At 40.3% G+C, this 247,433-nt stretch overlaps 1 protein-coding gene and 1 pseudogene across 2 annotated transcripts; one reads left to right on the top strand and one right to left on the bottom strand.

The window, feature by feature from the left end:
- Window positions 1-10,551: 10,551 nt before the first annotated feature.
- DIP2B (disco interacting protein 2 homolog B) lies at window positions 10,552-241,121 on the top strand. 2 transcript variants are annotated; one of them, XM_039241344.1, is made up of 38 exons: window positions 10,552-10,770; window positions 123,616-123,687; window positions 142,354-142,482; window positions 158,711-158,836; window positions 170,424-170,636; window positions 173,335-173,490; window positions 173,964-174,083; window positions 177,855-178,052; window positions 180,411-180,502; window positions 182,197-182,307; window positions 184,032-184,155; window positions 184,762-184,871; window positions 187,959-188,061; window positions 189,261-189,325; window positions 191,386-191,479; window positions 191,966-192,085; window positions 193,940-194,054; window positions 195,109-195,248; window positions 196,152-196,288; window positions 199,648-199,728; window positions 201,924-202,051; window positions 203,827-203,941; window positions 207,489-207,690; window positions 213,563-213,672; window positions 213,809-213,889; window positions 218,279-218,402; window positions 219,616-219,737; window positions 220,968-221,079; window positions 223,252-223,361; window positions 223,843-223,973; window positions 225,801-225,969; window positions 226,975-227,145; window positions 228,186-228,247; window positions 229,368-229,425; window positions 231,461-231,535; window positions 233,006-233,183; window positions 235,079-235,202; window positions 237,004-241,121. In XM_039241344.1, the coding sequence occupies exons 1-38, from the start codon at window positions 10,671-10,673 to the stop codon at window positions 237,254-237,256; spliced, it is 4,731 nt and encodes a 1,576-aa protein (XP_039097275.1). In that variant the 5' UTR covers window positions 10,552-10,670; the 3' UTR covers window positions 237,257-241,121. The 2 variants fall into 2 exon arrangements, with proteins under 2 accessions (XP_039097275.1, XP_039097276.1); XM_039241345.1 differs by having other exon boundaries at window positions 182,197-182,289.
- Window positions 133,128-134,510, bottom strand: LOC120237934 (annotated as a pseudogene).
- Window positions 241,122-247,433: the final 6,312 nt, after the last annotated feature.

Consider the following 247,433-nt stretch of genomic DNA (forward strand, 5'->3'; position numbering starts at 1 on the left):
CATTATGTTTCAGCTATCCTCAAATAAATAAATAATAAAAAACTAAAACATAGCTGTGCATCTGGAGAAATAACTACTTTAGAAGATATCTATCAGTAATTCAAGACACTGAGGATATACAAGATAAAATGCTATGAAATTAGTCTTTTAAATGTTAAATTTAACATTTAAATTTATATTGAAACTTATATTTTAAAAATTTATATTAAAACTATTCAATGGCAAAAAAAAATGTCACAGACTTGAGAAAAGGAATTGAATGAAGCCACTTACAAAAGCTTAGTAACCTTGATGATTACACTGGCTATATCTTCGATATTATTTGGTGCAACTACTTTAAATATAGCTATAATAATTTCCAGAAAAATTTCCAGTGGAAGCAAATGGCAAAAGAAATAATTTTTTTTTTTTTTTTTTTTAGAAAGAGAGAGCACAGCACAAACAGGGGAGGAGCAGAGGGAGAGAGAGAATAAGGCTCAATCCTATGACTGAAATCATAACCCAAACCAAATCAACAGTCAGACCCTTAACCAACTGGGCACCCTAGGCACCCCAAAGAAACAACTTTTGAGGAGAAAATAACAGTTTTCCCTGAGCATTGAAGAAAACAGTGAAATCTTAATACATTCTGAATAGCTATGCAAGGATAAGATGGATACTTAGCCACTTTGTAGTGAGACTATAAAACATTAGGGATAAAGAGAAAATCTTAAAAGTTTAGAGAGAAACAGGTAACCTGTTTTCTGAATAGGAAATATTCAGAAATATTCTGAATAGGAATACCTGAATAGCAGATTTCTTATCAACAACTATACCTGCCACAGGACAATGAAGTGATCCTCAAAATGCCAATGAAAAATGACTCTCAACCTAGAACTTTATACCCAAGTAAGCTCTCTTTTAGGAGTATGCAAAATATAATTAATTAATTAAAATAAAAATGGGGCACCTGGGTGGCTCAGTTCGTTGGGTGTCCAGCTGACACTGACATGCTGACAACTTAGAGTCTGGAGCCTGCTTTGGATTCTATGTCCCTCTCTCACTCTGCCCCTCCCTCACTCATTCTCTCTCTCAACAATAAAAAAAATTAAATAAAAATAATACATAAATGTTCAGACACTAAAGATCAAGGGAATTTATGTTCTATATACTTTCTCTGAAGGAACTATTAAGGATGTATACCAGCAAGAAAAAGCAAACCCAAAGGGAAGACATGAGATACAAGAAATAATGTGAAGCACAGACATTGATAAAACATAAGCAAAAGTTAACTTGATTATGCTTTTTAAATGTTTGTATTTAAATAAAGCTAAAATTAAAATTCTAGATAATAAGGATAGAGATAATAGTTAAAGCTAGTTTGGGTGCTTGTGTTCAGGATCATTTTTTTAAGTTTATTTATTTATTATGATAGAGAAAGTGTGCACTTGCAAGTGAGGGAGGGGCAGAGAGAAAGGAAGAGAGAGAATCCCAAGCAGGCCCTACGCTGTCAGCATGGAGCTGAACATGGGGCTCGATCCCAGGAACCATGTGATCATGACCTGAGCTGAAATGAAGGGTTGGACGCTCAGCCAACTTAGCCACCCAGGCACCCCAAGAGAAAATGTTAATTTTTAGAACTTATAAAATAGTTGCAAAAACAGTAACAATACTATCTATAGCCCCCAAACCAGCAGAATAAAGAAGTATTCATTACTTTATTAATTCAACAATAGGAAGAAAAGACAAAGATTTATAAACAAAGCCTTTGATAAGAAGGAAGAAATAGGTCTTAATATGTCAGCAATCATATTAAATATAAATATATTTAATTTGTTAAATACACACAGAAAAGAGAAAAGTTGAAAAATAAAGTAATGAAAAATATATTACAGTAAATTTTTTTTAATGTTTTATTTACTTCTGAGAGAGAAATAGCATGAGCAGGGGAGGGGCAGAGAGGGAGGGAGACACAGAATCTGAAACAGGCTCCAGGCTCTGAGCCAGCCGTCAGCACAGAGCCGGATGCGGGGCTCCAACCCACAAACCATGAGATCATGACCTGAGCCGAAGATTCCCCTTCTCATGCTGTGTGCGTGTATCTCTCTCTCAGAAATAAATAAAACATAAAAAAATTAAAAATAAATAAGAACTCTCAGAGGTGCCTGGGTGGCTCAGTCAGTTAAATATCTGACTTCAGCTCAGGTCATGATCTCGTGGTTCAGGAGTTTGAGCCCCGTGTCAGGCTCTGTGCTGACAGCTCGAAGCCTGGTGCCTGCCTCAGATTCTGTGTCTCCCTCTCTCTTCCTATGCCCCTCCACCACTCACGCTCAGTCTTTCTTTCTCAAAAATAAACATAAAAAATAGGAACTCTCATATATTTCTATGGGAGTATTAGCTGCTACAACTTTGGAAAGCCAAATGGCTTTCCAATGTGTAGCATAGGTCAAGATGATCAAACGCAAAGACCTAGGTATATATAACAAATTCTCAAATATATACTCAAAAAGATATACACAAGAATATTCTTGCAACTTTAAATAGCAAAACGCAAAAGCAAAACAAACCCCCAAATCATAAATGTCCAATAAAGACAAATGATAAGATGTTCTTACAATAGCATATCAACCAGCAGTTAAAATGAGTCATCTAGAACTACACGTAGCTACAGAAGGATGTGTACAGTATGATATTGTGCCCATAAATATACAGAAGATAATGTTCATTTGTACAGCTGTATTATTTACAACATACATATGTAGTAAAAGTCTAAAATCTTGCAGGAGATGAAAGGGTTCACAAGGACTCAAACTCCTCATCATATATTTCTTGTAAAAAATAAGACATGGTAAATATTAATATTTCTTAAGGCAGTATTAACAGATAGCCACGTGTTTGTTATATTATGCTTTATACTTAACTGTATATTGGGAATATTTTATAATTTTCCTGCTGGTCCTTTATTTTAGGTAAACATTTTTAGAAGAGTTTTAAATTTACTGAAGAGTTGTAAGGATAGTACAGAGGATTCCTAGGGCCACCTCGGCTGGTTTCCACGTTTGATAACATCTTATATTACTATGGTGTATTTGTCACAACTAAGGAATCAGCACTTGAACATACTATTAATTAAACTCCACAGTTTGTTTAGATTTCATTAGGACACTAGTGTCCTTTTTATGTTTCAGTATCCCATCCAGATGCTACATTAGTTGTCACTGCCCTGTCTTCTTATGCTCTTCTGGGCTGTGACAGTTCCTCAGGCTTTTTGTTGTGTTTTATTTTTGATGATGTTGACAGTGTTGAGGAATGTGGGTCAGACACTCTATAGAATGTCTCTATAGAATGTCGATTTGGGTTTTTCTCATTATTAGGCGAGAGTGATGAGTTTTGGGGGAAAAAGACCATCAAAGTGAAGTGCAGATTTTATCCCATAGTATCAAGGGTTCATACTAACAACATGACTTATTATTGATGATATTGATGTGGATGACCTAGCTGAGGTAGTGTTTGGCAGGTTTTCCCCATTACCTCTTTCCACGTTCTACGCTTCGTTTTTGTTTGTTTGTTTTAATATTTATTTATTTATTTAAAATAATTTTTAATGTTTTATTTATTTCTGAGAGAGAGAGAGAGAAACAGCATGAGCAGGGGAGGGTCAGAGAGAGAGGGAGACACAGAATCTGAAACAGGCTCCAGGCTCTGAGCTGGCTGTCAGCACAGAGCCCGACGCGGGGCTCGAACCCACGAACCATGAGATCATGAGCCGAAGTCAGATGCTTAACCAAATTAGCCACCCAGGCACCCCCATACTGTACTCTTTGGAATCAGGTCACCAGATGTGGTCCACACTCAAGTAGGGAGGAGTTAAGCTCTACCTCACAGAAGGGAGGAGTTAAATTATCTGGAATTAATAAATTTTCTACATAATTTTGTATAGGTTACTGTTTGCCTTTATATTATTTCCTGCAATGTATCTTCATCCAAATGGACTTGTTGTTGTTGTTTTTATCCATTGTTATACACACACCACATGCTGGATAGCACTAGAAATAGAAAATTTTAAACGGATTAATCTCATCTATGACAGTATTCTAGTCCTTACTCTGAGTCTACAACTATGGTTATGGCAGCTATGGCATAATGGGGATGGATCATGCAGAGTTTAAAAGGCTCAACTAGTTTATTCTATTTTATTCTCTGCCTGCCAGGATTTCACTTAAGATCATAGTAAGGAAAGATGCCTCTCCTCTTAAGGCACACCTCAGCCTGCCCCTGTAACACGTCACAACACAGGAAAAGAATCTTCGTCCTGGTACTTCTCTAAACCCTCCTAAACTGAAGAGAGTTTTCTGTATGTTCCTGCTGTTTTCCCAGCGGTTTCATATGGACTTAAGAACATAAAAATCTCCAGGTTAATCATGAGATGTTGGTTCATCCCACAGAACCCGTTCCTTTGTGGGATGTCTTCCAGTTTCTATAGGGCTTTAATACATAGTTTCAATTACAGGTAGGTTTTATGTAACCTAAATTTTCCCAGTATTCAGTTAAGGGGTACAAGTGAGAGCTTATTAACATAAATGCAAAAATTTATTGCTTCTTCCTCCAGGTGAGAGACTCCCTGACAGGATCCATTTCCTGCTCTTCACTCGATTCAGGCACTTTTGGGTGTTCCCAACAGGCAGATCACAAGTCACTCCAGGTTGTTGCTTTCTGCCACTATCTTCAGGACCTGGTGGCTGTCCCTCTGTTCCAAGCTCTTGTTTTTCCAGCTATTCCTACTATCTTTCTGAGGGTATAATTATCCAAGAACTTTTCAGAGTTCTCAGGATTCTCCTCAGATGTTCTCTGTTTATCAGGGTCGAATATCTTTCCCAGAATTCTGTTCTCTGACCCCTAGCTGGACTCTCATCTGGGCCCGTTGGCCACGATAGGGTAATTTAATAGCCTAGTGGTAAGGAAGGCTGAGTATCTGGAATCTTCAGCCTCTGTGGTGGTGCGTGGGCTCTCCAGACAAAGTAGAAAGGAGGGGAAATGAACTTTTGGTAGATAGCTCCCAGCCTCTGTCACGGCCCACTCATTTGTGGCAAACTTTTATTCCATTTACGTAATTATAAGTGTGTATTGTTCAACCCAACAAGAGGATATAACAATTGTAAATACCTATGCACCCAACATTGGAGCCCCTAAATACATAGAGCAAATATTAACGTACATAAATAAAGAAATTGATGATAATACAGTAATAGTAGGGGATATGGACACCCCATTTACATCAACAGATATATCATCCAGGCAGAAAATCAATAAGGCAACTGTGTTTTTGAATGACACATTAGAGCAAAAATGTGTATAATTCACTCACATGAAATTTCATTTCCTCCCTCAACGGGAGACAATCCCAATATCACGCAACTACTTCCTCCAGCTCCAAGTCCAGACCTCCGGGACTATGCAATCTTCTCTTTCATGTCCAGAGATGATGCCTCAGGGACCACCAGCCTGGAGTTGCAAGTTAACTGTTTCCAACACATGCAATAGACCAATGGCTTAGCAAACACGGTCTTCACACCAGCAGCAGCAGTGTCATCATGGGACTTGTTAGAAATGTAAATCATTGGGCCACATCCCAAACCTACGAAATCTTCCAACTCCAGACTTGGGTTGGAAGTCACAGTTTGTGTTTTATAAGCTTTCCAGGTGATTCTGATGTATGCTGAAGTTTGACTGCAAAGACGTGCCAGACAATGGATTGTAAGTACTATAATATTCCCATTCAGAAAAAGGAATATGCAGCAGACACCGTTCCTGACTACATATCATCATACCTGTTTTTATTAGGTTTATTATTATTTTATTTATACCTGTTTTTTCTGTGTAACAAATGACCAAAACTTAGTAGCTTAAAATGGCAACCATTCTTCGCACACATGCATTGGCCATCTGAGCTGGGATCTGTGGTCAATTGGCAGTCTATGGCCTCACTCTTAGAGCTTGCAGCAGAGTGGGTCTTACCTAGCTAGAGCAGTGGGGGTAGCTGGGCCATTTTTCTCATCTAGTAAGTAGTCTAGCTCTTGCTCATTCACAAGGCAGTGGTCTCAAAAGCAGAAAGACCAATGCGCAAGCACTTGCCAAGTCTCTGGGTCATGCTTACAATCGTCTCATTAGCCAAAGCAAGTCCTATGACTAAACCCAATGAATAGAAGGGATTTACCTAAGGATAGTAAATACAGTGGGGGTAAAAAGGGTTGCCTGAGTGGCTCAGTAGGTTAAGCGGCCGATTTCAGCTCAGGTCATGATCTTGAGGTTCATGAGTTTGAGCCCTGCATCGGGCTCTGTGCTGACAGCTCAGAGCCTGGAGCTTGCTGCAGATTCTGTGTTTCCGTCTCTCTCTGCTCCTCCCCTGCTCACGCTCTGTCCCTTTCTCGGTCAAAAATAAATTTAAAAACATTTAAAAATTTAAAAAAAGGGGGGAGGGTATTGCAGCCATTTTTGCAAACAATTTACCATGCTGCCCTACAGGACTAGTGAGGATGCCCAACCCTGGCAAATGGAGTGAGTGTGTTAACTAGTCTGGCAGCCTCTGGTTCTGATCTCTCGAAGTGTCTTAGGTATCCACTGTCCTTCACGGGCATACCCAATATGGGCATTGGGTATATGTCGTTAGGGGAAGAATTTGGCAGCCATTTTTCTGTTGGTGGGAGTGGGAAGTTTTGAGATTGCTTGCACTGTTGAATAATTAGTGGCCGCTAATGCCAAGTTTGGAATATTTTTGACACTACATATGTTGCAGAAAGTTAGTAGGGTTCTGGACTGTTTAAGCCCATCAATTCTGTGTGCTAATTATCTAGACCTGCCCTGTCCAACAAGGTGGCCACTAACCATAGAACGCTTGAAATGTAGGTAGTCTGGATTGAGATATGCTGTTTTTTTTTCTTTTTAATGTAGTAAAATTTAACATTATACATGTGGCTCGCATTGTATGTCTATTGGACAGCGCTGATTATTTGGTAAGCCTGAGAATTTCAGCCTCATAGCTCTTGTCTCTACACTCAGCAAATACCTTCTTCTTTAGTTTAAAGGACTTTGAGACAATTTGAAATGAATGACCCCAGAGGGAGGAATATCACCTTTAAAAAAAGGGTTTTTTAGATTAATTTATTTAAATGTTTATTTATTTTTGAAAGAGAAAAAGCATGAACAGAGAAGGGGCAGAGAGAGAGGGGGACAGAGGATCCAAAGCAGGCTCTGAACTGACAACAGCAAGCCCTATGTGGGGCTCAAACTCATAAACTGTGAGATCGTGACCTGAGCGAAAACCAGACAGTCAGCAGACTGAGCCATGCAGGTGCCTCTATTTGTTTATTTTGAGAGAGAGATTGAGAGAGAGAGAGAGAGATGCAGAGAGAGAGGGGAGAGAGATTCCCAAGCAGGCTCAGCACTGTCAGTATATAGCCCTACATGGGGCTCGATCCCATGAACCATTAGACCATGACCTGAGTGGAAATCAAGAGTTGGACAGTTTACCAACTGAGCTGCCCAGGAGCCCCAGGAATACCATCATTAATGTAATCTTTCCTGCTAGGCTTATTGTATTCATTACTAAATTTACCTCCATCTGACAAAGACTGTCTAATGAAAGGTCTTGAAGTTCTTCAGACATCTGGAGCCACAATCTTTTCAATTTTGTCACCTGTTAAATCTCCCATGTTCTTGCCTCTGTTTATCCTAGCTTTACCCTGGGAGATCTTGACTTCTCCAGGCCAGCAAAGCTCCACCCTGTCATCATATCAGTTTGGATTGCAGTCAGAAAGGCTTCTTAGCAAAGACAAACTTACCAACCTGTCCTCCACTGGGATGTCTTCAGACTGTTTTTCTTTAGTACAAATTTACTGAAATCCATACCAACTTACTCCCCAAATTTTGAAATTTTCCATTTCCCCAGCAAAACAGCCCCAATCTACATGTGATGTAGCATAATAGCTTACTAGACATTTTGCAACTGCACTCAGTCATTTCGCATTTTGCTCACTTGTAATATTCCATTTTTTGTTTTATATTATTTATTTATTTATTTATTTTTGAGAGAGAGAGAGAGAGAGAGAGAAGCGAGTTCGAGTGGGATGGCAGGGGAGCAAGGGAGAAAGAATCTTAAGCAGTCTCCACGCCCAGCGCAGAGTCTTGATGTGGGGCTTGATCTCATGACCCTGGGATCATGACCTGTGCTGAAACCAAGAGTCAGATGCTTAACCTACTGAACCACCCAGGCACCCCAGAATACTCCATTTGGAATAAATTGAGCATCACATGGGAAGTTTTGGCTGTAAATAGCAGACATATTCAATCAATTCAATTTCTCATATAGGTGGTTCCAGAATTGTTACTTTAGCAGACCAATTCTGTCAAGTTCTAGGAGATGTCTCTTTACTTCTCTTAGCTTTCCTCTTATGGTCACAGGATGACTGCTGGTGCCCTAAACTGGACAACACCCAAAGACAGGAAGGGAGTGAAGGGACATTTTCTCCTTGTGCATCTCTCTCATCAAGAAGGAGAGTCCTCCACAGATGTTCCCCTCCAATAGTTGCTCCAGTGGATCACACACATGCCAAGGAGAGCAGAAAAGTGTGTAGGTAGCATATTCAGCCTCAGTAGGGTTGGTGCGGTCTAGAGGCAAGGAAAGAGGAGGTAGGGGGTATTGGGAAGGTAAACGAGAACACCTGATAAGATCTTTCTTGTGATATTTTATTGTGTAACAAACCACTCCAACTTAGAGGCATAAAAGGACAACTATTTTATTATGTTCACAGGAATTTGGACAGGGCACGATGGAGATGGGCTGTTTGCTCCACATTCTTTTGGATCTCGGCTGGGGAGACTCAAATGTCTGGGGGCTGGGGTCACCTGGAGCTTCTCTGCGTTGGGCTAGGATGACGGTAATGCTGGGCTGAGCTGGGGAGATTGGGCAGAGCACCTCACATGGTCTTCCATGTGGGCAGCTCCCAGCATGGCTACTGGTTTCTCAGAGAGCCCTGGGAGGGAGGATCTTCAGAGGGGTTCTCTGGAGAGGGAGAATTCCAAGGGAAACAGGAGAAGCTGCATGACCTTCTAGAACCTACCCTCATGATTTACATAGTACCACTTGTGCCAAATTCTGTTGGTCAAAGCTGTCAGAAGCCCGTTCACATTCAGGGGAGCGAACATGGACCTCACTTTTTGGTGGGAGGAATGTCAACAAATTTGCAGACCTAAAAAAATTCACAAGTGCCACTTAAACCAGAGGACACACACATATATTCCTAAGATTCTCCTTACATTGTTGCAGTTAAAAGGACATTTCAGTCTATCCCTCAATCAACCACGATGTCACATTTTCTTTTTTCAAGCTGAAACTCTTTTCTCAACTAAAAAATAATTTTCCTTTCAGCCCATAAATGGCATAATACTGTCTAGAAACTCCTAGTGAATAGATGTTGAGGCTTTTACTCTCAGAAGACCATTTTTTTTTTTCCCTGACAGAGAAAGAGACAGCGTGAGCAGAGGAGGGTCAGAGAGAGAGGGAGACACAGAATCCGAAACAGGCTCCAGGCTCTGAGCTGTCAGCACAGAACCCGACGTGGGGCTCGAATCCACAAACTATGAGGTCATGACCTGGGTCAAAGTCTGATGCTTAACCTACTGAGCCACCCAGGCGCCCCTCAGAAGACCAATTTTGGATCAGTATAAAAGGGGCTGAAATCTCTCAAATTGTGACGGGGAGCTTTGGCATTAAAAAAAAAAATCACAATACTATGAAAGAACAGAATGAGTATTTTAAGTATCTGCCCCAGTATTTCCCGGTAAAAATACACAAATATTTGGATCCTCCTTGTATTGAATTAAGATAATATTTTTGGAACATCTATTAAGTCAAACATTGAAGAGGATAAAATGACAAAGAGATGAAGTTCCCCACTTGCAAGTAGTTAGAATTCAAGGAGGGAGGAAGGAGATTCTCGTCCGTTGCCTTAAATGCCAGAACTGAAATAGAAACAAAGAGCTCCCGTAAAGTGGGACTGGGAAACCTCAGTAAAATAAGAGGAGTGTGATACAATAATTAAAACAACAACAACAACAACAACAACAACAACAACATAATTATCGGTCCAAAAAAAAAAAGTGGCCTGAGTTCTGGTCCTCTAAAATGGGTAGATGTCAATCAGGGGGAAATGGAGAGGACACGACAAAAGGATGCGCTGCTACGGGAAGTGGAAATAGTGAGGTTTTCACTTGGAAATAGTGAAAACTTGCTCATGAGCTCGTAAAAGCTAAACGCTACGTGTGTTCGCGCTGACTTCAACACCTCGAGCTCGGTTCGTCTAGGAGAGTTCCGGGGGGCGGGCTTGGGCTCGTCGTTTTACGAGATTCCCAGTAGAGGGCGCCCTAAGCCCGCGAGTCCTCAGCGACGCTGGGCTGCGGGGCGGGGCGTCCTCGGCCCGGGGGCGGGGTCGCCGAGCTCACGTGACTTTTGCTCATGGCGGCGGCGGCGGCGGCGGCGGCGGCGGCGGCGGCGGCGGCGGCGGCGGCGGCGGCGGCGGCGGCGGCGGAGCTCGGCGGCCGGAGCCGGATCCTGTAGCCCGGGTGTGGGCCCGCGTCAGTCCGTCCCTCCTTCGGCCCCCTCTCTTGTCTTCCGGAGTGTGGCTGGCGGAGCCCGGATGGCGGAGCGAGGCCTGGAGCCCGCGCCGGCCGCGGTGGCGGCGCTGCCGCCCGAAGTGCGGGCGCAGCTGGCGGAGCTGGAGCTGGAGCTCTCGGAGGGTAGGAGCCGGGCGGGGGAAGCGAGCGCCCGGGCGCCGCTGCGGAAGGTGGCGACAGGGAGAGCAGGTCCCCGCCGCGCGCCCTACTGGCCGTGCGGGCGAGACGGGAGGAGGGTGCCGGAAATCTGGCCCGTGCCCTGAAGGGTCGTCTTCCCTGCTCTCGCACCCCGTGAAGTGGGTTTCCCGTGGCGTTCATTGTGTTCCCTGGGAAGGGGTTAAGCCGGGGCTCGGGGGAGAAGTCCTCCCCGGGCGCGGGCTGTTTCTGCACTCACTGCCCCTCAAGACCCGAGACAAAGCTGCGCCCTCCCGCTTCTGCCCGGGCGTCTGGGCACGGTGGGGGTGGGGGTGAGGCTGAGAGCAGGGTGGCTGACAGCTTTCTCCTGTCCTCTACCCTTTTCGAGGGGAGGGCCCCACGCCTGTTTCAGCTCCCCTCCCCCCCGCCCCCAGAAAAAGAGAAAGATACATGGGAAATCCGCAGCATTTCTTCTTCCTCCTTCTTTAACAATGCGAAATGCCTCCCCAGTGACAGGAGTGAGCTAGGAGCAGGGTGGGCCATTGAGGGTCCTATAGGGAGATTAGAAGCAGTGGCAGTAACCCAGAGAGAGACCCAGTGTTCTGTTTTTCAGACCACCTTTGTCATAAGGGCCCCCCCCCCCACCTCCCCCGTGCCTGTATCGGGGTGAATTTTCCGAACCTGATCACCTTTGAAGAGAGAAGGAGGGTGACTCCCGGTTACAGGCAAATCCTGGCCAGCACCCTGTTTCTTTTGACAATGGATTGGTACAGGGAGGGTTGGATTTATTTTGAGAATTAAAAGAACAGAATAAATCGAGCCACTGTTATTAGAGAAGTCCCTTGGACAACAATGAGAAACGTTGCTCTGTTGTGGGCATGTGATCAGGCTGCTTGTGCAGTTGTGATTAGTTCTCCATAAAGTTCCTGTTTTTATCTGGGGCTGACTCTGAGACAAAAGCAGCATTTTCTGCAGGCTTGATGTCAGTACTGTGATGGTGTCCTCAGAGTTGCATATTCTCCCCGAGTTCCTTGCCAAAGGCCCTCTCTGCTGGCATTTTTCAAGTGGATTAAATATTGTGGATTTGGAAGAGAAGAATGTGACAAGTTCCCAGGAGAGTTGGACTTTTTTGTTGACTTATCAAGGCCTTCTCTCCGCCATCTCCCCAATCCTTTACCGTGAAAAGCCAGAAGTGGTTTTGAGTGTTACAAATCCTGTTGGGCATACAAGGAAATAATTATTTTTTACAACCCTGTTAGTTTTTCCCAATACATAGGGAGGTGCTGTTTTCATGTGCACTTAATTGCCAACATATTATTTTTCAATTAATCAGATGGGAAGGTTTTTTTTTTTTTTGCCCTTCCCCAGAATCAGCGGTGGTGGCTGAGTTGGTCTCTGTGACGTATTTAGAACTTACCATCGGTTCTGCCTCTCAAGATAACCTCATCCTTCTTCTGTCCTAAAATATTGTCATTAAATCTGTAATGATTCCCATTCAAATCTGACTTTTAAAACAGTTCACTTTGTAGTAGCAGATCAGCTCTATTTGATTAGCCAGAAAAGAGAGAGCCTTGGCTGGATGTTTGTGTCAGAATGAAATTAAAAATAGGAGTTGATTGCTTTCACACAGAGGGAAATCCTGGAAGCTCCTTCTTCTTGGTATATCGGCTTCCAGCTGATTATTGTTTACTTCTCTGAATGTTTCTAGAAATGATGCCGAGGCCCTGTTTCTAGGACTAACACTGATGAGCTCACCTTTCTCTGGTTTAGAAAGGTGTCAGACTCTACAGACTGGATGTCAGGGCATTGTTAAGGACAACTGCCGGGTTTACTTTCTGATGCAGGTTTGCTTTGGTTGACATACACTTAGTTTGAGTTAGTTTCTTAGAGATTATGTCCTGTGTCTCTTAGCCGTGGACAACTGGAGGAAATGCAGTTGAAAAATCTGGGGCCTGCAGTGTCAGCGTCTTGGCCATCTGTCTTTTTTCTCTTGCTTAAAAATAAAGTACCGAGGATGCTTGACTGGAGAAATAGGTAGACATTTTTTAGGGATTCAAGTGAAGTTAAAACAACCCACTATCCCCCAGACCTATAGCGTGGGATATATTCTTTGTGATGTCTATAGTACATTTTGAATGAATCTTCCCTGTTTGTTTATTGTACATTTTCTCTGCAGCTGCCGCTCTGACAAAAGTATTTTCTTTTCTTTCGGAAGAAAATGTGCTTTTAACTATGTTTATCATGTGTTGCCGGCTTTGGGGCACTCATTCCTTGATTCTACTCTTTTTTTTTTTGGTAATGTTCAGGCCATAGATGGTCCTAATTATAGTGGTAGCCTGAGCTGTATACTATGAAAGAAATTTCTTCGTGCTTGTCTGTATTTTCAGCCGCAGGCTTTGGTCATAAGCGCAGCCACCTCTGGGCCAAAATGCAGGTTTGTGCCTCTGTGGGCCGTTTGCCGCAGAGCGTGTTGCAGAGCCCAGGGCTGTGTCTGGTGCTTCAGGCAGGTCACTGTGGACTTAGCGGGGAAAGCTCCTGGAGAATCACTTAAAGTTGAAGTTACAAGTAATCATGAGCTTCTCTGGAGGTAAATTAAATAGGCAGGCAGTTTCTGCAGGTATTCCCATGCTGGATATTTTCTTCATGATCCAGGTATGTTATTGTTACTGTTATATCTGTTATATGATTGGCAGTACACCCTGTTGTCTGAACTTTATTCACATGTTTTACTCGAGTGTGCACATCTAAAGTGACACTAATGAGATTTCTTTGTTTAACTCTGTCATACAGTGCACTGTATTTGTATAATGATCTTCCACATTATGTCATCTGGGCTTCCCTACGTGGTGATTAGGTAGAATAGATAGATATTATTGCCACCTCTCTCTCCTTTTCTTTCCCTTCCCTATTTCTTTTTGTTTTAAAGTTTTCACAGAAGGGAAAACTTTGAAAGGTTACGAGGTTAAGTGTTCTGTCTAAAGTTGCTCCTGTGATAAGTGCCTTTATCCTAAGCTGCCATGTAATTATGGCATGTGTTACCATCAGATGATTTAAATGTCTTTACGTTAGGGTACACGCCGTCAACTCTCATTTTTACCCCAAGGAAATGCTATGTAACAGTTTTGTGCCACAATTCTAAGTAGTCCCCTTGATTCTCTTTCTGAAATCCCTTCCAAATCTGTCATTCACTTATTTGCTTCAACAGACATTTATTTTGTGCCTACTATGTGCTAGGGATACAGAGGTGAGCAGATGATGTGTCAGCTTTCAAAGAGGTCCGAATCTGGTAGGGAAATCACTTTACTACCAACCAAACAGTACCAGAGACCATGATAGAGTTTTGTACAGAGGCTGCCTTCTAAGAAAAGAGGAAGCTATCTGCTTTGTCGTTGTGAAGAAGAAACGGCAGAGAACTATAAATACAAAGTTGGATTGTGTGTCGAGACGGCTGTGATTTAGCTTGTATAGTTCAGTCACAAGCGTGAAGGGAAGAAGGATATAAATCCCATGCTTCTGTGGCTTGTCAGAAGGAGTTCAAGTCTTTCAGTGTCCAAAGGTGACAATTGGGAAGGTATTTAACACAAATAACACTGGAAGGATTTGAACACTTCTCTGAGCACAAACACAACAAACACATTCACATCCTCCCTGCTCCTATTCCATCACTTCCGTCACTTATCTCAGCAGTCCTTAAAGCATGGTATAGGGCCCACGCTGAAGGTGGAGAGATAAGAGAGGGCTCCTTGCTAGGAGTTGAAGGGAATCCGCTTTAGGAGTGGGGAAGCAGCGAGGGAGTGGAAGAGGGAGAGGAGAAGATGCTGGCCAGAGATTATATGTCACAAGTGGGCAAGTAAAACTAAGGAACCAGGAAACTGGGGAGTCCCTCCAGTTTTATCTGCAACTGGGAAAGTGGTCCACTTTCCCCAAAATAGATAGCACAGTTGTGAATCGATAGGATGTCGTGTATCAGAAAATTACATCTAACAGTTGTCCCGCCTGACGCTAAGAGTATTAGGGAAAACGGGGTAGGGATTTTTAAATAGCCCAAACTGGGCATTAGCTAGGTGGTCTTCCCCAAACTTACACACACACATGTATATATATATATATATATATACACGTATATATATATGGGCTACACTCATCTTACGCCGGAAATCATCTTTAGGAATTACAGTTAGAGCCCGTGGCACATTCTTTGGAAAATCCTCCTGGTGACAACTTTTCTTTGAGGGTGGAGTTTCATTTTATAGGTTACTTGGAGTCAAGTAGAGAAAAGCCAGTGGTGTTCTTTTGGAGTCCAAACTAGTTGTGATCGAAAAAATTAGAGCAATTGTAAACTGATTTGAGTTGTGACTGTTAAAGAAGTAGAATGATATAAACTGGGTTTGAGGACAGTTCCTTCCAGAAGACAATAGACAAATTGGTTGGTAGAATGAGTCACCTACCGTTGTGCTTGTTTGGACACCCTTGTTCTGATGTGTATTTTGAAAAATCACTTGGGGCGCCTGGGTGGCTCAGTCGGTTGAATGTCCAACTTCGGCTCAGGTCAAACCCTCGCAGTTTGTGGGTTTGAGCCCCGCGTCAGACTCTGTGCTGACAGCTAGCTTAGAGCCTGGAGACTGTTTTCGGATTCTGTGTCTCCCTCTCTCTCTGACCCTCCCCTGTTCACACTCTCTCTCTCAGAAATAAATTAAAAACATTAAAAAATTAAAAAAAAATCACTCTTATTTGACAGCCCCATAGCATCGAGCTGGATTTTTGAATGAGAGAAATCGTTAACCCTTCATTCTCGGCCCAGCCCCTGGTGGCTGCTTAGCACCTGCATAAGGATTAGCACCTCACGGGTGAAAGTTCAGATGACCGGCTAAAACGGGCCCTCACACTATATTTGTATCATGATGAGTATGCTTCACGGTCCTCTCTCAGGAATGCTCTTTGCTGTGCTCCTTCCTGCTTGCCTGCCCAATATATTTTCTAATTATTTTGATTGTTTTTCATTTCACCTCACTGTATGCTCCAGAGGTCATTCATGTCTGAAACTTCTTTATTTAAAGAAATAGCTCCCCAGCTATTTCTTTCTTGTACTGTTTTAGGAATGCAATAAAGTTTTGCTCACTTGACTTTGATTTGAAGTGAGACGTAAAGTCCCTGTCTCGGGGATTTGACTTTGGTCTGAGGCACGGCTGCATAATCATTTGAGAAGCACAGATTTTGGCATCTGGTGGGCCTGGGCCAATTCCTGGCCTTCCCTTACTAGCTCTGTGACCTTGGGCAGATTTTCTCCCCTCCCTCATTTTAGTGTCTCCAGTTCTTAGAGGAATGATGATCTCATTGGAGTTGTAAGGTTTAAAATGAGCTGACTGTAGTGTGTGGCATGCAGTGATCACGTGGTATGTGTAATCTTTATTGTTTCTGATAGTGAATGGATGCATAGTGACGTGGCTGTTTTTAATATCTTGTGTTACTTAGCAGAATATGGTTCTATGGGAAGTGATGAATGGAATCAATTTGTACACGTATTTTTTTAAAGTAAGACCTTACTCCACCATCAGCTGCTCCTGTCGGCACCCTCGACCCTTAGTTAACACGTGTTGTTGGGTCACTGCAGGCAGTTGACTGAAGCAGAAAAGAGTAGCTGGTTTGTTCCATACAGACATCTGGCGTGTGTACATTTCCAAGTCTGTAGGTTGTGGCGCATGGCTTTGAAATTTAAGCGTGGTTTCTGAGACTCAAGCATCTACCAACTATGAAAAGGCACATGTGGGTTTCAGAACCTTCAAGTAGTTTTTGTCTCTTCCTTTTCTTAGTCTTCCGTTTGTCTTCAGTGAACAAAATCTTTCAGTTCCTCCTTCAAAAGTTCCCTTGGTCCTCTTTTCTTTTGAGTTGTGTTTACCACCAGCCTTGTCTGGTCCTCTATCTTTAGACTTAAGAGTCTGATTTTTGTCTCCCTTCAGCTCTAGATTGACCCTTTTTCTTTTAAAGATACTGCTTTTATCTAAATTCATTGCCAAATGCAAGGCTCTTGTCTCTGATTTTTTTTAAGTTATAGGTTTCGTGAAAGTGAGGATGGTCTCCTGTATCCCCTATTCCGAGAGTCTAAGGTAGGGCTGTTGTACACATCAAGTAGTCCCATCTCTTTTGGTGATGGATCATAGCCTCGAGGTGTAAATGAGAGTTTTTCATATCTTTGCATTGTTTTTTTTTTTTTTTTAAATTTTTAAATGTTTCTTTATTTTTGAGAGAGAGACAGAGACAGTTGAGTGGGGGAGGAGCAGAGAGTGAGGAAGGAGACAGAGAATCTAAAAGCAGGCTCTAAGCTCTGAGCTGTCAGCACAGAGGTCATTGCAGGGCTTGAACTCATGAGCGGTGAGATCATGACCTGAGCTGAAGTTGGACGCTTAATCTACTGAGCTACCCGGGTGCCCCATATCTTTGTGTTTATAGTGAGCAGTTTGCTTTCCTTTGTGGATGCCTCTCCATGAACAAGATCACATCTGAAAGGCCATTTCTTTGGGGTTCCATTGCCAATTTCTTTAGACTCTTTGGCTTCAGTAGGTCTTATGTGCCTTTTTGGGGAGCAGAGTTTCTATCAGTTTCTTCAAGAGGACTATGAAGCAGAGTTAAGAACTGTTCTTATCAGGGCGCCTGGGTGGCTCAGTCAATTAAGTGTCTTGACTCTTGACTTCAGCTCAGGTCATGATCTTGTGGTTCATGAGGCTGAGCCCCATGGTGGGCTCCCCAGCATGCTTGGGATTCTCTCTCCCTCTTTCTCTCTGCCCCTCCCCCCTCTCAAAATAAATTAATAAACTTAAAAAAAAAAGGAACCATTTATTACTAGCTTGTGAGGAAAGCTAAACTCAGTCCACTTCCCTCCTCAATACTCAAAGCCTTATCTATCAGTTCCCACCCTTATCCCCTTTCATTCTTTTCTCAGAGGAAGAAATATCCTCTTTCCTGTTCTACCTCCTGTGTATCCCTCTGACCGTATTCTCAGTCCCATCCCTTCTCCTCTGTAATCTTGGCATCTTATTTCATTGATTGATCTATTCATTCATAGTCTTCATTCATAGTCTTTTTCTCTTTGTCTCTCTCTCATCATCAGCCTCTCACTTAACACTTGGCTCTCGATTCCTTCTCTTCAGCCTATAAATATGCTGAAATTTCTTCTAGTTTAAAAAAAGCAGCTTCCCACAGTCTTGTATTGGAACTGCTTACTCTTATGGGCATGCATTCTCTCCCTCTCATAGCTTCTAGAAGGTGTGGCTTACTTTTCTCTCCTTTCTTTGTTTCCTTTGCTCGCTCCTTCATCCATTGCTCCGCTTATCAAACCTCTGAAACAGTTTCCAAGGCCACGTATGACTTCTAATTTCAGACGGAAAAGTACCCACTGGATACAGTATCTTTCCCTGCAGCATTCAATATGGTGAACAGTTATCTTTATAAAACTCTCTCCTTCCTTAGCTTTTATGGCATCATTTCCTTCCGGCTCCCTAACTGTTCCTCCTTATGCTCTCCTCGTGAGCTGCTTTTTCTCTCATCCGTTTGATATGGGTGTTCCTGCTATCAGTCATTAGCCTTCATCTCACTTTACATAAACTTGCTGAGTAATCTCATCCATGCCCAGGGCTTTAGCTCTCCTGGGTGTGAGCTGGCTCTCTGGTCTGTATCTCTAGGCCTGCCTCTGAGGCCTCTGCTCTAACATCCACTGGTTCCCCCAGACAGCTGTAACGTAGTAAGTCCAAAAATGTACTTCTTATTTCAGCCTACTCCACAAAACCCTACTTCAGAATGTCCACTTCAGGTCAGAAATTTGGGGGTCATCCTTAACTTCTAATGGATCATTAAGTCTTGTCTATTCTTGTTCCTCCCCTCCATTCACCTCATTTTGGTCTTTGTTCAGGCTCTTACCACCTCTTGCTGGGAGTGTGTAGTCTCGTGACTGAGCCACCTGCCTCCAGTCCCTTCTCCCCCCAGTCCACCTTTCTCTATTCTGTGATGGAATGGTCATTCTGAAACACAGTCTAATCATGTCCTCTTCCCTGTTGGAGATTTTTCATTGGTTTGACCCATCCACAGGATAAAATGCAAGCATCCTTTGTGTACCAAACCTGCTTGCCTTTGTAGCCTCATTTCCTGTGCCTTTCATGATTTTCTCCCCTCTCTAGCCATGCTAGCTACCTGAGTTATCCTGAATGCACTGTGTTTTTTCACGTCCATGCCTTTGTACACGTTCCCTTTCTCTGAGAAATGCCCACACTGGCGTGTTCTTCCTCCTTTTGTGTCTGGTTTACTTCTTTTCCACTCAGTTTCCTATAAGAAGGCAACTTTTCCTAAGTTAAGATCTCTGTAAGTAGCTATCAGTTATCGAGTGCTTATTATGTAATAGACCCTGTGCTTAGCTCTTTGTATACCCTCACTGGCCAGTAAGTAGGTGCTGAATAAATAATTCTTCTTATCATAATGAGAGAACTGAGCTAGCAAAAAGCACCTGAAATGGAGAGGAATACAGTGTGTACCAGACCTGGCCTCATAACCTGATCTTTCCCTTTCTCGCTACCAGTGACAGTATCATTCTGAAACAAATGGCAAAGAGATCAGAACAGTAGACTTAGTGGGGCACCTGGCTGGCTCAGTCCATTGAGTGGCTGACTTTGGCTCAGGTCATGATCTCACAGTTAGTGAATTCGAGCCGCACGTCGGGCTCGCTGACAGTTTAGAGCCTGGAGCCTGCTTCGGATTCTGTGTCTCCCTCTCTCTCTGTCTCTCCCCTGTTCATGCTCTGTCTCTCTCACTCTCAAAAATAAATAAACATTAAAAAAACCCCAGTGGATTCAACAGTCATTTGGAATTGACGTAGGTCTTGTGTTTGCCCTTTACCGTGTGATCTCAAGCAGGTCTTGGAAATGTGCTTCTAATCTCACAACTGCTGAAGATAGGTGTGTGATTTCCATTTTGTAGGCACTTGTTAAAGAACGGGAAGCCTGAGAGTACAGTGTGCTGGGGTGGGAACCCAAGTCTGCTTGGCTCCAAACCCCACGGGTCTCCACACTGCGTCTGCCTCTGTCTCCCTGAATCATGTTTCAAGTCGTTTCGGCAAAATTCTTTTCCATCCTAACTATTGGGCTAGTTTTCTTAGGATACAGCTTCTGTCTTTGGAGTTGTGGAGGTGGGGCTCCCTGGAGGGGAAAGAATGGGAATGTTCTGTCCTATTTTCAGAGAAGAGATGTGAAATTAATTTTTCCTCCTTGAATTGAGAAGATGATGATGAGAAGCTGAAACAGGGAACTGTAAGAGGAAAATATTTTGGATACTACACAGGACAGTCCTAAATGAAGACCCATGGATCTGATGTCTTTGAAAAGTCCTTGGTTTGCACTGATCTTGAGTTTCTGGACTGTAGAGAGGATTATGGTTACATTCTGGTTCAGAAAGAGTATTTAGTGTTTTATTTTTTTCTTAGAATATTTGATGTTCAATTTTAAAATCAATGTATAAATTAATGTAGATATTTCTGTACTACTTATTTTTTTTGAGAGAGCATGTGTGTATGCACAATGGAGGGGCAGAGAAAGAGGGAGAGAGAGAATCTTAGGCAGGCTCATTGCCCAGTGCAGAGTGCAACTTGGGGCTTGATCCCATGACCTTGAGATCGTGACCTGAATCGAAATCAAGAGTTGGATGCTTAACGGACTGAGCCATCCAGGCGCCCCTATAAATGACATGTACTTTAATTGATTATTTTCTTGGAATTATTTCTTATTTTGTGAGGAATGGTGCTCTAATATCTCTTTATTTTTAGATGATTATTGCTTTTATGGACAAATTAAAGCATCTTTAGAGTTTTTCTTTCCTTTTCTCTCTCTCTCTTTTTTTTTGAAGAACCTCGGATTCCATTGTTTTAAGTTATTCATAGTCTGGAACTTGTGGGTTTTAACTCAGGTCAGGCATGCATGCGTTGTAGTGCTGATCAGTCTTGTCACTGAATCTCCTTTTAAAAAATCAACCCAGCAGGAATTACTAGGTAGAAGCTTCTGATAGTCTCTTGTTCAGTTATTAACCCGTGACTGAGGCAAACAGGCTGTCTTACTTTTTTTTTATTGAGGTAAGATTGACATACAACATTATATTAGTTTCAGTTATGCAACATAACACTTGGATATTTGTGTATATTGTAAAATGATCACTATACTAACTATAATAATTTTCATCGCCATATATAGTTACAAAATTTTTTTTCTGTCTCAAAATTTTAAAGAGTTGCCATTCTTTATTGGATTTTTCTCTGATCTGGAGAAACTTTCATTTTTAAATTGAACATATAGAAAAAGCATCGGTTTGAGTTTTTCTCCTATCGTTCTTTGCTTGTTTTTCTTCAAGGACCAAAGGAAGTACTGGAAGATGAACTTCCTGTTCAAAAAACCAACTTCCTCATTTGTTGGTTCTCTAAGCTCTGATTGCTAACATCCCCCTGTATCATTTCAAATGATCTCAAACGTATAAAGTTATTTGCATACGTATTCTCACCTCCCTTTGTAAGCTGTTTGAGGACAGCATGTAACATCCTTCAGCATAAGTGCTTTTCAGTACTTGTCGAACCAGTGAATGAGTCTAGACCCTGTCATCAACCTCCCTGTCTATTCTGATTTTCTTACTAGTCTCCAGCAGGCTCTTCTATTATAGTCAGACTAGTTTTCTCACTCTTTTTCCTGACAGGCTTATTCTATTCTTTCTGCCTTTGCAGTGACTCCTTTCTTTGTCAGGACTACCTTCTTTCCTACTAAAATTTCCCCATATTCTAGGATCTGGCTAATGTTCCCTTGGTCATGAAGCCAGTTGACTGCTTTAGTTCATATTAATCTCTTCTATTTTTAGACCATTGTATGCAGTAACAGAGTTCAGCACCTAACTGACCACTATTATTTGTTTCCATTATTTTTGCCTCCTCATTTGGACTTTTATGAGTGTGATGGCACTTTTTTTGTACATTTTGTGAGTATAATGGCTAGGTTTTCTACCTTTTGAACTCATAAAGTGCTCAATATATCAGTAAAGATGTATTTAATGTGTTTATAAGATCTATTGAGAGGATGAGAGATGCAAGGAAGGTAAATCCCCTCCTTTCAAGGAGCTTTCAATCTAGTAACTTCTCAACAAATAGCTGTTTGGGTTTTTAAAATGTTAGTATATTAATTTAAGTAATTGTCTTTTAAGTACGTAGAAGGATTTTTGTTTTCTGCTTGAGTGATAAGATAGCATTTAAATAGTCCCATTTGAAATGATTCTGAGAAGACAGCAGCTTGAGCCCATCACGACTGCCCACTTTTTTTAAACCCAGATCAAATAAAATAACAATTTCAAAGCTTAGAACGAGAATGCCAAGAGTTAAAGTGGGAGCTTATGAAGGCAGAGGACTCAAGAGACTAGATCCAGGAAACCTAAAATGCATATAATAAAATTTTAGAAGGAGAAATAAGTAATAGAAGAAAAATGCCCTGAGCTGAAAAAAGATTGCAGATTGAAAAAGATTGCAGATTTGAATGAGTGTGCTGTGTTCCATGCAAGACTGATGAGAAATGACATAAACCTAGGCATCTCCTGATAGAATTCCTGAATTCAGTGATAAAGAAAAAGACATCCTGAACGAGCTCCTACGTAGAAAGATGAAGTTAAAACAGCAGCAACAACAAAACAGACTGTTCTCATTTGCAGTACTGCAGCTTTGACGATGGTGTAAAAAACATCCACAGACTATTGAGAGGTCTCTGCTCCAAGAATCCTGTATGCAGAATAGATATAATTCACCCTTTAGAGAAAAGAAAGCTCTGTGTGAATGTGCAAAGATTCAGAGATTGTATCACCCACAGGCTCCAGTCTAAGCAGCGTACCCTAATCAAACAGATAATGCAAAACAGAGACTCCAAGATAGGATGAAAGGAAACCGTGATGGACAATGGACTTTGAAATGTATGTATATATGTTGTATAATCACATATATAGCAAGTAACAAAGAACGTGAACTATAAATGCTAAATAAGAGTCTCTGAAACATAGAAGAGACATACTACAGCAGAAAAGCTGGTCATCTGAATGAAATAAATAGTCTAGAGGTGCCTGGGTGACTCAGTCAGTTAAGCATCTGATTCTTGATTTCGGCTCGGGTCATGATTTCGTGGTTGTGGGATGGAGCCCCGCATCAAGCTCTGTGCTGAGCGTGAAGCCTGCTTGGGATTCTCTCTCTCCCTCTTTGTGCTCCTTTCCCGCTCATGCTACATGTGTGCATTGCATGCACATGCTCTCTCTCTCTCAAAATAAATCAACCTAAAAAAAAAAGAAATAGTCTAAATGATTTCAACAAAACTCAGACATTGTGGGTCAGGCTAGTATGGGGATGGGTAGGAAGTAATAGCATTCTTTGGTATCATTGGGATATTGGCAGGGAGGAGTATGGGAATGAACTGCCTTGGTGAGAAGAAAAAGTCTTTGTAATAGTTTTAAAAAATTGCCAAATCCTTAGGGTAAATATTATAAGAAAGGCACAGGATCCATATGAAAAAAATTACAAAATCTCAAGGATGAAAAAAAAAGCAAGAGCTTTTAAAAAGTGAGATCTGAAAAGAATGTAAATATATAACATTTTCCCAGATGGGAGGACTAAATATGTAAAATTAATGGAAATCCATTACAGCTTCAATAGAGAGTTCTTTGGGTAGTGGGGAATTAGATAATGATCTCAGTGTGCATATAGTAGAATAAATGTTTTGGAATAGTCAAGCAAATTTAGAAACAAAATAGTGAGGTAGTCCTTGCTTTACCATGTATTAAAGCAGAGTCTAAAATTACTATGCTCTGAGCAGGATGATATTAGCTTTTGAATAAAGATGAATGAACAGAATAAAGTGCCCAAGTCCTTGTATATGTAGGAAAAATAATTATGAAAACATGAAAGTTTCATGAGCTTAGACCACTTGTCTTCTCAAATTCTCAAATTAGAAAAGATCTTAAAATAAGTTAGCTAGGACTCCATAGGACATCAGAAATACTTCTTAAAACATTTTTTTTTAAATGTTTGTTTATCTTAGAGATACAGAGCATGAGCAGGGGAGGGGCAGGGAGAGAGGGAGACACAGAATTAGAAGCAGGCTCCAGGCTCCATGCTATCAGCACAGAGCTTGACATGGGGCTTGAACTCGGAACTATGAGATCATGATCTGAACTGAAGTCGGATGCTCTACTGACTGAGCTACCCAGGCGCCCCAGAAACACTGAACTTCTTGATGTTCTATTTTTGCTGTCAAGAGGAGCACACTGGACCCAGAAACAAAAGACCTTTCCTCTTGCAGTGTCCGTAGACAAGCTACAGATCTGCTTAACGTTGAGGCATCAGGCAAAAGAAAATTATTTAAAGAGTCCATGTTAATTTTCACAAAGCAGGCAATGAAGGATAGATTTGGAGCTGAGAAGCAATAAATTGAAAGCTGACATATCCTTGATTCCTCTTTTTCTTTCAGTCCACCTCTCCATACTAGTCCCTCGGAATTTTTTTAATTTTTATTTTTTTAATGTTTATTTTAGTTTTGAGAGAGAGACAGAGTGTGAGTGGGGGAGGGACAGAGAGAGAGGGAGACACAGAATCTGAAGCAGGCTCCAGGCTCTGAGCTGTCAGCACAGAGCCCGACATGGTCATGAGACCATGACCTGAGCCGAAGTCAGACACTTAACTGACTCAGCCACCCAGGCGCTTCAGTTATTTTGGTACCACCTGCAGAAGTATCCTTACTTTGCTTCTCTCCAGTGATACTGCTCATCATTGCCTGGCCTGTACATCTCTGGCTTCGCTATCTCCTTCCTAGTACCCTTGCTCTCTTCTCTGTCACTGATTTCAACATAGCATCTACAGGGAGCTTTTTGTTCATCTAGTTATTTTTTAAAGTTTATTTATTTTGAGAAAAAGAGAGGGAGCGAGAGAGCGAGAGCAAGAGCGAGAGAGAGAGAGAGAGAGAGCGCACGCACATGCAAGTTGGGGAGGGGCAGAGAGAGGGAGAGAATCCCAAGCAGGCCCCATGCTATTGGCACAGAGCCCGATGCAGGGCTTCATCCCACAAACTGTGAAGTCACGACCCAAGCTGAAATCAAAAGAGTTGGCCACTCAAGCGACTGAGCCACCCAGGCGCCCTTACAGTGAACTTTTTAAACCACAGATTTGATCTTGTTGCTTCCCTGCCGTAAGACCCTTCAGTGGTTTTTCTTTGCATTAAAATAAAATTCAAACTCCATTCCATGCTCTCTAAGGCCTGAGTAGTCCCAACCCTTCATCTGTTGCTCTCATCCACTGTGCTTCAGCCATGTTGGCTGACTTCTCTCCTTCCTCTTCTCTTTATTCTCTCCGTTCTTTTTTTTTTTCTCTTTCCTCCCTCCCCCTTTTCCCTTTCCTTTTTATTTATTTAGCAGCTATTTATTGTGGCCTAGTATGTGCCACACAGGTACAGGTAATAGAGCAGTGATTACAATAACAAAAATCCCTGCCTGTAAGGGGCTTACGTTCTGGAGGAATAGACAAAAATTAATAAGTAATCTATTTTGCTTGTCAGGTGGTAAACATTTCAACGGAGATCAGTCATGAAGAGGGTAGAGCATACTGGGGCTGGGTCAGTGGGTACAATTTAAATAGGGTGGTCAGGGATGATCTCATCCTCAGATGGCATTTGGACAAAAACCCAAGGGCAGTGAGGCTTTTTTCCTCTTCCTTGAACTCACCATGCTTGTCCCTACCTCAGAGCCTTGGTTTTTGCTTTGCTTCTGCTTGGAACGCTCCTCTCCAAGATCTGTGCTCGGCCAACAACTCTGCCTCCTTTTGGTCTCAGCTCAAGAGTTACCTTCTCAGAGATGCCTTCCCTGACCGCCAGGTTCAAAAGAGTAACTCCTCCCCTTTCCCCCCATTGCTTCTCTCCTGGTACTTTCTTTTTCTGTTTTAAATTTTCTAATTAATGCATACCACCACTTGGAATGATCTTGTGCCTGTGTTTATTTGTTCATTGTCTGATGCTCCCCTAGTAAAAAACGTTAGTTCTATGGGAGCAGAGACCATGCTGTCTTGTTTCCCTGCTGGATGTCCAGCGTCTAGAATAGAAGACTCTCACTAGACACTTGTTCAGTGAACAGATGGATTTTGCAGGGAGAAGATTCCGACAGGATTCCTTAGATGGTATAGCTTTACAGAGTAAGGATTTGTGGGCTCTGGCCCCAGGGCCTCTAGCCGGAAGGAAAGGGAGCCCCAGTGGGAACTGGTCAGAACTGGAACTCGGGGGCTCATGATGTTTCCTGGCATTTGGTTAGTTTCTGAAGTGAATTTGTTTTTCCTTTGTTTCCCTCACCTGTTTGTGCCCTCTGACTTTCCATGTGACTTTTATAGTTGGGTGATGTGTCAAAACTTTCCATTTCATCAGCCTACCTGGCTACTTTGCTTATTCAGTTCAGCTGGTATTTATGACAGACGACATAGTCCCACCCCCGGTACAGTGCTTCATGTGCGCTGGAGCCACCACGGAGTGCCTCGCTCCCTGCACAGGGGGATGTATACCCTTCTGTTTCACTGTATTATGCCCATGCAAACTTAAAAAAATTTTTTTTAATGTTTATTTTTGAGAGAGAGAGAGAGAGGGCACAAGCAAGGGAGGGGCAGAGAGAGGGAGACACAGAATCTGAAGCAGACTCCAGGCTCTGAGCTGTCAGCACAGAGCCTGATGCGGGGCTCGAACCCACAAACCGTGAGATCATGACCTGAGCTGAAGTCGGATGCTTAACCGACTGAACCACCCAGGCGCCCCCGCCCATGTAAACTTGATTCCTTTTTCCTTTTACCTTAACCACATGTGCTACCCACATGATCTGGTCTGAGGTGTAAGTTAATTGTGTGGGTTTTTCTGTAGACCAGATATTATGAGCAACCCTCATTTTGGTTTAACTGGTTGGTCCTGGTTGGGAGAAGCTAAATATTTCATATGCCTGGTTTTCCTACATCTTTTCTTGGCCACGTTACATCTTCTGCAAAATGTTGGAAAACCAGGGGAGTGAACCAGGTGGTAAATATTAGGCTTGTTGAATTAGATCAGACCTTTGGTCAGGTTAACCTAGCATGCGGCAGCTAGACTGTGAGGACGCTCATGAGCCACCCATAGTATGTGCAGCTGTACCTTAGGTCCTACCAGTTTGGTCTCAGGTGCCTGTTTGCATATCTGTGTCCAAGATATTGTTCAAACACTAACTTTATTGTAATTTGGCACATTGCATAAATACAGTAAAATCTCAGATATTCCATTTATTTATTATTCTGTCATGAGCTTCTAGTTTATCTTTGTGGTTGAAAAATAGAGCTTGTGTAACATCTTAGTAACGAAGATTATACTATTTTAGTAAAGACTTCAAGAAAACGTGATTTAAATGATTACCATGTTGAAAAACATGACTAAGGTGATTGTTGTTAATTAGCAGAAGACCACCGTTGTCAGAAGAAGTAAATTCTTAAGAATTCTGAATTTGATTTGATCACCTTCTTTTCCTTTAAAAAAATTTTTTAAATGTTTTTATTTCTGAGAGAGAGAGAGACAGCATGAGGGGGGAGGGTCAGAGAGAGGGAGACACAGAATGTGAAGCAGTCTCCAGGCTCTGAGCTAGCTGTCAGCGCAGAGCCCGACGCGGGGCTCAAACCCACAAACCGTGAGATCATGACCTGAGCCGAAGTTGGATGCCCAACCGACTGAGCCACCCAGGTGCCCCTCTTTAAAATTTTTTTTAAAAGTGTTTTTTATTTATTTCTGAGAGAGAGAGAGAGAGAGACAACATGACCAGGGGAGGGTCAGAGAGAGAGGGAGACACAGAATCTGAAACAGGCTCCAAGCTCTGAGCTATCAACACAGAGCCTGACACGGGGCTCGATCCCTCGAACCGTGAGATCATGACCTGAGCCGAAGTCAGACGCTTAATGGACTGAGCCACCCAGGCGTCCCAGCGTGTAACTCTTTAGAAAGTCCTGTCCTAAAGATACATATACTGAGTATGGAAGCCATGGGCATGACTGAGCTGGTCCAAGGGGAGCACACCGAATGAGAAGAGACTAAATGTAGAGCTCTAGTAATACCATTTACGGGAGAAGCTGAAGAAAAGGGGCCTGAGAAAAAGTGGTCAAAGAGGGAGAAGAACAAAGCAACAGGGAATTGCAAGAAGTGCCTGTTACTGCTGGGAATTTAACCAAGAGTGGACTGAGAAATGTCATTGAGATTTGCAAATGGAGGAGGTCATTGGTGGTGAGCTGTTTTGTGTTGTGGCAGGGGGCTGCAAACCTGTTAGGAGTAGTACGATAAGGAATCCAAGGTGGAAGAAGTTTCCGGAAGTAGAGGCAGGCTGTGTGCACTGCTCTTTCAGGCTGGGCTGTGTGAGGTGAAGGAGAGAAAGAATAGTAGCTACAATGCTTCTATGTTTATCTCTCCATACTAGAAAGCAGTTTGCACGAGGAGAATGTCCTTTTCTTCACCCCTTTAATGAATTATGTTAAGAAGGGAGAGACTTAGCATGCTCATTTGGGGGTGGGTAAGGTTAGAGGTCTTGGAGAGGAGATTGAAGCTGCAGAGTAGAAAGGACTTGATGGAACATGAGTCAGGGAGGTGCGATCCCAAGCACTGCTGGAGTGGTTATCCAGGATACAGGAGTGACTCTTGAAGAAACAGAAGGAAAGGAAGAAAGGAGGGGAGCAGGGGCAGCTATTTATAGGTAGTGGAGGAGGAAGTTGGGGGAGTTCTCTCCTGATGGTCTTATGAGTATTCTCTGAGTTAAAAATACATTAAGAACAAGTATCATGTATATATCCTTGGAAAACGCTTTGTGAAGTCATACCAAAAAAGCCACTCCCACTCAAAAGCAGCTATGCTTATGTGGAAAGTTCTGGATTTATAATTAATAGTAGGCACACACGAGGTTGTGGTCAGTGACATAAAGGGTAGGTGAGGTAAGGATGCGCCAGGGAGCATGAGTAAGAGTAGGTGAGACAAGAGGTCTCCAGTCTCCGACATAAATGTAGGGAGTGGCTGTGAGCTGAGAGAAGGGAAAACACACACCAGTGAGAACCCCAGCTCCCTGAGACCCATGAACAGCAGGACATTGTCCTTGGACTCTTAGGGAAGTCGAAAGGAAAGGCAGTGCATGAGGCTCGCTTTTTCCTCTGAGATAAAATGAAGAGAAACTTGAGCCTTGAGTGAAGTAGTAACTCTTTGTTAACAAGTCCTCTGGTTCTAACCAGGCTGGTTTTCCAGTGATTTATTTCTGATTCATTTCACAGGAAACTGCTTTCCCAACTTTTGACAACCTGTTATCTAAAATGATTTGTCTGTTTAGGAGCAGAGGTAGTAGTGAGAAAGAGGATGTGACAGTGTCCCAATGAGTCATAAGGAACAAGACATGACCATATTTGTTCACCTCATCAGGTTTTATCTAGAATTAGTTTAAAGAATATTAAAGTGTCCCTTTTGCTTCAATTAACAGTTGTTCAGTAATAAATTCTCACTTGTTCAGAAGTCTCTCTTTTTGGTCTCATCAAGGTCAAGGCTACATATTTCGCAGGAATTTTCTGACAGGGAAAATACGGTAGTAAGGATGAGTTTTATGGTCTTCTAGACTTTAGTTGAATTTAAATAATCCGAATAAGCTGATTTTTTTTCTTTTGCTATTAACCTTACGAGTCATTACTACAAATTGACCTCTGACAGTGAAGCTGTACAAGGCAGGCTAGAGAGTTGGCCTTGAGTCTGGCTGCTTCTGTTTTTGCATTTCTCACATGTTAAAACATGTTCCCTGTAAAGTGAACACAGGATCTTTCAGAAAGGGTTCAGATTCTAAGAGTAAAAGGTGTTTTGCTTAGAGCAAGTTGCAAATTGTAATCACTTACTTAACTGCTCTATCAGGGAAAACAAGTTCATAATGTGAAAAGCACCTGTCACTTTTTGGAGGTGGAGAGAAGCAACTTTTTTTCTTTTCTTTGACAGAAGGTGAAATCAGAGGCTGACTAAGCTATACTAATTAGGACTTGGTATCACAATTAGCTCAATACTTAGAATTCATTTTTTTGAAGCCATCCGACATTTGATGAGGGGGTGGGGGAAAACTGTCTGTACGCCCACCTCACTCCCCCACATTCTAAACTTTTTAGCTAGTTTTTTTCCCCTTAAATAGGTTATTGTCAAGTTGGTTTACATATAACACCCAGTGCTCATCCCAACAAGTGCCCTCCTCCGTGCCCATCACCCCCCTTCCCCTCTCCCCCACCCCCATCAGCCCTCCGATTATTCTTAGCATTCAGGAGTCTCCCATGGTTTGCCTCCCTCCCTCTCCTCAGCTATTTTTCCTTTTCCCACTTCGTCCTCCGTTAACTTCCTCCTAATCCATCTACCTGTATATGCAAACATATGGTATTTGTCCTTCTCTGCCTGACTTATTTCGCTCAGCATAACACCCTCTAGGTCCATCCATGTTGCTACACATGGCCAGATTTCATTGTTTCTCATTGCCATGTAGTGTCCCATTGTATAGATAAACCACATCTTCTTGATCCATTCATCAGTTGATGGGCACTTAGGCTCTTTCCATGTTTTGGCTATTGTTGAGAGTGCTGCTATGAACATTGGGGTACATGTGCCCCTATGCATGAACACTCTTGTATCTCTTGGGTGAATTCCTAGCAGTGCTACTGCTGGGTCATAGGGGAGTTCTGTTGTTAATTTTTTGAGGAACCTCCACACTGTTTTCCAGAGGGGCTGCACCAGCTTACATTCCTACCAACAGTGTAGGGGGGTGCCCATTTCTTCACATCCTCGCCAGCATCTATAGTCTCCTAATTTGTTCATTTTAGCCACTATCACTGGCGTGAGGTGGTATCTCAGTGTGGTTTTGATTTGTATTTCCCTGATGATGAGGGACGCTGAGCATCGTTTCATGTGTCTGTTTGCCATCTGGATGTCCTCTTTGCCATTAGTTGAATAATTAGAACTCCAGGTAGGCCTTTATTTGGGGGAAGAAAAGTAACTTCATCGGCGTTTTGAGGAGAAGCAAGGGAAGGAGAGTTATCTAGTCAGTTTGGCATCAAGAAGCAGAGAACCCATTTCTCATTTTCATGGACAGCTAAGTTGTAGCCAGATCCCTATTTCCCTGAGTTTATAGTGTGTGTGTGTGTGTGTGTGTGTGTGTGTGTGTGTCTGTCTGTGTATGTGTGTGTCAGAGAGAGCATCCAAGAATTCTGAAAGAGACTAGACAACTGGACCCTTTTACCAGATTCTCATTTCTCTTGGCTCTTCTGGAATTAACTGGGAAAGCATTCTGAGGTGAGAGACACATCAGAGGCAGTGAGTGAGGTAACATGGAAAAGATCACTGGGTTCAGGTCCCATTTCTGCTGTTTACAAGCTGTGTGACCTCGGCCAAGTCGTTTAACCTCTCTTAGCCTCTGGGAGATGAAGTGGCTAGATGAGAGAATCTGGGTCTTTGCAGCTTTTCATTCCTGTGATGACCAGTATGTTTATGACAATATATGAGAAAGAAATCCTGTTTTAAATTCATCAGGACAGTTATTATTTAAAGAAAACCAGTGTATAGTGGGAATAGTCACTGCCTCATATGTAGAGTCAGTCAAAACTTACATGTTGAGTTTTCTCAAAGTAAGGCACACGTAATTATTCAGGATGTGTGCTGTTGTTGTTTTGGCCTAGTGAGGGTTAGGGGACAGGACTTTAGTTCTGACTCTTACGACTCACAGCTTGTTGAATTCCTCTCTTACTGCATCTCCTCTCCCCTTTGCCCCTCTCTCCCCTACAACCTCAGCATCCTGTGCATTTTTCGTTTGTAATGCTTATCAGAGTGCTTTATAAATGTTTGCTTACATTTCTCTCTGTCCTTCCCAGCAGCTGGAAACCATGTCCTATTCATCTTTACCTTTTTTTTTTCTTTTTAAATAAAACATTGAGGAGAAGAAAGATGGTGAGATGTGAAGAAATAGGCAGCAGCAGAGTCAAAGATGGCCCAAGGGAGCCTAGATGGCTCAGTTGGTTGAGCTTCTGGCTGTTGATTTTGGTTCAGGTTGTGATCCCAGAGTTGTGAGATCAAGCCCTGTGTTTGGCCCCACACTGAGCATGGAGCCTGCTTGGGAGTCTCTCTCTCTCTCTCTCTCTCTCTCTCTCTCTCTCTTTTTCTCCACCCTTCTCTCCCTCTCTTCCTCTCCCCTCCTCCCCCTCCCCCTCTCAAAAAAAAAAAAAAAAACAAAAAAACCCAGATTTTGGTTTGGGTAACCAAGGGAATGATGGTGTTATATATAGAGACACCTGAGGTGCTGATTTGGAGAGAAGGTGGTATAATTTCGGACAAGACTGGATCTGTGGCACTGTCCGGACATTCAGGTAGACTACTTAGTAGGCAGTTAGAAATGATGACATAGATCCTGGAGCAGTTGAAGGATTTGGGCATCATCTTCATGAGGTTTATCAGGGTGAATCAGATCTTTGAAAGGGAGAGTAAAACATGAAGATAATGGGGAATGCTGCCCATATTTAGGAAACTCCAGGGTAAAGAAGAGTCATCCAGAGTGCCAGGAATGATGACAAAAGTAGAAATTGGACTGAGGTATGTGGTACCACGCTTTTATGGAGGTAAAGACTCAACAGTGTTAAAGCTGTAGAGAGGTTAGGAGAATTAGATGAGGGAACACAGATGATTGGATTAGTCAGTTATGGTCTTGTGGCTGAATCAGAGCCTGGATTAAAAAGTGATGAGGACATAGAAACTATGAGTGTAGACTTCTCATTTTGAAATTGGGAAAAAGGGTTGAAAGAACAAGAGCAGATTCAGAGGAGATCGTATTTTACTTTGTTATTATTTTTTAATAATAGAGGTTACTGAGAAATCTTTATAGGCCTGGGGAGGCTGAGAAAGGAGGCCAAGAAAAGATGGAGTTGGCTAGGGGCATTTGGACACAGACAGGATCCCAAGGGTAGAAGAAGGTGACTTGAGAGCAGGATGATGGGGCCGCTGTCCTGCTGGGGTGGTAGGAGGGGCACCTCTCCCGAGACTGTAGGAGGGTTTGGTTGTAAAAACTGATTGGGGCTGGGAAATTGGTGTGAAATTAATGGGAAAAGATTCTTCAGAAAGATGGAAGCATGGAGCTTTGAGAAATGTGAAAAGAATGAGGGGTGTGGGGAAGTTTGAGAATTAATGAAACAAATGAAAGCAGAGCCAGAACCCATGAGGCCAGAGCCAGTGTGGTCAGCATGGATTTGGAGTGGACATGGTTGCATGATGTTTGTGTAGAACTGTGAGATCAGGATGTCATATGAGTCATTAGTACGAAGTCAGTAGCCCCCTGGGGTCCAGAGAAAAGCAGAAGGCAGGTTGTGAAGATGGGAACGTGCTCTGAGGAGGGGCGGGCTTTAGGAACACTGGGCCATCATCCTTGACTTCACAGTTCAGACTGTCCCTTGTTGTTGATCACTGCCCATTTCTGTGTCACTGTTTTTGCATGTATGTGTGTGAAGCAGGAAAAAAGATTATCTTATTTAAAGGTTATTGAGGTGAAAAAAAGTCTGAGAATACTTATAAGAATGCTATGCTTCTCCCCCCCCCTTCCCCAGTGGCATGGGAATTGGTGAAAAACTCTGTGAAATGGAAAAGGAGTCTCCTCCTTCCCCCTCCCCCAGTCCTGCTTCCCAAATGAAATCACTTTTTATCAGTTCTGGTGGTTAACAGTGTAATTTTCAATAATATGTTACGTCAACTTAAAATGAGAAATTTATCCATTCCTAGTATTCTTCTCCTCCTGATTTTTTTCATTATGGTATTGTTACATTGTCAAGGTAAATAATACTTATATTGTTTTGTGTAACAAGAAGTAGTCTTTGTGCTGTGTATACAAATGAAGCCTACATGCTTATACCCCACAAATACCACTTTAGAACCTAGAAGCGCTGTTGGACGTGTGGAGAAGGAAATAGGATGCTTTATCATCGAATCCCTGCCTCAAAGAGAATGGTGCAAACAACAAGATCTATCAAATCCTCTTTTAATTTCTTTTTATCCTTCTATGTTGTGTCTAGGTCTTACCCAGCCTATTGTTTCTCATACTTTAAGTTGTCATTTTCCTTATCTTTAAAAAAATTTTTTGGAATATTTTTAATATGGGTGCATGAGTGTTAAACTTTAAGTCCTTGCCTTTCAAAAATAGCTTTATCTCCCTTGATTATCATTTCTTTGAATGTAACCAATTTTTATATTGTGGAGACTTTTCGGATTTGCCTTTTGCCCTTGGAGTTGTGAAACTCATTAGGATGTGTCTAGGTGCGTGTCTTCTCGTTCATCCTCTTTGGCACTTGGTAGACTTCTTTCAGTCTGTCTTTATTGGCTGTCTTTCTACAGCTCAGAGGGATTTTGTTTTATTATTTCTTTCATTCCATGTGTCCTGTTTTTAAAGTATTTTGTGTTTTCTCTCTTTTTCTTTTTTAAAAATTTCCTCTCCTTTAACAGCAGTTTATTCTTTTCTTTTTTTCCTTTGCACATGATAGCCTCTTGAATCTTTTCTGTTTAGAATTAAAAAAAAGTTTTTTTAAATGTTTATTTTTGAGAGAGACAGAGTGCAAACAGGGGAGGGGTCGAGAGAGAGGGAGACACAATCCGAAGCAGCTCCAGGCTCTGAGCTGTCAGCACAGGGCCCGACGTGGGGCTCAAAACCATGAACTGCAAGATCACGACCTGAGCCAAAGTTGAGGCTCAACCAGCTAAGCCACCCAGGTGCCCTCCTCTGTGTAGAATTTTTTAAAAGTTATCTTTTTATTCCAGGAATATCTTATATTTCTTTCGGGGGCAAATTCTTCCAGTGGGCCATCTTGGCCTATTTTTTCTGTTTCGTAGGGTTTCCTCAAATGTCATAGTTGTTCATGGTTAATGTGAGTGACTAGGTTGATTAATTAGTTTAGGTAGTTGGCATGGTTTTCTTCTGGAGGTAAATTGGTCTTATTATTTAAATTTTTATTATGGAATATCACATACAAAAGAGTATATGTTATGTGTAAACACAGTTAAGTAAGAGTAGTCAATTATCCATGATCTAGTATAGGAACTAAAATTTTAAGAGACCTCTGAGGGCCCTGTGGGCCGATTATTCTCCCTCGCCCTCAAATGTAACCATCATTCTGAATTTTGTTACTCGTTACCTAATTTTCCTTTATAGTTTGTAAATATCCCAACAAAGTATTTAGTTTTGTAAGTTTCTGAACTCTTCTAGTGGAATCATGCTTTTTTTATTTTGCTTAGCATTGTTTATGAAATTCATTCCTGCTGATGCAAGTTATTGTACTTCTTTTTGTTCTCCTGCTGCTCTAGCATTCCATTGCATGAATTCATCTCAGCTTGTTAGTCTGTTCACCAGTTGGCAGATATTTTAGTTGTTTCTACTTTTTTGCTATTGCAAACATCATTGCTATGAATGTGCTTATATATGTCTTCTATATTTAAACATGCGTATATAAGAGACTAGAATGAAATAGAACACAATCTTTGGGTAGGAAGTTGTGAATGATTAAAAATTCTTTAATAAACTTATTTGTATTTTTCACAGTTCCTTAAATGCCCCTGGTTTTAAGTTCTGGAATTAAAAAAAATTAATATCTACACCATTTTCCTTTGGAAAATACAGAAAAGGGTATGGGTTAATGAGAGAAATTTGGATTAATAAATGTAGAAAGAATCAATGCAACTTTCATGTGTTAAAGCTTGATTTTTGCAGGCTTACTGATCTTGTAGAATCTTTGGCAGTGCTTCTGTATCAAATAAGTCTATTTGTAACTTCCTCTAGGCTTGAATTATAAGTGTTTCTGTCATGTTTGCAACTTTTAAAACTTTTCTGTTATTTTCTTGTTCATCTACTATCAGTCACTCAGTCACAAATGTGAGAATATATCAAGACGAGTGAGAAGGTGTGTAAGATACGAGGTAGGTTTTTTGACCAGTCACAAATGTGAGAATGTATCAAGACGAACTATCAGTCACTCAAATTGCCTTTGCTAGCGTCATGCCCAATAAAGGAGATCCATCAAACACTTTTTGCTGTCTTAGCCATCAAAAGGAATGAAATCTTGCCATTTGTAAAGATGTGAATGGAACTAGACTGTATTATGCTAAGCCAGATAAGTCAGTTGGAGAAAGACAAATACCATATGATTTCACTCATATGTGAAATCATAGGAGCTTCACATGTTTCATCAAAACAGATGAACATATGGGAAGGCAGGGGAGAGAAGAGAGGGAAACAAACCACAAGAGACTCTTGAGGATAGAGAACAAATTGAAGGTTGATGGAGAAAGGTGGGTGGGAGATGGGCTAGATGGGTGATGGGTGCTAAGGAGGACACTTGTGATGATCACTGGGTGTTGTATGTAAGTGATGAATCACCGAATTCTACTCCTGAAACCAATATTACACTGTATGTTAAGTAACTAAAATTAAAAACAAAAAACGTTTTGCTATCTAAGCAAATAGAATAATTTTAAAACGTTGAAAAGATTTAAGAGTTTTATTATAGGTTAATTGGCTCATGGATTATAAGGTTTTAGGTTTTTGTTTTTAGTGCTCAGATTCTTCAGACTAAGGCATACCTGTGCTTTTGATAATGACCTTTGATACTCTGCCTAAATTACATAGGCTTGCTTGGGGTAACAATTTTTCTATACCTCATTGACTCAGCTGAAGGTGATTGAGCAAATAGAGGCATTCAGAGCAACTGATCACAGAGCTCAGGAAGTTTTGATTGATTGATAATAGAGCTAATAAACTTGGCTTCAGACATAGGGGAAATCCATTTTAAATACCTCTAAACTTTGTGGAATCGTTTTGTGTGACCTTCATTTAAAGATGCACCCCCTCAGATAAGCATTCACAGTCCTCTGGAGTTCTCGCTCAAAGGCCAGTGTCCTTGAACAATTATGAGAGTTGGTTGAAACTTTTCTGATGATCACCACTATAAGTGAATTTGGATAATGGAACTGGTTTGAATACAGGAAAGTGCAAGCAGTTTTCTTCAGTTGGGTTTATGAATGAATATATACCTTGGATTTTGGAGGGATTCCATAGGTCTCTTGCACCATCTCTTTGCAGCAACATGTACTGAACAGACTTGGGAAAAATTTGGCCATGATGCCAGTCTCAGTTCAGGAAAGTCAAGTTTCACAGTTGGGGTGGATGAAGAAAGTTTCTTGATAATAGCTCAGACTTAAGTGTATGGCTCAAGAGATTAGAGAGCAAAAATTGGAGTTGGTGCAACAACCTAGTTAATGTCCATATTAACTTCAAAAATGTGAGCACTTCGTTTTTTGTATCATCTCCTTTTTATATTTCACCAAACAAAATACTTATGATCTTTCTGTGCCCTACTGTAGGAAAGCCTTATTAGAAGGTGCACTGTGGCCCTGACTGACTTAAAAATCTTTGTCAGTGTATTGTAGAGTGTGTTAGTTTATCCCGTACAGTATATAATGTTCTTATTTTTTGATTAGCCCCATCCCCAACAAAATTTAGAGAGTCTGGTGGAAAAAATGTGGAGAAGATGACCCAAAATGTTACACTCAACATTTTATTTTTTTATTTTTTTATTTTTAAGACATGTTAGTAAGTGAAAGGGATCCACAGGTACTTGGTTTGAATGATACTCAAAACCCCTAAGAGTGCTTAATGTGTTCATAATAGTTGTAATTCTGGTTTGAAATTTGCATCACAGTAGTATGAGAACTGAACTGCTGTACTTACAGTTTGGAAGGGGAATTGTTTTTAATCCACGGTCACAAACAACTTTTGTTTAGAGAACAGAGGAAGGCAGACTAAGAGAAATACAAATAGAAAATGTGAATCCTCTGTTGTGGTTTACTGTAGTATTTCATATTCCCTTAAGTTTTGGACTAGATTTCTACCAGAATTCCATAAACTTGAGGGGTATGTGTGATTGCAGGCTGTCTGACCTTCCTAGTTTGGAACTTTCTGGAATCTAATTCCTTCTACTTTCTAACTTGTTTGGTGGGAAAGTACACACACATGTGCGTGCATGCACACACACAAATAGGGCAAGCTAGAAAATCTCATAAATAGAATGGTGAAAGGCTGCAGCTGTCTTAGAATACATAAATGTGTTCTAAAACTTAAATTTTTTTCATATTTGTAGATGTGTGTTTCAGTATAGTCATTTTTAAATTTTTTTTATGTCTTTATTTTGAGAGACAGAGACGAGTGGGGAAGGAACAGAGAGAGAGGGAAACACAGAATTTGAAGCAGTTTTCAGCTGTCTGCACAGAACCCGACGTGGGGCTCGAACCCACGGACTGTGAGATCATGACCTGAGCCAAAGTCAGACACTGAACCAACTGAGCCCACCCAGGACTGCTCAGTATAGTCTTTACTCTCTTCATTTTCCTTCATGCGAGGAGAAGATTTGATATTTCTGAGTTAACCACTTTTGTAAAATCTACTCATTTTGCTCCAGTGTGTGCTGTGTATAGGGTGTTATATTCCTGCCCACGTCTGATGTGGAAGGAGAGACACAGACAGGAGAGTGGGTGACTGACTCAGAAAGATGTAAATGATCTTATTATACTTGAGCTGCAACCACACCTAGAAACCTTGACAATAACAAGGCCTGTGTTTGATATACCTCACTTGTTAAATCCTGTCTGGATTTTAGTGTGTCACATGTCGTGGTGTTCATCAAGCAAAGTTAAACAGGTGCTAGAACAATTACAAAGCTTTAATCAGACTGATGATTATGCTGTTTCTCACTTTGACCATACAAAGAAAATGAAACACATAATGAAAACAAATTTCTAGTTGTTTCTTGTATTGTCGGTTCTGGTTCAGTGGTTTTAGTGCTCCAGATCCTTCACCAAGATAAATTTTCATAGGTAAATTTGTTAAGGTTAAAGTAATTGCAGTATTTGTGGCAGGTTGTTAATGTTTTAAAAATAGCTTTCACCTCATTATAAAAATAACTCGTTTTATGAAAAAAAAATTGAAGAAGAAAGTAAATGTGAGTATTTCCTTACACCTAACACCCGAGTATAAATACTAACACTACCTAAGTAAATTTTTTTCTGTCACTTTTCTACCTAGATATATTTTTAAAAACTGAGGTAATACAAACACTATACATTAATTATAATGGAATTAAAAAATACAAATAAGAAAATTGAAGTAATACAGTAAATTCAGTTATATCAACTTTTATTTTGAACATTTCCTATTTCATTATTCTTTAAAAACATGACTAAGTAATATTCAATTGGTTTGGATTACCATAATATTTGAATATTCACCTACCATTGGAATTATAGGTAGCTTTAAATTTTTCTACAGTAAACTTTTTAAAGTAGACTTAAAATTTTGTTTTTTAAATGTTTATTTATATTTGAGAGAGCGAGAGTGAGAGCATGAGCAGGGGAGGGGCAGAGAGAGAGAGAATCCAAAGTAAGTTCCATGCTGTCAGTATGTGCTGTCAGTGCAGAGACCAATGTGGGGCAAGAACCTCCGAACTGTGACATTATGACCTGAGCCAAGATCAAGAGTCGATGCTTGGGGCGCCTGGTGGCTCAGTTGGTTGAGCGTCCAATTTCAGCTCAGGTCGTGATCTCATGGTTTGTGAGTTCAGACCCTGCGTCGGGCTCTGTGCTGACAGCTTGGAGCCTGGAGCCTGCTTCGAATTCTGTGTCTCCCTCTCTTTCTGCCCCTGCCCTGCTCTTGTTTTTTTTTTTCTCTCTCTCTCTTAGTATCTCTCTCTCTCTCTCAAAAGTAAGTAAACATTAAAAAAAAAAGTCGATACTTAACCGACTGAGCCACCAGATGCCCCAAGAAAGAGAGCATACAGAAGTCATGCCCCTTCCCAGTTATTAGATCCCCAAGTTAATCACAACTGTGACTTCTGTCATCATTGATTGTTTTTGCCAATTCACAATTTGCTAATTGAATTTGATTTGTTTTTGAATTTCACATAGACTCATATGTATGTTCTCTTTTGAGTCTGACTCCTGTTCAGCATTGTATCAGTGAGTTTCATCCATATTGTTACTTACAGGGCTAGTTAATTCCTTTTTATTTTGTACAGTATTTAATTATATGACTACCACAATTTATTATTCATTCTGCTGTTCATGGACATTTAGTTTGTTTCCAGTTTTGGCCCTTATGAAATTTTTATACATGTGTCTTTTATATGTATTTGTGGATGTATACCCAGTAGTGGAATTGCTTGTCCGTAGGAATGTATATGTTGTTTTAACAGATATTTTATCAAACAGTTTTCCACAGTGTTTATACCAACTTGTATTCCCATCAACAATATGAGAGTTCAGTTTGCTCCTATAGTCATTAACACTTAGTATTACTATTTTCTTATTTTTAACCATCTAGTAAATATGTAGTAGTAGAATTTCCTAGTGGTTTTGATTTGCATTTCCTTGATGTCTAATGATATTGAACATCTTTTCATATCATTTGCCTTTTGGATGCCCTCTTTCATAAGTTGTTTGTTGAAGTGTTTTGGCAGTTTTTAAATTGTGTTTGCCTGTTTCTTATTGATTTGTAGGCATTCTTTATCTGTCCTGAATAGGAGTCCTTTGGTTGTATGCATTGCAAATATATTTTTCTGTGGCTTGACTTTTTACTTTCTTATTGGTATCTCTTACATAGTACAATTTAAGAAACTGACAATGTTATTTTGGTAAACACATACACACATACATACCTAGGGCACTCCCTTGGAGGGTAGTGCATAAGAGGACAATAAAATCAGAATTGTAGTTAGCTTTGCCCAGCATCATGGCGATGGTTAGCCTCTCCAGAGGTGCCAGCTGTATTACAAGTAAATACGGGCCTTTGGCTATAAGAGGAACCCGTGGAACACATGGGTGGATCTGTAAAAATTTATCTCTAACCCTAATAGACTATTAAAAGCTCAATCCCTGCTAATATTGGCTTAGTAGAGTAACTTTTTTAAGATTTTATTTTAAAAAATACAGCATGGTGCTCGAACTCACAACCCCAAGGTCAAGAGTTGCATGCTCCACCAACTGAGCCAGCCAGGCACCCCAGTAGAGTCATTTTTTTTGTTTTTTTGTTTTTTTTTTTTACAAATACTTTATTGTCAAGTTGGTTTCCATATAACACCCAGTGCTCATCCCCACAAGTACCCCCCTCCGTGCCCATCCCCCCCCCACATCCATCAGTCCTCAGTTTGTTCTCAGCATTCAAGAGTCTCTCATGGTTTGCCTCTCCCCCTTTCCCCCACCATTTCCCCCCTTCTTCTCCCCCATGGTCCTCTGTTAAGTTCCTCCTAATCCTCCTATATGTGCAAACATATGATATTTGTCCTTCTCTGCCTGAGTTATTTCGCTCAGCATAACACCCTCAAGGTCCATCCATGTTGCTACACAAGGCCAGATTTCATTCTTTCTCATTGCCATGTAGAATTCCATTGTATAGATAAACCACATCTTCTTCATCCATTCGTCCAAACAGTGTGGAGGTTCCTCAAAAAATTAACAATAGAGCTCCCCTATGACCCAGCAATAGCACTGCTAGGAATTTACCCAAGGGATATAGAAATGCTGATGCATAGGAGCACATGTACCCCAATGTTCATAGCAGCACTCTCAACAATAGCCAAAACATGGAAAGAGCCTGAGTGTCCATCAATGGAAGAATGGATCAAGTAGAGTCATTTTTATATGAAGTATTGCACAGATAACTTAATGCTTAAATTGCACACAGTGATTAGGATCTCAATACATTTTAATCTATCCATTTAAAAAGTAGGGATTATATAAACAAGTAAAAGTTGACTTTATTTTTCTCCAGAGTTAGAACAAAACTATAGCTGGCTGCAAGCCGAAAGTTATAAATGAAGGTACTGAAGGCAAAAAGATAGCAAGGTAGCATGATTTAGTAGCTAGGAACTCAGGTTCTGTATTAAGTTGGAATTCTAGCTTTTGAATTTACTGATTTGGCAACTTAGGTATGTTATTTAGCCTCCTTAATTAAGCTTTAATTTCCTTATCTTTGGAATGGGGACAATAGTGAACCTATCTCATGAGAGTTTTGTGAAGATTAAATGTGATAATTAATGGTAAGTATCTGGCCCATAGTGAGATCTCAGTAAATATTTACTATTATTGGGAAGAAAAGGTTAAAAATAAAGATTAAAACATTTATTTATAAGGACAAACTGAATTCACACATGCTTTCAGGAAACAGGGTTTTTAAGGAAATGAGAATAAAATAGATATTGGTGATTTCAGAGAGTTAAAATTTTATATATTCAAAAATCCCACATTTCTTCTTTTAGGTTCAGAGTCATATATGGTTTTCAAGTTGCCTTTCCTGTTGTCTGAGGTTTTGTTCTCTGCAGGTAGCTCTTCTCATCAGCATTTGGCAGTAGACACCAGGAGTTCATTTTATACAGCCTAACCATGTGCACTTAAAGAAATTACTTGCACTGTTTTTTAAAAGAACTTTCTTTGCTAAAAATTTAATCTCCCTCAAGAACAGTGCCATAATTTTCTGTGGCAAATATTCCTTTGATTCCTTTGGAGAACAGTGTGGGGATCCTAGAATTAATTATCTTCTTTAAGGTAGAGAAGTAACACATAGACACTGTCTACTGATTAAGAATTCATCTCTTTCCTTGGAATGATTTGAGGTTCTAAAAAGAAAATATGATGTATCTGTAATATCTCATGAGAAGGGAACTGAGGACTAATTAAAAGAATTAAATAATTCTTCTGCCATAGATCTCAAGGTGAACAAAAGGAAGGAAGAAACTTCATGAATATCATTCTCTACTGTTATAGATTGTCTAGTTAGTGCTTTTTTTTTTTTTTTTTAAAAAAAAACACTTTTTATTATGGGATATCTTAAACACTCACAAGAGAGAAGAGTATGACGAATCCCTATGTACCCATCACCCAGCTTAACAATTATGAGCTTATGACCAGCCTTATTTCATACATACCTGCCATCTTCTCCCCCACTCCCTTACTATTTCAAAGCAAGTTGTAGATATGTCACTTCATCTGTAAATATTTCAGTATATAGCTCTAAAAAATAAAAACAAAAAAATCTTGAAAATAAAAGCAAAAACACTCTTTAAAATAGTAACAAAAACCATAGTACCATTATCACCTAAAAACATCTTTGTTTCCTCAAATATTTGGGCATGTGTTAATAATTCCTCCAGTTGGCTCATTCATTTTTTTCTCTTTCAAAAAATTTTTTTCTTTTAATTTTAGAGAGAGAGTGTGTATGAGTGGGGAAGAGGGGCAAGGGAGGGTGGAAGGAGAGAGAGAGAGAGAGAGAGAGAGAGAGAGAGAGAATTCCAAGCAGGCTCCACACTTAGCACAGAGCCCAGAGGCAGGGCTTGATCCCATGACCCTGGGATTGTGACTTGAGCCAAAATCAAGAGTCAGATGCTCAACCCACCGAGCCACCCAGGCACCCCTTTTCTCTCTTTTTTAAATGGTTTGTTTGAATTGGGTGATTATGGTGGTATTTTGGCTGTTGGGCCTGGCTTGGATTCCCAGTGTGCCGTGTTTGGACATTGTATTTCATGTATGGATAGTTTATAGCCTTGGGATTTGGAGGAGGGTGAGGTAGGGTACTAGTGGGGAACATAAGAATCTTTAATGAGTATAAGAGTTAGTAGGCTGGTTTGTGGTTCCAGTGATTTGAGCAGGAGAAAAATTATCAGCACACATTGGTGAGTGGACAGCTGCTATTCTTCCTTAAATTTCAGGGAACATGGTGGCTTAGTTGGTTAAGCGACTTCAGCTCAGGTCATGATCTCGAGGTTCATGAGTTCGAGCCCTGCCTTGGGCTCTGTGCTGACAGCTCAGAGCCTGGAGCCTGCTTCAGATTCTGTGTCTCCCTCTCTCTCTGCCCCTCTCCTGCTTCTGCTCTGTCTTTCAAAAAATGGAAAAAAAAGGAAAAAAATTTAAATTTCACAGTGGGAATCTTCTGTGCTCACTGTTGCCACTCTCCTCCTTCCCATCTTCCCTACCTTCTGCCTTCTGCCTCCTACACGTCCCTGGATGCATTTAATCTGTATCTCAAGTATTTAATGTTCTTTTGTTTTAAACCTTTGTTCTTACCCCTCCTTGATTCTTTGCGTCATTATCTTTTTACTTTTTTTTCTTCCTTATCTGCGTATAAACCTCTGGAGGACAGGCACTTCCCTGTTTCCACCTAACAATTCTGGTACCTAGCACAACTTAGAATTAGTGTTCAGTAAACATTGTGGAATTATAAACTAGGTTTTTAAAATTATTATTAATTGTTATAATCGATGACAAGATTTCAGATCCATCTCTTTGTATAAGACACATCTCTTTGTATTGAAGTAAGTCATGATTACTGAAAATCTGTTAGGCATTGCCCTTGACCCTTTACATGAATTTTCTCTAATCCTTGGAGAATTATAATAAAATGGAATGGAGAACTCTAATAAAATGGAATCCCCCTTTTATATTGGTGGAAACAGAAGCTCAAGAGAGTAAATAGTTTTCTTAAGGTCATACTTGTCTATGCCTCTCTGGCTTTTAAGCCAGTCGTCTTTCCATTACACCATAGTCCCTAAAGGGCTGCTATGTCTGTGGAGGACAGACTGATATGAAACCTAGCGCACCGCCTTTGCCTCCTGAGAGTATTCAAGAAGAGTGGGCAGAACAAAACCAGAACATAGTTATCAAGAAGGCTGTATAAAAACAATTTCCATGAAAGGACTAGGGAGATAGGAAATAGACCAGGAAATAAATTGGGAGGGTCAGAGCAGGAAAAGCTACTTAGACATCTCACTGGAAGGACTGGGGCAGATAGGGGGCTGGAGAGGCAAAGATAGAGAACAGAAAAGGGTCAAGGGACAGACATGTCAAACTGGTTTGAGTCAAATCTCACAGACATGGTGTTATTCTAGCAACAGGTCCCCTTATAGCACAGTTTAGTGTTTCTTCCTTGGCTTGGGGTGGGTCCTCAAAGTGAAGCACTAAACTGAACAGAGCATGAGAGCCAGGAATACCGAATTAATATTCCTAGTTGCTTGGCTGGTTCCTGACACATAGTAGATATTTAATACAGGTTTTTGAGTCAGTGATGACATTTTTTTCTAATCTTTAGCGTTGCTGATGTGGAAGAGAGTCCTGCGAACATGTAATTTTTGTAAAAGTACATTTTATGTTCAGCCAACAATTTTCAAAAAGGAAGAAAGAAGTAGCTTGAGATTTTGGGCTGACATTTGGGAGAAATACTGAGAGATGTATTCAGAAAAGGAATTCCTTTCATATTTGGACTTTGAAAAGAAAAAAGGGGCAAGATAACTGAGGTTAATAACTTGGTACTTGGTCACCAGTATAATTAAATTCAGTAAATGCCTTTCAAACATGTACTAATGTGCCAAGACAGTATGCCAGATATTGTGCTCAGCTGGTAATATTAGGATAAATTAGTAGCACCCTCTTTGGGAACTCACAGTCTAGACTAGAGGGAGACAACTAACAAAAACAAAAAACCAGTGATAGTGCTTATCATTAGTGCCTTTGGGAGAATATCCCAAAGGAATTCAGGGAGCACAGTGAAGAAATTCTGTAATAGTTAGAGGTCAGCTGAGATGGACAGAAAACCCAAATTAACAGTGGTTTAAGTGAGACAGAAGTTTGTTTCTCTCTTCTCTAAATGTTTGGTTGGGTGGATTAGGGCTGGTGTGCTATTTCATGACATTAAAGTATCCATGTTGTTTCCCCACCATGTGTGGTCTCAGCCTCATAGTCTGAGGTCGCAGCTTCTTCCCTTAGGCCGCGGGATGGTCAAAGCTGTGAAGAAGAGGAAGCATAGAGCTGTCTTTTAAGGAGGGTGCGTGGGAACTTGTGCTTACATTACATTGGTTAGAGCTTAGTTATATGACTCCACACCTACCCATGTGGTTAGTTAAATGGGGTAGGGTCTCTAACTTAGGATAAGAGGGGGATGGGTTTTGCAGATCAGCTAAGTCTCTGCCACGAGTATCAAATTTTACCTTTCAAGGAGGGTGATGCTGAAACCAGGACCTGGAAATGATTTGGGATTAGCCAGGAGGACGCGATAAGGAAGGCAGAGGAGGCACAGAGACGGACGAGAGCTTGGTATTTCATAGAACTGCAGGTCTTAGATTTGGCTTCAGCATTGGGGAGGTAGAGGGGAGTGGCCTCAAGTGAGTCTAAAGATTTATTTTAATGAGTTTGTATTTCATTCTGAGGTCAGTGAGAGCTACTGAAAAATGTTAAGCAGAGGAGTGACATGATTCATTTTGAAAGACAGAGTTTTGTGTATGGTAAGCCTAATTCAGCTCAAAGGCCACTTAGAGAATTGTAGTATTCTGGGGGAGAAATGATAAGATGAATTTCAAAGTGATCGTAACAAACTACTTTTAGTTCCCCAAGTGTGCTAAATGTTTTTTTTGTTTTGTTTTGGTCCCTCAACTTTTTATTTTTATTTTTTTGGTTTCTCAATTTTTAAAAATCAAACTCACATACATTAAATTCACTCTTTTATAGTGTACAAATCAGGGGTGCCTGGCTGGCTCATTTCGTAGGGCATGTGACCTTTGACAAGTTCAAGCCTCACGTTGGTGTAGAGATTACTTAAAAAAAAATAAAATCTTAAAAAAATGTTCAAATCAGTGGTCTCTAATAGATTCACAGAGTCATGCAACCATCTCCACTTTCGAATTCCAGAACATTTTTATCCCTCTAAAAAGAAACCCTAACTTATTAGCAGTCACTCCCCATTCATGCCACCATCCAGCCCCTTGCAACCACCAATTATATTCTGTCTCTGTGAATTTGCATATTCTGGACATTTCATATAAATGGAATCATACAATATGTGGCCTTTTGTGCCTGACTTCTTCCACTTAATATAAAATATTTTCAGTGTTCATTGTAGCATGTATGATACTTCATTCGTTTTTTGGCTGGATAATATTCCACTATATGGATATAACATACTATGTTTATCCATTCATCAGTTGATGAATGTTTGGGTTGCTTCTCCTTTTTGGCTATTATGAACAATGCTGCTGCGAACATTGACATAACAAATTTATATATAAACATATATTTTCAGTTCTCTTGGGAATATACCTAGGAGTGAAATTGCTAGATCATATAGTAGCTCTGTGTTTGACTTTTTGTGGAACTAGTAAACTGTTTTCCAAAGTAGCTGTACCATTTTATATCTCTCTCTTTTTTTGAGTTTATTTATTTATTTTGAGAGAGAGTGAGAGCATGTATGCAAGCAGGGAGGGGACAGAGAGGGAGAGAAAGAATCCTAAGCAGGCTCTTTGTTGTCAGTGCAGAACCTGACGTGGAACTTGATCTCATGAACCGTGAGATCATGATCTGAGCAGAAATCAAGAGCTGAATGCTTAACCGAATAAGCCACCCAGGCACCCCACCATTTTATATTTCTACCAGCAGTGTATGGGGGTTCCAATTTCTCTACACTTCTGCCAGCACTTATTATCTCTTTGTTTGTTTGTTTTGATAACAATCACCCTAGTAGGTGGACTAGCCAAGAGAACAATATAAAATGGGTTATGTGTCTATTTTTGAATTGTATGTTTTTATATATTGTAGCTACCAGACCCTTATTAGATATATGATTTGCAAATATCTAAGAACTTTGCCTAATCTAAGGTCATAAAAATTTATACCTATGTTTTCTTCTAAGAGTTTTGTAGTTTTAGCTTTTACATTTAGGTCTCTAATCCATTTTGAGTTAATTTTTGTATATGGTGTGAGGTAGAAGTCCATATTTATTCTTTTGCTGGTAGATCTGCAGTTGTCCCACCACCAGGTCTTGCTTTTTAAGTTTTTATTCTCTTTGTGTAGAAGATGTATTCTGCCCCTATTTTTCTGGAGAATTTTCCTTATCCTTCAAGATTCAAATTAGCACACCTTTTGCAAAACTGTTCTCCTTCAAACCACTACTTTATCTTGGTCCTCCTGAGTGCAGGAAAGGGGCAAACCAGGGCCAGTAGGCCAAATCCTGTCAGTTACCTTTTTTTTCTTTAATGACCCAGAAGCTAAGAATGGTTTTTCAATTTTATTTTATTTTTATTTTTTGTTTTTTTTTATATCAGGAGTCACATGCTCTACTGATTGAGCTAACCAGGCACCTCTGGGCTTTCAGTTTAAAAAAAAATTAAAAACAAAAACAAATTTTTTTAATGTTAATTTTTGAGAGAGAAACAGCCTGCAAGAGGGGGAGGGGCAGAAAGAGAGGGAGATGCAGAATCTGAAGCAGGCTCCAGGCTCTGAGCTGTTGGCATAGAGCCTGACAACAGGGCTCGAACCCACGAAGTACGAGATCATGACCTGAGCTGAAGTCAGACGCTTAACCAACTGAACCACCCAGGCGCCCCAAAATTATCATTATTTTTAAGCTTATTTATTTATTTTGAGAGAGACAGGGACAGCATGAGCGGGGGAGGGACAGAGAGAGAGAGGGAGAGAAAGAATCCCAAGCAGGCTTTGTGCTGCCAGTGTAGAGCCCTACGTGGGGCTTGAGCCCACAAAACTGAGGTCATGATCTGAGTCAAAGCCAAGAGTTGGATGCTTAAGTGACTGAGCCACCCAGGAGCCCCTAAATTGTTATATTTTAAATGGTTATGTAAGTACCTATATAATAGCCTTGATTTTCCCTTTTGACCAGTAAAGCCTAAAATATATACTGTATGGCCCCTTAAGAAAGTTTACTGACCCCTGCATTTATCATACAAAGTGTATATAATATTTTACTTGTCTCTCATACTAGACTGAGCTTTTTAAGGATAAGAATTGAATTTTGTTTATTTTTCTGTCCCTGTTGTCTAGGAAAATATTTGGTATATCATAAGGATTTAGTGACTGGTTTTTGAATGCATGAGTAGTGTGACACGAAGTGGTGTTTTGAATTGTAATTTAATTACTTTTATAATAATATCTCTAGCTTTTTTTTTTTGCTTTATCTAGTTAACTAGTTATATTTTGTTTATAAGAATGAATTATGTTAATGTCAGAATTTCCTTATGCCTTAAAAGAGACTTACCGAATATCCTTATGGAACACCTTTTTGACAGAGAGAAAAATCAGAGAATAAAATAAGATTTATTGAGTAATTATATAGTGTATTAGAAACAAAAGCAGAATTCCTTCCTTTGATTTTCCAGTTCCTTCAGAAAGATGTGAGTACAATTGAGTATATGGGGCTGCTGTGCCTGTCAACTTTGTTTCCACTCTGCTCTGATTGTATTCTCTTACCCTGTTATAGGCCAGCCAGATAGGCTTCCTTTCTCAATCAGATGAAAACAGTTACTAGTATATTCACACATGTACAGATTTGCACAAGTATAGCAAAATTTGGTCCTGCCTTTAGGGAATTATCATTAACTAGTATTAAGTGAGAGGCACCATAGTGTGCTGCAGGGACAGCATATAGTTTTAGATGCCAACTCCTGTCGGTTGGATCACATGTTCTGGAGAATTCTGAGGCCATGCCTGAGATCACTGACTAATAATGTCTGCTCTTGTTACAGGAGCAGGATGTTTATGCCACATATGTTTGTGCCACCGTATATGTTGGTGGAATGAGGCACAGGTGGTGGAATTAGGCACAGTATGGAACTCTGACCAATGTAGATATTTCCAACATTTGTTTTTAGGCAAGTTATTTTATTCTTTGGGAGTCTCAGTTTCCTTATATGAAAAATGGATCCATTAATACTTTCCTCACATATCTGTTAGAATTAAGGATTAAATGGGGGTAGTGTATGCAAATTACCTGCCCAGGGCTGTGCAGATAATAGGTGCTTAACAAATGTTAGCTCTCAAATAGCATACTTTTAAACTAAGAATCTTGGCTTCATGTCTCAGTTTTTTAGGGCTAATGTAGGAGGCAGTGTGGAGAAAGAAAAAAATGAGATGTCTCTTTTGAATTTACAGCTGGTTTTATGTATAGATAATTTAGAAAGTCTTTTACAAAGACTGTAGAAAGTCTTCTACAAAACTTTAGAACATACTATCTGTTTGGCTGTATTCTCTTCTTTAGTAATGCTGCTTACTTAAAGGCTAACAGATCACCTTGGCTTATTTTTACTCCCTTTCCTCCTTGATATTCATGGCAGTGTTAACCACAGAGTTCATCCCTTGGCTTTAAGGAAAACATCACTTTCTAAACAGTGAATTTCACTCCATTTTAGGAGGGAAGGGGGTATCCTTTTTATAAAAGTGACAAACATGTATGTTTAACTTTATTGATTCAACTCGTAGTTAAAATTTGGCTGAAAAGAATGAAAGATTTCTGGGAGGTGATAGTTTTCCTTTGTGTAATTGAATGATAACAATACAGCACTAGCCAAGATTTAAAATATTTAATGTCAATATTAACTGGTACTGTCTTTTTTAGAAGATCATTTGGCAGTAGCAGCAGGGTTAATTTTGTATAACCTGAGATACCACAATTGTATGTCTAGCAATCTCTCACAATAACAATAGTGTGAACAGTAAAAATATATGCAGCAAGATGTTAATTGAAGCATTATTTGTAAGAGGAAAAGTGGGAAACATCCTAAGCACTTGTCAACAGAAAAACAGTGAGATTATAGTTTATCTTTACTGTTCATTCATTTAAGAAAATGAGCTAGAGGGGCACCTAGGTGGCTCAGTTAAGCGTCCGACTTCAGCTCAGGTCATGATCTCACGGTTCTTGAGTTCGAGCCCTGCATCAGGGTTTCAGCTGTCAATGCAGAGCCCACTTTGGATTCTCTGTCTCCCTCTCTCCTGCCCCTCCCCTGCTTGTGCTCTCTCAAAAATAAACAAACATTAGAAAATAAAATAAAAAATGAGCTAGAGCTATAATATGTGTTGAGCTAAAAAATGTCTGAAATATTGTTAAGTGAAACTAATCAGGCTGTGACACAGTGTGTATAGCATGATTTCATTTTTTTAAACAAGAATATATATATTAAATTTTATAAAAGCATAGGAGCAAACACATGAAACTTAGTGGTGATTTCCTCTGCAATTGGGTTTAGAGAGGCAGAGTAAGGAACTTCACTTCTTATTAGATATACTTTGGAAAAAAGTGAGAGTTATAGGTGACTGTTACATTTTTGTGTGTGTACTTTTCTCTGATTTTCCAAATAAAACAATCTTAAGAGAAAACAATAGAAGTTACAGATCCAAGTAAGCTACTTTAATTTTTTTTAAGTTTATTTATTTATTTTGAGAGAGCGAACGCACTCGTGCGTTTGCACACCTGCTTGAGCAGGGGAGGGGCAGAGAGAGAGAGAGAGAGGGAGAGAGAGAATCCCAGGCAGGCTCCACTGTCATGGCAGAGCCCAACATGGGGCTCCACCTCACGAACTGTGAGATCCTGACCTGAGCTGAAATCAAGAGTTGGATGGTTAACCGACTGAGCCACCCAGGTGCCCCAGGTTAATTTTTAACCTAACAAAGATGTTCTTTAAAATTGTGTGTACATATCCATGTATATATGTATATATATGTATACATGCACAAACACACCTATAGAATGAGTGTAGTTGGATATTCAGTTAAGCTACAGGATGCTTCGTATTGGCATGCGTCTTAAAGTGTAAAATACAAAGAAGTATTTTTTGCATATCACACTGTACAATAATAGTTAAGTTCTTCAAGAAGTGACAGGATTTGTTCTGGAAATGTACAGAGAGTTTTCTACCTTTGCAGTGGTATGTGTTAGAGTTTTTCAATGCAGGTTACAGCTTGTTCATGTCTCTGAGTTAAAGTTTAAATTTTATGGTAATTAGTCAACTGCATGACCTTTGAAACTGAACAAAGAAAGTACTCCAGAGCAGTGAAACTCTCAGTACAACTGCTCCAGGTTTGGACAATGAATTGGAATTTCCTTACAGTGACCAAGTCAGGGATAAGAGTCAGGGCTGTTAGCTGTTAAAAAACCTGTGTGGTTAGTTGTTATGATTTCTAAGTATTATGTTTCAGAGGACATTGATGGCCTATTTAAATTCATCTTCTAGTGATCTTCTTGATGCATAGATGCATAGAAATATGTAGTTTATGTCTGCCAGTTCCTAATTTTGTTTCATCTGAATGATTTTTAAAGAATTTAATGGGGCACCTGGGTGGCTCAGTTATTTGAGCATCCCGCTCTTGATTTTGATTTAGGTCATGATCTCATGGTCCGCCTCATGGAGATCTCATGGAGTCCTGCATGGGGCTCCAGTCCCAGCATGGAGTCTGTTTAAGATTCTCTGTCCCTCTCCTTCTGTCCCTATCCCACTCTCTTGCATGCGTGTGCACGTTCTCTTTCTCTTAAAAAAAAAAAAAAAAGAAAAGAAAATGTAATGACTTGTTCTTTTTCAGATATAGAAATTTAAGTTCCTTACATAATGAAGGAAAAGTCCGATTCCAGACTTAAGAATCAATGTATCTGGTTTTATCAGATTTGGAAATTTTCTTGAACTTCACTTCAGTGTCACTGGCAATTTAGATTCTAGGGACTGACTCTTCAGTTTGCAAGTTAGCTAGGCTTCTGTTGTCCTTCTTCAGTCCCCTGCCTGCAGAGTAGCAGCTGTTGTCTTTGCCCTAGTGAAGGAAAATGAGATGCCTAGAAGCTGTGAATTTCATTTTTTACACCTAATTAGTTTTGTGTGTTAATAGATAACATTAAGTTCTTAAAATTTCTTTATAAGAACTCATGAGTTTTAAATTTAGAGTTAATAACAGGAAACTTGTGGGATCAACTTACTTTTTGAGACTTGAAGCTTCCTGCAGATTTAGACAGTTTCTTCATTGAATTTTTTTCATTCTTTTTCATGAGACCATGGCATTCGCAACTGAATTGAGAAATTGAGCTACTCAGAATATTAACTATGAATGTTTAGTGAGAGACACCCAGTTTAAAAGAACAATTAGCCTCTGAGATATTATTTATAACCATTGGTATATTAATAGCTCTATAAAAGTTTCTCATATTCCAGAGTTCCTGAGGAGAATGGGTAACCTACCAGGCTTTTCCATCCGTCATGATTCATTTTACCTTATTGAAAAATTATCTTGAACAGAAGGAAATGAATAGGCCTGGTAGAACCAGATTTTAAACAGTGCTGTTTCAGTGGGAAGGGAGTGATTTGTCAATCAGTGCTTGCGGTAGCTGTTAATCTGCAGGCAGCATACTGGCCGGTTTCTGTGCACTTAGTAATGTAGGCCAGCAACAAGTGCTTGCCTTCACCCGCTTCAAAGCAAGTGACAAATTGTTATTTTTCTAGGGGTTGCACTTAGCTCCAATTTAAGTTTTATCAATAGTATTTTTAAGACATGAAGCATTTTGGGGGGCGCCTGGGTGGCTTAGTTGGTTAAGCGTCCGACTTTCGCTTAGGTCATGATCTCGCGGTTTGTGGGTTCGAGCCCCGCGTCGGGCTCTGTGCTGACTGCCAGCTCAGAGCCTGGAGCCTGTTTCAGAGTCTGTATCTCCCTCTCTCTGACCCTCCCCTGCTCACACTGTCTCTCTCTCTCTCCTAGAAATAAATAAAAATATTAAAAAAAAAAAAAAGACATGAAGCATTTTGCCGACCAGACTGTCATTTATTTGTTTTGAGGTCTGTAGTCAAAGCACTTTACATTGTAGTGTATATTATTAATAATGGGTTTTATTTGTTGTGTATCTGCTTTGTGCCAAGCACTGTGCTAAGTGCTTTACATGTATTCTGCAAAACCCAGCAAGGGAGGTATTGTTTTCGTTTACACATGAGGATTAAACAGTGATCAAATTTCTTTTCGGGTCAACCTGTGCATTTTCCTTTCCTTTACCTCAATACATCTGTATTGAGATAAAATTCACACTTTTAAACTAAGTGTACAAATTTAGTGATATTTACTGTATTTTCAGAGTTCTACAATGATCACCACTATCCAATTTTAGAATATTTTTATCGTCCCATAAAGAAACCCCAAACCCGTTAAAAATCACTCCCTATTTCCCTCTCCCACAACTATAGGCAACCACTAAATTACTTTCTGTCTCTGTGGATTTGCTTATTCTGTATTTTCATACAAATGAAATCATATAATAAGATGAGGTCTTTTGTGACTGACTTCTTTTACTTCTTTTAAAGAATCAGTCACATGTTAAATCAGAGTAGTTGACTCAAAAGAATAAGGCAATAATATAATAATTTATTATTATTGAGTAATATGATATCTTGAATATTTGAATTTCCCACATGACTGATACGATAGTGCATTTTAAGAGCAAAAACCATTTAAACCTGAGGCATGGTTATTGGAAGTCAACCAAAATTATATGGCAATTTCTCTACTTTTTTTTTTTTAACATTTATTTATTTTTGAAAGAGAGAGAGACAGAATGCTAGTGGGGGAGGGACAGAGAGAGAGAGAGGGAGAGAGAGAGAGACAGAATCTGAAGCAGGCTCCAGACTCTGAGCTGTAAGCACAGAACCTGATGCAGGGCTCGAACTCATGAGCCAAAGTCAGATGCTTAACCAACTTAGCCACCTAGGTGCCCCATATTTCTCTAATTCCTTAAACAGAGTACAATTTAACTCTTTATTAATAACATCGTGTTCATTATTTTGAGTATTTAGTGCCCTGTACTACATTACTCTGTTGTCCTTAGGCATTAAAGGTACATGAGACTGTTCATCTCTGTACTGACTGACCTCTGATTGCTGTGCTTTAGTAGCTTCTGATACTTCTGGCATCAGTTCATTGACTTTGAATTTGGATAAAATTTTTTCTTAATTTTCTACACATTGAGCAATATATACTTAGTATAGAAAAAGTAAAAAAAAAATCATAGATAAGCAGAAACAATATGAAAAATTACCTATATACCACAGAGATAACCATTTTTAAGGTTTTGGTACATATTCCTAAAGTGTGTGTGTCTGTGTGTCTGTGTGTCTGTTGTGTCTTTGTGTCTGTGCGTGTGTATGTGTATGGGCGTACTCTTTTTAAAAAATAGGGGCGTGTGTGTGTACTCTTTTTAAAAAATAGGGGTGCCTGGGTGGCTCAGTTGGTTAAGAGTCAGATTTCAGCTCAGGTCATGATCTCACGGGGCTCTGTGCTGACAGCTAGCTCAGAGCCTGGAGCCTGTTTCAGATTCTGTATCTCCCTCTCTCTCTGACCCTCCCCTGCTCATGCGGTCTCTCTCTCGGGATTAAGTAAAAATCATTTGAAAAATTAAAAATAAATAAAAAATAAAGGAACACAGGGGTGCCTGGGTGGCCCATTTGGTTAAGTGTCCTACTCTTGATTTCAGGCTCAAGTCATGATCTCGCAGTTTGTGAGTTTGAGCCCTGTGTCCGGCTCTGCTGACAGTGCAGAGCCTGCTTCGGATCCTCTGTCTCCCCCTCTCTCTGCCCCTCTCCTATTCTCTCTCTCTCTCAAAATAAATAAATATTTAAAAAAATAACACATGTCAAATAATTTTTACAGCCTATTCAAAAGAGAATCCAAACAGCAGATACTTGTATAGGGAGTCAGGAATGCTGAAATGAATTTAGTAGTAGATGTAAAGGTGGTGTTTTTTAAGGGGTGGGGGAGAGCCAAGTAGGTAGTAGTGACAACATTTCTTCTGGACAAAATTCATTTGCATCATTATGAGTTTTCATTGTAAAATAGTTCAGGCAATGGTGGTAAAAGGCCCAGACTTCTGTAGAAGCAGGTAACCCTAAAAGAGTGTGTCTATATTCTATTAAAATGACATCGAGTAATTTTTGAACAAAATAATTTTTAATAATTGCATGCTCTTTCATAACATGTTTGTAATGTTGCACATTTAACTTTTCCTCATTTTTGGACATTTAGGCTATTTCTGTTTCTTAACTTTATGTATTTATTTATTATTTAGTCTTTATGTATTTTTGAGAGACAGAGAGACCCAGTGCAAGCGGGGAACAGGCAGAGAGAGAGGGAGACAGAATCCAAAGCAGGCTCCAGACTCTGAGCTTGTCAGCACAAAGCTCAATGTAAGCTCGAACCCATGAACTTTGAGATCATGACCTGAGCCAAAGTCAGACGCTTAACTGACTGAGCCACCTAGGCGCCCTGTTTTTCAACTTAATGTGTGTTGCAGTTTTAAGTGCTGTATCTTTTCTTAATTATTTCTTTGGAATTGATTTCCTGTGTCCTGAGTGCCTTCTTTAGCCCTGCAGTAACACTGGAATAAGCTGTGTGATTTTTTATCTTTTCTTTTACATAATATACCCTTTTTGCTATTGTCATCTTTTAAGTCAAAGTTTTAAGTGACTCTTTTTTAAAAAAATTTTTTAGTGTTTTATTTATTTCTGAGAGAGAGAGAGAGACAGTGTGAACAGGGGAGGGTCAGAGAGGGAGACACAGAATCTGAAACAGGATCCAGGCTCTGAGCTAGCTGTCAGCACAGAGCCCGACGTGGGGCTCGAACCCACGAACCGTGAGATCATGACCTGAGCCAAAGTCGGACACTTAACTGACTGAGCCACCCAGGCGCCCCTAAGTGACTCTTTTTCTTAACACTTACTCCTCAGGCTGGGTTCTAGGTGCCTTTCAGATGCTTCATGTTAGTTTCCTTTCTCAGCTCTCTGGAAGCACTTCCCACACTTTTTTTCTGTTATTTTTCTGCCTCTTCCTTTAGACTTTGAGCTCTGGACTGTGAGCTCATTGTGGGCAGCGGTGGCATCTTCTCTGTCTCTGGCATTGAAACATTGACTGGCACGTGATAGACCTCTTCCTGTCTTTATACAGGTGTTTTTTTCCATCCTTACTTTGGGAATCAAAATCTACCTTCTCTGTTCTTGTACAGCACTTACCGCCTCTACTACTTGGGACTGTATGCTACTTGATATAGTTCAGTGATGAGTAAATCTTCGTCATAGGATGTCATTTCTTTGGGCAGGGCTGCAAATCTCATTCTTTGTAACCCCCAGAGACCTAGGGCTGTGCCTTGTGAGCAGCCATAAATGTTTGCATTGAATTGATTCATATGCCCCAGAGGGCCTATGTTATCCATTATGCCTCTCTTCCCACTCATCTGCCTCTTCTTACCTACGCCTTTTTCTTTTTACAGTTTTGTGTGTGTGTCTGGTAGAAAACACATAGCATGACATTTGCTGTCTTAACCATTAAAATTTTTTTTAAAAAGATTTATTCATTTTTCAGAGATAGAGACAGGATGTGGGGTGGGGGTCGGGGAGGGGAGAGCAGAGAGAGAGACACACACACAGAATCTGAAGCAGGCTCCAGGCTCTGAGTTGTCAGCACAGAGCTTGACATGGAGCTCCAACTCATACACCATGAGATCATGACCTGAGCTGAAGTCGGACGCTCAACCAACTAAGCCACCCAGGCACCCCGTGTTTTAACCATTTTTAAGTGAGCAGCTCAGGGAGCACCTGGGTGACTCAGTTGGTTAAGCGTCCGACTTTGGCTCAGGTCATGATCTCACGGTTCGTGGGTTTGAGCCCCGCGTCGGGCTCTGTGCTGACAGCCAGCTCAGAGCCTGGAATCTGCTTTGGATTCTGTTATCTCCCTCTCTCTCTGACCCTCCCCTGTTCATGTGCGCTCTTTCTCTCTCAGAAATAAATAAAAAACATTAAAAAAATTTAATAAGTGAACAGTTCAGTGGCGTTCAGTATATTCACTTTGTTATGAAGCAGATCTCCAGAACGTTTTTATCTTGCAAATTCGAAACTCTGTACCCATCTCGCAGTTGCCCTTTTTTCCTTCCCGCTGGTAGGGAGTTACCAGTCCCTGGTAACCACTGTTCTACTTTCTGTCTCTATCACTGTGACTCCTCCAGATAGGTCATGTAGGTAGAATCCTATAGTATTTGTCTTTGTGTAACTGGCTTATTTCACTTACCATAATGTCCTCAAGGTTCATCCATGTTGTATCATGGGATGGGATTTCTGTCCCTTTTAAGGCTGACTAATATTCCATTTATGCATATTTTTTAATATTTATCCATCCATGTCTTAGTAGAAACTTAGGTTGTTTCTACCTCATGGTTATTGTGAATTATGCTGCTGTGAACATGGTGTGTGAACATTTCTTCCAGACCCTGCTTTCAGTAAACCCAGAAATATTAAACTTCAAATCATAGCCAGCACTTGTTATTTTCTGTTTGTTTGTTTGATAGTAGCCATCCTAATGCGTGGGAAGTGATATCTCATTGATTTGCATTTCCCTTATAATTAGTAATGTTGATCTTTTTATATACTTGTTGGCTATTTATATTTCATCTTTAGAGAAAAGTCTATTCAAGTCCTATGCCCATTTTTTGATTTATATGATTTTGTTGTTGAATTGTAGGGGTTCTTTATATAGTATGGATGTTAACTCCTTATCAGGTATATGGTTTGTAAATATTTTTCAAATGTCATCTTTATTGATATAACTGACATCAAATTGTAAGATAATTAAAGTGTACACCATGGTGACTTGATATATGTATACATTGTTACAGGATTCACCTTATCTAGTTAATTAACACATCATGTCATATATTTTTATTCACATATTTGTGTGTGTGTGCGTGTGAGAACATTTAAGTGCCATACTTTTAGCTGATTTCAAGTATACAATGCAGTGTTACCAACTATAGTCACCATATTGTACATTAGATACTCAGACCTTATTCATCTTATAGCTGAAAGTTTGTACCTTTTCATTAACCTTTCCCTATTTCCTCCACCCATCAGCCCTGGCAACCACTTTCCTACTCTCTGTTTCTATGAGTTTGACTTGTTTTGTTTTGTAAGTGATGTTTTTTCAGTATTTGTCTTTCTGTCTGGCTTACTTCATTAAGCATAATGCCCTCAAGGTCTATCTATGTTGTCTCATATGGAGATTTGTAAATATTTTCTCCTATTCTATAGGTTGCCTTTTTACTCTTGTGTCTTTGATGCACAGTTTTTAAGTTTAATGTGGTTCCCTTTATCTATTTTTGCTTTTTTGTTTATTGTGCTTTTGGTGTCATGGGCAAGAAATTATTGCCCATTCTGATGTATAAAACTTTCCCCATGTTTTCTTCTAAGAGTTTTATAGTTTCAGATCTTATGTTTAGGTCTTAACCTGTTTTGAATTAAATTTTGCGTGTGGTATAAGATAAGGGTCCAGGTTTGGTCTTTCTCATGCAGATACCCAGTTTTCCTGACCTCATTTGTTGAAGATTCTGTCCTTTCTCTATTGAGTGGTCTCACTGAGCTGTTTTTTAAATTGTCTTTTTATTGTGTGATCATTTAATTAAGTCTCTTTCCCACTGTACTGCAGTATTATGAGGGCAAATATTTTTCTGTTTTGCTGACCACTGAGCACATAGCACTTACTATAGGTATTCAGTATGCATTTATTGAATACATGTTTCAAGCAGTCCTCAATGTAGCAATGTAGACAATGTAGACAATCTGTATATTGCAGATCAGTTTGAGAATCATTGCCAGGATGCTGTAATGTAGTGCTAAATTATATATCTAATGGCATTATCTGTTTCATATAAATGAGAATGTTATTCTGACAGCCAATACAAAGTCTTTTTAAGATTTTCCTTAAAAGAGGACTTGGTTCATTATTGTTTTCCTTTATTCTTAAATTTTTACTGAAATTTTATTTGTATGTGAAGTTTTACACACACATATATTTGAGAGAGTGAGAGAGAGAGAGTGTGTGTGCATGCGCAAGGGCCAGCAGGGGAGGGGTGGAGAGAGAAAATATCAAGCAAGCTCCACACCGTCAGTGCAGAGCCTCACGCAGGACTTAAACTCACAAACCATGAGGTAATGACCTGAGCCTAAGTCAAGAGTCGGACACTTACTGGACTGAACTATGTAAGCACCCCCTATTTACACATATTTGATTAATTAAATTTTAATGTTTATTTTATTAATTTTATTAATTTTAAAAAAGTTATATCCAAGTTAGCATATAGTGCAACAGTGATTTCAGGAGTAGATTCCTTAATGCCCCTTACCCATTTATTCCATCCCCCCTCCCACAATCCTTGTTTCCATATTTAAGAGTCTCTTATGTTTTTGTCCCCCTCCCTGTTTTTGTATTATTTTTGCTTCCCTTCCCTTACGTTCATCTGTTTTGTATCTTAAAGTCCTCATATGAGTGAAGTCATATGATAATTTGTCTTTCTTTGACTAATTTTGCTTAGTATAATACCCTTTAGTTCCATCCACATAGTTGCAAATGGCAAGATTTCATTCTTTTTGACTGTCGAGTAATACTCCATTGTATATATATGTATATATCACATCTTCTTTATCCATTCTTCTGTCGATGGTCATTTGGGCTCTTTCCAAACTTTGGCTGTTGTTGATACTGCTGCTATAAACATTGGGGTGCATGTGCCCCTTTGAAACAGCACACCTGTGTCCCTTGGATAAATACCTAGTAGTACAATTGCTGGGTCGTAGGGTAGTTCTATTTTTAGTTTTTTGAGGAACCTCCATACTGTTTTCCAGAGTGGCTGCACCAGTTTGCATTCCCACCAGGAGTGCAAAAGAGATCTTCTTCCTCCGCATCCTCGCCAGCATCTCTTGTTGCCCAAGTTGTTGATGTTAGCCATTCTGACTGGTGTGAGGTGATATCTCATTGTGGTTTTGATTTGTAATGTTTATTTTTGAGAGGGAGAGAGAGAAAGACAGACCATGAGTGGAGGAGAGGCAGAGAGAGGAAACACTCAATCCAAAGCAGGCTCCAGGCTGAGCTGTTAGCACAGACCCCTACGTGGGCTCAAACCCATGAACTGTGAGATCATGACCTGAGTGGAAGTTGGACGCTTAACCAACTGAGCCACCCAGGCACCCCATAAAGAGTTAAATAATTTTATAAGATTTCGCCATCCCGTCCACCCAGTTTCTTTCTGCATAGAGAACTTCTTTGAATGGATTCTTTTAGGTTTTACCTTCATGTCTTTACATGCATATATTACTTCTTGATTTTTATTATGTATTGGCTTCCCATCTTAGCCATCCACCTATACTTTCCATACCACTTTTCTCTCCATATAGTCATGCCATAAATTTGAATATTTACATGATTATGATAATGTAGATGCTATTGACTGCTAAATTATGTGGTATATCATGATTATTTCTTTTCTTTCCCGCTTATATTTTGTTTCTTTTGGAGTTGTTAGGTTTTTAATTTATTAATTTTCTATATATTTATCATTGGTATGTCTTCACAGTCTTCAGTTGCATGATTCTTCCCTCTGTATGGCCATTCACATTAAGGGTTCTGTCAGTCTTGCTGTCTTGAACAGAGTCCATCCTGGGATCTTCTTAATCACCCAGGTGCCCCCCAAAATTTTTATATATTTTTAAGTAAACTCTTTGCTCAATATGGGGCTCTAACTCATGACCCTGAGATCAAGAGTCACATGCTCTACTGACTGAGCCAGCCAGGTGCCCCAGACCCTCTCTGGTTTAGATGGTTTGATTTTTGGGTCTGTGGCACAACAGTAGATTGCTTTTGCATCATTGGTTGCATTCTTTTTTTTGCTGGGTCCTGTGCTTTTACCTTTATGGGTTTACTCCCTCACTTTGGCTGAGTGCATATCTGAAAGACATTTCTACATGTGTCTTGTTTTGTTCAGTATAGGGTTTTACCCTCAGTTTTGGCTGGTGTTACCCATTCTAGAGATGTTCTATTTTACTCTCTCTCTCTCTCTCTCTTTTTCTATTTTACTCTCTTTAGAAAATAAACCTGTAGTCTCTGGTAGGGTAAGGAAAGGGCATTCTCTTGGCTACATAGGATCTGGGAGTCTAACTTTTCTTAAATAGACATTAAACAAATCTTCCTGTTTGTAACCTACTTTCCCTCCATTTCCAGGAGGAACTGGTCCAGCCCATTCCTGAGCCTTTAGGCTTTTCATAGTGTAAATCACCCAGCTCCCCCACTGTCACCTATATTCAGCTTTCTTGGGTCTGCTGAGTCATCCACCCGCTTTCCAAATACCAAAATTTTGTTGCTGCTGTCTTTTAGTAATTTTTTGTCTTTGTGAGTTAATACTTAATTTTTTCCCTTTTCTGCTCTTTAGTGAGGGAAGGGAAAGCAGAGGCTGTGCCTACATTCTACCATCTCTGACTGGAAGCTTCTGGAACTGCCCTTTAGCTCTTCTCTTCCTCTCCAGCTGAGCTTCTACTCTGCTTTTATCTGCTTTGCTTTTAATTTTTTTTAATTTTTTAATGTTTATTCATTTTTGAGAGACAGAGACAGAGCACGAGTGGGGGAGGGGCAGAGAGAGAGGAGGACACAGAATCCAAAGCAGGCGCCAGGCTGAGCTGTCAGCACAGAGCCCGACACGGGACTCAAACCCATGATCTGTGACATCATGACCTGAGTTGAACTTGGGTGCTTAAAGCAACTGAGCCACCCAGGCACCCCTTATCTACTTTGCTTCTGACTTCCTTTACTGCATCTCGTTCCAACCCCAGTCATCTGTAATACTTTTTTTCCAGCTTATTGAACCTTTTATATCATGTTGTTTCCAAAAGGAAACAACACACTTCTCTGGTACCTCATGTTCTTTCTTTATTTCTAGGTGCTTCTACTAAACAGAGTAAGCCTTCTCTCCCTTTGCTTCTTGTCAGTTTCCCTGCATTCCAAATTATAAAACACTGATCTAAGGGTCAGTTCAAGCCTGTGTTTTGTTAGCTACTCAAGAAACTGTTCTGGGGGCGCCTGGGTGGCTCAGTTGGTTAAGCGTCCAACTTTGGCTCAGGTCATGATCTCATGGTTCGTGGGTTCGAGCCCTGCGTCAGGCTCTGTGCTGATAGCTCACAGCCTGGAGCCTGCTTCAGATTCTGTATCTCCCTCTCTCTCTGCCCCTCCCCTGCTTGTGCTGTCTCTCTCAGAAATAAATAAAACATTAAAAAAATTAAAAAAACAAACAAACCCTGTTCTGAACAACAGAAAAACCACACACACATCATTAGAAATTAAATCTTTGTTGATTTAGCACATGTCCTAACTTTGCTTCTCTTTCATTCTTGCTACTCTTTATGCTATGTAATGTCTCTTTGACTTTTCATCTTTATACCAATTACTCATCTACTAATATGTCTTCTTCCCTGCAGGGTTTTGCCACTATGAAGACAGATATTGCCTTTTTAAGTAGAATAAACATTGTGAGAGTGGAAACATTATGTTAGGAGGGCTGAGTTTATTGCTGTAGGTGGTATTAGATATTTTGAGACTTTCTGAATGACTAACTCTTGATCCTTTATATGCAAAATGGGCGTGCCGATTTCTTCCTACTTTATAGGACTTTGAGAAGAAAATGAGATAGTTTGAGCGGAATGACATGTAAATCGTGTGCCCTGCTCCCTTTTGTTTTCTGCAGATGGTCCAGGCTGAGGTTTTGGAGCTGATTTCCTGTGTGTGGCGTGTGCGCACCAGTGGGACTGAGTAGATCCGCAGGGGACATGGCTGTGGCTTGGGTGATCTCTTTCCTTTTGGGTAGAAGCCGTCCTTGCCCTGTCCTTAGTGTGGCAAATCAGAAGTATTGGCAGTAGCATTCTTATAGGGACACTGGTGTTCTCAGAACAGTGGCAGGGCCCTCCCAGGCAGAAGCGGATGCAAGGAGTGCATGGTGGCGGCCGACACCTGCAGAGCTGTGGGGTAATGGCCTGCTCTGGGGGAGATACTCTCCCTAAGGGATCTGCTGGAGCTCATGGTGGGTAAGAAACAGCAAAAATCTTGTTACCATTATTGTGACCTCTGTGCACAGACTGCTTAGCCGTGGAGGAATTTAGGTTATATTAGCTTTGTAATTCTTAGAAAATGGATTCTAGCATTCTTGGTTTTTTCTCCTAAGGGTGAGCTTGCCCCTCTGCCATATAAGTGACACTACTGATTTGTTTAGCTAACCATTTCTTCAAGAACCAGGAAAATTAAGTTCATAAATGGTAGTGTTCTAGCCAGTAAAAGGTGAACCTCAACACAATCCAGTGTAAATTGTCACAAATTTTAAGGCTTATGGAGTTTTATTCTATGAATTAACTCAGTCTCGCTCAAAAACTTTTTAGATATTGCATTTTTTAAAAAATTTTTAATGTTTTATTTATCTCTGAGAGGGAGACAGTGTGAACAGGGGAGGGGCAGAGAGAGAGGGAGACACAGACTCTGAAACAGGATCCAGGCTCTGAGCTAGCTGTCAGCACAGAGCCCGACGTGGGGCTCAAACCCACGAACCGTGAGATCATGACCTGAGCTGAAGTCGGACGCTTAACCGACTGAGCTACCCAGATGCCCCAATATTGCATTGTTTTGATCAGTGTCCTTAGAGGTAATACAAATAATAGAAAAAAGTGAATAGTTCTGGATAAAGCAGTACTGACTGAAGACATCAAGATGATTTAAGTTTCTGTGCTCCTGCCGAGGGTAATGACTGACCACATTACACTCCTAGAACTGAAAAGAACCTTAGGAATTCCCTGTTCTAACATTTTTTATAGATATGGAAATTGGGGTCCTGAGAGGTGAAGTGGTTTGCCTGAGGCCGGGCAGTAAGCAGCGCTGGATTTCTGAATGTGTTTTCTCCCTCTCTCTCTCTCTCTCTCTCTCAAAAATAAACATAAACATTAAAAAAAAAAAAAAATCTCTGGCTGTGTTTTCTGCCAGTGAGGAGTTAGTACCTCAAGAACAGTCCAGGAGCTTACAGTCAGAGGCCTGACGGTTTTTGTTCTTTCCCATCCCTCCTAAATGACAGTAAAGAAAGAAAAGTAAGCATTAACTCACCAGGACAAAACAAAACCGCACAAAAGGCAACAGGAACAAAATTTTGGAAACTGGAAAACAGGTGGATGGTAATTGACTCAGCCGACTCAAGAAAGCTGAACCTAAGTGGGTAGTGGGGGAGCAGAGCAATTTGCAGTATGAAAACCCAGCAGGTTCAGGAATGGGCTGGACCAGTTCCTCCTGGAAGTGGGGGAAAAGGAGGTTACAAATAGGAAGATTTGTTGACTGTCTGTTTAAGAAAAGTTAGACACCTGGATCTTATTTCCTTTTTTCCCTGTAGCCAAGAGAATGCCCTTTCCTCACCCTATCAGAGACTTCCCTCCCTCCCCTCCTCCCTCCCTCCCTCCCTCCCTCCCTCCCTTCCTTCCTTCCTTCCTTCCTTCCTTCCTTCCTTCCTTCCTTCCTTCCTCAGAGAGAAGTGGGGGAGAGAGAAAGAGTCCCATGAAGGTCAGGATGCTGGGAGAGAGAGAGAAGCAGGGCTCACTGGAAGCAGGGGTCGTGTTCACCTGAAGCAGGGCTCGTGTTCATTAGAAGTGTGGCTCCAGCTTACCTGCTGTGGGCTCATGCTCACCTGCAGGGCTCGAACTCATTAACTGTGAGATCATGACCTGAGCCAAAGTCAGATGCTCAGCCAATTGAGCCACTCAGGTGCTCCATATTTACTTTCTAAAAAGTGTAAAATAGAGCATTTCTAGAAGGGGTAACACCAGGCACAACTGAGGGCAAGGAGAGCATACTGTCAAGGGAGATCGAACTTCTGTGTGATTTTATCCATACTCAGTATCATATACTGAGGTTGATTTAATTCCAGACCCGAAACATGGGTGATTAGGTGATCCCCTATGCATCCCCCAGTCCCCACCTTCCCACCTTTGCAAAGGACAGACTTCTTCTTAACTATTCTTCTGCTGAAGGAATCATTTAGGTTTTTGGATAACATTTAATTTTTCCTTTTCTTTCCTCTCCTGTAATTTAGAAGTTAACATAGAAGAGGAAGGTGGTGTAATGCAGTTTACAAGGTTGATAGTAAATGTTTTCTTGGGTGTTATTTCAGCTTTATTGGACTAATCAACAATTGGCACTTTAAAATTATTGTTAGGTTTACTAGACTCTAGACCTTTATCAATTGCAGAGTATTTTAGATGTTTTGTCCATGGGTGTGGGAATGCAGTACAAAGAAATCTAGAATGTATTCTTTGCCCTTGTAGAAGGGAAAAGGTGTAGCGCACCAAGTTAACTGTCATTCTTTGTGTACAAGCATAAGACTGGGTGAAGAGTAAAAAAGAAAAATCTTCTCTACCCTCAGAGTTTGCAGTCCGAAATGGTCTTTCTCTCAAATTAAGTCCTAATGACTTAATTTTAGTTGGGTATTACATCTCTAAAAGATTCAGTGATTTAGTTTCTTTTTTTTTTTTTAATATTTTTTTATTTATTTCTAGGATAGAGAGAGACAGCGTGAGCAGGGGAGGGTCAGAGAGAGAGGGAGTGACAGACTCTGAAACAGGCTCCAGGCTCTGAGCTGGCAGTCAGCACAGAACCCGATGCGGGGCTCGAACCCACGAACCGCAAGATCATGACCTAAGCGAAAGTCGGACGCTTAACCGACTAAGCCACCCAGGCGCCCCANACCCACGAACCGCAAGATCATGACCTAAGCGAAAGTCGGACGCTTAACTGACTAAGCCACCCAGGCGCCCCTAGTTTCTTCTTTTTGAGATTCACATTAAACAGTAGCACATTAAATGCTTAGGTAATTGTCTGGCAGATAAACTGTTGTAACATTTTAATGCTCAGTATTTCCAAACTTTATTCCTTAGGATAAAAACCAGAAAATAGCAACTTGTGTAAGAGCACGTTCTTCTAACTCCCATGTGAATTAGATTAGTGGTATATTATAAACATCAGCCTTTCCCGCCCTATTTACTCAAAATGGATTGTTTAAGAAGAATTAGACTCCCACATCCTTTTCCTCCTCAGCCAAAGCAGTTAATAATGGTAAATATTTGAGCTTTTATTTTTGTTGTTATCCTTCATTTACTATGCTTAGGAGCCATTATTTTATTTATTTAATTTTTTTAATGTTTATTTATTTTTGGGGGGAGAGAAAGCATGAGTAGGGGAGGGACAGAGAGAGAGAGAGAGAGAGAGAGAGAGAGAGAGAGAGAGAAACCCAAGCAGGCTCCGCGCTCTCAGTGCAGAGCCTGATGCGGGAGTTGATCCTGCCAACCATGAGATCATGACCTAAGCTGAAAGCAAGAGTCAGATGCTCTACCAGCTGAGCCACTGAGGTGCCCTTCAGAGCTATCATTCTGAATCAGAGACGTTTCAGGTTTTTAATGAAAGTTGACAGTGTTGTTTTTATATTTCTACAGTTTGTCATCGTATTTCTAGACATGTTAAAAGGTGAAAGAATCTTTGTGGACATTTTCTAGTGCTTTTATACAAAGACCTTTATTTATTATTGCCATCTCAGGTCATAACTTTGACATAGTTAAATTGTTTTGATTTTTTGTTAAAGAGAGCTGCATGTGTCTTTCGACAGATAGTGTCTGTGGAACTACTTAGAGTAGAATGAATTAAATTAGTGCACCCATAATAAACACATTGCATCTAAGATGATGAAATACCTTGAATTTATGGAAATGACATTCCTAAGAAGTTGTCTGTAAAGTAATTTTTACATGTAAAATTTTGTTTTATTACATAAATAGGGAAATTAATTGACTTAATACTCATCAACCTCTTGTAATTATTGGTCTGTTTCTCTTTGAAGAGTTCTTAATCTAGTGGTAAGGGACTGTGTTTTTTATCTCTGTATTGCTAGGACCATTAAGCACTACTTGATTGAATTAAGGAGAATAAATAATATAGTATCATAATTCAAATATTTGGAATCACTTTCGAAAGTGACATGTGAATTGTTTTAGTTATCTCACTGACCTTGACTGCCAGGAACAAGCTTTCAAATAAAGGGTGTTTGGAGGAAGGGAAAGTGTTATAAGGTGTTCTTCCAGATTTCATAGCAAGTCTTAAATAGTGGTTATACCTGATTAAAGAATACAAAAGATTATGGGGCATCATGAGGGAGTGTTTATGGTGATAAGGTGAGGAAGGAAGTTATCATTTAGCTCTCTTCTGCACACAGAGTTGGAGCAAGTGCTTAAAAGCATATAATAGGTCTTTCCCGTCGCTGATTTTCAGCAATGCTGTTTTTATATTTGAAAGTTATGAAGTTAATTTTCTTTTTTTTTTTTTGGAAGTTAATTTTCTTTTAAAATATCTTCATTTTTTTTTTAATGGTCAGATTTACTTGTCACTTAAATACGATTCATTAGTACGACTCTGGCTATTGTGGGGTGGGGAGAACTGAGTACAAAACAATATTGAAATGTAATCGAAATAAATCTAGTCATGTTGGTGCCAAGGGAATAATTTTCATTCTTATGGACCACCAAATCCAATTTAACTACCTTGTAACATCACTATCTCAGTTGACTTAGTTGCCGCAAAGAATGGTTGTCAAAACTTTTAAGATTAAGAACCACGGTTCATTTTACTCATGGAACCAGCAGAAGGCCACTGCATCAATTTTCATTCCGTTCATTTGTTGGGAGCTGCTGGTTATTTGGTTTCAACACATGCTTATGCTTTGTTGAGATGTAATTTCTTCCACATTTCCTTTTTATTTTTTTAAAAGCTGTTGTTTTATGTACCTTAACTTCTTTGATTCTGCAGTCTTGAAATGTTGATGTGACATGGGATGAGTTTACTTTTCACTTCTTAGGTGACACGGATTGAATTAATCCTATTTCTCAGTTCATGGCCCACAATTAGCAGTGGTCTTTGCAAGTTCTCTCTCTTCACTTCTAAAATTAATTAATCAGGGGCACCTGGGTGGCTCAGTCAGTTGAGTGTCTGCCTTCAACTCAGGTCATGATCTCACAGTTCATGGGTTTGAGCCCCGCTTGGGGCTCTGTGCTGACAGCTTGGAGCCTGGAGCCTGCATCAGATTCTGTGTCTTCCCCTTCTCCCAAACCCTCCCCCACTCACACTTTGTCTTTCTCTCTCTCTCAAATAAACATTAAAAATTTTTTAAATTTATTTCTCTTCTACCTCCACTTTCTACTTTTGTTCCCAGTTTCCCATAGTTAACTGTTCTAATGGGGTTGGTATATATCCTGTATTTATATGTATTTTTGTAAATATGTAGTGGGTTTAAAATTTTTTTATTTTGTTATTAACCAATTAAATTTATTTTTTGATGTGTGTTGTTAAATCAGCATAAATGGTACTGTGGTATATAGTCTTTGTTCTGGTTCTTACCGCCAATCACCTCCCCTTCCCCCACTGTTTAAAGCCTATTTTTGTTTCTGTGTATATATCTAGTTCTTTGTTTTTAGTTGCCATTTACTCTTTTGCAAAATGATTTATTCTCTCAGCGATAGACACCTGGGTTACCTTCAGATCCTCACTGCCACAGATAGTGGGATACACAGCCTTGCACTTGTTCTCTTATGGTTCTTTGGGAGAATTTCTCTGGACATATGCACAAGAGTAGATTGCAATACTTCATTTGATGGAGTGTTGCCAGATTTGGGCTGTTTCTCAGTGTGTGCAAAAGGATCCTGTTTCTCTTACCTTCCTGCCAGCACTTAGCTTTCGCCACCTTAATAATTTTTTCCTATCTGATAGTGCTAAAATGGCATCTTAATGTTGTTTTAATTTGCATTTTCCAGTTACTAATATTGCAGGATCTCTTTGAATACCATAGGGGCCATTTACAATGCCTCTTCAGTGAATTACCTGTTCATATCCTTTGCCCATTTCTTTAATTAGGGTTCCTGTCTTTTCCTGGTTGAGCCACAGAAGTCTGTTGTCTAGTTTAGAACATTAGCCTGGTATTTGTCTTTTCCTGGTCTGTCATATATTAATTTTGTTAATGGTGTTTTTTGTTGAATAGAAGCTAACTGTGATGTAATAGGTCTATAATATTTTACATTATGGCTTTCTAGGTCTTGTTAAATATAATGATATTCTACATTTTTAATTATATATTGTATAATTCAGGCTTTCACATTAGGTCTTTAATTTATCTGAGTCTATTGTTGTATATGGCTTAGAATAGTAACCCAATTTTGTTTTTTTCCACATAGTGAGTGGACTATGAACTAATTTGTGGTACCACTGTTATTATCTTTTATATATCATGTTTCTGTATTTCCAAGGCTAAGAGTTTTAGCTTGTGTTATTATAGGGTATATTTACTTATTTTCACATCAGTACCAACTGTTTTTATTACTCTGCTTTGTGCGGTCCTAAAAAGTCATAGGGTACATAAATTAAAAAGATGTGATTTCTTCCTCAAATTAATCTATAAAGTGATTGTTGTCCCAATTACATTCCATGTTTTTTTCTTTCCTTGAGAGATTTGGCAAACATTCTAAAATTTGAATGGAAAAATAAAGGTCTTTTTCAAAATTGACTTACCTCTTTCACGTCCTTTTAATGTGTAGTAATTTAAGTTCACAGCTTTTCCTGTGCCATCTTTGGCATTTTATATTTTTCCAGAAATTTATTCATCTCCTTTTTTAAGAATAAAATTTTTATTTTAGAATAAGTTTAGATTTACAGAAAAATTATGAAAATAGTACAGAAAGTCCCAACTGCTGTTGATAAATTCTTTTGACCTTCCTTCACATTTGTTTCATCTTCATTTCTCAAGAATATCTTCAGTGAATTTAGAATTCTGGATTGACAGTATTTTCTTTCAATACTTTCAAAATACAATTCCATTGTCTCTGGCTTCCATAGTTTCTGATGTAAATCTGCATTTATTTTAATTATTTTTCTCCTGTGTGTAATATGACTGTTTTTCCTGGCTACTTTTAATGTTTTTAAAATAATTTTTGGTTTTTAGCATTTTGATAACAGTGTGTCTGGGTCTGGTTTTCTTTAAGTTTATCTTGTTTGGAGTTCTCTTCAATCTGTAAATTTGTGTCTTTCAAGTTTGGGAAGTTTATAGCCATTATTTCTTCAATTACTTTTTCTTCATCCAGTTTTTTCTTCTCTCTTTCTGTGGTTTTAATGACATGGATATAGGCCTTTTGGTAGTGTTTCATAGGTCCCTGAGGCTATTAAATGTTTTTCTTTTTTTTTCCTCTCTTCTTCAGATTGAATCATTCTATTGATCTGTCTTTTCCTTCACTGGATTTTTCTTCTCTTAGCTCAGTTCTGCTATTCAGCCTATTCTCTGACCTTTTTATTTGACATAGTTTACTTTTCTATTGTAAAATTTCCATGTGGTTCTTTTAAAAACACTATGGGGGCACCTCGGTGGCTCAGTCAGTTAAGCGTCCGGACTTTTGGTTTCAGCTTAGATAGTGATCTCATGATTTCTTGGGTTGGAGCCCTTTGGATTCTCTCTCTCCTTCTCTCTCTGTCCCTTCCCCACTTGTGCTGTCTCTGTTTCTCTCAAAATAAATCAGTAAACTTAAAAGAAAAAACTATGTATTTTGAAATAATTATAGACTTATAGAAAGTTACAAAGAAATGTACAGAAAAGTCCTAGGCACTTTTCCCTCAGCTTGTTCTTTTGTTAAAATCTTGTATAACTATAGAATGTTATCAATACCAAGAAATTGACATTGGCACAACCCACAGGGCTTATTCAGTTTTCTCCACTTAACACTTTCACTTGTGTGTGTGCGCGCACGCATGTGCACGTGTGTGTGTGTGTGTGTGTGTGGTTTTCACAGGTGTAGTGTCATGATCAAACTACAGAATAATATCATGATCAAACTACAGAATAATATCATGGTCTATTTGGTTCTTTTGTGTAGTTTCTATTTCTTTGTGGACACCATCTACCTTTCTAGAGTATAACTTCATGGAGCATGATTATAATAACTGCTTTCAATTCTTTAATAGAGTATCTGTTGAATGTTAGTTTTACCATCTATTGATTGCTTTTTCTCCCAATAATTGATTATATTTTCTTGGTTCTTTGTATGTTGAGAAAGTTTGGATTGTGTCCTAGAGATACTGAATATTATAATGTGAAACTTTGGGTTCTGTTAAAAACCCTCTGGAGAAAGTTGAGATTTTTTTGTTTCAGCAGATAGTCAACTTGATTAGGTTCAGATCTCAAGAGGTTTGGTTTTACCTTCTGTGGGTGGTAAGACCACCCAGTGTCATTTCAGTTCTCCGCATTTGCTGTGCTGTTTGGAACTGTTCTGCCCGCTTACCAGTCAGACTCGGGCAATGTCTTATATTGTAGTTCAGGCTCAGAGGCTTTGCATCCCTTCTTTGGATTTGTTTTATACTGAAGAACTTGGGGCTCAGCCTGAGACTTGTATCTGTTCATATAGAATCGGGATCCTCTTTCCAGTTCTCTCTTGTTTGATGTATCTCCCACATTCTTACACTCCAAGGGGCCTCTGTATGTGTGTAATTTTGTGACTGGACAGGGCCAGGAGAAGGAAAAGGAAGACAAAAAAGAAAAAAAAGGGGGGAAACTTCCCTTGTACCCTGGCTTGCTTTGGCTGTTTTTTTCCAGTCCTCTGGTCAAAATAAGGAAGTTTCTCTCAGTATTTTTAATGTGTGGATTTTCAGTGACATTTTGTAAATTGGGCCACCTGGACCAAGCCATTCATGGATCAAATCTGAGAGATGAAGGAGTTTAAAAAAAAGGGCAGGACGCTCACCAGTGCTATAATTCTTCAAGTTTTGACTTCATTTATTTGCCTGCTATTTCTCTCCTTTTCACAGTCCTCAGGTAAGTTTCTTTTCGTATTTATTTCGATCTTTTAGTTGTAATCAGTGGGAGCCATACGCTGTAGTGGGCTTATTCTATCTTGGTATCTTCAGTGGAGTATAATTTGTTAATTTTAGTGCAGGAGGAGCATCAAATAGCAGAACACCTAGTTAAGGACATGGATTTGTGGAAGCAGAGAAATTAGCCAATACTCAATAGAAATTTTCCACATAATTGCCTCTTAGTCTGAGTAGATGTTGTGCTAAACCTTGTGGGGGTCTTTGAGGAGTGAGCTGTGAATGCAGTAGTACCTGATCCACCTTTTAGTAGATTAAACATATTAGGTTGAATTCTATGAGGTAGGTAATATTTGACTGTCTTTGACTTACAAAAATGGCAGTTTTACATGAATCAATCTATAGTTAACTCTCTGTTCTGAAATTTGAAGAAAGTAAAATCTTAAGTTTAAATATTATCCATATTAAATTAAGATAATGCTTGTTGCTTTAACAGGCAAATCTAAAATCTAGATGTATAACAAAGTCGAGAATGGACATTCCTGTTGTTGGGACAGGCAATATAGGAAACTGTTCAGGGGAGTCTTCCAGAGACCCAGAATGATGAAGTCTTTTCCGTTGTTTATACATGTCTTTCAAGTGTCCCACAGGAAACTGGGAAAGGGAGATAGTGACACAAAGAGAAAGGGTGACAAAAGCATACCTACTTTTTTTTAAAAGAGATATTTCGGGGCTCCTGGATGGCCTAGTCGGTTAAGCGTCCGACTTTCGCTTACGTCATGATCTTGCAGTTCGTGGGTTCGAGCCCCACGTCAGGCTCTGTGCTGACTGCCAGCTCAGAGCCTGGAGCCTGTTTCAGAGTCTGCGACTCCCTCTCTCTCTGACCCTCCCCTGCTCACGCTGTCTCTCTCTCTCCCTCCTAGAAATAAATAAAACATTAAAAAAAAAAGATATTTCATTTCATTTTATTTTATTTTATTTTTATTTTATTTTAAGTAGGCTCCACACCCAGTGTGGGGCTTGAACTCCCGACCCTGAGATCAAGAGTTGCAGCTTCTACCAGCTGAGCCACCCAGGTGCCTCGAACACACCCACTTTCTTAATCTCATCCCAGAGTGGTTGTGTTGGGTTGTTGAGAATGAATATAGGTACAAAAGAGGCAGAAAATGTCGTCAGCATTTGTCATCTGCTTTTCAGCACCAGTTGTGAAGGAAAACATGAATCTCTGCAGGGCAACTAGCCATCTTTGCCATACCACTTCTGGGTCACATGGAAGACATCTTTTTACCATGTGTATTAGTGTACCAGGCTGCCACAACAAATACCACAGCCTGGGTGGCTTAAACAACAGAGATCTCATTCTCATAGTTCTAGAGGCTAGCAGTCCAAAGTGTTAGCAAGTTTGGTTTCCTCTAAGGTCTCTCTTCTTGGCTTGCATACAGTGCCTTCTCACCGCGTCTTTACGTGGTCTTTTCTCTGTGTGGGGGTATCCCTGGCATCTCTGTGTGTCCAGACTTTCTCTTCTAATAAGAAAATGAGTTTGATTGGTTTAGGGCCCACCCTAAGAGCCTCATCTTAATTTACTTAACCTCTTCAAAGGCCCTGTATTCAAATACAGGCACATTCTATGAGATAGTAGGGGTTAGGGCTTCAATATATGAATTTTGTGGGAGGACACAATTCTGCCCATAACACACATGGCATGCTGTAAATGTATGTTTTCACCAAAAGTAGTCATACTTCATAAACAAAAGGAATAAAAAAATGTTAAATGTTAGATCTATAATTATACTTTCAGTGGGTCTTTAATAAATCTTGAATTATACAGATAATTGAAGATTGCCAGTGTCTCAAAGGCATTTTCCCTTATTAATTAGTCAAGGGGAAAAGTCTAGTGAAGACAATTTGGTTTTCAGTGAATGTGATCATTGTTTTTCTCTCTCCCAGAGTCTGCTAAATGTTGAGTCCTTATTGAGTCTGCTAAATGTTGAGTCCTTATTGTAGTTTATCTGAGGAGTGTGTTAACTACTAAAATAGTAAGGAGAGTTACTAAACATGTCACCTAGAGGAAATTCTTCATCATGGGCCATCCCCATCTCCCCACACTCTATAATGTAAAAGTAAATCTCTAGTGTATATTGGACTTCTGGGGAGAATTTTGTTTCATTGTGACTTGTTAAATGAGATTCTGTTACTAAAAACCAAGGCTGTGTTATGATTGGTAATATCCTATTAACCTACCAGACATTTGAAGGTGAAATAGAATGTGCACGTGAATTCCACCATCCAAACAGTTGGACCCCTTCTGTCGGCCTGCTGTTCTGTCACATCTATCTCTAGTGATTGGGGTGAGACTTAATGGAAGAATGAAGCTCTTAAGCCCTTTATACAGGGTAATTAAAGATTGTGTAGCCTCACTGTGACTATCAGACTCTTTTTTTTTTTTTAACTTCTCAGTAATACTACCTTTTACCAAATAGTGACTTGAGATTCATCTCTTTAATAAAACTATACTCCACCTTTAAGTGAACTATATAACTGTTATTTAAACATTTTTTAATGTTTATTTATTTTTGAGAGAGAGAAGGGGAGAGAGAGAGTGCGCAAGCATGAGCGGGGGAGGGCCAGAGAGAGAGGGAGACCGAATCTGAAACAGGCTCCAGGCTTTGAGCTGTCAGCACAGAGCCCGACGCGGGGCTCAAACCCTTGAACTGGGAGATCATGACCTGAGCCGAAGTCAGATGCTTAACTGACTGAGTCACCCAGGCGCCCCTAACCATTAATTTAAAAGTTATATAAATATCAGATAAATATTGGTCTTTTAAAAGAGTTTGTTTTAGGGGCGCCTGGGTGGCTTAGTCAGTTAAGCATCTGACTTTGGCTCAGGTCATGATCTCATGGTTCGTGGGTTCGAGCCCCGTGTCGGTCTCTGTGCTGACAGCTAGCTCAGAGCCTAGAGCCTGTTTCAGATTCTGTGTCTCTTTCTCTCTCTGACCGTCCCCTGCTCATGCTGTCTCTCTCTCTCTTTCTCTCTCTCTCTCAGAAATAAATAAAACATTTTAAAAAACTTAAAAAAATAAAATAAAAGAGTTTGTTTTGCAATGTTTTTGTGTTTATTATGAAACTCATAAGTTTAAAAATCATCTAATATCCAAGAAGGAGTAACAACCGAGCTGCTCTGTTGTTATCTGCTGCTAGTTTTTAAAGTCAGAAATCGTTTGCAATTTGTTGTACAAAGTTGTCACTTCTATGAATGAAGTTATCTGATTTCTTTATGAGAGATTCAGTAGTTTCACTGGATTTTTACTATGTCATGATTCCTTTATTGCTCCTGAAAATCAACTCTACAACATTTTCCAAGTCCTGACTGAAAATGAGAAAGTTCTCTAATTTTCCTTTAGATGTTATTTAATATCTTCAGATCTTGGAAATAGATCTAGGAAATTTGTCTTTGCATTCAGTAGTACATAGTATATATTCATTCTGTCTCTCTGTGTGTGTGTATGTATATTTGAACACCCAGAGTGTTCTAGATGTATTAATTAATTATGAATTACCAACCGAGTCCAGACGTAGTTGTGCACAAGGCTGTTGCTGGCATTCTAAAGTGTAGAGATACAGGCAGACAACGGGTGGATATATGATGCATAAACAGATACTTTCTTGAGCAGTTTTAAATTTGTAAAACAATATTCTCAGAAGTTTTGGCTTCCTTCCCTCAACAAAACTTTTACTGACTGCTTGCAGTTTAGTAGACACCAGGGATAGCAAAATGACTATGACCCAGTTCCTGTCCACAAAGTGCCCCTCATCTAATCAGGAACTGATTTCTGATAAAAAGGAGATTAAAATTATATACTAATGTAAATGATAAAGGAGGTGTGAAAAGAACATGCCATGGTAAAATAGGGAAGGAGCTGGTGAAGGATGGGATTGCCAGGAAAAGCCCCACAGAGAATGCATTATTGTCGGCCGCCTCTTGAAGGTAGATGGAAGTCACATTCTCTGTGACCCTTGGCTTTTTAATGATTCATATGAGTTCAACATACATCTAGGACTGGGAGTTTATTTAAAAGATGCATCTGTCTTTCCAGTTTAACCTTTAGTTTAACTAGGAGAAAACATTTATGGGTGCAGCTCTATGACAGTGTTGCAGATGTGTTTGTTCTTTTGAGTCCCTTACAACAGAGCTCCAGTTATACTGCTTTGCTTAGGTTGCCCTTTCCTTTTTAACACAACATATTTCTCATTTGCCTTTGTCCAGACTTTACCAACAAAACAAAACTTAAAAAAACAGCAACGGCAAACTTGGATCTGTTATTCTACTTTATCATCCTTATTTATCTTCCTTTTCTCTTCAAAGCAAAGATGGCCGTCACATGCTGAGATACAAATATTATTCCCAGAGTAAGAACATAGTTAGTTACCTCAAACTTTGCTGAGTAGTGGATAGCGCCTTTAAAAAAATACACAAAGGAGATTTTTTAAAATTGTATTTATATATTATGGAGTTAAGGTATGTTTTCTAGAAAAATACTTTGCCGTTAAGTAGAACTGAAAGCATTTGCTAAGGACAGAGCTCTAAGGGTTGCTAAACTTGTGGCCAGCTGGCTTGGTGCTGTGCTGAGAATGCTTTTGCAGCAGTTTGATTCAGCAAACATTTACTGAATGCTGCGGTCAAAGCACTCCTCTTAGACTGTGTGATGGATAAGAAAATGAACAAAGCACAGGCTCTATTTTGAAGGACCTTCCAATTTACTACACTGTTTCTGAATCTCCTCTTTTCCATTATCCGTCTTTGCCATTTCCCAGATACTGAAAGGCAGAGTTCTAATTTATCAATTCTGTAAGCTGAAAAGTCTGTAAAATTAGTTTGCTTAAAATGTTGGTAGCTTCTTCTCCTTCATGCTGCCAGTATTAAAACAACAGGAAACATTTTGTGCTTACTTTTGTAAATTAACATTTATAGAAGTGGCTGCTTTTCATAAAGCATCTTGATCCAGTCCCTCTCGTGCTGTGACTCTTCATTGACAGTATTAAATCGATCTGAGCAGCTCTAGGAGACAGTTGAGAGTTTGAGAATATGCCCAGTGTCGGCATCTTGGCTAGGGTGTGCTGCTGAAACAAAGAACACTCTTGGCACCCCAAAACCGATCAGATATGAGCCATTCTGTATGTGAACTCTTAATAATTATAGCCACATAGGGTGTCCCCTGCTTTCATTTGGGCAGAATTAAACATTTAAGTGTTTTCTTAGGCTTCCCCCCCTTAAGCTAACCCCACTATTAGCACATCATCTAAAAATATTCACAAATTTTTTTGTGAATTTGTAAGTTTCACAAAAAATCTCTGAATACAGCTATTTATCCAGAAGCCAGAATTCTGGCTTTATTGGCCACAATAACACCCAGTTCCATTAAACAGATAACTGCTTGAACATTTACTACGTAAAGCTCTGTGCTGGGTGCTTCGGGTGTAAAGAGACAAGTAAAATTGAATATCTTTCAAGCAACTTACAGATTTAGCAGAGCACTCTGCTCTAGTCAGTCCACCTGCCAGCCCGCTGTAAGTCCATTTCTTCCTGGCCGACCCTGGTCTGCAGCCAGCTACTGCGTGGTGTTGACCCAGAGTCCTTCTGTATGGTGATTACAGCACAATCTGTATAACCTTTTCCTTAATGTCCAGTAGGTGTTGGTAGAGATGTGCCTTCAGCCCTGGACAGTGTCTACAGTGATTGGTGGGGAAGCCCATTGTAGCGCTAGTCACTTGAGGTACTATTTCAGCGCAATTTTGTTTTTCTAATGGAGTCCCATGATTTTCATAATAGTTGAGACAGGCAGGACCCAGGTGGGAGGCATTCTTTAAAAATGGTTAGTCTGATTTTGATTACATTTCCTTGTTCTTCAGAATGTGTATTTTCCCTTCTTCAGACCAGAAACCGCATGGTATACTGAATGATGGTGTGGGAGGTATTTTGCATGAAGTCACTAAATTCACTTATTCAAATAATTTATCTCCCCAAGTATTTTTAAAGTGACCGAAGATAAATATTTATGAATTACATGTAAGTACTTTGAAGGGCATTTTGGAGATGTGTTTTTCTTAGTATGAGAGCTAAATTGGCTTGCTAGCTGAATTCCACAATTAGGCAGGCCTACCCCCTGTTCACAGTGGTGCTGAATTGAAGTTATGTGTGGTATACATCCCCTCCACTCATCCCGTCTCCTCCTGAAGTAGCTTACTGATAGGAGGAGGAAGGGCACAACTGGACTGTTTATTTCCCCCAGATTTGCCAACCAGATCAATTGCTTCCCTCCCCAGGGTAGAATCATCTAAGTGGCAAAGAAATGCCAGAGCTGTTACCGCTGGTGGGCTTGTGTTCATGGAAGACTTCGGCTGAGAGGAATAAGCGTCCCTCGCCTCTAGCCCGTGGTTCCTTCTTCCATGTGCGGTTTACACGAGTAGTCGCCTGTGGTACTAGGGTAGGAAATGGGAGACTAAGTAGGCCAGAGAGTAAACCTTTCTTTTGGGAAACAGACCTTAAAGCAGTTGGCCTCTTGGGCATTATAGCAAACGCTCGTTTACCCAAATCATGAGAATTGTGTGTCCATAGGCACTTCTTGCTGCCTTTCTGAAATATCTGTGATTTAGCATTCTTTCCTGGCCACAAGTTTGTTCTGTGTTGTTCTTTAGCATTTTTAAATATACCTGCCTCCCTGTCTCTTCTCTGTTAGTTTTCTTCACAGACCATTTTTCTTATCACCACCGCCACCCCCCAGTGTTTCCACTATTATAGACAATTTTCTTTTCACTTTGCCATCAGCCACTTACGTGGTTTTAACTGTTTTTTTTTTTTTTAAAGATTTTTATTTATTTCTAGGAGAGAGAGAGACAGCGTGAGTAGGGGAGGGTCAGAGAGAGAGGGAGACACAGACTCTGAAATAGGCTCCAGGCTCCGAGCTGGCAGTCAGCACAGAGCCCGACGCGGGGCTCGAACCCACGAACCGCGAGATCATGACCTAAGTGAAAGTCGGACGCTTAACCGACTAAGCCACCCAGGCGCGCCGGTTTTAACTGTATTGTATCTTGATGACTTCCAAATCTCTCTCCTACCCAGATCTATGCTCTGAACTCCATATTAGTCTATCCAACACACTGTTTAACAGTTTCATCTGGGCCATCTAAGAATAAACTTATCTCTTCCACCCACTCGCTCAATGGCAGCTCAGAAACTCTTGCCCTTTTTTGTGTTAGGCTAGAAACCTGCATGTCACCTCCAGCTCTTCCTCCTTCTCTATTGCTTATCTCTCAGGTCAGGGGTCAGCAAGCTGTGGCTGCTGGGACAAATCTGGGCAGAGACTTTTGAGCCATGTATGTTTTTAAGCAGTTGTTTTAAACAGTCAAAGAGACTTTATGTGGCCTGCAAAGCCTAAGTAAGTATTTATTATCTGATCCTTTACAGAAAAAGTTCGGCTAACCCTGTCCTAGCTCAGCAAGTCCTATCATTGCTCCCTCCAAAGCATCACTTTGAATTGTTTCCTTTTCTCTATCTCCGCTGCCCCCCACAATCTTGCCTGTCCTGTTTTTCACTTGGACTGACTTGGTAGCCTGCTCACTTGTCTCTTCCTCTCATACTGTTGTCAGCTAATCATGTCCCCTCTTGTTTAAAACCCTCCATTGGATTTTTACCTTCTTGTCCCCTCCTTTCTGCCTGGAACAGCCTCTTCACTCTTTAGGATTCTGCTCAGTTGTCACCTTTTCCATTAAGTCTACCTATCTCCCATGTAGTTATGCCCCGTTCAGCCTTGTTTGTACCTCTGTTACTGCACATTGCAGATTGCATTCTGAGAGCTCATTTGCCATTCAGTCATCCCTACTGCACTCTGCACACCTTGAGGGAAGGTTCTGTGTCCTGTTCAGTTTTATTCTCTTTTCCTAGCAGTGTCTGCCGTGTTGTAGGAACTGTAATGAGTTGATACTTATGATGACTGCTTTGAAGAATAATTTGTATTCCTAAGATATGAAAAATATTGGTAGTCTAAAGGTATCATTAATCAGTTTGACTTCAATAGGCAGGATTTATAGCTTCTAGATTTTGGGGGCACCTGGGTGGCTTAGTTGGTTGAGCATCTGACTCTTGACTCCAGCTCAGGTGATGATTCCAGGGTCGTAGGATTGAGTCCTCATTGGATACAGCACTGAGCATGGAGCCTGCTTGGGATTCTCATTCTCTCTCTCTCTCTCTCTCTCTCCCCCTCTCCCTCTCCGTCTCTCTCTTTGCCCCCTCTCCCACTGGCGCTCTTTCTCTCTCTCAAAAAAAAATTTTTTTTTCCTAGATTTTTGGTACAATCATGCTATGTTCTATTGATTTCTCTGTTTCCTAACTTTGAATACTAAATTTAAATTTGTTGAGATTATTATAGATTCACATGTGATTATGAAAAAATAATACAGAAAGATCCCAGCTATCTTTTATTGAGTTTTTCCAATAGTAATATATTTCAAAACCATAATACACATAATATCACAGCTAAGATATTCACATTGATAGTGATGATACAGAACATTTCTATCACCACAGAGATCCTTCATGTTGTCCTTTTATAGCCACACCTACTTCTGCACCCAGATTAGCGTCACCCTCCCCTAAAGCAACCACTTACCTATTTTACATTTTGTCATTTTGAGAATATATAAGTTGAATTACAGCATGTAACCTTTTAAGATTGGATTTTTTTTCATTCAGCATAATTCTCTAGAGATTCATCCAGGTTGTTTTGAGTATCAGTAGTTCTTTTTGTTGCTGAATTTTCATAACTTAAAAGATGAAGCAGTGGGGTGCCTGGGTGGCTCAGTCGGTTGAGTGTCTGACTTCGGCTCAGGTCATGATCTCACTGTTCGTGGGTTCGAGCCCCAGTTCGGGCTCTGTGCTAACAGTCAGCTCAGAGCCTGGAGCCTGTCTTCGGATTCTGTGTCTCCTTCTCTCTCTGCCCCTCCTCTGCTCACGCTGTCTCTCTCTCTCTCAGAAATAAATAAAAACATTAAAAAAAAAAAAGATGAAGCAGTCTCCTATTTGTACATCACTGTAGTTTCTGTAAAAAATTTAAAAATTTTACCTCTTGTTCTTTGCGTACAAGAATGGTTTTCAAACTTTGTGCTCTTAAATTATTTAGGCTCAAAGAGCTTTTGGTTATGTGTATTATATCTATCATTATCATATTACAAATTAAAACAAATTTAATTTATTTTAAAAAATCAATAATAAGGGATACCTGGGTGCATCTCAGTCAGTTAAGCATCCAACTCTTGGTTTTGGCTCAGGTCATGATCTCATGGTTTGTTTGAGCCCCATGTCAAGGGATTCTCTCTCCTCTGCCCCTCCCTGGTGCTCGCTCGCTCTCTCTCTCTCTCTCTCAAGATAAATAAATAAACTTTAAAAAACCCAGTAATACATCTGTTTTATATTATCATAAGTACTATATTTTTATGAGAAATAGCTACATTTTCCAAAACAAAAAAATTGAGGAGAAAAGCACGGTTTTACATTTTTGTGACTCTAATGTCTAGATTTCCATTTCTGCTTCTTCATTTAGTCTGTTATGATAAATTATTTTGTTGAAGTATATGAAGAAAATTTGGCTTCAGTTGAAAAAGTCAGGAATATTTTAATAGATATCTTATATAACTGTGTATATTCTTCTTTGATACTATACCCAAACTCAAGTGGTAATTTATTTATTTAAAGTTTATTCATTTATTTTTGAGAGTGAGTGAGCAAGCAAGGGAGGGATAGAGATAGAGGAAGACAGAATCCCAAGCAGGCTCTGTACTGTCAGTGTGGAGCCCCATGCAGGGCCCAAACCCATGAACCGTGAGATTATGGCCTGGGCCGAAATCAAGAGTTGGATATTCAGCTGACTACTGAGCCACCCAGGCACCCCTCAAGAGGTAGTTTATTAAAGGTTAGTTATAATATGGAATAGGAGACCATGTAGATTAATATTTAATACTATGTTACACTAAAATTCTTCTACCTGTCTTGTACTTTGAATGAACTCTTAAAAAAATCATGTATGATTTTTTTTTTAGCATCATGCATTGGTCATTTGGAAAATATTGAACCACTGAGTTATGTACATCTTCTAAATTATCACACGTTTCAGTATACAATACCAACATTTATATTCGTTAATATTGCATCCAATCTCATAAGGAAAAAATGCCAAGTACTGGGAAGCTGTCAAGCTCAAGTTTTCCAAAATTTTGACTTTTGCTTGAAGTCACTGAAATTCATGTTGTTATCAGTGCTGCCAGTAACAGGCTCACTTTCTTCATTTTAAAGAAAATGTCTACCAGATATTCAAGTCTGAATAACTGTAGTTTATGTCCATCATGTATTTCTTCAAATAGAAATGGTGTTAAAAAAAAAAAAGGCAACCGGTTCAGCTCATAACTCATTTATGCAAGTGCTTTTCCTTGAAACAACACAGAATATTAAAAAGATGTGCATGGGGTTGCCTGGGTGGCTTAGTCGGTTAAGCATCTGACTTTCGTTTAGGTCATGATCTCGCGGTTCGTGGGTTCGAGCCCCGCGTCGGGCTCTGTGCTGACTGCCAGCTCAGAGCCTGGAGCCTGTTTCAGAGTCTGTGACTCCCTCTCTCTCTGACCCTCCCCTGCTCACGCTGTCTCTCTTTCTCTCTCCTAGAAATAAATAAAACATTAAAAAAATTTTTTTTAAAAAGATGTGCAGGGTGCCTGGGTGGCTCAGTTGATTAAGCATCAGGCTTTGGCTCAGGTCATGATCTCACAGTTCATGGGTTTGAGCGCCATGTTGGGCTCTGTGCTGATGGCTCAGAGCCTGGAGCCTGCTTCTGATTTTGTGTGTCCCTCTCTCTCTGCCCCTACCCTGCTCATGTTCATGCTCTCTCTCTCAAAAATAAACATTAAAAAATTAAAAAAAAAAAAAAAAGATGTGATCTTAGGAGTCAAGATGTAATGAAATCAGTAACTTCTACTGTGAGTATGTTGCCTAAGTTGCCACCATCTTGATTTGTGTTAAGGTTCTAGCAGTTTTACTCACCATTATTTTTATACCATCAGTGCAAATAATTTAAGAGTGTGAAGTTTGAAATCCATTGTTATGGATAAAGAATGAGAGTTTAAAATTCTAAATAGCCTTTTCCGCAATAAAAAAGGCAAATAATGTCCTAATATCATTATTAAAATATTTTTTCTTGTGGGGATCTCTGTAAGTTCTTGGTGGACCTCCAGAAACCCATGGACGACATTTTGGGGAATTGCTGATTTATAGTAAAGTACATTCTGACTCCACTTAGTTCTTTCTCCCTTCTCTAATTTCTGCTTCTTTTTTTTTTTCTTTTTCTTTTGGTGAGCTATACCTTGTAGGTCACTAATCTGAGTTGAGGATCATTACTAGTCAAATCTGTACTCTCAGCCAGCAGCCTCTGACAGGTACTAGCCAAATGCTGGGAATGACCTTGGGCACAAAGGAGAAGACCGCTTCACAGCCTCACCGTGGCCTTGAGGGACAAAAGCAACAGGGAAGGGCCACAAACCTGCTAGCCTTGTTGGCTTGGTGTGTGTGCATTCAGGAATTGGTCATATCACATGGACCACAGGGAGATATTAACTATGAGTCAAGTGCTTTCCTTCTGAAGGAGTCTTTCAGGCTCCAGGGCAGGAGAGATTCTCAGGCTCAAAAGGGCCCTCCATTGGTCTCTCAGACCCACACACTCTAGCCCCACACCTTTTGAGTCATACCATGGTGTTTTCATTCTAATTATCTCTAGGAAAGGGACTCCAATTTCCTGGCTGTAATAAACCTCAGGAGTTAAGAAGTTTTTCCTTTTGAGTACTCTAGATGCTCCCTTTTGTAATTTAAGTCCCTTTCCTTTAGTTTTGTTTTTAATGAAAATAAAGAGCTATGAGCAGTGCTCCTCTTGGCTATTGCTTTACATTTTGAAGACAGTTTTATTTTCTGTATCTTCACCCTGCAATCTACTTGAACCTTTCTTCTTTTAACCAAGTTTCTTTAATCCAGTAGTTTTGGACGGGTAATTTTGTCCCCCATGATACATTTGGCCATGTCTAGAGATGTTTTTGGTTGTCACAACTGGGGGATGTGATTGGCATCTAGTGCAGAAAAATCAGGAGTTGCCTTCATTTCAACAAAATCACTCATTATGTTGTTACAATGGAATTTTCCTAGGATTTATGTTCAGGTGAGAGAAGCATCCTACAATGTGTAGCATAGCCTCTATCAACATAAAAGTGTCTAGTCCAAAGTGTTAATACTGGTCTTAAAAGATCCTGCATTGTGATTTGTTAGCTCTTTATTAGTGTGTTTTGCTGAGTTAACAGTTTGGTTTTACTTTGTATATAATCTAGAATTGTGGTTATATTTTGGAGAAAATACTTTGATTATGTTCAGAATAATTAAAGATTATAGAGGTAAGTTACTCTTTTGACTGTGACTTATTTTTTGTACCTTAGGTTGTAACGCATCATCAGTTTCTAAACCTAAGTAGTACAACTGCCCAGTGACTTTTAAAAATATAGATTTCGGGGCTCCAACTGAGTCTTAGAAAAAGGCCTCTAGAAATTCCTCTAATTAGCCAGATTTGGGAATCACTGAAATAGATATGTATTTATAAACTAAAAAACTTCTTTTTTTTTTAAATGTTTTATTTATTTCTAGGAGAGAGAGAGAGACAGCGTGAGCAGGGGAGGGTAAGAGAGAGAGAGGGAGTCACAGACTGAAACAGGCTCCAGGCTCTGAGCTGGCAGTCAGTGCAGAGCCCGACGCGGGGCTCGAACCCACGAACCGCGAGATCATGACCTAACCGAAAGTCGGACGCTTAACCGACTAAGCCACCCAGGCACCCCTAAACTAAAAAACTTCTAAGACTGCTACTGCAAAGAAAATGTTCTTGTGGCTCTTAGTGATAATGCACACCTTCCTGGGCAACCAGTTCTGTCAGTAAAACCAGTCAGGGAACCCTCAGATTGGCAAGGCTGAACTGGAGCAGTGGCATCCAATAGGATCTTGGTTCTTTCCAGCCTTATGGTATCCAGTTCATCTTATTTGCCACAAGTTTAGTTTTAGAAGAGGGTGAGGTGAAAGGAGATGTGGGAGGGATGGAGGAAAATGCCAGTAGAATAAAAGGAATATACTTTACCTTCTGTCCCAAGAAGGGGATTACCCAGTGCTGATTTCTCTTCATAACATCCATTGTTACCCACATTCATCACAATGATAACTGCCCTTAAAATCTATTTCTGGTATAAATTAACCTGACCAAGGCAATGGGGACTGCCCAGTGGGGAAGCACAGGACTATTCACTCCATTCCTGCTATTAAGCATGCTCTGCACCCAGTCCTTAACTTTACTTGTGGTTGGCTAAAGGGGAAATTAATGAAGATAAGCTTGTCTGTTACAGTGGGTCCATGCGCTGTGGAGATTAGAACATTGTTGAGGCAGGAAAGAAAAGACAATAACTGTTATTTTACTTTTTTCTTTTCTTGTGACTAAAATGCCATCTTAAAAAAATTTTTTTTAATGTTTATTTTTTTTTGAGAAAGAGAGAGAGACAGAGTGCAAGTAGGGGAGGGACAGAGAAAGAGGGAGACACAGAATCCAAAGCAGACTCCAGGTGCTGAACTGTCAGCAGAAAGCCCAACACCAGGCCTGAACCCATGAGCTGTGAGATCATGGCCTCAGCCGAAATTAGACGCTTAACCGACTGAACTACCCAGGTGCCTGTAAAATGCCACCTTTAATAGTGATCAAGGCAGAGCCTAGTGTGAGAACCTGCAGCTGAGTGCCTGAGTCAGGTCATGGTTACCCTCCTCATCTCAGGCTGCATTGGCCCCAGGCAGGCCTCACGACACAGTAGGGTAGGCTTGATCCCCAAAAAAAGACAAAAGAAAAGGGTAGGAACTTTGGAAATGAAGCACATTTTGTTTATAAGGCTCATTAGCTTTTTTTCCTGATTAATTGTTAAGGAAGCAAACCAGAAATTTATGAAACTTCAGAATATTAGTTTATATTCAGAGCATAATTACATTTTAGTCTTCTAGATTTCCTTTATTATTGTTTTTACCTTTTTTAATGGAGATTTTTTTAGCATATACCAGAGTAGGTAGACTAGTGTAAGGCATCTCTGTGTACCCATCCCTCAATATCAATAATTACCAACACATGACTAATCTAATTTCATTAATACCCTCCACTCACTTTCACTATCTCCTCCATGCCACCCTTTATTTTAAAGCATATTTAGGCATCAGTCTATAATTTCATCCAGAAATATATAAGATATTCAGTCTGTGGTCACCTTTCCCCTGATCATATAATTTCTTTTCTTTTCTTTTCTTTTCTTTTCTTTTCTTTTCTTTTCTTTTCTTTTCTTTTCTTTTCTTTTTTTTCCTATTTGGTTGTCTGGTTTCTTTTTCAAGGTGCTGATAATCAGATGACTGAATTAAATTCTGGGAATGTATAGAGAGCCCATGTTATTCTATTGTGTGTATGCGTGTGGAAGGAGGAACATTTACTTACAGTAGATCAGTAATTTCCAAAGATGGTATCCCAAATCTAATTCTTGATATAAATTTAGATAATAAAGTTGATAGAAGGAAATATTTACTGTGTGCAGAAAGTGTTGTAGAATTCCACATAGACATAAGCACAAGACTCCAACAGCCCCGTCACTGCGAGAAAGCCCAGCTGATCATTTGCATTCTCAAGACTATTTCATACCTTTCCCTCAAACCTCACAGACTTCTGTCCTCTTAGCTGATGGTTTTGTTTCATGCTTCTCTGAGAAAATAGATATCTGTCCAGAGGGACACCCTCACCTTCCCTCCACCACATCTATAAGTTTTGGGGTACAGGGGCTACTCTTCTCTCATGTCCCTATGGTTGGTTATAGTGGAGCACATATTCATTTCATCAGGCCCCCAGCCGCTGCTTCAGTCCCTTTGTGCTGAGCATCCTGTCTTCTTCGCAAGGACCATGCCACTTCTATGACCCCCCCCTGTCAAATCCCTCCCCTGCTTCTTCAGGCTCTCTTTTTCTGCTGGCGCATTCCTGTTCATATACAGATGTGCTCTGGTGCCCTCCATCTTTAGAAAGAAATCATCCCTTGTGAAATCAACTTCTCTCTATAGTTAGTGAGACTTTTCTCCCCTTCACAGCAGAACTTTTCAAAAGAGTTGTCTGTTCTTTCTGCCACCTTTTCTTCTCTTCCATTCACTCTTTAGACCACTCAACTCTGGCTTCCCTTCCTCACGACTTCATGGAAACCTTTCTTGCTAAGAGCACCAAGGTCCTCTGTGGTGGAATCTCATCATTTTCATTCTGTCTCACAGACCAGCGCTTCTTGTTCTCTTTTACTGCTTCCCCTTGCTTTGCCTGACCTCCAGATGCTGGCATGCCTCCAAGCTCAGTTTGGGGCCTCACTTCTCTTTATTTGCACACCCTCCCTAGATGATTTCACCCACTCCCATGGCTTTAAATTTCATCTTTATGCTGATGACTCCTAAATATATATCTGTAGCACAGAACTGTTCTCTGAGTTCTACCGGAGATCAGTAACCGACGATGCAGACTTTAGGGTGCGCAAGAGAATTCTGGCTTCCCCCCTCCAGGTCTTTTTCATTTTAGTAAGTGGACCCAGTTGCTCAACTCAGAATCCTGGGAATCTTTTTTTTTTTTTTTTTTAAGCTTATTTCTTTATCTTGAGAGAGAGAGAGGGAGTATGAGCAGTGTAGGGGCAGAGAGAGAGAGGGAGAAAAAGGTTCCCAAGCAGTGTGGAGCCCGACGCTGAGCCCAGTCCCACGAACTGGGAGATCATGACCCGAATTCAAGAGTAAGACGCTTAACCGACTAGGCTACCCAGGTGCCCCCTGGGAATCATTTTAAATCCTTCTCTGTCCCCATTCAGCCGTTAGCATGACTTATCAATTCTTCCTGAATACCTGTCTCAAATATTTTCACTTCTCCCTGTCTGCACTTTCACTGCTAAATCATTATCATTTCTCAGCTGATAACTACTTGAGCTTTCTTTCTTTCTTTTTTTTTAATTTTTTAAATGTTTTATTTATTTCTAGAAGAGAGAGAGAGAGAGACAGTGTGAGCAGGGGAGGGTCAGAGAGAGAGGGAGACACAGAATCTGAAGCAGGCTCCAGGCTCTGAGCTGGCAGTCAGCACAGAGCCCGACGCGGGGCTCGAACCCACGAACCGCGAGATCATGACCTAAGCGAAAGTCAGACACTTAACCGACTAAGCCACCCAGGCACCCCAACTTGAGCTTTCTAATTGGTCTTTATGTTTCCATTTTTGTCTCCTATACATTATTCTCCTTGCAGCAGGTAGAGTGCTCTATTAAAACCATTTAACCATATCATGTAACTCCTTGCTTAGTGCTAAATGATGGCATTTCATGTAAAATACATTACTGACTCCCCATTTTATTCTATTACTATAGCAGTCAAGGTCCTGCCACCTGCTCCAGCCTTATCTACTGCGTTTCCCCCTTCCTCAGTATGCAGTGGCTACATTCGTGCCCTTTCACACCAGGGTCTTCCATGCGCCAGGGCCTGATCACTTACTGTTCCTCCACAGGGTCAGGCTCTTGTCTTTATTATTCTTTAGGATGCAGTTTAAATTTTTTTTTTAAATGTTTAATTTATTTCTAGGAGAGAGAGAGAGAGACAGCGTGAGCAGGGGAGGGTCAGAGAGGGAGTCCCAGAATGAAACAGGCTTCCAGGCTCTGAGCTGGCAGTCAGCGCAGAGCCTGACGCGGGGCTCGAACCCACGAACCGCGAGATCATGACCTAAGCGAAAGTCAGATGCTTAACCGACTAAGCCACCCAGGCGCCCCTAAATTTTTTTAAATTTTAAAAAAATGTTTATTTTTGAGAGAGAGAGAGAGAGACAGAGCACAAGTGGGGGAGGGGCTGAGAGAGAGGGAGACACAGAATCTAAAACAGGCTCCAGGCTCTGAGCTGTCAGCACAGAGCCCAATGCGGGACTTGAACTCAGAAAGGGCGAGATCATGACCTAGGCCAAAGTCGGACCCTCAACCATCTGAGCCACCCAGGCGCCCCAGGATAGGGTTTAAATGTCACCTCTTCTGAGAGCCCTTTTCTGATCACTCTTCCCAAAGTGGCCACTTGCCCAACTCAGTCTATTCTTCATCATATCATCTGTTGTTGTTGTTTTTTTTCCCCAGCATTTATTAAGTGGCTACTCTGTCCCTGACACTGCTCTAGGCGCCTGGGATATAGTGAATAAGGTAGACACACTCAGGAAGCTCACATACAGTAGGGAAACAGAAAGACCACAAATGTATCCTATTCTGACTGTGATCTCTCCTGTGTAGATAAAAGAAGACAGAGGGTTTGGAGTGAAGTGAGGGATGCTGTTCTAGACAGTGGCCAGAGGAGGAGATATTTCAACTGCGATTTCAATGAAGTGAGAGAATTAAGTGAAGGCTTGGGGGAAAGAGTGTTCTAGGCAGAGGAAACAGCCAGTGAGTCACAGAGGAAGAGTAAGTGGGGTGCCTTGGAAGACCGGGCAGTAGGTCTGGGGCCGGAGTGCAGTGAATGAGGAAGAGCATAGGGAGAAGGGCTGGATCACTTGGGACCTCATGGGCTATCTATGATAAGGAATTTGGTTTTTATGCTGACTGTGAGAGATTTTGAATGAAGTAGAGGCATAATCTGATTCACATTTTTAAAAACTCACTTTGCCTCATTTGTGGTAAACAGGGCAGAGGCCAAAAGAAGACATAGGGAGACTAAACGGAAGCTGACTGCAATAATCGAGATCCACAAAAATGATGCCTTGAGGATCTACTTCTTTTCCTGAAATGCATCTGGAAATATAAGCTTTATAAAGTCAGAGATCTTATCTATCTGTTCAGTGCAGTTCCTGACACCTAGCACAGTGCCCAGCCTTCAGTCAACATTTATGAATAAGTAAATGAATGACCTTTAAATTCTCATGTAATGGTGGCATTCTGTGAACCTGTGCATTCTAGATGTGACCCACTCACTTGTGTCTGGGGGGACGGGGGGGCTTCTGTCTTTTCATGTGTTTAGTGAGAGGCTCTGACTCATGAGGCGATTTCTATAAAGTCTTTGCTGATCTCACTGTGGGTGATCATGTACCCTGTTCCCAGTTTCACCAGAATGGGGGAAAATTTTTTGCAAAGGAGTTGGGCTTTCACATAAAAACAAGATTTGCATTTAAAAAGTAATTTCAGCTATAGTTTTGAGTAAAATGGCTTGGAGGAAGCAAGAGAGTGGATTTCTTGGAGGAGATGGGGGACCAGGACAAGTCCGGGCAGGAGCGGACAGTGGCCTGAATAAGAAGATAAGGGAGAATGTCAGAAAGGTAGTGGGACTTTCCCAAACTTGTAGAGAGCTGAGGCCGGAGCCCAGACTTCACGTTCCAGTCCAGCAGCTCTACTTTGCCACTTCTCCTGAGACCTTTTTGGGATCCTAAAGCAGCCAGCTTCATAGGAAAGTTGTAATGTATAGATCTGTGTGACACCGGTGAGTTTGGTTAAAAGAAAGACTAGTGGGAAAAAAATGTCACAACAAATACCTAGATCAAAATTTGCCCGCATGAAAATGTGATTTGCTTGTATATGTGTCTTTAGACAGATTCTCAGGAGAGCACTAGACTGGAAAACAGGAGAGAGAATGGTATTTTCACTGTATGTGTTATCTTTTTTGTATCTTTGGATTTTGAACCATGAGTGAATGTATTATAAAATAAGTAACAAATTAATTAAAACTCATATTGGTCTGCTCTTAGGTGTCTCTTCCTCCAGTTGGAAGAATATATGATAAAATTGAGCTTGATATAAAGTCAGGAACCCCTGTCTCTTCTCTTACCCTTTCCCTTGTCCTCTTACTCATTTTTTTTGGGGGGGTGGTGTACAACTGTGATGATCCGATACAAGTGTTCCCTTGTCTTCTTGGCTTCTGTGGATACACTGTTACTGACTTTGCCCAGCCTTTAGACCCCCTTCGCTTTGCCTTTCTGGACCTTTTTCAACTGATTAATGCAGTTACTTTTTTGCCACTCCCTCTTTTGGATACCTGCCCTATTAGAGGCTGTGGAGATGTTTGATGGAGAGGGAAGATTTTTCATGAGGCAGTGTGTTAAATTTTGTCCAAAATAAAATATCATCATTTCAATTCATACAGATACATAGGAGTGACTTACAGCAGAATGTGATAGCCTAGGTATTTGCCAGGACTGTCTTAGTATTTTAGTCCCTGTCTCACTATTTTTTCGTTTTTTCTCCCTTCCTTAGGGTCTCCTGTGCTTTGAGATCTCCTATTTTAACCTTCTACAGTTCATTCTGAAAATCTCCATATATATTGTATGCCACCCAAGCTTTTCTCATCTACTCTTCCCCCTGGTTCTTTCCAGTTTTCCATTTACTTGTCAGGTATTGCAGGTGATCTGTGTCCATTTCTGTGCTGGGGCCTCCGAGAATAAAAACACAAGTAGTGTTAGACTTTAAACCCCCTCATAGTTGTGTTTGAAAATTATATAGGAAAGAAATTTTAAAGAAAATCTTGAGATTGTTTGCTGTTACACAGGGTTTTTTTTTCTTAAATAATTTATTGTCAAGTTGGTTTCCATATAACACTCAGTGCTCATCCCCACAAATGCCCTCCCCCATGCCCATCACCCCCCTTCCCCTTTCCCCCACCCCCATCAGCCCTCAGTTTGTTTTCAGCATTCAAGAGTCTCTCATGGTTTGCCTCCCTCCCTCTCCCCAACTATTTTTCCCCTTCTCCTCCCCCATGATCCTCTGTTAAGTTACTCCTAATCCACCTATGCAAACATATGGTAGCTGTTCTTCTCTGCCTGACTTATTTCACTCAGCATAACACCCTCAAGTTCCATCCATGTTGCTACATGTGGCCAGATTTCATTCTTTCTTATTGCCATGTAGTATTCCATGGTATAGATAAACTACATCTTCTTGATCCATTCGTCAACTGATGGACACTTAGGCTCTTTCCATGTTTTGGCTATTGTTGAAAGTGCTGCTATGAACATTGGGGTACATGTGCCCTACATAGGGATTTTTTAAGTGCTTTTTTTACAAAATATTTTTATTTATTTCTAGGAGAGAGAGAGAGAGAGACAGCGTGAGCCGGGGAGGGTCAGAGAGAGAGAGGGAGACACAGACTCTGAAATAGGCTCCAGGCTCTGAGCTAGCTGTCAGCACAGAGCCCGACGCGGGGCTCGAACCCGCGAACCGCGAGATCATAACCCAAGTGAAAGTCGGACGCTTAACTGACTAAGCCACCCAGGCACCCCTTTTAAATGCTTTTTGAAAAATGTTTATTTTTGAGAGAGAGAGGGAGACCCAGAATCTGAAGCAGGCTCCAGGCTCTGAGCTGTCAGCACAAAGCCTGGCACAGGGCTCCAACTGGTGAACTATAAGGTCATGACCTGAGCCGAAATCTGATGTTTTAAGTGACTAAGCCACCTAGGTGCCCCTTGTTTGCTTTTTAAAAAATGTAATCTATAGGCTTAGGATTTGGTTTGGTAGCTGTAGAATATCTATGGATGAAAGCAAAGTTAGACCTAAATGTTCCGATACCACTCCCCAAGAGAACCAGCCTTGAAGTAATGTATTGGTGAAACAGCTTTAGAGATTGTTTTGTTAGTACTGCTACTGCACTGTACTTACATAGGATTCAGAGCTTCCCAGCACATTTTAAAAATGCATGTACAATAGTGTTTCCTTAATAGTCATTTCACTGATGATCAGAAGGACATTTTTTACGGAATGTTTTCTGAACAAGGTATCTCTCTATACCCCAGGTTGTTTCCCTTTACTGAGTGGTGAACAGGCACCCATAACAAGACTGTGTTAACTCTAATTCTGTCTTAACCCAGCTGCTGGGGTCTATGTTTATAGCCCCTGCTGTCCAGTTGGGATTTTGTGCCTGTTTTTATAGAACATTATAAGTTTGGAGGGTGGGGGTGGGGTCTAGTGAAGTAAAGCATGAGAGAAAAACCTCTTAACCTTCAGAACTTATGTTTCCTCACCTTTATTTCTATTATTGTTTTTTATTTTAGAAAGAGCGTAAGTGGGGAGGAGGAACGGGGTGGAGCGGAGAGAGAATCCCAAGCAGGCTCCATGCTCGGAGTGGAGCCCAACATGGGGCTCAATCCCACGACCTTGGGATCATAACCTGAGCCAAAGTCAAGAGTCAGATGCTCAACTGACTGAGCCACCCCGGTGCCCCCATATTTCCTCATCTTTAAGATCACTTGAGTAAATGAAGTGATCGCTAAATGTCTTATTAATTTAAAATTATGATGATAATCCTGCTGGTTGCTTTAAGATGGCTGATTTTTCTTAGCAAGCAATTGCCATAGTGTGTTACTTGCCATTTTGAAAAAAGAAAAAAAAAAAAGGTAAGAGCGTGCTGCTCTCTCTTGGGTGGTCAGGAACAGCTTTTCTGTAGAGGTGACATTTGAGCTGAAATCTGGAATGATGAGAGGAGCCAGTTTATGAGCAAGTTTAGGGAAAGTGTGTCGGGCACAGGAGATGATTGGCACAAGATTCCTGAAACTTAAGTGTGTTTGAGCCACTGCAAGGAATGCGAGGTGGGTGGGTCAGGAGGAGAGTGAGGGGAGATGGGGTCAATAGATTTGCATAGTTGGGCCAGATACCAGGCTCTTGTAAATCAGTGGGAGGATTCTTTGTGTTATTGAAATTTTAACATTTGAGTGATTTAGGATCATCAGGAAGAAAAATTAGGGGCACTGACTTTAGTTAACCTTCCTGACTTTGGCTCAGGTCCATGATCTCAGTGGTTCAAGGGTTCGAGCCCCGCATCTGGCTCTGTGCTGACAGCTCAGAGCCTGGAGCCTCCTTCTGATTCCGTGTCTTCCCTCTCTCTCTGTCTCTCCCCTGTTGGCGCTTTGCTTCTCTCTCAAAAAAAAAAAAAAAAAAAAAAAAATAAACATTAAACAATTTTTTTAATAAAGAAAGAAAAATTACAAGAGGTCAAAAGGAGAAATTTGAATATTACAGTGGAAATATTATGCTAATTGGAGCTAATTATCTTCCAAGATCCTTAAGCTGCTTTCTTTTTTCTCTCTTCTCAGTAACATTTACAGTGTGGTTTTCTTCTCTCTTTAAAGTTGCCGCTCGTTGGGGCGCTTGGGTGGCTCAGTCGGTTGAGTGTCCGACTTTGGCTCAAGTCATGATCTTGTGGTTCGTGGGTTCAAGCCCCGCATCGGACCCTGTGCTGACAGCTCAGAGCCTGAAGCCTTTCTTCGGGTCCTATGTCTCCCTCTCTATCTGACCCTTCCCTGCTCACGCTGTCTCTCTCTCTCTCTCTCTCTCTCTCTCTCTCTTTCTTAAAAATAAATAAATAAATAAAACATTAAGTAAAAAAAAAGTTGCTACTTGTTAGGGCGCCTGCGTGGCTCAGTCTTTTAAGCGACTGACATCAGCTCAGGTTATGATCTTGCAGTCTATGAGTTCGAGCCCTGCATCAGGCTCTGTGCTCACAGCTCAGAGCTGTCTCTCTTTCTCAAAAATAATAAACATTAAAAAGATTTTTAATGTGTGGCCCCCACTGAAGAATGATCAAAGTTCATAGTTGTGGCGCAAGGAGTAAATCATTGTAATCGTTACAGCATTAGCTCCTGGACGGTCATAACTATCATCATTTCCTGTGAAAGAATTTTTTTAAAAAACAGGATTTTAAACTTTATTATAAAAATATACATTGATCAAATTTAGTTGTTATAAAATTTTGAGCCTTTTTATGGACCACATGGGCATCTTCTTCTATAAGTTTGGTTTACCATCTTTTCAAAGAGTAGGAATTAAATAATTTGTCTCACTTCTCCATGTACCTTGAAGGCCAAGAAACTGGGAGCTAAATCTAAAACCTAGTTGTTAGGCCTGGAAGTCTATTAATTTTTATTATATTGATTTTTGTCTTTTTGTTTATCCATCTGGTAGGGTTATTTTAGTTCTTTTTCTTTGGTAGGCAACTAAATTTCAATCTGAGCTAAACTTGCATTTTGCCCTTCACCTCTAATCTTTCTCATTGTTTTCTACACTTGCTGAAATTAATACCCATACACTCAGTAGGATTTACGTGTAGCTCTAGACTCATGTCCTGGTGTAAGAGCAGAGCTGAATTTAGTCTTCTAGAGATATAAAACATGTTGACTCTGTGTTAAACACACAGCAGCCGCTCATTAAAGTTATGTCCCAACCTTACTAATGATTCCACCCATTTTGCATATGACAAAGAGCCCATTAGAGATTAGTGAATCACCTAAGGCCACAAATGGAGATCATGTGTGGGCATTATCGGGAAATCATTAGTGCCTGCTGGGAACACACCCCTTTGTTTCATTTCAGGTATGAGACGTTAGAGCGCAACTAACCCTTCTCTGCTGCCTCAGTAATTTGAGCACATAACCAAATGTCATCCTGAATTTAAATCTGAACCATGACATCTTTTGCTCTTTTGTCTTTGATCTGATACCCACACCTGAAAGGATAGGTTTTCCTTCAGGGGCTTTTGTGAGAATTAGTTAGGGTTTAATTTTTAATAGACGAGGTCTCTAGAAGGATGTTTAGGCCAAATTTAGAACTTCAGCAGAGTTTTAAAAATTTTGTGAAGTAAAGTCAATGTATATTAATGTGTAGCTTGGTATGTGTCTTATCTCATCATGTGATGTAGATTAAGAATTATATGATCAGTATAACCTTTATGTTAAGTGTGAACTAGCTTAATCAAATTTTTTTTTTTAAATCAGTTCTTTATTTTTTTTAATGTTTTATTTATTTCTAGGAGAGAGGGAGAGACAGCATGAACAGGGGAGGGTCAAAGAGAGAGGGAGTCACAGACTGAAACAGGCTCCAGGCTCTGAGCTGGCAGTCAGCACAGAGCCCGACGCGGGGCTCGAACCCACGAACTGCGAGATCATGACCTAAGCGAAAGTCGGACGCTTAACCGACTGAGCCACCCAGGCGCCCCGCTTAATCAAATTTTTAATGTGGAATTCAACATTAACTATCAAATAGGATAAGGTCACCAGAAATACTGAAATAATGTATTTTAAAAGTTTAGCCTCGTTCAAATGTAACATATTAAAAGGTATTTATAGTTTGCTGCATGATAAAGTATGTTTTGCTTTCTGTCTTGGTTTTATATCAGTGAAATGTTTTGGTGTTTTTATTTTCCCTGACTGGTTTTTAGATAAGATTATCTGGTTTATATGAACAATACAAAATAACTTAACAGTGTCAGCCCTGGTGTGTCTTAAACAACAAATCTTAAAGTCTTTTAGTATCCGCGATCCACCTTTCTGATTTTAGCTGTAATATAATTCTCTTGGTTTGCTTTGACATTTTCTTCTTGTTCCGAGGGAGGAGCTCTACTTTGAATAACAGGGTATGTTGAAAACATTGTTTTCATAGTACCATTAGGTTAAATTGGCCATATAAATTATCATGGAACTCAGGTTCAAGGTCTAAAAGGAGTAATACTTTGGCAGCTGTTGGCTGTAATGAGAGTAAGACTATGTCTACTCTGGTAATGTGTGTTAGCAAACTAGTGGTGCAGGTAGCTGTGAGGCTTTCTGTCCCTTTGTGTATTGGTGAATGTATTTAGACCCGGAGAGTAGACCAGTTAAGATTTTATTAACAGAAAGCTTCAAGTACACAAAGATTATACTTAATGTAGTCATTTTAGGAGGTACTGCATCCATGTTGCTCAAGTATGGTTTTCTCTTACTTGTGACAGTTGTATATATTAATCAAATAATGTGCATTGATTGACATTATAAAATAAGTCATTTATTCACAGAAGGAAACTCTCCAGGTAAACAAAAGTAAAAATGTATAAGAAATGAGGTAAATAAATTGTCTCGGCACTTGGCCTCCTGGGAATATATTGAAGGTCACCTACTTTCTCCTCTTCTATGTTTAGCTGTCCCTCTTCTACTCTCAAAGAGTAGGATTTCTTTGTGCCTTTTTAATCTCCTGACTCCATTCCAGCTCCTGGAACATAGATTGTTTTCTGTTCTGTTTTATGTATTTACACTATTCAGTAAAGCTGAATAATTTTATAGCACTTTGCACACAGAGTATTCCAGCCTTAGGGCTCCATGGGTCTAAGACTTGGGTTCGCGTAAGAAGGATTCTGTCTTTATCAGTCCTTTATATAACTCTGCATTTAAGAGAGACATGTTTTAGAAATACAGAATAATCACAAGTAAAATTGAAAATGTGAAAAATTTTAAGAGGGTCTTACAGATAACGATTTGACTGTATGAGTAGGATTGTGTCTAAAAGTTTTGCTTGATGGTAAAACTGGTTAATAAACGCCGTGTATGTGGATAGTTGGAGGATGGTCATTACTATGCATAGCTGGTCTGGGGCTATTGAATCTGAGAGCTTTTCTTGCCCATCTAGTCCTAACGGCTGTGGAAGTGCCAGGCCAGCCTGGACTTCCCGTTTGACATGTGTCCAAGACCCGTTGACCTGGTTTGGATAATCCTAAAAAAGACAGCTTTCAGCTGGAATTAAAATAGACTAAGGATTCAGTAACTGAGGAGGTTGATAACCAAAAGGCATGTAGTTAAATCTGATTTGCATGTTTTTAAAAATAGCTATCACTTGCTCAGTTTTATTTCTTTGAAGCTTGGTTATTTTTACTTTTTATGAAAGAAGAGGTAATATTTGTCTGAGATGTAGTCAGATATTTATGTAAGATAGTAAAATTTTCCACTAACTCCTTTTAAAAATTATCTAAATTCATTTTCTCTTATATGGGTAGTTTCAGACTCATGCGTTTCTCTGGCCTTTTGTGAATCTTTCTAGCATAGACGTGCAGAGATATACTCTTTATACATCAGGGGCTCCACTCTGCAAATTCTCCAGCACTTTTTATCCTCAGTGTATCTTAGAGAACTTTCCATTTCAACATACACAGATTTACTTCATTCTTTTAAGGGCTGCACAGTGTAAATTGGAATGGGATATCATTTATTTGACAACAAAACTTAAATGACTTAAAAATTATTATTATTTAAAAGTTTTATTTGTTTTGAGAGAGAGAGAAAGCACAAGCAGGGGAAGGAGGGAAGGAGAGTGGGAGGGAGGGAAAGAGAATGAATGAATGAATGAATGAATGAATGAATGAATGAATCCCAGGCAGGCTCCACTCTGTCAGTACAGAGCTTGACGCAGGGCTCAATCCCACAACTCTGAGATTATGACCTGAGCCGAAATCAAGAGTCAGATGCTTAACTGACTGAGTCACTCAGGTGTCCCCAAATTTATTTTAATTTAAGCACAGGTGTTTAAAAAGCTAGCTTCTTATTATATTGGAATGTGGATATTTTTTGTCAGCATTACGTATTTCATATAAATGATTTTCTTAATTTGTCCATTGTGCTAATAATTAGGAGCTTTAATAAATAATACTTTACAGGGGTGCCTGGGTGGCTCAGTCAGTTAAGTGTCCAACTTCGGCTCAGGTCAGATCTCACGGTTCGTGGGTTTCGAGCTCCACATCAGGCTCTGTGCTGACAGCTAGCTCAGAGCCTGGAGCCTGTGTCAGATTCTCTGTCTCCCTCTCTCTCTGCCCCTCCCCCACTTGTGCTCGGTCTCTCTCTGTCTCAAAAATAAATAAACTATAAAAAATTTTTTTAAAAAATACTTTACAGCTTCTCTTGTATAATTCTCTTTTCAGTCTCTGTGAATATAAAGTATATAGGTTGTATTAAAGTGAATGCTCACATTTAAGGAAGAAGGCTGCAAACTCAACAGTAAAGTTCTTTTGATGATTTTACTTATTGGCTTGGTTGTTTTCAGCCCTTCAGAGTTTTCTTTATCACATTTGGCAGGCATACTTTTCTGCCTCCCACTGGCACAAAGTGAGCACTCTTGCAGAACGCGGTCACACTTGATTCCGTCAGGTTGGGTCCAAAGCAGCCACATGACTGACTAATGTAAGATTCAGAAATAACTTCAGTAATTTCTAAGTATGAGTTTGACTAATTTTCCTTTCTTTAATACCATCAAGTCATCCGTGTGTACCTATTTCTTCATTAATGAGCAGAGGACTTCTTTTTTTCTTTAAAGTAAGGGCAAACTAAGAATCTTGATTTATAAAAACTGGTTAATCCACTTAATTAAGGTACTGGTGATGAAAGTGTCTTGGGAACAATAGATACAACCTGCATCACATGACATATTCTTCTTGTACATAATTTTATGTAGTTTTAGTCCTAGACTTACACCCTTAAGGAACATCTTAACAGGAGTCCTTTAGTTGGCTTGCCTCGGGTCTCTCACACACACTGCTCTCCTCCTCCACCCAGCCTCCAACTCTCCTCCTTGGAGACTTTTGGAACATATTATTTTACCTGGCTTTTTAACTGCTTCTCACATTGCTCTAAAATGTATCCGTATACAGCTCCAGATCCTTCGTGAATGCCACTGCTTCATCTCTCTGGTCATCTGTAAACGGGTAATTTTATAAGACTTGCTTTCCTTTTCTCCTTTGTCTACCAAGAATATAAACTACCATACCTCCTTTGTCTTTTTTACTCATTCCTTCAAAAGCAGCTTTGGTGATGATGATGGTCCTTTACTAACACCTTTCAAAAGGTTTTTAGATTTATTACTTTGCTTTGGTCCTCACACGCACACTGTGAGGTAGATATGTTGGATATTCGTGTCCCTACTTTACAGAGGAGAGCACTAACAGATGGCTGGAAATGACGTGCATAAAGTCACAGAGCGAGTTAGGAATGGAACCAGATCACCAATGGGATCATTTTATATCATTTACATTGTCTACCTTGTATATTCAAAGAGATCTTTTCCTAAACAAAGATAGTTCGTTTTTGCTACGGGAATTCTTTGCAAATAGCTTTTTTTGCTCTATACATAATATTCCAAAATAATTTTTAAACTGTTTCCAGTTGTTGAACTTTTGATTTTTCACAGTTTGCCACTATTAAAAGAGCGTTGAGTGGACAAATTTTTGTCTTTCTTTTGCATACATTCCTAGAAGACCTATTGGGTCAAAACATATAAACATTTTGGACTCTTGGACAGTTATTTTAGCCTGAGGGGATGCTTTATTTTATTATTCCTTCATATAACCAGATACCCACATAACATAACATAGAAAGCTTGACAGGGTGTAATTATAGCATTTGCTAAGGGAGATTAGAGTCACTGGTTGTTATTTATTAGTTTAACTGTTATCATCAACACCATTTCTATAAAAATTACCTGTTTTCTGTGATGGCAGTAGGAGATTTTGAGATTATGATCTTTTGTATTGTTTCGCTCTTTTCCTGGTCGTGTAATTTATGACAGCAGTTCTGTAAGGACATCCGTATTTACATTCACATTCAACTGCTTCCATTTCCTGCAGCTCAACTGAACAGGAAAAAAAACTGAAATATTGGGAAACTTTGTTTTTAATTAGTAAGCCACCTCTGGTGGCTGGGAGATGGTGTCAATTTATAGAACCAGAAAGAGCTATTTTCTTTTTTTTTTTTTTAATTTTTTTTTTAATGTTTTATTTATTTCTAGGAGAGAGAGAGAGACAGCGTGAGCAGGGGAGGGTCAGAGAGAGAGGGAGATAAAGACTCTGAAACAGGCTCCAGGCTCTGAGCTGGCAGTCAGCACAGAGCCCAACGCGGGGCTCGAACCCACGAACCGCGGGATCATGGCCTAAGCGAAAGTCGGACGCTTAACCGACTAAGCCACCCAGGCGCCCCCAGAAAGAGCTATTTTCTTGATGGTTAGTAATTAACATTTACTCACTCCAGGTGGGAGACAAGTAAATTCCAGAAGCATATTTGTTTGAATTAAATACATCTCCACCCCTTCCTTTTGTACATATGACCAGGACAGTTAGCATCTTTCTTTTTTTTTTTTTTTAAATGTTTTATTTATTTCTAGGAGAGAGAGAGAGACAGCGTGAGCAGGGGAGGGTCAGAGAAAGAGGGAGACACAGAATCTGAAACAGGCTCCAGGCTCTGAGCTGGCAGTCAGCACAGAGCCCGACGCGGGGCTCGAACCCACGAACTGCGAGATCATGACCCAAGCGAAAGTCGGACGCTTAGCCGACTAAGCCACCCAGGCGCCCCCAGTTAACATCTTTCAATGTTTCAAGTGATTTCTAAAACCGCCCTGTGGCCCCGACTAGCTAGTATTTGGTGAAGTCAAAATATTTCTTAAAATTTACTGTTTTGATTAGTAGCAGTATTAATACCAGAATAAGTTGATTGCTGTTCTCTACATAAAAGCCACTGTTACAGTGTGCATAAATGTGGGTGTAAATAACACTTTACAAATGGGAAAACAAATCTCCCTGTTACCAGTCCCAAACTGGATGGCTTCCTGTGTGGGGAAAGAAACACGTGATGATCTCTCCCTGTTAGCCACTTGGAGCAGGCCTGACAGGAGCAGGGAGGCTGGGCCCCGGGTGGCTGGCCTAGCTGTAGCAGTCCGCTGGCGCATTCCTCCCCCCCTCTTCCCATCCCCCCCCGTTGGGTAGCTCAGGAGAACATTCACTTATCTGCTCAGATAACCATTTTAATTGATTATATTTTAAATTGGGGGCTGGCTTTTAAAAATGTTTCTGTAAAATCCAGGCACTCCTATTTATCTTTTTTAAACTACCTCAGACAATTATTTTCCAAGGATGAGTGAGTGTTTGGGAGAAGGCTGGTATTTGCTTCTTGTGTTAAAGCTTAAAACATGTTTATATTTCTCAATTCATTGATTTGTATAGCTGATTCCTGGAAGGAATTCACTGGAAGGTGTCCACTGGAAGGCTCTTCCCAAGATGTCTATATGGCTACGCCTCCTTCAATTTTTGCTCGGATCTCACATTTTCTAATGAGTTCTGTTTGCCTTATCGAATACTACAGCCTTCCTCCTCCATCTGAATCCTCCATATATACTGTGCTCCTTTTTCTAATTTCTCCTTTTTCCATAGCACTTTCCACTTTCTAACACTCTATGTCATTTATCTACCTATTATCTTTCTGGTTTACTGCCTGTCTCTTCCCTCACATTGAAGCTGCACGAGGGGATCTTTGTCTGCTCTGGCAGGCACTCCCCAAGTGCCTGGACCGGTGCCTGACTCCTAGTAAGCTGTCGACCCCGGCTGAATGAGAGATTAACACATGTGCATGTGCGTGCTTCTGTATGATTATGTGGATGGTACAACATGTGTGGAACGGGCTCATCAGAGAGAGCCTCTTAATTAAAAGGATGTTCGCTTTATTTATATTTTATATAAATTATTTTATGATTTTATAGATTTAGTTTTTACCTCTTAGCCAGTTCAATGAATACTTGCTTCAGTAGGCTGTTCTTGTTGGCCTTGTTTCTGTGCATTCTTACTACATCTTGCTCCATATTTCACCGGTTGTTTTTATTCTAGCACTTAAATCTTACCCTGTCTCAGGCCCTAGTCTATAAAGGACACAAATCTCTTTGCGTATAATTTTGATGCTAGGCACTATCTTCACCCTATGTTCTCTGCTTAGTCCTATCCTCGTTTGCCACAGTTATTGCTTCTATTATATAATTGAACATTCTCATCGCAAGATCAGAGAGCAAAAATTTTCTCATTCTTGTTATTAGTCACTCGGGACTGGATCACAGAGGAACTCTTGGAGTTCTGGAAATCCCCTGTGTCAGCCTTGAGCAGGTTCATATATTTCCAACTTCTTTTATATTAATTTACTGAAGTAGTTCCCAACCCCCCCCCCCCACTCCCCTTAGGAATCTGAGTAGGAATAAAGGAGGCAGAAATAGAGCAGGACTTTCCAGACTCACATGATATAGTAGTACCAAAGTTTATATAATTTAATACATACATATCTCAGCAGTATAATTGGTATGTAGTTAAAATCCAGTATTTAATATTTAAAATGACTTTTTCTCAAGCAAATAAACAAGTAACATAGATGTAAAGGGAAAAATAGACAAAGTCATGCCTTTTTATAAATTAGCAAAGCATATGGTATCCAGAAGATATGTTCAGGTTGGAAAAGCGACCCAGGCAGAATGCAGGAATTGGGAAGAGCACAGGAAGTGGATGCGTAGCTTTGTCTCTGTCTGACGACTGCCCACTCTAATAAGAAGCAAGGACAGTAGTTGGGAACTGAATCTTTTAAAAAAGGCTCATGTCGGTCGGTGACTCTGAGCCTGGAGAGAAGGGAGAGTTATAACTGGGTGCACCATTTTAACCATGAGGAAGATAATTGGCTGTGTTTCAGATTTTTGAGCTCGTTGGACCCCTTGGGTGATTAAAGCCTGGCCCCATTTTTCTGCTGGGATAGGACCCAATGGAGGCGTTTTCTCAGGAACTGCTCAAGGATAAATCCCCAATGATGATAAAGCCATGGACTGGTTCCAGTCCTTGGCTTGCTGAATTAGAAGAACACTGGGGGAAATGTTGACCTTGGCACTGACCAGAGCACCGAATTCCTTTCTCTGCATTGTTTTGCATCTCATGCAAGCTCCTGATGGGTTGTACTCTCCTAGATAATGATAGTACAGTGAATACTCTGCTAAATACAGAATAAGCTTTTGAAAGAATTAGCTATGGATGAATTAGGCAATATATAACAGAAAGATTTACTCCCATTTATCCTTTAAATGGCAAATTCTCTAATGCTTCTAAATATGATTGATTATATACATTTTTTGAGAAACAGATGTATTAAACATAACAAGGAAATCTGTTGGCAGTATGCAAACATATATCCAACCTCAGCCTATTTTCTTACATGCTCACATTAAGTGATAGTATACTACAAATTCAAAATGGCACAGCAGTAGTCCATTTTCTATGGCTGGCCTTAAAAAACGTTATTTTTTACTGATTTATTTAAAAAATTTTTTTAAATGTTTATTTTATTTTTGAGAGAGAGTGTGTGTAAGCAGGGAAGTGGCAGAGAGAGAGAGAGAAAGACACAGAATCCGAAGCAGGCTCCAGGCTCTGAGCTGTCAGCACAGAGCCCAATATGGGGCTCGAACTCATGAACCGCAAGGTCGTGACCTGAGCCGAAGTGGGACACTTAACCAACTGATGTTGGTTCTCGTGTGTAGTCAATCTCAAAGTATTCTATTTGTTTGAAAAGAATATATATCAGCACTCCACAAGAGAATTAAACTGTACAGAAAATTGAGCGGCTCTTCTCACTTCTCCCAAGTAGGATACATTAGCTATTTCAGCTTTACATGCACAGTAGATAAGGCATCCATGAAATGTAATGAATAGAAATAAATAACATGGTAGGTTGGTAAGAGTTCCTGTACGTGATTTAGAAATCTATATACACATACCCACAATATATTTTCCAGATGACAGTATATTTTGAATAGCTTCAGTTTGGCTTATTAAATTTTAGATGCAGTGTAGTTTGTTGTTTTTGTATCCAGCCTTTATTTTTGTTTGTTTTTTAAAGATTTTTTTTTTAAGTAATCTCTACACTCAACATGGGACTCGAACCTACAACCCTGAGATCAAGAGGCATGCTCCACCAACTGAGCCAACCAGGTGCCCCTATTTATTTTTTAATTGCATAGTTGACATACAATATTACATTAGTTTTAGGTGTACAGCATAGTGATTCGACAACTCTATGCAGTGTGCTCTGTTCACGAGTGTAGCTACCGTTTGTCACCATACAATGCTGTTATGCAGTTGACTGTATTTCCTATGCCATACCTTACATCATGTGACTTATTTGTTCAATAACTGAAAACCTGTATACCTCCTATGCCCCTTCACCCATTTCACCCATCCTTCCCTCCCCTCTGGCAACCATCAGTTTGTTCTCTATACTCCTGGGTCTGTTTCTGCTTGTGTGTTTGTTCCTTTGTTTTGTTTTTTAGATTCTACGTATAAGTTAAATCATATGGCATTTGTCTTTCTCAACTTACTTCATTTTATTTTTTTAATTTCTTTTAGAGAGGGTGCAAGTGAGTGAAGGGCAGAGAGAGGGGAAGAGAGAGAGAAGCAGGGCTCATCTGATACCAGGCTTGAACTCACAAACAGGGAGATCATGACCTGAGCCTAAGGCGACTGTTTAACTAGATGCTTAACCTACTGAGCTACCCAGACGCCCTTGAATTAATTCATTTAGCATAATGTCCTCTACGTCCATTTATGTTATTGTAAATAGCAAGGTCTCATTCTTTTTTATGGCTGAGTAATACTCTATTGTGTATATATACCACATCTTCTTTATTCAGTTATCAGTGGACACTTGGATGGCTTCCATGTCTTGACTATTGTAAATAATGCTGCAATAAACATAGGGGTGCATATATCTTTTTGAATTAGCATTTTCTACGTGTTTTTTTTTCAGAGCTCTATCAAGATATATCTCACGTACCCATTTAAGTATACAATTCAGTATTTTTTAGTAAGTTCAGTGTTGTGCAGCCACCATTACAATCTAATTTTAGAACATTTTCATCACCCCCCCCCCCAAAAAAAAAAGCCCATACCTATTAGCAGTCATTTCCCATTCTCCTCCTGTTCTGGACATTTCACATAAATCGAATCATGCAAAATATGGTCTTCTGTGAATGGCTTCTTTCATTTAGAAGTGAAAGGTTCATCCATGATGTATCAGCAGGTAGCAGTACTTCATTTCTGTTTATGCTTAAAAATGTTACATTGTATGGATATATCACATTTTGTTTATCCATTCATCAGCTGATGAACATTGAACTTTTCCCCTACTTTTTGATTATAAATAATGTTGCTATAAACATGCATATACACATTTTTGTGTGAATGCATGTTTTTCTTCAGAGAAGTGTTTTTAGCCAGTCTTCAACATAATTATCACCCATTGCAAAAAGGTTTTCAGCCCACATTAGAACCCTTTCATTTGTAATTGATTTTGAGACTTTGATGGTTGATTGTAGGGGCAGAGTGGGTGGAGAGGGAAACTAACAATTATTGTCTACTCTGGATTAAATATTCTGCTAGGAGCTTTGCTTACATTATCTCACTTAATCTTGTTAACAGTCCTGTGAAATAGTATGACTTTCCTTGTTTTACAGATGGTAAAAACAAGGACCCACAACCTTAAGTAACTTGTTCAAACAGACATTGCTGGTAAGTGATGAGCCAGGCTTAGAACCTAGATCTGTCTGACTTCTAGAGGATCACACAGATAAGGAAGATCCAAGAATTTTTAAATGTAAAAAAAATAATAAAATTCAAAGATAATCACACTGCTTCTTTTCATCAAATCAGTTCTTTCCAGTGATCTATCCTTTTTGTGTTTTGTTTCAAAGTAAACTCTACACCCATCGTGGGACTTGAACTCACAACCCTGAGATCGAGTCGCATGTTCTGCTGACTGACCCAGTGAGGGTGCCCCCCCCCAACGATTTATATTTCTTCCTTTTCTTTACCTGATATAGCATTTCTTTTCAACTACTAAAAAGAAGACTGTTCTCTACAACTATTAGCCATATTTTCAGTAGTTTAAAAAATTTTTGACCAAGGTGAAGGTCTTTGTTCAAACATAGTCTCATACTGCAGCATGATTTAGGATAATTGGTAAAAGCAGAGTTTCTCTGGTTGAAGCTTGGAGAATTTCCTGGAATAACTAATGACTCTGGTACAGCAAGCTTTTAGTTTGAAAACAGAGGAAAAGCATCATTCCTCATACAGCTTGCTTATTTCCAGGCTGTAGTTCGTCAACAATTGGCAAATTAGTAATTGGAATTGTGTTCACACAGATTTTTTTCTATTTTTAACTGATAGTTTATTTAGATAACATTTTGATGGGGAACTCTTAGCATATCAAGTGGTTGCTGTTTTAACTTCAAGAGTAAAAATAAACACACTACAACGCAGAAATGCCATTTTGTGTTAAAACCTTTCATGGGAATAACATCAGAAGAATTAACACTGGCACAATGCATTGATGAACCCGGTTCAAGACTCTTAATGTATGTACTTAGATAATTTTACATTAGTTTAAGAGTTGTTTTGTAGTATTCTGATTTCAAATAAATAAACCAGATTTACTTTGTAAGAATTCAGTTTAGATCAAAATCTCATGATGTAAGGTGGTGTGGAAAAAGATTTATCAAGGGGATTAATGTTGAAAAGTTTGTAAGGGTCTGTTTCACCTATATGACAGTTAAATTAACTTTTAAAAGTTTTAGTAACCCTGGTTTACGGTTCTGGTGAGGACATCAAGGTAGCAGCAATCATTTGCTGCCACTGAGTGGAACTCATCTCATTTATCATATATTTGTTGGATTATGGGTTTGACTATATGTAACAGATTCTGAATATCAGGTTTTAAAGAAGAAGGAATTGATTTCTATGTCATGTAATACTATGCACTAGCATGGCAACTCTGCTTCATGAGGTCTTGGGCTTCAGGCTCTTTCTGTCTTGCTCCTTCACCATCCTTGGATTTGTCTGTCAGTGCATGGTCTGAGATGGCTGATTACCAAAATACCAGTTCAGCCATCAGGAAAAGAGAATAGGGGAGGGATGTACTCTAACACATTTTTTCTGTCCATACCACATTGGCCAGAACTTAGTTATTTGACCACACCTAGCTGTGAGGGGACTAGGAAATGTGGTCTTTATCCAGTAGTTGTTTTGCCCAGCTAAAAATTCTATCATGAAAGACAAAGGAAGAGATGATGGGGGCACTTGTCTCTCCTTAAGCCCCTTGGCACAACAATTGCTTATGCTTGTCTTTTTTTCCTTTTATATTTGGCTTTTATAATGATGTCTCCTCATCTTTCATGTTCTGCTAAAACATCATAATTATATTCTGAAAAAATCATTCTGAAAAAACTATTGAAAAAACTCATTTCAAATGGGAAAGGGAATATGGAAATATTATTTCAAATTCATAATGACAGCATTTGTAATGCAAGAATTTTAATAAAAATTCTTTTAAAAGTCTAGTATATAGCTGTACTAAAATTGAACAAATCAAACATTTGAGTATTTCTGGCATTTATTGTGGAATAATGGTTTTTCTTATGACTACCCCCACTGTCATTATGAGAAGTGTTTATCCTGCTTAATATTCACATTTCATATATTGACAGCATTCAGAGTTTATTTGTTTGTAGTACTATATTCAGACGTGAGGTGCTATCTTGCTGTTTGAGGGGCAAGTGTAGCCAAAGAATGCTACACTTGGTTTTTTGTTGTTATTGGGGGTATGTATTAGTCGTGGTGTTTTTTTCCCTTTAATTCCTAATTTTGATTGTGATTAGTACATTGAGTGAAGTACAGGAAATATCTGTTCAAACTCTGAAGTATTATTCCTCTCATTGTTGTCTTTGCTATTTTAGGAAGGAATTTTTTTTTTTTTTTTTTTTTTTTTTTTTTTTTTGCTTCAAGTGAAACTACAGGAAAGAGGTAGATTTTTTGGTAATGATATTGGAGATTTAAATATCTCTAGGGGAACAATAGACACACAGACACACAACACACACTCCATACTTTATCAGCCAAATCAGAAGTTACATCTTCTAAACATTGGTGGATAGGTGTTTATGAAATTACAAGTCACTTATAAAAATCCCTAAATAGTTCATCATATTTCTTTCTTTCACCCTACTTTTTTCCCTACTAAGGACATCAGCTCTTAGACCACTAAAATGCCTCGGCAGCTTTCTTTTGCATATTATGTGGCTGCAAGATCATTTTTATTCTTTTTTCTTGTTTTCCTACCCTTGCTTGGGGAGCTTCTCTATTCCTGAGGATTATTAACATTGAACATTTATTCTTTTGCTGATGCTGCCTTGAGGGGTGTGGATTGTTTTGATTTAATCTTTAAAAATAGTGACCACCAGTTATTTTAAATTTTGCCATGGTAAAAGAGGAACTAGCAGCAACATCTGGCTGTCTTTTATGAATGTTTGATCCAGGGTGGACCCTGTTGAATTTAGGAACTCCCTTTTCTCCGCTACTGCTTGTAATGGTTTTCTTCTTTTCCTCTCCCTCTTCTTCCCTCTGCCTCTTCCCTGAGTAATCCATCCCTTTGGTTACTCTTCCAACAGACCTGACCCCCCCGCCCCAACAACTTCCACCAAGTCCCCCAAAGCTGCTCCCTGCACCAATAATAATCCCTTCATTTACTGTCTCTGCCCCTCCCCTGGGCCTTTTTGAGGCCCAGGAAATGTTCAGTTCTTAGTGTTTCTTCTAAAACATAAAGTAATCTTCAATATTGTCTGTTCTTTATCACTTTTTCATGATTTTTGTCTTTAATAGTTTTTTTGTTTTGTTTTTAATAGGTTCAAAGTGAGAAGAGAAAAAAGTAGGTGTGGGAAACAGGAAAGGAGAACTTTCCAAGCAGGGAACCTTTATATACCCTCCAGATCTCTCTTGCCTGATTCCTTTTAGCTTTCTCTGTCTGGAATCCTGTCATTTCTTCCTGAAGGTGATGTGATCTGCCAATCCAAGATGGATCCTGACTGTATTTCCCCTAGAAACTTAAAAAAGTTACAGGAGTTAGATTGATAGTATGCACATCATTTATTCACCACGTATGTACTGCTGGTTGATTGGTTATTGATCAGTTAATACTTCTTAGCCTGGATCCCACCATCCTTCCTTCATTCCATTCTCCTTTCCTAGTAAACCCCGGCTCTAAATTATTCAAAGCAGCAGTCTTCTCACAGCGACTGCTAAGGAAAATCACAAAACTGAAAATCAGTGTCCCTGGAAGTTCTCTTCTGTCTCCCTGAACCCTCAGCAGTGTGTGGCACACGCTCCATGTCTTTAGTTAATTGTCTTTGCCATTAGGGTAGCAGATGTCATTGAGTTCTTACTCTGTGCCAGGAACTAAGAACTTTGCTTATGTTATCTTTTTAATCTCCATAACGTCGCGTTAGGTTCTATTATCTTTGTTTTATGGTTGAGGTAATTGAAGCTTAGAGAGGTTAACTAGCTTTTTCAGACACAGCTGGCTAACCACTACCTGACAGAGCCCAGACTGTTGTCTGTATCAGCTTCAGAGCATGGTGCCTCCCTTTCCTCTAGTGGCAACTCGGTGTCTTCACTAAAACCCTCTCCTCCACCTCTGTCCTGCTCAGCAAAGTACGTTTGAGAGGTAGCTTTCAGTAGTGGTTTAAGAGCTTGCACACTGGAGCTAGACCACCTGGTTTGAGGCTGGATCTCCCAGTGTGTGTCCTCGTGCAGGTCACTTAATCTGCCTGCGCCACACTTTGTTACCTGAAAACTGGATAAAACTGGTACTAGTAATAATACTACCCCATAGGATTGTTTTGAAGATTAAATGAGTTACTACTCATGTTAATGCTTTAGATGAATGGTACCTGGCATGAGATAAATACTAAATGAATTTGGAGGGGGAAATAGATGAAAACCTTTACTGTGATTTCTCCCCAGAAAGAAATTTATGGATCATCAGACCTGAGCCCTGTTGCCTTCTGCCCTCTTCCCTATACTCTCCCAATATCTGTACTTCTTCACTAAAGTTTGACCATACTCCCAGTCTTCAATGCATCTTTTTTTTGAAGTTTATTTATTTGAGAGAGAGAAAGGGGGAGAGAGGGTGCGTGAGTGCACACGGGGGAGGGGCAGAGAGAAAGAGAAAGAATCCCAAGCAGGCGTAGGGCTGTCAGTGCAGAGCTCCATGCAGGGCTTGAACTCATGAACCATGAGATCATGACCTGAGCTGAAATTAAGAGTTGGACATGTAACCAGCTGAGCCACCTAGGTGCCCCCAGTCTTTCACAGATCTTGACAAACACAGAAGATGATAATATTTGTTCAATACAACAGGATAAAAAGGCTGTTTGCCTACTTGAGGTGACTGCCCCAGGTTTCCATCTCCTGTATGCCCTGCCCGGCTGACCCAGGGGCTAAGGATAAACATTTCCACGCCTGTAAAGCGCTCACAGATGGAGGGTACATACCACATTCCCAGCATAGGTTCAGAAGCCCTGGAGCTAACCCATGAGGGAACCCAGGCCCCCAGCTCTGGATCTTATTCCTTCTAATCTTTTCAGGAATTTTAGTCTGTATCAGATACCTTGTTCCTTTGCGCTATTTGATCACGTTCCTCCCCTGCTTAAAGGCCTTCAATGGCTTTCTCCCTCATTTATAGTAAAATCCTAGATTCTTGGAATTGTGTTCAGAGCCCTGCGGGATCTGGGCTCCCACTGTCTCCAGAGCCTCACATCACCCCACTTGCTGCACTGCCCTGGCTTTCAGCTGTGCTCCCGCCCTGACCCACCCCATTCACCGTCTTCACAGGGGATATGCTTAGCATACCAGCGCAGGTCCACAGCCTCCCACCCCCAGCTTCTGTTTCAGTTTCAAACATTTAGACATAGCTGGATTTTTTAGGTCTCAGCTTAAATGTCACTTCCCCAGCTGCCCAGACTAGGTCGAGTCCAGGGTTGGAACCCGCCTGCAGTGGCACTGAACAGTGTGCCTGCCACAGTCTCTTAATCAGGGGTCTCTTAACCTCCCTGGACAACTTCTTTGTAGCCCTTATCCCACTTGTAATTCAGTCACTAATTATATGATTGGTTTTGGATGTCTCTCTGTGCTGGAAGAGACTAGACTGTAAACTTCATGACCGTGGTTAGATTTGGGGACCACGTCTGTTCTCTTCTGTCTCCTACCCCTGAAGTAGTGCTTTGCAGGTAGGAAGCCCTTAGTATTTGTTGGTTGAGTCAGACTCCCTCTCCTTGATTTTGTAGCCTCTTGTAGAGACTTCCTCATATCTCGTTCACTTTATAACAAAACATATTGAAAGGAAAAAATCTGGTACTCTCACTTCACCTCTTATCCATTCTTCAGTACTATAAAATACTCTGTCTTCTTCCTTCACTGTTCTGTTAAAACTGTTCTTATCTGGACCACTGCCGATATAGCTGTCAGATTCAGCAGATCTGTCCTTATTTTACATCTGTGATAGTACGTTGTTCATTTTCTCCTTCTCTCTTTCCCTCTCCCTCCTCTCTCTCTCCATTCCCTCCTGGTCTCCCTGCTGCGCCCCAGTATCCTCTGCTCATTCTTCAAATGTTAGCTTTCTCCCGGATTCCTTTTCTGGCCGCCGTCTCTTCTCACACTGCATTCCTTCTGATGATATCATTCACACTCAGGCCCTCACTTACCACCTCCTACGCTGATGCCGAAAATCTGTGTATCTGTCCTAGAGCTCATCTATCTTATTGCCTACTGGATATTTTTCTTTGGTTTTGACTTGCCACACACGCCAGGCAAGTGGCATTCATCACACATTAGCAGCTAATCCTCATTCCTGCACATGAGGAAAGTGAGGCCCAGAGAAGTATAGTGGCTTGCCCAGGACCCAAAGAGCTAGTTTGGAGCAAATAGGGAAGAGAACAGATCTCCTGACACCTGGAATCTGAGGTCCTCAATCTGTGCCAAAGACATACAGATAATGTTTTCTGCCTCGCTAGCAAAGCCCTTTCCACTGACCCCACACGAGCTGCTTATTTTATGATCCACATACTAGCAGTGGCTCCGGACTTCTGTTTTTCCCTGTGTATCTTTGGTTTCCACCATGAATCAGCTATCAACAAAATTCCTCATCTGTTTTTAAATTTTCGCTTTATTTCTGCATTTGCAAGATCACATACTTAGATTTTGAGCAGGTGTTATTGTTTTCTATACCATTGATAAGGAATGCTTGGCACATGACCTGTTTACTTCAGTTGCTGTGATTGGTGTAGATGTTATTACTTATGCCAAGTGTTAAACAATTATGCTGGTGGAGAGCAGTAGAAAGGCAGAGTAACTGAATATACCTAGCTATTCTCAAAAGAAACAGTTTTCTGGGTTTTCTGAGGAAGAATAAAGATAAAAGGTGGGTAAAGAAATTATAAAGAAAACTACCTTTCCCCCCCCCCCCCGACTTTTTCTAGATTTTTTTTCCTAGGCATTTGTAGTTTTAGCCCCAAATCATTACAACACCCATAGTTACATGCCTGTAATCCTGTTTTGTGCACAGTGGCACTATTTTATTTACACAAATTTACATATATTCATTTTAACTAATCTCTGCTCATTTCTGCTTTAGATATTTGTACCTCCTCCTCGATGTCAGCTTTCCTTCTTTTAGAGTGTTAGCACCCTAAGTAACTAATTTTGTTGGCTCTTATTGCTAAAGATCTAGTACCCTGATGTGTTTTTAGAGGGACACCTAATGCACTCTCTCCTCTGTTGTTCTTCTTGTTGTTGTTGTTAAAAAGAACCTACTAAGCTAGACTTTTCTAGATAACCCTTTTAAGGATAAAGCTATTGTTGCGACTTAAGGGTGGGGCTGGGCTGTAGTGGTGTCAACTAAAACTGGTTGAATGTGTGCTTATGTGCCAGGGACTTTTGCGTTTATTCTCATTTAAGACTCATCATAAGCACTAAAGCTAGGAGTTATTCCAGTTTTACCTATTATGAAACTGAGGCCAGCTTGTTCAGTAACTTGTCATGGAGCCAGTAAATTGGAAGACTCAGAGTTATGCTAGAACCCATGCCGTTTCTACCTACTGAACCATCTCAGGGATTTCTCCCGCTCTATTTAGACATCCACCGCATTTGTAGAGCAAATTTCTTATTTGCAGGCATAGTTTTTCTAATGGACAAACGAACATACCTTTTGCATTAGATGGATTAATTGAGCCAGGTGCCTGCTGATGTAGTCAGGCTTAGAGTTCAGTTTCTCAGTGTGTTTCAAGTATTTTACTCTGTTGCTTTTTATTTGTTTGAACTTGCTTGATGCCGTAGGTGAAATACCATCTGTACGAAGTCATGTATATTTGACCTAGAAAACAGAACTGTGCAGCCAAAACAATTCTGTGATTTGAGTTTTGGAAGAAAGTAATCTGGGCTTATTCTCAAGTTCTTGACATGGAAAATGTCTAGTTATTGTCCTAAATGAGGTGAGAGGACGTCTACTGAGAATGGAAATTTGAATGTCCTGAAGTTAATTTCCTTGAAAATCTTTTGTAAGATTAGCAAGTTTGAGTTAAAAGCAGGCTATAGCTTTTGTAGGCTGCCAGTTCAGTTGCAGACTTTTAAAACCACTGATTGGTTTTTTTCAAAAGAAAATTTAGATTAAAATAAAAATTCTCATCTTCTTTCAACAGATTAAAGTGTTTTAACAGAGATTTCTTTTTGGCTAAACTGAAAATATAGCTTTCACCCTTCTCTCAACATAAGGTTAATTTTACATATGCATAGAATGAAACTACAAGGAGTTTTAAAAAATAATTCGGGGTTTTAAATTCTTTAGAATCCTGTTGACCACTTCCAATTCAGATATAGCAAGAAAACTAGGGAAAGACAAAGGCCAAAATGCCCAGTGGCTGGTTTAGGGGTAAGGTGGCTGGTTTAGGGGTAAGGCCATTGCTCTGTATGGCTGGGAACCTCTCCCACTTCTCCTGCCGCTGAAGTGGTTAGGACTCTGTACATAAAAACAGTGCTTTTGGGGAGAAAAAAAAATGTGTATTTGTTGTGAGCTTTTATATATTGCCTCTGGAAGAGGCGGACATTTGGAAGATGGGTGGCAGGTATATGTAACTTATTGAATAGAATTGTAATGAGAACATGATAAAATTAATAAAATTTGTTCTTTGTCTTGTAGCCAGTGTCTCCTGGATAGTATCCAAACCCTCTGCCTTTTTAAATTTTGCTAAGACCTGCCTCAGTCACATTCTCAGCTGTATTTTTGGCTCTTTTCTATGTGCCTGTGTGTATTCCATATGTATAAAGGGCCATGACCGCAGTCCTAGTCCCCCTCTGCAGCCATAGCCAGCATGTGCCACATTCCTGGTCTAAGATGTACATGTAGCGGATAGAAGAGGCTATTAGATACAGGTACAGATTGGAAGGTGATGACTCTAGAAGTTTTTCTTCTTAGTTTCTCATTTCTTTCCCTCTAATTACTCCTAAACAACAAAGAAAGGCCACATTCTCTGTTAGCTGAATACTTAGTAATGACGTATAATGACTTTTTGCGGATTGTTTTTTAACTGCAGTTGGACACGGTTCCCAAAGTTGGCTGTCTCATTTAAAAGATAATTAAAAGAGACAATTCATGCAGGGTTCTGCTTGGGGGGTGGGGGGAGGGGGTGGATTTTTAATGCCTTCTGGAAAGTCATCTATATTTTGGAGTGAGTCAGAAAATATTGTTTATTCATTTTATGAACAATAGATTAGTTTTATACTTTTATTGCATCTGATTTGGGGGCCACCTACAAATAAACAATGGACAAAGGACAGTAAGACAAGGCCAGAGACCCAGATTCTAGTCTAGTTCTGTGTCTTTAAGCCAGACATTTACCTTTTCACATCTCAGCTTCTTGTTCTGTAGTAAAGATGTCTTTCCTGTTGAAGAGGATTTTTAGGCAAATCAGATGAATTGCTGTCAGCATATTATGAAAAGTTAGAATGCTCGTTGTATTATACAGTGGCATTTAATTAAGAAAGAAGTACAGCGATGCCCCACAAGATACATATCAGCCTGTTTAAGCCAAGCGTCTGCAGAGTCCACGGCGAGGCACAGACCGTGGAACCCCCCGAGTTGGCAGGGCCGGGAGGAGCTGCTGTGGGGCCAGCGTCTGTTCCTCAGAGATTGCAGTCACAGCTTTTCTTTCCTTCTGTTGCTCCAGCTATGATACTCTCCTCCCTAGCTGTGGGTGTGAGAATAGTCCTGACAGTCCTCCTTCAGGACCCAGCCTAAGAGACTGTGAAGTCTTCCCAGTCTTTCTGAGGCTTCTCTCTGAAAAAGGAGTAAAGGGTAGTATTTAAGAGGAGGGGCCCTGGAGGCAGGACTGCTGGGTTCAGATCCTGATTACAGCACCTACTAGGTATGACTGACAAGTAGCTTAAACCTTCTGTGGCTCGGTAACCTCACCTATTCTATGGGACTGATAAAAATGCCACTTTATAAGGGATGTCGTGAGGCTCTTGGGACAGAGACTGACATAGTAGGCCCTCGACGAGTATTGTTCTTATTTATTTATTTATTTATTTATTTATTTATTCTTAGTATTATTTTTTTTATCACTGCTATTTTTTTTTTAATATTTTTATTTATTTCTAGGAGAGAGAGAGACAGCGTGAGCAGGGGAGGGTCAGAGAGAGGGAGACACAGACTCTGAAACAGGCTCCAGGCTCTGAGCTGGCAGCCAGCACAGAGCCCGACGCGGGGCTCGAACCCACAAACCGCGAGATCATGACCTAAGCGAAAGTCGGACGCTTAGCCGACTAAGCCACCCAGGCACCCCGTCACTGCTATTTTTTCTATTCCCATAGAATTTTTTACATGATCTTTTGTGTAGAACTTGTCACTTTTATTATAATTATTTGTTTAGATTGGAAACTTTTTTTTAAAAGTTCATTTATTTTTGAGAGAGAGAGAGCAGCAGAAAGAGAGGGAGAGAGAGCATCCCAAGCAGGCTCCACACTGTCAGTGCAGAACCTGACACAGGTCTCCGTCTCATCAACTGTGCGATCGTGACCCGAGGTGAAATCAAGAGTCAGACGCTCAGCTGACTGAGCCACGCAGGCACCCCATTAGACCGGAACTTCTTGAAGACATGGATATTATTTTATTCATCTTTGCTTGACACTCTGGATGTCATCTGTTCAGGGCTCAAAAATGTTTTTGTGACATCCCAAAGTCCCCCAAGCTGTTGCCACCTCTTAGGTATGACTTTAAGGCAGGGCTGCCATGACACATACCTTTTTATTTCTGTTGGAGCAGAAAAAGTTTATGGCCGAAACTGTAATCCTGTTCTCTGTCCATCAAGATTATACATACATACCATTTGGTGACCCTCCAGAAGTTCCCAAGCCCTGTGTTTGTTTAGCACCTGATTGCTCAGGGTGCTGTACAAGATCATCTCTGAAAATTACTGAGCACTGCTCTGCTTCTCTCTGGGAGGTTAAATCGTGAAGGGACCATCAACCAGGGCCATATTCATACAGAGCAGTCAGCAGCAGAGGAAAACTAGTAAACCATCATTAGGAGTTTATGTCATATTTCTGATATTTCTGAATGAAAGACCAAACCCTAGCCAAAATGTCACCTGCTCTATTAAAGCTTTCCTTTCCCTACCCAGGCAGAAATCCTGGTGCTTCCTCTGGGTTCCACACTGTCTGGTGTGCATCTCTCCCACAGCAATTATGTACTGTTAGTACCATTGCTTGCCTTCCTCTTCTCTCTTTGCAACATAGTTGCTGGCCCCGATCCCCACCTGGCCAGTAGTAGGCTTTAGTAGGCTTTCAGTAAAAGTTTGTTTTGTAGCCCAGACCCCATACCAAGTAGTTTGAATCACCATAAAAACTGCAAGACAGAGATTATTGTTACCCATTTTACACACACGAAAACCGTGATTTGTCAAGGGCTAGTCACAAAGCCAGGACGTGGTAAGGCTGTGCTTCAGATGTAGTTCTGTCTAGCACAGACTCTTGAGTGCCAGCCACAGCACTGAACCACCGCACCAGTGCAAATACACATTCAAACGGCTGACTGATTTGTAGGACTCCTCCTCTCACTGCTGACCTTCTAGAGGCTCATGATGGCTAGCAGGCTCACACACACACTCTTCCCTGCCCCCTCTTCACTCTGCTTAAAGGTGATTCCTGGGCTCCCTATGCCAAGCTGCTTTCATTAATCCCAGGTAGGTGAGGAGAGAAATTGGGAACGTATTTCCCTTAGGTTCTGCCTCACATATGTGTCTTTCCATCAGTCTGGAATTGGCTATTCGGTATCGTGGCCATGACCATCCCAGAGCAAATGAGCAGTCTAAAGTCCCTGCATCTTCTTACAGGCTGCGTGCCTCCACACCTGCCGGGTCTGGGGACGCCTGTGAGTGGCTGCTCTTCTAAGTGCAGATATGGGTGTAGAAATACGTTACCCGGGTGGGAAGGGAAGGCTAATCCTCTCTTTATTTGTTTAGTTCTCAAAGAACTTGAACAACAGGTTTAACTTAGACCTGTGCCATTTTAATGCATATTTTATACAGGTGTAGTTATGGCACTCCTTTTCGTTTTATATGCCAGGTGGCAGAAAATCTGTTCTGAGTGAGAGTACCTATGGTGTGAATGAGTGTCTTCTAGCTCCTGAGGTTCCATGCTCTCCCTTGAGGCTCTGTCGCCACTGAGACAACATTCTTATCCTCTTCTCCGGTCCCCTCCTACGTTTAGTCAGCAGAAACCCCCAGTACGCTCTAGACGTGATTCTTTAGTGTAGTGATTTCCAGGCCTGCTCGATTTTTTTTAAAGACTCATCAGAAAGGCACTGGTTAGAAATGCAAGTATCTGGGTCTTAATCGAGACCTAGTCAATTGGAATCTTCATGGGAGGAGCCTGGGAATTTATATTTTTACAAGTGCTTCAGGTGATTCTCAAAAATTGGGTGTTCGGAAAGTGTTTTGGTGCAGCAAACACTGGTTAACTACTGGTGGTGAGAATGACAGACTGAAGGTGGGCAACGACCAAATGTAGACTAACAGATTCAATTATGTGCACTAACCAAACTCCTTCAGTCTGTCTTGCCCTCGCCTGGCTAAGGGACACATCGATAACCACTGGAGTTCTTCGACTTTTAGCGCCCAGTGATTTTATGTGCTTCATTTCCTCTCTTAAGTCTGAGTGTTGCTTTCCTGGTCACCTTTGAGGTCTAGCTGTCAAGTTTCAATAAACTTGGTTTGCTAAATTTCTCTGGCTGGGCCTTTCAGCTCCTGCTAATGTAAAGACTGCTCTTTCTCCCTTTTCCAGTTTTCCACCCAAGTATACACGTCTCTTTGATTTGTTCTTCTCTCACTGCCACTATCTTACTAATTCATTCAGTCATTCATTCAACAAGCATCTGTTGTGCCAGGCTGTGGGCGGGCTACAGAGATGAACACGACATAATCCCTGCCCTCAAGTGCATGGTCTAGTAGGAACACAGATGTGTAAACAAATAATTAAAATGCCAGTGATGTGCTAAGTGCTATCAAAGAAGTGTGTGCAGAGTTGAAGGGGCACCAGGAAGAAGTGACTTACAAGTCCTGGCAGGTGTCACAGAGGAGGTGGCTTTTGAGCAGGGTCTTGTGGTCATAGAAAAGAGGGAAGGCATTTTAAAGGCTTGTCACCACAGTCTTCACATTCTCATTGTAGTTCATCTTCTAGGTCTCCTCAGTGTCTTTGCTCATTTATGGATCTAATGGAGCTGATTGTCATGACTGAATTGGACTCCATTGATTGACTTTTTTCAAAACTCAAGATGGTTAGCCGTTGATTAATGTCCAAGATCCCAAGTCTCCCAGTCCTTCCCACAATCAGTTACTGACAGTAAATGGTTGACTCTAAACCCTGAAGAAAGCTTATAAAGGCCTTTCACTTTATCAGATGTGTTCTGAGCCAGCGGAAGTGGTCTTTGTACCCTTCAGGGAGTAGGATGTGTGTGTACAGTGGAGGTAGGGAAGCTTGTGAGTGGGAAATAGGACAGGAGAATGCTCCATTGTTTCTTTTGCAATAAAAGACTTGATTTCCTCTTTTTAAGAAGAGTTTCCTTGGTAGGCTTCCATCTCTGTTAGTTGTATGTATTGTTGGAGTTTACTGACACTCCTCACTTTGCTAATTGAGAAGGTTTGGTTTTTATTTCCAAAAATGCACTGCAGGTTTCTCTTATTTCACTAGAAAAGCAGAGATGAAGAGCCATTGTGATTAAATTTGTATAGTCTAATAAGTAATTATGACTATAGTTTTAAATACTTACTGTTTCTTACAATGAAATCTGGCCACGTGTAGCAACTTGGATGGACCTTGAGGGTGTTATGCTGAGTGAAATAAGTCAGGCAGAGAAGGACAAATATCATATGTTTGCACGTATAGGAGAATTAGGAGGAACTTGACGGAGGAACAAGGGGGAGAAGAAGGGCAGAAATGGTGGGGGAAAGGGAGAGAGGCAAACCATGAGAGACTCTTGAATGCTGACAAAAACTGAGGACTGATGGATGTGGGGGGAGGGGGGAATGGGCATGGAGGAGGACACTTGTGGGGATGAGCACTGAGTGTTATGTGGAAACTAATTTGACAATAAACTATTTGTAAAAAAAAAATACTTATTGTTTCTTGAAATAGTGGATGCTCATTATAGAAAAGTAAGAAAATACAGATAAGCAAAAAGGAAAAGAGGCTAAAATCAATCACAATCTTGCAAGCTGTAGCTAGCCACTGTTAATATTTTGGTGTATAAAACTCCCGATTTTCTTTAGGCATACATTTGTATGTGTAAAACTATTATTATTCTAAAAATTGAATATACTGTATAAACTGTTTAGTGTCTTACCTTTTTTCCTGTTATATATATATATCATGACCATCTTACTGTGTTCACAAATACATATTTGTAGAACCATTCATTCTTAATGAAAAAAATCCTTATTTTTGAGATTATGCAAATCACCATCTTGTTTTTTTAAATCAAACTCAAAGTATATAAAACAAGTGAAACCCCTCATATTCCCATTCCCCAAAGGATCAACATTTATTTAATGTATATATAGCCTTCCAGACTATTTTCAATTTATTTTTTTTTAAATATTTTTATTTATTTCTAGGAGAGAGAGAGAGAGAGAGACAGCGTGAGCAGGGGAGGGTCAGAGAGAGAGGGAGATACAGACTTCGAAATAGGCTCCAGGCTGTGAGCTGGCAGTCAGCACAGAGCCCGACGCGAGGCCCGAACCCACGAACCACAAGATCATGACCTAAGCGAAAGTCGGATGCTTAACCGACTAAGCCACCCAGGCGCCCCGACTATTTTCAATTTATATGCAAACATACCTATTGCTATTTTTTACAAAATTAGATCCTATTATACTCACTGTTCTGAAACTTCTGTTTTTACCCTTTCTGTATTTTAGATATCTTCCTGTGCCAGTAGATTTGGAATACCTGCCCAGTATTATGTAGACCAGGATTTCTGTTGCTTAACACTCCTGACATTTTGGACCAGCTAATTCTTCATTGTGGGACTGTCCAGTGGATTGCAGGATGCTTGGCATCGTCCTTGGCCTCTATCCCTTAGATGTCAATAGCACCCCTTCCTCTAGTTGTGACAAAAATATTTCTAGATGTTATCAGTTCTCCCCTGGGGAACAAAATAATTCCCAGTTGAAAGCCCACTGGTGTAGATGGTCTATAATGTAAGCATGCAGACTCCTTCCAGTTTTTTCATTACAAAGAATGGGTCAGGCAATATTCTTATTTGATTTTTGTCACCTGTGTGAATATTGTCATTGTCTAAGTTCTAAAAATGCAGTTGCTGAATCAAAATTTTGATATAAATTGTCACATTACTCCAGAAAGGTTATATCCGTTTATTTTTCAGCTATATCCTGATCAATCCATAACTATGTCTCTCTTTCCTCAGTTCTAGATCCACATATCCAGCTGTTGATGGGACACGTCCCTATGTGTGTCTCATGGGCCTCTCCTAAGCTCAACTCCCATTTTCTTCAGCCTTCCAGACTTCCATTTCTTGCTGTTTTTCTCTGTCACGGAATAGCACTGCCATCTGCCAGAAACCTTCTCACCCATATCCATCCAGTCATCAAATCCTGTCCAGTCTTTCTCCCTAATATCTCTCTTAATTTCACGTCTTTTATCCCTTCTACCACTGTCTTTAAGCTACTCCTAACTTGTCCAGATCACTGTAGGTAGTAGCATAAGGGTAACAGGTAGTCTTTCTGGCTTCTGCCCTTGGTCTCACTCTCCCTCAGGAAGAGTGAACTAACTTGCTGCACTGTGTAGCCTGTAAGTGTCACCCCCCTGTTTACCCCCCTCAGTGAGCCCTGCTACCTCCCCACCATTGACTACATCAGTCATGTGCTAAGGTGAAAGGCAAATGACATTCACCACTCGTGATTTTGAATTGGTGTCCATCAGTGTTGTAAATCTTAATGTACAGCTTACTTTTTACTCTAAGTTTTCACTTTAAACTTTTTTTGTGAATTAAAAAATTCTTTTAAAATTATTTATTTTATTATTTTTTGAGAGAGTGCACAGGTGCACAAATGGGGGAGAGGGCAGAGGAGAGGGAGCAAGAGAATTCCAAGCAGGCTCCACGGGGAGCCCAGCGCAGATCTCACGACTGACCACGAGATCATGACCTGAGCCAAAATCAAGAGTCAGACGCTTAACCGACTGAGCCACCCAGGCGCCCCCCAAAATTCTTTTTTAGAAAACAATGCTGTACCATGTCACCTCACAACATGTATTTATTCCCCCAGCTTTGAATTACTCATTCTCCCTTGAATTAACTTTTGTTCTCCTGTGTTTCCTGTTCCTTTTAACCCTGTTCTCTACTCATTCATCTGTTAACCCTTTCTTTAATACCTAGCATATTTCTTGGCATTTCAACCACACATTTTTTTCCTCTGTCAGTCAGTTTATCCTTACTGCATTTGTTGCACGTGTGTTTTTTTTGTGTGCTTCAAGTATACTTTTTTAATTTAACCTTGTGAAAAAGACATACGTGTACATACATAATACAACCCAGTGAATCAAGGGGAGGGGCATGAGAAATCCAGTCCTGGTTCAAGCATAGCTATTAAGATGCAGAGAGGTCTTTCAGGTATCCCACCCCAGTGTCTGAACTTCGACTCCTCCCCTGAACTAGACTTGTGATCTTGCGTGGTTCCGTATAGCAGTATAGTTGAGTACCTCCCATGCCTGTTGCATTCATGTGGTCAGACTGAGACTTGCGAGAGATCATTTGTGTGCCAGCCTTGCAGCATTCCATTTGAGTCTGTCTTAAATACCACGGAGACGAGGGGTGCCTAGGAACTCGGGAATCTCTGACATGGTATGCAGCATATTGCTATGCTGGCTTGGTGTGGAGACAAGCCCTACAATTTTCCACAAGGAGTCGGCTCCAAGACTGTGGGAAATCACACATAGCAAAATCCTTGGCAGAGAACTATACATTTTTTCCCCTACTCTCTATGTGGTAATTCTATAACACTGTAATTAATTTTATTTTTATAGTGAACAACCGCAGAGTAAGAATAATGCATAACCTATTTCTGTTTCTTCCTATTTTAGGGGACATCACACAGAAGGGATACGAAAAGAAAAGGTCAAAACTCCTGTCTCCCTACATCCCGCAGACACAAGGTAGGCAATGAGAAGGGGTTTAAATCTCTTCAGTATTTTTACACCAAAGAATGCTGTCTTATGGGAGATCTGTCTTTTTGTTGGTTCCTGTTTTTTCCCTCCCTTCCTTACCAGAGGAGAGAGAGGAAAAAAAAAAACAAAAAAAAAAAAAACGGAAGGAAATAAAGGAGGAAATGAATCCTAATTGAGCATCTGCCGTGTGCGAGGCACTTTTAAAATACCTAAGTCATCAAATCACTTACACAGAGCTTGGGTGATAGTGTGTGTGTGCACAGCTGACATGATTCAATGGCAGACAGTTCCAGGTCATGGAAAAGCTGCATCTTATTTATGCCTGAGCACAAGGTGTAGTGGAGAGGGGCGAGGGCACCAAAGAAGGATGAACAGACATATTGAGTACTGCGAGGCACCGCAAGGATCGCAGTACCTGAGGATTTGGGGGTAAGAACCCTAAAAAACTTGTCTGTTAGTTCACTTACTTCTTCTACAAAGAGACTGGTGGGTTCTTTATATGTCAGATAGTCCTGAGTCATTGTGTGCTTAATTCCAGAGGGCTTGCTGTAACCTTTGCCTATAGGCAGGGCTGTCTGTCTCTAAGTCATCATATTTTTTTTCAAGTTACTCAGATTTGAGGATTTCCTTTTATAGCCTATTTCTACTTTAATCACTTTTACTAGGAGGAATTTTTTCTTTATTTCTAATTCCTCCTCTGCAGTCGAAGTCCCATTTCCTCAATCCTGTTCTTTGTGGAGCTAATTACTTTTACTACTGGACTGTAAATACCTTATGGACTTTGTATTCCCTGTAGTTCTAATATTAAGCCTTGCATGGGGTATATGGTCTGTAAATACTGAGTGATTAATAGAACAAGAAAATGAGTAATGGTGATGTACCAATATATTTCACTCTTTTATTTCCTGGAAATGCCTCCCTGCAAAAACTGGTGGGACAGTGCAGTGACAGCAATATCTTGATGAACAGGCAGATTCAAAAGGAATTGAGAGAGAAGAGGTAGAAATTGAGCCAGTGACAGCTAATGAAAAGCCAGCTTTTGCTGAGCAGGGTATGGCAGAGGAGAGGAACACTCTGGCTGCTTAAAGGTGAATCTGGCCCTTGCCCCCGTAGGGCCAGAGATTTTCTTTAGTCATTTTGTGAAAAAACAATTGGATCCTGGGAAAATGAGTCAATAAAAAATAGGACCAAGAAATAGAGTCAATATAAAAAAGGACTCTGATCTGTCTGTTATCTGTAGTCAGCCTATATAGAAGCCAAATCATGCTCAAAAACCAGTTTATCGGTTTACTGTGAGAAACCACTGAGACATACTCAGGTCTCTGTGGTGAGCACATTCTTGCACCTTGGGTAGGCCTACACGGGGAACCAGGTCACAAACAGAAGGCTCTTCAGTTGGTACAAATGAGACATTTAACTGCGGTAGGCCAAGAGAATGGAACGTAGCCGTTGCACAGGAGGAAGGGTCTTGCAGATGCTCTCATGCAGAAAATAGAAGCCGTTTGATGACAGCTCCTTCCATTTCCTGCTATCAAACTTCAGACTTGCCGCATCTGTGCCCAAAATGTGCACCCCCTTCCTTCTGGTTAGAAAGGTAATCTGTTCCTCTTATCCAAGGCCGGGACTTCCGCCTGTGCTCTGGATCCCGTTCCCTCTTCCTTTTTCTGAGACCTTATATTATCATCCACTGACACCAAGGACAAAGCAGTAGGAGTGAGTGGGCTGCCACTGGTGTCAGCAGTAAGGCGTGCAGTGTCTGTAAAGATTTAAAAAGCAATAATAAAACCAACACAAAGTTGGTCTGCTTTTTATTATTGCCCTGTCTAGCAGCTCCAAAGACTGTAAGTATAAGCTGCCCCTGCTGCCCCGCCCCCTCGATCTGCCCTTGCCATGGCCTCCAGTGCCCGGCTCTCTTGTACACTCACTCTCCCTCTCCACCGGACTCTTCCCTCAGCAGTCCATTGTGCTTGCTGCTGTTCTGCTAAAAAAATCCTCCCTTGTTAACCTCTTCCATTCACGCCCTCTCTGCCTCCCCTTTGTGACCAACCTGCTGCGAGCTGTCTATACCTGCTGTCTCTGTTTTCTCAACTCCTCACTTCTCAGCCCGGTCCAGTCTCTGCTAGAACTATTTTAAGTGACATCACAGAGGAAGTTACCACTCTGCCTCTTGAAACACTCCTTTTGAAACTCTCTCTTCATTTTCTCACTCTTCTCTTGCTATTGCTCCTAGTCATCCTTGACGGTTCGTCCTCCTCTGTTAAATGTTGGAATTTTCAAGGGAAGGGCCCAAGCTGTCTTGAGGTCTCACTCTATAGTGGCGGCCCACAGACGGCAGCCTGCATCACAGTCACTGGAGGGCTTGCCAGGACACAGACTGAAGGACTCCATTCTCAGTGTTTCTGATTCAGTAAGTCCAGGTTGGGGCCTGAGAATTTGCATTTCTGTTAAATTCCCAGGTGATGTTGAGGTTGCTGGTCCAGATAACCTCACTTTGAGAACCAGTGCTCTGTCTTGCTAGAGTATTTTAGCCATACCTGTGGCTTTATCATTGAAGTACAAGTAACTCCAAAATATGTATCTTAAACTCATATCTCTCCTAAGCCTCTGACCCATAGATCCAACTACATACTTAATATATCTCTGTTTATATAACTTAAAGGGACCTCCATTTCAACATGTCCATTAAATCGATGACTTCCACACACCATCCCTACCACCGTAGCCAACCCCTTCATACATGTACACACACACAGCAAAAAATAAAAACAAAAATCCAACTACAGTGACCTCTAACCTGCTCTTATGCTTCTCTTCTTGTTGTCTTCTTCTGAGCAAATCAGACTCACATCTGAAAACCCAACGAGGTAGAGACTTAGAAATCCTCCTCAGCATGTCTTTAATTCCCCATCTCTTGTCTGTCACCAAGTTCTATCAGCTTTCTGTTTCTTCATTTTTGAAAGGTTTAATTTTTTCCTAGGAAATCATCTATTTTGTATACATTTTCAAATTTACTAAGTTATCCACAATTTTCTTTTTATTTTTAAAGCCTCTGTTTGTTTACATTGTTTACTTGGATCTCTTTTTTTCTCTTCATGAGTCTTCCCAGAAACTTGCCTTTTCAGGAGTGCCTGGGTAGCTCTATTGATTAAGTGTCTGACTTCAGCTCAGGTCACGATCTCGTGGTTCTTGAGTTCGAGTCCCCCCTCAGGCTGTGTGCTGACAGCTCAGAGCCTGGAGCCTGCTTCGGATTCTGTGTCTTCCTCTCTCTCTGCCCCTCCCCCCATTCTCTCTCTCTCTCTCTCTCTCTCTCTCTCACACACACACACACACACACACAGAAGAAATAAATAAATATTAAAAAATATTTTTAAAAAATAGTTCGTCTTTGCAAAGAATAAGCTTTTGGTTTTGTTGAACCTTTTAAGTATGTCTTTATTTTCTTGTTTATTATTTTTGGCTTCCTCTCTCCCTCCCCCCCAGTACTAAAAGATGGTCTTATTAAAGCACGGGGACAGGACCCATGGGCAGAAAGAACTGCTTATTATTTTCAGCTTCCATATGTATTTCCTTCCCTGTACTTTTCGTTTACTCTTTTGTACTCTTTCTGCATTTCCTGAGTTGGATGCACTAGGTTTTCTGCCTTCTTTCCTAAGGTAAGTGTTTCAAATCTCACTGTGGTCAGAAAACTTGCTTATACAAAATCAAGTCTTCGTTATTTGTTACAACACGGCTAGTATTTGGTAAATTTCTGTAACTCAGCTATTTGCATTTTATTTGTTGAATGGATGGTTCTGGCCCATTAATGCAAAGTAATTAGCTGTATTTTTCAGATCTTTTCTATTCTTAGTAACTTTCTGACAGTTTGATCTGTCATTTCTAACAGAAGTATATTGAAACATCTGTACCATGACTCTGTGTTTGTCAGTTTTCCTTGTAGCTCCTGTCAAGTTTTATGTGTTTTAAGGCAACAGTACTAGAAACAAGACAAGGATGTCTACTCTCACCACTTTTACTCAGCATATTACTGGAAGTCCTAGCCACAGCAATTAGACAACATACAGAAGTAAAATGAATCTAGATTGGTAAGGCAGAAGTCAAAACTCTCACTGCTTACAGACGACATGATACTCTCCATAGAAACCCTAAAGACTCCACCAAAAAACTACTAAGACTGACAAATGAGTTCAGTTAAAGTCACAGCATATAAGATGTATACACAGAAATCCGTTGCATTTCTGTACACTAATAATGAAGCAACAGAAAGTGAAATTAAGAAAATATCCCATTTATAATGGCACCAAAACCAATAAAATATCTAGGAGTATGCTTAACCAAAAAGGTAAAAAAGCCCTGTATGCTGAAAACTATAAAGCACTAGTAAAAGAAATTCAGGATGATACAAAAAGATGAAAAGAGCATGGAATCATGCTCATGAGTTGGAAGAATTAATATTTTTAAAAAATTTTATATATTTTTAATATTTTTATTTATTTTGAGAGAGAGAGAGAATTCAAGCAGAGGAGGGGCAGAGAGAGAAGAGGAGAGAGAGAATCCCTCTCTGATGGCATGCCATCAGTGCAGAGCCCAATGCTGGTCTCGAAACCACAAAACCATGAGATCAGGACCCGAGCTGAAATCAAGAGTTGGACACTCAACTCACTGAGCCACCCAGGTGCCCCAGAATTAATATTTTTAAAATAGCTATACTACCCAAAGCAATCCCTATCAAAAATAACAACAGCATTTTTTACAGAACTAGTACACACAGTCCTAAAATTTGTATGGAACCACAAGAAACTTTGATTAGCCAAAGCAGTCTTGAAAAGGAAAAAATTGTGGAGGTATCACAATTCAGATTTTAAGTTATAAAAGCATAGTAATTGAAACAGGATGGTACTGGCATAAAAATAGATACATAGATCAGTGGAATAGAGCAAAAAACCCAGAAATAAACCCACAGTTATATGGACAAATAATCTTTAGTGAATGAGAACTGAATATACAGTGGGAAAAAGACTGTCTCTTCAACAAATAGTGTTGGGAAAACTGGGCAGCAACATGCAAAAGAATGAAATTGGACTACCCTGTACAAAAATAAACTCAATATGGATTAAAGACCTAACTGTAAGACCTGAAACCATAAAAATCATTGAAGAGAGCACAGGCAGTAATCTCTCTGACATCAGCCATAGCAACATTATTCTAGATATGTCTCCTGAGGCAAGGGAAATAAAAGCAAAAATAAACTATTGAGACTACATCAAAATAAAATGTTTCTGCACAGTGGAGGAAATAATCAACAAAACTAAAAGGTAACCTACTGAATGGGAAGAGATATTTGCAAATGACACATCTAATAAAGGGTTAGTCTCCAAAATATATAAAGAACTGATAGAACTCAATACCCAAAAACCAAATAATCCAATTACGAATGGGCAGAAGAGGGGCACCTGGGTGGCTCAGTTGGTTAAGCGTCCTACTTTGGCTCAGGTCATGGTCTCGAGGTTCAGGAGTTCGAGCCCCGAGTCAGGCTCTGTACTGACAGCTTAGAGCTTGGAACTGCTTCGGATTCTGTGTTTCCCTCTCTCTCGACCCCTCCGCCATTCATGCTCTCTCTCCCTCTCTCTCTCAAAAATGAATAATACAACATTAAAAATTTTTTTAAAAGAATGGGCAGAAGACACGAACGGACATTTTTCCAAAGACATCCAGATGGCCAACAGACACATGAAATGAAGCTCAATATCACTGATTAGGGAAATGGAAATCAAAACTACAACGAGATATCACATCACACTTATCAGAATGGCTAAAATCAAAAACACAAGAAACAACAAGTGTTGGCGAGGATGTAAAGATAAAGGAACCCTTTTGCACTATTGGTGGGAGTGCACATTGGTGCAGCCATTGTGGAAAATAGTATGGAGGTTCCTCCAAAAATAAAAAAATAGAACTACCCTATGATGCAGCAATGACACTACTGGGTATTTACCCCAAAAATACAAAAACACTAATTCAAAGGGACATATGCACCCCTATGTTTATAGCAGTGTTTTTTTTTTTTTATAATAGTCAAAAAGTTTACAAAGTCAGAAGTAGAGCTTTGTTACTAGGAACACATGAAGAATTACTATGTCTTCTTTGTGAATTGTTCCTTTTATCATGAGTAACTGTCATTGTCCCTGTAGTGTTTTTTTCCTTAGGCTTTTTATTTTATTTTATTTTTTTTATTTTTTTAAATATTTTTATTTATTTCTAGGAGAGAGAGAGACAGCGTGAGCAGGGGAGGGTCAGAGAGAGAGGGAGACACAGACTCTGAAATAGGCTCCAGGCTCCGAGCTGGCAGTCAGCACAGAGCCCGACGCGGGGCTTGAACCCACGAACCGCGAGATCATGACCCAAGCGAAAGTCGGACGCTTAACTGACTAAGCCACCCAGGCGCCCCTCCTTAGGCTTTTTAAACAATCTAAACTGTCTAGAGTTATTAGACATCGTAAGTCTCCTCCCAGACAATACGAATACTTTAAAAATGCTTCAGTACCGATTATGGTTACTTTTGGTCTTAAATTTTAGTACTACCTTGTTTACATACCCCTTCAATTATCAATTACTGTCTTACATAGCTAACAGTACTTTATTCTTTGCTCGCTTACTCTTCATACATCTCACTCCTTCCTCAGTTTATTCTCCTTCTTCCTACAGTCCATCAAAGAGTAGTTACATACTTTAGGGAGGGTTTATTAGTGGGAATTTCTCTGCATTTGTGCTTATCACTCGGCTCATCTCTGATCTTGAAGCTATTCATGTCTCTCCCAGAATGGAATTGTGTGTAGGGCTGGATAATCTATATCCTATAGGTTCTGTAGCAAAAGAAGAGATTACCCCATGGAGTATTTCCCCCAGATATCTTTGTAGATTTTGAAGAAAGCATTTAGTTTGATTTCTTTTAATGACATGGAAATGCAAATTTTAAACTTACTTACTAAATTAATGTCTGATGTAGAACTAAATGCAATAAAATTTGTTTTAATGTTTTTGCTAAGAGTTTCCTAAATCATCCTTTTGGAAGGATAACATCTTCTAAACTCTTTGTTACCTTGTTAGATCTCATTAATTTAATGGTGAGAAGCTTCATTGTGAAGGTTACTACTTGAGTATAGTGTATAAAAGTGGTATTCTTCACTAATCTCTTTTGAAATAAAAAAAAAGTAATACTCCCTGCAACACTACATTACAAAAATAATTATGTACACATGCTTATCTAAAAATTTAGCAAATGATTTTCTGTGTGGAATTTATTTGGAGTTGAAATTATCTTAGATTGCATACCTATGTATATTTTAGATTATTTTTCTCAAATGTTAAATAATCTTTAAGATTTTAAAAATTTAACAACATAGCAGGAGAATGGAAACGTGTATAAGAGAACACAAGGTTGAGGAAAATACTTAGAAATTAGATCGTGGAGGGGCACCTGGGTGGCTCAGTTGGTTTAGTGTCTGACTTCAGCTCAGGTCATTATCTCGTGGTTCATGAGTTTGAGCCTCATATTGGGCTCGCTGCTGTCAGCTTGAGATCCTCTGGTTTGCTCTCTCTGCCCCTCCCCCACTTGTACTCTCTCAAAGATAAATATTTGTTTAAAAAAAAAGAAATAGTGGAAATTTGAGTAAGGACAATATTGGTTAATAATAAGCATGATATAGTTCATTGGTATCACAGGGGTTAGATTCTAAAGTCACTATATGACAAAAATCTCATGTATCAAACTAGTTAAATCTCCCAGCATTGGAACTATTGTGGTTTCTTTAGTTAAACAAAAACCAGATTTTTATCTGGTAAATGAAGAGCCATGTTCTATGAAAAATATGTGTCTTGATAAAGGTTCAGATCGTATTCAGAGACTCAAGAAGTTCTCACATCAAAAGTTATGGGAGAAATGAAGCTTTGGCAGGTTCACATCTTCTCATCTGAGCCATGGCCTCTCTGAAATGAATGGCCCATAGATAGCACATCTTTGAGTATGGAAACTACTGGGCCTGCATAGAGAGCTTCTCACACACCTCAGTTAGCAGATGTCCAAGGAGAAGGGGCCAGGAATTAACTCTTTTGGCATGGCCCAAAGAACTGAAATTTGAAACCACAGGTGCTCTAACTCCTCTGTAAATTAGTGACTCTTGCCCACTCTTAGAGTTGTAGAAAAATGGAAGATTTTATGAAGGGAGGCAATTTCCCTGGGCTGACCCCGGGTCTCATTCTTTAACTCAACATACTTTGGATACAAGTAACGGATATTTCAGCTAGCTTTCATAGAAAAGAGTTTACTCGAATGATACAGGGACAGAACCGTAGGACAACACGGATTTACTAAGCGCATCCAGGGTTCCAAGTGCTATGGAGACACCAGGAGACCATGTCAGACAAGGCTGTTGACTCTGCCTGGGACCTCCTGCTGCCCTGGCTCACTCCCTCACTCTACTAGGTTTGTTCAACTAGGACCTCCACAGGGAAGCCTTCCTTGACCAGCCCTATCAAAAACAGTCCCCACTCCCTTTATCTGAGCTGCATTTTTAAAAAGTTCTCCCTAACTGTCCCACTGATTATGATTTTTTCATGTATCTTACTCCCCTACTAGACTCTTAAAGTCTTGGTCGTTTAACTCAGGAAAATTCTTTTTTCATTATTATTTGTCTTCTTTATGTCCCCAGTTTCTAGCGTCAGGGCCGACGTATAGTATATATATGTTCTAGAAATGTTTGTGGAGCTGAACAGAAAGGACATTTCGAATTTCCAGTATCTCTTTTAGTAAACATCTGTGAAGATGAAAGTTGTCAAGTAATGAAAGAAACGGTTTACTGTACGGATGGGAGAATGATGATCCTGGCAGCTTGTCTCCACCCTCAGTAAATCTTTTAATTTGACCTGCTCCAGCTCCCGGAGACTGTGCAGAATATTTTAGCTTTCATGTGAGATTTGGCATTTCTCTTTAATTTATTTTTGTTTTAAATGAAATTAATGAATCTATTTTAAATAGTCAAATAGGGCTACAAGGTTTGTAACAACAAAAATGGGCAGTGTCTTCTTCCCTAGATGCAGATTCTTTCAGCTCGTTTAACTGTTTCTTCTGATATTTACCTCTGTTTCTAAGTAATATTTTTACCACTATTTCTTGCCTTTTTTCCCCCAATTTGAGTCATTATGTATTTCCTACTATAAAAGATTAGAATCTTCCTCTCTTATATAATAGTCTCTCAACTACATAGACACCACACACCCCCTTTTCCTCCTTACCCCTTCCTTCACATCTCCCATCTCATACTCATTCTGAGCAGTATGCTTAATATATTACTGTTATTAAATTGGCGTTCAGTGCTTTTTTTTTTTTTTTTTTAAGGAGTTCAGTTTTTTATTGAGCAGGTTACAGAAGAGGTTTAGTCAAAAAGACCAAAGCCAATGTCATCATCAGATTCCTCTGATTCTTCTTTCTTTGCTTCCGCTTTCTACTCATCAGCTGGGGCAGCCTTGGTAGTGGGAGCAGGACCTCCTGCTGGTGCAGGTCTGCCAGCCCCTACAGATTGCAGATGAGGCTCCCGATGTTGACATTGGCCAGGCCCTTTGCAAACAAATCCAGCCCGAAAGATTAAGCATGTACACCTGCTGCTTTAATGAAGGCATTGATCTCCTCCATGACAATCACCTCATCATCGTGTAGGATGAGAGCCAAGGAGATGCAGGCAGGGTCCGAGACAGAGGCGATGGTGCAGGCGAGTGCTGAGCAGATGCTGTTGGGCGCGGTGCTTGTCACCTGATGAAGTGAGGGCCTCACCTCGAGCTGGCCTTAGTGTCCTTGGAAGGAACAAGCACCTTAGCAGCAGCTTAGGAAAGTCAGTGCTTAGATTATTAATCACATAAATATTCACAACTAAGCCTTTTGCTTTACTAGGATTGTGGGGTTTTTTCCTTTTTCTTAAAATTATCCATTAGTTTTATTGTTTTCGTAGAGACTGCTCTTGGTGCTGTCTCTCTTCCTGTATGGGTCTGAACTGTTTTCTTGTTCTCTAACAGGTCTTCATCATAAATCTGGTGGCATTTTGGGAAGGAGTAGGGATAGATAGAAGCATTCATTCTGCCATCTTTAATCAGAATTCTGTTTTTATTTTTACTTTTTTTATTCTAGAGAGAAAGAGCATGTGTAAGCAGGGGCGAGTGGCAGAGGGAGGGAAGGAGAGAATCTTAAGCAGGCTCTACGCTCAGTATGGAGCCCGATGCAGGGCTCTATCCCATGACCCTGGGGTCATGACTGAGCCAAAAACAAGAGTGGGACACCGGACACCCAACCAACCGAGTCACCCAGATGCCCCTCAGGATTCTTTATCCTAACATTCCTATGTAAGCATTATTCAAAACTTGTACAAAGGTAATTTCTATCAAACTAAAAGATCCCAAAGACCTTAGTGCTTCATTTTCAGTGTTTGCCAGCAAGCTGATCAGATGGTCTCCAAAACAGCCTGATTCTCGTGTTCGAACTGGGAGTCCTCCCTGCTTCGGGTGGTCTGCTCTCTCCAGTATTTAAAATTGCCCTTGAAGCTCAGTAGTGGCATCTTCTTTGAGGCCCACGTTTCTTGCTTTAGGACATCACCACAGCTTCTGCTTTTGATGCCATTGATGTAAACAGTCCATTCTGTCTTCCTGTATTTGAAATTGTTTGCGTATGTGTTTTCCTTCTTCATCCTTAGCGTTTGTCCCCACGGTCTTTCACTTCACTTTAATTGTGCTTGTCTCTTGGCTTTAGAATAGAATCTCACCTTTTCCATGTCTCCTCTTGGTCTAGGTTTGCACATTATTTTTTCCCCCAGTCCCTCACCTGCTGCCCTTTTGGGAATAAGACCTATCAGTTTAATGAATTTGGTTATGTGTTGACATTCTGTAGCTTGCCCTGGTAAGATGTGACCCAGAGGGTTTTCCCAAACTTCGATTTCTTTTGTGATCACTGCTTATTTTGCTAGAGGGTATTTGCTCACCGGTTCTCCTGGTCTGTGTACCTTGTTCTGTTTGCCCACGGCTCCACACCCCTCTCATCACGTTCTTCTCCATTCAGCCCTGCCTTTGAGATTGTGTATATGACTGAGTTAAAATGAAGTCAGAGAAAACTGGCATCGAATGCTGTTTGTCTGAGGCCTCTGATAACCCCTCTTGAGGATAGTCTGTGACCTTATTTTTCTCTCTTTTTTTAAGTTTTTATTTTAATCACCTGACGCTTATCATGACAAGTGCCCTCCTTAATCCCCATCACCTATTTCATCCCTTCCCCTTCTCTCCTCCCCTCTACTAACCATTAGTTTACTACCCTATTTTTCTTAATGAGCTTGCATAAGCAAGAAAATTGTGAAAAGCACTTTTTTTTTGACATAAAACTTGTATTAGCTTAGAGATACACAAGCTATTTTGTATAGAGATACACAAATAAGGCTTTTCGGATTAACATTTATCCACATCCTTTAAATTGGTATCTTTCCATTTTTGTCTGTTTTTCCCAGCCACTCACTATCATTGCTGGAGAGCTGAGGAGACAGACAAGATCTTAATTACTTATTTTAGCCAAAATTTTGGGTGCCTACACTATGAGACCCAGAGCCAATTACTGTAGGAGATACAAGATGAATTAAGACCAGACTCTGACCTGGAGTTATTTATGTTGTAGTAAGAGATAAGACAGGTATACAAATGAGGATTATAAAAGACACCGTAAAATAAGCATTGTAAGAGAGTTCTAAACAACGTACTATGAAAATTCAAAAGGACATGAACTTAAAACCAGCTATTGAAATAAGGAATGGCATTTTGGAATGCTACAGAACATTTCCAACTATATAAATATTAAGTAGGCAACTTGCCTCTTTGTGTGTGTGGGTGTGGAGGGGCATGGGTGGGATTTATTTTATCTATCCCATTTTGATTTAACAGTTCCTTCCCGTGTAAGGGATCACATCCTAATGGAAAGAACTCAGAATTTTTTTATTCTAGTCCCAGTGCTGCTCTTTCATTTGCTAGGTTTGATATTAAAGTCTGGAGTGGACACACATTGCAGTCATGTTTGTTTCCACATCCCTTATCAGAAGGAAGTCCACTATCTTCCTCTGGGGGCTTCTCTGAATTGTTCAAGGACCCCGTGGGAGATAGCGCAAAGGGAGAGGTAGTCAGTACTGCTTCCACACCCAAAAGGGAAAAGCCCCATAGTCAGCTGCTGCTTTCCAGTGCCTCATGGAGTACTTTTAAACACTGGTCGTCACCTTGTGGCCAGTGATACTGACCCACTGCTAGGCATGCTTCGGAGGAGGAGCTTGTCTCTGCCCGGCTCAGCCAAGGTCCGACAGGTGACCTCTCAGGACAGAGCTCTTTAGCTCCATGCTCAACCATTTCCTCATGGCCAGGGGCCCAGGAAGCTCTGGGTCAGGATCTGTTCAGACACCTGCCACTTCACAGACCCAGAACCCCTACCTCCCCTTTCTCCCAGAATCCACCCCTAGGAAGCAGGCAGGTGGCGCCTTTCCCAGATTCCAAATGCAAACACTCTCATTCTTTCCTCCCTTTCCCCAGGCAGTGAGGTTTATCACCCATCCTTGTAAGGCAGGCTGGGGGTCCTTGTCCTCCAAAGGGAAGATTTCCCAAGTGATTCAAGGTGATTATCGGTATTCTCTCAGTATAGAAAACGAAATTTAATCTGTGCTGGGTGTTCTACTTCCTTAATGGTGTCTATCAGATTATGTTATTGTGAAGCTAAAATGAGAGCTGTAGAAATGTTATTATTGTTATTCTATCATTTCCCATTTAAATCCTTTCAAAGAGTGACCCGGCCCTGCTTTTCTTCAGCCTCGTTTTGTATCTTGCTCCATCTCTTTCACTGTGCCTACCAGTCTCTCTTACTCTTGTCAGAGTTTTCTCCCTCACTGGACTTCTGCACATACCATGCTTTTATAGAAAGTGGCTTTGCCTTCTCTCTGCCTACCTAGAGCCTACACCAGTGTCTCCTCTTAACAGACCTTCCCTGAAACTCTAATACAAACGAAATTGCCCATTCTGTGGACTTAGAGAGCCTTGTTTTTTTCCTTCTCAGTACATAGCACAGTGTAAAAGATACACATGAATTGGCGATCACTTATTTAATTTCTTCTCTGAACATCAGCACCAAGATGAGTGAACATGGACTAACCACTAAACAAGGCGAGCAACTAAAAAAAGTTGCATTATTATGTTGTTTGGTTCTCAGAGCACATCCTGCTCTACTCTGTTACTCTTACAGGTGAGAATATCTGTTAAATCATAGGCAGAGTTGAAAGATAAGCTGAGATTGGCTTTCTTCCATCTTTCTGAATGGAAATTTTACATAGCTTCTTTTTCAAGTTATCACTGTTAATATCTGTGTTCAAACAATGGCATCATGGAAGACTGTATTTGGCAGAGAACAATAAATTATGTATGTGTTGATCCTTGAGAAGGAAGGCATTGTGTTGTGGAAGAAATTAAAATCTGGTTTTTCTGAAACTTATTAAATCTGTATCATCACTATTTAAACATAATGGCGACCCCTAGTGGATATGTCGTACAACTGACCAAAATCTTAGGAACCCTCAAACTGATAGTCATTGTATTAATAATCAGAGAGTAATCTTTTTCTTTGAATCTCAAGTATGTTTCACACTTGAATTTAGGAGTTTTGACAGAGACTTGATTTGTGAGGTCCACAGCTCTTGTTCCCTCACTTGCCTGTATTTACTATTTTTAATTATTTTGATTTATACATAACTATTAGCAAAAGAATGAAATGGTAAAGAACTACAGAGTGCCTCATTATTACCTCATTCTAGCTACTTACAGGATTTTATGTCCTATTTGATCCTTATAAGTATATAAGTAGTTTTTATGCACACACTCGTAATCACGTTATGGACATAGTATTTTGTGTTCTTTTATCACTTGACATGATTTCATTTAGACTATGAACAGAATCAACATATTTTTAATTTTTTTGTGGTGTGTAATATCTTATTGTGTTGATACATGTAGTGCATTTTATCTTAGCTATTAGTTTCTGTGATCATGAAACTATATGCATCTTATTCAAAATCTAGAAATCTGCATTTTCAGGCCCCAGGTAATTCCTGGGATCTGGTGGAGTGTGAAACCCTGGCTAGGGAATGATTCATCTTTAAGCAGCATCTTGCCTGCCCCACTGACATGGACATGTTGTCAAATAAAGCCCTGTTGTGCTCCCATGTCCCCTTAACCCCCCTCTTTGAGGAGAGCTGAGGTACATTGTTCCCTACCCCTTCCGTGACAAATTGTTGCCCTGGCAAGTAAGCTAAGGTGGGAATAGATTCCAAAATTATTTTAATCCAGCCAGGACATAGTATCCCCCCCTCTCCCAAACACGCATTGATTTGTCACTTTTGGGAAAGGAGACATGATTTTCCAATTAGAAGATTGGAAAGTCCTCCTGGTACAGTCATAATTTATCTAAAGAGCTGAAAACTGAATATTAACTTTAACTTATTTTGGTCAGAATCTATTCTGTCGGGTATGATCTTGAATTAAGAAGATCCCCGTATCATTTTAATTTTCTTCTTTATACTTAACTATTGCCTTGATGTTCTGTAAGGAACATATATTATTTTTATATTCTGGAAAAGGTAACTTTTCTAAGTTACAGCATCCCAGTAAACGCTATGGAAAAATATATAAAACATTCAGAATCTCATCCCTTAGAGATAATTGCTATTAACATTTTATTGTATTTGCTTCCAGTTTTTTCAATGCACATGTAAAATATATTTATAAATATTATATTTATATATTTATATTTATATATAATATTTATATTAAAAAACAAACACTAGCACATGGTAATAAAATTTTATAAAATTCATATAATTTGGAGGAGAATGATTATTTACTTTCAAAAGAACTATCTATAGTGCACCTGGCTGATTCAGTCTGAAGAGCTTGCTACTCTTGATCTCACGGTGGTGAGTTTGAGCCCCACATTGGATATAGAGATTACCTAAGGAAATGAAGAATTATTTACAGTTTCCTCATTAAGCTCCCCTGTTACACTTAAAGAGATTCAATTCTTAGAATTCTTTTACCTTTTTTTCTTTTCTTCTTCTTCTTTTTTTTATAACTTCTCTTGAACTTGAAGCCAGGTCTATTGCACATTTAAGCCAAGATTATTCTGTCAGAAATCCATGTTTTTGTGGCATTGCGCTTTGTGGGCACCTGAGGAATGCTCACTAAATAAACTTGTCAGCCACTTATTGAAACTGCAAATTGACCTTCTGGTTCCATTTCTGACAAGATACAACACAATGCTTGTCATGGTTTTAGACCCAAAAAGGGCCTGGTCTGCTTGGATGACAAAATTCCTGAAAGAACTGAGACAAACACTGCAGAGCATCATAGTAATGTTGCTTGGTGAATAGCGCGTTGTGCGGCCTGTTTTGTGTTGGGTTTTTTTTGTTTTGTTTTGTTTTTTGCTGTTTTGATTTAGTTTTGTTTTTTGTACCAGCTCAGTAGATTGCTTGCTAAATGTCATCTGACTCTCAGTTCTCATTAGATGTCTGTATTTGTGTTACATTTTCTTGTGGTTTGATCTCTGATAATGCCTAGATAATCCCGAGTGGAAATGTTCATTCTCTTTCATTTTCCCTCAAACAAATGTTTCAACTCCTGGCTTCCCTATCACTGCTCTGTCACTTTTTTGAATCAATTTTTATTTTTAACCTGCCTTATCTTCTTTCTCCTAGTTAAAACTACATTGAAAAGTACAAAGTAAAAGGAAGAGAGGAATGGTTAAAAAAAATACATAAACCTTTGGTGTCCATCCTTTGTGAAATGAAAGTCCATGTTCATTCTTTCCATCCTTTGGATCATTAGCTATCTCATTCAGAAGCCCACATGTTTTGGAGCAGGGTGATTTGGTCAGCCCTAGCAGATCTATTTATTTAATTTAAAAAATAATCAGTGGTGAGTAATTCAGATATATACTCACTGTGATACCTTACCCCCCAAAGTAATACAAAGCTAGTGTTTTAAACTTAGTGCTCTAAGTCAAACCAATTTTGCTCTGCATCCTTACAGGCAAAGTAGCTCATGTGTGCTATTCTGATTTCCTTACTGTATAGATCATCTGACAATGCAAATAAAAATAGCCCCTGTATATTTTTTGTTCTCTATTTAAAGTTAATTGGAATATGTTTTAAATAATTTCTCTATGAATGGCTGAAAACTTTGTTTGGAGGGGCTTTTTGCAGAATCATGTACATGAAGTCAAGTGATTTTTATTTTAATTTAAATCCAAGATAGTTAACATATAGTATAGTAGTGATTTCAGGAATAGAATTTAATGATTTATCACTTACATATAACACCCAGTGCTCATCCCAACAAGTGCCCACCACCCATTTAGCCCATTCCCCCACCCAAAACCCTGCCAGCAACCCTCAGTTTGTTCTCTGTTTTTAAGAGTCTCTTATGGGTGGCAAGTGATTTTTTAAAAAATTGTTTAATGTTTATTTATTTTGAGGTGGGGGGAGGGCAGAGAGAGAGGGAGACACAGAATCCAAAGCAGGCTCCTGGCCCTGAGCTGTCAGTAGAGCCAGACGCAGGGCTCAAATTCACTGACTGTTGAGATCATGACCTGGGCCGAAGTTGGACGCCAACTGACTGAGCCACCCAGGTGTCCCTGAGTTGTTTTTTTTTTTTAAAGAACTATTATCTACCTGCTGACTATAAATCCTGAAGCATTTAGATGTTCTTAAACTACATTATTAATTTTGTTTGCATTCCTCCTAACAGTCTTGGGAGAATTTTCATAACCTTTTCTTCCTTCCTTTCCTTTCCTTCTCTTTCCCTTTCCTTCCCTTCCCCTCCCCTTCCCCTCCCCTTTCCCTTTCCCCCTTTCTCACTCCCTCTTCCCCCTTCCCTTTCTCCTTCCTTCCTTCCTTCCTTATTTTCTTTCTTTCTCTCTCTCTTTCTTTTCCCTCCCCATAACCTTTTATGATTGAGAACCAGTGGAGTTAGACAGATTCAGGTTGGAATCCTGCCTCTTGCCATTCCCTGGCTCTGTGTGACTGCATAAAATAGTCCATGTCTCTGATCCCTTTTCTGTAATAAGTTTAAAGTGTTACTGCTAACTTTTAGGATTGTTATGAGAAATAAGTAACATGAGAAAACCTGTATGCAGTGCCTAGCATAAAACAAACCCTTAAATGTTAACTTTTATTATACAATGGGAGTTGTTAAGCTTTTTTATAAAGGGCAGGATTGTAGATACTTTACGCTTTGAGGACCATCAGTCTCTGTCTAATTACTTCATGTACCTTACAGCATGAAAGCATCTATAGGCGGTGTGTGAACAGATGCGCATGGCCATGTTCTGATAAAACTGTTTATAAAAACAGACGTAGGCTATAGTTTGTTGACTCTTTATATACTAAGAGATGAAGCTAGGTATGAAAATACTAAGAACTCAGTAAAGCTTTTCTGTGAAATGGACTATCAAAAGAATTTAAGTTGATTTAAAACTTCAGTTTACAATCCCAGACATTACATTTCAAAATATCAGTGTTAAAATAGATTCTGCTCAGTTAATATATTTTATATTAAAAATTTCAGCTGCCAGGAACCATAAAAAAGAAAACATTTCTAGATCCGTAAAAGCACTTTAGTGGAGAGCATTCTAAAATATATTCTTCTTGCCTTCTTAAAAACAGTATATGAGGAGCACCTGGGTGGCTCAGTTGGTTAAGCATCCAACTCTTGGTTTCAACTCATATCATGCATGATCTCATGGTTTGTGGGACTGAACTTAAAGTATTTTACTTCTGATTATTTTACCTGTTTATTTCCCACTTCCCCATATTCTTGATAAGACAGTGAACATTGATAGGGCAGAGAATAGGGACAGGTCAGGTACTGGAAAGGGGCAAGGCAAGTTCAGTGGGTGACTCCAGTTGAAAGAGGGGCTAATAGACTTGACTCAAAACTGTTTACATAATAAGCACTGTAGTTTTGCTTAAGTGACATGTTTATTGGGAGTAACTTATGGTGGGGAGGCTGAAGGTCCCCAAGCTATTCGTTGTACCGTGAATGCAGGATTAGGTCATATACACCCCTCCATCCCCCTACCCCATCAGTTCTTCAGGTCTTTGGGGGGTGCCTGGTGGCTCAGTCCCTTAACTGTCCAATTTCAGCTCAAGTCATGATCTCGCTGTTCACAAGAACGAGCCCCGTGTTGGGCTCTATGCTGACAGCTCAGAGCCTAGAGCCTGCTTCAGATTCTGTGTCTCCCTCTCTCTCTGCCCCTCCCTTGTGCATGCTCTGTCTCTCTCAAAAAACAATAAACGTTAAAAAAAAATTCTTCTGGAATGGCCTTTTCACTTTACGTTTATCTTTTTGCTATTTCTCCCCTATCACCTGTTGACAATTAAGATGATATTTTTTAGCCTGGCTGTCTTTGCACCATTTTTAGGTATGTGTATTGAAGCTCTCTAATGGGGAAATGGTACCTACCTCAGAGTGTTGTGAGAATGCCACAAAGTGCTCAGAAAACTGTAGCTACTATTGTTATCAGATAACCATATTCCAAACTTCCTTTTTTAGAAACCGAATCAGCAGTACAGAAAGAACATAGAAACCAGACACCTGCTCCATCTGCAGCTCAAACTTCTGCTCCTTCCAAGTACCACCGAACTCGATCTGGGGGAGCCAGGGATGAACGTTACCGATCAGGTGAGAAGGAACTGAAATTTACCAGCAGAATAGTTTCTAGTGACTGTAGTATGAACTCTGTATCCTGAAAGCTTTGAATATTTGGTTTTTTTTTTCCCTTGAAGGGCCAAGCAAGTCTATATTAGTTCATTCATCAGTCGTTTATTATCTGTTATGTGCCACGTGTAATAGACAGATACTCAATATTTGCTGGGGCTACAACCCCAAATACGACGTTTCTGCACTCAAGGTCAGCAAGGGAGCCTTCTAACACGTACAGACAAGTACAAAGACAACATGAGTAAATAAGAAAGTGGAGGATAGGGCCATGTGGCATGGTACCCGGCGCGCTCAGGGACTGCTGGAAGAGGCAGATACTTCTGTGTTTGCCAGAGCTGTAGATCAGTCTTTTTACTAATGGAGCTGGAACAAAAACTCACAGTGAAATTTCAGATTAGTAAATTCTTAAACTTTATTTCTTTTGACCCAAAAGGTACCCATGAGAAGCAAAAAGGCAACATGCTGTGGCTGGCCATGGGAGCCTGCTCTTGCCATATCATGGCCAGGACTGATGAGCAGAGAAACAAATCATAGACACTCAGGAGGACTGGTGGCATGGCAAGCCCATCCCATGCCCATCTGCTGTCCACTCTGCTAAGACAGTCTCTGCAGGACATTTACTGCCTTCAGAAGTAGCAGAATTGGGGCATCAGGGTGGCTTAGTCGGTTGGGTGTCCAACATTAGCTCAGGTCATCTCATAGCTTGTGAGTTTGAGACCCACATTGAGCTCTGCACTCACAGCCTGGAATCTGCTTCAGATTCTGTGTCTCCCTCTCTCTCTCTGCCCCTTCCCTGCTCACGCTGTGTGTCTCTCTCAAAAATAAGTAGACATTAAAAAACAATTTTTTTTTTAAAGAAGTAGTAGAATTAAGTTATCAGACTAATTGCAGTATTCTTATTTTCTTGAGATTTTTGACTCCTGTACCAGCCAACCTTTTAACCTTTTCTTGAATTGGAAAACAGGGTGAGGGGCGCCTGGGTGACTCAGTCAGTTAAGTGTCCAATTCTTGATTTCGGCTCAGGTCATGATACCAGAGTCAGTTGCGAGATCAGGCACTTCGTTGTTTTCAGTGTGGAGTCTGACTGGGATCCTCTCTCTCTTCCAGCTCTTCTGCCCCTCTCCCCCGCTCGTGAGCATGCATGATCTCTCTTTCTCTCAAAAATAAATTAACTAAAAAAAAAGAAAACGGTATTTATCACATCCTTTCAGAAACTGATTTAGAGAAAACGAAAGGACATGGTTGAAGAGTTGTGTCAGACATTTTGTGAGCTGATTTTGTTAGATACGTATTTTCATACACTGAAAGGAAGGAATGAGAAGTGTCACGTTAAAAAAAATAATAATAGAGGTTAGGAGCCCCTGGGTGGCTCAGTCAGTTGAGTAACTGACTCTTAATATCAGCTCAGTTCATGAACCGACTCATGATATCGAGTCCCGAGTCATGCTACACACTGAGCTTGGAGGCTGCTTGGGATTCTCTCCCTTCCTCTGCCTCTCCCCCCTGCTCCAGAGCACCCTTTCTTCTTCTCTCATAAGAAAAAAAGAGGTCACACGCCATCCTAGAATTTTCCCTTATACGTAACCTGGTCTTGCTCGATCAAAGGAGGCTTTCTCAAAGAGCAAGACATCTAAACTGTGTCATAGCAGACAGACTGAGTGAAATAGCATCAGACACTAGACCTGAAAGGGGTTCATTATGGCTGGAACTTAGAATGCAAGAACCCGGAAGTAGGTGGGAGGTGAGGCCAAAAAGATTGCCAGGGATGAGATCTTGAGGTATCTTGAATACCATTGAAGGATTTCAGCAGAGCAGGTACATAGATTTGTATTTGTTCTAGTAGTTTGCTCCATCTACAGACCACATGCTCTACCATTACTGTGTCCAGTGCCTGGCACAGGGCCGAACATATGTGAGAGCTAAATAGATATTTTGGAGAAAAGGAAGAATAGAAGTAGTTGTTAGTTAGGGAATGGATTAGAGGGAGGTACCACTGGATATAGAAAAACATCTCAGGAGCTCTTCTTTGTTACCACGACCCCAGCCTGATTTTCTAGGCACTTTTGAGGCTGGGGCGCAGGTTCAGTCGCAGTAGGTTCTGACCAGTCCAGAAGGGTTTCAGCCTCTAAACCCTCATCCCTGGACTTTTGGGAGATTTGTGGGGGTTCCCCTCCCTTTTTTGTTTGTTTTTATAGCATATAATAAAAGAATTAGGAACCAAAAAGATGATTCTCTACATCCTGTGTCCAGGCTGATCACATACAGAAAAAAGGCTATAGTGACCTTTACTGTAACATTTTAACCTTTATCAACTAAAACCTAACTGTGATCTCTAGCCCCCGCTCTTTTGTACCAGTTCTTTTTTTTTTTTTTTTTTAATGTTTTTATTTATTTCTAGGAGAGAGAGAGACAGCACGAGCAGGGGAGGGTCAGAGAGAGAGGGAGTCACAGACTGAAACAGGCTCCAGGCTCAAAGCTGGCAGTAAGCACAGAGCCCAAAAAGGGGCACGAACCCAAGAACCACGAGATCAAGACCTAAGCGAAAGTCGGACGCTTAACCGACTAAGCCACCCAGGCGCTCCTATACCAGTTCTTTCAGATTTACCCCAATGCAGGAAAGTGTAGTCTGTGAATCAAATACTGGTTAGCTGACTATATCTCTTAGTTAGGTGCAGAGATCTTGAATAGGGTTTAAGAGTAAGATTTGGGTGAGGTGCCTGGGTGGCTCAGTCTGTTAAGCAACCAAATTCAGCTCAGGCCATGGTCTCACAGTTCGTGAGTTTGAGCCCCACATCAGGCTCTGTGCTGACAGCTCAGAGCCTGGAGCCTGCTTCAGGTTCTGTGTCTCCCTTTCTCTCTCTACACTTCCCCCATGCTCATGCTCTGTCTCTCTCTGTCTGTCAATAATAAATAAGATTTATCTTATTTAATAAATAAACTTTATTTAAATATATTTTTAAAATATTTTTTAAAAAGGAGGGCACTTGTGGTGATGAGCACTGGGTGTTATATGGAAACCAACTTGACAATAAACTTATTTGTAAAAAAGAAAAAGAAAAAATAAAATAAAATATTTAAAAAAAGAATAAGGTTTGGGATATTTGTCTCACAGGGACTTTTTTAAGGTAGTAGCAAGAAGACCAGAGAGGAGATAAAATAGGGAAGAAAAGGTAATTTAAAACTGTGAAGATATTTAAAGATATGAGTGTACTATAGTACTATCACAAGGGGAACGTGAAGGTGGAGACATGCAAGCACGAGTTTTGGGTAAAAAACACATTTTTCAGTACATTAAGAATTAACTAAATTGCAAAGGAAAACTCAGCAAATTGTGGCCTCCAATGAATAAGAAGGAATCAACAGTAGCAGCAGAAGTAGAGCTAGTAAGTTGTAGAAATTGTGGGGAGTTGAACTTCAACTCTTTGTCACTCCATCCTTAGGAAGGGTTACATTTACATGTCACATGCAAAAGTGGCATAAGAATGGAGGGTGTGTTTAGTAAAGTTACAGGCATTCACAGTAAATTGATGGGTGCACAGAAAGGATTTAATGGTGTTATTAAGTGTAACTGGAAAATCCTTTCTTATTTGGTGGAGGCTTATTAGTACCTACAACATTTCAATTAATTATAATCAAATCTAAGTAGACTTAATATTTCATGTTGTAAATGTGGTATAAAGAGCTTATATTTATTCAGAGTTAAGTATGATCCGATTCTGTTCTTTGTGCTTAGCCAACAGATTCTGACATTTCCAATACCCTTACTCTAGTACCTTTTTTTCCCGTACATCAAGGCATGATAGAATTTCTACATGTGTGTTATGGTCACAATTGATGCCTAAGATGGAAAGTAAGTCTGACAATTCCTTTAAAGTTCAATTTTAGAGCAATTAGCTACCTCAAATAAAAAAACAACAAAAAAGGACTTTAGAGTATTTGTCTCACCTTTTCAGCTCAAACATTAGTGTTGGAAAATGATACCCAGCTTTCACATGTGCCTCTCACAGAGATATCCAAAGTCAGCTGCGTCTGGGGACTGAACTTCGGAAGTGACTTCTTATCAGAGATCAAGATGAATTGTATGGTGGTAAATGAGTCAAATCCAGTTAAGAGAGTTGCCTCTTCTTATCCATAATAGGCTTTGCTAATAGAGTAACTGTGAACTTCTTTCGACACCAATATATGGGCCAGGGCTTATCATTTTGGAAAATAGATGGGTGGGTTAATTAGTTCTTTGGTCTGCTGATAAACTCCCTACGGCAGAGAAGAACATGTTTTGTTATTATCCAAATGTTAAGGGCCTTGTAAATCTTGATTGTTATGATCAAGCTGAGATCATGACCTGAGCAGAAATCAAGAGTCAGACGTTCAACCAATTGAATTACCTAGGCACCCTTTTTTGAATATGTTAACTGACCTTTTATGCTTCTTCTGTAAACTACCTGTTCTGTGCCTCAGCCTATTTTTTAAAGTTGAGCTGTTCAGTTTTTAAAAATTTATTTGCGAGAGTTTTTGTTTTTTTTTAATTCTAAGGGTTAAAGACAACCCAGATCAACTAGAGGTGTAAGAATTAGAAAAGACCAAGTAAAACTGTATTTGTACTTGATATGATGTTTATTTAGAAAATCCAAGAGACTCGGGGTGCCTGGCACTTAACCTCAGTCAGTTAAGTGGACGACTTTGGCTCAGGTCATGATCTTGCGGTCTGTGAGTTTGAGCCCCATGTTGGACTCTGTGCTGACAGCTTGGAGCCTGGAGCCTGCTTCAGATTCTGTGTTTCCCTCTCTCTCTCTCTCTCTGCCTCTCCCACACGTGTTCTATCTCTCAAAAATAAACATTAAAAAAAAAAAAACCCAAGAGAGTCAATAACAAAATCTAACACAATAATTCAGTCAGGTAGCCAGATATAAAATTAATACAAAAATCAGTAGCCTTCATATATGCAAACAGTAACTAATTAAAAGATACAATGGTAGAGCAAACCTCATTTACAAAAACAATAGAAAGGACACATTTAGGAAAAACTTAAGAAATGTGTATAGCCTTTATGAAGGAAACTTTAAAACCCTGAAAGACACAACATAGACATGATATGTGGAAAAACATCCCTTGTTCTTTCATAAAGTAATTCAACATCATGAAGATGGCAGGACTCCCTAAATTAGTTTATAAAATCAGTCCAGTCCCAATAACATTATTAAATTTATTTATGGAGCCAGAAAACATGTTTTTGAAGTTCATTTGGAAAAGTAAACATGTAAGAATAGCTAGGAAAACACTGAGAAAGAAAACCTATGAAGAGTGACTATACCTAATAGATATTAAAACATATCACTGTAAAGACTCTATATAATTAAAACAGTGTGGTATGGCAGACAAAGTTGCAGACAGACCATTGGAATAGAATAACAAGTGCCAACTGACACCTGGATGGTTCAGTCAGTTAAGCATCTGACTGTGGCTCAAGTCATGATCTCATGATTTGTGAGTTTGAGCCCCACATTGAGTTCTCTGCTGTTAGCACAGAGCCCATTTTGAATCCTCTCTCCCCGCCCCTTCTCTTTCTCTCTCTGTCTCTCAAAATAAATAAACTTTAGAATAACAAGTATAGAAATAGAACAAAGTACATCTGGGATTTAGTGTATAATAAAGATAGCATTGCAAGTCATTGGGACAGAAATGTACTTTTTAATAGATGGTGCTAGGACACAGGGAAATATATGAAGTAAATCCATACCTCATAACATTGCCAGCAAAAACTTCAAATGGATCAGAGATCTAGATTTAAGAGGGGACGGGGGAAGAAGGTAAGTACCAAAAGAAAACACCAGTGAATTTCTCTGTAACATGGGCTTATAGAAAGTCTTATGGGAAGGCGACTGAGACTCAAAATCCAGATGTAATGAAAGACTACATACAAAATGTTTTTACTGTGGTAAAAAACCATTATTATACCCTCTTAAAATTTTTTTTATTGTTTATTTGTTTGGAAAGAGAGTGCAGGAACAAGCAAGAGAGTGGGGGAGAGGTAGAGAGAGAGACTCCCAAGCAGGCTCCATGCAATCAGCACAAAGGCCTTCACAGGGCACCATCTCACAGTCCATGAGATCATGACCTGGGACAAAGTCAAGAGTTGGGTACTTAACCAACTGAGCCACCCAGATGCCCTGCCTTCAAAAATTTTAAATGTACATTTCAATATTAACTATAGGCGTATTGTTACACGATAGCTCCCTAGAACTCTTTGATCTTGCATCACTGAAACAGTGATGACTCTGTTTCCCTCTCTCCCTAGTCCTACTACATCTAAGTTTTGAGTACTTTAGGTATCTCTTACAAGCAGGACCATGCAGTCTTTTGTTTTTTGTGATTGTTCTAGCTCACTTAGATTCATCCACATTGTAGCATATAAGAGGATTTCCTTTTTTTTTTTTTAGGTTGAATAATAGTCCATTGTATATATATATAACACAATTTCTTTATTCATTCGTGGGCATTTAGGTAGCTTCCATGTCTTGGTTATTGTGAATAATGCTGCATTGAATATTGGTGTGCCAGTATCTCTTTGAGACCCTGCTTTCAGTTCTTTTGCATATATATCCAGAATTGGGATTGCTAGATCATATGATACTTTTATTTTCAGTTTTTTGGGAAACCTTCTATACCAGCTGCACCATTTCGCAATCCCACCAACAGTGCAAGGATTCTCATTTCTCCATGTCCTCACCAACACTTTGCTTTGCTTTCCTTTCTTTTTCATTTTTTTCTTTTCTTTTCTTTCCAGTGGCTATCTTTTTTTTTTTTTTTTAAGTTTATTTATTTTTGAGAGAGAGAGAGAAGGCACGACCAGGGAAGGAGCAGAGATAGAGGGAGGGAGAGAATCACAAGAAGGCTCTGACCTGGAGCTTGAGATCATAACCTGAGCCGAAATCAAGAGTCAGACACCTAACCGACTAAGCCACGCAGGCACCTTTTCAGTGGCTATCCTAATTGGTACGAAGTGATACGCCATTGTGGCTTTGATTTGCATTTTCCTGATGAATAGTGATGTTGAGCATCTTTTCATATGCTTGTGGTCCATTTGTTTATCTTCTTTGGAGCAATGTGTATTTGAGTCCCTTGGCCATTTTAAAATTGGGTTACTTGTTACTGAGTTGTAGGTATTCTTAAATATTCTGGACATTAATGCCTTATCCAACATATGGTTTGCAAATATTTTCTCTGATTCTGTAGGTTGCCTTTTCACTCTGCTGTTTGTTTCCTTTGTTGTGCAGAAGATTTTTAGTTGGATGGAGTCCCACCTGTCTATTTTTGCTTTTCTTGCTTGTGTTTATAGTGTCATATCCAAGAAATTATTACCCATTCCAGAGTTACAAAGCTTTCCTTTTATGTTTTCTTCTAAGAGTTCTGTAGTTTCATGTCTAATGTTTAAGTTTTTAATTTATTTTTAGTTAATTTATATGGTATATGGTATAGGATAAATGTCCAACTGCATTCTTTTATAGGCAGATATTTCAGTTTCCTGGCAACATTTGTTGAAGAGATTGTCATTCCTAATTTTACAGTCTTGGCACCCTTTAGCCATATACACAAGGGTTAATTTCTGAGCTATTTTATTGCATTGGTTTATATGTCTGTCTTTCTGCCAACATTATACTATCTTGGTTACTCTGGCTTTGTAATATGTTTTGAAATAAGGAAATACAAGGCTTCCAGCTTTATTCTTCTTTCTTAAAATTGTTTTGGGGGCACCTGAGTGGCTCAGTCAGTTAAGTGTCTGACTTTGGCTCAGGTCATGATCTCAGGGTTCGTGGTTCAAGCCCCATGTCGGGCTCTGTGCTGACAGCTAGCTTAGAGCCTGGAGCTTGCTTCAGATTCTGTATCTCCCTCCCTCTCTGACCTTCCCCTGCTCATGCTTCCTTTCTCTCTCTCTCAGAAATAAATAAAACATTAAAAAAAAAAAAAGAAATTGTTTTGGCTATTTGGGGTTCTTTGAGATTCTGTATACATTTTAGGATTTTTTTTCTGTTTCTTCAAAAAGTGCCAGTGGATTGTTATAGGTATAGCATTAAATCTGTGGATCACTCATATTTTAACAATATTAAATCTTCCAGTCCATGAACATGGAATGTTTTTCCATTTGCGTCTTCTTTAATTTCTTTAAGCAGTGTTTCATAGTGTACAGTCTTTTGCCTACTTGGTTATGTTTATTTTAAATATTTTATTATTTTTTATGGTACTATAAATGAGGTTATTTCCTTCCCAGATGGTTAATTGTTTGTATTGAGAAACACAACTGATTTTTGTATCTTGATTTTCTATCCTGCAGTTGTTGAATTTGCTTATTAGTTCTAACAGTTTGTGTACATGAATAAAATCTTTAGGGTGTCCTATGTATAAGATCATGTCATTTGCAAACAAACAATTTTGCTTGTTCCTCTCCTTTTGTATGCCTTTTATTTCTTTTTCTCGCGTAATTACTCTGGCTAGGACATCTAGTACTATGTTGAAAGAAGTGGTGAGAGTAGGCATCCTTGCCTTCTTCCTGATCTTAGGAAAAAAAAGCTTTCAGGTTTCACTGTTGACTATGTTGCTAGCTGTGGGCTTTTCATATATGAATTTTATTATTTTGAGAGAATGTCCTATTCCTAGTTTGTTTAGTGTTTTTATCATTAACGTGTGTTGCATTTTGTCAACTGCTTTTTCTGCATCTGTGATGGTCATATGATTTTTATCCTTCATTGTGTTAATGTAGAGTCTAACATTTATTGTTTTTCATATGTTGAACCATCCTTGCAACACAGGGATAAATCCCACTTGGTCATGGTATATAGTCCTAAATATAAATATAAACATAAAGGTAAAAATATAAATATAAATATTTTATATAGATAGCGCAAGTTGGGGAGAGGCAGAGAGAAAGGGAGGGAGAGAGAATCCCAAGCAGGCTCTGCGCTGATTTTAATTGAGCATTGGGCTCAAACTCATGAAACCATGAGAACATGACCTGAGCCAAAACCAAGAGTCAGACACTTAACCGGCTGAGCTACCCAGGTGCCCCGGTATGTAGTCCTTTTAACGTACAGTTGAATTCAGGTTGATATTTTCTTCCAGATTTTTGCATCTATATTCATCAGGGATATTGGTATAGGTTTTTTTTTTCTTTTCTTTTCTTCAATTGAAGCATAGTTGACATACAGTATTAGATTAGTTTCAGATGTACAGCACGGTGATTCAACAAATCTATACATTATGCTATACTTACTGCAAGTACAGCTATCATCTGTCACCATACATTGCTATTACAATACCATTGACTGTATTCCCAGTGCTGTACTTTTTACCTTTGTGACTTATTCCATAACTAGAAACCTGTATCTCCCACTCCCCCTTACTGATTTAAATTTTTTTTAACTTTATTTATTTATTTTGAGAAGTGGGGGGGTGGGTGGGAGAGGGAGAGAAAGACACAAGCAGGCTCTGTGCTGACAGAGCCCATTGCAGGCCTTGACCCACAGACCATGAGATCATGACCTGAGCTGAAATCAAGAGTCAGACACTTAATTGACTGAGCCACCCAGTGCTCCTTCCTTTTACCCATTTTTCTCATATCCCTACTCGCCTCACCTCTGGCAGCCATCAGTTTGTTCTCTGTATTTATGGGTCTGTTTCTGCCTTTTTAAAAATCTGCATTAACATTTTTTATTTATTTAATGTTTTTTTTTAAATTTTTATTTCTAGGAGAGAGAGAGAGACAGCGTGAGCAGGGGAGGGTCAGAGAGAGAGGGAGTCACAGACTGAAACAGGCTCCAGGCTCTGAGCTGGCAGTCAGCACAGAGCCCGACGTGGGGCTCAAACCCACGAACCATGAGATCATGAACCAAGCGAAAGTCGGACGCTTAACTGACTAAGCCACCCAGGCACCCCAAAATTTTTTATTTATTTAAAAAAATTACAGTGTGAGTATCATTTAGTGTTATATTAGTTTCAGGTGTACAAAATAGTGATTCAATAATTGTATACATTACTCACTGCTCACCATGGTAAGTGTCATCATTGTACAACATTTTTTCGATATTATTGACTTCTCTATGCTCTCCTTTTCATCTCTGTGACTTATTTATTTTATAACTGGAGGTTTGTACCTCTTAATGCTCTTTATTTCGCCCATCTGTCTACTTGCTTCACCTCTCGCAACCACCAGTTTCTTAACTGCATTTAAGAGTCTCTTTGGGTTTTGTCTGTTTGTTCTTTTGTTTTTTATGTGTGTGGTTTTTTTAAAATTTATTTTTGAGAGAGAGAGAGATAGAGACAGCATGAGCAGAGGAGGGTCAGAGAGAGAGGAAGACACAGAATCCGAAGCAGGCTCCAGGCTCTGAGCTAGCTGTCAGCACAGAGCCTGTCTTGGGGCTCAAACCCATGAACTGTGAGATCATGACCTGAGCCAAAGTCGGACACTTAACCGACTGAGCCACTCAGACACCCCTGTTCTTTTGTTTTTTAGATTCCACACATAAGTGAAATCATATGGTGTCTGTTTTTCTCTGACTTATTTCACTTAGCATGATAACCTGTAGGTTCATCCGTGTTGTCGCAAATGGCAAGATCATATTATTTTTAATGGCTGAGTAAATATTCCACTGTGTATATATTCCATATCTTTATCCATTCTGTCAGTGGACACTTGACCTGCTTCTGTATCTTGGCTGTTATAAATAATGCTGCAGTGAACATAAGGATGCATATATCTTTTTGAATTAGTGTTTTGTTTTCTTTGGGTAAATACCCAATAGTGGAATTACTAGACCTTTTGGTATTTCTAGTTTTAATTTTTTGACCCTTCTTTCCACAGTGGCTGCACCAATTTACTTTCCCACTTTTTCTCTACATCCTCACAAAACTTGGTATTGTCTTTTTCATTGTAGCCATTCTGACAGGTGTAAGGTGAGATCTGATTGTGGTTTTGATTTTCATTTCCCTGTTGTTAGTGATGTTGGGTGTCTTCTTGTGTGTGTCTGTTGGCCCATTTGTATGTTTTCTTTGTAAAAATGTTTATTCAAGTTCTCTGCTCACTTTTTAATTGAATTATTTGCTTTTTGGTGTTATATAAGTTCTTTATATATTTTGGATGTTAACCCCTTATTGGCTATATCATTTGTAAATATCTTCCATTCAGTAGGTTATTTAGTTTTGGGGGGTTGTTGTTTTGTTTTTGCAGTATCTTTGGCTTTGGTTTTAGGGTAATGCTGGCCTCATAGAATGTGTTTGGAAGTATTTAAGTATTTCTTCTTCAGATTTTGGGTGAATTTGAGTAAGGTTGCTGTTCTTTAAATGTTTTATAGGTTTCCCCAGCGAAACCTGGGCTTTTCTTTGTTGGGAGGTTTTTATTATGGATTCAGTCTTCTTAATAGTAATATGTTCTGTTTTTCTCTTTCTTCATGATTCAATCTTGGTAGGTTGTATGTTTCTAGGAATTTATCCTTTTTTTTTTAGGTTATCCAATTTGTGGTATAGTAGTAGTCTTATAATCTTTTTTATTTCTATGATATCAGTTGTAATATTTCCTCTTTCATTTTTTATTTTAATTATTTTACTCTTCTCTGTACTTTTCTTTTTTTTTTTTTTTTTATTTCCAGGAGAGAGAGAGAGAGACAGCGTGAGCAGGGGAGGGTCATCAGAGAGAGAGGGAGTCACAGACTGAAACAGGCTCCAGGCTCTGAGCTGGCAGTCAGCACAGAGCCCGATGCGGGGCTCGAACCCACGAACCGTGAGATCATGACCTAAGCGAAAGTCGGACGCTTAACCGACTAAGCCACCCAGGCGCCCCTGTACTTTTCTTAATCTAGCTGAAGATTTATCAATTTTGTTCATCTTTTCAAAAAACCAATTTTTATTTTTGCTGATTGTTTTTCTATTTTTCACATCTAGTTTTTAATTTCTGTTTTAATCCTTGTTATTTCCTCTTTTTACTAACTTTGGTTTTAGTTTGTTCTTTTTTTAATTCCTTCAAGTATAACATTAGGTTATTGATTTGAGATCTTCCATAAAAAAATTTTAAAAACCTTCGGTGTGGCAATAAACTACCACAATGTCAAAGACAGATGACAAACTGAAAGAAAATATTTCTAACATTCAGAGATAAAGGGCTAATATCTATTATTTTTGAAGAACTCTTAAAAATTAAGGGAAAGTAAACTCAAAAACCCAGTGGAAAAAACGATCAAATGACATTAATATTTACTTTAACTTATCAACAAGTTTTAAATGGCCTTAAAATCTGATGTTTAATCTCACTAATGATAAAAGAAGTACAGGGGTACCTGGGTGGCTAAGTCAGTTGAGCATCTAGCTCTTCTTCATTTCAGCTCAGGTCATGATCCCAGGGTTGTGGAATTGAGCCCTACATCAGGCTCCATGCTGAGTGTGTGGAGCCTGCTCTCTCTTTCTCTCTCTCTCTCTCTCCCTCCTTCTCCCTCTGCCCCTCTCCCCTGCACATGTTCCTCTCTCTGTCTCTCTAAAAATAAAGTGAATCTTGGGGTGCCTGGATGGCTCAGTCAGTTGAGCGTCCGGCTTTGGCTCAGGTCATGATCTCATGGTTCGTGGGTTTGAGCCCCCCCTGGAGACTTTTTCGGATTCTGTGTCTCCCTCTCTCTCTGACTCTCTCCTGCTCATGCTCTCTCTCTCAGAAATAAATAAAACATTAAAAATGTTTTAAAAATAAAGTAAATCTTAAGAAAAAAAGAAAAGAAAAGAAAAAAGGAAGTCCAAATTGAAAGTATGCTGAGACAACATTTCTCAGCTACCAAACTGGCAATCATCAGAAAACCAAAATAACACATTCTGATGGTGAGGCTATGGGGAAACAGCCACACATGTACATTGCTGATAGTAATACAGTATGATACAACTCTTTGGAGAGGAATTTGGCAAGATGCAGCAGAGCTTAAAATTTATTCACTTTTTGACTTAGGAGTCTCACTTGTTGGAATTGACCCTGAAGATATACTCTAATCAATATAAAAGTCTATTTGCACAAGGCTCTTTGTTGTATTATTGTTTGTAATTGTAAAATATTGGAAACGTTTAAATGCCCACACTTAGAATAGTTGAGTAAACTACCATATATAATGGAGTGCTATTCAGCTTTAAAAAATAATCAAGAGAGGCACCTGAGTGACTCAGTTGGTTGAGTGTCTGATACCCCAGTAGCACTGAGCACTCCTACTTTTAAGGTGTTGGTTTCTAAATACCATTCTCCACTAAGAGGGTCAGGGCTTCTTAGAGAAATGTCTAATTCTAGTGCTGGAGAAGGGAACATACCTAGAACACCTTATACCAGAAAACAAAAGCTGCTCAAAAGGATGGGAATATGTCAAAAGGACATAAGAGCCAGTTTGATTTGGCCTCACTGGTCAAATCTGGGGTAATAGGACCATCAAAATAAGTAATGATAGTAACAATAGCCATAGAATAAAATGATAATCGATAGGTCTGTATTGATATAAATAAATAGATTGGGAGAAAAAGGGATGCTTTTTCTTATAGTCAGAAAACAACTAATAAATACAGAAGGAATGATAGAGTTATAAAATCAACATTTTGTATCCATTATGGTAATAATTGATTCAGCTAAGAATCATCAATGAATGCTAAAACCAGTAGGTGAAAGTTTAATGAAGTATGTAATATTTACGTCATCTCAGAAACATTCACCCATAAATTATTTATTAATTACACTAAGGGAAGAATAATAACTTTGTAATGAACTACGTTAGTAGACACCATCTTAACCAAGTAATCATTTACTATCACCAGGAATAGGGCAGATGCTTCCTGACATCATGTTTCAAGAAGACATTATTACTTCTGTGGTATTCCTGCCAAAATGCATAACCTGAATCTAATTATGAGGAATATCAACAAACTAAAATTAAGGGACATTCTACAATATACTTAGTCTGTCCAGTAATGGCAAAGCACTGACAGACAAAGGTTGAGTAATGTTCCAGATTATAGGGTAATAGAGAATTGTGACAACTGAGTGTGATTCTCTATTAGGTCCCAGATCAGGAACAAAGGAGGAAAAACTATAACGGGCATTACTGGGGCTGAGTTGGAATATGGGCTGTGGGTTATATAATAGTTTTGTGTCAATATTTAATTTATTGATTTTGGTAAATGTATTATAGTTATATAAGAGTAAAATCATTGGGGTGTCTGGGTGGCTCAGTTAAGCATCCAATTCTTGATTTCAGCTAAGGTCATGGTCTCGTGGTGGTGAGATGGATCACTGTGTTGGGCTCCGAGCTGGGTGTGGAGCTTGCTTGAGATTCTCTCTCTCCCTCTTTCTTTCCCCCCCGCCCCCACTTGCACTAGCTCTCCCTCTTGCTCTCTCTCTTTCTGCCTCTCCCTCAAAAAAAGTAAAATCCTTTTTCTTAGGAAATATATCTCAACAATTGTTGGAGTTAATCCTACACAAATAGGATTAGACGTATGTGCTAAAGTGAAAATACTGAATTATTCTTGCTGTGAATAGTTGCTATGAAAAGTAGCAAAACTTTGGAAACAAGTTGCTTAAATAAATCATGACACAGACATTCAGTGAAATTCTGCACAACCTTTTAAAATTATTTACACAAAAAGATGTTTCTGGTTATATTAGTTAAGGTTTTTATTGTTGCATGAAACAGGCCAGCTCAGGCTACCTTAAATAGCTAGAGCAGGTCATAGAGGCAAAGCAACAGTTGAGAAATCCCTAGTAAAGGAGATACAGCTTTCAGGGTTTCAACCCTGAAGTTCAAGGACATTCCGTCTTTCTAGGAAATTATCATTAAAGGGACTCGGTTCTAGGACCTGCATTTTCTTGATTTATTTTAAATTCCTCCACACACACCCCATAAAAGGATCTGATAGGTCCAGCTTTTGTAAGAGGTATATTATCATAGCACAGACAGGCCTCTAAGGATAGTTTGTCCCTCAACTGGGCCCATTCCTGAGAAGAGGAAATTCTTGTGAACTAGGAAGCTACTTCAGTTATCTACCTTCATAGGATTTTGTAAGAGTTTTAAAAAATCCCAAAGGAGAACACCAAAGACTATAAATAATATGATCCTTTTTTTGCAGAAATATAGAGCACGTTTTGTGGTGGGAGTGGACAATCAAGTGTTGTCGGGAAATGTTAATTTTGAGATTCCTATTTGACTTCATTTGTTTTTCATCTTTATTTAATTTTGGGGGGGGGGATATGAGCGGGGGAGGGGCAGAGAAAGAGGGAGACAGAGGATCCAAACTGGGATCTGCTCCAGCAGCTAAAGAGCCCAATGCAGGGCTCCATTTCATGAACCATGAGATCATAACCGAAGTTGGACACTTAACTGACTGAGCCACCCAGGTGCCCCAAGATTCCTATTAGGCTTCAGGAAGACGTGAATTCTCTTGTGACCACAGTGGCAAACAAGTCCCATCTTATATTTTTCTAGATCAGACTCTTATATTTTTCTAGATCAGACTTAGCCCTTCTGTTCCTGTGGTAGAGAACTGAGTGGTCTCAACCACTTTCAGGCAGTTAAGCAAATCCTAAGCTTCTTTTCCTGAAGAACAGTGATTGTCTTCCAGGTACTTGCACCGAATTCATTCCATTCAGAGGTAGGATCCCTGCCTGGCTTAGGGGCATGTTAGACCCCTTCCCCTCTTCCCATCCCTGCCAATCTCCTTGTTTGCTCTTAAAGCAGTCACATAATCACTCTGGGCTCCATTTTCCTTCTCTGTAGCAGTATCCTTCTTTCTCTTTTTGTCTCTTTTTCAATTTTACTTTAATTGTTACAACACAAATTATAACTAATATTACCTAAACATCCCTTTGCAGTTGAGACAATGGTAGTTTAGTCAACAGAAGTAACCACTTTAAGAACCAAGAGCTGGGGCACCTGGGTGGCTCAGTTGCCTAAGCATCCAACTTGGGCTCAGGTTATGATCTCACGGTTCGTGGGTTCAAGCCCCGCGTCGGGCTCTGTGCTGACAGCTGGCTCGGAGCCTGGAGCCTGCTTCAGATTCTGTGTGTCCCTCTCTCTCTGACCTTCCCCTGCTCACACTGCCTGCCTCTCTCTCTCTCTCAGAAATAAATAACATTAAAAAATTAAAAAAAAAAATAGAACCAAGAGCTAATCAATGCAAATGTTTAATCTTTCAGATATCCATACAGAAGCAGTTCAAGCCGCACTGGCAAAGCATAAAGAACAGAAAATGGCTTTGCCTATGCCAACCAAAAGGCGGTCCACATTCGTCCAGTCTCCTGCAGATGCGTGTACACCTCCTGGTAGGTTTATCAGAACCTTCCTCCCTGACAGTTACCCCTGTGATGTTCCTGAAATAAGTTCTGCTTTGTCTTTCCTGAGGTAGGAGCCTGCACTTTCCTCATCATCCGAGGTGTCCAAGAACACACAATGAAGACGGCAGGTTGTGATTGTCACATTATAAACGCATACAAAATGAAGCCTTAAGAATAATACTATTTTTTAAAAAAAGCTTTCCTTCTGAATTTTCAACATTTCCTTAATACAACCCCCAAACTCAAGCAGTCATAAATAAACATGGGCCACATCTTTAAAAAACAAAAAACAAAAAAAAAAAAACAAAAAAAAACCCTTCTGTGGTTTAATAGCTATTTTCGTTGATGTCTAAAATATGACCCATGGTCATAATTTCTTTAACAAATTTATACTTCTCAGTCAGATGCTTTGTCTCTCCAGAATAAGTGCACTTGGGATAAAATGTTGTGTGTCATTAAAGACGATGTGAGAGCTGTTATGGATAGGTTTAAGGGACCTGAAAAAATATTGAAGTGTGTTTGTGTGTGAATATATTTTGTATACATGTCTATATTTCTAAGCATCCACTTTTTATAATAGGTTCACGAGATCAGTGAGAACTAAATAAATGTCTTCATCCCATTCTCATTCCCCAGGCTTGGATTCTCTCACCCCTACTAAAGTAAATTTAAGAGTTCTAACTTGCTATTTGAGGGGCAACCAGAACAACTTTAAGTTGTCCTGGTTATTCAGAATCTTTCCCAAAGTTTCAAAAAACCTTGAGAGTTTTTAGATGGAATCCCAGACGAGATCTCCCTGTAGGCCACTGAGACTAAACAGAATCAGTCTGTTCCAGAGCCTCAATTTAGTGTCTGTCTGTCTACTGTCCTGTTACTAGTAGTGAAATCTTTGGGAGAAAAATTTTCCCTGTAGCTTTGGTCTGGAGACCTACCATGTCTTTGGGGAGAAGGTTACATTGTTGTGATTGACCTCGATTCACAGCTATCAGCTTGAGCTCTTTACACTGATCCTAGTCCCTGGTCTGGGTTCCTATTAATAGTTTTCTGCCAGGTTTTGGCTAACTTTTCAGAGCATTTGGGTGTGCTGTGGGCTCATTAACTGTGTGTGCTTTTTTTCCTTACATCTGTGGTGTCAATATGTTTGAAAGAGAAATAGCTCTGTGGCTTCAAGTGTTTCTCAAAACGCAACACGGGATACCTCTAGCAGACCTTTACAATGAAAGACATTTTGTGTCTGTAATGGTGCATACTTCCAGCCTATTCATTCAGCATCTTGGCTGGTTTCCTTTCCACAGTAGTATAGCACCAGTTGGGCCCTGGTGGACAAAGGGAGCTCTCAGACCCATAGCTGTTCCTCGTGGGCAGATTCTGCCGCAGCCCAGCTGAGGGCTCAGTTGTGATAAATGGCAAAGGGTAGGGAGCAGCGTGACTTGTACTTCTTAGAAACAGTCTCTCTCCAAAGCTGTAGTAAAGAAATGCAGCTTCAGAGTAAAATAGTGTGCTCTCGTGGCCTCGGGTTAAATGTGAGAGTGCAGCAAAGGGTCTTGAGAATGCTCGGAAGGAATGGAAACCTTTTTTATCCTCTTACAAAAGTCACTGCCTGAGGGGACTTTACCAACTCCAGCAACAAAATCGTGGCTATTCATTACTGAATGAGACCGTAGTCCTTGGGAATTCACTACAGGCCTGTTTCTAAGCACTACTGTTCTACTGCAGCCTTACAGAGGTGGCGTAATGTTCCTGATTACCTTATGTGTCTTAATGATTTCATGATTGTAAAGGTACGGTCCTCTCTCCTAAGACCTTTATTTGTCAGATCCGAGTAGTTATCTCCAGATCCAGGGATCTCTGAATAGCACATGAGAAACCTTAACGTACTACTAAGGACATGAATGTTGTCATACAGGAGAGGAATTCTCTCGCATCATGAAGAAACAGTGAGAGCACCCTACAGAGTGATTTGTCACATGGCCCCTCACGGAGCTAGATCCTGATGCTCTCCTCCTTCTGCAGCTGCCCACACGCCTGTGTCTAGCGTGAGGGAATGTGCAAGAGCTGTATCATAAGGCATCCATCAGCACTTTTCATTTTAGGAATTGGAATTTGCTGTTCCCAAGTTAGGATTCAGAGTCCATTCTCTCCAAGCTCCTGAGAGCCACTGGTGAGGGTCTTGGCTGTGTCCTATTCCTGCTGCAGTTCAGTCCTGTGTCAGTGTCTCCCTCTCACCCAGGGATGGCAGGTAGGTTTTATCTTGCACTGAGAGCCCCTGAAACACTGAAGTTCAGAAAAATGCTGAGGCTGCCCTGGGGGTTGCGGAGGAGGAGAATTGACCTTAATTATTGCTGGTTATAGGGCAGTTTTAAAAAAAGTTAGTTCTTAGCAGCTATACAAATGACCTTGCCATGACACTCTTTCTAGAAAAGTTGTACTACCCTGGCAGAGCAAAATTAACCTCAGATTTTATAGTAATTTAGTCATGTTGCACTTTGCGCACTGAGTGGCCAGGATGCACATCACAAAGCAAGTGTGCAGTCGGGGCCGTCACTGTGCAGGTGCTGTCCCGTGTGGACCCAGTTCCTGGGATACCTGCGAAAGCACAGTAGCCAGTGAGGCTCTTTGGGACGCACCCAACACATAACTGTTGGCATTACGAAACGGATGAGATTTTAGAGCTATTTTTGGAAGGATTTAATAAAAAGGATTTAAGAAGTAGAAGATGTCATAAATCTTGGCTTTCTTCGTAGTATTATATAGAATGGAAAATTTGGTATAAATAGTGACCATGGGAAATAATTGGCTTTTGTTCACATATCATTTGCAAATAATAAAATGTCAGTCAACCTAAAATTTGTTTATTGATATGTATGGATTGGAAAATTTTAATTCTCAGAGTTGGTAGCAAATTATGGTTCTTTTAGTGCCTGTGGCCTTTTCAGCCTTTTAGACTGCTTGAATTACTGCCATCCAGTTCCCTCTATGTGCTGAAATCATTTACTAATGTCATGAGGCCATTACCTCAGCTCTTTCTTTGTAGGGGTTCTTTGTGTAATTCTGTTTCTCATTCATACCGATAAACAAAATGCAAAAACTGCAGCATATATTGTTTTCCCCTCTAAATTTTTTCTGCATCCTTGTGGACTTACCCTGTGCTTCATTCGGAGGGTACTCAGATGACCAAACAGACCACATGATGACCCCAGTGCACAGTAAGCTATTTCAGCTGGCTTGGGTAGAATGAATTTAGATGCCTATAGCGCACAGGGCCCTGCTTGAAAGTGACCACAGTAGTAATTCATTGGGCCAAATAAAGAGAAATTTACAATTAAAACAGTATAACAATATCCCAGGTCTCTTCATGGGCATCACTATCACCTATAGAAATGCAGGGATATTATTCCACGCAAATTGAATAGTTGTTGCCTTCTGAGAGCTTATAGCCCAAAACCAATTTTAGTCGGTTAATTTAAATTAAAGGAGAATACCTATCAGAATTGCCCACTTGGGGAATTTTCCCCAAACATTCTAATTTCATTCAAAACTGCAAAATGAACAGAGTTGGCAAATCAGACCCCTGTAAGTGTGCTCTAATTAATAGACCTGGGTCATGTTTCTAGCATACTTTCATTATTGGTATGGGTTCTGAGCAGTGGTCTGCAGTTTCTTGGGAGACCAGTAAATATCCAGTATTCTTTAAGCCAAAGCACAGTAAAAACCCACTTTGATAGATTGAATTTGTTTATTTCAACAGCTAATTGTAAAATTTATGGCTTGCCAGTAAAACTAATTTCATAGTTACCATTTATTGAGTAGCCTTGTGTACTGCCAGTCAAAGGGCTAAAAGCCTTAGCACATATTCTTCTTTTTTCCTCGACTACCCTCTGTCCCATCTTAAAATGAGAAAACAGGTTTAGAGAAGCTCAATAACTTGCTCAGGCTTCTGTTGTTAGCTGTGTAGTCAACTATTTAATCTGAAAATTCTCTCCTAAAACAAAGAAAAGAAAGCTTCCCTTTAGAAATCCTAGACGGAATATAACCAGATTCCTTTGAAATACATACAGGAGCCAGAGAGAGAACAGTCACTGAACACCAGAATGCTGAGATGGTACGCACTTCCCTGTCCTGCAGAGCGGGGAGGCAGGAAAGAAGGGGCCTAAATAAGTTCTAATTACCGTAAGGATAGAGAAGATAAAACCTTGGACCTGTGTAAGCTTGGAGGTTGGGGTCGCCTGGCTGGCTCAGTTGATAGAGCATGCGACTCTTGATCTTGGGGTTGTGAGTTTGAGCCCTGCATTGGGCCTAGAGCTTACTTAAAAAAAAAAAAAAAAAAGTAATAATAATAAGGTTGGTAGTTGGAATTGAGATCCGTGGAGGGGCTTGCATCTTCAGCAGAAAAGTAAACTAGAAAAAATTAACATGCCAGCAAAAGATGTTAAGAAAGCTTGCCTGTTCCTGGCCTTGGGGTAACAGGAGCTGGGACCTTCCCTAAGAATTTGGGGTAAAGTGGGTTCCAGGTTTGAATTTCACTATACTGCCTGGTAAGAACTAACATTAAAAAATAGTCTTTGGGCTGATGATAACCTAGAGACACACATAATCTGGAAGGATACAACCTCAACCCAGGGATTTAGGATTCCAGAGGTAAAGATCCACTGAATTTTGTGAGCAAACAATGCAAAAATAGAAAACCCTCACCGCGAGAGAGAATCAATAGAAAAAGAACAGCGAACAGCAGAATTAAGACCCGTAAGAACTGATTTGCCCAAGAGCTCTCAGTGGCAGAGCTAGGATCGGAATTCAGACGAGTCTGACTTTAAAAGCCCATTCTCTTGGGGCGCCTGGGTGGCTTAGTCGGTTAAGCGTCCGACTTTCGCTTAGGTCATGATCTCGCGGTTCGTGGGTTCGAGCCCCGCGTCGGGCTCTGTGCTGACTGCCAGCTCAGAGCCTGGAGCCTGTTTCAGAGTCTGTGACTCCTTCTCTCTCTGACCCTCTCCTGCTCACGCTGTCTCTCTCTCTCTCTCCTAGAAATAAATAAAACATTAAAAAAAATTAAAAAAAAAAAAAAGCCCATTCTCTAAACCACTTGGCATATTGTCTCTCCTTCTACCATAGTGTCAAGTAAATATTTTGTGGTAAATCTGGAGCTCTAGCAGTTGCTGCATGTTTGATCGAGCTTTTCAGATAGGCAATACGTTTTTAAAAATCTCTTTTTTTACCTCAACGCAATTGACTCATGAACAATACAGTTTGAACTGCGTGGGTCCACTTACATGTGGAATTTTTACATTATAGTAATGTAAATGTATTTTCTCTTCTTTATGATTTTCTTAATATTTTTTCTCTAGATTACTTTATTGTAAGAATATAATAGGGGCACTTGGGTGGCTCAGTCAGTTAAGCGTCTGACTTTGGCTCAGTTCATGATCTCACAGCTCGTGAGTTCGAGCGCGGAGTCTGGTTCTGTGATGACAGCTTGGAGCTGGATCTTGCTTCGGACTTTGTGTCTCCCTCGCTCTCTGCCCCTCCCCCACTCATGCTCTGTCTCTCAAAAATAAATAAACATTTAAAAAAAAAGAATACAGATATAATATATGTAACATACAAAATGTATGTTTGTTGTTTACATTATATTATTAGTAAGTTAAGTTTGGGGGGGAGTCAAAAGTTATATATGGACTTTCAACCACGCATGGGGCAAGTGCCTCTAATTCCTGTGTTGTTTGATCAACGGTAGTTTTTCAAAAACATTTATTTATTTATTTACTTGCTTACTTATTTAGTTACTTATTTACTGATTTAGAGAGTTTGCGCATATGCACATGTGTGCACATGAGCTGGGGAGGGGCAGAGAGAGAAGGAATGAGAGAATCCCAAGCAGGCTTCATACTCTAAGCATAGTGCCTGATCATAACCTGAGCTGAAATCAAGAGTTGGATGCTTAACCAACTGAGCTCACTCAGGCTTTCCTAGAGTCAACTGTATTTATAATATTAATTTATTTTGTGACTTTTTTCATAGACATGGGAAAATCCTAGAAAAACAGTATTTGGAGATCCCTTATATGTAGAATGACCCTAGAGTAATTATTAACAGTGTGCACCCTTTTCTCAGAGGGATACCCATTTGGACATTAATGGTCAGGCAACTCATGAATCTGACAGTCAGGTTCTACATAGTTATTTTTGATCCCAGCCAAGCTTCTGTGCATCCAGACAGATTATTGTGGGATACCAAAATATCTCTTAGATAGTTCTGAAAGTCTCCCTAACCCTTGTCTGGTGACCAGGCACCCTGGTTGGTTTTAGTGCTGTATGAAGCCGCCCAGAATTTGAAGCCCAGGGTTGGTTCAAGATTGAGCTGCTTCCAGAACTAACCTTCTAATCTTCTCTTCCCTATATGCTTTTACTCCTAGCTTGCTTCCCTTTGGGTCTCTAAAGATTATTCTTTCCTTGTCTACATAGAAACTCCACTTGCCTTTCTTGAAGGCTCTGGAAGTCCTTAATTCTTCTGACCTATCAATGCAAGAGAACATGATATTTTCCTGCCTGATGTCTTTCTATTCTATTTACCCAAAATACACAAAAATTCTTTCCATGATCTCTGTAATATCATGCCCTAACCATCCTCGTGGTTGTTTCCTTTATTCGTTCTTTGAAGCTCCTATTTCTTGGCCTGGCTTATGAGGTATGTTTTGTAGTAGTTGTTAGGATGAGATCTTTCTTTTGGTGAGTCTTGACTTAGCTACTTTTCTAAGCTAATGTCTGGGCCTAATTTTGGTATCAGCTGTCAGAGCCCAATGGTAGTCAGTGTCTTTCCGGGAACTTGTCCAGCTTGCACAGTACCCCTCGGATTGTGTAGACTGACTGAGATACTACCATCCTCTCACCAAGCCACTATTTTCACCCCCATAAATCTTTTTCAATGAATTCTTTTGACAGCTTTATTGAGTTACAGTTGATATACAATAGACATACTTAAAGTGTATATAGTGTGCTGAGTTTTGACATGGCAAAACCATGAAACCATTACCACAATTAAGAAAATGAACATTATCCATCATGCCCCCCAAATTTCCTCATAATCCCTTTGTAATCCTACTTCTCTCCATCTCCATGGTCTGTTTTCTGCCATTTTACATTAGTTTGGATTTTCTACAGTTCTGTATAAATAGAATCATACTTTGTTGTGCTTTTTGCTTTTTGAAGGGAGAGGTCTGTCATATTTCACTCATCGTAATTATTTTGAGATTCATCCATGTTGTTGTGTATAACAGAGGCTCATTCCTTTTTATTGCTGAGCAGTATTCTGTCCTATAGATATACCATTATTTGTTTCTCCTTTCAGTTCTTGCTGGACATTTAGGTAGTTTCCAGTTTTTTCCTATTACAAATAAAGTTGCTGTGAACATTCACGTACAAGTCCTTATATAGATATATGCTTTCATTTCTCTTGGGTAGAGACATAGGAGTGGAATGAATAGATTATTCCACGAGTAGGTGGAATTGGTAGGTGTTTAAACTTTTAAAATAAACATTTTTAGATATAAAAGCTATATTTCCTACACAGAAGAGGGACGTCATTTCCACACATGGCTAATGACAAAAAAAAGTGCTACAACACTCAATAACAGCAAATTTGGGACTTTTCTTCCCTTAAAATCAACAACCTCATTGTTATATATATGTTTTGTAGTTGGTTAGAAATGGATTTTAGGCTTCTGGTTATCAGTATAAAATGCTGCTGTGTTTAAATCATACTAACTTTTTAGAAACTGAAGGGCAAAGTGTGTTTTCAAAATTATTTTCTGTTGTTGGGGCGCCTGGGTGGCTTAGTCGGTTAAGCGTCCGACTTTCCCTTAGGTCATGATCTCGCGGTTCGTGGGTTCGAGCCCCGTGTCAGGCTCTGTGCTGGCTGCCAGCTCAGAGCCTGGAGCCTGTTTCAGTCTGTGACTCCCTCTCTCTCTGGCCCTCCCCTGCTCACGCTGTCTCTCTCTCTCTCTCCTAGAAATAAATAAAAAAAACATTTAAAAAAAAAAAACAAAAAATTATTTTCTGTTGTTGAAGACCTATTGTATTCATCGTATACAAGAGTTTAAGCAAGGGACCTTAGTTATGATGGATAAGAGTTGTGAGTTTATGTTCAACCGCAGCAGAATCAGTGAGAAAATATTTCTATTAATGTTAATTTAATCCTGTCCAAATTTCTACTAATCCACAGCAATTTCCTGAGTGATAATTACTTAACAAAACAAACCAAAAAAGCTACCAAATAAACATATAAATATTTAGGGGAGCTGGCTTTTTTTTTTTTTTACCTTTAAAAAAATATTGTCTTGGAGCAGTGCTTAGTTTCGCTTATTAAGCTACACAATCAGCTGGAAGCTTTGCACAGCCAGTTTTGTGCCTGTGAGCTCACGCAGGATGGATAGTTTGAGGAAGAGAAGGGGAACTAGTATTTACTGGCTAATGACAATGCACTGGCACTGCTGGGGGGAGTGCGTTCTGGACAGTGTCTCACTTCGTAGTCTCCTGCTACATTTAGTACAAAGACCCTTAGCAGCCCAGTGCTGTCTATTTGTCCAGCCTCATCTTCCATCAGAATTTCATCACTGTTGGGGCGCCTGGGTGGCTCAGTCGGTTGAGCTTCGGACTTCAACTCAGGTCATGATCTCACAGTTTGTGGGTTTGAGCCCCACGATGGACTCTGTGCTGACAGCTAGCTCAGAGTCTGGAGCCTGCTTCACATTCTGTGTCTCCCTCTGTCTCTGCCACTCTGCTGCTCTTTCTCTTTCTCTCTCTCTCCAATACAAGTAAACATTTAAAAAAAATTTTTTTTCAAATTTTATCACTGTTGTGTCCTGTGCTTCCTCTAGTCCCATTTCTTTCAGATCCTTGGGTGTGCCTTGTTTCCTATCCCCTCCCAGCTTCCTCACATACTATTCCCTCTACCTGACTCTTGGTTCCCCCCACCTCCATATGGCTCAAAGCCAATAGCTACTTAGCCTTCTGGCTTAGGTTTAGGTCTCACTTCCTTGGTTGCCTGCACTGCAAGACACTATGTCCTATTAGTGTAGGGATGCTATCTTCCTTAGTCATCATTTTATTTCTACCAACTAGTGTAGTGCTTAGTAGTATTTGTTGAATGGATGACCAAGCAAACCTTCTCAGGTGGATAATGTTATTTCCCTAGTCACGTAGCTTTGTGAGGGGTGGACCCCAGAGATCAAATGCAAGACAGACACCAAGACCATGTTTTTCCACTACACTAAGCTGCCCACAGTTGTAGTCACTAAACACAGAGGACGACTGGCAGGCAAACGAGGTCATTGAATTGAAACAATGCACCTAGTGACATAATTGATCCAATATAGAAACACAGTGAAGCCAATTTTCTATAAACCTAATCACGAAAATACTGTTTTTGCTATCTTTTGAAAATTGGGTTATTCTGATTTTAGACTTAATGCAGTTTAAAATAAATGATGTGATAAAGACAGCCTGCAAATCCAGTGGAGTTTGTTAGGGTCCTGAGATGAATTACCCTCAAAATACTTTGTTCTTAGGGTCACCTGTTCCACACTGCCCACCCATTCATCTTTTTTTTTTTTTAATGTTTATTTATTTTTGAGAGAGAGAGACACACACAGAGTGTGAGTGGGGGAGGGTCAGAGAGAGAGGGAGACACAGAATCCAAAGCAGGCCCCAGGCTCTGAGCTGTCAGCACAGAGCCTGACATGGGGCTCGAACTCACAAACTGAAATTATGACCTGAGCTGAAGTTGGCCGCTTAACCAACTGAGCCACCCAGGCGCCCCCCATTCATCTTTTCTTTAGCATGTTTACAGAGACAGAAATCTCTGCCTCCCAAGGTACAGTTGAAATGTTGAAATATTTTTTAGGAATTATGCAAACCTCTTTCCTTAATAAAAGATTATAGATGCTGTTACTTGTCTTTCTCTGTATTTTCCTTAAGTCACTCTCCTTTTGTATTCTAGATCTCTTTCTCCTTTAAAGAACCTCAGCAACTTATCCCTTTGGGGTCTGGCCACTGTTTCCCTCTCCAGCCTTGTCTTTTGCCTCTTACCCCTCAATGTCTTTCTTCCATTTACATAGGAATACTTGAAATCCTTGACCAGGATTGGTGTCCCTTTTGTGAAATCCTTTGCTTACCCTGTTTCTCAGCATCTGTTATATTCTTATGAGATAGTCTGTGGGATTGTGTCTCCTGTACTGGACTGTAAGCCTTTTGAGGGCACTGTCTCACAAGAACTTACACATCTCAGAATCCCCAGAACCTGGCATAGTTCACAGCACATACTGTATTATGTAGGACATTGTAAAAATAAATAATCAGTCGTGGGCCTCATACCTCCTTCACTATGAGATGATAAATCGGAAGTGGTTCAGAGCAAGAAGCAAGGATGTGGTCATTAATTTAACTCTAACTTCCTTGCTTGCTCTGGACATGCAGAATCTGACTTCTAGGTTAACTTAGTCTTTTGTGGTTCAAATTTCCATTGTCGAGGCTAGCAGCATTCTACCCTGTTAGTTATCTCTTTGGCTCTTTGAACCAAAGTTGAATGCCGACTTACAGTTTCACCTGAGTTAGAGTGTTCAGCAGGACTGACCACAGAATGTTTTATTTAAAAAAAAAAAATTGAATGTAATTCAGTCTCTAGGCTATTAATTATAATACCAAACTCACGTAGAAGGATTTGTGTCAGATCAATCCAAATGCCCCCTTAAACTTGTATGCCTCCGAAGCTGAGAGCCTTGAAATAAATTCCTGACTTCTGCTTCCATTGGCTGTCCTATATTTGGTTGAACTTTTCCTTTTTTTATTTTTCTCAACATGCTTTTCTAATTTAGGCCTTATTTTCCTGAAGTCAGAGCCAGGCCAAATACAGACATCAGTAAATCTCTCACAGTTCTTCTTGGAGAATTAAGGAAAGCCATACAGATCAGGGCTGTCCCTTGTCACGTTTAGAAGGCTCACCTGTGCTGAGTGACAACTTGTCCACTAAAACGATCAATGCCTCCAGGCTGAGCACTGTTTCTAATTCAATTTCTAGTTCCCCAGCACCCAGCTCACTGTTTGACACTGAAGCTGTTATTAACAAAAGTAAGTTTTTATATCACCCTATTAAGATCATTGCCTGTTGAGTAGACACTAATTAATAAGTACTTGTCAAAATCGGTATAGCAGCCTATCACAAGGTTCTCTAATTAAGAGATCAAGGAAGATATATGAGCACTTCAGTATTACTTGAATATAAATAGGTAAGCCAGAAAAATTCAGATCCTGATTCAGTTCAGATCAGAAAAGCATGAAGTTTAAATGTTCTAAAAGGGATTTTTTTTAAGAACTTAAAATTACCTGTAGATTTAGGCTGTTTTGTTTTTTTCAGGCTTTGGTCCATAGACCTTTCTTTGAGATTCTTGAGAAACTTTACGTACTAATCTACCTTGAGAATGAATATTTTGATGGTGTCAATATTGAATGTGTGATCATTGAGCAAGAACTGAAAGGTCTCTGTTCTAGGCAGGATCCAGAACTTCTTTTTTTCTAATTCCACACAGACACGTCTTCGGCCTCTGAGGATGAGGGCTCTCTGAGACGCCAAGCTGCGCTCTCTGCTGCCTTGCAACAGAGCTTACAGAATGCTGAGTCCTGGATCAACCGTTCAATTCAGGGATCGTCCACTTCTTCATCCGCATCTTCTACGCTGTCCCATGGAGAGGTCAAAGGAACCAGTGGGTCTCTAGCAGATGTATTTGCCAATACTCGAATAGGTAGGCGCTGGATCTACCTGAGCAGCCCAAATTATGTTCCATTTGGCTCCCAGCATCCAGGAAATAGTTTATGATTCGTGTTAGGTTTTTCAGAGTGGCCTAAGAAATAAAATTAGGAAGAACATATCAGTTAATGGGGCAAAGAAGGAAACACGAGCAGCACATTTGGAATGATAGGTATCATCTGCATTATTGGTGCATAGTATTGCCCACCTGAAGCCATAGCTATTTCCATAAGCAATACTCAAGCCGCAAGATATAATACCAGTCTTAGTGTGGGTTTATCCCTGTTGGAGAATATTCTGTGTATTACAAGGTGTTAATAAAATATGTAACATCTTAGATTTTCCCAGGATTGTTATCTGTGTTTTCTCAAACAGAAAAACATGAAAGTCTGAGCAAATTCTGTACTAGTATCAATGAAGCCCCTTGGTCCTTAGCATAAAGACTGGATTTATGGTCCTTGCTGCTGTGCTATTGCTACAACTGGAGTGTGCAGGCTGAGGATGTTGGTGCCCTGGGAGCTACTACCTGCTGCCAGTGCTCCTGTATGGAGGCTAGCTTTTGCTTGGCTCTGCTGTGTGTGTGTGTGTGTGTGTGTGTGTGTGTTTGTGTTTTAAGAGTTTGTGACATCTGTAGCTCAGATCTCTGCTTTTGCTAAATTGGCTGTTACATACTGTACTGAGTAATGTATTTGAACATCATGTGTCTGTGGTGTCTCAATTTTCGTATCAGTGGCCTTTCTATATTATGTATATGGATATATATCTTTATTGATTTCTGAAAAGAAAAATTTAGAAAATTTGCAATTCGAGCCTGTAATTAGTAAAGAACACAGCTACTGTGAGGGTATGATTGCCCACATTAAAAGCCGAGTGCCAACAGCGGGTGGCCTGTCTTGCACCTTGCCTCTGCCCTGTAATTCACCGAACCTCTTAAATCAGCTACAGATGAACATGCTCACCATCTTTCCTGTTCGGGAGGGTAAGCAACAGAACTGTGGTTGTTTCGGGTTTTATTTCCACATTTGTCTAAAAGAAAGCAACTTCACTTATTAAAAATATTGTCCTAATATCCAATTAACTCTGTCTGGATTTTTGTTAACTAGATGATTTCATCTGACCTTATATTTTTCTATTGCTTTACTACTCTATGAAAAGTTTTTTTTTTTTTTATTAAGATACTCACAGAAACCATTGTATCTAACTAACATTATTGCCTTTTGGTTGTTTGCTCTAACAGAAGTAATTCATGTTCCTAGTAGAAAAATTTGAAGATACATATAAAAAATAATAATCTATAAACCCACTTCCCACAGATAACACTCTAATGTATATCTTCCTACACTTTATTTGCATATGAATATGTAGGGTTTTGGTCTTGTTTTTACAAAAAAGAAATTGTACTAAACATAGTGTTCATAGTGTTCTGCTTTTCTTAGCAGTGTATCACAAATTAGTAAATGTTTTATATCATTAATATAGAATTATACTATTATTTTTATGGTTTCAAAGTATGCTGTTACATGGCTATGTCCTGGCTTATTTAGCCATTCCCTCGGTTTGGACATGTAGGTAGTATCCAATTTTTTGCCATTATAAGAACTGCTGGAATGAACATCCTTGAACATACAATTTGCTGTATTCGTCTGATAATTTCCTTAACACATATTCCTATAAGTAGGATTTCTGGGGTCAAATAAAGATGCACAGTTTTAATGCTTCGTTATCACATTATTCTACAGAAAGGTGTGCTGTAGTCTTCTTGTGTTCGTATATTTAAAACTTTAAAATCTTGAACTAGTAATAACAGACTTTTGGGGCATTGAGACCTTACTCCCAAATTGATTTTAGAAACTGTTTATATTATGCTTTTTGCCTTTTTTATATTTTTGAGTAGCTTGTTGTTATTCTTATAAATTGTATATTTTACTTCCTCTAATTTTCCTTTACTTCTCCAGATGTTTTTCTAAGTTTTTTGTAACATATCCCTATTAAATGGCTTCTTCCAACTTAGGTCATTCAGTTTCTTGATATTAAGAATCCCTCCATGAAGCAGAGTATAGTAACGTTACTCAGTCATGCTTAGAGCAAGGGAAGAACTTTGTCAAGTAAACCAGTTCCTGTGGGTTATTTTATAAAAATTGGAAGTGGGCCTTATCTGGTTTTCTTCATTTGGGAGCTTGAGGACTCCAACCGACTCCCAAGGCACTCTTCCCCATTTTCAGTGGAAAGGGAAACATAGACAAACCAACATAAACATGGAGAAATTCTCGAGACTAGAATATCAGTAGCGCTATGACCACACTCACTTTGCTTTCATTTTGAAATCACTTTCCGTTTTTATCATGATTATTAACACTGAATTCCTACCAGACTTTCTGTGTAGAAAAGAATGTTTTGGAGGAACATTGGATATGTGATTTGCTCTTAATAAGGCTGTTCGAGTTCTTGAAAATAATAATTTTGAAAAAAAAGAAAAAAATAATTTTGATATGCTCTGGCTTAAACTCTTGCTCTCTCATTATATCTTATGAGTAGAATTCGATTTCAAAATCAAGAATTGATTTTACAAGAATTGATGCCCTGTTTACGTAGTTTTTTCCTTATTAAGAAACAATAACAAAAAGATTTATTAGAGATTCCTGTTTTTATTGCTAATGTAATATAATTCTGAATTCTGTTTTCTCCCCTCTTAGAGAATTTCTCTGCCCCCCCTGATGTCACTACAACTACCTCTTCTTCATCATCATCTTCCTCAATACGCCCAGCAAATATTGATCTGCCCCCCTCGGGGATAGTTAAAGGCATGCACAAAGGATCCAACAGGTCCAGCCTTATGGATACAGCTGATGGTAGGGAGTTCTTTTGCGGAGCTAGATAGGGAATATTAGTTAAATTGGACAAATGCACATCCTGAACAGCAGTGCCTGCACGGCTGAGCAGGTGCAGAATGCCACTGCAGCTGGCTCACCAGCACAGGTCCCCTGGGGTGCCCTCTTTTCAACAGCCTGCACTGTGGCAACACTGTTACTTGTTCAGGCAGACTGCATTGACAAAAGATAACTCTGGACAAGAAACTGAGGATGGAAAAAAAGAGGATTAGATGAAATCTGTAAGCAAGGTGTTAATAATAACGCCATATTTGTTACATGTTGCCATAAAACTTGTCGTGTACATATTTGTATCTGTTTGGCCCAGCTGAAATAGAAGAAGACTATGGGCAAAGGCCAAACATCATTAGAAATAAAAACTCCTTAAAGAATTGGGAAGCTGAGATAGCCCTAAAATCAGTGAATCTTCACTTACTGTTTTTTCCCCCTTATAGGTGTTCCTGTCAGTAGCAGAGTGTCCACAAAAATCCAGCAGCTTCTCAACACTCTCAAACGACCCAAAAGGCCTCCCTTAAAAGAATTTTTTGTGGATGACTCTGAAGAAATTGTGGAAGGTAGTAGTAATAATACCAAAAACATACATTCCTTCAACAAATATATCTTAAGCAGTTACTACATGTAGGTATGGTAGGATTTAAGGATGAACAAGGCAGCGTTTTTGTAGAAAGAATTCATAGTTCTCTGCTTTTTCCCCCTAATTATTTACATGTTTCATTATCCTAGAGTACACAGGTCAAATTTGACCTCAAACATTACTCATTCTTTTTGATTATGATCTTTTTGTTGAATCAGCCAGTGAACACCTACATGTCTGCTTTCTACAGGACAGTGTGGTAGATGGTGAAGAGGTTCAAAGATTTATGAAAATATAACCATTTCTTCATGCTGTTTACACCTTACTCTGGTGCTAAAATGTATACACATGAAAATAGTTTAGCCAATAAGCATGTATTCACTAATACAGCATTTGGGAGAAGAGCAGAAATCCGTTCCATCTGTGGTTAGGGAAAGCTTCATAGGGGAAGTGGTAGTAGTCAGTGATTTATTTAGTCATTTAACATATAGTATGGTTGAAATCTTATGATGTTTAGGATTTAATAGGAAGAGTTGGGAGTCAGATGAGAAGGAGCATAGATAGTTCTTGAAGCTGGATGACAATAGGTTTTGTCAAAAGAACTGAGCCTGGTAGCTTTTGTAATTCATTTTTATGTCCTGAGACTAATGATAGGCTTTGATCACTTTGGACATGTTAATGAAAGTAGGTACATTAATAGACTAGATCTGGTCTTAGCCCATTTTATGCAGCCAGAAGCAACAAGCAAGCTGGCTTGTAAGGTTAAGATGATGTTCTGTTCCTTTCGGAGTCACCAAACATTTTGAACTATGGACATCTTACTGATATTCAAGGTTCTAACCCAGTAGTAGCCTCTTCAGTATTTCTGCAGCTGTGTATTGACCAGGCAAATGAAGGTCAGGGTTTAATAGGAATCATACTTGAACAGTTTTCATTGGCAGAATAGCACTAGCAGCTTTCCACTAATTATAGACTGCGGTTCCTTATTTAAATAATGATTAATTACTTTGAAAAAGAAAAATATCGGGATGCCTGGGTGGCTCAGTTGGTTAAGTATCCAATTTCGGCTCAGGTCCATGATCTCATAGTTCGTGGGTTCAAGCCCGCGTTGGGCTCTGTGCTGACAGGTAGCTCGGAGCCTGGGGCCTGCTTCAGATTTTGTGTCTCCCTCTCTGACCCTCCCCTGCTCATGCTGTCTCTCTCTCTCTCAGAAATAAATAAAACATTAAAAATTTTAAAAAAAGAAAAAGAAAAGTATCCACATGCCTTTGGAAGTCTGAAAAGGTGTCCACCAGGGTCTGCACTGAGGCCTAGTGGATGGCAGTAATGCACACGCTGCTATGACCGGAAGACTCTGCCTACCATGTATGCAGTCTGTCCATAAAACCAAACTGTTTATTTAGAATCACCCATGTTTATCTTTTTACTTAATCTTGGTGGTTTAGAGTCTGGGGATATGCGAACTAGAAGGACAGTTGAAACATATTTACCTAGGGCAGTAAATCGGGAAGTGAAACTATATCACTAGTTCTATGTCAGTAGAAGAAAGAATCACGACATTTTAACTAAGTTTCCTAAATCTGTCATTAAGTTGAGCTGTAAAATAAAATTTATTTCATACTTCATTTGCTCTTCTAATACTTGTCACTTATTCTGCTCCTTCTCCCCTTTTTTGCCTCTTCTGTCATCTCCCACTCACCTGGCTAATCCCTGCCGTTCCTTTACGACTCAGCTCCCATGGAGGACTCCATCCTCTAGGCTGGGTGATGTGCCCTTCTTCCACCCTCCTATAAAGTCTCTGTCATGCACTGCTCATGTTTAGTCTCCTTAACTCTGGGTATGTGCGTGTGTCCTAATCAGAAACAATAAATGTTGGGGGCCCCTGGGTGGCTCAGTTGGTTAAGTGTCCAACTTCAGCTCAGGTCATGATCTCTCAGTTCATGGGTTTGAGCCCCACATCAGGCTCTGTGCTGACAGGTCAGAGCCTGGAGCCTGCTTCAGATTCTGTGTCTTCCTCTCTCTATCTGCCCCTCTTCTGCTCACTCACATGCACATGCTCTCTGTCTAAAATAAATAAAATTTTAAAAATTAAAAAAACAATAAATGTTTGTCCCAAGAATGAAATGTACAGCATTTATTTCCTCAGTGTTTATTACATCTTGTGCATATAATTGGTACTCAGTAAATACTTGACTTTGTTCCATGTATCAGTGATCTTTCCTGCTATGAAAGTAGAATTTTTTTGCTTTTTATTATTTAAATAATATTAATTCATTGTAGAAAAATTAAGAGGACTTTTGTTTTATTCATATGAAAAAGTATGAACTATTATTCACCTCTAGTTTCTGGAATGACCATGTTAATAATCTAGCACATTTGTTCCCCCTCAATCCAGATTGATTGATTGATTTATAGTTTATTTATTTTTGAGAGAGAGAGTGCGAGTGAGCAAGGGGCAGAGAGAGAGACGGAGAGGGAGAGAGAGAGAAGCCCATGCAGACTCCACACTGTCAACACACAGCCCGAAACGGGGCTCAAGCTTACCCGGTAAGGCCCTTGAACTCACAAACCATGAGATCATGACCTGAGCTGCAGTCGGATGCTTAACTGACTGAGCCACCCAGGCGCCTCTAATCCAGTTCAATTTAATTAACATTGATTCAGCTACCATTATGTTCTAGGTACTACAGGCAATAAGAGGACTAAAACCATCTTCTTCCAAGAAGCTGTCAGTCTCAGGGAGAAAAATTTATACAGTAAAAGAAGCCCTTAGGATCCTTGGTGCTTTATTAAGGGTAGACAACCACATGAGGGGAGAGCTAAGGAAGGAATGACTGGGGACGGCTTCCCAGTGAATGTGCTGTTTGAGCTGCATCCTGAGAAGGACGAGTCCAGGTATACTAGGAGCAAAGGAATTGGCCAGATTAGATGTGTACAGAGGTACAGAGACGTGGAACATTGTCATCTGCTCATTTTCTCTTTGAGCTCGATATTGTCCCTGTGGTAGAAGTGTTACTGTCCCCATTTTACAGATGAAGAAAAATGAGGCTCAAGGAGCTTCAGTTGCCTAAGGTTACTCTAGTAAAACATAAATGTAAATTTGGGTTTCTGACTCAAGTTTATGCTTTTTCATTAAATATAACCCAATGAAGTGGAACCTGGTTCTCTTACTTGAGACACAGACTGTAAGGATTTTTTTTTTTAATTTATTTATTTCTGAGAGAGAGAGAGAGACAGCATGAGCAGGGGAGGGTCAGAGAGAGAGGGAGACACAGGCCCCAGGCTCCGAGCTAGCTGTCAGCACAGAGCCCGATGTGGGGCTCAAACCCATGAACCATGAGATCATGACCTGAGCCGAAGTCGGAGGCTTAACCGACTGAGCCACCCAGGCACCCCCAAACTAAGGATTTTAAAACATACAGAGTAAAAATTACATTACTAAAAAGAAATAAATGTATGCTTTGTGCTTTTCTGTATGTTCAGTGATTTGCTTTCTTAGGGTCAGGATTTGTTTGTTACATAAACTGTATTAAATATTGATTTCACAATTATGTGGGAAGATGAATTAAGACCCAGTTTGTGGATATCCATTTCTAACAAGTCCTTTTGTTTCTCAGAGTGAGTTTACACCAAATAAAGATGAAGAGAAAAGGGAAATACATTTGAGATTAGAGACCTAAGTTGTGTTAGTTGGTGTTTGTATATTATTTCAGATAATATTTTTATAACCCATTGGGGTTTTTCGGTACAGTACCTCAGCCAGACCCCAACCAGCCCAAACCCGAGGGACGGCAGATGACCCCTGTGAAGGGGGAGCCATTAGGAGTCATCTGCAACTGGCCTCCTGCCCTGGAGTCAGCCCTGCAGCGCTGGGGCACCACCCAAGCAAAGTGCCCCTGTCTGACTGCCCTGGACGTGACCGGGAAACCAGTTTACACTCTGACCTACGGTGAGTTGGCAAGGTTCCCAGATCCTTCCTTTTCTCCTAATGGTTCTTCAGATTGGCACAGGTAGTGTTTTGATCTTGATAGTTGCTGGTCATTGCGTTTCAATAGATCTTTTAAGTTATTTTAATAGGATCCTAAGTTCTAAGTAGAGCTATGTCACATATTGTCATTTGCTAAATGATATTTGCCAAGCAACTAATAGTTAAAAGAGCAGAAAGAAGAAAGAGGCTTTGTAGATCCACTGATGAGGTAATAGTAGAAGACGATTTGGAAAAGACATTTGGGCAGGATACATATTAAAAATATGAGTTTTATCTAAAAAATTAAAAATTAGATCTTTATTTATTTTGAGAGAAGGAGAAAGAGCATGTGCGAGCACAAGTTGGGGCAGAGAGAGAGAGAGAGAGAGAGAGAGAGAGAGAGAGAGAGAGAATCCCAAGCAGGCTCGACCCACAAAGCACGAGTTCATGACCTGAGCCAAAATCAGGAGTGGGATGCTTAACTGACTGAGCCACCCAGGTGCCCCATCTTTTTTATTTATTTATTTATTTATTTATTCGTTCATTCATTCATTCATTCATTCATTCATGAGAGAGAGTTATGGAGAAAGGCGGGGGTGGGGTGGGGGGAGAGGAGAGAATGAATCTTAAGCAGGCTCCACAATCAGCACAGAGCCCAACTTAGGCTTGATCCTGTGACTCTGGGATCATGACCTGAGCCAAAATAAAGTCGGACTCTCAGCTGACTAAGCCACCCCAGGAGCCCTTTATTTTTCTTTTTTAAGTAACTTTTAAAAGTAACTTGTTTTTCTTTAAAAAAACTTATTTAAAATAACTTTATTTTTCAATCTTTAACTAACAATAAGAATGGAGTGCATTATGCTAAGCAAAATAAGTCAGAGAAAGAAATAGCGTGTGATTTCACTCATGTGGAATTTAAGAAACAAAACAGATAAATATAGGGGAAGGAAAGCAAAAATAAGATAAAAACAGGGAGAGAGACAAACCATAAGAGAGTCTTATGGTTGCTGGCCGGGTGTTGGGTGGGGGGTGGGCTAAATGGGTGATGGGTATTAAGGAGGCCACTTGTTGGGATGAGCACTGGGTATGTTATATGTAAGTGATGAATCATTAAATTCTATTCCTGGAAAAAAAAAAGGAAGAAGAAAAATGAATTCACCCTAGGCTGTGAATTTTGTGCTAGTTTATTCATACATATTCCTTTTTCCCTTCAGAAGTGAAGCAAATTGTCCATAGACTTAGATACACAATAATTTTAGGGAAAAACAGTTTTTATTTAAAGAATTGGACAGGTTGACATGAGTTTAAACCCTAGCTGCCCCTCTGAATGAGTTATATGTAAAACTAACCTATCTATTCAAAATGGCATGATTTGTCCTTCACTTTCTACATAATCTAAGATGAGAATTTCTAAGGGTGTTTGGAGAGAGGGCGCAGGAAGAGGGTAAGAATAGGCTTCCCCCCTCCCCAAACTTGTTTTTAGCATTCACTTCAGAGGCTGTATATTAATTTCATCAATATTAGCCCTTAAAGCAGATAGCTGACCAAATCTTTATATGTTTATTTAACATCTGTGAATATATCTACATGTTTCACCTAGTTAATTTCCATTTTGTCTGTTTTCACTGAAATTCATTGGTATGGAATGCTTAATCATTTGAGTCATACTTTTGCTTTGCGGTTAACCTCAAGTATCTAATACCATATATGTAAGTGATTCTTCAGAAGAAGCTCAGAACAGAAGTAGTCTTCTGATTTTCAGCCCTGTGATAAAAATTGTTGCCCTCTTTAAATGTGACCACCCCAGGGGCACCTGGGTAACTCATTTGGTTAAGTGTCCAACTTCAGGTCAGGTCATGATCTTGTGGTCTATGAGTTCAAGCCCCGTGTCGGGCTCTGTGCTGACAGCTTGGAGCCTGGAGCTTGCATCAGATTCTGTGTCTTCCTCTCTCTCTGCCTCTCCCCCACTCACTCTCTGTCTCTGTCTCTCTCAAAAATAAACAAACTTTAAACAAATTTTTTTAATTAAATAAATATGATCAGCCCACATCACATTATTTCTAAAGATACTTGGATTACTTCATAAGAGAATTTGAAATATCATCTAAACCAGAATGAGCATCTGGTGATGTTTTCTTTTGTTTAGAAACAGGACTGGCTTTTGTAAATTCAAGTGAATAAAAAACATTTTTTTGTGGGAGTTGACTTTGTTTTGGGGGTGATGCTTGTCCAATGAGTCATTTGGAAGTGGCCATTGTCTTATTAAAAGTGCTGATGAACTGAATGCCCCCTCGCTGAGGTAGGCCTGTGTTTCTCTATGTGATTCTTTTCTTTTTCCAGGAAAGTTGTGGAGCAGAAGTTTAAAGTTGGCCTACACACTGCTTAATAAACTGGGGACCAAAAATGAACCTGTATTAAAACCTGGAGACAGGGTAATTAGTTTCTTGGTTTTAAGGAGATGATGTTTTATTGTTTTCTATATGCACATTCTGGATTTCTAATGTACAGCAGCACAGTTTATATAACTCTTATTCTTCGAAAATGAAAATGGTTTGGTTTCAGCCGAAGTTAGCTGAATACCAAGTGATAATTCCTGTATTCGTAGATAGAAGGAAGTTCACATATCCCTTTCTGTAGCTGCTAAATCAGTAAACTCTTACGCTAATACAAAGAAAGAGGAGCCTAACTCTTTCTAGAAATAAATAGTTCAATAACCAGACAACAAAAATGGTAATAAAGTTTAGTCTGACATTTTTATTAAAATTTGCCCCATAAAATTTTTCAAAAAATTTTCTGTGGTTTTATGTAGAAAGGGAGGAAGACCCATGTTCTAAGAAGAAACAAAATGACATCATTTAATTTCTTCTTTAATTGGAGGGGACATTAGAAATTTTTTTTTTTACTTTTTGAATATTTTTTCCTGTCAGTGACTTTCTAAATATGATTGCTTCTTACCATCAAACATGACTTTTTATTTGGTGTTTGTAGTACAGAGCACCAACTCACAACAGGGTTGTTTTGAGTAGACAGGTGATGCAGAACCTCCTTGAACTAGCCTTTTAAAAATACCTTCGCATTGTGGCGGAGGACACCAAAAGGGTGACTCTACTTAATAACTGTGATACACGAGGGTTTCCTGGTCCTCCCTGAACCCTAGGAAGGTGATTTTGTGTCCTCTAGTACCACAAACACTTGTGTGCAGGGAAGAAATGGGTTGTCTTAAATGTTTGCTGGAATTCGTATTTTTCAGAACTCTAGGAAGGATTAACAACTTCAGAATTTAACTTAGCTTGGGAATGAATTAAGAGAATTTGAAAGTAAAAGAAGGGGAAACAGTCTAGTGACACAATTAAGTTTCACATGTTAATCTATGAGTATCTAAGTCAAGTAACAAGCCCCATAATGGTCATGACTTCTGGGGTTTTGCATTCTTTGAGTCAATTGAGAAGGGTCAGTTATCCCTGTCAGGCCTTACAGGTGCCATCACAGTTTTGAGCATATTACACAAGTTTCACCATTCATCTTTTGTAAAAGAATAAACTTTTTCTCCATAATGGTTTGTGCCAGTGTTAACTTATACCTGTTACTAAGACCTTCATGCTGGAGTACTTGCATTGTTAGTTAAGTGAGTAGGGATTAATGCGGTGAACTCATTAAAGAATAAGGAACCTTGAGTTGGCCCTACAGTGGGCAGTCAAGTCAATCAACACTTGTGAGTTCTCTGAGAGTTGTAAGTCTTATTCTCTAATAGTCTGGCCTATCCAGAGAGATCCATTACATTTATTTTACTGTTTTAGTCCTGCACTAAAGTAAATTGCCTTAGGTTTCAAAAGCAATTAACGTACTACTTAAAGTGAGTTGTTGATTGCTCAGTCACCAGTAGAATTTAGTGGAAATTTTTTCTTACGATGATGATGAATTGCATTCAGTCTCCAAAATGTGTCTAGTGTAATCCTGAGCATGATGGAGATCTTTTTAGATTTGTGCATCTATCTCAGTAACTTAATTTCCTTTAGGAAAATAGTTTGTGTTCATGATACATGCAGTATATATAAGTTTGTCTTAGAGAATGATATTGAAAGTATTTGTTTTTATTCCTGTTATTGAATGTCATTATGAATTTTAGGTAGCCCTGGTTTACCCCAACAACGATCCAGTCATGTTTATGGTGGCTTTTTATGGATGTCTCCTGGCAGAAGTGATTCCAGTGCCTATAGAGGTACCTCTTACCAGAAAGGTAACATTGCTGAATTTAAGAGGAATGTAGCCTGATGTGACATGGTGGGCATCGGGTCCTTGGATCAGTTGACTCCATCATGACATTAGAAACAGCCCGTTTTCTTATAAGTTTCGTGAAAATAATATGTTTTCAACTAAGATAAACTTTTTATAGTATATCCTTAAGAATCATGGGGGTATACCTGACTTTTCAACAATTACTATTTATAAAGAAGACCCTTATTGCTTTAGAGACTATAAATAATTCGCATTTACAAGGTGGGACTTTTGTGTAAAAGGTTTTCCTTTAACTGTATCATACTTCTAGGGCTTCCCTTAAGTTGAAGGATGATGCTGTGATGATGGCATGTTACTACTCTGGGGGCTAAGATTTTATTTTAATAACACATCAGCCCACGCAGCATGTGTAACAAGATTTCTCCATGAGCTGTTTGACCCTAATTTCCTCATACAGTTTATTATTGAGAGGTCATGATAAAAATGAATATGGTAGAAACTGTGGATTTACAAGAAAAAAATTATTTTCTGAAAGGAATAAAAACAAATTGATAACATTCCTGAAGCTTTGGTTGATGGGACATAGTATCTTTAGATTCATCAGGAAATCATAGGGTTGTTCTTAAATTATTGAGTTGGCTGTGTTTGTGTAGTTTCCTAATGATACTTTTAAGGTGCTATTTTAATGGAAATCCATTATATCTTTTGTTGTTTTCTCTATTGTTGCCATAAGCCTTAAATCTTTTTTTTTTTTTTAAATGTTTATTCAGTTTTTGAGAGAGAGAGAAAGTGAGAGAAATAGAGACAGGGACAGAGATGAGTAGGGAGGGGCAGAGAGAGAGGGAGACACAGAATCCAAAGCAGCCTCCAAGCTCTGAGCTGCAGCACAGAGCCTGACACGGGGCTCAAACACACAAATCATGAGATCATGACCTGAGCTAAAGTTGTACACTTAACCAACTGAACCACCCAGGACCCCAGCCATATGGCTTAAATCTTACCTCCTTTAAAATACAGTAATAGGGGCACCTGGGTGGCTCAGTTGGTTGAGCTTCCGACTTCAGCTCAGGTCATGAACTCGCGGTCTGTGGGTTTAAGCCCTGCATGTGGGTTTTTTGCTGACTGTTCAGAGCCTGGAGCCTACTTCTGATTCTGTGTCTCCCTCTCTCTCTGCCCCTCCCTTGCTTGTGCTCTGTTTCTCTCTAGTTCTCAAAAATGAATAAACATTAAAAAAAATTTTTTTAATAATAAAATATAATAATGAGAATATAGATTTGGGTATAACCATCAATTCATTTTCATTGTAAATTTGGAGACTTGGTATCCATTTACAGTATTTTATTCTGACCTGGGTTGCTTTGCTTTTGAATTTGGGGATGTGGCTAGGTCAACACAACTTAACCGTGTTCACATCTATTTCATTGGCCTGAAATTAATTTAAAAGAGGAACATTGCTAACTTTTGAATAAAATGCTCACATTGGCTGGTAGAATTCATCCTTAGCAACATCAGATTAATAAAATATTTAATTTGTACTCAGGAAATCATTGTACTGTAGAAATTCTTTGGAAGAACATATTGTCATGGATGTTGACAACTGCCAGGTATCAGTGGGGTTCCATGAATGTTATCACACAAGTGCCAGGGCTTTGCTAAGCGCTAGGTTTGGGGCATGGGTGTGCTCACACTCGCTCCCCTGTTGTGCTCATTACCTTCTCTCCACAGGATGCCGGAGGGCAGCAGATTGGCTTCTTGCTAGGAAGCTGTGGTATCGCCTTAGCTCTGACCAGTGAAGTTTGTCTAAAGGGGCTGCCAAAAACCCAGAATGGAGAAATTGTACAATTTAAAGGTTAGTAACATTTATACTTTGAATTATCAGTTAAAGCTTAGTGGTTTGATTAGTGTCTTAATTTAATAATAGCTAACTACTTAACATATATTTTCTTATTTAACTTTCACATTCTTATGAAGTAGGATTATTATCCCCATTTTACAGGTGAGGAAACTGAGACACAGAGAGGTTAAGTAACTTGCCCAAAGTCACAGCTAATAAAGGGCAGAGCAGCGATTTGAACCCAAATCGGTCTGATTCCACAGCCCACACCCTTAACCTTTATGCTGATGGTTGGAAAAAGCTACCACTCTGTTCACTAAAGCTAAATGCTACATGTAGAGACAGAGGATAGACCACTAACCTCAGTGGACTTCCACTGCCAAATGGACCTCCCAGTTGTTGAGGTAATGTCAAGGCCGGATATTAGCATGTGGAACGATTGTACTTTTGAAAGAAGGTATAATTATCTGGTGATTTATCACTAAAAACTAATAAGTATAGTATTTTACTGTTTATAAAATGACCTTGATTTGGTCTCTTGATATTTAAAATGACCAGTTTAATGTGAACTTCTTCCCTTATGGCTCAGGCAATTCAGTTTTCATTTTGGGTTTGATTTAGGTTGGCCCCGGCTCAAATGGGTTGTAACAGATTCCAAGTACCTTTCAAAGCCACCTAAAGACTGGCAGCCCCACATCTCACCTGCTGGTACAGAACCAGCGTACATTGAGGTAAGTCCCGAGACTAGAACATACAGCGTGGCTTCCTGTGGTTTCAGTTGCTTTCTTAGAACAGTTAATACTAACCTTTTGCAGTTTTAATTTTAGAAGAGCCTTCCGGTTTGTTAGAGTTCCCTCTTTTGACTTGTAAAATGCTTGTGGTGGGCCTTTTGTTCTAATTAGTTTTCACATAAATACACATTCAGGAGAAAGATAGCAAAAAAAAAAAAGTGATCCTTCTCATGTAAGAAAGTTACACAAGACCTAGAGATGTACAAAGGTTTAAGAAATGATAGACTGACAGAGATATTTCTCTGCTGCTTTTGGGGAGGTGGGGGAATGGGAAGCAAAAAAAAAGAGAAATGAGGTAAGAAAATACATGTACTTGAAAATAACAGATTTAACAGTTAAAAGATAAAGAGCAAGAAGAAATAAATGGCTAGAGGGCTTGGTATTGAAGGTCAGTGTACCATCCGGAATGGTTGCTAACATCAGTTTGAGCAATTAAGTCCTTCTGCGTACCAGATACCAGGCTAAGAGCTGTTTCCAATGCATTATCTCAGCCAGTCTTCACACGAACCCTGTGAGGTCAGGGCTGTCATTAAACCTGCTTTATGGCTGAGTGATATTCCATGTTGTACACACACACACACACACACACACACACACACACCATCTTCTTTATCCATATATCAGTTGATGGACATTTGGGCTGTCTCCATAGTTTGGCTCTTGTTGATAATGCTGCTATATAAACTGTACTCAGCCATGAAAAAGAATGAAATCTTGCTATTTACAATGACATGGATGCAGCTAGAATGTATTATGCTAAGCAAAAGAAGCCAGTCAGAGAAAGACAAATACCATATGATTTCACTCACTGTGTGGAATTTAAGGAACAAAACAGATGAACATATGGGAAGGAGGGGAAGAGAAGAGAGGGAAACAAACCACAAGAGATTCTTAAAGATAGAGAAAAAACTGAGTGTTGACAGAGGGAGGTGGGTAGGGGATGGGCTAGATGGATGATGGGTATTAAAAAGAGCATTTGTGATACGACCACTAGGTGTTATATGCATGTGATGAATCACTGAATTCTACTCCTGAAACCAATATTGCACTGTATGTTAACTAACTAAAGAAGAAAACCTGCTTTAGAGATAAGGAGACTAAGACTTAAATGAACTGAGTAACCAACCGAAGTCCACGTGACTCAGAAATAACAGAGCTAGGACTTACATTCACATTTGTTTCCCTCTAAAAGCTATGCCCTTGATGCCTTGACTCGGCATCCTGCTTGAGACATATCAGTAAGTGCTTCCATCTGTTTGCTAAGTTGATGATAAACCAGTCAATAAATTTAAAAAGCTTGAGGGGAAAAAATTCTACCCAACCTTGAACCCTGTGGTGGTAACTGGCTGTAAAAGGGAAGAGAGTGGGCAGTAGCTTTGAGAGGTGATGTGTTAATGTGGGAGGTGAGGAGGATGGCTTTGAAAGATGGAAGAGACTGGAGTATGGTTAGATGATAGACAAGTAAACAGGCTATTAAAATAACAAATTTAGCAATCATCTCTCGGTCCATATCGTCGCTCAGTGAGGATATACTTCATCACTGCATCCTTCTTAACACTGCTGACTTCCCTGATTGCTCCCTCAATTCTCCTGTCTCATTGACCACTCCTTTTCAGACTCTTAGTGGTTCTTCTTTAAAAAATGAAGGGCACTTCATTGTGTGGCCCCTGCTTGACTCTCTGGCTTCACATAGAACTACTGCCCTCCACATTTCTAGACTTTGACTATTCTGAATTAACTTGCAGCTTTCACTTAGGACCATCTCATTACCCACAGGACATTGCTAGTGAGCTTAAAGTATCCTCTGAGTCATAGGGAGCTATTAAAGGCTTGTCAGAAGAGTTTGATAAGAATAAATATGCTGTTCAAAGATGTATCTGGTTTGATTAGGTGAAGAAGGAAAACAGGGAGTCCAGGTTTTACAGTTATCTGAGTAAGCCCAAGCTCATGGTGATAGGGATAGAGAAAAGTGGGTGGACTTGAGAGATAGGAAGGAAGTAAAAGAGACAGGACTTAGGGACTGACTCTGGAGAGGGAAGAAAGATTCTCAGGTTTCTGACTTGAGCAACAGGGTAGATGGTGACATCCTCTACCAAGATAGAACATACAGCAAGAAGAGTTCACAGGCATGGGGTGAGGATGAGGAATACAGTGGTGGATTCATTGGGTTTTATAGGAGTATGGATCATTCAAGGGGAACAATTGACTCTACAAGTCTAAATGTCTGGAAGGAGGGCTGGGTTAGAGGTTGAGAACAAGGAGCCATCAGGCCTGTGTGGTATCCCGATGGAAGAAATGTGAAAAGAGAAAGAACAACAGAACTTTCAGGAAATGCCAACATTTAAGGGATGGGCAGGGCAGAGGAAATGGAAGGGGGAGAGAAAGGGAGGGATTATGAATAGGAAAGAAGAATATCACAAAAGCTAAGGAAGAAGGCAGTGTCAAGGAAGGAGCTGTTAAATGTTAAAGAAATGTAGGCAAAAATAAAGTATCCTATGTCCTTTTGATTTAACAATCAAAAGTTGCTGATCTTGGTAAAAAACGACTTGGATGAAACATTGAGGAAAAAGCAAAATGAGAGTTGATTAATTTATAGGAGTGAATAGGCCATTTCTGGGTGTTGCCCTCCCAACCTGCGCACTTCTGACACACAGGGACCACATCTTACCCACCTGAACTCCACGGTGCCCTGCTTGCCGCGTTTTTGATATGGTGCTTCCATTAATGCAGCTCAAGTCACTTATTTGTTTAGCTTCTTTAACAGCCACTTGACACTGATGACTAATTAAACTTGTAAGAATTTTTCACACATCCTTTGTTGAGCTTTGTCATTCGTCAGTGCTATCTTTGCATGATTAGAGTTTGGGGCCCCAGTGTATAGTCTCAGATATTCATATGAAACATATTAAATGTAGCCCATTACCATGGCTTATCTGCGTTTCATTTTTGAATTCTAGTTTGTCATTTGAAATAATCCATTTTATTGTGTTTCTTACGCTTTTGTTTTCTGTGATTTTTTTCCCCTAGTATAAAACAAGCAAAGAAGGGAGTGTGATGGGAGTTACAGTGTCCCGCCTTGCAATGTTGTCTCACTGCCAAGCGCTGTCCCAGGCCTGCAATTATTCTGAAGGTCAGACTTTATCCCGTGACTGCCCTCATTGTGAGCTTCAGATATATGTGACCGTGAGCAGAGTGCCCAACGACTGGGCCCCAGTTAATGGCCAAATTCAGAGTGACATGCTCTAAGACACATTCTTGGCTTGCTTTTGCTTTTCATTTTCACAAATATGCTATAATTTAAAGGAACTAAAATGCTGGGCAAACCAAATATGTAAAGCATGATTTCTAGCGTGCAGAAATAGGACACAAATTAAAACCATGTGTTTATTAGCTGCAGAATGTTACATGTCTCCATCTCCCTGTGTATATAGAGCTGACACCAGTTGTACATTTAGAGTTAGAGTTAAAGAAATCCAGCTACCACAAAGCACAGAGTAAAACACAAAAACATATTCCATATTGTGAAACTTCAGATGTTTTGATACAGCATAGTGACTATATGCCTTAGAATATTCTTTACAATATTAAATTTGTTAGTGTTTTATTTTCCTTTCATAAAATGAAGCAAGGTATACATGTTCTTTATGGAACAGCATTCTTGTCTGATAAAATGTATATATGTAATGGAAGCAATCAAAAGCCAAAAAAAATGGGGATTGATTAAATTATAATATGCTCAAGTAGTGGGTTATATATACCCTGAGGCATTAAGAGTCGTATTCTTGAATGTTAAAGATAATAACTTTATTATTTTTATATAATAAATATAATTGAATAAATATAATTGAAATTATTTCAATATATCATTAAGTGGAAACAAATTAGATACAGTGCGATGTGCCAATTTTGTTATGGTCGATATCTGCCTAGATATAAGGATACTTAGAAGTATGTGTGTGTACAGATATAAATATATATATATACACCAATGTATTTTTTTACTTTCTCTAGGAAGTATAATTTTTTACATGTGTTTCTGAAACTTGCAAAGCTTCTAAAATAAGCATGCGTTCCTTATATAATTAGGGGAAAAAATTACCTCTTAGAAGATAGTACCTACGTCATAGTGAGTTTTAGACTCTGACCTTGTTCTGTGATCAGTCTCCTCTAGCCAGTTGGAGGGGACCCTCAAGTAATCCAAAGCTTTTATTGATTTCTTCACAAGTATAAAATCAGTTGTTTAATAGAGACAAATGAAACACTTCTGCTGCTTAACACTAAAGATGATTTCCTTTTGTTTTTTTCTTCCCCCTATTTTTTCAATCTTAGGGGAGACAGTGGTAAATGTTTTAGACTTTAAGAAGGATGCTGGGCTGTGGCATGGCATGTTTGCGGTAAGTGCCTCAGGATTATGGCCTTTAGTGTGAATTGTGCTTGTAATTCAGGTCAGTATGCTAGCTGTGGAACTGGAGCCTCTCCCAGTGGTTATTTGAAATGTAAGCCCTTCCCCCCCATCAGTAATATCTTCCAGAGGAATTTTGTAATACAAATGGTAATTTTTTTTTAAGGAGAATCTAATTCCGTTTTTTCTTCAATGTGTGGTTGGACATACTCTTCACATAACTGTGTAGGAGAACTTAGGATCACATATATTTTAAACATCTTAAACATCTGCTATGATGACTCAAAACCATTATAGTACCACTTTTCTACAAACAACTCTATATTTATGATTAAGGTACGTTTCAGATTTACCTCTTCTCTTTTCTGAAGAAAGGATTTACATCATAAGTGTATTTAGATCCTGGTAACTGTGCTTAACGACATCTAACTTATCCATTGGGCAAAATATGTTGAGTGACTCCACGCAACAATTAAAAAATAGAGTAACAAGGTTGATCAGGCTCCTTTCCATAATAGAGAAACAAGTAACATGCTCTGGGAGTTAGAGAAAGTTAAGTTCCTCCCACTTCCAGCATCAGACCATTTTTATAGAAGAGCGACAGTTGAGTTGGACTTTGAAAAATGGGCAAGATTTAGCCAAATGGAGATATTTTGGGTGTGGAGGTAAAGAGAGGGGACATTTAAATGGGAAAAACTACCGTATATAGTGTGCATATTTGGAGGAAAGAGAGACAAAGGGTCCAAGAGTTGAAAAGGACCTTCGAGGTCTCTTCCAACTTCTTTGCATTGTACAGGAATCTGAGAAAGAGTAGCAAATGAAGCCTAGGGGAAGAGGAGGAGGATCCCTTTTTACCCAGGACACCTCAAAGTAGGAAGAGCCTGTTCCTTGAGTTAACATATTTTCTAGCTCATTTCTGAAGCCCTTCCCATTGGTTAAAACACCCTTTTGAGGGGTTAGAGGGAATTTTCTACCTGTGATACAAAGAGCGCAAGATTGGGATGTGTAGAAAGAACTGTATTAACACCATTTTGTCCTTGAAGTCCAAAAGGATTTGTCACTATAGCTAGAAACTTGGGGAAGGGAGGTAAAAGAGGTTTACGGTGGTATCTTGTATTTTGGGGGGCCACTTAGGTGATGACCACAGTGGCCAATCTAAATACCAAGACTTAGTTACTCTGTGGGCTGGATATCTTTGGGGACAGGGGGTCCTGTATACATTTGGTTTTGGGGGGGGGCAGGAGAGACACCAAATTCCATGACTCCCTGAACTCACCCAGCTTTATCTACCCAAACACCTAATAAGTCTCAGCAGGACCTCCTGTAAGAATCAGGGAAACTCTGATTTCTTGCTTTGTAACACCCAGCTCTTTGTGGTATGTCATGAGCATGTGCATGATGAAAGTGCTTAGCGGGTTGGAGGGTAGTTTGGCAGTATCTGGTGAATTTTAAAAGCTTATGTCCTATGACCCGGCAGTACTTCTTTTCTGTATCTACTGTAGACAGACACTTGCACATGTGTGCAAGGAAGGGAGTATAGATATGTTCCTTGAGAAACATTGTGTGTAATGGCAAAAAGTTGTCAATGATAGGGAAATGCCTAAATAAATTATGCTATAGTCATATTATGGAATAGTGTGCAGCAGTTCAAGAAGTAGTATGTAGATCTCTTGTCATGTGCATAGATTTAGCTCTAAAACACTTTAAGTGAAAAAAAGCAAGCTGCCGATCTATGTTTGATCTGATGCCTTTTAATGTTAAAAATACTTTTACCTTTCCATGGGGACAAATATATATGTAATTATACAGTAAAAGGGCCAGAAGGATACATGCCAGATTCATAACCGATAACCTCTTAGGAGGAGAGGAGGGAACCAGGTTTGAGGGTAGGTAGCAAACAACACTTCAGCCTCAGAGGTTATATTTCAGGTTTTTTTTCAAAGAGCATGTATTACTTCTATGCCTAAAATCAATTACAAAATATCAGTCCAGTTTTAAAATGCTAAGTATGTGTTAGGTATTGATTACTTTTTGTCTTTCTCTGCTTTTCAGAATGTAATGAACAAGATGCATACAGTTAGTGTGCCCTACTCTGTGATGAAGACTTGCCCACTCTCCTGGGTCCAGAGAGTTCATGCCCACAAAGGTAGTTACACAACATCTGAGCTTTAATTATCTGACTATTAAAACTAAGATTTCAGGGATTTTCAAATTGCTCTTCTGGAGACACAAGTCTTTGCCTCAGTGCCTTGACAGGTTTTAGAATTCAGTCACTATCAAATTAGGTATGTTGTCTGTTTCATCTGACTTGATGTCCTTTCTTATGAGTTGAGATGAATTTGGCTGAATCTGAGCCCTGAATTGGATTTATTGGCTGCTGTGGTGTTGAAAGCTTCTTTGGCTGAGATTTATGGCCTGCCTGCAGGTCACAGTAAGCAAAACAATTGTGTGTCCATGTCAGTTGTTACTGCTTCAGAGCACTTGGCACGATTTCTTAGCAGCCTTTTTTATTTTCTCTAAGTGAAAACCATGATCCCTAAAATAAGTAAAAATGTTTTTATTATAGTATAGTAAATATATACCAATCCTAGTATGCATGTATGTGTTAACTTTATCCATTTTGAATTTATAGCCAAAGTAGCTTTAGTAAAATGTCGAGACTTGCATTGGGCTATGATGGCACATCGGGACCAAAGAGATGTGAGCTTGAGTTCCCTTCGGATGTTAATTGTAACTGATGGAGCTAATCCCTGTGAGTATTTCTAGAGTGCGGGTGTGGGAATAGCCTTTCCTTTGGTAGGCTGAGGTTTTTTTCCCCTTTCCGTAAGCATTTTTTTTTTTTTAATTTATTTCTGAGAGAGAGAGAGAGTATGAGAAGGGGAGGGTCAGAGAGAGGGAGACACAGAATCTGAAGCAGCTCCAGGCTCTGAACTAGCTGTCAGCACAGAGCCCGACGCGGGGCTTGAACCCACGAACCGTGAGATCATGACCTGAGCCGAAGTCAGACACCAACCAACTGAGCCACCCAGGTGCCCCTCCGTAAGCATTTTTTTAACATCTGTTTTGAAATGTAATTCACATACCATAGAACTCATCCATTTAAAGTGTGTAGTTCAGAGTTTCCTGGGCGGCTTGGTCGTTTAAGCACCCAACTTCGGTTCAGGTCATGATCTCACGTGCTGTATGCACAGAGCCTGCTTGGGATCCTCTGCCTCCCTCTCTTTCTGCCCCTCCCCAACTTGTGCTATCACTCACTCTCTGTCAAAAAAAACATTTTAGTAAATAAATATATAAATAACTAAGTGTGCAGTTCAGTGGTTTCAAGATACGCACAGTTGTGCAACTGTCACCATGAACTAAGTTTAGAAGATCATCACCCCTCCCATTAAAAAAAAAAAAAAACGCACAAACACATAACCATTGGTAGGCACTCCTCATTTCTCCCTCTCTGTTCCCTAGCCTTAGGCAACTGCTCATCTACTTTCTGTCTCTACAAACTTACCTACTTTGGACATTTCATATAAATGCAATACTGTACATGGCCTTTTGTGATTGGCTTCTTTCACTTAGCATGTTTTCAGGATTCATCCATGTAGCATGGGTTCATACTTCATTCCTTTTCCTTGCCATGTAATATTCCATTGAATAGATATAACACATTTTCTGTAAGCTTTCAAAAACACCCCTTCTTGCTCATTTATATCCTTTTTCTATCATGTGACCACAAGGAGTGATAAGAAGGTGACTTGATGTAACCCAAGTGTCTGGACTTTATGTAAATTCCCCCTATGAACAAATCAAAGGACTTTGGGAAAGCTTTTGGAGATCTTACCATGTTACCTGCTTTTCCCTCCAAGCACAAACACCCTGACCCTCCACACAATAGAATCAGGTAAAGTGTTAGAGACTGTGCTCTTGGGGTACCTGGGTGACTCAGTCAGTTGAGCATCTGACTCCTGATTTCAGCCCAGCGCATGATCCTAGGGTTATGGGGTTGAGCCCTGTGTCAGGCTCTGTACTGAGCATGGAGCCTGCTTAAGACTCTCTTTCTCCCCCTCTGCCCCTCTCCCCTGTTCATTCTCATTCTCTCTCTCTCTCTCTCTCTCTCTCTAACAAAAAGAAAAAGAAATTAAAGAAATTGTGCTCTTTGCCATAAGTGTATTTCTGTCAGTAGTCACAATGATATAAACACAGATATGAGGTTAACCTTAATAAGAAGCAAACTGGAGAATATCACATAGAAGAGAATATTAGCACTAGACTGGCTAAACTAGTTACTTCAGGAAGCGTTTCTCACTTTCAAACGGCTGCCTGTTGGCTGCAGTACATCTCTGCTATTGATTGGGCAGTTTGGTAGGAGCAGCCCTATTCCAAGTTTTAACTTTAAATAGTGTCCGTGACCTTTTATGGGCTGGCTGAGCATTTATTTGTCCTTGAAATGTATGCACCCTCTCACAGGCACAATAAAATATCTGTATGGAATTAATGAGGTACAATGAGAATTCTCATGAGAAGCAAATGTGTTGGCTCTCCACTCTTTACCAGTTTTCTGCAGTAATGAAAATCACAATTTTAGCTTTCATGTTGATTTGTTCCAACTCCTTAGGGTCTGTGTCATCCTGTGATGCCTTCCTGAGTCTGTTCCAAAGCCATGGACTGAAACCTGAGGCCATCTGTCCATGTGCTACTTCTGCTGAAGCCATGACTGTCGCAATCCGCAGGTATTGTTTAGAATGTCAGTGTTCTTGATGTATGTTACAACTTTGATCAGATGTGTAGTATTTACCGGGTGCTGACAAGGGGTGCTAACTAATTTTCTGCTTCATCAGCCTAAAAGTGAAAATGACTTTGTAAAGCAGTTGGAAGCATCTTGTTTATTTTTCCCACTCTTGCCATAAGGGTAACTGGTAAACTGAAAATATACTTTAATTATTCTCCTCTCGTGTTTGTGAATGAGTTCTTTTTCTGTGTTGTTTTGCTCTTCAGACTCCTAGTTAGCATCTTAGAGTAGAAATAGGCTGTCCTTGGGATGCCTGGGTGGTTCAGTCAGTTCAGCATCTGATTCTTGATCTTAGTTCAGATCATGATATCACAGTTCATGAGTTCCAGCCCCATGTTGGGCTTTGTACTGACAGCACGGTGTCTGCTTGGGATTCTGTCTCTACCTCTCTGCCCCTCCTTTCCTCCTTCCCTTTTTCTCTCTGTCTCTCTATCTTTCTCTCTCAAAATACATAAATAAATTAAAAACAAAAAACCATGAAATAGGCTGTTCTTGGTTATAGCTTAAGTGTGGAAAGTACACCCAAGCCAATATATTCTTAATAATAGATTAAAATTTAGGTGCACCTGGGTGGCTCAGTCAGTTAAACGTCCGGCTTTGGCTCAGGTCATGATCTCACAATTCATGGATTCGAGCCCTGCGTCGGACTCTTGTGCTGACAGCCAACTCAGAGCCTGGAGCCTGTTTCGGATTCTGTGTCTCCCTCTCTCTCTGACTATCCCCTGCTCACGCTGTCTCTCTCTCTCTCTCAGAAAATAAATTTTAAAAAATAAAACAAAATTTTTTTATAAATAAAACATAAAACTTACTTTTTCCACCTGAATGAATGTAGACCATGCTTTGTATATGTGAATTTTATTAATTTGACATGTTTTTGGTAGAGAAAATGAGGATTTTTGTGTGTGTGTCGCAGTCAGAGAAAATTTGCTTTTATATGTACATTTGTGTTAATATCATTTAATTTGTCAAATTTGACAAGTTTATTTTGTTTTCAGGCCTGGAGTTCCAGGGGCCCCTTTGCCAGGAAGAGCTATTCTCTCAATGAATGGATTGAGTTATGGAGTAATACGGGTCAATACTGAAGATAAAAATTCAGCACTGACGGTCCAGGATGTGGGCCATGTAATGCCTGGTGGTGAGTTCTTAGGAGCACCATTTGGTTTTTCAAAAAGAGTTGCCATTAGAGGTATTAGAACCTGATAAAAATGAGATCCACAGCCAGGAATAAAAAATTTAGTCTCTTATCTTCTCAGACCCTGTCTAACAGTTCGCTGATTCTAATTATACTTCCTTTCCAGCGGTACTGTATGATGTCCTTGTGAATGATTCCATTATAGTTGTTCATATGGAAAGCTTAAGTACTGAGTTGCACTAAAGTTGTCTGGTTTTCACTGCAATTCCCCAGACTTTGGGGCTGGGTTTAGAAAGTTTGAGCACACTGCTCCTGTGAGTGTTTGAGTTTGAGTTGCCCAGTGGTAAATTAATTTCACCTGTTTCTTTGGATGTTGTAGTCATTTCTAATACGATACTGTCTTGGAAAGCTTTGGTATGCCTCTGTCATAGTTTTATTTGCTGAATTTTAAAAATTACGTGTTTAGGGGTGCCTGGGTAGCTCAGTTGGTTAAGCGTCCAACTTTGGCTCAGGGCATGATCTCATGGTTCGTGGGTTCGAGCCCCGCGTCAGGCTCTGTGCTGACAGCCAGCTCAGAGCCTGGAGCCTATTTCAGATTCTATGTCTCCTCTCTCTGACCCACCCCAGCTCATGCAGTCTCTCTCTCTCTCTCTCTTAGAAATAAACAAAACATTAAAAAACACATAATTTTTATTGTTATTATTTTCTTTTAATTTTATCATCAGGACTAAAAGATGGAAATTCAGACTATACCTATGTAGTATCAGGTCTATGTTTGACATTCCTGTTGGTTTTCTTTCTTAATGCCATTCAGTAAACGCAGATCTTTCCTCGGAACGATGAAGCTGTTATTTTACAAAGGTTTTCCAGAATCCCTGTCCCTTAACTATATTTTCTGCACACTAGGGATGATGTGCATTGTGAGACCTGATGGGCCTCCTCAGCTTTGCAAAACCGATGAAATTGGAGAAATCTGTGTCAGCTCTAGAACGGGAGGCATGATGTACTTTGGGCTTGCTGGTGTGACAAAAAATACATTTGAGGTACGTGATATTAAATTTGGGGGGGATCTTATTTGGTGAGGTCAGGGTGTCACTGGGTCAGATGACCTGGCTGATGGGAAACAGCATAGTGTAGCAGCTGAGAGACTGTACTCTAGAGCCAGACTGCCCAAGTTCAAATCCTAATTCTGCCACTTATTAGCAGATCTTGGAGGAGTTGCTTAACCTCTCTGCGCCTTAATTTCCTTATCTTTAAAATGTGGGGAATCATAGTACATACCTCCCAGCATTGTTGTGAGGACTAAGTGAGTTAATGTTTGTAAAGTGCTTCGGACCCCCCTGGCACACAGGAAGTACTGTTGATCCATTACATAAGTGAAGGGTAAAAGGCCTCACTCTGGTGAGTATGCCATCCTTTGAGCTTCATAAGCCCCAAAATTTAATTTTAAGAGTACAGTGACATCAGATCCAGCTCTGCAGAGGAGACTCAAGGTAGCTGAGCCTGTAAGGACTGATGTCAGCCAGAACACTAAGTTACTGGTGACCTGTCCTATCACAGGGGCAGGTTGTTCCCATTATTCAGTCTTTCATTCAACACATATTTATTGAGCACCTGCTGTGTGTCCAACAGTATTCTAGATGCTTGTGGTTCCTCAGAAAAATGAACGGAGCTCCTCAAATAGCTCTTAGGCTAGTGGAAATAGCACATTGTTTTCCTGCAGACAGTTCTGGGTATAAAGACACATTGTAATGAAAGTTTGCCTGGTGAGGCTGGAAATCAGAACAGGTATAACAGATTATCTATATTTCCTAATTAGGATTAACCTGCCTCAGGGTGGCTTTTAGGGAAGAGAAAATTCCATTTTATGGGCCATGATATTAGGGTTTATTATATGACCAACTGCCAACGTTCAGTTCTTTGAACTTACTTTTTCATTAATTGTCTCAGTATCTACCATCATTGGTACATACGAGTACATAATTATGTTGTGATAGACGTCACTGATAGGAGAGTGGTACCTGCATGAATGGTGTGGTAACTGGAAAAGTGAAGGACTCCTGGGCTGACCATCCTCTGTGTTTACACAGCCTAGAATGGTGTAAATTATTAAATGTCTATTGTTACCATCAGCACATCATCAGTAGTAGTAACTACATTCTTGGCCTGCCTTCAGAAGTTGTGACCGACTCCCCTTGATAGGTGTGGGCACTGATAAACTCTTAAAGCACACGTTCACCATCAGGCTCTTGATTTGCTCTCACAGGTGACTCATTCCCTAGGCTGCGTGTCTATACATTTTACTAATTTAAATCTCACCCTACTTCTTTCCTTTTTAAATGCTTGGAGTACATATGTTTCCAGTATCTGAGTTTTTCATCATTGTGTTTTCCTTACTATAAGCAAGATCCTCAAGCAGTGTTTGAAGACACTGTTAGTATTTTATTACATTGCCTTTCTGACAAGAGCAACTGCCTAGCCACAATTCTCAGATTTTAATATCAAACTGCTAGGTCCATAGTGATGAAGAAGTTCTGAAATCTGCAGTATAAATTTAATGAAAGGGAAGTAGAATAAAAATCCTAACCAACAAAGGAGAAAACTATTGCCTGTTTTTTTTTTTTGCAAATTAAAGTTTCTAAATTTTGAGAGGGTTTTCGAGTGTGGTTAACATTTCACTAGGACAGAAGACCTAGTAATGACTAGAAAACGAAGTAAAGTGTATCTTTAAAAATAAGCTACTGGTGTGAAAAACTTTAAAGAGCTCATGCCTTTTGTACAAATACACAGAAGTCCGTACAACAATATTCAATAAAACACATTTATACCAATAAAATGAGTGGCCTTCCTCGCTGGAGAGACGGCTTACATTCTAAAAGTACTAATTCTTGTAGTTTCTAGTTTCCTGGGTACAGACTCTGACCCAAACACTGTGCTTGTGCCTGCAGATCCATTTACATTCCCTTAATCTTTACCTTAACCCTGTGAGAGGCATTGGGAGCTCTGTTTTATGGCCAAAGAAACTCGGGCTTCGAGAAGTCCAGGAACTTGCTAGTCAGTACAGAACTGGAAATTGAACTTGATCTGATTCCGAGGGCTGTGCTGCCCTGGCCCCCATGCAGTGATATGTTGCAGGACTGTTGAACAGAGGGAGCTAGGGCAACTGTTACCAACTTGTAAAGGTATCCAAACATGTATGTTATGTGAAAACTAGACAGTATGTGAAAAAAGCAGGTTATAAAACAGCATATATAATAGGATTCCTTTTATTAAAAAAATAAATTCTTAATATGTTAATATATGCATCTAAAAAACTCAGCGATATACAACAAATTGTAAATGTTTCTCTCTTAAAGGGGTGTGGATACTGAAGTCACTATTTATGTAATTTTAATTTTTCAACAAGTGTATATTACTATTATGAGTTTCTTAAGATTTTTTTTTTTTAATTTTTTTTTTTTTTAATGTTTTATTTATTTCTAGGAGAGAGAGAGACAGCGCGAGCAGGGGAGGGTCAGAGAGAGAGGGAGACACAGAATCCGAAACAGGCTCCAGGCTCTGAGCTGGCTGCCAGCACAGAGCCCGACGCGGGGCTCGAACCCACGAACCGCGAGATCATGACCTAAGTGAAAGTCGGACGCTTAACCGACTAAGCCATCCAGGCGCCCCTCTTAAGATTTTTTAAAAATCAAATATAGGGGCGCCTGGGTGGCTAAGTTGGTTAAGCGTCCAAATTCGGCTCAGGTCATCATCTCGCAGATCATGGGTTCGAGCACCGCATCAGCCTCTGTACCGACAGCTCAGAGCCTAGAGCCTGCTTCAGATTCTGTGTCTCCCTCTCTCTCTCTACCCTTCCCCCACTCACGCTCTGTCTCTCAAAAATAAACATTCAAAAAATTTTTTTGATTTTGTTTTTATGCTCATTTATTATTGAGACAGAGAGAAACAGAGCATGAGTTGGGGAGGGGCAGCCAGAGAGGGAGACAGAATCTGAAGCAGGCTCCGGGGTCTGAGCTGTCAGCACAGAGCCTGATATGGGGCTCGAATCGATGAACTGTGAGATCATGACCTGAGCCGAAGTTGGACGCTTAACCGAATGAGCCACCCAGGCATCCCTCAAAAAACATTTTTATAATAAAATAAAAATCAAATACGTTTGTTCAGAAAAAGCTAAAGGACACCTGGGTGGCTCAGTCAGTTAAGCGTCTGACTTCAGCTCAGGTCATGATCCCATGGTTCATGGGTTCGAGCCTGGAGCCTGCTTCGGATTCGGTGTCTCCCTCTCTCTCTCTCTGCTCCTCTGCTGCTCACACTCTGTCTCTCAAAAATAAATAAACGTTAAAAAAAATTTCTTTTAATTAAAAGGAAAAAGCTAAGATTTTGACTGCTTTCTGTCCTTTAGGTAATTCCAGTCAATTCTGCAGGCTCTCCTGTTGGAGACGTGCCCTTCATTCGGTCAGGATTACTGGGGTTTGTAGGGCCGGTAAGTGATGTATTCATGTTTGTTTTGGTGTATCTGATCCATATATTTAGACTTTACAAAGTTTTTGTCACAAAACAGAACAAATTCAGATTAGTTCAAGAGTTTTACAGGGTCTCTTTTATATTTACAGTGGTATCTGTAAGAATGTCATAAACTGAGCTAATGTTTATTGCTTTCATTACCCACATTCACTTGACTCCTTTAAACTAAGACATTTTTTATTTTCAAAAATTCTTTTCACTTAATCTTGCTACATTTCTTTGATTTGATTTGTATGTTTCACTGAGTTAGAAGAGTACTAAAAAAAGTTACCTTCAGTAGCAGAGTGAGTTGCACCTGGGTGGCTCAGTTTGGCTAAACATCTGATTTTGGCTCAGGTCATGATCTCATGGTTCATGAATTTGAGTCCCATATTGGGCTCTTCGCTCTCAGCACAGAGCCTACTTCAAATCCTCTGTCTCCCTCTCTCTCTGCCCCTCCCCAGCACGCGCACTCATGCTCTCTTTCTCTCTGGCTCAAAAATAAACACTAAAAAAATTTTATAATAGCAAAGGGAAACTGTAATAGTGTGCAAAGCATTTTCATACAAATTATCAGCACTACACCATGTGTAATAATAAATTTTTCCAATGTAAGCAGTTTGTTTTCCAGCAAATGGTATTTATAGGCACTGGGTTCACAGAGACCATTAGGATACAAAATCTGTTCTCAGAGAGTTCATGGTTAGTTTCATGAGCCAACAAAGAAGGCAGAAAGCCAGATTATGAAGGGTTTTACATAATGTTGTGGGAAGTTTGGATTGTATTTTGTAAGTAACAAGACATTTGTGATCATAGTTAAACCCGTTTACCTCTATCCAACTCTCTTTTACCTCTTTCCTATTTCTTCTCCTCTTACCGGCTCAAGTTACATAAGAAAAGATCTAATTTTACTTCCTCCCCACCATTTATGGGGGCAGGGGGTGTGAGCATACCTCTAAGAGGATTGCTGCCCTAGAAAGAGAAGTCTGTACCTATTGTCTTGAGTAATCCTCTCAGCACCAGAAAATTCTCTATAACCTAGCTCTTTTTAAAGCTTACCTCTCCACAACTGAAGGCCAAGATGGAACTGCAGGATCCCGTCTGCATTCCAGAAAACAGGACAGGGGAAAGAATGTATCCCACCATCTCTTAAGGAAGATTTCTGGAAGCTGCTGAGCAACACGTCCCCATATATTTCATTGGTCTGAACTAGTCCCGTGGCCACACTTGGCTGCCTAGGGGCCCTGAAATGCAGTCTTTATTTTGGTCAGCCGTGCCCAGCAGTGAAAGAAATGGAGAAATGGGCAGATCAGTGTCTGTCTCATTCTCTTTACTTACTTCCACCATAGCACTTTTCAGACTCTGTTGGAAATGGCTAGTTTTTTTCCTGTCTTCTCAGATTAGCCAATGGCTTCTTCAGGCTAGCAGTTCTATCTTACTTACATAAGCCAATCAGCATATGGCACTACATTGTGCTCAATAAATCACTAAGTGACATTCACATAGAGATGACTACCAGACAATTGAATATGTATAAATTGTCTAGGAAATGTAGGACTTGTGTAATGAATGGAAAATTCAATTTATTGCAAATGGGTCTAAGAGAATTATTGAGGATTACAGTGATATCTTCAGGGTGTTGACAGCAACATTTCCTCCAGCTCTGTTATCTTCTTGGAAAGGGGAGGCTCCTATAGTGGTTCTTAGACCTTTCTTTATTAGCCTATTTCTAATCTTGCCAGATGGAAACAGCATTACCCTTATAAACCTTGAACATGCATCCTCACATTCAGCTGTTTGCATCTCTTCCTAATTCCAGTATGAAATGAGTTAACAAATTTTTTCTTTGCATCCATCTTGTGAATAGCTACAGATGAATTAATACAACATAGTCATGGCTGAGAAAATAAAATATGCTTGTGTGGAATCCTAGTTGCTTTCTTGTAAAACTCCTCCCTAAGAATAAATGTAAACAAATTCCTTTCTTATATACTGTAATTCTTGTAAAATGCTACTGATTTCTCCTCTTACTTCTGAGGTATGAAACACTTTCTTAGAATCCATAAAACACAATGTTGTTTTCTTATATTTTTGATGAACTGTATTTCAAACTCTATTTCAAATTTTTTGCCATTTAAATAATGGAAATCAAGGTAAATTTTTATTACCTTTCAGGGCAGTTTGGTGTTCGTGGTTGGAAAAATGGATGGGTTACTGATGGTTAGTGGTCGAAGACATAATGCTGATGACATTGTTGCTACTGGATTGGCTGTTGAATCAATAAAGACGGTTTACAGAGGAAGGTGAGTAGTACAAAATTCAGATGTTAGCACCTGCAGTGGAATCTAAATGTATCTTTACAGGGTCATTTGAATTGTATTCTATAGAGTCTCTAAGTGATTGGGTTCTTTTTTGGTTAAGCATAGCAGGCATTGGGCTTTAACTATTTATCTCAACATGGCTGGCTATTTGGCTCAAATTGAGAGGAATAGGATATAACCATACCCTATATTTCAGTTTTAATTCTTACTCTTTGTTGAATTCTGAGGACTGCGGAGAATTCTCCTAAAACATTGAACTTCCTACTTTCCAACAACATGGAAGTAGTGCCATTCAGACTAAGATAGATGCTACTTTGTAGGAATTTACATCTGAGAACTGTTTCTCTTAACTCGTCTCTAAATTGCTATAACATTTTAACACAGAGATTGGCATAGTACACAAGTGCTAATTGCACATTCCATGGATAAAGTCAATTACAAATCCTCTTTTCTTCACTTATTAATACAAGAAAAGATATTTGGTACATATTTGAGTAGTTGATGTCCATCCAGTAGTTTATTTACAATCATGGATATGTATCCTTTATGAATGCTTTAGCATTCCTGGTGTCCCTTTAGTTTTTTAAGAAGCAGGAAAAATTAATGAAACCAGTAGAGAACCATTTCCTAAAACGTGTAGTGTTTGTAGTGACGTGGCTTTCTCTGAGATGTAAACTCAGTAGGATGCTAGCCCTTCTGTCTTTGGTCACTGTTATATCCCCAGCACTCAGCACAGCGCCTGGCACGTGGTAGGTATTCAATAAGTATGAATATTTATTCATATTCAATAAATATGTGCAAGGAAGGGAGATGGTCCTGCATGCTGGCACCTTCAGTTCTCTGGTGACTTCCCATTCTTTCATGCATCCATTCAACAAATATTTATTGGGTGCCAGCCGTGTGCCACTGTGGTGCGTGCTCAGAGTGTGGCATGTGGCAGTGAACAAAACAGGCCGGGTTTCTGCCCTTGTGAAGTTCACATTCACATTGAGGGAAACCGAGAGTAACTTCAAAGACAGGGACATAGAAAACGTGGGATGGTGATAAGGGCCATGTAGAAAGAACACCCTGGGGGTGGGAGCGTGCTGGCCGGTTTCTATAGGGTGGTCTGGGAATGCCTCGCTAGTAAGGGGACGTTCGAGCGGAGACCTCACTCAGAACATCCCCCTCCCCTCGGCCTGCCGGGTCCCCCTGCCTGCCCTGGCCTGGCTCTGACCTCTCCCCACCGCTCTCTGCTTACCACTCTGCTCCAGGCACACTGGCCTTCTTGCTGTTCCTCAAACCTGCCAAGCTCGTTCCTACCTCAGAACCTTTTCGCTTTCCGTTCCTTCTGCCCGGAAACCTCTTCCTCCAGATCTTCGCATGGCTCGCGTCCTCACTTCACTCAGGTCTCTGCTCCAATGTCCGCTCCTCAGGGAGGCGCTCCCCAACCACCCCGCCCTGCCTTGCCTTTCTTCCTGGTGTAATACGACAACATGACATTATTTTTATATATATGTTCTGTCTCTGACGTGCAAGCTCCGTGAAGACAGGGACTTTGTCTTATTCACCACTGAGTCCCAGCGTTCGTGCCAGTGGTGCTAGTACATGTTTTTTGAGTCCTCATTTTGATGGTAATGACTGTGGCATTTTCTTTTCTAAACTACTCATTTCTGGGTAGTATGGTGGGGACGACTCCTCTCTGTAATTCCAACTGAGCAAAGCAAGTAGGACTGGTTGTGAAGGGAGTCCTGATGTGTTTGATCTGTCTCTCTTAGAATTGCTGTGTTTTCTGTGTCTGTATTTTATGATGAGCGCATCGTGGTGGTTGCGGAACAAAGACCCGACGCCTCAGAGGAAGATAGTTTCCAGTGGATGAGCCGTGTGCTGCAGGTGAGCACGCCTGGGGTGTTTGTCGGGGCAGCCTGGCTTTGCTGTCAGCGGTGATAGCAACCACTGACTAAGTAAGCCTCCCCTTTGTTGGGCCAGTTGTGCCACCATATTTCTTCTTCCCAGTCACTACTCAGATATTCCGGGTACTATTAGCAAAGTAATATAATTAGTACCATTTCTCCCTCTGGACTACATAGGATTTTCCTGCTCAGGTTGCCAGGAACAATTGAATTGACCTGCCTCAGCAAATTCCCTCACTTGTTTTGTCCCTGAGTGTTCACTACCCAGGAAAATTTAAACTGACCATGTGTGGAACACGTCTTTGACAGAAATCAATCCACTTCTCAACCACATGTGTGTGTGATTTGGTGCCTAGTGTGCAGGAATCCCAGCAAATGTAAGATGTCATTCTTACTAGCAGCTTTCCTGTGGAGTTAGAGAGCTAGGGAAGGAGAAGATCTGGGCTCCGTGTAAGGGATATGTTACTAGTAGTTGGGGTAGAGTTGAGGAGGAAGGGTAGAATGATGAAAAGAGCCTAGTCTTCAGTTTGGAATTACAGCCTTTGAATCACAGCTCCTCTTCGTACCAGATACACGCGTCTTTAGGCAAGTTACTTAACTTTGCTGAGTTTATTTCCGAATCCATAAAGCGGAGAGAAAACAATCTTACAGAGCTGTGGGAAGGATTAAATGAGATCACTGTTTGAAGTATACCATGTGTATTCAGTAAATAACAATGGTGATTATTATTAACATCAAAAATAATAATCATAAGCGTAATCTCCAAGAAGTTTAGAGAGACGCACTGTTTTCAGTAACCTTCTCTTTCACTATTTGTCTACTTAGTACTCATCACCACATTTCAGAGATGCTGTTTGCTGCATTAGCCATGGTCTAAGGCACATGAAGGCCAGAACCTCATCTGTCCTGATAGTCATGCTAGTACATCAACATAGGAGGCTCAGCAAATATTTGTTGGGTAACGTATGGCCCAAGAAAGCATGGACTGTCCTTAACAAAGAAAATTCTGTGTTATTGGAAGTGTTCCCAACATCAGTAAACTTATCTACTTGGGGCATTTGGATATTTTCACTGTGAGTTAGTAGTAATGTTGTAGAAATAATGCAAGCCTGGGGCACCTGGGTGGCTCAATTGGTTAAGCGTCCAACTTCAGCTCAGGTCACGATCTCACAGTTCATGGGTTCGAGCCCCGCATCAGGCTCTGTGCTGACAGCCAGCTCAGAGCCTGACGCCTGTTTCGAATTCTGTATCTCCCTCTCTCTCTGACCCTCCCTCCCCTGTTCATGCTGTCTCTCTCTCTCAGAAATAAATAAAACATTAAAAAAAATTTTTTAAGAAATAATGCAAGCCTGAGATGAGTGATAGGGCTAGGTAACTTTTAAGATTTCTTTTTATTCTCGAGATCTGTGGTTCTGAGTTATCAGCTGGCAGAGCATAGGCTATTTGTAGTGAAAAGAATCTGCTGAGGATAGGATGGACAGAAAAGACTATGAAGAGGTGGGACTGGACTGATCTCTGAAAGATGGTAAAGAATCAGACTTGCAAAGAGAATGTTTTTCATATCATTCGTGTTTGCAAACAAACAGAATGCTTATTTTGTTCAGAATAAATTAGGAGGCATAATGGTAGAATGTTGTGATGAATTAGGTATTTTTTCCCTAGGATAGGAAATTCCCCAAGGTATTTCTTATTTTTTCCTTGGAAAGCAATTATAGGAATTACATGCAAAATTACATGCTAATTTACTAATCCAGATTCTTGTAAAAATCATTCAGGCTCTTATTTAGTCGTGAAGTAAGAAAACATTATTTCCCTAGTCTCCTTAGCTTCTCAGCCTAGAGCATTAGAGCTATAGTAGAAAGGTAAGGACACCATATGTTCTGGTAGGTTCAAGCCCAGAGGTTAACTCCAGATCTGTGTATAATATAAACTAAATACCTAACTCAGCACCTTTTAACGAAGGTGGTCAATAGATGACTGGCCAGAGGGTGTATTTGCAGTGTGAAATCTGGACTATATGTAATAACATTTGCTAACTTTCTGTATATTCTGAAATACCAGAGACTTAGGAACCCTGCCAGACTTTCTATTTCCCAGTTGTCTCTGTTGATTAGAGGGATAATCTGAGGAATAGGATGTTCATATTTATTCCTTTGCTCTATTAAATTGTTTTAATACAAGGCCTTGTCTGTCTTTTGTGACTGTTGGTCCATTCTTCTGAGGCTGTATCTCCGTTTCAGAAAGACTTATGGGTGATACAGTAGATAGAGCTCTCTCAGCTAGTACGTTTGGAACCGATATTAATAGTTGGTCAGTTTCATTTTATTATTTTTTTGAGAGGAGTGTGCACAAGCATGCACACGCAAGAGGGAGGGACGGAGGGAGACGGAGAGAGAGAATCCTAAGCAGGCTCCACACCCAGTGTGTTTTAAAAGGTAGTTGAAGCAGAGAATCATAAAAATGAGAAATTCTTCAAGTATTAACTTTTAACCCAAAACATACATATCTGCCTTCATTTGATGCATAGTAGTGTGAGTATGAGTACACCAGTTTGCATTCCTATCAACCTTCCATAAACCACATCAAATTGCATGGTTTTGGTTTCTGTTTTCATTTCCTTTAAGTTAGACTAGAACGTAAGTGTGTGTAAAGGGACTAGAATACATAATCTTTACCTTTTAGAAATAACTTGTGTCTTTCGACAGTAGTGTTTTAGGAGCTTACCTTCAATGAGTTTTTCCAAAGGATAATTCTCTCTGTCCTTTTATGCTCAGTTTTATCAATTGATATAATAGTTAAATTATGTGAACACAAGAACCAAGCACAAGCATAAAAGATGTAGAAGGAAACCAGCTAACGTTAAGCAAGGACACGGGTGCGTGACTGGGAGCAGAGGTGCCCTGAGGGCACCAGTGGCCTCTGGGGTTCAGTGTGCAGTGGCCTCACCTTGTTATTTTGCAGATGAGATTATGGATAACTTGGTGAGCCACTTAAGCAGGGGCCCGCTTACAGTGCTTCTCTCATGTCCATAATAAAAATACTTTGCCTCTATTGAACTGAGCTATGTTGTTTATTAAAAGAACCAAAATGCTTACCTGGCTGGCTGGCTCAGTCAGAGGGGCGTGTGACTCTTGATCTTGGTGTCATGAGTTCGAGCCCCATGTTAAGTGCAGAGAGTACTTAAACTCTTAATTAAATAAGGTAACATAACATAACCAACACAAATTTCTAGGTGTTGGACATTATCATTCAAGAGAGAACATACTGAGGCTTTCAAATCAGCATCTACCTCTTTCCACTTAGATCGTATCTTACCCCCCTTCTGTTGATCTCTGCCATTGCTAAAAGAATTAGCTAACTTTGGGTGTATGAGATTTTAATAATCTAGCAAATTCTAGACCTAGAATGGATTCTAGACCCAGGATGGACAGAAAAGGAAAAATCCTAGAGTAGAATAATGGATTATTTTAGGAGGATGTCAAATGTAAAATTTATCTCACTGAATATTTTTCTTTGTATTTCTCTAGGCAATCGATAGCATTCATCAAGTGGGGGTTTATTGTCTTGCTCTGGTGCCTGCCAATACCTTGCCAAAAACTCCACTAGGAGGGATCCATATATCTCAGACAAAACAGCTCTTTCTGGAGGGATCTCTACATCCTTGCAACATCCTCATGTGCCCACATACATGTGTGACCAATTTGCCAAAACCCCGGCAAAAGCAACCAGGTAATATGCTAGCTTTGAAACCATCACGTTAAAATTAGAACTTCAAGAAGCTGACTTTTTTCAGGGTGATTCTTTCTCTAGAATTGGACTTTACGAAGACTAGTAACACAGGAATAGGATTAGATGACCGAAAGCAGGGAGGATTGAGAACCTGCAGAATGGCCTTCTCTGAGTTTATTCCTGGCTTCCTCTTCTGAATAATTCTCAGTAGTGTGCCTCCATGTCCCCTGGATGTATAAAGTGGGATGTAAAGTGTGGGATCAAGATGATCAAAATCCTACTAGCGAAACTGGAATAGAACAAGTCCTATAAGGGAAGGTTCTGAGGATGGTAAGAATGGCTAGTATTTATTGAGTGCTCACCAAAAGCCAAATACAGGTTGAATATTGGACATACGTGATCCTGAAGTGTTAGCCCCTAGCTATGGAAAATAAAGTTCATAAAAGTTAAGAATTGTGCTCAGAGACATAGAGCTAGTTAATGGCAGAGCTGAGACACCAATTGTGACTCTCAGATCCACACTCTGAATCACTATGTTATACTGCCTTTCTGTTGGTCATCACTTATCTAGAGTCCTCCCTTATTTCTTTTAAGCTTTAGGAGTCTGATTTAGGCCTTTAATACCTCTAGGGAGAAAAATAACTTAATTTTGAAATTTTCTGAATTGTAAGCACAAGATAAATAATGTATTTTGCATTTGCCATATTCCTGTGAATTCAAGATACGGGTAAGTATGTGTGAATTGCTATATGGACACGAGAAAAAAAAAACCAAATAGTCCATTTCACCTTTTTGCCTAATTTCTGAGGTTAAAGGGTAGAGTAGGAGGCTAAAGAAGGAGTAATTGATTGATGGTCAGTCATGTTGAAATACCTGTTCAACCCAACATGAAATCATTACGTTTTTTTGATACTATTTTATTTTAATGGAGAAGTTAATGAAAGGATCCTAGTTTCCTGAATGCCTGAAAACACCTGAGAGCCAAAATGCGGCCTTTACACAATCCGCTGCCACCACCCACTCACCCCCTTGCACGTGCATGCCCACATAGAACAGAGTGTACATCAGCATGTTGGCCTCCAGATGTGTTGAGAAGAGAGAAGGTAGTGCGGAGTTTAGGAACAGAAGGGTAATTAATCATATTTCTGTAAGACAGCTTTTGCTGAAAGGTAAACATGATGTACAGTAATAAAATATAACATAAGCCTCTTACTTTCTAGAACATTTTTATTCTAGATGATTCTAACATTATTAAAATGTTAATATATTCTGCTCTACAATAGTTACTTCAGTCATCTGGTGGCTGAAGGTGATATCACAGCTGTTTATCTAGATATGATTGTCAACTTATCAGCTAGCCTTGTCTTAGTAACCATTAAGTATAGAGCTAAAGTATATATGACATTTACCAGTTTCTGCTTGTGGAAATAAGGTGTGTAGAGGCTGATATTCTGAAGGGGCAGTCAAAATCGACAAGTCTGGATGTAACTCATCAAGAAATGTATAGGAAGTGGCTTCATATTGTCTTCCCAAGTGTCTTCCAGACGCACAGAACACAGCTCCTCCATCTCCCATCCTGGTTTACTGAAGTTCTACGTACATTTGTCGGAAGAGTAAAAGCCCATTTTATTTTTTAAAGTAGTTTTTAATGTGTTAAATAATTTTTTATTTGAAATACAATTAACATAGTATTAGTTTGAAGTGTACAATATAATGATGCATCAATTCTATACATTACTTAGTGTTCATAACAATAAGTATACTCTTAATAGTCAAATCCTATTTTTTAAAATTTTTTAATGTTTATTTTTGAGAGAGAGAAACAGAGCATGTGCAGGGGAGGGGCAGAGAGAGAGACACACACACACAGAGTCTGAAGCAGGCTCCAATCTCTGAGCTGTCAACACATAGCCCAACTGGGGGCTTGAACTCACAAAGCATGAGATCATGACCTGAGCCGAAGGTGGACGCACAACCGACTGAGCCACCCCAGTGCCCCTGTCAAAATTTAAAGAGCATTTATTCTCGGATTCTTTTAACAAAATTTTCACGTCATAGTAGATGCTTAAAAGCTGCTACCTAGAGACATAGTAGATGGTTAAAACATTGCTTTTGCTAGCCAGATTTCAATCAACTTTATTAAATGATAAAATCTACAGAAGAAATTTATTCCTAAGCCCCCATAGGCATGGCATCTGCCTTGTAATGAAAGCACTTAGGTTTGGATCCTGTAGTTTTGCTGTCTGTTGTGATTGCCTGCTGAGATCTCAGTGGGATGCATATGGGTTGAACCAAAGCAGTTTGAAAATCGTGGCATAGATAAGGTGGAGATAATGTGTGGATAACATGAGAGGTTGGGATTTAAAAATACAGGAAAGTGGAGTTGAATAGGAGTGAGGTAAGAGAGGAAAGGAGAAGGAAGATGGCGAAGGTGTTAAGGCAGCCTAGTGACAAGAGCCTCAGTGAGCTGTTGGTTGGAGATATTGTGTGAAGAATGGTAATGTGTTAGGACCAATTCAGGCTGCAAATTTCAGAAAAACCTAACAGCTGCTTTAAAAAACAGGAAGTAAGTTTTTCCTTCTCGAGTAAAAGAAATCCAGAGCTAGGCAGTCTGGGACTTATGCCTCAGTCATTGTGATTCCAGCATCTCATCTTTTTGCTCTGGCAATTGTATCAGTCAACTGTTGTTCTAGATCTGCTGCATAACAAATAACTCTAAAGTTCAGTAGCTTAAAAGAAGCACGTATTTTTCACTCATGGCTCTGCTGAGCTTGGCTGGGATCAACTGGGTTTGGCTTGATTCTAGTTATAGGTTGGGTGCAGAACTGTTCCATGTGTCTCCTCATCATGGGACCAGAAGCTACTGGGCCATTTTTTTCTCCAGGCAGATGGCAAAAGCAAGAAGGCAAGCCAGACGACACAAGCATATTTAAAGCTTCTATTTGTGTCATTTCTCCTGATATGTCGGTGTCCAAAACAAGTCAGACCATGTCCAAAGTCAGTGGAGCAGAGAGGTGTACTCCTGTCATGTAATCACAGCAGAAACAGGAAGGAAAAGAAGGATTATAAGAAAATAATCTGCCACAGCCAACACAACATATCACCTCAGGGCCCACTTAGGCCCCCTGACCTCCAGCCATCATTCTTGCGTTCCAGCTAAGTGGAGGGAAAAAAAGACAAGGAAGGGAATACCCTTCCCTTTAAATGTATTTTCTAGAAATTGCACATATTATCTCCTCTTACATATTAGTCTCCTACACTAAAGAATGTAGTCTTAATTCTAGGCATTTACTTATCTGGCTTAAAACTGGGGGGGGGGGGGTCTGTTACTAAGGAAGAAGAGGAGAATAGATATTGGGATTGATGACTAACAGTTTTGCCACAGGAAATTTACATCATTTTGTGGAAAATATAAGAAGGTGTATTTACAGGTATGGCAGGGTGTCAGCAATTAGCCTTCCAGATGTTACTGCTGTGAGTTATTTTTCACTCTCCGTGATCCTTGACTTAAGAAATGCATGCAGAATGACCTCAAGAAATTGCTGCCGAATTATTTTTGTTGTTTTAAACTACCCTGAAAAATTCACTTTTTTTAAAAAATGTTTTATTTATTTATTATTTCTAGGAGAGAGAGAGAGAGACAGCGTGAGCAGGGGAGGGTCAGAGAGAGAGGGAGTCACAGACTGAAACAGGCTCCAGGCTCTGAGCTGGCAGTCAGCACAGAGCCTGACGCGGGGCTCGAACCCACAAACCGTGAGATCATGACCTAAGCGAAAGTTGGACGCTTAACCGACTAAGCCACCCAGGCACCCCTGAAAAATTCACTTTTAAAAAGTCACACCTTGGGGTACCTGGGTGGCTCAGTAGGTTAAGCGTCTGACTTCAGCTCAGGTAATGATTTCACAGTTCATGAGTTTGAGCCCCACATTGGGAGCTCTGTGCTGACAGCTCAGAGCTTGGAGCCTGCTTCAGATTCTGTGTCTCCCTCTCTCTCGTCCCCTCCCCAGCTTGCGCGCTCGCTGCTCTCTCTCTCTCTCTCTCAAAAATAAGTAAACATTTAAAAATTTTTAAACAAAGGCACACCTTTATATATTTTATAGTCTAATTTCGGGATTGGGTAGCTAACACAGTCAGATATACCGTGAGTCCCTGCCTATATAAAAGACTCTCTTCAATATGATCTATCTGTAACTTGTTAAACAGTTTCTTAGGAAGGAGTTCTGCTGAAAATTGCAGTAGACACTTCGTAGACTAAAATTGTTCAGCACAGTGTTGGAGTACTTTATGCTTCTTGAGGTTTTAATTTAATTTGAAAAAAAAGTTTAACTTTTCATTTTGAAATAATTTCACACTTAAAGTTGCCAGACAGTACAGAGAATTCCCTGACATCCTTTATCCAAACGTCCCCAGATATTTAGAGTATGATTTCAGTGATTTTGTTCCAGCTGTTTCAGTACACTGGGATCAACAGATTTTGGCAATAAAAGCTATTTAATATTAACTCATATGTAGCATTAGCATTATTCAAAACTTAGCTAGTAATAAGTTTTATTATCTTTTAGCCGTCTGCCTAGTTTAATACAGTATAGTCTTCAAGTGACCATCAAGAAAGGCATACAGCATCCTAGCAGCTTTTTGCTGGAGAGAGTTAGTTCTGTCTTTTTATTTGGAAATGTCAAACCTATGAACAGGTTGAAAGAATACCATAGTGAGCACCTATATACACCCTCCTTGCGTCACCAGTTGTTAGCATTGTTTTATGAACTCCTTGAAAATAAATTGCAGATATCATGACACCACACCCCTAAATAGTTCAGTAATGTCATCTCCAAAGGAAAAAAAAAATTCTCCTAAAGTTTTCCTAATCAGCCACAATACCATTATCCTATTCAGAAATTTAACCTTAATATAATGCTATCATCTAATAATATACAGTCGGTATCCAGTTTGTTCACTTGTTTATTATAGCTGATTTTGTAAACTTTAGTATCCAGTCAGGGTCATGAGTTGCATCTGGCTGTCCTTTAACTTAGAAGCTCCTAGCCTTATTTTCTCTTAAAGACATGGTTTTTGAAGAGTTCAGGCCAATTGTCTTACAGAATGTCCCACAATCTGGATGTCATTACTCACTTTTAATAAAGCACTTCTGGGGCACCTGGGTGGCTCAGTTGGTTAAGCGTCCGACTTTGGCTCAGGTCATGATCTCACAGTTTGTGGGTTCGAGCCCCGCATCAGGCTCTGTGCTGACAACTAGCTCAGAGCCTGGGGCATGTTTCAGATTCTATACCTCCCTCTCTCTCTGACTCTCCCCTGCTCATGCTATCTCTCTCTCAGAAAGAAATAAACCGTTAAAAAATTTAAAAAAAATAAAGCACTTCTGAGATTCCTGAAGAACCCACTCTCGGTTCTCATAGGTGGCAGATTTCTTTCCAGACCAGATATTCCTTACTGTTAATTCCACTTTTAGGGTCACACCGTGATTGGAGCTGATGAAACTATCATTAGGAACCAGTGCAACCAACTGGCACCTGAGTGAAAACGCCCTTAGACCCATGTTACAGGAGCTCACCTGCTCCCCTCCAACCCTGCAAATCCTGGTCTTTTCTCTGCTTCTATTTTCTTCTAGCACTTGCTACTACCTGACGCTATTTATTTGTGTATGTACTTATTGGTTGCCTTTCCCCACTGGAGCACAAGCTCTTTGTTTTGCTTGCTACTGTGTTCCTAGAAGAATGCCTAGTGCCTAGAATGCTCAGTCCGTCTGTATTGTTGAGTGAACATTTGAACTAGTTTGGGTGAGTCTAGAGATACTTCAGGACGTTGTAATTTGAATTACCATCTCCAGAGAGTTAATTTTCGCCTTTACTTACAGGTGTAGGCCCTGCTTCTGTGATGGTTGGGAATCTGGTTGCTGGAAAACGCATAGCACAAGCTGCAGGAAGGGATCTTGGGCAAATTGAAGAGAATGACTTAGTGAGGAAGGTAAGGGTTCAGATGTGTTGATTTTTATAAACAAGTCAAGGACAGAACTTCTACTTCAGGTGGTAGACGGAAGATGCATTATCCAGCTTTTACAGAATTACTGACCCTGATTCTTTTTTCTGTTTTACAACTTCAGCACCAATTTCTGGCTGAGATTTTACAGTGGCGAGCCCAGGCAACCCCCGACCATGTGCTCTTCATGCTGTTAAATGCCAAGGTATTAAAATTTCAGTCACATATTTAATCAGATGAATATCGTGGGAGGATCTGAGGCACTCGTGATCTCTTTCATCAGAAAATTTCTATTGTTGTGGCACCTGGGTGACTCAGTCCGTTGGGCGTCCAACTTCGGCTCAGGTCATGATCTCACAGTGCGTGGGTTCGACCGCACGTTGGGCTCTGTGCTGCTGGCTAGCTCAGAGCCTGGAGCCTGTTTCAGATTCTGTCTCCTTTTCTCTCTGACCCTCTCTTGCTCACGCTGTCTCTCTCAGGAATAAATAAAACATTAAAATTTTTTTAAAAAAATTTCTATTGTCAACTCTCAGGAAGGAGTTACTGCTTTCTCCTTGTTTTGACATATGAGGATAAATTGTGCAGTCACTTCGAGTTTGAAATGAGACCTCCTGGAGTGTTATTTAATGCTGGCTCTCCCTGTGTTACAGTCAAGTCACCTTTGTTCAGTTCCAGTAGCAACAGTTGGGCCAGCAGTGCAGCTGATCTGCAGATATATAGGATGCACTGTGTCATGCCATCTTTTATCCAGTTTGACTTTTAATTTTTTACTTCCACCAGGAAGAAAATGACTTTAGAGAAACATTTTCTAAAACCAGGTTATGTTTACAAATGTATTTAAATGATTTATTGCTAACAGAAAAAAAAAAAGTTGACAGTTATTCAAAAGTACATTTAATTCCTACTTTCTAATGGATGGTTCATCAGAATATTATATTTTTAAGTCATACATTCTGTGGGAAGATGCTGATATTCGTTTTATGGCTGAATCAAAGGCTGAAATTACTGTGACCATGGCATATAACATGTCCCACCATCAGGGGGAAGACTGGAGGGCCTATTGAAACCCCCTGGGGAATTGCCCCCTTCTGCCCAGGCCTCCCTAGATTCTGATATATTTTATACAGTTTGTACAGAGATTATGTGGTGATAGGACTTAATAAGGGGGAGTATGCTGTTCATCTTAGTGAAAAATCATAAGAACCATTGCTCTATGACAGAAAACTTTGGGACTTGCTTGCTCTGCCTCTGTGTGAAGTGGGTTTCCCTCCAGTCACATGGATTCCTTAGGGTCCTCATTTTGGTAGGAAGATGTCAATCCTGCCCACCCCCCCACTCCACTTCAACGCTGGGCTACAGGTAAGGCTGTAGCCTTGGAAATCTGTACCCCCGGTATTTGTTAGAAAGCATAAGTTTAAATTTGTTTCTTGCTTAGAGAAATGATATAATTTAGTCCATTTATTCTTCCTCATATTCTAATATTTTACCTTGGATTAGCCCAGACTGTCAGAAAGTTTCATAACCATATCACATTGCTTCCTCATGCCCAGAAAGCTGTTTTCATTGAAGGTTTAGTTTCCTTCTGTACCAGGGACCAAAAAGAAGAATATTGTAAGATGTAAGAAATGGCCTTTAAGAATTTAACCCTGACTTGGGGCGCCTGGGTGGCTTAGTCGGTTAAGCGTCAGACTTTCGCTTAGGTCACCATCTCGCGGTTCGTGGGTTCGAGCCCCGCGTCGGGCTCTGTGCTGACTGCCAGCTCAGAGCCTGGAGCCTGTTTCAGTCTGTGACTCCCTCTCTCTCTGACCCTCCCCTGCTCATACTGTCTCTCTCTCTCTCCTAGAAATAAATAAAACATTAAAAAAAAAAAATTTAAAAAAAAAATAGAATTTAACCCTGACTTTAGCCAAAGGGATATCCATTGTACTATTAAAACCTTAATGTCCAAAATTCTAGCATATAAAATTATGGCATGAAATACTATGCAGCTATTCAAAATACTGTTATAGAAGAATATTTGTGCAGAAAATATTCATAATGTGTAAGTGGAGAAAACAGTTTATGAAAAACTTCAGTAAAATAATCAAGAACCTACTGAAAACCCTGTTCTGGGTTCTGTATATTTCATAGTTCATTTTGAGGTTGAGGACACTGAAGCCGAGAGACTTAAAATAACTTGCATGAAGTCACAGGGCTGGTAAGTGGTAGGAGTAGGAAATTAGCTCTTCATTTGAACCCAAACTGGCTTCTGAGCCCATTTTCTTAACCAATACACTCTACAGTTTCTGGAAGATAGTATAATATGGTAAATTTTTTTGTTAAGGCTGCATGTGAATTTATATGTAACATCTCCTCATTTTTTAAAAACCAGGAAGTATATACACCAAAATGTTAGTAGTGGTTACATCTGACTTATATTTTACTTGTCTGTATTTTCCAGATGGTCTATATTGAACATGTACTATTTTATATTAATGAAATTTTTTTTAAAATTTTTTCTACTGTTTATTTATTTTTGAGAGAGAGAGACAGAGCGCAAGCAGGGGAAGGGCAAGAGAGACACAGAATCTGAAGCAGGCTCCAGGCTCTGAGCTGTCAGCACAGAGCCCTATGTGAGGCTCGAACTCACAAGCTGTGAGATCATGACCTGATCTGGTTGGACGCTCAGTCTACTGAGCCACACAGGCGCCCCTCATGTTAATGAAATTTAAAAGTTATTTTTAAAATAAATAGCTCAGTAAAACTTGTTTTTCTTGTGAGACTTTTTGGCTTATAAAGCTATGATAATTAAGATAGGGTGCTATTAGCAAAATAGGCAGAGAATAATTTAGTTTTATTTAGTGAAGCTGAAGATAAGCATACTCAGTGACCCTGCAATTCCATTTCTAGGTCTGCACCCTACCAAAACTCATATATTTATGCCTGAGGATACATGTATGAGAATGATATTATCCATCAGCAGCAGAATGAATGAATAAATTGTCGTATGTTTATACAGTTAAATGCCACACAGCAACAAAAACGAGTGAGCTACACCATGTCTTGCAGCATAGATGACTCAAGATAATCTTGAGACAGAAACAAAACAGAAAAGTATATGCAGCACAGTTACCTTTATATAAAATCAAATGTTTCTTGGGTAGTAACACTATGGGTAACACTATGAAGAGAGGTTCTTCATAGTGATTTCTTCACTATGAAGAAATCAGTGATTAAGATTAAAAAGTCAAAGCAGTGGTTACATATGGAAGGAAAGAAAGGACTAGACCAGGGAGTTCCTCGGGGGTTCTTTTGCACTGCTGACAGTGATCTTTTTCGTGCCACTCTGGTCCTTACACAGAGGCTTGCTTTGTAATTTTCCATTAAGCTGTACATTCATATTTTGTGCATTTTCATATTTGTGTCTTTTATTTTACACATATAAGGGGTTCCCAAAGCCCAGCTCGGTGGAAGTTGAGTTGACGCTAAGGAATCGGTGAAGACTTGCAGGAGAAATTATTCTCAGCATCAGGAATAGCTGGCCATCTTCTAATCTGCTCATCTTTATTATAGCTAGTAGACTCTGATTCATTGTTCCTGCCTTGTAAACATCTTCGCTATTAGAAAACTCAGAGCCAAGTTTGTGCCATGCACAGCGAATGCACATTGGGCATGTGGCCAGCATTTATTGCCCTGACCCCACTCCTGCCCTCATTCTGCTTTTATGTCCTTTATTTTCCCTCTACTCTTATTTCCTCATTCAAATAAAAAATTACTATGTATTTTTTAATTTACATCCAAGTTAGTTAGCATATAGTGCAACGCTGATTTCAGGAGTAGATTCCTTAATGCCCCTTACTCATTTAGCCCATCCCCCCTCCTACAACCCAACCAGTAACCCTCTATTTGTTCTGCATATTTAAGAGACCCTTGTGTTTTGTCCCCCTCCCTGTTTTTATATTATTTTTGCTTCCCTTCCCTTATGTTCATCTGTTTTGTATCTTGAAGTCCTCATATGAGTGAAGTTACATGATATTTGTCTTTCTCTGACTAATTTCTCTTAGCATAATACTCTCTAGTTCCATTCATGTAGTTGCAAATGGCAAGATATCATTCTTTTGATTGCCGAGTAATACTCCATTGTATATATATACCACATCTTCTTTATCCATTCATCTGTTGATGGACATTTGGACTCTTTCCATACTTTCGCTTTTGTCAATAGTGCTACTATGAACATTGGGGTGCATGTGTCCTTTTGAAACAGCATGCCTGTATCCCTTAAATAAATACTTGGTAGTGCAATTGCCGGGTCATAGGATGGTTCTATTTTTAATTTTTTCCTATGTATTTTTGAAGCTCCCTTAAACAAGAAAGACTATAAATAATATGTTTGAATTAAGCTAATGCTAATACTCCCTAAGTACCTTCAAGCATTGAAAAAGAAAAAATACCACATGTCTTTGGATACTGAGAGAATTTTCATTAGAATTGATAACTTGCTACAGAGAACCTGCCAAGGCACCAGGCTTTCTGATATAGTGTTGAATTGCCTGTGCTTGTCACTATTTTGTTTCCTGAGTTTTGACCCACTTCCACTTTCTTCTGTTTAAAGGGCACTACAGTGTGCACAGCCAGTTGCCTTCAGCTTCATAAGCGAGCAGAGAGGATTGCATCCGTTCTTGGTGATAAGGGGCATCTCAATGCAGGAGACAACGTGGTGTTGCTCTATCCACCTGGTAGGTGTTGGGTTGGTAAACTAGACTTAAGCTCCATTACCAGACTACTACAAAGTGTAAAAAGCAGGAAGGCAGGGCCGCCATCTGTTCCCACACAGGCTTGTGCACTTCCCAGCTCCAGGGGTCCCAGGCACCTAGGCCAACGTAAGAACCAAGCCTCCCCCGGTGGAGCTGTGCAGCGCCGGGGCTCTGCTGGGCCTGCGTCTGCTGTGTTTGCTGTTGTACTTCCACTGTCTAGCCTACTTCCTGGCGCTATGGTAAATATCAAATGAATACATGAAGACTTTCTGACTTTTGGAAACCCTCAAAAGAAGTGCTCTGTTTCCAGGAGCATTTAGGAATGGAACCATTTCACCCAGTTCCTGAAGAATATTGTGTGCAAACTCTTTTTTACTTTGCAACAGTTCTTTATATCCTGATGGTCAGTATTCCTCAGTTATTGCTGCTTTCATCTTCTGTGCTCTAATTTAACGTAATAATGTCCTCACAGTAAGAGGGACTCGGAATTATTTGATAACAGTTTGGGATAAATATTCAAAATGTTGGGTGAAATATTTGAGTTGTTCGTTTCTTTATTCTTCTGTCACTTACCCCACTCATCCATCTGGCCTTCCCTTCTCTTCTCTCCCTCAGTTCATTCTGTTCTGGATTCTTACTATGCTATTTTATTGACACTGATGACAAGCTTTCTTAAAAGGTCATCTGATAACAGATCCCTGCTCTGGAGTTCCTGTGAGATTGTCTTCCATCTACCAGCGAATGACATGGTGATGGACCAGAGTACTTCCGGAGGAGGGGCCCCTCTGCATGTCCTCATAGTGCAGTCTTCAGATTGAGTCCCATTTTGCCTCCCTCAAAGTTGCACTCACTGTAACTACTCACTCAGAGGAACTACTCACTTAGCAGTTACTTCTGCTAAGTAATATCAGATATAATGCTATCAAAATACCTTCCTCAGATGTCTTTCAAGAGTTTTCTTATGACTTCCTTTCTTCTAAATTATTCTTAGCTTCTCTGTATGTTCGAAATTGTTTCATATACTTCCTTCTTTACACTCAATTCCTTCTTGATTTAAAAACTGTCTTCTGCTGTTATCTATGTGAAATTATGATCTGAATAAACTGTCTCGCACATAATTTCATAAGTTGGTTTTGGAAGATCTGCCTTGTAGTTTCTCGGTGAGAGGGGGCAGCCTAGTGTCTCTGTCTTGCAGGCATCGAGCTGATAGCTGCATTCTATGGCTGCCTGTATGCGGGATGCATACCTGTGACGGTCCGGCCTCCTCACGCTCAGAACCTTACTGCCACGTTGCCCACTGTCCGCATGATTGTTGATGTAAGTACCAAGCGTATCGTGCCTTGTCCTCATCTTATAAAATCAAGTTGATAATTAAGGATCATTGCTAATTTTCCAGAGTTGTTTGGTTGGAAAGTCAAATCTGTCTCCCAAAAATCACTTCATTTATCTGACCAAAATGACTAGCGTTATTTCAGTGAAGGAATGTGGAAAGTGGTCATTGGTGCGGTACAGAATTATGTTGTTATGAACGTTAAGGAGGAAGCTGTCATTAGTAATTCTCCATAAAAGTTGTTTTTTTCCTCCCGTAATCTTAAAAATGTTCTCATTTTTTCTGTACAAGGTAATTTCATATGCCATAAATGTATATGGATCATTTTTATTTTGGTTAATTATATAAATTCACTTGGTATAGTATTAAAGGTATCCAGGGCTTGCCCTGGAGACGACAGAAGTTTCTAGAGGCTATGAGAATTGAAGGAATTAACATAAATCTGTATTGCATTATGTTGTAATTCACATTTCAGCAAAGAGACAGAATTCTAATTTGTGTAACATTTGTTTCTCTAAGAACTGCTGCTCTGTCAGCAACTGGAACGAGCAGTATAAAAGCCCATGTTCACCACAGATGATTTTATTACAGAACCCACAAAATGCCCTCCTTGCATTCTGCAAAGTAGGCCAGAGCCGCAGGGAGGGCAGTTTCCTTCTGTTGGCAGTTTATAGGGAAGTTGGTCACTTTGCGTTTTCTTGTGTAGGTGTGAAGGAGAGCCTCATTTCTGTGACATCTCTGCATCCCTCAATTTCGGGATATGTTCTAGGTCTGGTAAATTCCACCATTCAGTAGACTGCGGCAAACACAAACTCCTGCAGAGATGATCCTCTGGCTCCTCTTCGTTCCCTGAGCCATACAAAATCCATGTTTTTACTTTATTATAGTCTTCATGAAATCAGTAGATGTTTGGATCCATACTGAGATTATTATAACAATGAAGTATTTGAGAATCACTGTTGTAAACAATAACTGTTGTTGTGAACAAGTCCATCCTTCTGAGACAATTCAGCATTACACATTTCCAGAAGGATAAATGTAAGGGAAACACCAAGATCCATTGTACTATTGTGTGTCCTCTGAAAAACGAGTAACTGTCCCGCCCAGTATGGTGTGCTTTTTAATCCAGTGTGCGTTGCTTTTAGCAGTGGTGAGAGCCTGTGGCGCCACATGGGGGCTAAGCCTCCTGGTGCTGATTTCCGTCATTGGTTTTCTAGGTCAGCAAAGCAGCCTGCATTCTCACCACACAGACCCTAATGAGGTTACTGAGGTCCCGAGAGGCGGCGGCAGCTGTGGATGTGAAAACCTGGCCAACCATCATTGACACAGGTGAAAGGGAGATTGCCTCAGAGCGGTCGAAGGAGCAAGAACACTCACTCCCTGAGATTTCCTAAATTCTGATCCCAAAGGTGTTCCCACAGTTCTTAGGTTGCAACACATTCCACCTGCTGAGACAGAGGCAAAACTTCATGTCCTGTTCACTTGCATTCCCAAAGGCCTGGATGCTACAACACAGATCCAAAGACGCAGATCACAGTATGCTATGAGCTCTTGAGACAGAAAGTGTCTTGCTCTTACTCTTGGCATCCTCAAATGGTGCTTAGGTCTTTATGCAGAATGTAACCCTGTACATATGTAAGGCCGTATAAAGTCTTGAGACGATCTGATCCTTGACTTCCAGGTGTGACACAGTTAAAACAGCATTGGACCAGGAGTCAGGAGACCTGCTTCTAGTTCAAGCCTCAGGGCTTACTTTCTATATAACCTTGTATGAGATTACCCTTTCCTAAAATGTCACCTACTTTATCTGACTCACATATTTATTGAGAATATCCAGTGCAACATAATATGAAAGTTCTTTAAAAACCATGAAGGGCATGAATTTTAGATGGTATTCATGCTAAAATAGCAGGTGGGGAGAAGACATGGCGATATCTGGAGAATGGTGGTAGGGGGAAGAGGAGAATGGGCTTTGGAGTCGAGTGAGCAATATTTAAATCCTGACCACTCTTACTCTCTGCGTTTCCCCACTAACTTGGGCAAAACTGTATCAAGTGGTAGTCAGGATAACCACTTCATGGAGTTGTAGAGATTAAGTGACATAACAGAGAACACCTCGCATGTAATCATAATAATAACATCTTTTTTTGAGCCCTGGCTATGTGCCAGTCATCTAACATACATCACTTTGTTTTATCCTTATACCAACCCTATTAGATAGGTGTGAGTTTTATCTCATTTTACAGATAGGAAAACTTAGGCACAGAGAGGTTAAATAAGGAGCAGAACTAAAATTCAAACCCATTCGATTTGGCTCCATTCCCAGCCTCTTCCCCATTAGTTTCCCCTCTGCCTGTTTTCAGTAAGTAGCACATGGTCTCCATCTCATGAACCAGGAACACTTATGTGGGTTTAAATGAAGGGATGGGCATGTATTTGTGATTATTGTTTGCCAGATGCTGACCTAGAGATTTTTGCATTTGTTACTTAAGGACATAAGCACAGTTGTATATAATATATAACACAAATGGACTGTGTTGGTGTTACTGATGTGGAAAGATCTCCTGTGGTTATTGCACATTTTAGGAAGACTTGAACTGTGGGCTGTGATACAGACAACAGGAAGTTTTCTTTAGGAACATGAGTGACCCTACCCTATACACAAGTAGGTTGAAGGTGATAAAAGTCTTTGGTTTGACTAGAGATGGGTGCCCGATGACATAGAGATTTAAAAGTCAGTCAATTGTTTCTTGATCCAGAAAGCCACAGGAGCCATTAAAGAGGTATAGTTGGGGCCAGAGATGACCTTGACAGCCTTGGTTTTGACAACGCTGTACAAAACAAATTTGCGAGGAAGGGAGAGGTATATAAATAAATGAGCAAAGAAAAGTAATTCCCTAATTCTAGGTCACCCTTCAAAATCTACCACGTTAACTTGGGGGGAAAAAAAACACAACTTTTACAGCATCCATGATTAACAGAGTATATAGTAATCTATAAATAATGAACTTTAACTTTTTTTGAGTTGTTTTAAAAGTGCTTTATGTGAATTAACTTCCTAACAATTTCTATGAAAGTAGGTATTATTCCCATTTTAGAGATAAGGAAACAGACACAAAGGTTAAATAACTCCAAAGTCACATTGCTGGTAAATGGTAGAGCTGGGATTTGAACACCAGTGATTTGCTTTCTTAGTTCATGTTTTCTACTGCTGTGTTACATCATCCCTCACTAGCCTTCTAGTAAATACATTTACCTGATGTAGATTTGCTTGTTTATATTACCCAGTGGTGTCCTCAACTTCACCCACTTCTAGGAGTGACACCCTGAGCTGTTTGGTTAAATACGAGAAGCTGAAGCCTTAGCACATCCCATAAACTTCACCTGTCCATAGCAGTGCCGTAGAAAATCAGTTGAAGAGCATTGATTTTCATGTTCCAGTGTGAAACATTTCAGGTTCCAGTCTGATTGACATCAGGTTTTTTTTTCTTTTCATTGCAGATGACTTACCCAGGAAAAGGTTACCTCAGCTGTATAAACCACCCACTCCTGAGATGTTGGCATATCTTGATTTTAGTGTCTCCACAACCGGCATGCTTACAGGAGTGAAGGTAGAGAACTCCAAATATACTTACTCACTCTCTGGATGCTGGTAAAATGCCAGGGCTGCAAAAAATAGAAATGACCACTGCCCCAGAGACTTCAGATGTGGAGGCCAACTGGTTGTACCAGAGACCAGTAGGCGGAGGATCAAAGGTCCCTGCTATATTTAAATAAAAGCATTGGCTCTTCCGGAATAAGTTATCCCAAGGAATTTGTGTTACGAAGTGTTCTAAACCTGGCCTAGAAGCTAATGGATCATAAGAGTCACATTTAAAGCCAGTATGAAGCCTTAGATTCATATTTCATAGAACTCAGTATTGACTAATGAACACGAATATGCTAGACTTAGATAGGCTTTTTGAAACAATGAAAAATATACGTCATTTTGAGGAGTTTGGGGGAAATTGAAATTTTTCAAAACTCTCATTAGAGATTTTTTCTGCCTGTGGGATGCCAGTTCCATCCTGTTCCATGTTCCCTACTTTCCAGATGTCCCACTCTGCAGTCAACGCTCTTTGTAGAGCCGTCAAGCTCCAGTGTGAGTTGTATTCTTCTCGGCAGATCGCCATCTGCCTTGACCCGTACTGTGGACTTGGCTTTGCACTCTGGTGTCTCTGCAGGTAGGAATGGAAGAGCAAAGAAGGAATGAGTGGGGATGTCTTTGGGGCTATTACCATCTCATCCTTCCCTTTGCTCCCTTAATTTGGTAATGTTCCAATAAAATGCTGATGATTCCAGAATGGGTGCACCTAATAGGATCTCCGAAGTTCATTTACTTTTGTTTATAGTCCCTTTTATTTCTTGTCTGTTAGTTTTATGCCTTTTGTATGTCAGTGATCTTATTACGTGCCCTCTGCTCCATCCTGTAATCCTCATTGTAGAAGCAGAGCCAAGTAGAAGGGTGATACTTGGGTGAAATATGTCATCCTTTGACAGCCAGAACGCACCCCCTAGGTTTGGTAGGAAGGAATTTAATGAGATTGGATGACAACGTGTGGCTGGAAAGTGGCATGCCTGTCCTGGGCAGATTGTGTCTTATGGAATCGCAGATCCCCACTCCTCCCAGGGAACCTTACCTTAGCCCTGCATTTTCACCTCCCAGGCGGACATCTCCATGCATGCTTCAGAGACCTGCAACTTGGCATTCTTGTGTGTCCCCATCTTTGTTAGGATGGGACCATTCACCTTAGGGGCACCTAGATAATGCCCACTAGGAACGTGGGCATTATATCTTCAACTATATGTCTCACATCGAGTGAAGTGTCATGTCCTTTGTGGCTCAGCTGTTCTTAAACCTATCCATACATAAGAATCACCTTGAGGCCTTTAAAAAAGCAAATTAACGGGCCTTCCCTAGACTTACTAACTTAGATCTCAAGAGGTACCAGCCAGTATTTATAAAATACAGGATTCTTGGGCTCTTCAGGATTCTGATATATACACAGGTTTAAGAAGTTGAGGATTCATGGCAGTAAATTATACATATAATATGTGACTCTCTCATTCCTTTCCTTTTATCCTGGCTGCACTGTCAGGATTCAAGCCCTCATCAGCTCCCACTTCCAAAACTGTCTCTCTGTCATCAGTGTCTGTGTCTCCAGTCCCTCTCCATGGTGCTAATTTTGCCCCAGCTTAAAACTGCAGTGACTGCACACTGGGTAAAGTCTAAACTCCTTCATGTAATAATTATTACTCTTTCACAATTTGGCCCCAACCCTTCTCCCCAAACTTCTCACCACTCCATCATGCATCCTAGGCTATAGGATTTCATACCAGGGTGCTATTTCTGATGACTTTATTTTTAATTTTTTTAATGTTTTATTTATTTCTGAGAGAGAGAGACAATGTGAGCAGGGGAGGGTCAGAGAGAGAGGGAGATACAGAATCTGAAGCAAGCTCCAGGCTCTGAGCTGGCAGTCAGCACAGAGCCTGACATGGGGCTCAAACCCACGAACCGTGAGATCATGACCTGAGCCGAAGTCAGACGCTTAACCGACTGAGCCACTCAGGTGCCCCTCTGATGACTTTAAACACACCATATACATTATGCTTCTTTCCTTTGCATATGCTGTTCCTCTGCCTGGAATGCTTTCACCATCACCGCCCCCCCATTTCCTCCAGCCACTATCAGATTCCTGCTCATTCTTCAAGCCCTAGCTCAAGTGACACCTACTCAATGAAACACTTCCTGATTTGAATGACTTGCTCTTTATTTTATGATCTTCACATCTCAGTTACTGTATATACTGCATGTATGTCTGCTTTATTTTAGTTATTGTGTCTTGCAAGGTGGATAGGAACAAGGTTGACTCTTCAACCTTTATATCTAATATGACCCTACACTGCCCTTCATACTCAATAAATATTTGCTGAATGGATGGTGTTCTAAAACATCAAGATATCTAGGATAAATTTATAATGTCAGCTCTTGCCTTTTTTCATTGCAGTGTCTATTCAGGTCACCAGTCCATCTTAATTCCTCCTATGGAGTTAGAAAACAACCTTTTCCTCTGGCTCTCCACTGTCAACCAGTACAAAATAAGGGACACTTTTTGCTCCTATTCAGTAATGGAGCTCTGCACCAAAGGGCTTGGAAACCAAGTGGAGGTGCTAAAGGTAAGAAGCAACTACAGGTAGCCAGTCCAGAGAGGTTTTAAAGAAATGGGCCAGGCATGATGATACCCAAGTAGAGGTTGACAGGCATATCTGCCCGTTTTTTGCTAGCCAGTCAACATTTTGTCAACCTCAGGAAGTTTATTTGTAACGTAATGCACTCTTTCAAAGTTGAATCTTAGTCTTCCTTTGTGGAGAAGAAGGTGAAATGAGTTGGGAGGCTGAATGGAAATGACTTCATGTAAAGGTGACCTCCAATAGGACTTTTTCCAAAAGAATTTGCAACCTCAGAATATTGGAAATTGGAGACTGCCCCAGAGATGAGGGTCAGCTCATTTATGTTTGTATCCAGGGATGACACCTGTGACCAGCATATGAGAGAGTCAGAAAACACTGACTTTTATTTAATAGAGAATTATGGCCCTAAGAAGGAAAAAAAGAGATAAGATTTGGAGCTCCTGGGTGGCTCAGGTGGTTAAGTATCCAACTTTCGCTCAGGTCACAATTTCACAATTCATGAGTGTGAGCCCTGTGTCGGGCTCTGTGTTGACGACTCAGAGCCTGGAGCCTGCTTGGGATTCTGTGTCTCCATCTCTCTCTGCCCCCTCTTGCTTACGCTCTGCCTCTCTCTCTCTCTCAAAAATAAACATTGAGAGAGAAGATTTGGTCTCTAGTGTGCTAGGTTTCTTTTTCTCTCAGTCCCCTCTCTCCCTTTTGAAATAAGGAGACATCTAAAGTATAGAAAGGGGAGGTGGAAAAATGAATTGCTGAAGAACATTAGATTCTTAAATAAAAGCGGAAAGAACTAGAGAATGAACAGATTTACCAGTGGGTAGTGATTTTAGTGGAATGCCTTGGCATTTCTAAAAATTTTTGTCTTTTTTCTGGGTGTGAGAAGACACAGTTCCTTGAGTTTCCCTGACCTACGAGATAGAGCAATGGCCCTACCTATTCAGTTCTTTCTATGATCCTACTAACTTGAGCTCCTGTGCCATTGGTGTCTTACAGACCAGAGGAATCAACCTGTCCTGCATCCGCACGTGTGTGGTTGTGGCCGAGGAGCGGCCCCGCATTGCTCTCCAGCAGTCCTTCTCCAAGCTCTTCAAAGACATTGGTCTGTCGCCTCGGGCTGTCAGCACCACGTTTGGATCAAGAGTCAACGTAGCGATATGTTTACAGGTGACTATCATGAAATCTTGCTTGATAACAAATAGAGATGTGTGTGGTGCCCCACGGCCGAGGCTGCAAAGCCAGACAGCCTGGCATGGGCCCCATTACACTTAATTGCTCTGGGACTGCAAGCTTGTCATTTGGATTTCACCCTGCCTTGTTTGCTCACCTGTAGGATGAAGGTAACAGCACTGTTCTTCACAGGGGTCATTCTGTAGACTCGCTGAGTTGCTAGGTGCACACGCTTGGCGCCTTGCTTGGCCGCTGAGCACCAGTGTAAATGTTTACTCTAGTAGTTTCATGACACGGGATGATCAATCAAGAAGATTTTTGAGTCCCACTTGAATTTTATTAATATCTTACCTTCTGTTTTTCTGTGTCCTCCTTTTTTAAAAAAAAAACAAAAAACAAGGAAGCAGAAATAAGCCTGTATTCTTTCCTTCAGCCAGGTGGCAACTTTGCCGTGTTACTCTTGGTGGCTAAAGAACAGAAAAGAACTAAGTCTGATTTTATTTAGCTTGGAGGCTAATATGGTAAATATAGGCCTGGACAGGAGTGAGAGTGAAGGCAGGTGGCCTACGTGGGTGGGTGTTTTCAGGGCTTCTGTGACTACAGGCAAGTGACTTTCAAGTAGCCTTATGATGATTTCACCCTGGAGCCCCAGCACAGGCATTTGCTGTCCGCTCGGGCCACTTTTAGCTTTGAAAGTCGCGTGGGTGCTGGCCTGTCTCATCTCTGCCTTGAGTCCACAGATGAGGCTCCTCCTCAGCCTGGTAACCTGTCAGGGCTGCTCCAGGCCCTGGGACCAGGCCCGTGGCCTCCTCTCTCAGGGGAGGGAGGGACAGAAACACGAGGCCACGAGTCTCTTTCAGGCGTTGACTGCAAACCTGCCTCCTCTGGTTGAGGAGAGAGTGAGCTTTCAAAATAGGGTTTTTCATGTAAATGGCTAAATTATGTTTCTTGATTTGAGAATGTGAAATATGGAAATATAATTCACTACAATTCATTTAAATTTTAAATAAACAATACATTGGTTTATTTTTCTGTAGGGAACCTCAGGGCCTGATCCAACTACTGTGTATGTAGATCTGAAATCCTTGAGACATGACAGGTACAGTACATTTATTACACTTACTCCCTAGTTGAGCCTTTTTTTTTTTTTAAGTTTGTTTATTTTGAGAGAGACAGAAACATCTCTAGTGGGGGAAAGGCACAGAGAGAGGGGTGGGGGGAGAGAGAGAGAGAAAAAGAATCAGAGAGAGAATCCCAAGCAGGTTCCACGCTGTCAGCGCAGAGCCTGACGCGGGCCTCAAACTCACAAACCGTGTGATCATGACCTGAGCTGAAACCAAGAGTCAGACGCCCAGCCGACTGAGCCACCCAGGTACCCCTCTGTTTGCGCTTCTAAGCATAAAAAATTCTGAGCCTCAGGAAAGCCAGCACTTTCCCTCATTCCTTTTGTTTGTATCTTCCAGGAAGGGATGGGAAGAGGGAAGGAATCCGTTTTTATTAACACCTAATTAAGATTTATGTTTGTAAGAAGAAAGCTTCATCACAGTTGCTGCGCTCTTCTTTAATATTTAAGTGTAATACTTTGTTCCTGTCTGTGTAAAAATATTTTGTGACATTGATATAAATTAAAATGGATAGACCTTTTCCTCTGGGAGTTTACAAATAAAAGATGGACCAGACAAGATAAATGAGGCAGAGTGGGGTTTTTGAAACAACACTTTATCCAAACCCCGGGAATAAAAGCCGCCTTCCTCATCAGCTTACCAGCTTTTTCCCAAGTCCCACTGACTTTGGCTGTGCTCACTGATGTCCTCGTGGCCCTGACCCAGTCTGTGCAGATATATCATCTCTCCAGTGCAGCGCTCCTCAGCCTGGGGAGATTTTGCCCTCCAGAGGACATTTGACAATGGAGCCGTTTTGGGTTGTCACAACAAGGGGGTTGCTACTGACATCTAGTGGGTAGAGGCCTGGGAGATTGCTAACCATCCTCTAATGCACAAGATAGCCCCTCACAAAAAATTAGAACAGAACATTCTCTGACCCAAAATGTTAGTACCGAGTTTGAGAAACTGTTCTCGCATAAGGAGGAGAGACAAAGTAGAGGTCTCAGGAGGGCAGTGTGTCGAGTACAAGCTGTAGCAGATGTGGTGCAGCCGTTTTCTTAAAGGTACATACATATATAATAAATAATTTGTAAATGAAATATTATTCTTCTACAGGGTTCGTCTTGTGGAAAGGGGTGCCCCTCAGAGTTTGCTCCTCTCAGAGTCTGGAAAGGTACTTTGTTCTGTTAACCACTGGAAGGTGGTCTGCTGGGGGGAATGGTTCATTTTAAAGAACACTAAAGCTATGTAATATATTAGTACCCAGGGCAAAACTTAATTGAAGTCTGGAGATAATTCCATAATTTTAACTCTGCTAATACTCTGACATTCATATGGGTACATAGATATGAAGAATTCTAGGTTCAGACTTTAATTTCCACAGATGTCTTTGAATCCAATGGATGTGTTCTTCTTATTTGACAAATCAGTAAAATTCAGCATTCATTGTATTCAAGGTGGAGGGATGAACAACACTTAAAGAGGCAATTTTATTTTTATAAATATTACAAGGAGAAAAATAGAGGGGAGTAATGAGGTGTGGTTGAGGATCAGAGAAGACATACATGTCTTTAAAATTGAGAGAGAAATCAAAATGAGGAAGAGATTACATATCTATAGAGTGAGTGTCTACGGGGATAAGATTTCTTGGATTAGAGTGTGGCTTTAAAATGTTCAAGGGGAGACAGTTATTGTCTTAGTCCATTTGGGCCACTGTCACAGAACACCATAGACTGAGTGGCATATAAATAACAGAAATGTACTTCTCACAGTTCTGGGGCCTGGGAAGTCCAGGATCAAGCACCAGCAGATTCTGGTGAAGGAGTTTTGGTTGATAGGTGGCCGTCCTTACTGTATTCTCACATGGGAGGAGGCCCCGGCGCCTGATACCATCACACTGGGGATTTGGGTAGATTACATGCAACATAGGAATTTTGAAGGGACACAGCATTAAGCCTGGAGCAGTTCTGAACAATTTACTAAGGGTGATAGGACATCAGCATAAGCTATCCAGTTTCTCCTTTTTTTTTTTTTTTTAATGTTTTTAATGTTTATTTATTTTTGAGAGAGAGAATGTGAGCAGGCAAGGGGGAGAGAGAGAGGGAGACACAGAATCCGAGGCAGGCTCCAGGCTCTGAGGTGTCAGCACAGAGCTCAGTCCAGGGCTCAAACCCACGAACCGCAAGATCATGACCTGTGCTGAGGTCAGATGCTTAACCGACTGAGCCACCAGGTGCCCCAAGTTTCTCATCCCTTTGAAGAGATAGTGATGGTGCCTCAGAATCCCTTCTAGTAACTCTGAACGGCAGAGGGGGTAATTATAAAGAAACAGGGATCCTGATGAACCTATCAAGCAGCAGATCAAGCCCAAGAGATGCTCACTCCAGTTTCTCTCTTCCGTTTAAACTCTTTGGAGTGGAGTTGGGTTGATCCTAGCATCTGGTCAGATCTCCATCTGCCTCAGCTAGTGGTTGGGAGCCTTAGAACGTTTCGCACAGCACCTGGCCCAGACCAGCGCGAATGATCTGCTCTCTTCCTTCCTTGAGGTCTTAGGTGTATGAGCTCATATAATCGTTGTAGCACTTCTCAACTAACCTCATACTCCAGAAACCCAAGATGAAAAAGGAGTTTAAGGGACAGAATATGGGTAACCAGAGAAGCCGTGAGCCATTCTCACAGCCAACCCTGTTCTTCCTTTTCTGTCCTGAGGGAGATCCCCACCATGTGATGTCTTTCATGATCCCAGGGACAGGATCCGTTCTTCTGCTAAGCTGCCACCGTCCTCTCTTGTTCTTCAAGTTCCTGTAACTAGCTTTTGCTGTAGATTAGAGCCAAGCCTCTTGGGCAATCCCTCCCGGCTGCCCTTTCTGCTCTAAGGAGTTTTACGGTGGTCACGCCAGTGAATGGGATGGATCATGAGAAAGAGCAGTCACAGGATTCCAGATCCTTACTGTTATGGTTCTGGGCTGCAGTTTTTCATCCCTTTGAAGAGAAGGTAGACTGGTTGGTTCCCTGGTTCATTTTTGAGGGTGAATCTTATTATATCTCTGGTCTCCACTGAGAATGGTCCAGGGAGCATCACCTCAGTTAGCTCCTGCCTTTGTGCACTCGCTCACCTCTCTAGAGGAGGGGTGGGGGGTGGGGGGTGACTGCATTTCCTAGGGGTCACTAGATTTCATTTAGTGTTTGTGTTTCCCTTTGATTCTCAGATTTTACCTGGAGTGAAAGTGGTTATTGTTAATCCCGAGACCAAAGGACCTGTAGGAGACTCTCACCTTGGAGAGGTATGTGTCGTTTTATCTTTACTCTGAAAAGTCAGCAGTAAAGACTTGAGGGTTCATGTTCCAGAAATCAGTGAAACTGTGAATTTAGCTTTTCCTCCACTGTGAATTTTCATCTTTTAAAAAAGTTTCAATCTTTCTCCGTAAGGCTCGAGACTAAAAAGTGGGAGGTTGAGACCAGGATGCAGAGAAGATATAGGCATCCAGATTAGAACTGGTCTCAGGTTTATCCACTGACATTCCCTTAGCTGAAAAGGAAAATAGGCAAATCCTATCTGTTCTCACCCTTTAAGGAGTAGAACTGAAAGGAGCCACAAACACTAAATTTTTTTTAATTCATGGAAATTTTTTAAAGTTTATTCATTTATTTTGAGAGAGAGCGAGAGAGCATGAGTGGAGGAGGAGCAGAGAGAGAAGGAGGGAGAGAGAGAATCCCCAGCAGGCTCCATTCTATTTGTGCAGAGCCTCACAAACCATCTCACAAACCGTGAGATCATAACCTGAGCCAAAACCAAAGTCGGATGCCTCACCCACTGAGCCACCCAGGCACCCCTAACATTCATTGAAATGTTATATTCTATTCTAAAATGTATCCATGTTTGCACTAGTATAAAGACATTTTTTAAAAAACATATTTTGTAAGACTTCGTTGTTCTTCCCTCACGTATCCGAGGGGCACTGATGTTGCCTCCCGCAGTTTACTGGGCAGAGCGTTGGAGGTGCAGGAGCCAGATGGCCTGGGCTCTGCCAGCTACCAGCTTCTAATTGCTGAGCAAGCTACCTAATCTCTCTGGGCCTCAGTTCTCTCATCCATAAATCACAATTGCACCTACTTCACATACCTCATGAAATTGTGTGGCAGTTAAATATATCAGTACCTATATCTGTAATGCACATGGAACAGTGCCTGTCACATAATGGGTTCTCAGTAAATACTAGTAGTACTATCATTTTTAGCTATTGCTGTGTTTACGTTGTAAATTCAAATACTCCGTAGTGTTTTCCTGAGGGCATTATACCTGAGTTTCAGAAGCATAGAAACGGTCCCCGATGCATTTGTGGAGCTCCGAACGTGATTGAGAAATGGGCCAGCCAGGGATGCGTGTAGCATCCCAGTTAAGAGCATGGCCTGTGCAGCTACACAGGCTCAGGAGTGGGAGTCTCCTGGTTTCTGCATCCTGTGCGAGTTACTTAACTCATTTTTTCATCTGTAAAATGGGAATGCTAATAGTACATAACTGTATTCTCATGTCACATATGTCAGGGTTGATGGGGATAAGGCATATAAAGTACTTGCCTCTCTGTTTAGATGGTGGAAACGCTTGATAAATGTCAGCTGACTTTCTTGTTGTGTTGTTACTGTTGTTAATATAAAAGTGAGAATTAAGAAAAAAAAATCTGTCCCAAGAGAATTGAACTGATACAGTTCTATGTTCCTAGTGAAATGTGACCTATGCCTTCTTCTCGTCATAGATTTGGGTGAACAGTCCCCACACAGCCAGTGGCTATTACACCATCTATGATAGTGAGACTCTTCAAGCTGACCATTTCAACACTCGCCTCAGTTTTGGGGATGCTGCGCAGACCCTCTGGGCTCGGACGGGATACCTTGGTTTTGTCCGCCGGACCGAGCTCACGGCGGCCACTGGAGGTAGCTGCCTCACCAGCACTTCACCCTTCAGCCTGCTTTGTGTTTCCGCCAGTGTCTCTGGCTGGCCTTCCTTAGCCTGCCTTTGTGTTGTGGCATGTGTGCATTTAATAATTCCCTTCTGCGATTCTTGAGCTCGTACCTGAGTTTATATTCATTTGAAGGGTACCTGGGATGCAGGCACCCAGGGTGCCACAGCAGCGGCTCTGAACTGTGGGTTAGTGTGGCCGACGTCCGTGGAGATGCCCAATGACCACCAAGTGCCCCTGGCAGACCGTGCTCCCTCAGCCCCTGTGGATCCGACCCCACCCCTGCACAAGCTCCTACGCGTTTCATCTTATGGCTCTTCTACTCCTGCATCCCATTTTGGGAGCAGGAGGAACAAGCCTGGTCCCTGAGTGCGGAGGAGCCATCTTGCTGAAGCACTCTGTCCCGTTGGCACCTTACGTTAGATGCGATAGATGCGAGACTGCTTGGCAGGGCTCTGGTGTAAGCAGCCCCCCAGGGCCCTCTCCTTAGTTGATTGTCTTGGCTTCATTGCTGCCTGCCTTTCGGCTCTTCTTCCTGATGGCGTTAATGGCCATGTTGAAATACCCAACGCTAAGTGTATCATGCATTTCAAGAACTGATACAAATAACTCACTGGACTCTACAGGCCTGAATTAGAGCCAGATCCTTTCTCCTAAGCTCCTTGTATCTGGTTCATAGAGACCAGTGGCCACTTTCTGCCGAGTTTTGTGGGGAAGTGGGATAACATACTAGAGAAGAGGGAGGTATCCTTCACCAGGTCCCCTGGCTTTGAAGCCTACATCTGTCTGCCATTTGCTTTGTGATCTTGAGCAACCAAAGTCTTTATGAGCTCTTCTCATATGATGGGACCCCTGCTGGGCCTCCTCATCTTTCTTTCTCCAACAGCTCCTAGCACTTTGTTTTGCTCAATTTCTCAGAAATTTTACTGTTTCCTGAAAATATTGTTTTCAGTAGACTAAGCAAAATCATCTTTCTACAAAATGCAGTATCTGTACAGACATAAACCATGTGGCTTTACATGTACAGTGTGTGCGTAAAATTTTTTTAAAAAATGATTTCTGCCCAGGTCTAGCTGGATTACAAGCCTGTTAATAACCAGGGCTAGTCTCTCCATATTCTGCAGTCCTGCTCCTCCTACCTGGACTCCTTGAAGATGTCTGGGGATCACAACACATGCTCATTTCTTCTCCCTCTCTGATCCTCTCCCCCCCGGCCCCTCCCCCAGCTGTCACCAGCTAATTCCTGTTTATCCGTAAAAGCCCAGCCTGGTTTCGGCTTTTCTTTCTCTGAAGCCTTGAGCTGAGCTCGGGGGTGTCCTCTGCTCACCTCACACTTCATGCCCACACTGGGCCCCCCACATCACAATGGAGTACCGGTTGTGTGTCTGTTTTCCCACCAGCCAGTAAGTATCTTCAGGGCAGGAAATGTGTTTTGTCCTCTTTTCTTCCCAGCACTGGGTACAATTCCTGGGATGTGGTGCAGTAGCAGTAGTAGTAGTGCTGGCACAATTCCTGGGACGACGACGACGTAGTAGTAGTAGTAGCAGTAGTAGTAGTAGTAGTAGTAGTAGTAGTAGTAGTAGTAAGGGTTAATTTTTTTTTTTTAGCACTTACAAGTTACCGGGCATCATATTAACTCCCTCACACGGACTATCTCATTTAATTCTCCCAGCAGCCATTTAGAGTTCTCCCTGTCTCACAGAGGGGGAAGCAGGACTCAGAGACTTAAATCATTTGCTCAGGGTTCCCCAGCTGGTGCGTGGAGGAGCCAGTGACATGCCAGGCCATCTGCCCTTGTGCTCCTGACTCCAGCGGTGCCTCGCACTCATTATGTCTGATGAACCAAATTTCTCTTTTTCTCTCTCTCAGAGCGTCATGATGCGCTGTATGTGGTGGGAGCGCTGGACGAGACGCTGGAGCTGAGAGGCTTACGATACCACCCGATCGATATCGAGACCTCGGTGTCCCGGACCCACAGGAGCATTGCCGAATGGTACGTCCCCCGCACGGAATAGGTTTCCCACCTCAGTGGTAGTGTCCATTAAAATTGGTCTCAGTAGTCAGCCTTTCGTACCAGGGACAAGCTACAGACCTAGGACTCCCAGGGGAGTAAGAAAATAAGTGGGCTGATTCTTTCCTGTGTTGCTGTGCCCTCTGCTGTGGCCAAGGAGGGCATGGAGACGCGGAGACAGGCTCCATACAACCCATGAAGTTGAGTCCTTTCTATGGAACTCTTACCTTTAGAAGAGATCGAACTGAGCATCTGCCTCTAGAAAGTGGGTGTAATACAGTAGAAAGAACCATGACTTTAAGTTGAAAGACTCAGCTTGAAGGCTCAGCTGTCCCACTAGGCAGCTTTTCCCACGTAAAATACTTTCTCTGCTATTTCCTAATTATGGGAGGGATCAAATGAGAAAGTGCCTCGCAGGTTGTCAAATGATAAGCAGATGTAAAGGATCATTATTTCTTCATCCAACTTTCCTCTCAGCATAGGAATTTCCCCCACATTCTCCCTGATAAAGGATCATCCCACCACATACTGACTAGAGATTCCTTAAAATGAAAACTCTTGGGGCGCCTGGGTGGCTTAGTCGGTTAAGCATCCAACTTTAACCCAGGTCATGATCTCACAGTTCGTGGGTTTGAGCCCCACATTGGGCTCTGTGCTGACAGCTCAGAGCCCGGAGCCCGCTTCAGATTCTGTGTCTCCCTCTCTCTCACCCTCCCCTGCTCATGCTTGCTCTCTCTCTCTCTCTCTCTCTCTCTCTCTCTCTCTCTCTCTCAGAAATAAATGAAAACACTAAAAAAAATTTTTTAAAGAAAAAAAATCCTCTTTAGTTTTTACCTAGTGGCTTCCATTCTGGATTCTTGATAATACAGAATATTTTCAGTTTCTTTTGCTCATGTTTTCTAGATGCTTCTTTGTCAGCATTTTCAGTCACTTAGTCTCTCCCCAGACCGGAACAATGCCCATGAGTTATAAAAATAATACAGAGAAATGAGGTACCATGATTAACCTCTAATTGTAGACCTTTGACTTTTAATGAAACCAAAGGGTGTGTACTTTTTTTAAAATGATGGCATCTGTTTTTTAAAGCCATTTAACACTGCGCATCACAAGCCTGACCCAGCAGTCCCACTCAATGTAAGGCAACTGTCTACCTTCTGGCACTTCTGTGGCATGATGGAAGAGACACCTGTGTGGGGCACTAAGCTCAGATGAGGACAGGTCCACTCCCTTCCCGGATCTAAGAATATTATCTTAGTCAAAACTCTTCTGTTGCAAATAACAGAAACTCTGCAAACAACAAAACACACACAAAAAACCTTAAGCAAAAGAGAGAGTTAATAGAAAGAATACCTGGCTACCTCAGAGGTTCTTGCAAAGCCTCAAGAAAGGTGGAAACAAGGGACGGAAAGGCCATCAGGAATCAGTCCTCTCACTTTCTAGAGCCATGTGGGGCATGCACTTCATTCTTTCTCTCCTCTCTGAAGAGCCATTCTCTGTGCTTCTCTGGACACCCAGCTACCTCAGACCTTCCAGTGTGCTCAGTTCACTTGATCAACTAACCAACTTTCAATCCCATTTCTAAACCCCCAAGAGATTGTGGATGGCTCAGCTAATCTGTGATCATAAGAGCAAGGCCACATATTACAGACATGGCTGCCAACCTTCTGGTTGGATCCACCAGAGAAGGCTGTCCTCAGGGAAATGGGGACAAGTGTTGGGCAGATACCATAAACGGGACTGGTAAACGTACAGACATGCTAACTGAATGTCGTTGAAATTTCAGTGCCGTGTTCACGTGGACCAACTTGCTCGTGGTGGTTGTAGAACTGTGTGGCTCTGAACAGGAAGCCCTCGATCTGGTTCCTTTAGTGACAAACGTGGTCCTGGAAGAGCATTACCTCATCGTCGGCGTCGTGGTTGTGGTGGACCCTGGTGTTATCCCCATCAACTCCAGAGGAGAGAAGCAGAGGATGCACCTCCGTGACAGCTTCCTGGCTGACCAGTTAGACCCCATCTACGTGGCCTATAACATGTAACCCGCCTTGTGGGGCTTGCAGGGGGCCGTCCTGAGAAACCACAAGGACCAAAGACCAGCGACTAGGAGCAAGCTTTCAAAGGATGTGAAATAAGCAAGATGGTTACATTATACCCTTCATCTCATCCTGTGGGATTAGCAGTCACAGGACACACAGGCAAGGCAGCTGTGTGGTAGCAAATGAAAAAAATGTTAACAGCCCCTTAGTCCTGAGCTTTGACATAGCGTGAGCAGCACGTTACTAAAGCGATTACATGCATGTTGCATTTTTTTCATCTGTTGTAAATACTCGTATTTTTATCTAATGCTGTTTTAGAATTTTGTAAGGGAGTTTAATGAATTCACATGAAGGGGGTAGTCGAAGTTCCACAGCTCCCCGCTCTGTACTGTATTCTTCTGTTTCACCATAGCTGGACCTGCTGCGGGTTTGTTAACATGGATCCTCAGCTTCCTTTCCACTGACCCGTAGGCAAATCAGATCTAACCCACTTAGTATGAGAGTTCCTCTATATGTATAATTCTTGACCAGAAAACATTTTGACCATTGTTTTAAACATGTAAATAAGAATACATGCACAATACAGCTAAAACACTGACCCATTGGCTTGTATAGTCCTAACAACTAAAGTAGAAACATTTCTCCTTGGACAGAGAATCTCCATGTTCTCTTAATGCAGTGTAATTGAATAGGTAACTAAAAAGTCCAAATCGATTGCAGGTTTCACTGCACATTGTACTATGTCTATGTTGGCTATTGATACGTTTTATAAACTAAAGCTGCCTCTGTTTGTTTTTAAAGCTTGCATTCCCAGAATCGGCTTAAGCTTTTAAGAACTCAACCTGTTCCTACAAGCTGAAAATCTCAGTTTAAAAGTCAAAATGTTATGAAAAGGCTAAGCTTCATTAGATCCCACCCAATGCTAAGCAACCACAATAACTCACTGTGGCCCCCAGTGTTGAAACTCTGTTTCAAATTTCGAGTGACTGTGTAAGAATTTAGGATTTCCTCTTTTTCCAGGCCCATTGTCAACTGCGTCTACAGTTTATATACATAGCTTCTCTTTTCTGAAAACTGAAAAGTGTCCTCTGTTCTTCAGTTCACGAGGGCAGGGATTTTAGGAACAAGAATGACAGGCTGGGAAGGCAGTGGGGTCAACAGTTCACATAAAACCACAAAGGCGACATAACTCCGTATCCCCAAACTGACGGATTCGGGTTGCCAAAATAGCTAGGCTTACGCTGAAGCAGGGGAAGTCTGATGTGTGCAAGAAACTCTTTTGAAATAACTGTGGTGCCCAGGCCAAGTGGACTGAGCATGGGACTGAATTTGGCCTCTGGCTCGGTTTCCTTTCTTTGGTCTGATACTTCATGTATTTGAATATAGTTGAATTTTATTATTTTTTTCTTACAGAAATATTTTTAAAAATTAAAAAAAAAAAGCTCCAAGAGAACAGAGTTAACTTGTTAAATCAGAATGGTTCTCTTTGACCCACTCTGGTCTATTGTGTAAATATTTATTTAGACTATTTTAATAATACATATTATTTACCCCACTGTAACATCATGTAAACTAAATATGTTTTTAAACAATTTTTAAGACTTGTAATTACCCTGAAAATAAGGTTTATAATGCAAAGCCCAGACCCTTCACCACGGCAGCACTCCCGGGGGCTGCCCTCCGTCTCGTGGCTCAAAGCCACCTTTTTGCCTCCCTTTTACACAAGCCTCTTCTCCTCCCAGTTTTTTTTTCCACTGAGGGCGAACCTCATGGCATGTTCCAGATCCAGATCTCTTTGTTGACATTTTGGATGAAATTAGTTTACACGTGACGGAAGAGGTTCTAAGATGTACAGAAAAATAAGCACTTACGTTGGGACCAGAAATCCCAGTGACTAGCTTCGGTTCGCCGAAAACACAGTCTGCTTATTCGGAAAGTAATTTTCGTTTCTAGTGATTCACCAAACAAAGCAGGGGATTCCTGAGGATTAAAGAGTTCTGTCTCCATAATCCCCAAGTTCTAAGAAAAAAAAAAAGTAGGCAGTCTTATCCTTCAGGTTGCTTTGAAAATTCTCACTACACAACGTAGGGTGTCTGCTAGAATTATAATGGGAGCCACATCTGTCATTTTAAGTGTTCTAGTAACCACATTTTAAAAAGTAAAAGAAACCAGTGAAATTGATTTTAATATATTTTATTTAACCCGGTATATCAAAACTACTGTAATTTCCATGTGGAATCAGTATGAAAAGCGAGATACTTTATTTTCTTGTTTCATATTAAGTCTTTGAAATCCAGTGTGTCTTAAGCACATTTCAATTCGGACTACCCATAGTTCAAGTTTTGCGTAGCCACATGCGGCCGGTGGCTACAATATTGGGCATAAGCAACCTGTACTCATTCTTTCCAATAAGATACTCCATTAATCTCAGAGTATTGTCAACTCCCAGTTACTTAGGATCTGATTTTTTGGGTTTATAGTTACTCAGACCTCTGACTTATCTTTAGTTTTTGCTCTCTGCCTTATGGCTGCTTTATTGATCTTTTGCCTATCCCCCAAAGCCAGAATATGCTAGTGGAAGAAAGAAAGCTGGGCTGTGTCTTTGAGAACTTCATTAGTAACTGTAGTGAAGTGTCCTCCCGAAGGGGAAGAGAGTCCAGTCATTAGCCTAGAGGTGTGTGTGGGGTCATCTGCATATTTAATGCCTGGTCTGTGACAGACTTGAATAAGAAAACTCTCTCTTGACGCGGTGCTTGTGCTCTTTCCACATTAAGTAGAACCTTTGTGGTAGAAGGTCTTAGGACAGACCCAAAAGACCATTATTGAGAGAAACGGCCTAGCCAAAACTCTGGAACACATTCTGTCTGGGTTTTTATGCCTGTGGAAACGAAAACTAGATTAATAGCAAGGCCCCATTCCAGTTAAGAGAAGTCCATTCATCTTAAAGCCTTTGAACCTCTAATTGAGGTAGATCGGGAAGGGGCTGCCTCAGGAAAATTCCTAAACCCAAGGGATTCTTAGAGCTGCACAAATGTCATCTCCTGCATCAATGAGACCCTGGGAATGACCGGCATGCTCACGGCCATCAGTGTGAATCCACAGCCTTTATTTACTTCCTGCCTCACAAAGGGCCGGGTCCAGACCACCACTACCACCAAGTCTTTTCCTCCTGAAGTTGTGCTGCCTCAGGCTGTTTAGGGACCATTGCCTGTCTGTTGGTAATCCGTGTCTCCTTTCATTAGTCCCTGAGCAGTGCTTGCTTAATAATGCTTTTGTTGAATCAACAAAGGGCCTGAGGCCTTAGGTTTTTTGTTAAGGTCTCTGCCCCAGGCATGGTGCTCAATATCTTGGCCAAATAAATTACTTTCCTTGAATACCCAGCAATCTTTTAGACTAAAGCAATGAGGAGTTATCACCTCACCCTCAAACTCCAACATGACCTATGCCTTAGTGTTGTTGTTTTCGTTGTCTGCTCTGATGTAAAAGCAAGAGTATTTGGAGCAAGAAGCTGCAGTACTCCAGATACACTATAGGCCTTTTCTTTATCATTCATACAACATTTCCGGTTTAGGTGTATGTAGATGGGCCATGTTATTTGTCCACAGGAAGAGAGTGTAAAGATACAAGAATAATTTTCTAGTCCTAAATGATGTTTTGTTTACTTTCTGTCAAGATATTTACCAGTGTCAAATTCAAACTATAGTACTGTGTAATTATGTATAAAGTTTTTTTTTATTTATTTGAAATTAGACTAGATATACATTTTTAAATTTAACATCTGGCTGGACAGTGTTCTATTAACTCATTGAATGTGTTTCCTTTGTCTTGTGTTAATAAATATTGATGCCTGATTATGTTTAATGCTTCACATACTGGGAAAATTGATAAATTGGAATTGATACATGTTAAATTTAACTTCAGATGGCAAGACCTGCAGATAGCTGGAGCGGTCTAAGGAAAATGAACACAGAGATCCAAAGTTATAGCAAGTCACTGCTCTAACAGGAAGACAGATCAAGAAACAAAAAAGAGAGTCCGTTTGAAAACTAAGAAGCCTTTTTCAGGAACAACTAAAGTTTAGTTTTCCTCCTACTCACGTGGCATTTGGTTAGTTTTAAACTATGGTCATAAATTGTATTTTCTTTTTTCCTAATGTGTGAGTAGGCTGGATTTCAGCCTTTGCTAAAGCGATGAGTCATTTGCTCTTCATTTCTTGGTTGCAAGAAACTTGATGGGAGCCCATCAAATTGTGCATGTTCTCCAACACTAGAACTGGTCCTTGAACGATTATCCAAGCTATTTAGGCAGCTGGGAACGTTCTTTCACCTAACATGCTTTAATTGAATGCCTTCCCATTAGGCCCAAGGCCCTGCAATAGGAACTGAAGCTAGAGAGAGAAAATTATTAGGTCCCTGCTTTGGAGGGGACACAAGAAAACAGTACAATATACTAAGGGTTATGAGTAGAGGTGGGCAGTGGGAGCAAGCAGGACAGGCACCCAATCCAATGACGAGGGAGAATAATGAGGAAGACATGCTGACGGAGGTAACACCTGAACTGAGTTTTGAAGGATGAGCCAGCCAGACAAAGACAACAAAGCAGAAAGGCAGAGTTGCATTGTCTGGGAACTACAATTCATTATTAGCATGGAGGGTCTGAAAGGAGAAAAGTTACAGATTGCTCTCTATGGAGGCTTGAGCCAAGGTTAGATCACCAAGGGCCTTGTGTATCATGCTAGGAAGTTTGGACTTTTATCCAGAGGTAAAGAGAACCAGTGAGGGATTACAGCAAGGGGATAACATGCTCAGATTTGCAACCTAGAAAGTTATTCTGGTGAGTGGTCTTCTAGAAAATAGATTCATGAGCTTAGGGAAAGCCAGGTAAAACCCGAAGTGGGGAGACCGGTCGGGAGGCCTTTGCGGGAACTGCAGTGACAGAGCAAGAGTACTTCAGCAAAGGCAGTGACAGGATGGAGACAAGAGGCAACACATGCAAACTTGGGAGATGGTAAAACTTCAACTGCTGGATACTTAGGGAAAGGAAGGAGGAATCCAAAATAACTCCGACATTTCTGACTTGGGGAGTTCGGTCGATGTGGGGCCATTTACCAAGGTAGGGAACAAAAGAGAAGGAATAGATGTCGGGAAAAAGACGGTGTTTTTCGGTCATATTCATTTGAGGTGGTGTGGCACATGCAAGTGGAGAGGTCCAACAGCTGAGTATTTGGTCTCTGCCTCAGGAGAGCTCCGACCATGAACTAGATACTTGGGAGACATCCGTTTAAAAGCGGTAGTTGAAGCCAGGGAAGTGAATGGTATTGCCAAGGAAGATCATGTAGAGTAAGAAAAGGGTCAGTAACGAGGTTTGGGGAACAACGACTACAAAGACTGGTGAAGGAAGAAGGGAGAGGGAATCCCCGGGGAGGTAGGGGCAAAACCAAGAAAGAACATGGGAAGAGTTTTAAAGAGGGAGCGGTCAGCAACACCAAAGCTACAATGAAGCTGAGTAAAACCTGGAATGGCTAGTATGTGCTGTATCTGGCAATGGGGCAGTCACCGATGACCTTGGTCTGTGCAGTTTCATTTGCAGCTCTGGGGACCGAAGCCAGAAGGCTGGCTCAGGAGAGGAGCGATGGGAAGAATGACTGAACAGAGGCTGCTCTTCCCAGAAGTTTCTTCACACAGAAAGGAAAGAGGTGGGACAGTAGTTAGAAGAGGTATGTAGAATCAAGGGAGGCTGTTTTAAAAAGATGGAGGAAATAAAATATTCCTGTGTCAGGGGAAAGAGCCAGTAGAAAGGGAAAACTTCCAAATAACAGCAGTGAGGGATAACACAAAGCAAGGTCGTTGAGGAAGCAGGAGGGGCAGGGATTCAGAGAATGGGTTAGAAGGATTAGCCTTTAGGAGAGGAAGTGCTTTTTTCCCCCCCAAAGGGTAGAGGTGAGATCCTGAGAGTAGGAAGTTGATAGAGGTCTGCCTGATGATGACCTCACTCACTTCTCTGAACCTTCATTCTCAACCTATGTAGGTGAAAAGTCTTTTCTCAGATAATTTCTATGAAGAAGTATGACAGAGCTGACAAAATACATGGAATCTGCAAATAATGGAAATTCTAAGAAGCAGATATAAGGGAAATTTACATTAAATCCATTTATTAAGAAACAAAAACTAAGTTGTATTCAACTAAACAAAGGAAGACCCTCCAAGATGGAAGGAAATAAGGAGGAAAACATAAAATAATAAATAGAAAAGAAGGGAAGTAGGGTTCAAGAAGCTGATTTTTTAAAAATAACCAGTAAAATCTATAAAATTCACACACACAACTAGTAGGAAACAAAGGAGACTATAACTACAACTCTGGGTTTTTTTTTAATATTAAGGGGTTATTATAATTTTGCACTAACCTTGAGTTTTAAATGGATAATTTTCTATAAACTATGGAAAATTCATTCAAGAAAATCTGAATTTTAACAAACCCACAAGGCAGAGAATCCCTGTTTCACACATAAAAAGCCATCCAACTCCTCTTGGTACCAAAACCAGGCTAATGTAGTTTTCAAATAAATCAATCTCACCTGTGAAAAGATGCGAATTATAAATAAAATGTTTCAGTCATTGTGTAATGCACCATTGTTTTAGGGGCATAAAACAGTCATATGTATATATTCTATGCATCAGGAACTGGACAAAATGTAGCAGGAATGGCATCTCAACTCCAAAATGTCTGGTGTCAGCTGCAAAAACTCCAGTGTCTGGAGATGATTTGAACAGCCCAGGGATGGAATCATCTAGACATCTTTACTCACACATCTGAAGCTCAGGCTTGGATAACAAAGACTAGGCTCAGCTGGGATCGCTGCCCCAAGCACTTCAATGCAGCCTCTCCTCATAGCCTGGGATTCTCTGAGCATGCAGCTGGATTCTCAAAGGAAACATCAGGACCAAGCACATGTAAGCCTGTAAACTTCTCATCCACTCTTGGAGGTCATATAGCACTTTGGCTGCATTCTACTGCTCAGCCCAGATTCAAGGGAGAGGACTCTACGTCTTGAGAGACGCAAAGTCACATTGCAAAAAAAGCATGTGGATTAGGAGAGACTTTGGTGGACATATGTGGAGATTTTTGGAAAAACAGTATTCTACCCTAGCAAGTTAAACTCAGTAGTGTGTAAGAAATAACAGATGGGTCTTAAAGAGAATCAGAACAGGGATAGTTCAATATTAGAAAAATCCCATTATATAAGAAATTTTATCAACAGCTTAAAGGTGAAAACTATACGATCATCTCAACAGATCAAGGGGAAACACAATGAACCTCAACACTGACTAATTAAAAAAATCCAATAAGCAAGGAATAGGAGATTTCTTGAAGTGATAGAACATCTATCAGAAACCTACAGTAAAAAAGAATACTTAATGATGACACTTGAGAAACACTACTATGAAAGGCAAAACTATGATGAGGATGCTCACTTTCTACTCAGCATTGCACTTGAGATTATGGCTTCCGTAATTAGGGAGAAAGAAATGAGCTATATGAATGGGATAAAAGGGAAAAAAAATCTGAAGATGATGTGCTAGTCTATGTAGAAAATATAAGAGAATCTACACATTAATAAACAGGAGTTTATAAGATTGCTGAATACACAGTAAACATAAAAATCAATAGCATGAGTCTCCATAATAGTGGAATAATTTAGATTAATCCTCCCATAGAGTTTTTTAAATTTGAAAAATATATATGTATATATATTTTAAACTTATTTGAAGGCACTGGAAAATGACCAACACAAGACAGAAATGGAAGAGTAACTACTTTTTGAAAAATGAAATGCAACAGGTGACTTATGTGTGTTTGTGATTTTCTTTTTTTTTTTTTGTCTGAGGACATTGCCATAATTCCAAGAAACCTGACTGATAGCCACTGCCTACTGCCTGAAGGTGTAAAAAGATAGAGTTCCATATTGGCAGGGAAGCCAGTGAGTAGTTTGGTGGGAAATCTATGAAGGGAGAGAGCCCCAGAAAGTATGAGTCCTCAAATCTACATATAGGATATGTCAAAATCTTTGGCTGGTGGCTAAACTAAATTATATGGAGAAAAACCCAGAGTCCCTGATGGGAAAAAAAGAGGTGGGGGGGGGGGGTGTTGGGAAGCAGCTGGAAATGGAAAGAGGCAGAAATTGCAGCCATTGTCCGTGACAGGAAAAAGATGGGAAATTAAGTCCTCTCAAATTAACTGCCTTCTGAAATAAAAATCACTCTGTAAAGCAATAAAATTCATTCCAGTAATAAAACTACTAGAAATGTGAATAAACCAAAAAAGATCTATACTCAAGGAAAAGTAAATCAATCACAATAGATACCAACTGCAAGATCACTCAGAGGTCGCAATTAGCGGTCAAAAGCCTTAAATCAGCTTTTAAAAAAAAACCTTTTGTTTCTTCTTTATTAAATTCTTAGTGACCAGAGATGGGAGAGGGAGGAGGAGGTGGGGGGGAGTGGGCAGGGGAAGTGGAGAGGGATCATTTTTTTTTTAATAGTTTATTGTCAAGTTGGTTTCCATATAACACCCAGCGCTCATCCCCACAAGTGCCCTCCTCCATGCCCATCACCCCCCTTCCCCTCCCCCTGACCCCCATCAGCCCTCAGTTTGTTCTCAGCATTCAAGAGTCTCTTATGGTTTGCCTCCCTCCCTCTCCTCGCCATTCCCCCCTTCTCCTCCCCCACAGTCCTCCATTAAGGCCTCCTAATCCTATACGTGCAAACATATGGTATCTGTCCTTCTCTGCCTGCCTTATTTCGCTCAGCATAACACCCTCAAATTCCATCCACGTTGCTACACATGGCCAGTTAAACCAGCTATTATATATATACTGAGACTTAAAGGAAAATGTAGGGTCACCTGGCAGGCTCAGTCAGTAGTGCATGCAACTCTTGACCTCGGGGTTGGAGGTTCGAGCCCCATTTTGGGCATAGAGATTACTTAAAAATAAAATCTAGAGGAAAAAAAGGAAAATGTATACACAATGAATGATAAGAAATTCCTACATAAGGAATCTAGCAGAGAAACAGAAACTTAAAAAAAAAAAAAGACACCCAGACTGGATAGGAGGAATTAAATCTCTCTCTAGTCACAGATGAAATGACTTGTACATAAAAAATCCTACACACATACAAATTGTTAAATGAGTTCAGCAAGGTTGCAGAATACAAGATCAAGACAATACAAAAATACCTATTTAGTTTCTATTTACTAGTAATGAACATTCCAAAAATGAAATTTAAAACCCAATTCTAGGGGCTCAGTCAGTAAAGTGTTTTAGAGTCTTGGTTTTGGCTCAGGACATGATCTTTCAGTGTTGTGAGTTCAAGTTCCGCATCGGACTCTGTGCTGACAGCTCAGAGCCTGGAGCCTGCTTAGGATTCTCAGTCTCCCTCTCTCTCTGCCCCTCCCCTGCTCAGCTCGCACGGTCTCTGTCTCTCTCAAACCAAGTGAAAAAACTTTAAATAAATAAATAAATAAATATCAATTGGTTTGTTTTGTTTTATTTCTGAGAGAGAGAGAGAACGCATGAGCAGAGGAGGGGCAGAGAGAGCGGGAGACACAGGCTCCCCGTGACACAGCCTCTGAAACAGGCTCCAGGCCCTGAGCTAGTTGTCAGCACAGAACCCGATGCCGGGCTCTAACCCATGAACTGTGAGATCATGACCTGAGCCGAAGTCAGACGCTTAACCGACTGAGCCACCCAGGCGCCCCAAATAAATGACAGTTCTACTTGGGGTGCCCAGGTGGCTTAATCGGTTAAGTATCGGACTCTTGATTTTGTCTCAGGTCATGATCTCGTGGTTTTGTGAGTTCAAGACCCCTGTCAGACTCTGTGCTGACAGCTCAGAACCTGAAGCCTGCTTGGGATTCTCCGTCTCTCCCTCTCTCTCTGTCCCTCCCCTCCTCGCACTGTCTCTGTCTCAAATTAAATAAATAAACCTTAAATAAATACATACATACATACAAACCAATTCTATGTGGGGCACCAACTTGGCTCAGTTGGTTAAGTGTTGGATTCTTGATTTCTGCTCGGGTCATGATTTCACGGTAAGCGAGGTTGAGCCCCACGTTGGGCTCTGTGCTAAGTGTGGAGCCTACTTGGAATTCTCTGTCTCTCCCTCTCTCTGTCCCACCC

The sequence above is a fragment of the Hyaena hyaena genome, unplaced genomic scaffold, assembly GCF_003009895.1.
Source record: "Hyaena hyaena isolate Hyena2069 unplaced genomic scaffold, ASM300989v1 scaffold_192, whole genome shotgun sequence".
Lineage (NCBI taxonomy): Eukaryota > Metazoa > Chordata > Mammalia > Carnivora > Hyaenidae > Hyaena > Hyaena hyaena.

Excerpts from the sequence above, each read along its gene's own strand:
- DIP2B (XM_039241344.1), top strand. The coding sequence starts at position 10,671 with ATGGCGGAGCGAGGCCTGGAGCCCGCGCCGGCCGCGGTGGCGGCGCTG. Across the intron at positions 123,688-142,353 it reads CTACATCCCGCAGACACAAG|AAACCGAATCAGCAGTACAG; the intron begins GTAGGCAATGAG and ends TTCCTTTTTTAG. Across the intron at positions 178,053-180,410 it reads AGTTTACACTCTGACCTACG|GAAAGTTGTGGAGCAGAAGT; the intron begins GTGAGTTGGCAA and ends TTCTTTTTCCAG.